Source organism: Mobula birostris, chromosome 9 (assembly GCF_030028105.1).
Source record: "Mobula birostris isolate sMobBir1 chromosome 9, sMobBir1.hap1, whole genome shotgun sequence".
In the NCBI taxonomy this organism is placed as follows: Eukaryota; Metazoa; Chordata; class Chondrichthyes; order Myliobatiformes; family Myliobatidae; genus Mobula; species Mobula birostris.
In genome coordinates this window covers 134620229-134869345 of record NC_092378.1, presented here as the reverse complement: position 1 = coordinate 134869345, position 249117 = coordinate 134620229, and the positions used below count along the sequence as shown (strand labels likewise).

Here is a 249117-nt window from a genome sequence, read left to right as displayed (position 1 = left end):
CAGCCTGGTCCATACAGTTCCAACAAGTTCCACGCCCAAACTCTTAGCTATAAACAATGAACTATTCTTGTCTGGCAAGTGTGTTTCTATCTTTCTTTTTAATCAAGAAGGTAATGATCAGTGGCTAAAAATTAAGTTACTGTCAGGTGCTGGCAGAAATCAATTTACAGACCGCCCTTCCGTCTGTGACCATTGACGAATTAGTCCACTTTAAATCAGAATGGCACCAAAGGCAATCTGAATTTTAGCACTTTAAGCCTGCAAATGAGCAACAACACAAGATTACAGTGTAAATCAAATGCCTGTAAACCTTGGCATTACTTTAAATAAAACTGCAGTGTAAAGGACCCTTACGTATAAAGCTGACTGCACCACAGATCAAATTAATCACCAGGTTTTTGTGCCTATTCTGTGTCTTTTGAGAAGACTTACAAATGAGCTGTAAGAAGTTAGGAAAATGGGCACTATTTTAAAAAATTAGTGTTTTAATAAGTTTGGCCATGCACATACAGAGGGCTCAGCAGCAAATAAGTCTTAATGTGTCTTAAATATTTACTACTGTAAAGCTAGGAGTATTTGGAAACAATAAAGGACTTAAGATTGTGGCAAATAAAATTTTTAAATGAAATTAAACATTATGAAATGATCAAAACATTAAAATCAACAACATTTTTTTGCCAGAGTGGCTGATGAAGGGTCAAAGAGGTGGATTTCTCAGCACATCTGGACTGAAGCTGTGTACAATACATGTTCAATACGTGTACAATACATGTTCAGCACGAGGCTACTGGATCCATTTTTGTTTTATTATTAAATTTGCATTTACTTAATGTCAGTTATTCATGATGGAATTAAACACCAACTTAATTTTTTTAATGTATGCTAAGCCAATGTCACTCTTTAATCTCAAAATTATTTTAATGTAAATAAGACCATAAGGCAAACGAGTAGAATTAAGCCATTTGGCCTATCATATCTGCTCTGCATTCCACCATGCCTGATTTATTATCCCTTACTAATCAAGAACCCATCAACCTCCGCTTTGAATGCACTCAATGACTTGTCCTCCACAGCCATCTATGGCAATGAATTCCACCCTCTGGCTAAATGTACTTGATTGAGCTGGGTCATGGAAGATTTTAGTTTAATAGCAAAGCTTTTCTCCAGAGAAATTACTGAATATTTGATCATTGTTTGCACCCAGATTGCCATGTGATTTTTTTTGATAAAGCATTGCTGTGTATAATTTAACTGAGAACTAAATCAGAAAGGCTTTATCTTAATTTATTATTGAATTTATAAAACAGCCTGACTGTTTATTTCCTCGCAGCAAGACAATTTCAAGACTTAAATCTTTCATTCCATTTATAATATATTTTGACATGTGTTTTGCTTATGAATGTCGTGCTTGACAGTAGTAGGAATATTATACCACATAGTACAACTTGTACAATCTTACTAACAGAGTGTAGACTATTGAAATAATTATGTTGGATTATTGAAATCAATATTCAGGTTAATTGCAGGTCAGGCTGGCTTTGTTTGAAGAGTAATTGCAAAGGTAATTAGATATTATACACTTGTGACTCGAGGGCCAGTGTAAGGTGGCTTGTTTCTGGGAGAGATTCACCAGAATTTCTCTGCAAATTCCAAGTAGCTGATTTTCTTTCTACTTTGAAATATTTTATTTTGAAATACCTACGCAGATGGTACAGTGCATCTGGATGCAAAAAGTCTTAGCTGCTGGAAAGTGTACTGAGAACAAAAGAGTTTTAATTAGGTATGTGAATCATGAGATTGTGCAGAACAAAGAGGAGGAGGTGTCGTGTGCAAGTGGGAATGAATGCTTGTTTTCAATGAAAGAATTTATAAAGAAGTTTGTAAGATATCAGCTCAGAATCCCCAGAACAAGTTGTTCTTTTGAAACATTCCTGTTAGAGTAGCTGGTTGTTACTTGTAGGTAGATCAATAGTATATTTTTAATCAACAAATTATTTCCTACTGAAATCCAAAACAAAGCCAAAATGAATGTTGACTTAATTAAGTTCCTGAATAAATAAATAGAAAGAGTCTACTTTGATATTTGAGAAATGTCACTTAACATGCTGCAATCTTGAATATTTTTGAGGTAATATTTTATTTTATGTGCTGTGTTAGATAAATGTATTGAGGGTGCACCATGGCCCAGAGGAATGCTATTTCATTGGCTATATATACTGTACTGTATGTACAGTCAGATGACAATAACCTTGAATTTGATATTTTAAGTTAGTTGAAAACGATCCCAAAAAGAGATAGAGTTAGTATTTTACCTAGGTGAATAAATTGGAAGCACACACTCTATTTGGAGATTGAAAGACACAGAAGGTTGCATTTGAATCTGGAAGTGGAGTGTGCATTGCGGGGATTGATAAGTACAATTGTTTACAGGCTTATATAAACGTGAGGAAAATCCAGCCATATATTTTGTATTTTAGCAAATCAAAGTTGCAAAATTAGTCAGCTCCATCATGTGTTCTTGCCTCCATAGTATCCATGACATCTCAAGGAGCGGTGCCTTATAAAGGTGGCAGTCATCACTAAGGATCCCCACCATGCCCTTTTCTCATTCTTACCATCAGATAGGAGGTACAGAAGCCTGAAGGCACACACTCAGCAATTCAGGAACAGCTCTGCCATCCAATTTTGAAATGAACATTGAACCCATGAACACTACCTCACTACTGTTTTATTTCTGTTTTTTTTTTGCATTACTTATTTTAATAGACATACGAGGGGTGATTGATAAGTTTATGACTTAAGGTAGAAGGAGTCAATTTTAGAAAACTTAGCACACTTATTTTTCAACATAGTCCCCTCCTACATGTAAACACTTAGTCCAGCGGTCGCGGAGCATACGGATTCCGTCTTTGTAGAAGTGGGCCACAGCAGAGGTGATTGATATATTCGTGGCCTAAGGTAGAAGAAGATGAGTTACTAACTTCAAATTTTCTGCATAATCACTCAAAGAGTTGAACTGCACGTGCATGTAACGAGAGCATCTTGGACCTCCAGGTGGTCCACAGCAAGGGCGATTGATAAGTTCTTGGCCTAAGGTAGAAGGAGATGAGTTATACAGCTCTCGTTACATGCATGTTCAGTTCAACTCTTTGAGTGAAAATGCAGTAAGTTTGAAATTAATAACTCATCTTCGTCTACCTTAGGCCACAAACTTATCAATCACCCTTGCTGTGGACCACTTCTACAAAGAAGGGATCTGCATGCTCCACGATCATTGAACTGAGTGTGTACATGTAGGAGGGGACTATGTTGAAAAATAAATGTGCTAGGTTTTCTAAAATTGACTCCGCCTACCTTAGGCCATGAACTTATCAATCACCCCTCATACACAAACCCCATTTCCAGAAGAGTTGGGATATTTTCCAAAATGCAATAAAAACAAAAGTCTGTGATATGTTAATTCACGTGAACCTTTATTTAACTGACAAAAGTACAAAGAAAAGATTTTCAATAGTTTTACTGATCAACTTAATTGTGTTTTGTAAACAGACACAAATTTAGAATTTGATGGCTGCAACACACTCAACAAAAGTTGGGACAGAGTTAAAATAAGATTGAAAAGTGCACAGAATATTCAAGTAACACTGGTTTGGAAGACTCCACATTAAGCAGGCTAATTGGTAGCAGGTGAGGTATCAGGACTGGGTATAAAAGTAGCGTCCATCAAAGGCTCAGTCTTTGCAAGCAAGGATGGGTCGTGGATCACCCCTTTGTGCCAAAATTAGTGACAGAATTGGTAGTCAGTTCAAAAGGAACATTTCTCAACGCAAGATTGCAGAGAATTTAGGTCTTTCAACATCTACAGTACATAATATTGTGAAAAGATTCAGAGAATTCAGAGACATCTCAGTGCGTAAAGGGCAAGGTCGGAAACCACGGTTGAATGCGCGTGATCTTCGAGCCTTCAGGTGGCACTGCCTAAGAAACCGTCATGCTACTGTGACAATTATAGCCACCTGGGCTCAGGAGTACTTCGGAAAACCATTGTCACTCAACACAGTCCGTCGCTGCATCCAGAAATGCAACTTGTAACTGTATTACACAAGGAGGAAGATATACATCAATTCTATGCAGAAATGCCGGCGAGTTCTCTGGGCCCGAGCTCATCTCAGATGGACCGAAAGACTGTGGAACAGTGTGCTGTGATCAGATGAGTCCACATTTCAGCTAGTTTTTGGAAAAAACAGGCGTCAAGTTCTCCGTGCCAAAGATGAAAATGACCATTCAGATTGTTATCAGCAAAAGGTGCAAAAGCCAGCATCTGTGATGGTATTGGGGTGCATCAGTGCCCACGGCATGGGTGAGTTGCATGTATGTGAAGGTACCATTGACTCTGAGGCCTATATTAGGATTTTAGAGAGACATATGTTGCCATCAAGGTGACGTCTCTTCCCGGGACATCCATGCTTATTTCAGCAGGACAATGCCAGACCACATTCTGCATGGGCTACAACAGCGTGACTTTGTAGACACAGAGTGCGTGTGCTTGACTGGCCTGCTGCCAGTCCATATCTATCTCCTATTGAAAATGTATGGCGCATCATGAAGAGGAGAATCAGACAACGGAGACCACGGACTGTTGAGCAGCTGAAGTCTTACATCAAGCAAGAATGGACACAATTTCCAATTGCAAATCTACTATAATTAGTATCCTCAGTTCCAAAACGATTAAAAAGTGTTATTAAAAGGAAAGGTGATGTAACACAATGGTAAACATGCCCCTGTCCCAACTTTTGTTAGGTGTGTTGTAGCCATCAAATTCTAAATTTGTGTATGTTTACAAAATACAATTAAGTTGGTCAGTAAAACTATTGAAATTCTTTTCTTTGTTCTTTTGTCAGTTAAATAAAGGTTCACGTGAATTAACATATCACAGATTTTTGTTCTTATTGCATTTTGGAAAATATCCCAACTTTTCTGGAAATGGGATTTGTATATACTTAATGTAGCTCAGTTTTTTCCTCTATTTATCACGTATTTCACTGCTGCTGTAAAGTTAACAAATATCATGACATATGCCGGTGATATTAAACCTGATTCTGATTCTGAAATGGATCTGGTCAAGTAGTTTCAGTTGCCCAACATATCTTCCATTTGTTTGTCACTAGACAGAGCAAATAGAAAATGTTTCTAAAATCTGAGCCCAATAATTCAGTCACATTTTTTCTAATTAATTAAATTATCAATAACTTTGAATCAGGTGCTGAAGTAGGAACTTAGCATTTAAGCAAAATGTTAATTTGAATTGGGCCTACATGGCACAATCTTGGTCTGTTTACTATCTTTCCTTTATATTCATTCTTTTTAGGTCCTAATAAGAAGAAAACAATTTCTAATTTTATTTCCTATAATAATTCGTCATCCTCACTCCTCAATACTATTGAAAATAGAGTATAGTACAGCACAGTATAGGCCCTTAGGCCCACAATGTTTTTGCCAACCTTATAACCTGCTCTAAGGTCAATCTAACCCTTCTCTCCTACCTAGCTGAAGCACCTTCAATAACTCCAAAAGACTGAGGTTGGGTAAAATACTGAAAGGCTTTTATTCACTGTACAATACGACCTCCATGGTGAGTGTCTGCCCCTGGACTGAGGGGGAGGGGCAAGGCGAAACACCTTTATACAGGATCTGTGGGAGGAGCCACAGGGGCAGTCAGCAGAGGGGCGTGTCCAGACAGTTAACCCAGTTACAACATATATATGGTTTACCACACTAGCCCTCCATTTTTCTTTCATCCACACACCTATCTAAAGGACCCTTAAATGTCCCTAATGTATTTGCCTCCAACCCTGGTAGTGTATTTCACACACCCACCATTTTCTGGGTGTAATAAGAATCTTATCTCTGACATCAGTCCCACACTTTCCTCCAATCACCTTAAAATTAGACCACCCTCGTACTAGCCATTTCTCTGCTGGGAAAAAGTCTCTGGCTGTCCATTTTATCTAAGCCTCTTATCACCTTCTACACCTCTAACAAGTCATCTCTCATTCTCCTTCGCTCCAAAGAGAAGGGGGTTTGGCTCACTCAATCTATCCTCATAAGACATGCTCTCCAGTATAGGCAATATCCTGGTAAATCTACTTTGTATTCTGTGCCCTCTTGGAAGCTTCCACATCCTCCTTTACTATAATGTTCCTCCACACCACTAAGAATCCTGCCATTAACCCTGCACCCTGCTTTCCAAAGTGTATCACTTCACACTTTTCTGGATTAAACTCCGTCTGCCACTTCTCAGCCCAACTCTGCATCCTATTACTGTCGTGTTGTAACCTACAACAACCTTCTACACTATCCACCAACACCACCAACCTTTGTGTCATCTGCAAAAATAAAAATTCACCCTTCCACTTCCTCATCCAAGTTATTTATAAAAATCACAAAGAGCAGGGGTTCCAGAACAGATCCCTATGAAACGCTTTTGGTCACAGGCCTCCTGGCAGAATATGCTCCTTCTCCTACCACCCACTGATTTCTGTGCACAATCTGATTCTGAATCCACACAGCCAAGTTTGCATGGATCCCATGCTCCTAACTTTCTGAATGAGCCTACTGTGGGGAACCTTGTCAAATGCATTATTAACATCCATACACACCACATCCACTGCTCTACCTTCATCAATTTGTTTTGTCACTTTCTCAAATAATTCAATCAGGCTCATGAAGCATGACCTGCACCTCACAAAGCCAAACTGACTAGCCCTGATCAGGTTATTCTTCTCCAAATGCCTGTCAATCCTTTCTCTAAGAATCCTCTCCAAAAATTTGTCCACCACTGACATAAGACTTGCTAGCCTATAATTCTCAGAGTTATCCCTATCCCTTTCTTCAACAAAGGAATAACATTTGCCACACTCCAATGATCAGGAACCATCTTGCATGCCCAGTGAGGACACAAAGATCATCACCAAAAGTGTCGCAATTTCTTTCCTCACTTCCCTTGGTAACCTGGGGTATATCCCATCCAGTACCAGTGACGTATCTATTCAAAACTTCCAGCAATCCTATTTGTTTTTGATGTATTGATTATAATTATAACTTTTGATCATTTACAGGCAAGTTATACAATGTGATATTGTCAACACTTAATACTTTAGTTAATTCTCTTCACCCTAATAGTCAGTTTTCTCTATGATTGCTAAGACCTTAAATAGATTTTACATATATTCCTGACCTAGTTACCCTTTCCTCTATTTTTCACATGATCTCTATCTATTTCATGGCACACTCTGTTCTGAGTTGCCCTTTTTCTCTAATGTAGCTTATCTAGTTAATGATGAACCAATTACTCTTTTTCCTCATCCTTTGCTTAATACAATTCAAATCTCCTTTCAGAATTTGTTCCTTCACAAACATTTATTTTCATTGTTGAACTCATGTAGGCATCTAGTTAACTGTTAAGTTTAATACTGCATGAAAATGTGATTGCTTCTATCAGTCCTTAATAACATTTCACTGAGTGTCATTAATATAATTACAATACTGTCATTGAGTACTCTCTATACTAATGACATTTCAACTGAATTCCTCAGAAAGAGCCATTGACAAATTCCTTTGTATTGAGTTGCTAAATCAAACTTTCAGCACTTTTTAAATTTTATTTACAGTACTCTTTCAGCCCCATTTCAACTTCCACCTTTTCCTGTTACTCCTGTTCCCTTTCCCTTTTTCTGTAATGGGCATTGGAAGCACACTTGATTCTGGTTGACAATGTGGTATGTGGAAACCTAGGAAAGGACTGAGGCATTCAGTCCCATGAGCCTCATTGAAATTACGTTTTAACTTCATATACTCAACTTTGTACCAATCTACTGACGCCTTTCCTTTATGTATTTTTATAACTGATGCTTTTATCTTACATTTACTCAATGTCTCAGCCCTTTCTTTACCTGATTATTTACACAGTTCTCTGAAGCAAATTCTGAACTGCTACTTACAAATATCATATTACTGTATGCTACTGGTGTCCTTTTGGTTCTGTGGTAGTACTTTTTCTTGGAAAAGAGCAGGTGATGAATTAGAAGAGGAACAGCTTCAAGGTACGATCTGTTCTATTATAAATATTACATGGTGCATATTTGAAGACGAGCAGAAGTGTTCCTACCAATATTTATTCATTAATCAAGATCATGAAAACCTCTTACCTGGTCATCACATTGCTGCTTGTGGTGCAGATTAACTGGGACTTTATTTATTATCCATTTTGAAATATCCTGAGTTCTGAAAAGCACTTAAGATTATCTCCTTTCCAGCGGTCGATGTGCCTTGGTCACTTGCAATATTATTTCTCAGAGACCAAGTCTGACACATCATGCAGCAAAACATCTTCAAAACTCAACACGCACAAAATGCTGGAGGAAATCAGCAGGCCAGGCAGCATTTATGGAAAAGAGTAAACTGTCCACGTTTTGGGCTGAGACCCTTCATCAAAATTGGAAAAAAAAAGCTGAGAAGTCAGAGTAAGAAGGGAGGGGGAACTCAACATTCAACTAAATTAATGCAACTCCCCTTAATGGAAGATAAATTGCTACAGGCTCATCTTAAGGTCAGGGGAAGTGGAATTATTGTTTTGGGGTCATATATTAATGCAGAACCTGGCGGCATTCCTCTTGCTTGTGCTCTCTGCAATGTGTTGGGAAAGGCTTGCTGCAATCAGCCTACAACTAGTCGTACCACAGCTGGTGGGCTTACTACTTTTGCTGGTCTTGGTAACACCGATTGTACGGAAAGACTGGGAGCTTGCACCCTCATTCCTATCACAGTTAGGTTAAAGTTCATTATCAAAGGAACCAAAACCCAAATGACTCCAAGTTCTTAAAAAAAACTAATGGCTCTAAACATACTGGCTGGTAGCAGCTAATATTGTCCCCATGTACTCCATACTAAGAATATTACAGATATACAGGTGAGTTGAACTTGCATGATTACAACATATGAGGATACAGCCCATAGCTCATTCACCTTGGTTTTGGCAGCGCGAAACAGAAGACAAGATAGGAAGTGTTAAATGCCAAATTCACATTGATATCCTCTTTACCTTCATATTTCACTTATCTATAGTAGTAACTTCCTACCTTGTCACATCATACCGATCCCAAATTATTCTGTGAAAACCCCACAATTTAAAATTCAGTGCCAACCTTTTGAATGGAACATAAAGGCTTTTTTGAGACCTAAGCATGTCACGTGCATGCACTAGTTGATTTAAAACACAGCTCGTCAAGACTATTGAAAAGGTTGGTTTAAGCCATCCTTCTTTGGCTATAGTTGAATTAGATACTGAGATTTCTCCTGATACTTGATTCTGTTATCTTACTAGTTACGGATGCAAGATAGGTACTTGCTAATTTGGAACTGTCTCCTTTTTTAGGTGGTTCATTCAGCAATCTGTGGGATACTCCTGTAATCAATCTATTTGAGATACAAATGGAAGTATAAAAAAAAACTGTAGATTTCCAATGGAAATAAAAAGCAAATAATAGAAATCTTCCCCTCTCGTAATAATAGTATTACACTAATGGAAATATTTCTGTTTTAAAGGGTGACTATTCATATGTAACCAATCAATACGTTGTCATTTTAAAAACATATACAAATAGATATTTGTGATCAAGGTCAATATTTATTGAGACATTTGGCTTGAAAACATCCGTAAGAAATGTAACATGTTAGACTTAACCAGTTTAACTAGACTTAATATGTCAAAGTAAGGATGGTGTAAGTCATCATTCACAATATAAATTTTGTCATTTAAACTTTGTCAATATACTTTCACATCCCATTTGATGAAATGTACATAAAATACAGTAAGCTTCTTGAGAAAATTGAGAACTAGTAAAATGAATTCTATATGAGTTAAATTTGGGCTTTCAAAACCATCATTCCAGATAGACTGTCCTATATGGATCAAAACTAGGAAGTCTATGATGTCGGGCACTTATAATCTGAAAAAGCATTAGGCTGTTAACACACTGGCTATATTTCTCTGTGATCTCCAACTGTGCCAACTGCACCTTAATTCTCCGGACATACTGTATGCTTTTGAGGTTGTATCTTTTACAAAAAGTAAATATGCCCTTCACATCAAGTTAAGCACCTCCACCCATCTGAACTTTGCAGTGACTTGGCTTGAAGACTCTTTAGCAGAGTGTTAAATTTCCACAACACCAGTTCACCACTTAAAGTAAACAATGTATCTATACTCTCAAAAGCCCATGACTGGCAAGTGATATTAACTCTTGATTATGCTCATTATCAAGTAGTTGAGATAAAAATTCGGTCGATCACAATGATGATAAAAATTCAGTAGTCATGAGGTCTGTTTTAACAGTTGTTCTTTAAAGGTCCATTGAATGTTTGTTCTTTAGCAAAGAGGTTCCAGAGCCAACTAAACCTCTCTGTTGGGATGTGTTCCAAAGCAGACCGATGGCTACCTACGGTGGAGGTGGGATCTGCACACCCAGGAGATCATATGCAAAAATGTTCCAGAAAATTGCGAAAATGACAAAGACAGCATAAGAGAACACCATGACCCACCAGGCACACTGCTGGTGGAGATTCTCCTCATAGCTGCGCAAGATGATGAGTCCCATGCTGATTCCCACCACCGCTCCAGCCAAATGTGCCATAAAGCTGGGCTGGGGGCCAGACGAGGGCAGCGGAGGGGAGAAACGCAGCCAAACCGCACGCCCAACCTCAGAGCTCACTGCCAACAGATGAGAGCACAATTTTACAAGTTCAGCACATGGGAATGAGGTTAATAATAGCAAATGCAAACTATACACAGTCATTTTACTATTCATATACATTTTCTAAATAACACTGCAATCCTTCCTGCGTGAAGGTGAAGGGCTTTAACACCTATTGTATGTATTTTGACAAGTAGGACTTGGTAATAATCTAGTTAGTTGACGTTCTAAATTGTACATTGATTATAAATTATATATAGTGTTTTTAAAATGACCATTTGGACCATGCTATAGTACCATAAGGCCCACATAACTGGAAGAGAGAGGTGTGGCGAGAGATTTTGAAACATAATATTAAGTGTAATGGGTGAGCACTCTCACAAACGTAACGCAATATGAGTTACTACCCTGTTCTTTCAATAGTACACCATCAAGTTCTTGTTTCATCACTCCTAGCCCTTCCTTACTCAATCCACCTTTGCCTAGATCCTCACTGCTGTTAACAATTGGACACTCTGGGGCGGGTTGCCAGGCATTTTGTTAATGCAGACTAGCTCACAAAATGTACTGGGCCTCTCATCGTTAGTACTGGGCAAGTAGCCAGAACTCCTCGCAGCAAGCCAAATGAAAAAATAACCAGAGTGGAAATCTGCCACTGGGATGTGCCAGACTTGCTTCGTACCTTTGGTGCTTCTCAATGAGAAATTAAATAACAGCAGATGTAACTGTTTATTATATTAAAAAAATGATGAGCCATGGTCTTCATAGTGAATAAACACTCTTGTGAGCCTGTGTGGAAAACGGAGGGATACTGAATAATTTTGATGTACTCATAGAGTAATGGTTATGGTTCTTAAAGATACGGAGGTAAACAAACTACCTAAAATCATGGTACTTACTGCAGACAAGTGCCAGTATCATTCGGAGCAGTTTATAAGGACACCTCATTCCTGCCCAGTTCTGTAAAAATACAATAAATAACAATTGGGGTCTGTTATGCTGCAAACATTAACCTTGGATGAACCTTATCCCTAAGTGGGAAGGGTTCAAGGTCCCAATCCAAGATATGACCCATAACCCGTTATTGAGATAATGCTGGTAGTAAAATCTTTCAGATGAGACATTGAACTAAAGTCCCCGTCTGCTCACTCAAGTAAACAGAAGAGAACCATGTGTACTATTAGAAGAGTGGAGAAGTTATTTTGGTAAACTAGAAAACTTTCACCTCTCAATAATACAACCAAACGCAGGCTAACTGGTTGTTCCTTTGAACAAACTGGCTTCCACATCCACAGAATTAACTAGATACCCTAAAGACATGAAAGGCCTGTGCAAATGTAATGTCTTTCTATTACTCTAGTTCACAGTGGCACAATTTATATATTTTATACCTTTTTTTTTAAAAACCAGTAACTTTCAAATTCAATTTAATGTATTTTCTGTCAATAAAAGTGAGAATGTAAAAGAGGAATATAATTATCCTCATGGATTCAGCTTTATGCATCATGTAAATTCATGTGGTAAATTGTGTTTCTGGTTCCAGATTAGAGCAGCATGGGTTTTCTTACAGTAAATTTGGGGAACTGGTGTTATTTAATATTCTGTCTTGGCATCCTGGTGCAGATATAAACTGGAGTATTGCATTCCACAGCCTGGATTATGCAGTCAGTGTTCATAAATGGTACTTGTTATTCATGATACTTACACTTATTCATAAGCTTTCTATGAGCTCCTGTGTTCACTTCTGTGATGATGGCTAGGAATGTGAAGCAGTGCCACAGTGAACTGGGAAATCAACAGCAGATCTCCTTAACCAACCAGATTTTAGAATCCTTCCTGACCCATGCAGAGTCCAAACCAGGAATTGTAAATTAAAATATTTAATTCAAAGACAAATCATCCTCAGGAAACAAAATAACAAGAGAAAAAGCTGATATTAAGTGAAAGGTGAAACAGAAAGAAAACCGTATTTTGCTTTTAACACCCAGAACAATAATTCTAACCTATAGATAGACACCACAGACATAATCTCTAGCCTGAAAATTAATTGTTATTTGTTAACAAATAGGACATGCACTGTTAAAAACCTATTTAGCTCTGAGTCATCAACGTCTATATTTTCTATTAAGTAGTTATCACATTAAGAACAGCAATTCCATGTCTTTCAATGTAGAGAATGTAAACTAATGAAGCACAACCTTGGAAAAGCAGAGCAACTCAGTCAATACTTGCAGCATAGGACAGTTAGTGGAACATATTACATGATTTATTCTTTAATAACAGGGAGTGCCAATGGCCTAAATGCAGCCTCTGCATTATTATAAAATGTTAGACTGATTACCACCCTCAGAGGCAGTTGCCTCTAATTCAGTTACATGACTATCTTTTATCATCTCTGCACCAATAATGAAATACTTTTATTTTACACAGATGGTTGGATGTCATAAGTAAAAAGGATATGGTTCATCTGCCTTTGTCTAAGTCTAGACATGCATATACATTGAAGATAAATGGATTAAAGCTAAATTAATGAAGGGAGGAATTTTAGGCAGACATGGATAATAGTGCCCCACAATATATATCATGATCTGGATATCAGGAAATTGCAAAATCCTCCTTCATTTGTCACAAAACTGTTTAGCAAAGCAATAACTTAATTTTTAAAATTACTGATAAAATAACAAATAAAAAACAGATCATGGCAAAAGTATGTAAAACTAGCGGGCATGGGTTTAGCATAAGGGGGAAAAGGTTTAGAGGGGATCTGAGGAAGAATTTTTTCTACTGAGGGGATAGTTGGAATACGGAACTCACTGTGTGAGTGGATGATGGAAGTAGGTACTTGCAACATTTAAGTACCTAGACGAGTATTTGAATTGCTGAGGCGTTGAGACCAAGTACTGGTAAATGGAAAAGATCCTGATGTAGGGTCTTAGCCCGAAACATCGACTGTTTACTCTTTTCCACGGATGCTGCCTGGCTGGCCGAGTTTCTCCAGCATTTTGTGTGGATTACGTTGATTTCCACCTTCTGCAGATTTTCTCCTGTTTAGCGTGGAAGGGTACTTGGCCAAAAGTTCTGCTTCATCATTGTACAACTCTATGTCTCTATTTTAATGCTAAATTACTTTAGATGAGATAGTTAAATGCAATTAACTTGAAAGCAATCTATTTGTTGCAAGTTATTCATTGACAGTTAGAACTATAATACTTATATTTAAATAAGCATGCTGCCTAATTGTGCTGTTACCTAATTTACATCTTACAAAATTAGGCTGCCAATGTCATTCCAAACCTCTAACAAACCACTGGAAGAGTTCAGTGGGTCAGGCAGCATCTGTGGAGGGAATTGGATAATTGACGTTTCATTAGACATAGGAGCAGAATTAGGCCATCTGGCCCATCGAGTCTGCTCTGCCATTCAGTCATGGCTGATTGGCTGATCCTTTATTCTATCTCCTCCTCAACCCCAGTTCCCAGCCTTCTCCCCGAGGAGACCTTGCATCTAGACTTCATTTCCCTTTGCAGATGCTGCCTGACATGCTGAGTTCCTCCAGCAGATTGTTTTTCTATTGTTCCAGATTCCTCCATCTGCAGTCACTTATCTCTACTTGTCTTTATTTCTATCAAAGTGTCCTTCTGATTTTAGCCACCAGATGGCACCAACATGCTGGTGTCTGCTTCAATTGATGAGCAAGCTTCAAGAGTCAGATATTAGAATGTGCACCTGATCTGAAAATATTATATATGCAGTCATAGATGGAGCCAAAACTATCTTTGCACATTGCCCTGGGCATATCTCAGCTACATCCAATTCTCTGTCACTGGATCCCATCACCTTAGTTGCCATTTAAAATTGCATTTATACAGATCAAGGAATTAATAAAATGGGCTGTTTCCCTGCTCTTATTTAACTGCTTTTCAATCCAGTTTCATCTGGATAGTGAGAGGTGGGGAAAGGAAAAGGAAGAGCGCATTCTACAGACAAAAATGTCAAGATGCTCTCACACATCTGGACACCTAGTTAAAACATATGGCTACGGGGCCACATGTTCCAAAACTGGATCTTGGAATATAATTGAAACTCTTGTGACCTGACTGGTATCGAACCACAGCAACTGTCCCCCTGATCACCTTCCTCTGAACAGGAGCGATACTTATTATTCAAGTATAAGCCCTTCCCAGGTATGTAAAGGTTCCAAGAATTGCCTATAACCTAAGGTTTCTGTAAGTCTAAAACACTGAAATCACAAAAGTTGTGATAGTTGCTATACATCTTAATTGATTTTAGGTCATGATTAGACCATAAGACCATAAGACCACAAGACAAAGGAGCAGAAGTCAGCCATTTGGCCCATCGAGTCTGCTCTGCCATTTTATCATGAGCTGATCCATTCTCCCACTTAGTCCCACTCCCCCACCTTCTCACCATAACCTTTGATGCCCTGGCTACTCAGATACCTATCAATCTCTGCCTTAAATACACCCAATGACTTGGCCTCCACTGCTGCCCGTGGCAACAAATTCCATAGATTCACCATCCCCTGGCTAAAAAAATTTCTTCGCATTTCTGTTCTGAATGGGCGCCCTTCAATCCTTAAGTCATGCCCTCTTGTACTAGACTCCCCCATCATGGGAAACAACTTTGCCACATCCACTCTGTCCATGCCTTTCAACATTCGAAATGTTTCTATAAGGTCTCCCCTCATTCTTCGAAACTCCAAGGAATACAGTCCAAGAGCGGACAAATGTTCCTCATATGTTAACCCTCTCATTCCCGGAATCATTCTAGTGAATCTTCTCTGTACCCTCTCCAACGTCAGCACATCCTTTCTTAAATAAGGAGACCAAAACTGCCCACAGTACTCCAAGTGAGGTCTCACCAGCGCCTTATAGAGCCTCAACATCACATCCCTGCTCCTATACTCTATTCCTCTAGAAATGAATGCCAACATTGCATTCGCCTTCTTCACTACCGACTCAACCTGGAGGTTAACCTTAAGGGTATCCTGTACAAGGACTCCCAAGTCCCATTGCATCTCAGAACTTCGAATTCTTTCTCCATTTAAATAATAGTCTGCCTGTTTATTACTTCTGCCAAAGTGCATAACCATACACTTTCCAACATTGTACTTCATTTGCCACTTCTTTGCCCATTCTTCCAATCTATCCAAGTCTCTCTGCAGACTCTCTGGTTCCTCAGCACTACCGGCCCCTCCACCTATCTTCGTATCGTCAGCAAACTTAGCCACAAAGCCATCTATTCCATAATCCAAATCGTTGATGTACAATGTAAAAAGAAGCGGCCCCAACATGGACCCCTGTGGAACACCACTGGTAACCGGCAGCCAACCAGAATAGGATCCCTTTATTCCCACTCTGTGTTTCCTGCCAATCAGCCAATGCTCTATCCACGTATGTAACTTTCCCGTAATTCCATGGGCTCTTATCTTGTTAAATAGCCTCATGTGTGGCACCTTGTCAAACGCCTTCTGAAAATCCAAATATACAACATCCACTGCATCTCTCTTGTCTAGCCTACTAGTAATTTCCTCAAAAAATTGTAATAGGTTTGTAAGGCAGGATTTTCCTTTAAGGAATCCATGTTGAGTTCTGCCTATCTTGTCATATGCCTCCAGGTACTCTGTAACCTCATCCTTGACAATCGACTCCAACAACTTCCCAACCACTGATGTCAAGCTAACAGATCTATGATTTCCTTTTTGCTTCCTTGCCCCCTTCTTAAATAGCGGAGTGACATTTGCAATCTTCCAGTCCTCCGGAACCATGCCAGAATCTATCAACTTTTGAAAGATCATTGCTAATGCCTCCGCAATCTCCACAGCTACTTCCTTCAGAACACGTGGGTGCATTCCATCTGGTCCGGGTGATTTATCTACCTTTAGACTATTCAGCTTCCTGAGTACTTTCTCTTCGTAATTGTGACTGCGCACACTTCTCTTCCCTGCCACCCTTGAGTGTCCGGTATACTGCTGATGTCTTCCTCAGTAAAGACTGATGTAAAATACTCGTTCAGTTCCTCTGCCATCTCCTTATCTCCCATTACAATTTCTCCAGCATCATTTTCTATCGGTCCTATATCTACTCTCACCTGTCCTTTACTCTTTATATACTTGAAAAAGCTTTTAGTATCCTTTTTGATGTTATTTGCTAGCTTCCTTTCATAGTTAATCTTTTCTCTCTTAATGACCATCTTAGTTTCCTTTTGTAAGGTTTTAAAAACTTCCCAATCCTCTGCCTTCCCACTAATTTTTGCCTCCTTGTATGCCCTCTCCTTTGCTTTAACTTTGGCTTTGACTTTTCTTGTCAACCACGGTTGCATCCTTTTTCCATTCGAAAATCTCTTCTTTTCTGGAATATACCTGTCTTGCACCTTCCTCACTTCTCGCATAAACTCCAGCCACTGCTGCTCTGCCGTCCTTCCCGCCAGTGTCCCTTTCCAGTCAACTTTGGCCAGTTCCTCTTTCATGCCACTGTAATTTCCTTTACTCCACTGAAATACTGACACATCAGATTTCGGCTTCTCTTTTTCAAATTTCACAGTGAACTCAATCATGTTATGATTACTGCCTCCTAAGGGTTCCTTCACCTCAATCTCTCTAATCACCTCCAGTTCATTACACAATACCCAATCCAGTACAGCCGATCCCCTAGTGGGCTCAACAACAAGCTGTTCTAAAAAGCCATCTCGCAGACATTCTACAAATTCTCTCTCTTGAGATCCAGTGCCAACCTGATTTTCCCAATCCACTCATATGTTAAAATCCCCCACAATTATCATAACACTGCCCTTCTGACAAGCCTTTTCTATTTCCAGTTGTAATTTGTAGTCCACATCCCTGCAGCTGTTTGGAGGCCTATAAATAACTGCCATCAGGGTCCTTTTACCCCTGCGATTTCTTAGCTCAACCCATACAAATTCTACACTTTCCGATCCTATATCACCTCTTTCTAATGATTTAATATCACTTCATACCAATAAAGCCACGCCTCCCCCTCTGCCTACCTTCCTATCCTTCCGATACACCGTGTATCCTTGGATGTTCAGCTCCCAGAGACACGAATCCTTTAGCCACGTCTCAGTGATGGCCACAATATCATACTTGCCAATCTGTAGCTGTACAACAAGATCATCCACCTTATTCCCTATGCTGCGTGCATTTAAGTATAACACCTTAAGACCAGTATTTGGTACTTTTCGCTTTGATTTCACTGCAACTTTATTGCACTGCATCTCATCCCAATGGCTACAAATTTGCCCTATCACCTGCCTGTCTTTCCTGACATCTTTACTGCTCACTATCTAAGATTAGATCTTAGTTAGAGTTGTTAATCAGTATAGATTTATACTACAAGTTCAAAATATGTTGGACTACAGAATGCTGGACTTAAGTGTTTCAACCTGTATCAGGGACTTGGGGGTAGAAACCTGGCTTTGATCATTTGGACAGAATGTGAATTACAGATCCAATACTGGATCTACCTATATTCCAAAATTCATCCCGGTGACATCAACTAAATGAAATTTTAATAGCAGAATGTAATAAGCAAGATCGACTTCCTCAAGCATAATGCATGCAACCAAGAATGAGTTTCTTCACTTTCGTCTCTATTCATCCTTCTAAAAGGAGTGGTTATTAATACTCCAGAATCTACTATAATGCCAAAGTGTAGTGCTGTGTTCGGATGGTAACTTGGCAAGGACTGAGTGCTCTCAGATGAACATAGAGTCTCTACATATTTCAGGGCTTACACTGTGTCAAAGAAAAAAATAACCTGATGCTAAATCACATCCATTGTAGCTCAATACACCTTTGGTTTATTTGTATTATTTTATATAACTGCTAGGGAAAAATAAAATTATTACCATGACAACATTGGCCAAGTGTGCAGAACAGAGCGCATACACGCCGCCAGAGGCTCCAACCAAAGGTGCTCTCATGTCAGTGATAGAAACAGTCAAGGATCCTGCAATGTAAACAACAGGTAAGTAAACAGATCCACAGAATCTCCCTACATCCATTCAGTCATTGGCTTGGCATTCCCAATACACCTGAAAAATGATTTTCTACATAGAAAGCATACTTTTCCACCCATAAATAATATTTGTGATTCATTGGAGTCAGGGAACTCAGCACTTAGAGATTTAAATTGGTGACATTTCTAATCTTTCCAACTTCCCATTTGAACTCTGACTAATTTTTTGAGGTACATGCAATGATGTACAAAATTCTTAGCAGGTAGCAATGTCCTATCAGCCTTTTCCATGCATATTTTGTGTAAACCTATATTAGATCTAGTCATGCATACAGAGACTTAATGATATTGTGGAATTGTGTGGAGTGATCAAGAAGATACAATTTGGATCACATCCCAGTGTGATGTACTAAAGTCTGAAATTAGGTCTTGGGTCAAGTTGGCAAAGATAAATTGAAAAGTTAGAGTTTCAAATTTCTTCATAGATATGAAAGGGAAAACAGTTGAAAACCCCCACTGGAAACATGGTACAGTATTATATCGGTGAAAACCTTGAACAACAATACCAAAAGAGTAGAAAGCCCAAGAACTCAAAAGCTTTAACATTTTGGCAAAAGATGACCAAGAAATACAGGTCAGAGAAATCAAAATACAGCAAAACTGACAAGAAATGTCAAAACTGATGATGAAAACTTTTAATGCTAAGATTGTGATAAGGCTGTGAATTTGCAGCTGAGGTTCCTCTACTTCAAGTTTAAGAGAGGGATACTGTCTGCTCCCAAGGCATTATTGTTTTTCAGTTGGCATATGGCTTTTTTGACTTGTTTTCAGTCTGGGACGGTGGCGAGATTGAATCAGAAGATTTGCTATGTGAGTCGAGGATTATCATGTCAATATAGGGAGTTAGGTAGAAAGCTGAAAAGCAGGAACTCCAGGGGACAGTGATCTCTGGATTTCTGCCTGTGTCATGCGCCAGTGAGGATAATAGAATGATTTGGCAGATGAATGTGTGGCTGAAGAATTGGCGCAGGGGCAAGGTTTCAGATCTCTGGACCATTGGGATCTCTGCTGGGGAAGGTATAGACAAGGCAATGCCCATTACACCACTGGTGTTTAGGGCAGGAATGAAGGTCCTCTATCTCTAGTGGCGTTAGGGCTTCCTTCATCAGGTCAGTAGCTTCGACCCAGTTTTCATTCCTGTCAGTCATGCAGGTCCCAGGTGAAGACACAGGAGTACCATCGTACTCGGATGTAGAAGGGTTCTTCATTGCTGGTTCCGTAATTTTGTTTTACTGGTCAGAGTTGTTAGCTCTGAGCTGAACCGCCAAAGCTGGAACACCAGTGGATCACTCTTAGTCTGGCCTCTACCCATTGACCTGTTTGGCATAGGTGACCCTGCCAAGAGCCAAAGCATAATGCCTTGACTCCAGCCAACATAGCTTTCCAAGCCATTGAGGCATACAAGCCTCCAAACATTGACAAGGTTGTACAAAAAGGTTGGGTTACATCTAACGCCGAGGAGAACCAATATCTTTGCTAGAGTTGTTAGGAAGGGTTTAAACTATTTTGGCAGCGGGATGGGAACCAGAGTGATAGGGCTAAGGATGGGCCAGTTGTATACAACTTGATGCAGTGTGTAGTGAGACTGTGAGGAAGGACAGGCAGATGATAGAGCAAAATTGCAGTCAGTGGGATGAGTCGAAGTGTAACAGGGCCAAAATCAAAAAGCCTGATGAACACAGGATGAGGAAGAGGGTGTTATATTTGAATGCATGCAGTACACAGGATAAGGTAGATAATCTTTTAGCACAGTTAAGAGATTGACAGGTATGATATTGTGGGCATCACTGAGTTGTGGCTGAAAGATCACAGTTGGGAGATTAACATCCAAGGATAAGCAAAGTATTGAAAGGATAGGCAGGTAGACAGAGAGGCTCTGCTGCAAAAAAAAAATGGAATAAAATTCTCAGAAAGAGGTGATATACAGTTCTCTAGGATCAGACGATGTAGAATCCTTGTCTGAGAGTTAAGAAACTGCAAGGGTAAAATGACCCTGATGGAAGTTATATACAGGCCCTCCAAACAGCAGCCAGAATAGGGTTACGAATTACAACAGGAGATAGAACAGGCAAGTAAGAAGGGTAAGGTTACGATAGTCATGGGATTTCAAGATGCAGATAGATTGGGAAAGTCAGTTTGGTGCTGGATCCTAAGAGAGGGAATTGTAGAATGCCTACGAAATGGCTTTTTAGAGCAGTTTGTGGTTGAGTCCACGAGAAATGACAGCTCTGAAATGGGTTTTATGTAATGATCCAAATTTGATTAGGGAGTTTAAGTTAAAGGAGCCCTTAAGAGACAGTGATCAAAATATGATAGAATTCACCCTGCAGGTTGAGGAGAAGCTAAAATCAAATGTAACAGCATTACAGTAGAGGAAAAGGAACTACAAAGGCATGAGAGAGGACACTAGCCGGGATGATGGCAGAACAGAGATGGATGGTGTTTCTGGGAGTAATTCAGAAGGTGCAGGAAAGACATATTCCAAAGATGAAGAAGCATTCTAAAGGGAGTATGAGGCAATCATAGCTGACAGGCAAAATCAAATACAGCATAAAAGCAAAAGAGGATTGGGAAGCTTTAATAATGAACAGAAGGCAAGTAAAAAGCCAGAAAGAGAGAAAAGATGAAATATGAAGGTAAGCTAACCAACAATATAAAAGAGGATACAATATGAAGAGTAAAAGAGATGAAAGTAGATAGTAGGCCACTGAAAAATGACGCTGGAGAGATAGTAATGGTGGAAAAAGAAATGGCAAATGATCTTAATAAGTATTTTTCATCAGTCTTTATTGTGGAAGATACTAGCAAGATGCCAGAATGCGAGAGTGTCAGAGCACAGAAGTTGCTATTACTAAGGAGAAAGTGCTTGAGAAGCTGAAAAAATCTGAAGGTAGGTAAGTCACCTGGACCAGATGGATTACACCCCACAGCTCTGAAAGAGATAGCTGAAGAGATTGTGGAGGCATTATAATCACTAGATTCTAGAATAGTTTTAGTGGACTGGAAAATTGCAAATGTTACTCTTTAAGAACGGAGGGAGGCAGAGGAAAGGAAATTATAAGGCAGTTAGCCTGACTTCAGTGGTTGAAAAGATGTTGGAGCCTATTATTAAGGATAAGGTTTTCGGGTACTTGGAGGTACATGACAAAATATGCCAAAGTCAGCATGGTTTCCTTAAGGAGAAATCTTGCCTGATAAATCTGTTGGAAATCTTTTGAGGAAATAACAGGCAGGATAGACAAAGGAAAGTCAGTGGATGTTGTTTATTGTATTTCCATGGTATAACAGGAAAGATACCAGCATGGATAGAAGATTTGGCTAAACAGTAGGAGACAAAGAGTAGGAATAAAGGGAACCTTTTCTGTTTGGCGGTTGGTGACTAGTGGTGTGCCTTACAGGTCTGTACTGAGATTGCCTCTTTTCACATTATATGCCAATGACCTGGATGAAGAAATTGATGACTTTGTGGCCAAGTTTGCAGGTGATATGAAGATAGGTGGAGGGGCAGGTAGTGTTGAGGAAGCAAGGTGTCTGCAGAAGGACTTTGACAGATTGGGAGAATGGGTAAAGAAGTGGCAGATGGAATGTAGTGCAAAGATGTGCGTGATCATGCACTTTGGTAGAAGGAATAAAGACGTGGAATATTTTGTAAGTGGGGAGAAAATTCAAAAATCAGAGGTGTAAGGGAACTTGGGAGTCCTTGTGCAGGATTCCCTAGAGGGTAACTTGTGGGTTGAATCATTGGTAAGGAAAGCAAATGCAATGTTAGCATACATTTCATGAGGACTTGAATACTAAAGCAAGGGTGTAATGCTGAGGTTTTATAAGGCATTGGTCAGACCATGCTTGGAGTATTGTGAGCAGTTTTGAGCCCCTTATGTAAAAAAAGATATGCTTTCACTGGAGGCAGTCCAGAGGGCATTCAAAAGAATGATTCCAGTAAGGAAAAGATTAATGTATGAGGAGTGTTTGATGGCTCTGGGCCTATATTCACTGGAGTTTAGAGAATGGGGTGGGGCAGGGGGAATCTCAATGTAACCTATTGAATATTGAAAGGCCTATATAAAGTAAATGTGTAAAGGATGTTTCCAATAGCGGAGGAGTCTAAAACCAATGGGCACAGCTTCAGAACAGAGGGACAGCCATTTAGAACAAAGATGGGGAAAGATTTCTTAAGCCAGAGGGTAGTAAATATGCGGAATTCATTGCCACAGACAGCTGTGCAGGCCAAGTCTTAGTATATTTAAGGTGGAAGTTGATAGGTTCTTGATTAATCAGGGTATCAAGGGTTATGGGGAGAAGGCAAGAGAATGGTGTTGAAGGGGATAATAAATCAGCCATGGTGGTTTGGCAATGCAGATTTGAAAGAATGAGTGGCCTAATTCTGTTCCTACTTTATGGTCTCATGGACAGAGTCATTACTAAGGGATTCTTCCAGATGCCTTCCAATTGGCATTGACTACCTCTCTATCCTTGCTAAATTCAGTTCTGTTCTTCACTCTTAGAGGGACGGTGGTAAAACTCACTTGCCTTATAGGAAACAAGAGAAAACCTGCAGATGCTAGAAATGCAGAGCAACACACACAAAATGTTGGAGGAACTCAGCAGGCCAGGAGGCATCTATGGAAAAAAGTACAGTCAACGTTTCAGACCGAAACACTTTGACTGTACTCTTTTACATAGGTGCTGCCTGGCCTGCTGAATTCCTCCTGCATTTCGTGTGTGTTGCTTGCCTTATAGGAATTTCAGTGAAGATTTGCTAGACTGGTTCCTGAGATGAGAAGGCTGGCCTATGAGAATAAATTAAATAATATCAGCTCATAAGGAATATGAGGTGATAAGGTGCAAGTGCAATTATTAGTGAGTTTAATAAGTACTGAGAAGCTGTTTCCCTTGGGTTGAAAATGTAGAATCAGAGTCATTATTCCAAATTAAGGTATCAGTTGTTTGGGACTAAGCAGAGGAGTAACTTCTTTACAATGAGGATTATGATCCTTAGGTACTTTTTACTCAATAGGAATGTGAATATTTAGTTGAAAAGTATACTCAGAGATGGGAAGAAAAATGAATAGAAGCTAAAGGTAGCAGAATAGGGCAGACAACTTAATCCTTGACCTTGCTGAATGGCAAAACAGTCTTGATAGGCCAGGTAACCAAAATAAATCATTTTTAATCTTCATTTGAACTTCATTATTTCCTATTAAGGTGTGATCCAATTAATATTCATTAACTGTCCATAGCCTCCATAACTGCCATCATTAGGCCAAACTCAAATTGGAGGTGCAACATCTGCTATTCCGTCTGGGTTGTCTCCAACCTGATAACATGAACATCAATTTCTCCAACTTCTAGTAATTTATCCCCCTCTCTCCTTCTCTCTTTTTCCATTCCCTATTCTGAATACCCTCTCACCCCTTCTCTTCCCCTCACCTGCCCATCACTTCCCCTTCTCCTTCCATTTCCTCCATGATCCATTGTCCTCTTCAATGAAATTCCTTCTTCTGTGACCCTTTACCTCTTCCACCTACCCTGCCCAGCTTTTTCTTTATCGCTCTTCCACCACCCAGCCACCTTCTCCCTTCAAAGATGCTGGTGAACACAGCAGGCCAGGCAGCATCTCTAGGAAGAGGTACAGTCGACATTTCGGTCCGAGACCCTTCGTCAGGACTAACCTCGCCAGGTCTCAGTGATCTAATTTTAATTCAGTGGCCCTTCAAGCAAAGCAAAGACCTTCCTTATAGCGGCTGATGCACCTTCAATTACTCCAAGAGACTGGAAGTAGGGTAAATACTGAAAGGCTTTTATGCGTAGTAAAATGTGACCTCCATGCTGAGTGTCTGCCCCTGGACTGAAGAGGAGGAGCAATGGCAAAATTGCCTTTATTCAGAGGTCTGTGGGAGGAGCCACAGGGGAAGTCAGCAGAGGGGCGTGTCCAGACAGGTAACCCAGTTGCAACATATATATATGGTTTACCACAGTGGCCTTTGCCTCATTCTCTCCGATAACAAGATTCCCGGAGGACAGAACCAGCAGCTAATCTTGCCATCTAACTAGTTTATCTATGTGCCCTCCGTGCCTTCAATTTTCCACTCAGAGCAGATGGAAGGTTTATCTGTGGAAATTAAAAGGAAGCCTAGGAGTTAAGAGAACCCAGGCCTAAATTCTGGAGCAGCTGGTGAATCTTTAATTCCCTCCACAATTCATTCAAATGAAACTGCCCCAAAGATAAAAATTTGGTCACAGGCCGAGCAGCTGCAGACACTGCCTGGACCCTGACCCTGTATGAATTCTTAATTTCCAATTCCTGTTCTGAGTTTCTATCAAGTGGCTTGTTTTACTGCACAAGATCTGGTTCATCAGCGGTATCTGCCAACTGAGGACGTAGAAGATACAATACACTGGAAAGAATACTTAGCAGTTACAGATAAGACTGCTGTTTTAGGAAGTCAGAATCAAGTTTAATATCATTAGCATATGTTGAGAAACCTGTTGTTTTGTGGCACCAGTGCAATGCAATACATAATAAAAAAACTATAAATTACTGTGAGAAATATATATATTAAAAATTAAATTAAATAAGTAGTATAAAAAGCCAGAAGTATACCAAAACCAGCCTTTTCAAATTTTCGTGCACCTTGTTTCTACCACTTGGCAGTGCTGTCATCCTCTGAGGTGCACCAAAGCTGAAGAGGCAGTAAGTTCACTAAACTGCATGCACCCACTTGTACAATAACCTCCTCTGGTGCCTGTTGTAAATAGCCCAATTAGCCATTATAGCTGTTGCAGAAACCCTCTCCATATAATTAAGAATTTTTCAACAACACTATGGAAGTTGATCAAGAGAAAACCCTGAAGAAGATCTTGCCAATTATGTTGTTTAGCATGAGCTGTCAGTTCTGTGAACTGTGAGTGAGTTGCTTCCAATGATATCAGTGGCATTGGCAGAGGAGATTGGAGATACAGTGATAGCTAGTGCATAAGTAGCATCTTTCACAAACATTGGCACGGGCACAATAAGGACCTCTGTCCAAGTTTCAACAAAGCAAAGTTCTAATGCAAATGAAACAGACCATGAAAGGCAAAGAGAAGGGATGCAAATCATTTTTATTAATGCAACAGTCTCCACGTGATGATGCTTTCAATTCCATTGGCAACGTCAAACAGATCTTACTCCAGCATTGCGGGCCTTTTTCCAAGAGCTGACACAGACTGAGATCATGCACAACAGGGGGCAAAGCTACAGATTCTTGTTCCTCACATGTTGAAGCATTTTAATTAACACCATATTGAGATGCTGTTTCCTTGCATAAAAGCCAAATTCTACATAGATGCTTTCCCCACCATAACTAGCAGAATTTCAGGGTCACTCTTCCTTGCTGAAAACTATGTAGGTTATACAGTAACAGCATACTGAACATAGTCCATTCAAACCTTTGTATTCCCGGTCTTTGCTCTTCTTTCTTCCAAACATTTCAACTTGATACAACTTCTGACTACAGAATTTACTGAAAGACCCTCTGTGGACACTGTCTCTGTCTTTTTCATTCCAGTACATCAAAAATAAATTTAAATACACAGCACTAATATATTGGAGGAATGAAGTAAATTCTTAATAGTTAGTAAGCTCTTGCTAAATAAGACATTAACAGGAAATAAAAATTGCTAATGCCTAGGAACAAGTTGAAGAACCTAGACAAATGCCAACACCCAGTCAATTTCTATAAAAATTGCAAAATAAGTAATTCATTTGTGAATTATTTGAAATGCACAAAGCAAATTACACATACAGCATGTTCCTGATATCCAGAACTCCCTACTATCAAGTCTTCTTCAGCTAGACTTGCCAATCTGGGTAACTACTTTGTGTTGCTGGACCACATGTTGACCTAGCCTGACAGAGTTCTTCACTTCGCTTATTTAACTGAGTTTTTCTTGGCCAATACCGCTCAATTAGATTTAAAGAGATTAAAGATTAGCTTTATTTGTCACATGTACGTAGAAACACTGAAACACAGTAAAATGTGTTGTTTGCATCAACGTCCAACACAGCCTGATATGGGCTGGGGCAACCTGCAAGTGTCGCCATATGTCAGGCCCCAGCATACCTGCAACATACTAACCCTAGTTTGTATGTGGGAGGAAACCAGAGCACCCAGATGAAACCTACATGGTCACATGGAGAATGCACAATCTCCTGACAAACGGCAGTGAGAATTGAACCCTGAACTTACAGCTGGCAATGTAAAGTGCTTATGCTAATCACTATGCTACTGATTTGATGGATGGACTAATGGATTAAAACTACAATTCTATCCTAAGTGACAAAATGCAAAAATTTTCAGGTAGCTCAATGGTAATGAAGTTTTGTTCAATGGTTTGATCCCTAGACCAGGTGTCTGAGTACAGATTCTACCTTGGCTCTTCAGTACAGTAGTCAGCGAGTGCTTTATTGTCATCACCATTATCTTTTGAAATGGATGTTAATCCAAAGCCCCTTCTGCTCTCCGAAGGAGATGTAAAAGATCACATGACACTATTAAAATAAAAACAAGCAAGGCCTCCCTGCTACTTTGACCATTAATTTTTGTCACTAACTATAATTTTAGACTACCTAGTTATTTGGTGTTCTGTGGCATCTTTCTAAGTGTAAATTTCCTGCCTCATTTCCAAACATTAGAAAAGTGACTACATTTCGAAAGAAGCTCAATAGCTGTAAAGTGCTGTAGGCTAACCAGAGGTTATGAAAGGTACAATGGAAATACATTTAATTTTTTGATTAAATTTTAAATCTTAAAAATGTGCCTATAGGCTTTCCCATACATTCAACATAAAGTTAGCACATTGAAAGCTTTTAAAAACTTCAATGCAACACAACTTTATTTCCACTTTCCTCCTATCTGCTAAGATTGTAAACTAGGTCAGTCACATCAACCCACGAAGCATACTTGACACAAACTTCCAGTATTGTAAAGATGTATTTTTAATTATAGACATCAGAAACATTAGAATGGGGGTGAGATACTTGTCTGTATGGACAATAAATTATGTCGCAAGTTCACATTAGTGAAAGATTCTTGGCTAAAACTGTTTCTCAAAAGCATCATCATAAGACACTATGCTATGTTGCTAATATTCATGAATCTAAAATTAACAAGCCTCTAGCAAAATTTGAGATTAAAAAGTTTCCTTCACCCACGCAGATTCGGAGACAAGAAGAACTGACTTACAGATAAAGCACTTACTGATGCATTGATCAACATTTTTATTTTTCTCTGCCTAATTATTAGTCAGTAACATTTTTTCTTTCCCATTCCTTCTTCTCCAACACTCTGCATGATGTCTAGACAAAGTGTGTATCTTTCGTGAATGAGCCTTGTCAGTAGAGTCATAAGACTACAGTATAAGCAAATCTGCAGATGCTGGAAATCAAGCACCGTGCACAAAATGCTGCAGGAGAAGAGTACAGTCGACGTTTCGGGCTGAGACCCTTCAGCAAGACTGGAGAAGAAAAGCTGAGGAGTAGATTCAAAAGGTGGGGAGGGAAGAGAGAAACACAGGGTGATAGGTGAAAGCTGAAGGGAGAGGGATGAAATAAGAACTGGGAAGTTGATTAGAGAAAGAGATACAGGGCTGGAGAAGGGGGAGTCTGACAGAAGAGGACAGGAGGCCATGGAAGAAAGGAGAGGGAGGAGAAGAACCAGAGAGAGGCGATGGGCAGGCAACGAGATAAGGTGAGAGAGGGAAAAGGGGATGGGGAATAGTGAAGGAGGGTGGGTTGGGGGACATTACTGGAAGTTCGAGAAATCGATGTTGGTGCCATCAGGTTGGAGGCTACCCAAACGGAATACAAGGTGTTGTTCCTCCAACCTAAGTGTGGCCTCATCACAACAGTGGAGGAGGCCATGGGTAGACATATCAGTATCAGAATAGGAAGTGGAATTAAAATGGGTGGCCACTGGGAGATCCTGCTTTTTCTGGCGGACGGAGCATAGATGCTCGGCGAAGCAGTCTCCCAATCTACGTCGGGTCTCACAAATATACAGGAGGCCACACCAGGAGCCCTGGATTCAATATATTATCCCAACAGACTCACAGGTGAAGTGTCGTCTCACCTGGAAGGACTGTCTGGGGCCCTGAATGGTAGTGAGGGAGAAGGTGTAGGGGCAGGTGTAGCACTTGTTCCGCTTGCAAGGATAAGTGCCAGGAAGGAGGTCAGTGAGGAGGGACGAATGGACAAGGGAGACACATAGGGAGTGATCCCTGCAGAAAACAGAAAGTGGGGGAAGGGAAAGATGTGCTTGGTGGTGGGATCCAGTTGGAGATGGCGAAAGTTACAGAGAATTATGTACTGGACACGGAGGCTGGTGGGGTGGTAGATGAATGAGAGTATATGCAGTACATTAATTTATCCACCCTAATTCACAGTCTTCAGGCAAATTAGGGTGGATAAATCCCCAGGGTTTAACAAGGTGTTCTCTTGGACCCTGTGGCAGGCAAGTGCAGAAATAGCAGGGGCTCTACCAAAAATATTTATATCATTCTTAGCAACTGATGAGGATTGGAGGATAGCTAATGTTGTTTCTCTGTTTAAGATAGGCTCTAAAAATAAACCATGGAATTGGTAGTGTGAAAGCTATTGGAAGGTGTTCAAAGGAACTGGATATATGAGTATTAGGATAGACATGGACTGATTAGGGATATCAATGTGGCTTCATGCACGGTAGGTCCTATCTAACCAATCTTATAGAGTTTTTTGAGGAAGTTACGAGGAAAGTTGATGAAGGCAAGGTAGTAGATGTTGTCTACATGGACTTTAGCAAGGCATTTTACAAAGTCTCACATGGGAGGTTGGTCAAGAAGGTTCAGTTGCTTGGTAGTAAATTGCTTTAGACATTGGCTTTGTGGGAGAAGCCAGAGAGTGGTAATAGATGGTTGCCACTCTGACTGGACACCTGTGACTAGTAGAGGGACACAGGGATCGGTGCTGGGTCTGTAGTTGTTTGTCATCTACACCAATGATCTGGATGATAATGTGGTTAACTGGATCATCAAATTTGTGGATGACATCAAGACTCGAGGTGTAGTGGCCAGTGAGGAAGGCTATCAGAGCTCATAGCGGGATCTGGACTAGCTGGGAAAAATAGGCTGAAAAATAGCAGGTGGATTTTAATTCAGACAAGTATGAAGTGTTGCACTTCAGTAGGACCAGCCAGGATAGGTCTCATGGTAGGGCACTGAGAACAAAGGGATCTAGAAATAGAGGTCCAGTATTCATTGCAAGTGGCAGCACAGGTGGATATGGTTGTAAAGAAAGCTTTTAGCACATTTGCCTTCATAAGTCAAAGTATTGAGTAGAAGAGATGGGATGTTATGTTGAAGTTGTGTAAGCCATTGGTGAGGCATAATCTGGAGTATTGTGTGCAGCTTTGGTCACCTACCTACAGAAAAATGTAAATAAGTTTGAAAGAGTACAGAGAAAATTTACAAGGATGTTGCCGGGACTGGAGGACCTGAGTCATAAGGAAAGATTGAACAGGTTAGGACTTTCTTCCTAATAACCTAGAAGACTGAGGGGAGATTTGACAGAGGTATACAAGATTATGAGGGGTATAGGTAGAGTAAATGCAAGCAGGATTTTTCCCAGTGAGATTGGGTGGGACTACAACTAGAGGTCATAGGGACTACAACTAGAGGTCATAGGTTAAGGATGAAAGGTGAAGAGTCTAGGGAGAACATGAGGTGAGACTTCTGCATTCAGGAGGTTGTGAGACAGCGATACAAGCTGCCAGCGCAAATGGGGCATGCAAGCTCAATTTCAACATTTATGAGAAGTTTGGATAGGTAGATGGATGGCAGGGGTATGGAGTGCTATGGTTTGGGTGCAGGTTGATGGGAGTAGGCAACATAAATGGCTTGGCATGTACTAGATGTAATGAAGAGTGTGCTTCTGTGCTATACTTTACTATGACTCCATGACCAAATTTACCAAGTAGCTTACGACCTGCTTCTGTGTTAATTCGACTATTGTCTTACTTCCCATTGTTGGGAAGACCAACGGTTTTTTTTCCTTCATGGTACATGATATTGTCAATATTTTTTTTCCCCAACCCACTTCTTGTTGTTGATCTTCAGGTTTGTCTCTCTGATCAACATTAAAATTCACCACCCCTACCCCCCCCAACTGCTGCCCTCATTTCTCCAACAGACCCGCACTTCCACAATCTGATTCACAACAAGACAAAGTCCACTCTGAGAACTTCTGCCGTTATTTGGTTGTGCACAGTATCCTGGGCGCCACATGGAAAATACCACTGTTCTTTCCACAAACAGGTAATAGTCTCTTGCGTTGTTCAGCTTCATGTTGCATTTCCAAGCTTAATACCATCACCAGTCCATAGAACATTCTCAGATGAGATGTCTCAAAAGTTGCCTTGCTCTTCAGTAACAAATTATGCACGGAGTACTTCGAGATCCTGAAAACTATAGATTAGTGAGTCTCACATCTGTTGTATGGAAATTTATGGAAAAAATTCTTAGGGATAAGATATATGAGCATTTGGAAACCCATAGCCCAATTAGGGAGAACAAGCATGGCTTTGTGCGGGGCAATTCATGTCTTACCAACTTGATTGGGATTTTTGACAACGTGACAAGAGAGATTGATGAAGATAAAGCAGTGAATGTTGTCTACATTGATTTTAGAAAGGCATTTGACAAAGTCCATCATGGGAGGCTAATTCAGAAGATTAGAAAGCATGAGGTCCACAGTGAATTGGCTACTTGGATTCAGAAGCACACACAAGACAGGTTAGTGGTCAAAGGGACTTGTTCAAGCTGGAGGTCTGTAATTACCTAGAGATACACACATCTACTGTGATGAAATGCTTTGAAGGGTTGGTCATGGCCAGAATCAATCCCGGCCTAAGCAAAGACCTGGACCCATTGCAACTTGCCAATCACCACAATAGATCTACAGCGGATACAATTTTACTGACTTTCCACTAAGCCTTGGATCACCTGGATAATAGCCATACCTACATCAGACTGCTGTTTATTGATTACAGCTCAGCGTTCAACACAATCATACCCTCAATTCTAATCACCAAGCTCCAACACCTGGGCCTCTTTACCTCTCTCTGCAAATAGATCCTTGACTTCCTCATCGGGAGACTACATTCAGTGCAGATCGGAAATCACATCTCCTCCTTGCTAACAATCACCACTAGCGCACCTCAAGGATGTGTGCTGAGTGAATGCGTTACTCTTTCTACACCCATGACTGTGCGGCCAAGCACAGCTCAAATGCCATCTATAAATTTGTCGATGACACAGCTATTGTTGGCAGAATTTCAGATGGTGATGAGGAGTCGTACAGGAGTGAGACAGATCAGCTGGTTGAGTGGTGTCACAACAACAATCTTGCGCTCAATGTCAGTAAGACCAAGGAATTGTTTGTGGACTTTAGGAAGGGAAAAACAAAGGGACACACACACAAGTCCTCATGGGGGGTGAGCAGTTTCAAGTTCCTGGGTGTCAACATCTCTGAAGATCTGTCCTGGGCCAAACATATTGATGCAATTACAAAGAAGACACAGCAGTGGCTATATTTCATTAGGGGTTTGAGGAGACTCCGTATGTCACCAAAGACTCTAGCAAATTGCTACAAATGCCCTGGAGAGCATTCTAACTGGCTGCATCATTGTTTGGTTTGAAGGGGGCCACAGCATATGATTGGAAAAAAGCTGCAGAAAGTTGCAAAGTCATCCAGCTCCATCATGGGCTTTAGTCTCCACAGCATAGGGGACATCTTCTAAACGCAGAGCCGGTAAGGCCTCTCTTCTCATTTCGGCCATCAAGGAAGGGGTACAGGAGCCTGAAGACACACACTCAATGTTTTAGAAACAGCTTCTTCCCCTCTGCCATCAGATTTCTCAATGGACACTGAACCCATGTAGACAACCTCACAATTCTTTACTTTTTTTTGCTCTCTTTTTGCGTTACTTATTTAAGTTTACATATATATTTCTTATGTAATTTACAGTTTTTAAAAATTATGTATTGCATTGTACGGCTGCTGCAAAACAATAAACTCCATGACATGTGCCAATGATATTAAAATTGATTCTGATTCTGGTCTTCATGAATTTAGCAAAGATGTTTAAAAACATGTTTTAATCACTTACACAGTTTGAACAGAAATCAATCTGTTGCACAACAGAACTGATATGTTTTGCACCCTTTGAAAAGAATTTCTATACCTATATTATTAATATATTACAGACCCAACATTAAAGCATCACATCTGGGTATTCTATACTGGGTTTTTTAACTTTCAAAATTCAGACACTCGTGCTATCATGATTTCAAAAGCTAAGGTAATTTAATCATTGGTTTCTGAAGAGCCGAAGACCCAATTATTAATAAACAACTGTGAACCATTAATTGAAAATGCATCATGCTTTTAGCATGTTATACACTTCAAAAGAAACAAATTCCTATTGTGCATTTTTGGGCATAGTGTTTTTTGGATTGTAATAGTGATTACAATTTGGCAATATGTAAAATTGCTTCATACTAACATAAATTAACTTAAAGTATGAATCATTATTTTTAAACTAGTGGCATTTTTAATCAGGTTTCAAAGCATTTAATAGACAAGACTAAAACACATGAAATGCAGTGTAAACATTAGATACAAACTCTATGATTATCAGTGCTAAAGATAGCTCAATAGAGTGCTAATGTCTAAAAGAGTAAAATCAATTACCTCTAATTTTCTCAAATAGCAATGTTACTGGTGGTAAAATAAAACATTCCAACATCCAAATTATGAAAAATTAAATTGTGAGCTATACTTAATCCATCTGTTATCCATTTCAAATTATTCTAATCATGGACTTTTTCGCTTGTATTCTCTACTCAATGTAATGTACTGCTCTGTCTATTAATACATCCATCTGCAATAAGAGCATTCTTATGAACCCGACAGAGATAAGACCAGTGTAAAAAAGGGACGATTTCAAACTTGGTGTGGCACTGAGTAATACAAGAGAGAGATATGGATTTAAATATTTCTCTTCTTGTATGTTCTTGCAAGATTTAGATGCCCGTCCATTTTTTTAAGATTTGCAGTACTCCTGTAAAAATCATCCACAATTTATGTTCATCAACATTTGTCAGTCAAACCTTTGTATAAGAGCTGATTTTAGCATGGGTTAAAGGCATAAGTCAACATGACAGTTTATTATCATTACCCTACATAACTAGACCAACAAATACAGTCCTAATCAGGAGAAAAGAAATTGATCTTGCAGAAGATATGTCACTCAGTAAATATTTAATCATCAATTAGGGGGAAAACTAAACATTTCTTATTACTTTTCTTTTGGCAAACTAAATATTATTCGCATGCAGGAGGATTAAGCTTGAAATGGCTTGATGAAGTTTCCACAGTTAATGTAATGAGTATTGGTTTTTGTTACCTCATGGTTGTCTGTAAGTGTTTTACAACCAAAGAAGTCTGTTTGAAGCACAGTTCCTGTTTAAAGAGCAATTATTACATCTCTACTTGTTAATGTGTGTCTCTGTCATAGTTTTAGAGAGAAACAGGCCATTCAGCCCATCGATTCCAAACAGGCCATTAAACATCTAATTTTACACTACTATCTTCAACACTCTCCACATTCCTATGAATTATCCCCTAGATTCTACTCTTCACTTGCTGTACATTTTAAAGGCAATTCATGGTGGTCCATTAACTTATTAACCCTGACATATTTTTGGAATGTGGGAGGCAATTGGGAGCAATTTGGAGAAAATTCAAAGGAAGAATGTGCAAAGTGAAGACAGACGGCTCAGGAGGTTAGGATTGAAATCGTGTCACATCAGCTGTGAGGCGCTGTGAGCTTTAATGAGTAGGGATAGTTCAGTGAGACAGGGTGAGAGTGAGCATTGGAAAAAGGGGCAATTCAATACTGGCACCAGCATGAAAGTGTGATGTCGGTGCAAGTCAGGCAACTGATTGGTGAGTACCTGATGTTTCTTCCTTTTGTGATATATCTCCACTTTGTGAACTATCAGTAAGGATGCATTATGGTTTCAACATTCTGGGAGTTGGGGGTAAAAGGGAGCTATTTGGTGAGTTTCTGATAAGTAGCTAAGGTTTATTCCATTCTATCCTTACTCAATTGGCAAGGGTATCATAGAAGAAGAATTTGTGGAATACATCACAGATTGCTCCTTACAGCAGTATGTAATGGAACCTACATATATAGGAACAAGCTATTCAGGTTTGGTTATGAGTAATGAGAAACAATAATGCAAAAAGGTTTGTGTGTTAAAGCTTCCCTAAGAATTGGTGACTATAATATTGTGTATTAAGATGGATTGAAAGCTGGCTGTCATCTGGCTCGCTGTCACATAGAAAGGACTGGAGATCAGGACTGAACATGGGTCATTGGAGTTCTGAGGCATCACTTCTATCTGCTATGTCAATGTGCTGCCTTGGTAACAAATACAATGCCTGATATTCTCTGGCAGGTAACGGTTGAACAGAGCTTTTAGAACAAGTCATTCCACTGAATGGGCCATGACAGAGTAATGCAGCCACATTAGTTGAATTCTTTTCAGTTGCACTTACTAACTCTAATCTCTCATGCTGAGATGACTTCAGTTACAGGTTGTGCAATGTACCATGGCAGCATCTGTAGAAAGTGAATTCAACTCGCTAACAGATGAGGAAAAAGAAGTCATCATCATGTCTGCTTATAATGAGATGAAAGATGAACATGGAGAGCTGCCAAACCACACTGCGTTAACTTGCTAAATAGTATTCACCAGATGAAGAAATCTTCACTTAGCACAAGCATTCTGCACTAAATAAATTATTTCATAAAACTATTTTAATGTTACTTTATTATTGACTTTTTAGCATTTCAAACTTTATTTTCTGTATTATGACAAAATCATATTGACAGACAAACCACAATTAAAATGCTGTATATCTCACAGCAAAGAACAGAAGTATTCAAAGAGTAAATGGCTTAATTATAAATAACTGTTATATAGACAGGGAGTAAAGCCATTTATTCATGTACTGTATTTTGAATCTCTGATCAACAGCTCCAGATATACAAAGTTTGCAGATGATATGAAGATAGATGGAGGGGCTGGTAGTTTGAGGAAGTAGAGAGGCTACAGAAGGACTTGGATATACAGTATTAGGAGAATGGACAAAGAAGTGGCCGATGGAATACAGTGTTGGGAAGTGTATAGTCATGCACTTTGGTAGAAGAAATGAAAGGGTTGGATATTCTCTAAATGGAGAGAAAATACAAAAATCTGAGGTGCAAAGGAACTTGGAGTGCTTGTGCAGGAATTCCTAAAGGTTAATTTGCAGGTTGAGTCTGTGGTGAGGAAGGTAAATGCGGTGTTAACATTCATTTCAAGAGGACTAGAATATAAAAGCAAGGATGTTCTGTTGAGGCTTTATAAAGCACTGGTGAGGCCTCACTTAGAGTATTGTGAGCAAGTTTAGGCCCCTTATCTTAGAAAGGATGTGCTGAAACTGGAGAGGGGTTCAAAGAAGGTTCATGAAAATGATTCCAAGATTGAATGGCTTGTCATATGAAGGACGTTTGATGAATCTGGGCCTCTATTCACTCAAATTCAGAAGTATGAGGGGTGGCCAAATTGAAACCTATCGAACGGTAAAAGGCCTTGATAGAGTGGATGTGGAAAGAATGCTTCCTACGGTGGGAGTGCCTCAGACCAGAGGGCAAAGTCTCAGAATAGAGGGGCGTTCTTTTAGAACGGAGATGGGGAGTAAATTTCTTTAGCCAGAGAGTGGTGAATCTGTGGAATTCATTGCCATGGCAGCTGTAGAGGCCATCTTTATATATATTTAAGGAAGAGGTTGATAGATCCTTGATTGGTCAGGGCATGAAGGGATACTAGTGGGGTGGGGTGGTGGGGGGGGTAGAAGGCAGGAGATTGTGGCTGAGAGGAAAAATGGTACAGCCATGATGAAATAGTGGAGCAGACTCAATGGACGAAATGGCCTAATTCTGCTCCTATACCCTGTATCTTATAGTCTTATGATCTTAACCACTTACAATAGTCTACTAATCTGCTATCTGTTGGACACCAAGTAAATGCTCAATAGGATCTAAAACACAGATAGAGGTATTGGAATATCTTTCTACCTCCTCTGTTCTAGAAAAGGTGCAAATTGAAGATGTGGGAAACTGTGTATGGAACTGGAGGAAATAGCAGCAGTACTTAATGGATCCCTTACTTCAGTATTCACTATGGAAAAGGATCTTGGTGATTGTAGTGCTGACTTGCAGCAGACTGAAAAGCTTGAGCATGTAGAAAGAGGATGTGCTGGAGCTTTTGGAAAGCATCAAGTTGGATAAGTCACTGGGACCAGACGAGATGCACCTCAGGCTACTATGGGAGACAAGGGAAGAGATTGCTGAACCTCTGGCGATGATCTTTGAATCATCAATGGGGATGGGAGAGGTTCCGGAGGACTGGAGGGTTGCAGATGTTGTTCCTTTGTTCAAGAAAGGGAGTAGAGATAGCCCAGTAAATTATAGACCAGAGAGCCCAACTTCAGTGGTTGGTAAGTTGATGGAGAAGATCCTGAGAGGCAGGATTTATGAACATTTGGAGAGGTATAATATGACTAGGAATAGTCAGCATGGCTTTGTCAAGGGCAGGTCATGCCTTACAAGCCTGATTTAGTTTTTTGAGGATGTGACTAAACACATTGATGAAAGAAGAGCAGTAGATGTAGTGTATATGGATTTCAGCAAGGCACTTGATAAGGTAGCCCATGCAAAGCTTATTGAGAAAGTAAGGAGGCATGGGATCCAAGGGGACATTGCTTTGTGGATCCAGAACTGGCTTGCCTACAGAAGGCAAAGAGTGGTTGTAGACGGGTCATATTCTGCATGGAGGTCGGTGACCAGTGGTGTGCTCCAGGGTTCTGTTCTGAGACTCCTACTCTTTGTGATTTTTATAAATGACCTGGGCAAGGAAGTGGAGGGATGGGTTAGTAAGTTTGCTGATGACACAAAGGATGGAGGTGTTGTGGATAGTGTGGAGGGCTGTCAGAGGTTACAGCGGGACATTGATAGGATGCAAAACTGGGCTGAGAAGTGGCAGATGGAGTTCAACCCAGATAAGTGTGAAATGGTTCATTTTGGTAGGTCAAATATGATAGCAGAATATAGTATTAATGGTAAGACTCTTGGCAGTGTGGAGGATCAGAGGGATCTTGGGGTCTGAGTCCATAGGACACTCAAAGCAGCTGCGCAAGTTGACGCTGTGGTTAAGAAGGCCTTCATCAATCGTGGAACTGAATTTAGAAGCCGAGAGGTAATGTTGCAGCTATATAGGACCCTGGTCAGACCCCACTTGGAGTACTGTGCTCAGTTCTGGTTGCCTCACTACAGGAAGGATGTGGAATCCATAGAAAGGTTGCAGAGGAGATTTACAAGGATGTTGCCTGGATTGGGGAGCATGCCTTATGAAAACAGGTTGAGTCAACTCGGCCTTTTCTCCTTGGAGCGACGGAGGATGAGAGGTGACCTGATAGAGGTGTATAAGATGATGAGAGGCATTGATTGTGTGGATAGTCAGAGGCTTTTTCCCAGGGCTGAAATGGTTGCCACAAGAGGACACAGGTTTAAAGTGCTGGGGAGTAGGTACAGAGGTGATATCAGGGGTAAGTTTTTTACTCAGAAATTGGTGAATGCGTGGCATGGGCTGCCGGCAACGGTGGTGGAGGCGGATATGATAGGGTCTTTTAAAAGACTTTTGGATAGGTACATGGAGCTTAGAAAAATAGAGGGCTATGGGGAAGTCTAGTAATTTCTGAGGTAGGGACATGATCGGCACAACTTTGTGGGCCGAAGAGCCTGTATTGTGCTGTAGGTTTTCTATGTTTCTATGTGTAGAGGCTGGGTTTCAAGAAGTGGCGACCAGGTTAAAGGTATGCTTATCGCTAGAAGCAGAAGGGCCTTCAGGTGATGCCACCTACAAATGCTCCCTGGAAAATCTATTCAGGGACCTTTCACTTGCCCAGCAGAGGAGAGATGATGCTTCTTGGAAGGAACTCCAAAGCCTTTGGAAGGGTCCCAAGATGCTGATTTATCAACAAGGTGATGATATTGCAGACTCCCTCTTCAGGTTCGAGAGGATGGCCTGAATATGGCAATGGCCAGAGGAGGAGTGGGCCTGCCAGCTAGTGCCACTACTGGCAGGTAAAGCTTTTGAAGCCTACACTGCAGTGGATGAAGAGAGGTCCAACAACTATCCTGACTTGAAGGAGGTACCGGTAGCTAAATTTAATGTCTCGGCAGAAATCTATCATCAAAGCTGCCATTCCAGTACCCTACCATCAGGGAATAACCCACTGAGACGTATCATTGCAATGGATTCGTCCAGAAGTCCAAGGAAGAAATTGGTGAGGCCATTGTCTTGAAGCAGGTGCTGTGGGTTCATCCTCTAGATAGCAGAACGTGGGTCCGAGAACATGAGCCAGTGGATGGACTCACTGCAGGCTAACTTGCCCTGCAGTACTTAAACACCCACTAGAGGGCATCATTGCAAAGCAACAGAGACGCTAATCCTCCAAGGGACTCATGGGTTAACTCTGTGGAATTGTGGGGTGGGAGAAAAGAGGGCAAAGAACCTTGGGTACTTTCTTCTAAAACCTTTATGTGTTACCATTGTTAGCAGCCAAGTCATAAATCCTCTGTGTGTTCTCTCAAGAAACCCAAATTGTCAGGTATGTGCTATGTACCAAGAGAGGAATGTGAAGATGATGGTAATGTCTGTAATGATTGTGAGTATGGTAATGGAAACAAGAAGAATGTGAGCAGAAATAGTTATATATAGTCAAAGCTAATGGAAAACCTGTTAAAGCTCTTTTGGATTCTGATAGCTCACTGTCATTTATTAAGGAAAGCTATGTCTCTGCTTTTGGTGTTGACTACAGCCACCAAACCCCTGTCCAATACGTCCATGGTGACTGGAAGTCTGAGCCACTGGCAGAACTCACTATTGAGCTGGATAACCATTCAAAACCCCTCACTGCTTTCTGCACACTCCTGGGTCTGTTTCAGTTCACTGTGATGCTCTTTGGTCTTCATGGGGCACCAGCAACCTTCAGGGCTGGTGGACTGAGTGCTCCAAGGCTGTGAGGACTGCAGTGCAGCCTACCTGGATGAAATTGTTGTCTCCAGCCAGACATGGTCAGAGTACCTGGACCATCCGCTCAGGGTCCTGGGGAATATTTATGCTGCTGGACTCACCTTCAATACACAAAAATCCCATTGACCTGCATGGGGACCATAGACCTCCATATCCCTACCATCCTTGTACCTATCCAAACTTCTCTTAAACATTGAAATCAAGCTCGCAGGCACCACTTGCGCTGGCATATTGCTCCACACTCGCAAGACCCTCTGAGTGAAGAAGTTTCCCTCAGTTCCCCTTAAAATTTTCACCTTTCTCCCTTAACCCATGACCTCTAATTATAGTCCCATCCAACCTCAGTGGAAAATGCCTGCTTGCATTTACCATATCTATATCCCTCATAATTTTGTATGTCTCTATCAAATCTCTTCTCAATCTTCTACATTCCAAGGAATAAAGTCCTAACCTGTTCAATCTTTCCACTTAAACTGAGGTCAAGCACAGAGGAAACGATCCACAACAGTCCTATGACGATTGAGAGGGGACAAGTTCAATTGGGCATCAGAGAAAGTCATGGCACAAGCGAACACAAGGCATGCAAGAAAATTCCTACAAGCATGGTTTTCCACCAAGAGTTCTGTAAGCAGACACGCAGACCTCAATCCTATTTATGAGCTGATGCGGGCAAAATTCCAGACCTCAACGCACAAAGTTCACCACACAGCCAATCAGCAAGGAGATTTCCTCCCCTAAATCATCAATGAGTTTCTAAGATGATGTCTAATCAGCTGATTAAAAACTATATAAAGGCCAGACATTTGGAGGACACACCATAATCAGCAGCGTACTGACAAAGTCTCCTCGCATAGTGACGAAACTTTTGCAAGTAATTTGTCAAGATCGGAGAACAACTCAACCCAACCATCAACCACCCGAGCTACACATCTTCTGAAATAGATACTTCTGTTTATTTTGTAATATAATTGTGATATTAGCCCCGATCTTGCCCATCTTTACTCTGCACTGAGCCTAGCCATTGCAAACCAATAACCTCAATCCACCCGCTGTTTCTCCCTGACCCAGGTTACCATTACCTACAGCCCAGAAGCAGCCTCAGTACCTTCCACTCCCTCACAACAGCCACTACTATTGTCCAAACACATTGCCAGCCATCACCGTCATTCCCTGAATTTTACATACTTTCTATGTTGACCCTGACCATCTCCATACGCACCTACAGGACCTGTATTCTCCTATGTGATCTTTCTAACTTCTCTGCCATTTTTGATCATTTTCCATTGTCCCTACCTCTCTCTCAAACTCTCTTGACCTCAACCACAGCCACGCAACTCCCACATCTCCCCGTTATCTGAGCGGTATTTCATTCTTCCACTGTTACATTTTCTCCTTCCCTCATCTCCTCATCGGCTACTGTTATTCCCTGATGCACTTCACCCTGGCACTGGTGACAGTCACTCCTGTCACCATTGCTACTCTCGTGACTAAACTGACCCAAGTCTACCCTCAAAGTCAATCCCAACAGCTGTTATTTTGGTGATCCATTCTGCCCAGTTCTTCCCTCATGAATGAAGCTATCTTCTGAGCACCTTAATAATATTTTCATTATATGAGTCACATTTCAATGATGCTGGTATGTTGGTCAGTATTGTGAAAGAAAACATTTAGAATGATTGCTTAACTCACTCGTCACACTTGAGAAAATAGTCCATGAGCTGGCTAATTAAATTAAGCAGCAATGGCCTTTTAATGATTAAGTCTATTAAGTCAGCAGGGATATTGGAACAGATTCAATTAATTTTCCTAACTGATCCTTGGGCATAAATTAAAATGCATTAGCCTACAAAGGACATCTGAAATGGTGATATTCATCCATCGGCATCTTTCTGAAACTTTAGCATTTGGGGAGCCATTCACAAATGATGTCACCCTACAAATGCATATACGAAACGACAGTCACTAAACTCTGCTGGTCTAAAAAGTACATTCTGTGCACATTATTCCAGCATGCTGATTAAGTCCTGAATTCTGCTTTGCAAATAAATGTGTGTGACACATTTTCTTGTGTCGGTACCTTGTATGTATGATGTCTAAGTGGTGCGGAACGTGGTGAGCTACTAAAGTCTGTGCAGTGGACCATGATTTTGAAGAGATTCTTGCCAAGTGAGTGCCACAGGTAACACTGTGATCTGTGTGATGTCGTGGAGAGCTGCATGTGTCAGTTAACAGGTTCAATGCTATTAATTATTATGTCATCAAAACTGAGTCTTAGTGTACATCACTATTAAAGCTACACAGTCAGTGGGCTACTAATTAAGGAAGCAAGCTCGGTGTGAGGTAAATACCATAGGTCACTAAACGGTATCTCAACTTAACCAAAATCAATTTTATCCTTTTTTCAGTCTCTGATAGGCCTGGGCCAAATACTAAAATATGAACACACAAACAATTAAGAAATGATGCTCTCACAATCATTAAATATTATATTGCTGATTTCAATTCATTATAATTTAAAGGCTTTATCTCTCAGCAAAATGTCAGGAAATACTTAGTACCTACAAGCACAGCATATGCCACCTTCTCAAATGCAGTTGATATTTCAATCAAAGATGAAACAGAAAATGTGTACCCAATGGACTACTCGTATTAATCAGAGTGAGAAGCCTTCATTTGCAGAATATACCAGGATGCTGCCTGGTTTAGAGAGTATGCATTATGATCAGAGATTAAGGGAACTAGGGTTTTACTCTTTGGAGAGAAGGAGGATGAGAGGAGACATGATGGAGGTGTACAAGATAATAAGAGGAATAGATAGAGTGGATAGCTAGCACCTATTCCCCGGTGCACCACTGCACAATACAAGAGGACGTGGCTTTAAGGTAAGGGGTGGGAAGTTCAAATGAGATATTAGAGGAAGGTTTTTTATTCGGAGAGTGGTTGGTGCGTGGAATACACTGCCTGAGTCAGTGGTGGAGGCAGATACACTTGTGAAGTTTAAGAGACTACTAGACAGGTATATGGAGGAATTTAAGGTGGGGGGTTATATGGGAGGCAGGGTTTGAGGGTTGGCACAACATTGTGGGCCGAAGGGCCTGTAATGTGCTGTACTATTCTATGTTCTATTATGAAGTGAATAAAGCTTTTACTCTCACATTAAGACCATACACCCTGAGACCATAAGCTATTGGAGCAGAATTAGGCCATCTGGCCCATCAAGTCTGCTCTGCCATTTTATCATGGCTGATCCAATTTTCCTCTCAGCCTCAATTTATTGTGAGGTTGTGTCCTCTGGTCTTAGGTTCTCCCACCATTGGAAACTCCTTCTCCACATCTATTTTATCAAGGCCTTTCACCACTTGATAGTTTCCAATCAGGTCACCCCTCATTCTGCTGAATTCCAGAAAAGACAGGCCCAGATTCATCAAACGTCCTTCATATGACAAGCCATTCAATCCTGGAATCATTTTGACCTCCTTTAAACCCTCTCCAGTTTGAGTACATCGTTTCTAAGATAAGGGCCTCAAACCTGCTCACAACACTCCATGTGATGCCTCACTAGTGCTTTATAAAGCTTCAATGTTACATCCTTGCTTTTATATTCTAGTCCGCTTGAAATGAACGCTAACATTGCATTTCTCTTCCTCATCAAAGACTCAGCCTGCAAATTAACCTTTAGTGAATCCTTCACAAGGACTCCCAAGTCCCTTTGCACCTCAGGTTTGTGTATTTTGTCTACATTTAGAAAACAGTCAACCCTTTCATTTCTTCTACCAATGTGCATGGCCATACACTTCCCGACACTAGGTTCCATCTGCCACTACTTTGCCAATTCTCCTAATCTGTGTAAGTCCCTCTGTAGCCTCTCTACTTCCTCAAAACTAGCTGCCCCTCCACCTAACTTCATATTGTCTGCAAAGATTGAAACAAAGCCATCAATTCCATCATCCAAGTGATTGACATATAATGTAAAAAGAATTGGTTCCAACACAGACCCCTATGGAATACCACTGGTTACTGGCAGCCAGCCTGAAAAGGCTCCCTTTACTCCTACTCTTTGCCTCCTGCCAGTCAGCCACTGCTTTATCCATACTAGAGTTGTTCCTATAATACCACAGGCTCGTAGCTTGTTAAATAGCCTCATGTGCGGCACTTTGTCAAAGGGCTTCTGAAAATACAAGTACACAACATCAACCAATTTTCTCTTGTCTATCCTGCTTGATATTTCTTCAAAGAATTCCAACAGATTTGTCAGACAAGATTTTCTTTTGAGGAAACCATGCTGACTATGGCCTATTTTATCATGTGCCTCCAAATGATTTGAGACCTCAGCCTTTATAATCAACTCCAATATCTTCCCAACCACTGAGGACAGACTAACTGGCCTATAGTTTCCTTTCTTCTGCCTCTCTCCCTTTCTAAAGAGTGGAGTGATATTTGCAATTTTCCAGTCTTCCAGAACCATTCCAGAATCTAGTGATTCTTGAAAGATCATTACTAATGCCTCCACAATTTCTTCAGCCACTTCTTTCAGAACCCTGGGATGTACACCACCTGGTCCAGGTGACAGACCTTTCAGTTTACCAAGAACCTTCCCCCTAGTTATGGCAAATTCACACACTTCATGACCCTGACACCTGGAACTTCCAACATACTGTTAGTGTCTTCCACAGTGACGATTGATGCAAAATACTTATTCAGTTCATACACCATTTCCTTGTCCCCCATTACTACCTCTCCATCATCGTTTTCCAGTGGTCTGATATCCACTCTCACCTCACTTTTACACTTTATTTATTTGGAGAAACTTTTGGTATCTTCTTTAATATTACATACTTTCATATTCCATCTTTACCTTAATAATTTTTTAGTTGCATTCTGTTGGTTTTTAAAAGCTTCCCAATACTCTAACTTCCCACTTAATTTTGCTCTATCATATGTCCTCTCTTTGGCTTTTATGTTGGCTTTGACTTCTCTTGTTAGCCACGGTTGTGTCATCTTGCCTTTAGAATACTTCTTCTTTGAGATGTATATATCCTGTGCCTTATGAATTGCTTCCAGAAATACCAGCCATTGCTGCTCTGCCATCATCCCTGCCAGTGTTCTTTTCCAATCAATTCTGGCCAACTCCTCTCTCATGTCTCTGTAATTCCCTTTACTCTACTGTAATACTGATACATCTGACATTAGCTTCTCCATCTCAAATTTCAGGGTGAATTTGATCACTTGCCCCTAAGGGTTATTTTACCTTAAGTTCCCAAATCAATTCTAGTTCATTGCACAACATCCAATCAAGAATAGCCAATCCCCTAGTGGGCTCAACTATGAGCTGCTCTGAAAGGCCATCTCACAGGCATTCTAGAAATTCCCCTCTTGGAATCCAGCACCAACCTGATTTTCCCAATATACTTGCATATTGAAATCCCCTATGATTGTTGTAACATTGCCCTTTTGATATGCATTTTCTATCTCCAGTTGTAAGTTGTAAACCACATCCTTACTACTATTTTGGGGTCTGTATACTACTCCCATCAGGGTCTTTTTACCCTTGCAGTTCCTTAGCTCTATTCACAATGATTCAACACCTTCCAACCCAATGTCACCTTTTTTGAATGATTTGATTTCATGTTTTTTACTAACAGAGCAATGCCGCCCCCTCTGCCTTTCTGCCAGTCCTTTTGATACACTGTGTATCCTCGGATATTAAGCTCCCAGCTATAATCTTCTTTCAGCTATAAGCCAGTGCTGCCTACACCATACATACCAACCTGCAACTGTGCCACAAGTTGATCTACCTTATTCTGTATACTATGCACATTCAGATATAACACCTTCGGTCCTGTATTCACCCTTTACGATTTTGTCCACCTTTTATGTAGAACTCATCCTTAAATTCAGCTGCAGCTCATATTTGTCTGCTCTCCATTAGAAACTGAGTTCCCGTCAACTTGCAAGAATGCCAGCATGACGCCTATCTACAGGAATAAAAAATTAAGGACTTATTCCAAATTCATAGAAACAACAAAGGAACATAAAAATGTCATCTCAGTATGGCATGCTGCACACTAAATACTGAATTAAATTAAACTTTAATGGTGGTTTTCTTTTTTAAAAAGACATCCCTTCATACAAATTTGAATACCAAAGCTTCTGCCTCACAGGTTACATATCCAAACATTTGATGTTATGTATTTAATATTACATTACCCTCATGATTAGAATATTTTCCTATGCCTTTTTTAAGTTGGAAACAATTTCTTAACTGTATTTATAGCTTGGCTTGCTTCTTACTTGAATTTGCAAGTGTCAACTTATAACCAATCAGTATGTTAAACATAAGGTAGATCTCTATGTAACTCTCTCTAATTATCCCTCCTCTCTCTAAGGAACTGCTTGTCCTTCTGTCAATTTTGTCCCTTGTGATACATATAAGAATGAACTCAGTGGAAAACGACTACAGTGCACCTTTGTTGCCTCCATTTACGTCAATATTATACAAATAAAACAGGCAGTTGACGGCTTTAATCCAAAGTGACTGACTCTTTGTGCGAAATTGAAGAATAATTCCATACGCGTGATTTTTTTTCAACCATTACAACAATGGTTTATTCCATAACTTGCTGAGCAGTTTTTTTTGACTGATATATTGCTATAACACAGCTCAGAACAAGGAGTGATAGGGCAAGAAATTTTAAATAAATCAAACGCTGCATATCCTAATTCCTCTATTTTACATTTTTAAATTAAGAATGTTGATTGTAATTCAGGAAACTTCGATCTATCTAGTTAAAACCTTTTCTGTGTGTCAACAGCAGACAATAATCTCTTCTATAACTCACTGAACCCTAACATTAGAGACACCAAGCATCCATGAATGTTAACACTTCTACTACATAAATAAATTTGAATTGTATAACGTAATATAAATAGCAAGATACACTTCACACCTATTACACACAATTCACATTGCAGAACTACAGGAATAAATGGAAATACATTGATAACGATGCTGCCAAATATCAACCCATATTTGTGATCATTTAGATTTTAAAATCTAAAAGCTGGATATACAGGAATCATTTTTCAACAACAAATAACAACTATGTAATGATGTCAGCAGGTAATGGTTTCAATTCTTATTTTGAACTTATTTCGAATAGTGGAAACTACTTCCTGCCTCTTACAAGAAATATTTGTGTGCTGCTAAACCAACTGAGGTTAACTGCCCACTGTGTTTGGCTATTCCGCTATTCCTCAGTTTTTTTGTCATTGATTTATTCCTCACTGATATCACAAAGTTCTTTATAAAACTCCAACTTCCAGCCCTTATATGACTTGTAAGCAGCTCATGAGACCACCATTCTCAGCATGATACAAAGCTAATGTAGCCCCCCGCCCAGCCTCAGGGTCACTCAGCTCGCTGTCATCTAGGGAAGCAGCCCTCAGCCCCACCAAACTGGGTAATTAGTTTGTGTGGATGCTGTGTGATGTACCCCACCCCGCCCAAATAACAGACAATACACCAGATACGATTAAATGATTTACAGTTTATAGATATTACTGGAACTATATAATTAATAGAGAATAAAATATAAAAGGAAAATAAAAGGCACCACACTTATCAAAGTTCAATCTCTTCATGCACAAACAGTTGGAGCTCAGGATCCTTCTTCTTCACCCTGCGACCCCTCAGACCACCTCAACCGGCCGCCTGGGACCAACAATGGTGGTCGACCAGACACTCCACATGAGTCCGTCTCCATCTCCTCTCCTCGCCGAATGCCCCGCTTGGGGTCCGACCCCGTTAGCGGACATCACAGCACCTGGTCCATCCTCTGTCTCTCTCTCCCGCCTTCTACCCCAAAACCCCGCGCATACAATATCTTACAGATACACCAGAAACATAACAGCTATCCCAATTGGTTCATAACATCTTCTTATCAGTAACGTGATTCAACAAACTGCGAGCGGGAGGACTTTCTCAGCACCTAACATAACAAAGAAGCCCTTTCAATTATAACATAACAAAGAAGCCATTTTAATTAGACTACGCAGTGACATAAAAAATAGAAACTCCTTACACTAAGAACTAAGGGCATGTGGTGCTGTAGTCTTATCTGTTTTGTTTTGTAAGATCATTGCTTGCACTATGTTTCTGCAACCACCTGGCGCAGGAATGGATCAATCACAATTTCCCAGGGCAGATCTAAACTAGAGCAGATCAGAACACTGCATCATACATTTATCCCTCTTTTGTAGAATGATAGTGATACATATTTACATTTGCTTCGCCACAGTCCAATCAAATTTCTTTTTGAGAATTTATAGATAACTGACCAACCCCACCTCCTCTACTGATGTTAACAGAAGTTTTCACCTCCATTAATCCTCTACCTTGACCTCTAAGGTTATCTGTAATGAGAAGAAATCTGTGAGATACCTGCTAAATCCACAGACATTTTGCCACTCCAATAATAAAAAAAATAACAACAAAAATATGAGCTGACAATATTTGAATGAAAACCAGTTAGTCTGTTTCAGTGATAGGGAAAATAAAGAGCAAGCTTTCACATTCAATCAGCAGCAGGCATTTGAAATATCTGTTAAAATTTCTTGCCAATTGTATTTGAAACAGCCATAGTAATAAAGACATTGTAGTCGCGCTGATACACAACGAGTGAAAGCAACACACTGAGCTGATCAGGGTCTGGTTGAACTGTTTACTGTTTCAATCCACGCGCGCATAAATCCCCGCTCCCAGCATCCCCCGCTCTTTGCGGGGCGGAAGCAATGTCGGCTTCCGGGTCGAGGTCTACCCCGCACTCAAAGCCCTCTCGGTTGCTGCTGGCTGCGGACTTGCTCGCGACTGCTAGAGCAGGTTCGCTTGCCGCGTGGGCGAGCCGCCACATGACCCCCCCCCCCGAACTGGCGCTAGCAGGTGTAGAGTCCACAGCCTGCACACTGTCAGTTCTTTTAGGTGGCCGGCCTCGTCGTCGTGGGGGTGGCACCGCAACCGGGCGTTCAAGGTCTAGATGCGCCGCTTTGAGACGGTCAATAGTAAAATTCTCTTCACGACCGCCGATGTCGAGAACGCAGGTCGTCCCATTATGGCACACCACCCTGTAGGGTCCTTCATATGGTCGCTGCTGGGATGGTTTGTACGTGCCTCGGCGAACAAAAAAAACTCTGCTGTAGGTCCTTGGGCACGAAAGAGGGTGTTGTTCCGTGATGGGACATCGGGACTGGGGCAAGTGTTCCAAGCCACTCCCGGAGTTTAGTTAGGACCGCCGTAGGTGTCTTTCTTAAGAAAGAAATTAGAAAAGCTAAAAGAAGATACGAGATTGCTTTGGCAAGTACGGTGAAAATAAATCCAAAGGGTTTCTACAGTTATATTAATAGCAAAAGGATACCACCACGGTGGGCTTCACAGCTGAACAGGTGAGAAGACAGCTGAAACGTCTCAACCCAAGCAAGGCTGCAGGACCGGATGGTGTCAGTACCAGGATGCTCAAAGCCTGTGCCCCTCAGCTATGTGGAGTACTTCGCCATGTATTCAACATGAGCCTGAGGCTCCGGAGGGTTCCTGTACTGTGGAAGACGTCCTGCCTCGTCCCTGTGCCGTAGACACCGTGCCCCAGCGGCCTCATTGACTACAGACCAGTGGCATTGACCTCCCACAACATGAAGACCCTGGAGAGACTTGTTCTGGAGCTGCTCCGGCCTATGGTCAGGCCACACTTAGATCCCCTCCAGTTCGCCTACCAGCCCCGACAAGGAGTTGAAGATGCCATTGTCTACCTGCTGAACCGTGTCTACACCCACCTGGACAAGCCAGCGAGCACTGTGAGGGTCATGTTTTTTGACTTCTCCAATGCGTTCATCACTATCTGCCTTGCTCTGCTGGGGGAGAAGCTGACAGCGATGGAGGTGGATGCTTCCCTGGTGTCATGGATTCTTGATTACCTGACTGGCAGACCACAGTACGTGTGCTTGCAATGCTGTGTGTCCGACAGAGTGATCAGCAGCACTGGGGCTCCACAGGGGACTGTCTTGTCTCCATTTCTCATCACCATTTACACCTCGGACTTCAACTACTGCACAGAGTCTTGTCATCTTCCGAAGTTTTCGGTTGACTCTGCCATAGTTGGATGCATTAGCAAGGGAGATGAGGCTGAGTACCGGGCTACGGTAGGAAACTTTGTCACATGGTGTGAGCAGAATTATCTGCAGCTTAATGTGAAAAAGACTAAGGAGCTGGTGGTAGACCTGAGGAGAGCTAAGGTACCGGTGACCCCTGTTTCCATCCAGGGGGTCAGTGTGGACATGGTGGAAGATTACAAATACCTGGGGATATGAACTGACAGTAAACTGGACTGGTCAAAGAACACTGAGGCTGTCTACAAGAAGGGTCAGAGCTGTCTCTATTTCCTGAGGAGACTGAGGTCCTTTAACATCTGTCGGACGATGCTGAGGATGTTCTACGAGTCTGTGGTGGCCAGTGCTATCATGTTTGCGGTTGTGTGCTGAGGTAGCAGACACCAACAGAATCAACAAACTCATTCGTTAGGCCAGTGATGTTGTGGGGATGGAACTGGACTCTCTCACGGTGGTGTCTGAAAAGAGGATGCTGTCTAAGTTGCATGCCATCTTGGTCAATGTCTCCCATCCACTACATAATGTACTGGGTGGGCACAGGAGTACATTCAGCCAGAGACTCATTCCACCGAGATGCAGCACAGAGCGTCATAGGAAGTCATTCCTGCCTGTGGCCACCAAACTTTACAACTCCTCCCTTGGAGGGTCGAACACCCTGAGCCAATAGGCTGGTCCTGGACTTATTTCATAATTTCGTGGCATAATTTACATATTACTATTTAACTATTTATGGTTCTATTACTATTTATTATTTATGGTGCAACTGTAACAAAAACCAATTTCCCCCAGGATCAATAAAGTATGACTATGACCACTATGACTATAGTAAGGGATAAAATTGGTCCCTTATTGAATCAGAGTGGAAGGCCATGTGCGGAACCAAAAGAGATGGGGGAGATTTTGAACAATTTCTTTTCTTCGGTATTTACTGAGGAGAAGGATATTGAATTGTGTAAGTTAAGGGAAACAAGTAGGGTAGTTATGGAAACTACCCTACAATGGGGGGAGGAGAAGATGGTGATGCAACGCAGCGCGCGCGGTCGTTCCAAATTGATATTGATATGTGTTAACTAGGGGGCTGTGCACAATCCGGATTTGATGGAAACAGCCGTGAGAAGCGCAGAGGAACAGAGGAATATCTGGAGTAACTTCTGAAATGCCTGCTTCGCTGCCGCTGCTACTGTGCGATCGAGAATCTCCGGAGACGAAGGCCCCAAATCCTCGGCTTTGCGTATCACCTATTGCCAGGTCCGAGGTCGAAGCACTCGGCAGAGATGGTGCTCGGTGCTCGGTGTCAAAGAGGTGGGTCGGAGGCTCGGAGTTTTTCGGACGGACTCAGAGTCGGACTGCGGTCGGATGCTTCCAGGATGCTGCACCGGCAAGTTGGTGGCGCTGGAGGTTTACCATCTGCGTGAGATGATGGGACTTTCGAGAGACTTTGAGACTTTTACTGTGCCATGGTCTGTTCTTATCAAATTACGGTATTACTTTGCACTGTTGTAACTATATGATATAATTATGTGGTTTTTGTTAGTTTTTAAGTCAGTTTGTCATGTGTTTTCGTGATATCATTCTGGAAAAACATTTTATCATTTCTTAATGCATGCATTACTAAATGACAATAAAAGGGGACTGCGTGTCCTCATAATCATAACTATGATAATTAAAGAAGAGAAAGTACTGGCACTTTTAAGGAATGTAAAAGTGGATAAGTCTCCAGGTCCTGACAGGATATTCCCGAGGACCTTGAGGGAAGTTAGTGTGAAAATAGCAGGGGCTCTGACAGAAATATTTCAAATGTCATTAAAATGGGGGATGGTGCCGGAGGATTGGCGTATTGCTCATGTTGTTCCATTGTTTAAAAAGGGTTCTAAGAGTAAATCTAGCAATTATCAGCCTGTGAGTTTGACGTCAGTGGTGGGCAAATGGATGGAAAGTATTCTTAGAGATGATATATATAATTATCTGGATAGACAGGCTCTGATTAGGAACAGTCAACATGGATTTGTGCGTAGAAGGTCATGTTTGACAAATATTATTGAATTTTTTGAAGAGTTTACTAGGAAAGTTGACGAGGGTAAAGCAGTGGATGTTGTCTATATGGATTTCAGTAAGGCTTTTGACAAGGTTCCACACGGAAGGTTAGTTAGGAAGGTTCAATCGTTAGGTATTAATATTGAAGTAGTAAAATGGATTCAGCAGTGGCTGGATGGGAGACGCTAGAGAGTAGTGGTGGATAATTGCGTGTCAGATTGGAGGACGGTGTGCCTCAGGGATCTGTACTGGGTCCAATGTTGTTTGTCATATATATTAATGATCTGGATGATGGGGTGGTAAATTGGATTAGTAAGTATGCAGATGATACTAAGATAGGTGGAGTTGTGGATAATGAAGTAGGTTTTCAAAGCTTGCAGAGAGATTTAGGCCAGTTAGAAGAGTGGGCTGAAAGATGACAGATGGAGTTTAATGCTGATAAATGTGAGGTGCTACATTTTGGTAGGACTAATCAAAATAGGACATACATGGTAAATGGTAGGGCATTGAAGAATGCAGTAGAACAGAGGGATCTAAGAATAATGGTGCATAGTTCCCTGAAGGTGGAATCTCATGTGGACAGGGTGGTGAAGAAAGCTTTTGGTATGCTGACCTTTATAAATCAGAGCATTGAGTATACGAGTTGGGATGTAATGTTGAAATTGTACAAGGCATTGGTAAGGCCAAATTTGGAGTATTGTGTACAGTTCTGGTCACTGAATTATAGGAAAGATGTCAACAAAATAGAGAGAGTACAGAGAAGATTTACTAGAATGTTACCTGGGATTCATCTAAGTTACAGAGAAAGGTTGAACAAGTTGAGTCTTTATCCTTTGGAGCATAGAAGGTTGAGAGGTATTTCAAATTATGAGGGGGATAGATAGAGTTGACGTGGATAGGCTTTTTCCATTAAGAGTGGGGGAGATTCAAATAAGAGGACATGAGTTGAGAGTTAAAGGGAAAAAGTTTAGGGGTAACATGAGGGGGAATTTCTTTACTCGGAGAGTGGTAGCTGTGTGGAACGAGCTTCCAGCAGAACTGGTTGAGGCAGGTTCGATGTTGTCGTTTAAAGTTAAATTGAATAGATATATGGACAGGAAAGGAATGGAGGGTTATGGGCTGAGTGCAGGTCGGTGGGACTGGGTGAGAATAAGAGTTCGGCATGGACTAGAAGGGCTGAGATGGCCTGTTTCCGTGCTGTAATTGTTATATAGTTATATGGTTATATGATTATAGGTGTGTCCTCCTGGCCACAGGGTGCTGGCACAAACCCACAGAGAACCGTGTTCGGGGCACCGCAAACAACTTTGGCTGATGATGCGGCCAGATCCTCCTTGGGTGCCGTGCGGATGCCAAGCAGCACCCAGGGGAGTTTGTCCCCCAGTCTGGCCCTCAAAGGCGTGCCATTAGGGCTGACTTCAAGTGCCTGTGGAAACGTTCCACCAGGCCGTTGGACTGTGGGTGGTAAGCAGTTGTTTGGTGGAGTTGGGTTCCGAGGAGTTGTGCCAGTGCAGACCACAAAGCCGATGTAAACTGCACACCCCTGTCTGAAGTGACGTGGGCTGGCAGTCCGAACCGTGCCACCCAGGTGGTAATCAGGGCTCTGGCGCACGTCTCCGTGGCCGTGTCAGTGAGTGGGATAGCTTCCGGCCACCTCGTGAACCTGTCCACCATGGTGAACAGGTATCCCGCTCCTCTCGAAACCGGCAGTGGGCCGACAATGTCCACGTGGACATGTTCAAACCTCCTATGTGTCGGCTGGAAGGGTTGCAGAGGGGCCCACATGTGCCTCTGGATCTTGGAGGTTTGACAGTGCGTGCATGTCCTGGCCCAGTGCCCGACCTGTTTGCGTAGGCCATGCCACACAAACCTGTCTGCAATCAGCCGGATGGTCGCCCGGATGGAAGGGTGGGCTAAATCGTGCAAGGTGTCGAAAACGCGACGCCTCCAAGCGGTCGGGACAATGGGCCGAGGTTGCCCGGTGGACACATTGCAAAGGAGCTCATTATCTTTGGGCCCAATGGGTACGTCTTCGAGGCGGAGTCCTGAGACTGCCATTCAGCACACCGGCATCTCGCTCTCCAGTCGTTGTGCTTAGCTAACACCGCATAATCCACCCCCGGAGACAGAGAGTGCACTGGTTGGACGGAGTGTCGGCTACCACGTTGCTCTTCCCGGATATGTGTTTGTTCGTGGTGGTAAGCTCCGAGATGTATGACAGGTGCGTTGCTGGCGGCCCGACCACGGGTCTGACACTTTGGCAAATCAAAAGTGAAGGGCTTCTGGTCTGTGAAGACTGCGAACTCCCTCCCTTCCAGGAAACACCTGAAGTGCCGGATGGCAAGGCACAGGGGTAGCAGCTGTCGAAAGCACTGTACTTAAGTTCCGGGGGTCGTAGGTGCCGGCTGAAAAAAGTGAGTGGCTTCCACTGGCCCTCGATGAGCTGCTCGAGCATGCTGCCAACTGCCACGTCGGAGGCATCCACAGTGAGGGCAGTGGGGACATCGACCCGGGGGTGGACCAGGAGCGTGGCGTTTGCTGGTATGTTCTTGGCTTGTTCAAAAGCCGCCGTCGCCACCTCTGTCCAGGTGACCTCTTTGACCTTGCCGGACATCTAGCTGAAAAGCGGCCGCATGATCTGGGCCGCTGAGGGCAGGAAACGGTGATAACAGTTAACCATCCCAACAAACTCCTGCAGGCCTTTAACAGTGCTGGGTCTGGCGAATTGGCGGATGGCTTCAACTTTTGCCGGCAGGGGCACAGCTCCATGGCAGTCGATCTGGTGTCCCAAGAAGTCGATGGCATGTAGGCCGAACTGGCACTTGACGGGGTTGATAGCCAGGCCGTAGCCACTTAGGCGGTGGCAGAGCAGGCGTAGATGTGCTAGATGTTCCTGGCGGGAGCGGCTGGCGATAAGTATGTCATCCAGGTAGATGAACAGAAAGTCCAGATCTCGCCCTACTGCGTCCATCAGGCACTGGAACGTCTGCGCCGCGTTTTTCAGTCCGAACGGCATCCTGAGGAACTCGAACAGGCCAAAGGGGGTAATGAGGGCAGTCTTGGGTACATCGTCCGGGTGGACTGGAATCTGATGATACCCTCGGACCAGGTCAATCTTCGAAAAGATGCGCGCCCCATGCAGGTTGGCTGTAAAGTCCTGGATGTGTGGTACCGGATAGCGATCAGACATGGTGGCATCGTTCAGACTCCTATAGTCGCCACACAGTCTCCACCCTCCGCGGACTTGGGCACCATGTGGAGTGGGGAGGCCCATGGGCTGTCGGAACGCCGCACAATCCCCATCTCCTCCATCTTCTTGAATTCTTCTTTCGCAAGGCGGAGATGTCGGGTGGTAGCCTGCGGGCCCGGGCATGAAGGGGAGGTCCCTGTGTGGGGATGTGGTGCATCACGCCGTGCTTGGGGTCTGTTGAGGAAAACTGTGGCGTGATGATAGATGGGAACTCCAACAACACTCTGGCGAACTCGTTGTCGGAATAAGTGACGGAGTCCAGGTGTGGGGCCGGGAACCTGGCCTCACTGAGGGAGAAAGTCTGGAATGTTTTCGCATCGACCAATCATTGTCCCTTCAAATCCACGAGCAGGCAGTGCGCGCGGAGGAAGTCCGCACCCAGCAATGGCTGTGATACTGCGGCCAGCGTAAATCTCCATGTAAAGTGGCTGGAAACTAACTGCAAGGGGATGGTTCTTGTGCCGTAGGTACGGATGATGCTGCTGTTGGCTGCGGTAAGTTCCGGTCCTGTTCTTCTAGTTTGGGTATCATGGCTCGAGGGGGGTAGCACACTGATTTCTGCCCCCATGTCCACCAGGAATCTACGCCCAGAGTGCTCGTCCCAAATGTAGAGGAGGCTATCATGGTGACCAGCCACCGTAGCCATCAGCAACGGCTGGTCCTGGCGTTTCCCTGGAACGAGCATGGTGGTCGGCAGCGGCGGGCCCCAGAACCCCACCTTTGATGATAAAAACACCAAGACTCAGAAATGGTGCCGTCCCTTGGTGTGGGTGTTTCGTGCTCCGCTGCTGGGGTGTGGGAGGGCTGGGCTTTCACCCGTGCCGCGGCACTAATTTCGATGGTGGTTCCGCCATTTTGTTTGGCGCGCCAAAGCACGTCTGCGCGGGACCCTGAAGTCTTCATCTGCTAGCAGGAGGCGGATGTTTCCTGGCATTTTCTCCAAGAAGATCTGTTCAAAAAGCAGGCAAGGCTTATGGCCGTCTGCCAGTGCTGGAATGTCGCTCATCATGGCTGATGGTGCGCAGTCGCCCAGGCCGTCCATATGCAGTAACCGCGCGGCCCGTTCACGGCGGGAGGGGCCAACTGTGCGGATTAACAGGCCCTTGAGTGCCTCGTACCTGTCTGTTGCCGGGGGCTGATGCAGAAAGTCGATAACGCGGCCCGCTGTCTCCTGGTCGAGGGCGCCCACCACGTAGTAATACCTGGTGGCGTCTGAGACAATTTGCCTGACCTGCAACTGGGCCTCTGCTTGCTCGAACCAGACCAGGGGTTGAGCGGTCCAGAAGGTTGGCAATTTAAGGGAAACTGCATTCTGCAGAGCTGAGTTGTTCATGCTGGGTCCAAATGCCGTTGGACCGTCGGGGTCACCAATGTGGTCGTGCTGATACGCAACAAGTGAAAGCAACGCACTGAGTCGAGCAGGGTCTGGTTGAACTGTTTACTGTTTCAATCCGCACGTGCGTAAGTGCCTGCTCCCAGCCTCCCCCACTCTTTATGCTGCAGAAGTGACGTCGGCTTCCAGGCCGAGGTCTGCCCCGCACTCAGAGCCCTCTGAGTTGTCGTTGGCTGCAGACTCGCCCGCGACTGCTGGAGCTGGTTCGCTTGCCGCGTGCGCGAGCCACGACAACATACAGTTATGGTCAGGCTATTCAGCAAAACAAGTCTATACCAATTACCCCAATCCCAAATTAAACCATTATGTTTGAAAAAGATCCCCATGCTTTCCCATCAGGTTTCCTAAGACTCTATCACTCGCCTACACACTGAGCCAATTAACCTACCAAACAGGATAACTAATGAGATTAAACAGGCATATTTTCAACACAACCAGTTTGTGAGGAGTCAGCTCCCTTCTATACACTGATACTTGCATGGGTTACAATCTGATAGTCTAGACAAACTATGTTTGCTATGTCAATATAGTCCTGGAACTTATCAGTGAAACAGGATCAAAAGGCAAAAAATTAGTTATTGGTAAAGTACATATCAAAATAATAAACAGTGGCAGGTGATATCACTTAGAAACACATGTTCAGATAGTATCCCCAAAAATTAGTTAACCTTGCTATCTGTATTCTCACAATTGGAAGAGTGACTGGTAAGGTGCATCTGAATCAGTGATTGCTTTGGGAGTTTTCCCGGCTCCTAAAGTCAATCATAGAAACATAGAAAACCTACAGCACAATACAGACCCTTCGGCCCACAAAGTTGTGCCAAACATGCCCCTACCTTAGAAATTACTAGGCTTACCCATAGCCCTCTATTTTTCTAAGCTCTGTGTACCTATCGAAAAGTCTCTTAAAAGACACTATTGTATCCGCCTCCACCACCATTGCTGGCAGCCCATTCCACGCACTCACCACTCTCTGAGTAAAAAACTTACCCCTGACATCTCCTCTGTACCTACTCCCCAACACCTTAAACCTGTGTCCTCTTGCGGCAACCATTTTAGCCCTGGGAAAAAGCCCTCTGACTATCCACACAATCAATGCCTCATAACTACAGACAACAGAGTTTTGACGTTTACCTGCATTATCTTCAGATCAATCTGCAACACTCCTCTTAAGAAATGGTTATTAGGTCATTCACTGTTAATAGGCATCACATGATCCCTCCTTGGTAACTCAAAATTGCACTAGAATTATCAGTAGTACAATCAGCACATTACAACAAGGATCCTACTTGAAATAAGCAGGTGCCAGATTATCCCTGTGATTGCTCCAACCAATCTGTTAGCAGCTAATACTTGAGCAGGAAATAGGGAATTCAAGGTGCATTGACATCATTGTTAACATGTACCCATCACCTGAAGCCATGAAAACCAGCTCCATTATCTGCTTTTTTTTATTTTGCCAAGTACAGGTTTCAGGTTACTTTGCAGTAAATTATTATTATCATTATTGATATTGCCATTGCTATTCCATGTAGACCAATGGCATGGAGCTTAATAGCGACCATCTGTAATGGAAGTGATTGCTGACACAAATGAGGTATGAAAATAGGCAAAGCATGTGTTAGAAATAGCGAACATAAGGTACATCAAGATTATAATCTAATTTTAGAGATTATGTTTTTAAGTGTCTTATATTCCAAATTAAAGCAAAAGTAGCCCTGTAATCAATGCACTACTCTATGTATAAACCATCTGATCAGACCATAACATGAAACCAAATGGTAGTTATTCATTACTTAACCATTTATGGACAGGAATGCAATACAATACTTTCAAAATTGATTTAGTAAAACCTTGTTGCTCTGAATCCACAATCTAGTACACCAATCACATCGGGTGAAGTGCTCTCTGTGTGTAGAAAACTAAGTTCTGAAATGGCTGCAATGAAAATAGTCTCTGGTGAAACTCTACTCAATTACCTAAAGGCTAGACACATTGTAAGCAACAGCTGGGTAATAAACAGAAAGGGGTGCAAAAATAACATGGTCAGCCAGCATCAGTTTAAGATTGCATGATAATTTAAATGGTGCATTTCATCAGAGCTGTGACTGGAAATTGTGTTCAAAATTATTGTACACTCTTCAGATTTTAGTGGAAAGTTCATAGCTTACACTTTGTTGTTTAAAAAAGTCTTCTGAAATACATTAACTCTGTAATATGGTTATATATTCATAAAATATGCATCAATTTAGCTAGTTCAGTGACTTGATACTGAAATATTTCAGAATGATGTTAAGTAATACTAATTACCAAGATTCTACGCTTCAACTGGGTTAGATACACATTACAGTGAGAAGCCTCTCCAGTTCTATGTTAAGAAAGGAGAAAAATCAGCCAGGGTTTCTATCCAAAATATTCTTCAATGCTGCAAGGTCAGTTCTGTCTGAACATTGAATGCTGTGGGATGGACTTGGCTCAAAAAATATCCATTGACATTCAGGGGGTCATTTTGATATCGGTGATCGAGCAAAATGAAAAACATTGTCAGTTGTCCCATATAAAATCAAACATACCTCTTCACCATCTGGACTCAGAGATTTTGTGGAATAAATTCACAATTAAAGAACATATAACATTTTCTGCTTACTGGAAATCACCTGTTTTACATGACAGTGTAACAATTAAGAACCTCCCTTTATATGATTAATTTATCTAATCATAAGAGAGTTGATGATGGTATATAACATGCAAACGTTTGTAATTTAGCATGGAGGAAATGAAAAGTGAAGCAAGCTGGAAATCAGTACACATGAAGAGAAAAGGCCATTCCTTCTATTTAGATATGCAGCATTCACACAGTGTAATATGAACCATGTCAAGTGTGACTGAAATTACAGTTCTTCTATTGATGAAGACACCCACTTCAATTAACAGTTGATTCCTGTACAGCTCTGAAGCAGCCTGTGCTGGAGACATGACAGCCTTTTTGGTAAAGACAATTTCTCTTAAGAACTGTAATCAGTAGCTGACAAATAGAGAACAAAGCTGAAAAGCAGACAGGATATTTAAGTGTCCAAGCAGAATTTTAATGAGAATATCACCAGTAAAGAAGGAGACCTGGTGTAATATTTCAACAGAAATCAAATGTGACAGGTAATACTGTGGGAAATGCAGAGCTAGCGACAATAGGCTTTAATCAGACAGGCATTTAAAAAGTTTGCAGTTTTCCATATTCAAGAACCTTGATCTCATATATCAAAAAAAAAACCTGATCTGCCTTGGTTAAACAGATTTTCCTACCCTAAACTCAGCATTCAAAAAAAAACCCAAAAATAAAACAACAATTATAATCCTTCAAAGTAAAAAGCAAAATGAAAAGGTTACCTTTATTATTCTTTGTGTATTTCAAACACCATCTGTAGAGATAGCATGCAGGCTTGTTCTCTCCACATTGAGAACAGCTACTTTACAGTATATTGTCTCCTCTATCGCAGGGAAGGGATTGAGTGTTCTGATTTGTTTTTTAAAAAGTTGACGTGGGAATCAAGGACTGCTGTTGAATACACATATTACAGATACTTTCTACTGTATAGAGCATTTACAGAAAATTGGAACAGATGTGCTCAATTAGAAGGATCAGCAACTTGACTTCAGATACTGTAATAACATGCCTTTAACATGAAAGTAGAGGATTAATTCTCAATGAACGAGAGACAAGGGAATATCAACATTTTTTGAAAAAAATCTGTTTGGAAGAACTGCTGTTTCAAAGAATCCACATTTGAAATGTAGAAATGCTATTGCTATTATAGGAAAAACAATTAATGCATCATACATCCTTGTCAGAAATTATTAGGTGCTCAGAAAGCTGTTAAAAATATGCAGAATGATGGACCAAAGAAGGTTTTAAGGATGAGTCACGACAAAATTAAATGATGCTCAAGATGCCGGTATTGAGCACAGTTGAATAATCGTTATTCACCCAATGCAGTCCAAGGCTTGACCCCACTTGCTAAGCTAAGCAGAGGATAACAGGTTCATGAGCATGGGGAATATAGACTGGAAGTAAGGGAGAGTCAAAAATGTCAATTAGTTGCAGTGTTGATGCTGGCAATCGGGACCTCTAGGGACATGTCAGAGACAGCTGAGGGACGTCAACATCACAATCAAGTAGCCAGCGTTAGAGTTCATAATGAGTTTGAGGGAGAACTGCTGCAAGGTTAGATTTTTAAGTGAAAGTGGACGTACCTGAAACCTGTTCCTAGCATCAGGCTCCATAGGGTGGCACCCACTCAAACAGATCCCTTTCATGCAGACTTCATATATATGCCGTAATGGTCTGTTTCTGCACATGCCCTATATGCATGATAATATCACTGGTGGCATCCAAATGCCTAGAAGGAAAGTCACTGACTTTGTGATCCGTGCGGTAAATCCCTGATTTTAATTTCAGGTAAGTTTTTTATATTGAAATTGGACTATCTAATTCAAAATCATTAGAATACAATGAAATTACCAAGCCCCTATTCTACATTTTAAATAAAGAGGTTAGCACCTACATTAAAGTGATAGAGGAATCTCATGCAAACATATTAAGCTTTTGTCTGCTAATATTAGAAACCGTAGTTTCTAGCTTTACAGTTCAACTTAAGCTTCATTGAGATCTTTGAAACGTTTCTGATACAGAATAATTGGACAATATTCAGTAATTACTCGCATTACTTGATTGCTTTTGGATGCTGGAAATAAATGAAATAAATAAATTTATTTATTTATTTCTCAGAAGGAGCTGGCTTACTGGCTGATTATAATTATTTTTTCTGAAATGGTCATTATATGAACACTGCATAAAATGCAGTAAAACTCTGTTAATTTAATTCATTTTGTGCATCAAAGCTTTTCATAAAATATATGTATGAATCTGTGCTTTAGCAAGAGCATATAAAACATTAGGTTGAAAGGCTTATGAGAATATTAAGTGTGCTTCACTTGATGTTTTGCAATTTCATTTGAGAGCGTAACTGGCATACTGATTGAGATGACAAACATGAGAAAACTGCAGAAGCTGGAAATACTACTGATTGGCATGGGTGTTTAGGGCAGGGGGGTGCTGTAGAAGGTTTATATTAGGGTTTCCCAACCTGGGGTCAATGATAGGACTGATTGTGGCACAGAAGTAGGGTGGGAACCCTTGGTTTATGTGGAACTCAAACCAGTTGTGTCTAATGGACCACTTCTGTGTCGAACTGAACACAATATTTAAAAGTAATATTTAAAAAAAACTAAAAATGTCACAATAGCTTCAATTGTCAAATTAAATAACAAACAGTTGAGTCATTTAATTGCTGCCATAACACCTTCCATTTGATCCAATTACTTTCATTTCATATTGATGTTTAATATTATTTTCGGTACTTAATAGGAAAGTATCTGGAAAAGTAATATTAAATGAATCAATGCTGTTTCCAACTTGTGTGACATTATCAACACCTCTGATTAGCTGTTCCTTCGAAATGAATTTTGGTAAATTTCTCACTATTCCATTGTAACTTGGACAGAAAATTCGAAAGCATTTTGGACAAAGTATAACTAGCTGCTACTACCTATTTTTTCCCGTAATTCTGCCAATTTCTCCTCTGACTTGAGGTATATGCTAATGCTTGTGCGACTTTCATTGATTATCTTGTCATCAACCATGCAGCATGAGATAGCTGATATTCACTTCACTGTGATTTAGATAACACAAGGAATGTCTTTCTTCTAATGAGATAATAAACCATCTTGGCCTCTCAAATGAATGTATAAGTCCCAACCTCTCTATTAGAAGAAGTGCAGGAGAATTTTTCTTAACTTCAAGGTAATATTTATGTTTAAACTAACATCTAATGCAGATGATCTGATCTTGTATCTCATTGGATCTTGCTGTACCTAAATTTATTGCTGTCTTTACTACTGGGACAAGGTGACTAACTATTTAATTAACCATAATATATTTGAGGCATTCTAAGATTATCAAAGACACTATACAAATGTAACATGCTTGGTATATCATCTGTTTTACTGAGTATAATGCCAACAAATACTGAATACTGTTCCCCCCTACCACTCAGTAGGGCAAAGCAGGGGTCACCAACTATGAGTCCGAGGAGGGGAGGGAACGTTGACTCAGACCATGAGAGGCCTGCGTTGGGCATTTTCATGCCTTACAAGGCACGGATTGGAAGTCTGTGTGGGGCACCACTCCTCGCACAGACACTAGAGCAATGTGTGGTTAAGTGCTTTGCTCAAGGACACAAACACGCTGCCACAGCTAAAGCTCGAGAGAGCGACCTTCAGATCACTAGACGAACGCCTTAACCACTTGGCCACGTGTCCACGGACCCCTCAGTTAATGGAGAGGGTCCATAGCATAAAAACGATTGGAAACCCCTGCTATAGAGCAATCTGACTTAAATGAAAAGAATTTTGAAAGTGGAGTACTTTGTGTTGATGCTACACACCAGTGAACTTCTATAGATAAGTAGTTCACTTGGGTGAGCTAAATGACACACATTATGAGCTAACTATTTCCAAATGAATATCCACTCATTGTCATTGTAATGGCATAGTTATTCTCATCACTATTTTAGTAGTGTGGAACTGTATGTTGTTGTGAAAGCTGTGGATTTTTATTACTATTCTTGGAAAACTATTACATTCTGATAATGCACAAGGTTCATCTCTTTCAGCTCGAGAATGAATTTGAGGCTCAGCCATATGTAAGGATATTGAGCTGGTGAAATAGTTGTCTTATCAATCGGAACATTTACAAGAAATTATATCCAAAATGGAGCCAAACTGAGCATGTTCTTGAGAACAATAACGTGCCTGGGATGTAATAACTTTGTGGCTGGCAAACATGATTCTGTGTCATTCCACTTGAAATTATCACTTTAATCTGTACATTGCATGGGAATATCAGGATAGGAATAGGTCAAACAACATCCCAAGCCTTTTCAGTTTTTAATTCAGAATATAAATTCACATTAAAAATTTGGCTCAATATCCATATCTCAGCCCATTTGTCAGACTATTTTCCTTTGGTAACAAACACATCTACAAATCTTAGATTTGAATTCCAATTAACCCTTCAACACAATTTTTAGGGGTCCTAGACTTCTTCCATTATCATTCACTGTACAACTTGGTTCCAAATTGGCCTTTCTTTAATTTAAAGATACGTTCCCTTTGTGATGTTATTTTTCCTTGTTTATAATTATTTTTAGCATTCAGTCTGAATTTCACAATAAAAGAGGAACTATGTACTTCCTTTAACAGATACAATGATAAACAAATTTAAAAAAGGAAATGCTAGCAGATGCATTGAGAGAAAAAGTTTTAAAAGTTAATCCAGTTACCTCCTCACAGATGGTTCCTGGTGGATGTTGGAAATCCATTTCCATTTCAAGTTTCCAACATCCACCATCTTTTGCTTTTAAAGTGGTCTGCAGGTATTCTGCTGAGGATTGTCATGGAGATTGCCATGGAAACCTGCCTGCCTGGATTTAGAATTAGCTTACCCACAGAAGGCAAAAAATCACAGTAGAATGGAGTGTATTGTGCCTGGAGGTCAGTGACGAGTGGTGTTCACAGGAATCTGTTCTGGGACCCCTGCTCTTTATGGCTTTTATAAATGACATTGATGAAGTGGAGATGTGAGGTAACACGAAGGTTGGAGGTGTAGTGGATATGTAGAAGGGTTTAGACAGGATGCAGAGTTGGGCAGAGAAGTGGCAGACAGAGTTCAATGCAGAAATGTGTGAAGTGATACACTTTGGAAGATCAAGAAGTACAAGGTTAATGGCAGGATTTTTGGCAGTGTGGAGGAACAAAAGGATCTTGAGGTATGTAGATCGCTCATAGTTGTCATGCAAGTTAATAGGCTGGTTAAGAAGGTGTAAGGTGTCCTGGCCTTTATTATTTGGGGGACTAAGCTGAAGAGCCATGAGGTAATGTGGCAGTTCTTAAAGCTCTGGTTAGACCACATTTAGGGTAGTGTGCTCATTGTATGTCACCTCATTATAGGAAAGATGTGGAAGCTTTAGAGAGAGTGGAGAGGATGTTTACCAGGATGCTGCCTAAATTAGAGAATATGTCTTATGAAGAAAGGATGAATGAGCTAGGGCATTTTTCTTTGCAGTAATGGAGGATGAATGGTGATTTAACAGAAGTACTGTATATAAGATTATGAAAGGTGGACAGCCATTATCTTTTTCCCAGGGCAGCAATGCCCAATACCAGAGAACATCCAGTGAAGGAAAGTTTAAAGGGGATATCAGAGGTAGGTTTTTACAGAGTGGAGGGCGCCTGGAATGAATTACTAGGGTGGTGGTACAGGCTATTACAATAGGGACATTTAAGACACTCTTAGATAGGCACATACCTGTAGATACAAGAAAAATAGAAGGTTATGTGCTGTGTAGGAGGGAAGGGTGATAATAATCAGATTAGGGATTATGAATTAATAATAAAGACTAACAATAAGGATTATTGCTAGATTAAGGCATTGGTAAGACTGCACTTGAGCAATTTTGGGCCCCTTATCTAAGAAAAGATGTGCTGGCATTGGAGAGAGCCCAGAAGTTCACGAGAATGACTCTGGGAATGAAAAGGTTGGCATGTGAGGAGCGTTTGATGGTCCTGAGCCTGTACTCACCGGAGTTTAGAAGAATGAGGGACAGATCTCACTGAAACTTATCAAATATTGAAAGGCCTAAATAAAGGGGATGTGGAGAGGATGTTTCCTATAGTGGGTGAGTCTAGGACCAGAGGGCACAGCCTCATGTTAGAGTGATATTCCTTTAGAACAGAGATGAAGAGGAATTTCTTTAGCCAGGGAGTAGTGAATCTGTGGAACCCATCACCAATGACAGCTATGGAGGCCAAGTCACTGGGTGTATTTAATGCAAAGGTTGCTTGGTTCTGATTAGTCAGGGCATCAAAGGTTAAGGGAGCAGGCAGGAGAATGGGGTTGAGAGGGATAATAAATCAGGCAAGATGGAATGGTGCAGCAGACTTGATGGGCCTGATAGACTAATTCTGCTCCAATGCCTTATGGTCTTATGATTGTGAAGTAGGTTTATATTAGTCAGCTATGATAGAACACTGAGATTTGATTGAATTGGTACAGTGTATAGTGTTGACGGCACACAAGAAGTTCAATATATTCTTGATCGTGCACTTTGATTGGGAGCTTCCTCCCTATTCTCAGAACCAACCCCAGGAACTCATTGTCCAAAACTTCCCCACAGTTGCAGTTGCTGTCTACAGGATCCAATGCAGCAAGGCCTGTACTTAATTGCACTTAAAATTTTCAGAATTTGTGTGAACAGGAACATCAAAGTTTCCTTCAGGTTCATTTGCAGTTCTGAGTTGGATATTTACTGACATTACTTTATTACTGTCGGCGTATTATTTTGGAATGTTTTTGTTTGGTCCCCATAGAGTAATTAGATGAACGATAAATGGCCTAACCAAGACCAACCATATCGAAAAAAAAAAATTTTAATGGCTTTCTCATCTGAGTGATATTATTATGTTTACTTAGACTTACAACTGAAGTGTGTAGATTCACCAGTTGCTGCCTCACCTGCTAATACACCAGCCAGATACAGCAGCCCGATGCGCATGATCCCATGGACCATCTCAAGTGGCACTCCAATCATCAACTGCAAAAATGCATTGAACCCCAGCTGTTCCAACCTGTGACAATCACAAAGCCTGTATTAGAGTCAAACTCTAATATTAGAACATTGTAACTATTAGTATTCAATGAGCTCAAATCCCAGTTTTAATTCTTATTAAAACCTGATGTTTCCATGCCTATTATACCTTTATAGTCTGTTGTGGCAGAATTAAAATATTCAGCAGATAAATGTTCAAAGCTACTCTTCCACCAAAACAAATCAAATAACAATGCAGGCAATTATTCTCACAAGTAAGACCAAATAAAATGCTATAAAAGAATAGTTTTGCCATTAAATATTTAAACAACTAATTTGAAAACTTTGTCATATTTCTAGTTGATCAGTTTGATTGGTAGATTAAGGCATATGTCCTGTATGCTGTACAATTAAATTGCAAAAAGCCAATATACTTTCAAGTATTCAGGGAGTCATACTAACTATTTTGCAATATGCCCAATAGCTTAAAATGAAGACTTCAGGTTATTTTTCCCAGAAATCTGATAGAAATTCAAACTGATAATGGTTTGGCAAGGGCAGCCATGTATCTGGGACACTGATGAATAATTAATCTAACAATGTACCTCCTTAATCAATGAGAATAAAGGATTGACAAATAATTAGAGAAAGGCTAGAAAAGGAGAGTGAATTAAAATGGATGAATTTGATGCCAAATCAGATGGAGAAAGTGAAGTATAGGAAAGAAAGTTTGTATTAAAACTGAGAAAACTGAGAGGTTTAAAGAAAAATGTAAAGAAACAGATATTTGACAGTTTAATAGATCCTAAAAAATATATTAATCACTTTCTGTGCAACAGACAATTATCATGACATTGAAAGGGTACCTATCCTAGTATTTATAAAGAACTTTTGTGGCCAATTTAATGGATAATTTACATCCAAACTTTATGCATGATCACAAACTAGTTACGCATAAGATGTTACTTAAGTGAAGGTAATGTGGAGCTCTGCAAATTCAGCAGCAACATATTGACTCATAATTTGCAGGATTATTTCTTCCTTGCTACCGACTGCTGTTTGATTTACAGATTAATAATGAAACTTGTTCAAATTTTATTATTTGTTCAACAAACTTTGCCCCAACATATTTAATCATATCCATGAAGGAAGAGATACTCTTGATATAAAAGGATGTGGTCAAACAATGAGAAACTTTCTAAGAGAAGATAATGAGAACATAAATGAAATATTCCCACTGGAAGAGAAGCTGAATTTTGTTGGATCAATGTCCAATAGATGTCGTTCAGGACTGAATTGTGCATGGCTTCCAAGTGTTGAATAGTCAAACTGTCAACCATCCATCCCAGACATGAAAAGTGGTGCCTTTACTGAAATTATAGTTCGATTGTACCCAGCACTGATCATTGAGAAGAGTCCAGGACAAAAATCAGAATTGTCCTGTGTTTTCACTTTTTTTAGGCTGAGGAGCTCAAACGCTTGTCTGTACCCCATCCATACCGCGTCGTTCTTCTTTCTGAAATATGATTTCCTCTTTCCACTGTTAACAAAGGCCATGACTGCATTTCATTCATTTCCCACAGCTTTGGTCTCATCCCCTCTCCTCTAGGACAAAACAAGAACAAACTCTGCCTCATTTTCACTTTCCACCCATATAGACTTTCCCTATAAATCTTTTTCTGCAATTTCTCCATATTCAAAGTGATCCCACCATCAGACACATCCAGAGCATTGCATCTGTATTCACAATGTGGTCTCCTCTACTTTGGAGAAACCAGACACAGATCAGGTGTTCAGCTGCGGAGCATCTGCACCCAGTCTGTAGCGAATTTCCTGAGCTTGCCTTGACCGGTCACTTTAATTCTGCATCGTGCACTCACTCCGACCTGTCTGTCTGTAGCCCTCTGTATTGTTACAACAAGACCCAATGCAAGCTTGCGAAATAGCAACTCATTTTCCCTCTGGGCTCATTGCAACCTTCTGGATTCAATATTAGATACAACAACTTTAGGTAATATGACTTCTCTCTATTTCAGTCATAGAATAATAAAGCACACAGGAGCAGGAGTAATATGTCAGCACTGAGGATGATGCTGATCTAAAGGCTAACTGCTTCGCTACCCTGGACAACACACAATACTACTACAGCTCGGGGCATCAGAGCTTCCTCTGTAAGGAATTTGTCCATTCTCCCCGTGGAAGGCATGGGTGCTCTAGTTTCCTCTCACTGTCCAAAGACCTACTAGTTAGTAGGTTAATTGCTGATTGTAATTTATCCCGTGATTAGGCTAGAATTAAATTGGGGTTGCTGGCGGGCCAGCTTGAAGAACCAGAAGGGCCTATTCTGCACTCTATCTCTCTAAATAAATTAATCTCATCTGCTTAATCATGGTCCTTATCCCTCTAATCACTGCCTGCTCATGCATCTGTTAAATGTTGCTATCATATCTAATTCTACCACCTCCTCTGGCAGTGCAATCCAATTCCTTATCACTCTGGGTAAAGAACTTGCCTTGCAAATCTCCTTTATTATTTCCCCCTCATCTTAAACCTATGCCACCGAGTATTTCTCATTCCTTTCTCCATCCTGTGAAAAAGACACAATGGGGCAAAAATAATCTATCTGTGATATTGGTTCAGCTTGTTTGCGTGTGTGTTTTATTTTTCTTTTTGTCCTCCCCCCTCCCCCGGGAGTGGATGATATCTCAGCCTTCCTGTTCTTCATTTCATAATTACTACATCTTTTATATATGTTCTCACTCTCTAACTGCCCCCACACACTCATTAAGCAGACAACCTTGCACCATCACCCAATTTTATCCTTTCAGACATACCTTCCTCCTTCAACTTCCCTGCAGCTTAACACCTTTCATTGTATTTGCCAATTTGAAGAAGGATCTTCAACCCTTCACACAGATATGGCCTGACCTGCTGAATATTTCCAGCCTCTCCTGTGATTATTTTAGATTTCCAGAATTTGGAGGATTTTTTTTGACTTTTCACTTATTTGTACCTTTCTATCTTTCTCCTTACTATGTAGTGGTTTGGATGGGGGCTATAAGCTCATAATTATTCTAAATTTTCTCCTGCAGTGCTAAAAACGAGATTCCATCGTCATTATCTGCTGGTTCAGATGGTGCTGAACTGTGATGTCCTTGAGATCGTGGCTCAGACAATGGTTCTTTAGGTTCATAGGCAATGTTCCCACAAATTTTAGTAGTCAGTGTGCGCAAAAATATTATGTTATGCAAATTTTTTTCCTGTGACAAAAGTATGTGCGCACTGAATGCACACATGACACAGTTTATGTAGGTTTACAAAATACTTGACATAAAACTGCACAGAATAACAACAAAATAACATACATATTTTAGTCACAGTTATTTTTTCTCTCTCCTGCCTTTGGCATTTACCCATTCTTTGTAAACTCTATCTAGACTAATAGAACTTCCATCCAATTGATAGCGTTTGATTCTCATTAACATATCGAAATGACATTCACCTAAACGGTTTCTTAGGTTGTTTTTGAGTTGATTCATTAGGCTAAAACCTCGCTCACAGTCCGCACCAGCCGCAAGAAAGGTTCCCCCAATGTCCATCAACTGTGCAAGGTCGCAAAACCGTTCATTTTGAAGTACAAATGCCACCATTTGAGCAAAGTTTGAAATTGGTTTGGAGTTAATTTTTTTCTTGCATGGAAGATTTGAAATCATTAAACTGTCTAACTATTACAATATTTTCAGCTAGAAAATCATGATATTTCAGACATAAGGCATTAATTTGTTCATCGCCAAATGTGAAGTCACAATCTGCAATTGCGGAGAAATCAAAAGCTGACCATTCTTGTACCTCAACTTTGATCTCCTCTGGGTTTGATCATTTTCGCTGTCGCTCATCTGCACTCGACTGTAACATGCGTAGCACTCCTGTAACGGGTAATGACGGGTACTGTTGCCTGAGCTTTTGTACACCATCCAAATACGATTTACGTGCCAAATGATGCTTCAAAAAGTCAAGTTTCCAAATATCATCCCACTTCTTTCCACTAGCAAATTCTCCAGCAACTTTCGCATCACGACAATACAAACAGATAACTCCACTTTCTGAATCATACATAAATATTTCTCCTAGCGGAACGTTCATGACCTCATGGGCTTTCGGTCTAACAGTTTCTACTATTTTGTTAAGCCATTCAACTTTAAACAAATTTGCAGTTTTTTTGCACTTCACGCCCTTCGCTTCTTTTGAATTCGACATAGTAAATCAATATTTTTTCCAATAAAAATGTAGTAAGCTACCTACAGGATTTGAAATAGATCTTTGTAAACTTTACGATATGAACACTGTCCGCCAAACATGGCTGCCGCCATGATGCAGCTGTACAAACCAGAACAGGAAAGGTGAGGGGACGTAAATTAGTGACATGCATTGTGGTACAGGTGTCTCCCGCTTTTCGAAAATCCGCTTTACGAAACCTCACTGTTACGAAAGACCTACATTAGTACCCTGTTTTCGCTTTCAGAAGGTGTTTTCACTGTTACGAAGAAAGGCAGCGCGCGATAAAAAATCAGCATGTGAAAAAAATCAGCGCGCGCCCCGAGCAGCCGCTCTGCCCCGGATTCGGAATGGTATTGCTTAAACACGTTGCATTGAGCAGCCATTAGCAAGATGAGTTCTAAGGTGTCGGAAAAGCCTGAAAGAGTAAGGGTGTTACACTTAGCGTAAAACTAGACATAATTAAGCATTTTGATCGTGGTGAACGAAGAAAGGACAAAGTGAGTTTGGCTTGTGGAAGTTGACGAAGATGATGTTGAAGAGGTTTTGGCATCCCATGACCAAGAACTGATAGATGAAGAGCTGATGCAATTGGAAGAGGAAAGGATAACAATCAAAACCGAATGCAGAAAGTGAAGCAACTGCGTGAGATTTTCTCTGCAATGATAAAGTACGACTTTAATTTTGAAAGGGTACATAGGTTTAGGTGATATTTGCAGGATGGTTTGAGTGCTTACAAACAATTGTACGAAGAAAAATGCGCAAGGCTCAGCAGTCAAGCAAGCCTTCCACATCAGCCACAGCAGGAAATGAACCTCGACCTTCGACATCAAGGCGGGCAGTTATAGGAGAAGGTGAGCTGCCTGCCCTGATCGACGATGAGATGACACCCCCGTGTCCCACCACCCCAACACCCAGGCCCCGGACAGATACTGTACCAATTCGCGAAGTACACAGCGGTAGCCAGGAGGCACACAGCACATCTTTAAGAAAAAAGCCAAAATAAACATGCTAATTAATTAGGTGCCACCTAGCATGTAATTGTCGGCCCAGATCAGAGGCAATGCAATCGGCAATCGCATCTGATCTGCGCCAACATTTACGTGCCGGGCAGCACCTAATTAATTAGCATGTTTATTTTGGCTTTTTTCTTAACGATGTTCTGTGTGCCTCCCGGCTACCGCTGCATTCTTCGCGGCAATGTATCGGGTCGGCGGCCCGGAGGGTGGGGCTACTGCACCACCCAGCCTGCGACGACTCAGTCTAACACACCATCATCAGGGTGCTCGATGTCTTCCCAATTCCCGTAAGTGATACTACATTGTACATACATTATTTCTACTTTATATAGGCTGTGTATTTTTACGTGTTATTTGGTAGATTTGGCAGCTTCATAGTTTAAAGCAGCGGTCCCCAACCACCGGGCCGCGAGGAAACGATATGATTTGGTGATAGGAATCAGCTGCACCTTTCCACATTCCCTGTCACGCACTGTTGAGCTTGAATGCACACGAGGTCATTACGCACGCGTCATCCATGTCAGCGCGGGAAGGAGATCAACTCCTCGAGCTTGCAACTGACGGCGCGCTGAAAAGTATGTTTGATATAACATCTCTGCTGGCATTCTGGATCAAAGTCAGGGCTAAATATCCTGAGACAGCCACGAAAGCACTGAAAACATTGCTTCCATTTCCAACATTTTTCTGCGAAGCGGAGTTTTCTGCAATGAATGCAACGAAAACCAAATTGCAGAATAGACTGGACATAAGAAACTCCCTTCGAGCATCGCTGTCTCCCATCACCCCTCGATGGGACCATCTTGTTGCAGGAAAACAAGCCCAGGGCTCCCACTGATTCAGCGATACCGATATTAGTGTGTTGCAATGATTTTATATGTTCATATGGGAAAAATATCTGCTGTGTGTTTAATATCCAAACGTTACTTAAAATGCTATGATGCTATTGACTTACTTATATAACCATATAACAATTACAGCACGGAAACATGCGACCTCTACCCTTCTAGTCCGTGCCGAATGCTATTCTCACCTAGTCCCACCGACCTGCACTCAGCCCATAACACTCCATTCCTTTCCTGTCCATATACCTATCTAATTTTTCTTTAATGATAATATCGAACCTGCCTCTACCAGTTCTACTGGAAGTTCGCTCAACACTTACTTCAAGCTCCCCTGTCCTCCCCTGATAACTGACATCGCTATATTCATGCGAGGAAATATGCGCTGTGTGTTTAATATTAAATTCGTTAGTTAAATCATTTTAGAAACGAAATTGAGTGTATTAGCCACTTATCCCCTGTGATCCGGTCGTGATTAACCCCTCCCCCTGAATGAAATCACCAAAACCGATTTGCAGAGAAAAAAAATCGGCTGGTACACGCATGCGCAGGTCATGCATGCGCACTGGTGCCCGCGGAAGGCTTGATAGTCATTGTAGTCTTCGCTGGGTAAACACAACGTATTTGACTGCTACTCTTGTCCGTTGGCAACCCTCCCCCCCGCCCCCCCGCCGGGTCGGCCGGTCCACAAGAATGTTGTCAATATTAAGCCGGTCCGCAGTGCCAAAAAGGTTGGGGACCCTGGTTTAAAGGTTACTGGAGAGCGCGTTTATGCCAACAGCGCTTGCGTGAGATTTTCTGCCGAAAGCGCTTGCGTGAGATTTTCGCTACGGAGATCTGTGCAGGCAATCATTGTAGAGAAGTATTTCTACTTTATATAGCCTGTGTATTTATCATATCATTCCTGCTTTTACTATATGTTACTGTTATTTTAGGTTTTGTGTGTTATTTGGCATGATTTGGTAGGTTATTTTTGGGTCTGCGAACGCTCACAAAATTTTCCCAGATAAATAAATGGTAATTGCTTCTTCACTTTACGACATTTCGGCTTACGAACCGTTTCATAGGAACGCTCTACCTTCTGATGGCGGGGGAAACCTGTATTTGAAAAATCGACTAACTAGTTAACAGAAACAGTTAGCTAAAAGATTATTTTCAATAAGTATAATTATTAATTACTACATTATTTTAGGTAACTAACCTTTTGTGCGCAAATTAATTTCCTTTGTGCGCTGGTTGAAAAACGTGTGTGCGCACACACGCGCACAGCTTAGAGGGAACTATGTTCATAGGGATGATTTGGGGGCAGTGGGGTACTTAGAGGACAGGTTATGATTTAGGGATGGGGTGAGGAAGAGTCTGAGGTCAGGGGCTGTAAATGAAGGGTTGGCGCAGGAGCCTATGGTCTGGGCCAAGGTCGGAGTGCTTAGCGGTCAAAGTCCAGCAATCCCCATGGTCAATGACTGTGCTCAGCAGACTCTGTGGACAAGGCTCTAAGCAGTGGCCAATCGGAACATAGCTCGCTCAGGTTCACCGATTGAGTAGAAAAGGCAGCAACTCAGGGCAGTTTGATGCTTTGAGCAGCACCTAATCAGAACAAACTAAACTGAAGTAAGGCAGGAACAAGCAGAGTGACCATTATGCATGATGTTCCGACAGAATGGGTACGAGGTGAAGGAAATCAATTGGGCCTTAAAAGGGCCGACAGAAAAACCAGGAAACCTAACAACAAGGAGGAGCCCTTCGCTACAGCCTGTCTTCCCTATATTTCCACGGTTTCTGGAAGGATCACTAGGATCCTGAAGAAATACCGGATTAATACCATCTACAAACCCGTAAGGAATCTCAGGTTACAGTTTATGCGTGCCAAAGTTGACCTGGGACTCACGTCAGCTGGCATTTGCAGAGCAGCATGTATTAGGAAGACGGGGCACATGGTGAAAACCCAAATCAAGGGGCACAGGAGATGTATCCATTTGGGGTGCCCAGAGAAATCAGTGGTAGCAGAACACTGCGTTTGCAATAGCCATAGGATTGACTTCAACAGCACAAAACTACTGTGCCACACCAGTGGCTTTTGGGACCGTCTGGTAAAGGAAACCATTGAAATAAAACTAGAGGAAAAGAATTTTAATAAAGACAAAGGTCTCGCTCTAAGTAAGAACTGGAATTCGATTGTAAGCAAAGTGAGAGAGCAGAAACCTGATTGGATGAGGACTAACCAATCAGGAGGGACGGACTACCACCAGACTAGACATATCCAGGCATCACCCCTGAAGAAGATGGCAGAGTTTGTAATCGAAACATCGGTTATGATCAATACCTGAACCCAGCGGGAAGCCCAAGAAGAATTTATTCTTCATATATGCTGGGAAAGCACTAGATCCTTTTTTCAGAGTGGCCATTGTTGGAGTGGTTAGAGTTAGAGTGGGGGTTTGAGGCTTTAGCTCTTCAAGGTTTAAGTCCGATAGAGTTAGATAGAGTTTTTTTTCTCCCTCACAGTTTATTGTTTTTTCTTCTTTATATTTGCTCAGTTAGAGATGCCAGGCAGGACAGTGGAATTCCCCTCTTGTGGGAAGTGAGAAGGCAGAGAGACTTCCAGTGCCCCCAACAACTACACTTGCAAGAAGTGCATCCAGCTGCAGCTTCTAGCACATGGTGTTAAGGAGATGGAGCTGGAACTGGATGAACTCTGGATCATTCAAGAGGCTGAGGGGTGACAGGTAGGACATATAGAAAGGTAGTTACACCAAGCTGCAGGACATAGGAAAATGGGTGACAGTCGGGAAGAGGAAAGGGTTTAAGGAGCCAGTGCAGAGTACCCCTGTGGCCAAACCCCTCAACAACAGGTATACCACTTTGGACACTGTTGGGGGTGGCAGGGGGGAATGACCTAGCATAGTAGAGTCATGGCAGTTGGGTCTTTGGCACTGAGTCTGGCTCTGTGACTCGGGGGGAGTGGTTGAGGCAAGCTGTAGTGATAAGGGATTAATTAGTTAGGGGAACAGAAAGTTCGATCTGTGGGTGGGAATGAGATTCCCGGACGGTATGTCACCTCCTGGGTGCCAGGGTCTGGGGACATTGGATCGAGTCCTCAGCATTCTTAAGTGGGAAGGTGAACAGCCAGAGGTCATGGCCCATGTGGGTACCAATGACATAGGTAGGAAAAGTGAAGAAGTTCTGTAAAAATGTGCTTAGGGTGCTAGGTGCTAAGTTAAAGGGCAGGACCTCCTCAGGACTGCTAACCGTGCTATGTGCTAATGAGGCTAGCAAAAGGAAGACTATACAGCTTAACGCATGGCTAAAGAGTTAGTGTAGGAGGGAGAGCATCAGATTTTTGGATCATTGGGCTCTCCTCCAGGGAAGGTGGGACCTGCACAGAAAAGACGGTTTGCACCTGAATTGGAAGAGGACTAATATCCTAGCAGAAAGATTTGTTAGCCCTAATGGGGCTATATTAAAGATCACCCAACAGTCCAGGGGATTTAGAGGAACAAATTTGTAGAGAGATCACAGACCGTTGCAAGAAACACAAAGTTGTTCTAGAAGATGTTTTAAACTTTCCACATATTGACAGGGACTCCTATACTGTAAAAGGACTAGATGGGATAGAGTTTGTCAAATATGTTCAGGAAAGTTTCCTTAATCAGTACGTAGAAGTCCCATTGAGAGTATGTGATACTTGACCTGCTATAGGGGAATGAGACAGGGCAGGTGATAGAAGTATGTGTAGGGGAACACTTTGCCATCGGTTTCAATCTAAAATTGCCAAAAAGGTAGGTCTGGTCCATGGGTTGAAATTCTAAATTGAGAAAGGTCAATTTTGGTAATATCAGAAAGGATGTGGCAAGTGTGGATTGGGACAGGCTGTTTTCTGGCAAAGGTGTACTTGGTAAATATGAGGTCTTCAAAAGTGAAATTTTGATGATACCAAGCTTGTATTTGCCTGTCAGAATAAAAGGTAAATATAATAGATGTAGGGAAACCTTGGTTTTCAAGAAAAATTGAAGCCCTGGTTAAGAAAAAATAAGGAGGTGCATTGCAGGTAGGAACAAATGAGGTGCTTAATGAGTATAAGAAATCCCAGCGAGCAATTAATAAAGAAATCAGGAGGGCAAAAGGAAGACATGAGGTTGTCTTAGCAGACAAGGTGAAGGAGAATTCTAAGGGACCCTACAGATATGTTAAGAACAAAAAGATTGCAAGGGACAAAATTGGTCCTCTGGAAGATCAGAATGGTAATCCATGTGTGGAGCCAGGAGAGATGGGAGAGATCTTAAATGAAATGTTTGCATCTGTATTTACTAAGGAGATGGACAAGGAGTCTATAGAAGTGAGGCAAGATGGCATCAGCTTCATGGACCCTACAGAAATTACAGGGGAGGAGGTGTTTGCTGTCTTGAGGCAAGTTAGGGTGGATAAGTCCCCAGGGCCTGAAAAAGTGTTCCCTCGGACCCTGTGGGAGACACATGCAAAAATTGCCAGGGCCCTGGCAGAGATATTTAAATCATCCTTAGTGACAGGAGAGGTACCAGAGAAATAGACAATAGTTAATGTTGTTCCACTGCTTAAGAAAAGCTCTAAAAATTCACCTGAAAATTATAGGCTGATGAGCCTGACATCAGTAGTGGGATAGCTATTGGAGGCGTTCTAAGAGACCGAAAATGAGTATTCTGATAGACATGGACTGATTAAGGATAGTCCATAAGGCAATAAGACCATATGACATAGGAGCACAATTAGGCCATTCAGTCCATCGAGTCTGCTCCACTTCATCAGGGCTGATCCAGATCCCACTTAACCCCAAGCACCTGCCTTCTCACCGTATCCTTTGATGCCCTGACCAATTAGGAAACCATCAACTTCCACTTTAAATATACTCACGGACATGGCTTCCACCACAGTCTGTGGCAGAGCAGTTCGCAGATTCACCACTCTCTGGTTAAAAAAATTCCTCCTTACCTCTGTACTAAAAGGTTGCCCCTCAACGTTGAGGCTGTACCCTCTAGTTCTGGATACCTCCACCAGAGAAAACATCCTCTCCACATCCACCTTATCTAGTCTTTTCAACATTTGGTAGGTTTCAATGAGATCCCCCTGCATTCTTCTAAATTCCAGTGAGTACAGGCCCAAAGCTGCCAAACAGTCCTCATATGTTAACCCTTTCATTCCTGAAATCATCCTCGTGAACCTCCTCTGGACTCTGACCAATGATAACACATGCTTTCTGAGATATGGGGCCCAAAACTGTTGACAATACTCCAAGTGTGGCTTGACTAGTGTCTTATAAAGGCTCAGCAACCTCCTTGCTTTTATACTTTATTCCCCTTGAAATAAATGGCAACAATGCATTTGCCTCTTTACCACAGACTCAACTTGTAAATTAACCTTCTGAGGGACTTGCACGAGGACTCCTAAGTCCCTCTGCACTGCTGATGTTTGAATTTCCTCCCATTTAGATAAAAGTCTGCACTATTGTTTGTTTAACCAAAATGCATTATCATACATTTCCCAACTCTGTATTCCATCTGCCAAAAGTAGCGGTCCCTGAGAAGCACCACTAATCACCGGCAGCCAAAGGGAAAAGGCCCCTTTCATTCCCACTCACTGCCTCCTGCCTGTCAGCCATTCCTCTATCCATGCCAGTAAGTTTCCTGTAACACCATATGAATCTACCTTGTTAAGCAGCCTCATGTGTGGCACCTTATCAAATGCCTCTTGAAAATCTAAGTAAGTGACATCCACTGCCTCTCCTTTGTCCACTCTGATGGTTACTTCCTCGAAGAACCCTAACAGATTTGTCAGGCAACATTTCCCTTCACAGGAACCATGCTGACTTTGAGTTATTTTATCATTAGCCTCTAAGTACCCTGAAACCTCATCCTTACTAATGGACTCCAACTCTTTCCCAACCACTGAGGTTAGTCAGCATGGCTTTGTGCATAGTAGGTCATGTCCAACCAATCTTATAGGGCTTTTCGAGGAAGCTTCGAGGAAAGTCGATGAAGGCAAAGCATGAACTTATCAAGGCATTTGACAGGGTCCCACATGAGAGGTTGGTCAAGAAGGTTCAGTTGTTCAGCATTCAAGATGAGGTAGCAAATTGGATTAGACATTGGTTTTGTGTGAGAAGCTAGAGAGTGGTAGTAGATGGTGGCCTTGGTGCTGCAGGCCTGTGACTAGTGGAGTGTTGCAGGGATCGGCGCTGGGTCTATTGTTGTTTGTCATCTACAGTATATCAACGATCTGGCTGACAATGTAGCTAACTGGATCAGCAAACATACGGACGGCACCAGGATTGGGGGTGTAGTGAACAGCAAGGAAGGCTATCATGGCTTGCAATGGGATCTGCATCAGCTGGGAAAATGAGCTGAAAAATGGCAGATAGAATTTAATGCAGACAAGTGTAAGATGTTATACTTTCGTAAGACCAACAAGCGTAGGTCTTACACAGTGACGGTAGGGCACAGAGGAGTGTGGTGGAACAAAGGGATCTGGGAATACAGGTCCATATTTCACTGAAAATGGCATCCTAGGCACATTGGCCTCCATAACTCTAAGTATTGAGTACAGGAGATGGGATGTTATGTTGAAGTTGTATACAACATTGATGAGGCATAATTTGAAGTATTATGTGCAGTTTTGGTCACCTACCAAGAGGAAAGATATAAATAAGGTTGAAAGAGTACAGAAAAATTTACAACAATGTTGCCAAGACTGGAGGACTTCAGTAAATAAGGAAAGATTGTGCAGGTTAGGACTTTTTTCCATGGAATGTAGAAGATTGAGAGGAAGTTTGATCGAGGGATAAAAAATTCTGAGGGGTATAGATGGGGTAAATGCAGACAGGCTTTTTCCATTGAGGTTGAGTGGGACAACACTAGAGGTCATGAGTTAAGGGTGAAAGGTGAACAGTTTAACGGAAACATGAGGGGAAATTTCTTCACTCAGAGGATCGTAAGTGTGTGGAATGAGCTGCCAGTGCAAGCTCAATTTCAATGTTTAAGAGAAGTTTGGATAGGTACATGGATGGTAGACATGTGGAGAGCTATGGTCCCGATGCATGTCAAAGGGAGTAGGCAGTTTAAATAGTTTGGCATGGACTAGATAGACCAAAGGGCCTGTTTCTCTCTTCTATGACTCAACCCCCAGGTGGCCAATGCTCGGGTCAGAGGCAAGAGACACAAGAGCCGATGATACCCCCCCCCCCCACCCCAGTTGGCGAGTCTCAGAGTCAGAAGACTATATGGGTCCAGAGCTTGAGACATAGTCAAATCCCATGATCCCAAGGTTGAAATCCCTGGGTCAGTGTATCTGGAGGTCTGAAAGTCTGGCCAGGGACTGGAGGTTGGAGGCCCAATATCTGAGAGTCCGGGCCAGGGACTGGTGATTGGATGCCCCATTGCCTGTCTGTATGTGTTAGTGGGAGAGGGGTTTGTATTGCTATTTTTATTTTGTTTTGATTGTTTGTTTTATTCTGTTTTGATTGTTTGTTTTGTTCTGCTGAACATGGCAGACATGCTACGCTAGTACAGGTCGACCTTCACTAATCCGGCACCATTGGGACCTGAGGAGTGCCGGATTAGTGAAGGTCAACCTGTACTAGAATATATGACAACATTTGTGGGCTGCCCCCAGCACATCCTTGGCTTGTGTTGGTTGTTAACACAAATAACACATTTCACTGTATGTTTCAATATACATGTGTTAAATAAATTAATCTGAATCTCATTACGGTGGATTTCAATTCTAAAAGCCAAAAATGGGCTTCTCCCTTTATTGATAGGTGAACCCTATTTCAGGCTTAAGGAGGGGGCACCTCAAAGGGGAAGTCAAGAATTAATACCACTAATTAGGGTTGGTATGAACTATCAGTTTAAGATTTCAGGGGAGTATTTTCTAGATTATTTCTTTGATTCACTGAGGAAATCACAAGGTTCTATGTTGATGGAGGATGTCTACACATGGAGGCATTAGCAATTACATTAATATGGATGGAACAGAAAGTTTTCTGCTTGCCATGATTTTTTTGAATGTCTGTAAAGTGCTATTCATTAAGTGCTTAATCTTTGACAATTTATGCTCTATAATTTATAAGCAGAAAACATGAGGAGAAAGTAACTCTGAGGTATGTCAGGCATATGTTTGATAACTTTGAAGATTGAGTACAAATTTGGAATACAATTATCCTATTACGATATGTGCTGAGTCTATTCCTTGGTTGAGCCTACATAGTTAACGCAAAGCATCTCTTCACATGAGTTGATGACATTGATTTACTATGAAGTGCTGAAACAGCTTTTTGCCTTTGGAAGCAATCAAATTGCCTGCTATTTTGATTTAACACAGGGAACAAAACAATGAGCTTAAACTTATTAAACCTTCCACAGCTATCATCAAGACTGTCATGCTATTTTATCCTGTAAAGTGAAGGTGCTCAGCCACTAATATTGTATGAAATATCTGCATTTCCTCCAGGAAAGCAGGTGATCAGCAAACATGACCTTAGACTGTTAACCTCAAAAAATATCAAGGTAAATATTTTCTTTTAATGGAGATGAGAAGTGTCTCAAAATTGAACAACTGCAACTTAAAATTCTCAAACTTTTCCCAAAAGTTTATTAATTCTACCTAGTTAATAGTTCTTATGTTTATCAGGTACATGGAATAGCACAAATTCTTTTCCAAACCTTTATCTGTTCCACCTATTCTCTCCCAGTTTCGTACTTCATACCCACTTTCCCACCACCCACCTACGCCACAATTGGTCTCATCTATCACCTGCTGAACTCTACTCCTTCCCCTCCCCCACACCACCTTATTCTGCCTTTTGCTCCTTCCTTTCCACTTTTGATAAAGGATTTGAGCCCAAAACATCAATCGTTTATTCCCCTTCATAATGCTGCCTAGATTTCTCTAGCATTTTGTGTGTATTGCACAAATGCAAAATAGGTCTATTTTCTACTGATAAAATGTCAGGTGAAATTCAGGTATCCAATCATTAACATTTGACTGCACTGCAAATGGCCACTTCCAGGAACCAGCACAATTCAAGCTTGTACCTTTGGTCCACAAAGGAACTAGGGAAAAAAAACTTTAAAAGCTAATTCACCAGTCCTTGCTTGTTTCAGGCTGCTGTTATCAATAGGTTTGCCTTAGCAGGGAATTACTATTACTGTACTTTGCTATTCCAGCCTCATTAAAGTGTCAAATCATGGCCAGAGAGCATTGTCTTCATATTTGGAGGAGTAGACGATTTTGTCCTTGCTGATTCCAACTTAAAACTGGATTAAAGACACATTAGCGTCGGGTAGGGGCAGGTAAGTTCATGTTTGGTTTGTAAAATTAAAAAAATTAAGAATTTAAATCACAAGTACTTTTGTATAAGATATTCTTGTTTACATTGAGGGGTAAATAACTAGTCTGCCATTTTGCAGAGGCCAATATGGCAGAAGTACTTTTTAGGGAATTTGGGCACAACAGCCAACAGAAATTAAAAATCTGGTGGGACATGGGAACTTCTGTTTTATATTTTATTAGCAATAAAGAACATAATTTCTTCATAAGATTCCTGGTTAATAGTATGCATTTGTAAAATGGACAAAACAAAGTATGTGACTTTCCATGCACAAGGTAATTGTTTCAAAACAAGAAATCAAGGTATGTTTGAAAGTATTTCTTTCCTGAGAACAAATATAGGTTTCCACTGGCATTACTAACACTGATACATTGTGAAGTTGTTTCAGCCCAGCTACTAGCAGTAGAAGGATTTTCAATTACAAACTGTCAAGGTTGTAATCAATCATTGCCTGAACCTTAAAGTAACATGCAGGATGTTACTGAGTATGAGGAATTCCATACTGCGTCTTGAAGAAAGGGCTCGGTCTGAAACATTGACTGCTTGTTCATTTCCATGGATGCTGCCTGACGTGCTGAGTTCCTCCAGTATTTTATGTGTATTTCCATACACATTGAACCTATTGGAGATTTCATGCTCAAGTATTTTATCTCACATGCACAAAGGTTTCCTTTTCATTTGTGTCACCCTTTCCTCACTGGTAGAATGATTCTACTTTTAATTCATTGACTATTAAATTAACTCTGCAGATTTAACTGCATGCTGGCAAGGCATCCTGCATAAAGAAAGTATTTATTTATTATAGCAAATACTATATATCTGAAGGGATATTTGTGTTCATTGTTCGTCAATAAATTCCAGTTGGCTTTTATAACAAGATTATAAAAGATCTGAGTGTGAATTTGCCTTTATACAGAAGAACAACTTAGAAACTTTATAGTTTACATGTGCTATGAAGTATCTTCTAAAAGCTAACCTTGATGTGTAATTAGGGACCTACAGTGCTTCGTCGAGTCCATAATTACCTTTCAGTGTCTTTCTTATTCTGTACCTTTTCATGTCGGTGATAATGATGGTAAATTTTAGCTGGTGTGAGGTAAGGCAGGGGGCCACAGCCAAGTTAAATGCACTGTGGTAAACCTGGTATATAGGTTGTAACTGGGTTACCTGTCTGGACACGCCCGTCTGCTGACTGCTCCTGTGGCTCCTCCCACAGACCCCTGAATAAAGATGATTGTGTCACTGCTCCTCCCTCAGACCGGGGCAGATATTCAGCATGGACAAAGGTCCATTTTACTGTTAATAAAAGCCTTTCAGTATTTACTCTACTTCCAGTCTTTCGGAGTAATTGATAGTGCATCAATTTTATTAACAGTAATATTAAGGCATGGAACACGTCTTGAGACTCGACAAGCTAGACCATGACCCGTAAACACCTGAAGCCAGAAACGCTTTCAAACTCTGGCTGGCCTGCTTTGAATCATACCTGGAGGAGATTGAAGTGACCGAGTCCGCTGCGAAGCACAGAGTTCTCCTCTCCAGGGTCAGTCCACGGGTCTACTCAATGAATAGAGACCAGCCGAGCTACGACGGCGCGATGAGCGCCCTCAGAAGACAATACCTGCGGCCGGTAAACACCGTCTATGCGCGCCATCGCTTAGCGACGCGGCAGCAGCAGCCCGAAGAGTCAAGCGCTGAGTTCATCCAGGCCCTACAGACACTCGTGCGGGCCTGCGATTGCCGGGGGTTGACGGCTGAACAGCATGCGGAGCTCCTAGTAAGAGACGCCCGTCACAGGGACCAGGTCAGTGTATGTGCGCCAGCGGCTGCTGGAACACGCCAATCTTACCTTATGTTCGACGATTGAACTGGCCGACATGCTGGAGGCTGCTCTGCACAACTCTGATGCTCTCCAGGCACACGATCTCCCAACACACTCCCAGGGTCAGTCACAGAGAGGAGCTGTGCTGACGGAGCTGGGAGAAATCGAGGCAAAACTACTGGATAAAGTTCGTGGAATACTTTGGAGGTGGCTCTAAAAGTCTCTTGGACAACCGAGTGAGTGACGGCGCTGGTGTGGAAACTCGGTGTGCAGTTTTACTGCCGGTTTGGGCTGGGTTTGTTGGCGGCTGCTAACTGCGTAGCTCCCAGCTGCGGCTGCTGGCAACTCGCCAGGAAGCCGGTTTGCTCCAAAACCGGAGGCAAACGCCGTCGTTCCCCCCCATTGACAGCGGGGCAACGTTCCTCCTCCATTGTTTTCCTGATTTTCGTCCGGTGTTGGTGCCGGAGCATCTGGAAGGACGTTTCGGCCTCTCCCGGCCTGGGTCTCTGCAAGTCCGACGGAGCCTTTCCTGGCGTCGAGCCAGCGAGGAACTGTCGACTACAAACTTTCCCGGCCAGTTATTCGACTTGTTCCAGGACTTCTAACCGGCTCCGCTGTAGGATTCTCGGACTGGAAAGAGCGCCAGCATGCCGGACCGGTCTCCAGGGAGTCGCGGGCCTTCGGGGAGTTACGCAAGGGCGGCTGTCTCCCCGGCCTCGGACAACGCCCTTTTTCGGTCGGTGAAGGTGGAACGTGGGGTGCAATGTATTTTGCGCCCTGGAATGACACTAGAAAAGTGTACGGAGGCAATGGAGGACCTTGTTGGGAAAGGTGGTATTCTGGCCACCAAGAAGGAGTTCGGAAAGGCGGTGTTTTATCTGGCGAATGAAGAGCTAGTGCACCGGGCCCTAAGCAGGGGAGTCACGGTAGACAACATCTTTTTACCTATGGAGCTGGTGACGGCCCCCACGCAACGTATCGTGCTTGGGCATGTTAAGCCTTTCATTCCAAATGAGGACTTGCTACCCCCACTGGCCCGTTTAGGGCAAGTAAGGTCGGAGATCACTGCCATCCAACACAAATTTAAGAGACGCACCCTCCGCACCGTAATCTCTTTCCGGCGTCAGGTATTCATGCAGCTGGAAAGGGAGGACGATGTTGAGGGCCGGTTTACTGTCCGGCATGAGGGGGTGGATTATCAGGTTTACTGGAGCTCCGAGCGCCCGCGGTGCCATGCGTGCAGGGGGGTGGGGCACTTTCGGAGGGACTGTCCTGCCGCCCGGAACCCGAGGGAGCCCATTTCGGGCACCAGTGCCCCAGCTACCTCTGCCCCTGATCCTACTCCTGCGCGTGCGTCTGCGCCTGCATCTGACCATGCCCCCGCCCGTGATCCTGCCCCAGCCCCTCACCCTGCCCCTGCCCCTACCCTTACCCCTGCTCCTACGGTTGGGTCGGTCCCTGCTCCTCTCCCTGTGGTTCAGGTGGGGGACGGGGTGGAGTCTGTGCGGAGTAAGAAGGCAAAGGGGAAATCCAAACACAGTAAGAAGCGGGCCTTTGAGGCTGCAGAGCTCACGCCCATTTCGCCTGAAGTGGAGCGTGGGGCTCGGGGAGGTGCGTAAGCAGACGGGGCGATGGAAACAGAGAGCGCCGTCCCATCGGTGAAGCCTGCACCTGTGTGCTCCTCCGGTGTGAGGAGGAGAAGGGAACGTTCCCGCAAGAGGGCAGGGGATGTAGATGCGGGGGAGTCCCAGGAAGGGGTGGGAATCCGGGTAGGGGTTGGTTCTAAACCTGAGTCCCCAGATGTAGCCACCAGTCCTGGGGAAGATTGTGTGGTTGTGCAAAAAGCTTGTGATAGCCCTGTTTGCACAAATGAGGCAGCCCTGGAGGCCTCCACCCAGGACCTACAAGTCAGCGCCTCTCTGGAGGCCAGTGTACCGAATAATGTAAGAGGAGACGAGACAAAGCTCTCTCATTCTCAGCACCAGGCTGCTTGTGAATCCCTTGGACCAAAGGTGCCGGGTTCCCCTCTATGCCTGCCCCCTGGGGAAGGCGTTTTTCTGTGCACGTCTAACCCAGCAATTAATGACTTGCAGGGAGTCCCTGGGGATTGTCCCTCCACTGTCGCAAATGTGGATGAGGCTGATGCGACGGTGGAGCGGGCAGGTAAGAGCGAGGTGCCCGCTGCGCGGTATGGGTCACAAGCGCAGCCATCTTTTGGAACATGCGGGGAGGCCGATGGGGATTCTGTCTGCAGTGACGGGTTGGAGGGGGACTCTTTCGATAGTGAAATAATGGACATCCTCACCCCTCCTGAGAAGTCCCCATTGATACCTGTAGAGGAAATTAAGCATTTTATTCTCACCTCTGAGGGTGCCAAGCACCGGCCTCAACTAGCCTCGCTACGCCGGCCCAGCATGCCAAGGCTGGTGAGGTCCCTGCGAGTCATCCTCGGACGAAAGGGAAAGGGAAAGAGGAATGCGGTGGCGGGGAACGACAGACGGCAACTAAAATCTTTCCTAGATGACCTAGTAAGGGACATTAGAGGGAGAAGCAGCCTCGCTCCTACGGGGGATGGTGGGTCACAGGGTGTCGCTGGTACCGCTCGAGCCCGGAAGGCAAAAAGTAACCTTGCTTTCTTTCCGGACAGTGTGGTGGAGGGCGCCTCCGCTCTCACCGAAATGGGCACAGCTGCTGAGACCTAGTGTGCTCCCGCCATGAAGCTTACCATAGCTAGTCTCAATGTAAATGGCAGCAGGGGTCCTCTTCGCAGGCATAACAATCTCTCAGCCCTCAGGGATGGGCGGTATACGGTGAGTTTCCTGCAGGAAACCCATACCATCCCTGGGGACGAGTCTGCTTGGCTCCTGGAGTGGCGGGGCGGGGTCTACATGAGCCACCTCAGCTCCATTTCTAGCGGGGTGGCGATCCTGTTGGCCCCGACCTTCCAGCCAGTAATTGAAAGAGTCCAGGACGTTGTGCCCGGCCGTCTGCTCCACCTGGTTGTGTGCCTGGATGGCGTACCATTGCATTTTATCAATGTGTATGCTCCCAGGCGCGGTGTGATGCAGACGCGCCTATTCTGCCAGCTGTCCACCCTGCTGAGCTCCATCGATCCTGGGGATTGCGTCATCCTTGGGGGAGATTTCAATTGTACCCTCGAGGCGGAGGACCTTTCGGGCCTCCAACGCGACCCAGCATCGGCAAAAAAGTTAAAGGAGCTAGTTGGCTCCTTTGACTTGGTGGACAGCTGGCGGAATCTTCACCCCAACTCTAGCGCCTTCTCGAGAAGGTCTAGAGAAGGAGGTTCCAGGATAGACCGCATTTACATCTCTCGGGCCTACGTCTCCCGCGTGTCGGCGTCCTCCATGCGGCCGGTGTCGTGCTCGGATCATCACCTTGTGTGGATGGAATTTATTCCACTACACCCTCGGGTGGGATCCGGGTATTGGCATTTTAACAACCGGCTGCTGGAGGACAGCCGATTCCGGGATTCGTTCCGAGCTTTCTGGGTCTCCTGGAAGGAGAGGCGGAGAGAGTTCTGCTCCCTACGGCTATGGTGGGATGTGGGCAAAGCCCACATCCGGTTTTTATGTCGGGAGTACACTAGGGGGTCGACAAAGAGGCGGAGCTCTGAGGTTGAGCGGCTTGAGAGAGCGTTGCTTGACCTGGAGTCCCGCCTCGGTCCGACCGCTAGAGACCAACAGCTGTGGCAGGAATACCAGGAGAAGAAGGACGCACTAAGGAACCTGCAGCTCCAGCAGTCCCGAGGTGCGTACGTGAGGTCACGGATCCAAATGCTGCAGGATTTGGACCGTGGCTCACCCTTCTTCTACTCGTTGGAAAGGTGGCGGGGAGTTCAAAAGCAGCTAGTGGAGCTGCTGGCTGCCGATGGCTCCTCCATCACGGACCCTGATGGAATTAACAACGAGGTCCGTTCATTCTATCGGTCCTTATTCTCGCCTGATCCGTCAAATGCGGAGGCGTGTAATGAGGTCTGGGAGGATTTGCCGAAGGTCAGCCCAGAGGACGCAGTGCGTCTGGATGCCCCCCGTGACTCGGGAGGAGCTGTCCACTGCCCTTCGGCAACTCCGGAGGGGCAAGTCCCCTGGTTTGGATGGACTGAGTGTTGAGTTTTATCAGGCTTTTTGGGATGTCCTGGGGGATGATTACAGCCTTGTCCTAGGGGAGAGCCTAGCCACCGGAGAAATGCCCCTCTCATGGCGGAGAGCTGTTGTGGTCCTACTGCCCAAGAAGGGAGACCTCCGCCTGCTAAAGAACTGGCGGCCGGTCTCCCTCTTGTGCGTGGACTACAAGATCTTCGCCCGGGCAATGGCCAACCGTCTGGGTTCGGTAATTGGACAGGTGGTCCATCCTGACCAATCTTATACAGTCCCGGGCCGCTCCATCCAGGACAATGTCCACCTAGTACGGGACCTGATCCACCTACTCCAGGAGACTGGGACCCCGGCAGCGTTTCTTTCTCTCGACCAGGAGAAGGCTTTTGACCGGGTGGACCACAGTTTCCTGGTGGGCACCCTGCAGGCTTTTGGGCTCGGACCACACTTTGTGGCCCGAGTTCGGCTCCTGTACTCTGCCGCAGAGTGCCTAGTTAAGATTAATGGATCATTGACAGGACCTATCCACTTCCGAAGAGGAGTGCGTCAAGGGTGCCCCATGTCCGGTCAACTGTATGCGATCTGTGTCGAGCCATTCCTCAGCCTTCTTCGGCGAAGGCTGACAGGTCTGGTTCTGCGCGAACCGGACATGGGGGTCGTCCTCTCGGCCTACGCCGATGACGTACTCCTCATGATGACAGACCCCTGTGACCTGCGGAGGATGCGCGAGTGCCAAGATGTTTTCTCGGCGGCATCCTCCGCCAGGATCAACTGGGCGAAATGTTCCGGACTCTTAGTAGGCCAGTGGCAGGTGGACTCCCTGCAGGAGGAGATGAGAGCTTTTGAGTGGAGCACCAGACGTCTTCTCTATCTGGGAGTCTACCTGAGTCCTTCTGGGGAGACCTAGCTGGCGAACTGGCAGGACCTGGAGACAAAGGTCATGGCCCGGCTAGGGCGCTGGTCAGGCCTTCTCAGGGTGCTTTCCTATCGAGGCAGGGTGGTGGTCATAAACCAGCTGGTGGCCTCCATGTTGTGGTACCGGATGGTCACCTTGGCCCCCCCTGCCCCTTTTGTCGCAAGAATGCAGAGGAAGCTAGTGGACTTCTTCTGGGGAAACAGGAAGCACTGGGTCTCTGCAGCGGTTCTGAGTCTCCCAGAAGGAGAGGGCGGACAGTCGCTGGTGTGTGTACGCACACGACTGGCGGCTCTCCGCCTCAGGACGCTGCAGAGATTCCTGTACGCCGAGCACCCTCCCAGGTGGCACGTGTTGGCGACTTTCTTCCTCCGGAGGGGCTGCTGTCTTGCCGAAGATATGCAGCTACCACCGGCGGGCATCAGCCGTGCTGCTTTGCAGAGGCTGCCCGGCTTCTATCAGGACCTACTGAGAGTCTGGAACATGGTTGCCTCAGGCCGGGAATCCCCTCCTCTGGCAGAGGGCGGGGTCCTGGCCGACCCTTGCCCTGTCTCAACGGATGTCAGTGCGGCTCAGGTGTGTGGAACGACTCGGGCTGAGCTGCTCGTCGGGCCCAGGCCCCGCAGCCTTACCCGAGAGACGAATCCACACAACTTGAGCCGTCTTTCATCAACACCCACAATCCCATTCAGGGATGCAGGCAGGAGGTACCTTTATGGGCTGCTGCTCCACACCCTCCACTTCCTAGCATTTGTCCACCGTCCCGACACACCATGGCGGTCGGTCTTTCCACCTGGAGGTGAGGGGGGTCCCCAGTGGAAGTCCCTCTACAAGGGAGTCCTTCCCATGCACCTTGGGGATCTTGGCTGGAGGGTGCTGCATAAAGCGGTGCCCTGCAATAAGTTCTTTAGTTTGTACATGGATCTCCCAGCCGCGTGTCACTTCTGCGGGCTGGAGGAGACCGTGTACCATATGTACGTGGAGTGTGTGAGGCTGCAGCCCCTTTTCGCGTATTTGCGTGGGCTGCTTCTCACCTTCTGGTTGCATTTCAGTCCCACCCTATTCATATATGGTCATCCAGTAAGGAGGGGGGCACAGAGGGATGAGGATGTCCTTGTCAACTTGCTCCTGGCGCTGGCGAAAATTGCCATCCGTGGCTCCTGGAAAAGGGTGGCAGGAGGTTCTCCCCGGGTGGACTGCCTGACTATGTTCAGGGGGTATGTTCGGGCCCGTGTGAACATTGAAAAGGAATACGCGCAGTCCATGGCGACCATAGAGGTGTTCCGGGACCGTTGGGCTCCGCGGGGTGTAAATGCCATCATTGATGAGGATGGCAATATATTGGTTTAACATGTATTGTCGTTTTGTAGTGTAGTAAATATGTTAGTCACTGGTTTTGTAAATATTGTATAGCACCGACATTTGTAATAAAGAATTTTGTAGTAAAAAAAAAAAAAACCGGCCTCATGGATGCCGCTGACCCCGCAACCCACTGGCGAATCGACCACGGCTGCTGCCAGTTGCGAGTCCGCAAAGTGCTACTTCTGCGGACTCAAGAAGCACCCCCGGAAACGCTGCCCGGCCCGAGAAGCAACCTGCTCCAGCTGTGGAAAGAAGCGCCACTTCACCAAGGTCTGTAAGTCCAAACCGCGAGCGGGATCGAGCAGTGCCGCATGCAAGGCATGGGGGTTGCCATCTTGGCCGTCACCATCTTGCCTGCACGCCACCACCATGTGCGAGACATGGGGGCGGCCATCTTGGTCGGCACCACCTCACACCACCTACGACCCACGGGTGCTCACCAGGCACCCCACCGCGCCGGACCAAGACAGCGACTCGACTCTGACTTCCGTGACCCTCGACCAAAGTGCTCCCCACCAGCTCGCAAGGTCAATGATGGACATCCTGGTGGAGGGGCACAGGACAAGCTGCCTGTTTGACACGGGCAGCACGGAGAGTTTTATCCACCCAGACATGGTGCAGCTTTGCGGACTCACGACACGGCTGGTAAGCCAGAGGGTCGCCACGGCTTCCGGGTCGCATACAACAGACGCTAGTGGTGCAGGGCACAGAATATCGAGACTTTATGTTACTGGTTATGCCTCAACTGTGTGCCCCTGTGCTGTTGGGGCTCGACTTCCAGAGCCACCTGAAAAGCATGACAATGGAGTATGACGGGCCCCTCCCACCAACCACTGTTGTAAATCCCCAGTTTTGTAGGAATACGTCACATACCCCGCTACAGACCACACACACACACACACACACACCGACCTGCACATCCCACCCAACACCATGCTAACAGCCACACTACGGACACCACTTGCGGCCCCTCTACCCTCAAGATCCTTCCCCCATCGCTGTTCGCCAACCTGACCCCTGACTGTAAACCTGTGGCAACTAAAAGCAGGAGGTACAGCGCGGGGAACAGAGCTTTCATTAAGTCGGAGGTGCCGCGGCTGCTCAGGGAGGGGGTCATTGAGGCAAACACAAGTCCTTGGAGGGCGCAGGTGGTCATTGTTCAGAACGGCGAGAAAAATAGGATGGTTGTGGACTATAGCCAGACCATCAATAGGTTCACGCAGCTCGACGCATACCCTCTACCCCGCATCGCGGATATGGTCAATCAGATAGCACGGTACAAGGTGTACTCGACCATAGACCTAAAATCCGCTTACCATCAGCTCCCCATCCACCAGGAGGACCGCCCTTACACGGCCTTCGAGGCAGACGGCAGGATTTGTCACTTCCTTCGGTGTCACAAATGGTGTATCTGTCTTCCAGAGGGCAATGGACCGGATGGCAGACCAGTGCCAGCTGAAGGCCACGTTCCCATATCTGGATAACATCACCATCTGTGGTCATGACCAGCAGGATCACGACAACAACCTCCAAAAACCTCCACCTAGTACGGGACCTGATCCACCTACTCCAGGAGACTGGGACCCCGGCAGCGTTTCTTTCTCTCGACCAGGAGAAGGCTTTTGACCGGGTGGACCACAGTTTCCTGGTGGGCACCCTGCAGGATTTTGGGCTTGGACCACACTTTGTGGCCCGAGTTCAGCTTCTGTACTCTGCCGCAGAGTGCCTAGTTAAGATTAACGGATCATTGACAGGACCTATCCACTTCCGAAGAGGAGTGCGTCAAGGGTGCCCCATGTCCGGTCAACTGTATGCGATCTGTGTCGAGCCACTTCTCGGCCTTCTTCGGCGAAGGCTGACAGGTCTGGTTCTGCGCGAACCGGACATGGGGGTCGTCCTCTCGGTCTACGCCGATGACATACTCCTCATGATGACAGACCCCTGTGACCTGCAGAGGATGCGCGAGTGCCAAGTTGTTTTCTCGGCGGCATCCTCCGCCAGGATCAACTGGGCGAAATGTTCCGGACTCTTAGTAGGCCAGTGGCAGGTGGACTCCCTGCCGGAGGAGATGAGAGCTTTTGAGTGGAGCACCAGACGTCTTCTCTATCTGGGAGTCTACCTGAGTCCTTCTGGGGAGACCTAGCTGGCGAACTGGCAGGACCTGGAGACAAAGGTCATGGCCCGGCTAGGGCGCTGGTCAGGCCTTCTCAGGGTGCTTTCCTATCGAGGCAGGGTGGTGGTCATAAACCAGCTGGTGGCCTCCATGTTGTGGTACCGGATGGTCACCTTGGCCCCCCCTGCCCCTTTTGTCGCAAGAATGCAGAGGAAGCTAGTGGACTTCTTCTGGGGAAACAGGAAGCACTGGGTCTCTGCAGCGGTTCTGAGTCTCCCAGAAGGAGAGGGCGGACAGTCGCTGGTGTGTGTACGCACATGACTGGCGGCTCTCCGCCTCAGGACTCTGCAGAGATTCCTGTACGCCGAGCACCCTCCCAGGTGGCATGTGTTGGCGACTTTCTTCCTCCGGAGGGGCTGCTGTCTTGCCGAAGATATGCAGCTACCACCGGCGGGCGTCAGCCGTGCTGCTTTGCAGAGGCTGCCCGGCTTCTATCAGGACCTACTGAGAGTCTGGAACATGGTTGCCTCAGGCCGGGAATCCCCTCCTCTGGCAGAGGGCGGGGTCCTGGCCGACCCTTGCCCTGTCTCAACGGATGTCAGTGCGGCTCAGGTGTGTGGAACGACTCGGGCTGAGCTGCTCGTCGGGCCCAGGCCCCGCAGCCTTACCCGAGAGACGAATCCACACAACTTGAGCCATCTTTCATCGACACCCACAATCCCATTCAGGGATGCAGGCAGGAGATACCTTTATGGGCTGCTGCTCCACACCCTCCACTTCCTAGCATTTGTCCACCGTCCCGACACGCCATGGCGGTCGGTCTTTCCACCTGGAGGTGAGGGGGGTCCCCAATGGAAGTCCCTCTACAAGGGAGTCCTTCCCATGCACCTTGGGGATCTCGGCTGGAGGGTGCTGCATAAAGCGGTGCCCTGCAATAAGTTCTTTAGTTTGTACATGGATCTCCCAGCCGCGTGTCACTTCTGCGGGCTGGAGGAGACCGTGTACCATACGTACGTGGAGTGTGTGAGGCTGCAGCCCCTTTTCGCGTATTTGCGTGGGCTGCTTCTCACCTTCTGGTTGCATTTCAGTCCCACCCTATTCATATATGGTCATCCAGTAAGGAGGGGGGCACAGAGGGATGAGGATGTCCTTGTCAACTTGCTCCTGGGGCTGGCGAAAATTGCCATCTGTGGCTCCTGGAAAAGGGTGGCAGGAGGTTCTCCCCGGGCGGACTGCCTGGCTATGTTTAGGGGGTATGTTCGTGCCCGGGTGAATATTGAAAAGGAATACGCACAGTCCACGGCGACCGTTGAGATGTTCCGGGACCGTTGGGCTCCGCAGGGTGTAAATGCCATCATTGATGAGGATGGCAATATATTGGTTTAACATGTATTGTCTGTTTGTAGTGTAGTAAATGTGTTAGTCACTGGGTTTGTAAATATTGTATAGCACCGACATTTGTAATAAAGAATTTTGTAAAAAAAAAAAAAAAAATTTCTCCAAGTGGTCAAAGCTTTCAATCTCACCTATAACAAGGACAAGTGTGTATTCAGGACCACCTGACTTGCTATCCTTGGGTGTGCTGTGGAGAACGGAGTCATTGGCCCTGACCCCGACCGTATGCTCCCCCTGTTGGAACTCCCTCTTCCCAACATCCTCAGAGCCCTCAAAAGGTGCCTGGGCTTCTTTTCATATTACGCCCAATGGGTCCCTAACTACGCAGACAAGGCCTGCCCCCTGGTCAAGTCCATCACATTTCCCCTGTCAGCCGAGGCTCACGCGGCCTTCAGCTGCATTAAAGGGGACATTGCCAAAGCAGCAATGCGTGCAGTGGATGAGGCCATTCCCTTCCAAATAGAGAGTGACGCCTCCGACTTTGCACTGGCTGCTACCCTCAACCAGGCGGGAAGACCAGTGGCATTCTTCTCCTGTACCCTTCAAGGCCCTGAAATTCGGCACTCCGTGGTAGAGAAAGAGGCCCAGGCCATAGTGGAAGTTATTAGGCACTGGAGGCACTATCTCGCCGGCAAAAAGTTCACCCTGCTGACTGACCAGCGCTCAGTCGCACTCATGTTTAGCAACCAATAATGGGGCAAAATCAAAAATGATAGAATTCTGAGGTGGAGAATTGAACTCTCCACCTATAACTATGACATCATGTACAGGCTTGGGAAGCTCAACGAGCCCTCCGATGCCCTATCCCGGGGAACGTGCGCCAGCGCGCAGATCGACCGGCTATATGCCCTACATGCAGATCTTTGCCACCCGGGGGTCACCCGGCTTTTCCACTTCGTGAAAGTCTGGAACCTGCCTTACTCCCTTGAGGAAATCAGGACGATGACCAGGGACTGCCAAATCTGCGCAGAGTACAAACCGCACTTCTACCGACACGAAAAGGCACAACTAATCAAAACCACCCACCCCTTTGAGCGACTGATACCACTACCACGTCAGTCATAAAAGCCCTGCACAAGCTCTTCACTCTGTTCGGATACCCATGCTATATCCACAGTGACAGAGGGTCCTCGTTTATGAGTGACGAGCTGAGCCAATACCTACTGGCTAGGGGTATTGCAACTAGTAGGGCCACGAGCTATAATCCCCGGGGGAATGGACAGGTAGAGAAGGAGAATGGCACAATGTGGAAAGCCACACTCTTAGCCCTCAGGTCAAAGGGACTGCCGGTCTCCCGCTGGCAGGAGGTCCTTCCCGAGGCACTCCACTCCATCCGCTCCCTGTTATGCACAGCCACCAATGCCACCCCTCATGAGCGGCTCTTTTCTTTTCCCAGAAAGTCAACCACTGGGACCACCTTACCAACTTGGCTGACATCCCCGGGGCCAGTGCTGCTCCGGAAACATGCGAGGGGCAATAAATACACCCCGATGGTCGAGAGGGTTCACTTACTTCATGCAAACCCGCAGTATGCCTACGTGGTTTTACCTGATGGGCGGGAGGACACGGTCTCCATCTGCGACCTGGTGCCCGCAGGAGCTCCGGGCCCCTACCCTGAACACTCCGTGGTGACTATTAACCCCGTACCCACCGATATATATACCCACGAGACACCATGCACTCCAAGCCCTACACAGACACCACACGACACTCCCATACCGGGCGTGACGCACATGCACAAGGGATTACCGATGCCTAACGTGCTGGCACCTCAAGTCGGGCCGGAGCCAGCACAACCACCATCGCTGGTGCAATTACCATCGGTGCTACGTAGATCACAGCGACGGATTCGACCGCCTGATAGACTTGAGCTGTAAAGATACCTGTTTTAAATATTGTCAGTCACTTCACCCCGTGGGACTCTTTTTTTTTAAAAAGGAGGGGTGAATGTGGTAAACCATGTATATAGGTTGCAACTGGGTTACCTGTCTGGACACGCCCCTCTGCTGACTGCTCCTGTGGCTCCTCCCACAGACCCCTGAATAAAGGTGATTGTGTCACTGCTCCTCCCTCAGTCCAGGACAGATATTCAGCATGGACGTGGATCCATTTCACTGTTAATAAAAGCCTTTCAGTATTTACTCTACTTCCAGTCTTCTGGCGTAATTGATAGTGCATCATGCACTGTGATAACTACAGGATGCTTCTTGAGTCTGGAACAACCACAAGTGCAGGAAGTGTCATCAGCCAGGGAAGTCTGAATCCATGTTTATGAAAGTAGATCAAAAGCTGATTTTGCCACAGTGATGCACATCTGGACCAATAATGATATAGGCAATATTGGGCAGACATAAAGAGATTAAGAAGCAGGACTTTGAGAATATTACTGAGGCCATGTGCTTGTGATCACAGTAATAGAAGAGAACCTGCAGGAGAAGGAACTTAAGAGTCCTGGTTTCAGTGATCAGCACAAGCTGGATAAGCTACATTTCAACATATCTTGATTCAACACCTTCATGGGGTTGAAGTATTTACTAATGCTTTGGAAAGAACTTGGTCTAATCTGTAAAGGAAATGGACAAAGGGAGGCAGCTTTAGAAAGAAATGGCAATGTTTAAAGAATAGATTGAGAGGAAACAAAAGTCCTGAATCCCAAACAATAAATGACATATGGCTGAGATAAAAGTGAAATTTACATTATACATGTGTAGACATATTAAGGAAGAAAAATAAAGTTGGTGAGTGGGAAAGATAAGAAAGAAAAGAAAATTTCTAAGGAGGGTAGAAAAGGAGACTAGGGATTGGAGCGATAATGTGCTATGTAATCATGGACAGAGTTCAGAAACAATACAGATAACATTACATTAATGAACATATTTTGCAATGGGAAGAATACTGAAGAGCAATTTTTCAGGGATGTTACAGAAAAATACAACTGAAGAGTAATAAATTTTGGGTGACCATCAATTCTACAAAATCTGGGCATCAATACAATAAGTAGCAAAGAGGGCAGAGAATTTCTAAGAAAAACAAACCACTGAAAAACTCAGCAGGTCTGGTAGCATTTCTATACAGAGTAAAACAAACTTAATATTTCAGCTCAATGATCTTTCATCAGTACTTAGAGAAGTTATAACTACAACACATTTTAAGTTTCAGAGGTGTTACGTAACCGTCAACAATGAATATTAATCGAGACAGGTTTTATGAAAACAACCAAACATTTATTAAATAGATACAAGCGATAAGGGAAAAAAAAACAAAGGAAAACTTTAACCGGAGGTTAAACAGGTACGCAGCCGTTCATCGACTCCACTCGGCTCTGGTTCTTAAAGCGTTAAATGCGGAAACAGTTCTTAAAGCAATACAGTCAGATATAGTTCTTAAAGCGATACCTTCGAAAGTCCAACAGTCTTACGCATTCAATTGGGAGAAACTTCTCTGGAGAAAGATTTCTTCACCGACGCTCCTTTACTGCTGGTTCTGTCCACAGGATTCCCGATGCCAAAAATAAACAGTTTAAATCAACTGACTTTCAATTCCTTTAGAGAGAGAGCCTTGTTGCATGAACTCATTGCGATATTGCAAGAGTTATCTCAATGCAGGTTCTCTTCAACGAAGAGTCAATAAGGTCGATCCTTTATTAAACTGCCAAACGATGCTGACTTCTCTCGATCCTTCACTTCGATGAATTCTTCACTCTTCCTTCAAAACTGTCGGAATTGAGTAAATTGGCACTTCCAGCCACAAATTTCCAGTCCAAATGCAATATCTTGTAAGAGAACGGTGCGTCACAAAAACAAACACGCAACAGAAACGGAGGCACAACACGTTCTACCTGGAAATCTACAAACTCAAAAACCTCTTGCATCACCTGAGTTGACCCTTATATAGTCAAGGGGCACATGTCATCACGTGACCTCACATCGGCGGGAAAATCACATCAGTGTCCTCCAAAAGACCATTACATCATTCTCACAAAAAAACAGATCTCCTTGAGCATGTAACAGAGGAAAGAATAGAAACAAAGTGTGGAGACCAGGAGAAACTGAATGATGCAAAGGGGAATGGTGCTGACTGAGAGAGAATGTGAAAGCTTGTTAATTGGAGCTAATCTGTCTGGATGATATGTAAACATTAAAAAGATGAAAGAGGAGTAAGGAGAGAAATAAACATGCTAGAACTATGTGGTACAAAGATTGCAACTGGTAGAAACCTGAATTAATAGGGAATGCTGGAAATACGCAGGTTAGCAGCACTTGCAGAGAGATAAAACTTGAGTTAATGTTACAGGTTGATGAATTTTCTTCATTAATGGATAGCAATGAGATTATTGAATTCATCGTAAAATCCTGATGGTTGTAATATACCTAGCTGGAAGATGAATTACTGCTCCTCAAGTTTACATGGGGTTTAATTCGAACAGGGGAATAAGCAAAGACAGAGTATTCATGGTGGGAGAGAGATGGAGAATTAAAATGACAGGCTAAATTGTAGACAGAGAGAAGGTGCTCTGCAAAGCAGTCAACCAACTTGTATTTAGTATTTACCTAGGGTAGAGCGAACACCTCGTGAACATTGAATATAATGCAAGAAATTGGAAGATGTACAACTGAATCCTGAAAGATTATTTTCTCCAGGATGGTGGGAAGGGAGAAGATAAAAAGATGGTAGTTGTATTTATCAAAGCTGCGTGACAGGGTGCCATGAGAAGGGGAATGGATGTTAATGGAAATGGAAGAGTACACTAGGGGTTGCAAAGTGAATGCTGAAAGAAGGGGAGGAGGGAAATTGTGTTTGGTGGTAGCAATAACATTGAAAGTGGCAGGAGATTGAATGTGAAGGGAAAAGTTATTAAAATCTTACTCTGGATTCTATTTTCCACATTTTTGCGCTCTAAGAAAGGAGAGGTGGTCAGAGCAGAAGTATGAGAAATGAAAGAGTTTGTTCAGAACTTTCTTGATTAGGTGGATTCTGACCCAAAGGAGGCATTACTGAATTTGAAGTAGAAAATGACATGGCGCTAAGGGGTTATTTAAGGAATAATGATCAGAGCATTGTAAATTTTAGACTACCTTTGTATACAAATAAGAAATAATCCATAGCACATGATTTAAATGGAAGGAGGTGCTTGTTTAAATGGATTGAAAATGTTTTTCTGATGATTGGAAAATCAAAAGATTAGGTGTATTAAACTGCAAACAAACAACACGAGTCTTTCAAGTGAAGAGGCCCATGTATCGTCTAGGTACATTAATACAAGGGGGAAGAGTTATCAATAAAAAGGAGAGGTCTGTACATGATGAACTGGAAAATAAGTGAGAAAGCCTGTAAAGTTTAACAAATTTTAACTCATCTAATACAGTATCTCAATTTTTACTGTAACATCAGCAGCACCATTCTTCGATAAAAATCTCGGTTGTGCCTTGTACTGCTGTTCAGGTTTGTTCCATAATTTCCAATGCCTGTGCCTCCTCCTGCTGTTACTATTCTTACAGCTAGTTATGATTTTTGGATTCTCTTTTATCTTTGCTGTCAAGTCTGTTCTCATAATCTCTCCTCACATCTCCGATTCCTGCATTCACTACTGCTCTGATATTTCTCTATTCTGTTTGGTTCTCGCTTGCATTTTCAACCTGACATCTGCCATGCTCCACCATTTTCTGCTTCATCATATTTGCTTTCTCATTCATCACCTGTTTCCTGTTAACTTACCTTTCTGTCTTGTAAGAATATATCTAGATTATTGCATGAATAATTGTTCTTTTAAAAGATAGATTATGTATATTTTTTCCCAATCTTTGATTCAATTTTTCCTGCCAAATGTGTGTTAATCTTAAATAAACTCTTTCCCATTTAAGTATTGCGACTATAGACTTTTCCTTATCTCTTTCCATAGCCAATCAAACCCTTTAATGCAATGGTCATTGTTACCGAAATGTCCCTAATATCCCAAATCCACACATCATTCCCATTTGATTATCTTGATCTGAAAAGGTTAGAAGGATAAACACAGAAAATGCACGCTACACACACAAAATGCTGGAGGAACTCAGCAGGTCAAGCAGCATCCGTGGAAATGAATAAACAGTCGACATTTCTGGTCAAGATCTTCCTTCAGGACTGACACAGGCTAGTCAGTTTAACCTTGACAGTGTGAAAGCAGCCAGAAATAACAATCCTATGCAAAATTAATAGTCATTTGAACAAGTGTGGATCAATAAGGGGAAGTCAGCACAAATTTGTTAAAGACAACTTGTATTTAACTAACCTAAATGTTTTTCATGAAGTATCAAAAATGGTTGGTGACGAGCTTCCACAGGTGCTTGTCATATTATCTTTATTATGTTTCTGAGGTTTGGGAAAGAAGGAGGGGTGACTGTAGATACGACATTGACTTATGGTCAGGAAGCAAAAAGTAAAGATGATTGAAGATAGTTTTTAAAGGTATTTCTGGAGATTGGTACCTCAACAATTGCTTTTTTGGTACAGATTAAGGCCTTGAACTTCTGACAATTTGTAGATTATACAAAATTTGGACATTTACTAAACAGTGAGAAAGAGTGATAAAGTTCTGGTAGAATACATAGATAAACATTTAGCATACAAAGTGCAAATCTTGAATATTCATAAATTATTGAAAGCAGAAGTAGTTGAAAAATTGTTAAGATGTTATGTGGGGCCCTGGACTGTGTAAGTAAAGACACCAAAAAAAAAATAGAAGTTTATGGAAGTAGTTAATTTACAGTTGTACTGATGACCAATGCTGGCCATTGTAGTTATGGAAGCAAGTGAATAGCAACAGAAGATCTACGAGAATGGTGCAAGATGATAGACTTTAGTTATTTGGATGCCTAGAAAAAGGATGAATTGCTCTCCTTGGAGAAGGAAGATTGAGAAGAAATTTGATGCGTGTTAAAATCACAACAGGTTTACACAATAAATAAAACAAAACTTCTTGAATTGGTAGAAAGTTAAAAATGAGACAAAAATACTTAGAGATTAGCAAAAAAAAACAAAAGGAGAGGTTGTGGCAGCTTGCTCACGCGGCGAGAGAACCAGCTCCAGCAGTCGCGGGCGAGTCCGCAGCTAGCAACAACCGAGAGGGCTCTGAGTGCGGGGCAGACCTCGGCCCGGAAGCCGACCTCGCTTCCGCACCGCAAAGAGTGGGGGATGCTGGGAGCAGGCACTTATGCGCATGCGGATTGAAACATTAAACAGTTCAACCAGACCCTGCTCGAGTCAGTGCATTGCTTTCACTTGTTGCGTATCAGCACGACCACATTGGTGACCCCGACGGTCCAACGGCATTTGGACCCAGCATGAACAACTGGGCTCTGCAGAATACAGTTTCCCTTAAACTGCCAACTTTCTGGACCACTCAACCCCTGGTCTGGTTCGAGCAAGCAGAGGCCCAGTTCCAGGTCAGGCAAATTGACTCAGACGCCACCAGGTATTACTACGTGGTGGGCGCCCTCGACCAGGAGACAGCGGGCCACATTATCGACTTTCTGCATCAGCCCCCGGCAACAGACAGGTACAAGGCACTCAAGGCCCTGTTAATCCGCACAGTTGGCCTCTCCTGCCGTGAACGGGCCGCGCGGTTACTGCATATGGACGGCCTGGGCGACTGCGCGCCATCAGCCATGATGAGCGACATGCCAGCACTGGCAGATGGCCATAAGCCTTGCCTGCTTTTTGAACAGATCTTCTTGGAACAAATGCCAGAAGACATCCGCCTCCTGCTAGCAGATGAAGACTTCAGAGACCTGCACAGGGTGGCTGCCCGCGCGGACGTGTTTTGGTGCGCCAAACAAAATGGCGGAACCACCATCGAAATTAGTGCTGCGGCACAGCCGAAAGCCCAGCCCTCCCACACCCCAGCAGCGGAGCACGAAACACCCACACCAAGGGACGGCACCACTTCTGAGTCTTGGTGTTTTTATCATCAAAGGTGGGGTTCCGGGGCCTGCCACTGCCAACCACCATGCTCGTTCCAGGGAAACGCCAGGACCAGCCGTCGCTTATAGCTACGGCGGCTGGTCACCGTGATAGCCTCCTCTGCATTTGGGACAAGCATTCCGGTCGTAGGTTCCTGGTGGACATGGGGGCAGAAATCAGTGTGCTACCCCCCTCGAGCCATGATACCCAAACTAGAAGAACAGGACCAGAACTTACCGCAGCCAACAGCAGCATCATCCATACCTACGGCACAAGAACCATTCCCTTGCAGTTAGTTTCCAGCCGCTTTACATGCACATTTGCGCTGGCCGCAGTATCACAGCCATCGCTGGGTGCGGACTTCCTCCGCGCGCACTGCCTGCTCGTGGATTTGAAGGGACAACGATTGGTCGATGCGAAAACGTTCCAGACTTTCTCCCTCAGTGAGGCCAGGTTCCCGGCCCCGCACCTGGACTCCGTCACTTATTCCGACAACGAGTTCGCCAGAGTGTTGTCGGAGTTTCCACCTATCATCACGCCGCAGTTTTCCTCAACAGACCCCAAGCACAGCGTGATGCACCACATCCCCACACAGGGACCTCCCCTTCATGCCCGGGCCCGCAGGCTACCACCCGACATCTCCGCCTTGCGAAAGAAGAATTCAAGAAGATGGAGGAGATGGGGATTGTGCGGCGTTCCGACAGCCCGTGGGCCTCCCCACTCCACATGGTGCCCAAGTCCGCGGGAGGGTGGAGACTGTGTGGCGACTACAGGAGTCTGAAAGATGCCACCATGTCTGATCGCTATCCGGTACCATACATCCAGGACTTTACAGCCAACCTGCACAGGGCGTGCATCTTTTCGAAGATTGACCTGGTCCGATGTATCATCAGATTCCAGTCCACCCAGACGATGTACCCAAGACTGCCCTCATTACCCCCTTTGGCCTGTTCGAGTTCCTCAGGATGCCGCTTGGGCTCAAAAACACGGCGCAGACGTTCCAGTGCCTGATGGATGCAGTAGGGCGAGATCAGGACTTTCTGTTCATCTACCTGGATGATATACTTATCGCCAGCTGCTCCCGCCAGGAACATCTAGCACATCTACGCCTGCTCTGCTGCCGCCTAAGCGACTACGGCCTGGCTATCAACCCCGCCAAGTGCAAGTTCGGCCTACCCGCCATCGACTTCTTGGGACACCAGATCGACTGCCATGGAGCTGTGCCCCTGCCGGCAAAAGTTGAAGCCATCTGCCAATTCGCCAAACCCAACACTGTTAAAGGCCTGCAGGAGTTTGTTGGGATGGTTAACTTTTATCATCGTTTCCTGCCCTCAGCAGCCCAGATCATGCGGCCCATTTTCAGCTAGATGTCCGGCAAGGTCAAAGAGGTCACCTGGACAGAGGTGGCGACGGCGGCTTTTGAACAAGCCAAGAACATACCAGCAAACGCCACGCTCCTGGTCCACCCCTGGGTTGACACCCCCACTGCCCTCACTGTGGATGCCTCCGACGTGGCAGTTGGCGGCGTGCTCGAGCAGCTCATCGAAGGCCAGTGGAAGCTGCTCGCTTTTTTCAGCCGGCACCTACGACCCCCGGAACTTAAGTACAGTGCTTTCGACAGGGAGCTGCTGGCCCTGTACCTTGCCATCCGGCACTTCAGGTATTTCCTGGAAGGGAGGGAGTTCACGGTCTTCACAGACCACAAGCCCCTCACTTTTGCATTTGCCAAAGTGTCAGACCCGTGATCGGGCCGCCAGCAACACCACCTGTCGTACATCTCGGAGTTTACCACCACGATCAAACACATATCCGGGAAGAACAACGTGGTAGCCGACACGCTGTCACACACCTCCGTCCAACCAGTGCACTCTCTGTCTCCGGGGGTGGATTATGCGGTGTTAGCTAAGCACAACGACTGGAGAGCGAGATGCCGGTGTGCTGAATGGCAGTCTCAGGACTCTTCCCCGAAGACATACCCATTGGGCCCGAAGGTAATGAGCTCCTTTGCGATGTGTCCACCGGGCAACCTCGGCCCATTGTCCCGACCGCTTGGAGGCGCCACGTTTTCGACGCCTTGCACGGATTAGCCCACCCTTCCATCCGGGCGACCATCCGGCTGATTACAGACAGGTTGTGTGGCATGGCCTACGCAAGCAGGTCAGGCACTGGGCCAGGACATGCACGCACTGTCAAACCTCCAAAATCCAGAGGCACAAGAGGGCCCCACTGCAACCCTTCCAGCCGACACATAGGAGGTTTGAACATGTCCACGTGGACATTGTCGGCCCACTGCCGGTTTCGAGAGGAGCGGGATACCTGTTCACCATGGTGGACAGGTTCATGAGGTGGCCGGAAGCTATCCCACTCACTGACACGGCCACGGAGACATGTGCCAGAGCCCTGATTACCAGCTGGGTGGCACGGTTCAGACTCCCAGCCCACGTCACTTCAGACAGGGGTGTGCAGTTCACATCGGCTTTGTGCTCTGCACTGGCACAACTCCTCAGAACCCAGCTCCACCGAATGACTGCTTACCACCCACAGTCCAACGGCCTGGTGGAACGTTTCCACAGGCACTTGAAGTCAGCCCTGATGGCTCGCCTCTGACGGCCAGACTGGGTGGATGAACTCCCCTGGGTGCTGCTTGGCATCCGCACGGCACCCAAGGAGGACCTGGCCGCACCATCGGCCGAATTTGTTTACGGTGCCCCGCTCACAGTTCCCGGTGAGTTTGTGCCAGCACCCCGTGGCCAGAAGGACACACCTACGGCGGTTCTAACTAAACTCCGGGAGCAGCTTGGAACACTTGCCCCAGTCCCAACGTCCCATCACGGAACAAAACCCTCTTTCGTGCCCAAGGACCTACAACAGAGCAAGTACGTTTTCGTTCGCCGAGGCGCGTACAGACCACCCCTGCAGTGACCATACGAAGGACCCTACAAGGTGGTGCGCCATAATGGGATGACCTGTGTTCTCGACATTGGCGGCCGTGAAGAGACTTTTACCATTGACCGTCTCAAACTGGCACATTTAGACCTTGAACACCCGGTTGTGGTGCCACCCCCACGACGACGAGGCCAGCCACCTAAAAGAACTGACGGTGTGCAGGCTGTGGACTCTACACCTCCTAGTGCTGGTTCTGGGGGGGCTGGTCATGTGGCGGCTCGTCCACGCAGCAAGCGAACCGGTTCCAGCAGTCGCAGGCGACTCCGCAGCCAGCGGCAACCGAGAGGGCTCTGAGTGTGGGGCAGACCTCGGCCCGGAAGCTGACGTTACTTCCGCCCCGCAAACAGCAGGGGATGCTGGGAGCGGGTACTTAAGCGCGTGCGGATTGAAACAGTAAACAGTTCAACCAGACCCTGCTCGACTCAGTGTATTGCTTTCACTCGTTGTGTATCAGCGCGACCACAAGGTATGGAAAATCTGTTGCATGCAACTATCAGTCTTGAATTGAACTGCACCACATCATGGGCTGGTGAAAGCAGATTCAATCATGGATTTCAAATAGAAATTTACAGAGAAATAACAATGAACAAGAAATACATGGGTTGCTCTTTCAAAAATAGAAGAATGTGCTTGTAAAATTGTTATAGCTCTTTTTTGACTCTTAAGCTTTTGAATACAAACTTACGAATCCACCCATCTACATTTCCTTCCAGGCCATTTAATGATATATCTTAAACGGCAGAAATTCTCTGCGAAGCACTACTAGTTATGGACCTCCAAGTAGAATAAGTCCCATAATACCCAAATCCATGTAAACAGCATCCATGGTTCTACCTTTCTTCAACAATCACCTTAAGTCACCTCCTCAAAAAAATACGATCAATATTGATAGAGATTATCTCTCTTATCTTCAATTAAAATGAAAATGGAGGATTTAAAATGGGCATTCTCCTATCAGTCACTAGAGTAATATCACTGTTCAATGTTAATATCTAGATAGTCTCTTGCTTGTTAGTTTCTAGTGACTCTCCTAGATTTTCTGGTGATCTGGTGTGTTTTATAATAGTTTTGATTGTAAATGTACATTCATCTGGCTAGAAACATAATAAAGGTATTCACTCGAAAGCTTGGAACAAAATCTGTCCAACCTACCCTGCATGCATAAACATATAGGTGACGAATCTCCAGACGTGAGCTCGATGGCCAGGATGATATACCAGAGGACTCTTTATGTAGTCTGGATGGTAGGTCTGCAGAACCCACTTGTTTAGCATGGCCCCATAGCAGATAAATATAATAATCTGAAAGAGAAATATTATTCACATGGTTTCTCAACTCAGAAAGTCTCTATAAATCAAACCCCATATCTATGAAATCATAAAAGGGATATGACAAATTGGCAAAAATCAAATCCCCTGTATAAAAGATAAATTTAAATAAAAGTAAATGAAATAATTTGCAGTTTCATTAACTTTTTAAATTCTTTCCAAATTACATTATGTATTGCATTTCCCTTTGTGCTCTATTCTAGCTTTCAGAGTTATTAAGTCATATAGCAACTCACCCATGCCGATCCTGATGCTCAGCAAGTTAGTCCCATTTGGCCCATTTCCCTCTTAACCCCTCCTCTGCAAGCACACACCAAATGTCTTTTAAATGTTTACTTCTTGGCCAGTTCATAAAAAGGAAGTAGTCTACACAGTCCAACACCCCGCGCCCTCCCCCCCCAACAAGCCTGCAAAATATAAAGCTCCTGGACTCAATTAATAACTACCTGCACACTTAGAGTAAAGCAAATGCTTTAACCAAATTCCTTTCTCAAGCTGTACTGACACAAACATGAGCCCATCATCTTATTTATTGCTCACGGAACCATGTTGTGCATTAATTGTCACATGCCACGTACAAAACAGAAAGGACAATGTTGATTTTAGGCAACATTGAACATGTGTTTCCTTTCAATGGAAATAAAGATGAAGGCAATTGTATAATATGCGGCAGATGAGCCATTAAACTTATGGTGCACTATCATTCAAAATCAAATTAATCCTTCTGAAAGCCCCTTTAAAACATATTATGTGTTATAAAGTACTTTGAGAATTTCTGGGGTTGCAATCAAACGCTTTGTAAAATCAACATTTTTCTGTTATCACATTGTTACAGAATTTTATTGCCATTCACCACCACTGACAATGCGAAAACAAATGCAAACTTGAGACTTCCATGTTCATACAAATGAAGAAGGAAATACCAAAGCTGCTGTCAGTAAATCCATCTCCATTCATATGTTGTGCTGTTTTGAAGAGGTTTCCATCATAATTAAATCAACTGAGTTGATATGTTCAGATATTTATGAATTCATCCTATGTTGATGTGTGAGAGTTTGTAATGAAAGCATAATCCATAATTATTCCAGGGTCTAAACAAAAATGACTATGTACATAGGTCTTAGATCCTCAGATAAAAGTATCTAAACATAATGAATCAAAGGTAATGTATAATATGCTGGTTCATCATTTTTCTTAATCATATTCATGTATTCTAGTCTTCAGTATTCTGTAATATTTGTGTTTGTTTACTGAATGAGAATTTTTAAAGATGTGTATTTCTGCTTATCCTGCTTAACAATGTCAGAGCTGTGGTACGTGAGGAATGCCTGACTGAAAGAGGTATCAAAAATAGGTAAATTCAAAAGTAGGTAAACTGTGGACAGCTCTCTTCAAGGTCAGCAGCGAGTATATGAGGAAAATACGTCAAATGGTCCTAATCTACTAGAAATGAATTAGTTAGCAAATAATTTCAATAAACTGTTAATGCATTTCAATTCTTGCGTTCCACTTTCAATATTTAGCATTTGGTTTAATATAGCCTGTAGACTGAAAACTCCTACGTTAATTGATATTTTAATAACAAAATAATGTTTTCAATACAGTATAAACAGAATTACATATCATAAATATAGCCATTCCAGATTGTAGGCAAAAGAAGTTTCATTCTAAATGAAATGAGTTTTTTGAATCTTGAATCTTGAATCTTGAATTCTGATTTAAGATGAATAAATGTTATCCTTGGTTATGCATTTTGGACTCTCTTTGAGTGCTATTCCCTCAACATATCCATATTACAGAAGAAACATATTATTAAAATGAATCTCAGTCATTAAACCAGAAATGAGAAAACACACAGTTATTTTTCTTACCATTTTAGAGTGCTTTTAATAAAGTCTTCAACATAAAAGCAAGATTAAGTGATGAAATTTCATTTCAGTTTTAAAGCTTCCTTCATTATTATTTTATAATTTATTATATTTGGAATACTTAGGAATATTTTTTCCTGAGGAATTTATTACCTATTTATATTTATTTTTCAACCTTAAGGAGATCATAAGTTCATTAGGAAATATTCTGGCACCAATCATAGTTTCAATTACTTTATCCTTTGTTGTGCACACAGTATTCAATGTTTGCAGAGTTGTCAAGTTGGACAAGATTTTAGTTTACAGATAAGAAACAGAAATATTTCCAAATATGAAAAGTGAAAAGATTATTTAAACTTACATGATTTTATTTTTGTAATGTTATTCCTGCACAATTAATAAAAAATTCATTACTAAAAAACTGGAAGAACACCTTCCAATTTTTTCTTATTTCCTTTCTACCCCCCACTGCAAAAACACTAAATCTGCATTAGCTCATGCACATCTCATTCAAATTTCTTTGCTAACAATCTGATCGTTTGAACTGGGAAAAGTTACTGCAAGGCAAGTAGCAACTTCTTGTATAAAAGAAATTCCTGTGCCTTCAATACTCTGTCATACATGATAGATTGTCAGCTATTAACCAAGTTATAAAGTTTCTCGCGCTCTCCGTGAAGAAAAGGAATCTTCCAGGATTTTACAATGACTCGAACATGAGGGACTTCACATAATCAACAATAGTCTGATTACTCATGCACAGATGTGGGCTTCAGTATGGATTTTGGAACTTTATGTGAAATGATAGCAAAAGATAAAGTGGCTGAGACCGGCCTTGACTGGGAGTGAATCAGTACCTTATTTCCTCATGCTACCTAGATAACTAATTTCATTCCCAATCCATTTTATATTTAAAACACTGATGATATTTTTCTTTTACCTTTTTAAACAGAATAGTAAGATTTTAGGAATTTATGAAAATACCCTTTTGGGGTTAATTTCTGCTATTTGCTGTTATCAATATTGAGTTTAATCACGACCAGGTATAGAAACACAAATACCCATGACGAAGACATCAACAAAAAGTGGTGGACACAGTCTAATCCATCAGAGGAAAAGCTCCTCCCACCATTCAGCACATCTATAAGGAGCGCTGCCCCGAGAAAGCAGCATCCATCATCAAGGACCTCTCCTTTCCAGCCCGTACTCTCTTCTTGTTGCTACCGGCGGGAAGGAGGTACAGGAGACTCAAGTCCCACACCACCACGTTCAGGAACAGTTATTACCCTTCAACCATCAAGCTCACGCCCACCTCAACTCTGAACTGATTCCACAATTTATGGACTCATGTTCAAGGACCCTACAGCTCATGCTCTCAGTACTTCTTATTCACTTATTTTATATTTTTTATTCGCACAATTTGTCTACTTTTGCAGATTGATTGCTTGCTATTCCTTGTGTGTAGTTTTTCATTGATTATATTAACTTTTGTTCTACTGTGAATGCCCACAAGAAAATGAATCTCCTGGTAGAATATAGTGACATATACGTACTTTGATAATAAATTTACTTTGAATTTTTAACTTAAAAAGGGCATGTGAACAAAGACAGAAATAATGTTTTGGCAGACCAGCACTCAGCCTGATATTCACCTGAATGATAGTGAGGACTGTCATGAAGAGAGGTGGTGGGCAGCCTCGATACTGGCTGTAGTACCAACGCCTATCCACTTCACACGGCAGGATCTCATACGCTACATGCCTCACCAAACGCTTGTAGAAAGTTAGCCCGGGTTCATCGAGCAAGAATTCACGTGGCAGGTTCCTGTGTCCATTGGATATCGCTCTTCGGAAACTGCTTGAGCGCTTGCTGCTCATCTGCAACAAGAGATGAAGGGGGCCTGTGAAAATAGCGAACACAAAATCACAAAGAAACATCAGAAAAATCGGCACCAGACTGACGTGCAGGCACTCATGCACACATCAAAGTGACGCAAGCATACACTTACCAGCCTGACACAGATACACGGGTCAGAGTTAATCCACACAACAGACAAACACAAATATCAGACAGAAGCAAAGATGTGCAGATACAGTTATATGAACACCAAGGCACCATCCAAGGGAGCATTCCAGATCAATATGGGTACGGGTACAACATGCTTACATATATACTCTCTCTCTTCACACACACACACACACACACACACACACACACACACATAATTGACTGATCTGTGCATGCTCCACCAATCAGAGTCATTTGCAGGTGTTGGATTTTTTTTAAAACTCTCATCTTCCAGGCCCCACACTTGGACTGACACTCCTTTACTCCAAACAAATACAGGAAATGCTTTCTCAGTGGGATTTTTCTAGACCGGTCTGAAATAACTTTAAATAAATCATTGAATTTTCCACAGTGCCAAATATATTAAAATCAACGAGCAGGCAAAAAGTATCGTTTCATGATAGTTTCAAAACATTAAAGTGCTGATCAAAATTGCCCAATTCCAGTCATATCCCTTACTCTAAAAGTCAATGTTTTCTTCATACCTATTCCAAATTGAGTAAAGACTCATGTGTTAATATAAACTATATGACATATTAATCGAGCTCTTAATAATGCGACTAATTTTGCAAATAAAACATTTCTACCAATTTGGTAACATTTCAAGAAATGTAATTTCCCAGTGATGCAGAAAAAATAGAGAGGAAATCATTCTGATTGTAATGTGACATACTGCTGATAAAACTACACAATTTTTTTGTACTGGGATCCAGAAATCTTTGGTATGCGCTAGGTTAAGTTACCTATGGATAGTACAAATAACCTCTGACTTATGGTGACAGGACCTTGGTTACTGATTCATGACTGAAACTAGCCAAATTAAGTTGCCAGATGGTCTCCTGAGTGCAAAGAGTTTCTTTTAATATTTTTAGCATTTCCTACAGCATCTATATTTGATTCTAAGGTCTTGGAAGAAACCAAAAGCATAAGACCTCCATATTTCACATAGGTATCTGGGGGTTCCCACTCCCTTTAGCTGTAGTTCATTAGAAGTATCAGAATAACAAACACAAGCTTCCAGAGTGCCATAATGCAGCTCTCCTTACGAAACTGCAATTATTAATTACTCATCATCACCAAAGATAAACAGAAAAAATTCTGCAGATGCTGCATGTCCAGAGCAAAACACACAAAGTGCTGTAGGAACTCAGCAGGTTAGGTAACAACCAATGAAATTAACAAACAGTTGATGTTTTGGGCCAAGACCTTTCTTCAGGAGGTTTCCTGCAGCAGCTCGTATCACCTATCAGCAGTTGTTGGCAAGGAGTTGAGCTGGAAAGCTTCCATAGATTCCAATTTGCACATTAAAGTGCCAATAACGCCACGCTGGGATTTGAATTTTGCTTCAAGATTATTTCTGAAAGATGTAAGTCATAAGCCTAGAAGTTCATCTATTCCTTTTTGGCATTAAAATATTATTAATATCCTTAACATTTTTCTAAAAGCTCTAAAAAAGAAGTCCAAAAGATCTGTTAAAATTTTAGTGCTAGTTTCAATTCAGCTCCAGCAGGCTACCTTGTATGGCACTGCACTGGTTCAGGGGCAGGAGGTGTTGAAGACTTAATATATCCAGTCAGTAGTAGTTTTCCATCAGTGCTGACATCAGGAAGTAGTCTGTAATGGGTCACACCACAGTAAACCTAGCACACTTTCTGCTTCTAGGTAGCATTGCAACAAATGAATGCACGTGTCCCTTTGGAGATGGAGGGTGGCTTCTGAAGTATTGGATAGTGTGTATAGGTGCTAGCTTCTTTCTGCAAAGACCCTTAAATGGGAGGAATTTGCCAGGTCAGATGTTTGTAAAAAGGACTATACTTATACTTTATTTTATTGTCGCCAAACGATTGATACTAGAGCGTACAATCATCACAGCGATATTTGATTCTGCGCTTCGCACTCCCTGGAGTACAAATTAATAGTAAATAGTAAAAATTTAAATTATAAATCAATATAACTAAGTATCCTCGGTAAATTTTTGCACTATTGGGAGTCCTGTTCTTTCTAGATGTGAGTGCACATATCCCATTCAGCAAAAATTGAAGGTTGCCCACTTTGCCAAAAAAGCTTTCCATGACTTCTGAAATGCAAAGGTGGCCATCAAAACATCACGTGTCACACATCAAAGTTGCTGGTGAACACAGCAGGCCAGGCAGCATCTCTAGGAAGAGGTATAGTCGACGTTTCAGGCCGAGACCCTTCGTCAGGACTAACTGAAGGAAGAGTGAGTAAGAGATTACTAACTCTTCCTTCAGTTAGTCCTGATGAAGGGTCTCGGCCTGAAACGTCGACTGTACCTCTTCCTAGAGATGCTGCCTGGCCTGCTGTGTTCACCAGCAACTTTGATGTGTGTTGCTTGAATTTCCAGCATCTGCAGAATTCTTGCTGTATGCGTTTTTAAAAACATCACGTGTGCATGGTACGTAGACTGAGATTAACCTTAATTTGATTTTGAGAGCAGTACAGTCATTTGTGTTTATTTGCTCTTTGAGGTTTGCTAATAAATTACACAAGTGCCTTTACTGCTCTTATCAATGTATGATCACCCTTGCTCTCAGAAACCTTGTCTTAAGTTTCTTGCAGACTACCTCTACTAAGTATATAACATAAAATATATTGCTATTATCTAACACATTCAAATGTCAAGAGATCCTTATCAGCAAAATGGGGATGAATGCAACTTTTACATTCACATTCAGAAGGAGGAAATGGTTGTATCAAAATGACTCTGGGACATGCAGATGTTCACAGAAAGCTCTCATGCCCTTACAGACACACCCTCAGTATTTTCCTACCAGGAGTCCCTTTTTCTGACATGTTTCTCGATTTTTCCATTAATTTCTGATCTGATGAATATGAAACCATAGGATTTGTTCTGGCCATTTAGTTTTGTAGCAAAACCTGCGGAAACTACTTAGTTGTATAGTGACTGGATCAGTCGGCTTGAAGTTTGTTTGGAAGTTATGCGACAGTGTTCCTTCTGCTGTAAATTAGATGTGTCTAACCCTTCAAGTAACACTTGGTTTGAGCCTTCAGCATTAGTAACAGCTTTTTATTTTCCATAGTAAAACAGCTCCTGTTGTAACTCTGAACGGTGTTGTCTAGAATCTTGCTGTAAACAGATTTTGAGCATTGCACTTCAGAAAAACAATGGGAGAACATGAATGTCTCACATCAAGATCCTTATTAACAACCAGGTTTCTTACCCAGGGTGCATGCAAAATTGGTGGTTGCTTTGCTAGCCTGACATTTGTTTGTACAATGTCTTTTGGGTGAAGTATAAGTTAATTCCTAGGCTTAATTTTCTTATAATTTTAAATTTCTTTCTTAGCACTGTATACTTGTAGTTAACCTAAACGTATTAGTATCCTGCACACAAGGTGAGCAATTTAATCAGTTGGTAGCTCTAGCTTCTGTAATTAGCATCTGAATGGGATAGCCCTATACAGAGACCATACATATTAAGTCTTTAAGACTCAAATCGTTCTGATCAAAATCTGAATAGGGATATATTTCATTACACTTATCCTTCATTGTTCATGATCCTGAATAGGATCTTAACCTTGTTAGTCTACTTTTCAAAGGAGGAAGCCTCTGTTTCTTGCATATCAAATAATTATAGCAGAAGCATGAGCATGCAATCAAGGCTGGCAATCCAATACAAACTGGGGAAACGCTGGACTTTCAGTGACCGTCTTTCAACGGAGTTGTTGCTTCAATGTCCCACCTGCCCTCCAAGTAATACTTTAAAAGTCTAATTGGACTACTTTAAAGAAAAAGATGAGAGTTCTTCCATGCCAATATTTATTTTCAGCCCCATCACTAAAACAGATTACTTAGTAATGTTGGACCATTGGCTTATGTGAAAATTGTTGCATTCATTACAACACTAATTATCTTTCAGAAGTGTTTAATTAATGAATAAGTGCTTTGGGCAGTAAATGCATGAAAAATGTAAGTTACTTCTTTCAATCTCAATAACTTGTGTTAACTTCAAACAATCTTGGCATACTGATGTAGTGGATAGATACAGTATTGTGTCCTCAGCCCCTTCAAGTCAGAATGCCATCCTTCCAATGTGGCACAAATACTCCCTATTTACTGTCCTCCTTAAATGTTGGTTTTGTTCCTCAGCACATCACCTGGGATTTAAATATTTCACGTGCACAAGACATAATCTGAAAAGCATGTACAACTTCCTTTTGTTCAATGCTTTCTAAACCAAAATGAATTCTGAAAGACAAATGTAAATCTATCTGATTTTTTTTTTGAGTGGGGAGGAAGAAGGAAATAATGAGCAGGTTCACATCGATATGATGAATCCAGCAGGGGGTAGGGAGAGCAATCACCAAGCTCATTCAGTGTATGGCTTATCAACGCACGTTCTAATTAGCTTGCCTTCATTTCCATGGCAACAGCACTTGGCTCTGCAGCTGTAACTATGGAAATTAACTGGAACATATGCTCCGAACCGATACACTTAAATTAACTCTACCATGATAATTGATGTACACTTGCACAACATTCTTCAGTCTTCACAATATTGGTAAATATCGAGCTCTCATCGATACAGAAATGTGTCACACAGTTACTGGAGTCTGCAGCCCTATAACATAAAACAATGGAAGACAGCAAGCTTCAGGTAATATGCTCAGATCTGACTCAGAGCTTGCTCTTTGTATTCAATTCAATCCATAATAGTTGTGATGCACATTAATAGTTGATAAAAAAAATGATTAAACATGGGAGAGAATTGGCCCAGTTTCTTGCTCCAGATTCAACCATCTGTAGTCTCTGTTTCTTCAAAGGTATTTTTACCAATATCCTTTCCCAATTCTCTCACCTTGGGAGGAACAAGAGGAGGCCATGAATAATAACAAAATAGGGTGACTTCACCCTGCTTACTGTCCTACTGCTACATATTATTTTCTGTTCCCAATAGAACCATATTGGATTTCAAACTTTCTCTTCAGAACATGGTAAAAGGGTTCCCGCACAGCACCAGTACACAGGGCCTTCATGCCTGTTAACCCAAGTAGCTAACTGTTGAATCTTGAATTAATTATGTTATTATGGGGGGAACAGTGTTGGCAGGCATTTTATGATGTATAATATATAGGTAGATGGGTGAATTGTAGACGTAAATGTTGTATGGCCCTGAAGGCATTGTTTTCTTGTTTACTTAAAATAAAGCTGCCCACGTCAGTATTCCCAGATAGAATCTGCCATCACTCTATACTGGAAGAGTCACAGATAAACATGACTAGACAGCGAATTTAAATCTACAGAGTTCAACTAATTACAAAAACATTTTGCTGTAAATCATTGTGGCAATTCTCAATGTTTAGTTTTGATAAACCTATTCTGTATGCTTGGGGCTGACCCAACTGCATCAGGTTGTCATCATAAACCTAATACAAAAAAACTTGCAACGGAAACAGAAAAGAGCTGAGGTATTTTAATCCTACCTGCCCAATAGAAAGATAACAGGTAAAATGACTGGATAATTTAACCCACGAATTCCCATTTGCTTCAAGCTGCTGCTAACTTTAACTGTCTCCTCTGAGACCCTTCTTCTGTCTCTTCTTTCTTCAAGCTTTCTCTTCGTAAGGGGAGAAAATGTCCTGTGACCTGAGCTTCTGTTCTTGCCCACCACCCAACTGCCACAGTCCTGCATTCCATCATAGCACACCATTGCCGTAAAGAGAAGGACAAGGATTCTGAAGCTGTCTGACATCTGAGGTGGCACTACTGGTATAGGATGAATCCACTTCCACTGGCTGGGATGCTAGTACACTAAGGTCCATGAACCACTCCACCGAGCACCAGGGGACCAATACTGCCAACATCAGACAACAACTGGCCAAAGGTTATCCAAAAGCACTTCTAGATGTTCAAGAGTGTCTGCAATAGGCACTCTCTCTCAACCAGAAATGTTCTCCCTTTCTGGCTTGATCTTCTAAACCAATGGCCACGTCAGTAGCCCAGGACTAATCCCAGCTCATGTCCAACTCAAGGTTTCCAGACAGAAGAATTCTACACGGCGAAAAGGGTGTGAGGGTGTCAGGACTGAACAATGAACAAGGATATGGAGAGAACTTGTGAGGGGAGAAGTCAAACTGTGAAGAGAAAAGAGATGGGGAGGAAAGAGGAGGTTACAAGAGAGAAAGAGCTGTTAGGGAATGCAGGATGAAGAATTGGAGAGTGCAAATGGGGAGGATTCTAAAAAAGATGGGAAAAACATTAGGGCACAGAGGGACAAAAAAAAGGACAAAAATTCAGGAGTAAGACTGATCAAGAGCGAAGGGGGGTGAGGAAAAGACCATGGGCATGTATGCACATGCAAAAAGAAGTCTACAATTCCATCAAATCTTCAAATCTGTTCTACATTTTGAAGCAAAAGTAGGTGGAGTGTTTCGGCTAGAGTAATAATTATCAACAGACTGTAAATTGTCAGAGATAAATGGCAGTAATCTGGAATGATCCTGAACGTACAGGTATGAGAATGACCATAATTCCTACTGCCAGAGACTAAACTGTCCAAGCACATGTGTGAGGGTCTACCTGGGGTCACAGGAAGGAGACAGAGCTCATTGAGGATAAAGAATGCAATCCATGTGTTGGGCCTTAAAAACAGAGTTTCAGAGAAGCAGAATTAGTGAAATAAAACAGAAAATGCTGGAAATACTCAGCAGGCCAGGCAGGAACTGTGGAAAGAGAAAGAGTAAGCATTCTGATATAACCAGCAAGGCAGAAATACCTAGTTCAGGTTGCCTCAATTTTTCTCTTACTCTGGTCTGGCTGGCAATGCCCCATAGCCTTGCTATTACAGTATATGCACTCTACACAAACAAAGAAGTTTAATCTGATTCATGCTACTATTCCTATAGCTATATTGTCAGTTAATTTCAACCAGTCAGAGGTATTTGCTTTGTTTTACTCAGCTCTTCCACAGTTTATTAATGAAATCTAACTTGTTTTCTCTCCTTGCCAGTTTTCATTAAGGCTCCCAGACCCAAAACATTATCTTTTCTTCAGTCTTCAGAGCTAATGACCTGTTGAGTGTTTCTAGCATTTTCTGGCTTTTATTTCAGATTTCCTGCAAGATTTAGGTTTTAATTTGAGTGCTGGTGAAAATTAGTTGTTCTTCCAGACTAGTCATATTAAAAACCCTGCTGGAGATGAGCTTTGCTTTTTCCACTTGCTTCTAGCACTAACAGAAATCCTACCTCAAAGTCAAGATTTCAATTTCTAACTGAAAGCTAAGAGGTCCATAAATGGCACAACATTGTTCCAAACCAAGTATGCCAATTTTAAATACCTAATTCCACTATTTTCTATGACCCAATCTTCTGACAATTGAACCTAAATTGATTCCAATAATAGAGCCAAAATCGTGTGGATATTCTGCCTTAGTGGCTATTTTTATTTAAAGCAAAACTAATATCAGTTCTAATTTATAGGAAAAGTAATCCAGCAATCTGATAAGAAATTGGCTGTAACTCAATTCATTAATGCCATTTTCAGTACACAAGTGTAAAGGAGAATGAAATAATTATTGCATAAAAAACACAATAAGATAAAGAACACAATAATAAAAAGCATCATAAACATAAATTTATGTTAGTTTATTTACATAGATGTCCATTAAGTCATGCTAGGGACACGGGTGTCTGTACATATGATGGCTGACAGGAAAAGATAAAGTAGTGGTGGTGGCAGGTGTGGAGGTGTTGATCAGCCTTACTACATGAGGAAAGTAACTGTTCTTGAGTTTGGTGGTCCTGGTGTGGATGTTGTGTAGCCTCCTCCCCGATGGCAGTGGGACCAACAGTCCATGAGCAGGGTCCTTCCTGATGTTACTGGCTATTTTCTGGCACCTTTCTGCATATATGTCCTTGATGGCGGGTAGGCTGCTGCCAGTGTTGCATTGGGCAGTTTTGACTGTCCGTTGTAGACCCTTCCTGTCTGCCGCAGTGCAGTATAATACTGTCAAGTCGGATTTCTTTTTCTTCTTCGAACATGTGCAGCTACTAATATTGGCTACCAACGAAATGGTGCAAACGTCACTGTTGGGGACATGTCATCATTAGTTGAATCATACATTATTAGGGAGCGGAGACTGTGCAGGTTGAATCCGTCTACAAAGTCTGGAGAGGCAGCCAACTCCAGGAACGTGATTGCCCAGGGTTCATCAGTGAAGCATGGGGGAGTCAGTGCCCTGGTGAACTTTGCCTTGCCAAGTTGAACGTACTCCTCGAAGAGCTTAATTGCATCCTCCCTGAGGCCATCTGAGAGCGCTATGACCCATGTGTCTTTGACTGGACACCTTTTGCCCTTTGCCTCTTGGAACACCCTTCATACCAGAATAGCTCCCTTCTGCTTAGCAGGAGTTACCAGGCCAATCGGGTCATGCAGCTCTGATACTTGGCTGAGCAGTTCTCTTCGTGTCAGGGGGTTTGGCGTCTGTTCTCTGATTTGCTCTTGTAGAAGGTCTTGGCCAAGTTTCTTTTTTTTCTTTCTCTTCGAGAAATTGATTGCAGCCATGACATGGAGCTTGTCCTCTTCTACTATGTAGCCCAGGCCAAGTGCCTTGTCATCATCGCGCATTTGGTTTGTCAAGACCATGGTTTCTGCCTTGGACTTCTCCAGCTTGTCACTACACTCTTTCCTCCCACTTAGCCCAGAAAAGACCCAAAGCTTGAGCTCGAAACCTCCGGTCTTCAGCACCTGCTCCACATTTGCTGTGATAGATTTCAGCTGGTCAAGGTTGTTGTGGGATGTGAGAATGTCATCAACGTAGCTGTCGTGTTGGAGCACCTACTGCTCCTCTTTGAGGTGGGTGAAAGGAGGGAGGTTAGCAGTTTCGCACATTGCTAGCTGCACAATGCACCCTGCTGGTTTATCTCCGATGTTCACTCTTGTGATTGCATATTCCCCCAGCTCCTCGTCCTCGGAGTCTCGCCAGAGGAAACTATGCAGGTGCACTTCTCGGTCTTCCAACCAAACCAAATTGTACATCTTTTTTATGTCACCCAGAGCAGCATATACTCCACCCCTGAATCTGAGTAGGGCAGTGCAAACCTGGTCGAGGACATCTGGCCCTTTCATTAGCAGGTCGTTCAAGCTCACACCTCTGAAATTTTGGCTGCTGTTCCACATGAGTCTCACTGGGGTCATGACAGATTGCAGGTTCGGAGCAATAAGGTGACTCACGTACCAGACTGGCCCGTTCCAGTTGATGACCGTGTCTTTGGACAATTTCATTGCAGACCTTCGATCAACCATGTCACGCACTTGAGCAGTGTAGGCAGCTTTCCACTCGGGTTCTTTGGCTAGTTGCCTTTCCGTCCGGAGAAATGTAGCCTCGACTGTTCTTTTATTGTTTGGCAAGGAAGCTGTATCTTCCAACCAAGGATATCTGGCGTGCCAACTCTTGCTGTGGCAGTCCCCTGTGACAGAGGTGAGGGCTCTTCTTGCAACTTCAAGTTCCCTCTCCTCAGCAAGAATCATTCCTTTGCCGCCTGGCTGGCAGTTTCCGCAGCAGCAACCCCCACATTTTGGTTCGCATGCTGTGCCAATACTATCCCACTTCCACCACTCTAGGAAGTCCCAGTTGGTGCTTGAAGTACCTGACTCCTGGAGCTTGATGCCATCCTGTTTGTTTGGTGGAAGTTGCTCCGGGACTCTGCTGGTGAGCTCCTCGTACTTTACAGCAGCTGCTCTCATTGACCTTGCAAAATGTGTCTTGGACATGTGGGCTGACACAGACAGCTCCTCAAAGAGATCAGGGTGTGCTCCTCCGACTGTCTTCTCCAGTGGTCCGTCCCACAGCACGAGGTCTCCAACAGCTCTGGGCCTCTGAGGCGCCAGCTGACCTGCTCTATGGTTTATGAGTAAATTTATTTCTCTGGGTCTCACAAGTTCATCAAGCGGTGTGTCTGGGAAGAATTCCTGCAGTTGCTTCAGTGTCACATATTTGTGGACATTTGCAATGCTGTCTAGTCCATAATAAACTAATTGGTGTGATTTGAGAGTGCCCTTGGGAGTGCTTACTCTGGTTTTTAGAAGGTACCCCTTTGTCTGCACCTGAACCTTCATCCCCCCAACTCCATGGACGACGAGAGTGATTTCCTCACCTCTGAGGTTCAGTCTGCTTGCAGCCTTGTGGGTTATATAATTGGTGTCTGAAGCCAAGTCAATTAACATCCCGATTTTTCGCCCAGCATTAGTTGTAACCTCGAGAAGCATCATAATCACTGGCAGCTCTTGCAATCCACTTTCCACCGAAGGCTCGGTTTATCTTTCACTGTGCTGAAGGCTCTGGATGCAGTGTTTGAAAATACATCGCAACATTGTTTGGCCAATTCTGGTGAAAGTTTGCTGAAGAACTCCTCTTGATCCTTTGTATATTTCTTCCTGCCTTTATCTTTCTCTGGACCAAATCTGCTCTTTTTCCGACCTGCGCTGCTTTTCTTTATTTCAGCATTGGGGCACAGATAGTAATGATGCTCAGGAGTATGCTCATCCTAGCAGTCTTGGTTTTTACACAGATAGGGTTTGCAGTATGAATTGTCATCATGAACCTCGAAACACCTCTTACATGCCCCCAACTTTCTTACTGCAGCCTTTTTCTCTGGTAGCTTTAGCGCTTGAAACTGTTTGCAAAAGCAGAGCTTCCTTTTGTGCTTTCCATCACCGCAGACTACACACCCTGCATGGTCGTCACCTGACTTGGTAGACCTGGTTCTGGCATGTCTTGGCTCAGCCCTGGTTTCTCTTCTATTTGGCTCTTCATCCCTCAGTTGCTCGAGCTGCTCATATATGGTCTCTTGCCCTTTGAGGAATTCCAAGAGACTGTCAAACCAATTATCTGGTGCCACAGCATTTCTCCTGTCAGCGACATAGACCAGCCATTCCTTTTTGAGAGTTTCTGGAAGTTTACTTTCAATTGATTTTGTCACCAGCGGATTTTGATAGCACCCGTGTCTCCAGGTCACTCAAGTCTTGAAGTGCCTTCTCCACAGCTTGAACTAATTCCACTATTTTCCGTGACTGATGATTTCTGACAGCTGGTGTTTTCTGTAACTCTTCCACTATTTCAATAGCAATGCACGTTTGATTTCCATAGCGGTTTTCTAGAACACGGAAGATGTTATCTGCAGTGTTATAAGCAGTGAGGCGAAGGTCTCTTCTGATTTTGTCATCAAGACTGTCCAGTAGTTGAACCTTTTTCACCTCTCTTGAACCGGTCGGCTCTCCCTGCCTCTGGAGTGCTTTCCAGTCCTTTCTCCTCCTGTGAAAATCCCGTTTGCTGCCAGTAAACTTGGGAAGAGCTGTTGGTTTCAATCTAATGGCTGGCGTGAGGAAATTGGAGGAAAAGCCCAACGCCGTTGGTGTTCGTCTTTCAGCATCCTCCTTTCTCCCTGCCTGTATGAAGTGGGCCTTCTTGGAAACCAACTTGGTGATCTGGAACTCGAGACCCTTTAGGTGATTCTGAAGGTCCTTCTGATCCCCTGGCGGGATCCATCGTTTCCACTGACCATGCACCTCCTTCGCTGTCTTTACCAGCCCTTGCTGGTGGTTAAGCATGAACTCATACGCCTCCTGGTTGCCATCGGGTTGTACAGCAGTGACATTTTCACATTCATCCTCTGCTGCTTGTAGTGCTGTGAACAATTCTACATTTCCAAAGTTGGTCCAAAGAGTCTCCCAGATTAGGCTTCTGACCTCCTTTAGTTTCAGCTCACACTCATTTGCCGTCTTTGCCAGGCCAGCTTTTTGCTGTTCAGTTAACACAGCTACTTCCTCTGTGTTCAGCTCTGCCTCCAGTTCTGAAATGAGTCCGGCCTCCACATCATCATTGGCTTCCATGGCTTTCTCGGCTTCTGTTGTGAGTTTATTGAAACTGACTCTGAGCTCTTCTTCAGACATGTCTTCATAGGTCCTGGTAATACTGTTGACCAGACGAGAAAACAATCTTTTTGCTGTCGCTCGCTCTACCTTGAGTTGCTCAACTGATTTCCCAATAGCTTGATCAGCCATGTCTGATTTCCTCTGCAGGCTGTTCACGGGTGAGAAGGTAAGTACAACTTTTTAATGATGCTTTGATGTTGTTTTATCTTAACTTGACTTTCTTCCTTTTTCAGGATTCCAGGTTATTACTCCTGCTGTTCCAGCTCAAAGCTCCCAGATTTCTGTTTCCTGGTCCTCCAGTTTCCCGGTCAACCAGTTTTTTCACTGTCAAGTCGGATTTCTTTTTCTTCTTTGATCATGTGCCACTTCCCCACTTGAAAGAGATTGAATGCGTCTACCCAGAGGTTTTTTAATTGGATTCCACTCAATGACCAAACAACTTTTCCTTTTTCCTCCTTTTATTTTTTGCAAGTGCGGCAGTTTGATAGTTCCATTAGTTCCATCAACCATTAGCCATCAGCCATTAGCCATTAGCCATTAGACATTAGCCATCAGCCATTAGCCATTAGCCATTAGACATTAGCCATCAGCCATTAGCCATTAGCCATTAGACATTAGCCATCAGCCATTAGCCATTAGCCATTAGACATTAGACATTAGTTATTAGCCATTAGGTGAAAAAACTGGCTGCCTCTCCAGACTTTGTAGACGGATTCGACCTGCACAGTCTCCGCTCCCTGATAGACTGTTATGTTTTCAAACCGGACGACCTTTCCCGAAGGTTCCCAAGCTCTTCTTAAACCTCGCACCATTTCCCAGAAGTGCCTGCACGCGATGATCCCCGTGACGTGAAGCTCGCGCTAACCCAAAATGCAGTGACAGCAGTGCTCTTTTCCATGAAACAGTCTCTCAAGTTATTTAAAGTTCAGCATCTTACCGCAGATTCCAACGCTGCTCCGGGACTGACGCTGTGATGCTGCCAGGTCCCCCCCGATGTTCCGGGCAGAAGCAGCACTCAGGCAGCGGGTTCCATCCGCTGTGGATTCTCACTATTACTTTTAAATTTTATTTTCTTTTGCCTCTAGGTCCCAATACTTCCTAGAAACTCTAGTTTGACTTGACAAATACGCAGAGATGCAGCGTGTTAGGATGCTCACTACTCCACTTCTGTAGAATGACATGAGTATGGATGTGCATAGTCCAGCTCTCTCCAGCCTCCAGGTAAACAGCTACAAAGAGGACAGGTGGACTGGAAGCATGGCAACAGCAGAGAGCAAGGGCATCTGTGCCTAAGGAACCCAAGTGTGTGTGTGTGTGTTACATAAGTTCACTGACAGACACCTATGTGCATTTGCATCTATTCACATGTCTCTATGTTAATAACCATGAAAAAGTCAGCTTGTCTCTGATCACCTTGGACCCCTCACCTTGCCTCTTGCCACTAAATGTAGACCTCGCTCTGTTAAGTCCATGCCAGCTGGTGTGCAGCTGGCATCCCATGTTAAAAGATGCGCTGGCAATTTTTGCTCCTCAAAATGAAGTTCAGGACCTGTACATATGGACCCTAATGGATAGTCCCAAAAGTAACAAACCTGAATGTTAAACTACCACAGCCTGGGACACATTGACGTTACTACCCAGAGTGAGAAACAATGGCAGGAAATGACCAATTCAAAGAACAAAATTCAAAGTACATGTTCTTCTAGAAGGGCAAATGGGAAGATGAACATCATTTTCATGGGGTGAACTTTGCCATCAAAACTGAGTTAGTTTGGCATCTTAGAGACTCCCCCGTAGGATGTGAAGTTCTCATGACCCTCCAATTCATTCTCCACTTATCACTACACACATCAAGCCCTAGAAGCTATGAAAGTGACCAAGGGGTACTTGTACTCAAGTTCAAGTACTTCTTGCACATGGGCAGCATGGTAGCGTAGTGGTTAGTGTAACACTTTACAGGGCCAACAACCTGGGTTCAATTCCTGCCGCTGTAGGGATTTTGTACATTCTCCTTGTGATCACCTGGGTTTCTTCTGGGAGCTCAGGTTTCCTGAGGACAAGGGAGTCGCGTAGGCATTGGATTGAACACCGCCCAATCTGCTCTGCTACCTCCAAATGCCTACCCTAAAACAACAGCTGAAAGTCACAATAAAATCAATATTAGAGATCCCTAGGACCCTGCAACTGTTCAACCTATTTCAACTCTATTCCAGAACTAAAGTCACCTTAACTTAACTCAACTCAACTTAGTGATCTATAAACCACATGATGCTTACCTATGTACATGCTTGGAAGCTGATCTCCAAATTATCATTGATCTGTTGAGTGAAGCTCACAAGAGAAGGTGCCTTACACCGAGCAGCAGTACAAAAGCCCGCAGTATAGAATGGCTCACTAACAACAGATGTCTGTGTTGTGTTGTTAAATATGTCAGTAATAATGTAAATATATAGTTTGGTTAAGCATTCTTTGTTGTTTACAAAATTCATTTTGGGTTATATGTAAAAGTACATGAATGTCATACATCATCATGCCACTTTGTCATATCTGCACACCTCGCTAAACGTAAAACTAAGAAGATACATGAGTTCGCAAACACGAGGAAATCTGCAGATGCTGGAATTTCAAGCAACACACATCAAAGTTGCTGACCCTTCGTCAGGACACAGTCGACAGGAAGGGTTTTGGCCCGAAACGTCGACTATGCCTCTTCCTAGAGATGCTGCCTGGCCTGCTGCGTTCACCAGCAACTTTTATGTGTGTTGCTCAACGTACATGAGTTACCCGGCTCTGTGATTTTTCTTTCAATTAGTTTTATGTTTTATGTTTTGGAACCTATGATATGACCCTGGAAAACACATATATTCACCTCTCAACAAAGGCCGATATCAATATATTCACAGTTTACCAATTTTTTGAACCATCTGACTATATATATTTAAATTTATATGATTTCTCTCAAATCATAAAAAAGTCTCCTCATCTATTGGGCAGCAGTGGTACAATCATTCACTGCATACCAATTTTTATAATGAACCCGTCGCAGTTGATGGTTCTTAAATGCTATCTGCACCCTTTGGCTCCACTTACAGTATTTCCCATGGATGGATTCAGCACTAAACCCTTCAGTACCACTTTATTGTTGTGTTACAACCATACTGATCTAGAATATTGTCCTGCCAACTGATTTGGCACTTACAGATTCCCATTTCTTACAGTTAGCACACGTACAGTTTTGGTTTAATTACAAGATCTACAAAAACATTAAGAAAAAACATCCTTTATATCTGTGTTTCCTGATCTGATGAACATTGGGGCCAGGTGAGGTATCACAATCAGCTTTGAGCCAAAGCTTGACTGTTACATCTTGCAGTGAGCATTTTACAGTTCTGTCACTGAGATTTAATTTTCTCTTCCCAAAGATTTGGGAATAAAAGCGAACTCTCAGCAGCAGCAGATTGTATATAATGGCTATAAAGATAAGTGCTACAGACTTCAGAGAATAAAGGGAAGCAATGGAATGGTTTTAAATTAGCTATTTCTGTTACAGCACAATAGTCTTCCACCTATATGTTGATTCCTCCCTCCCTCCACCAGCCCCCCCAACACCATCTGGATAAAATTATAGTTTAAAAAATACAACCATTGGTTGCTCTGTTGCTAAGGTCTCAACATAGCAACCTATTAGATTATTTTAACAGCTCAACATGTTGACATGACTACAAATAATGTAGCAACCAGGGAGGGAAAAAAACTCATAATTACAGGACACACTCTTCTGAAACCCACACTTTGTCCCCTGCTAAATCCAATAAAATAAAGTATTTTGTTTAGAGAGTCACTAAATAAGAGAGACAGCTGATTTCTGAGTCCCATCTGGGTCCATTCTGAGTACCATTCATTGAGGATGCCAGCAGCTTGGGAAGAGCATTTCCATATGATGGTTCCGGAGCATGTATAAAATGGATTTATGAGAATCATCTGCAGAGGAGGGACTCAACAGAGGGGCAGCTTTGGGTGTGGGATCAATAACACTCTTTATGACATTAATTGCTGTTAGAGTTTCTGTATGAAGTTATTGTAATGTGACTAAATTTGTGTAAAACATTTTGATTTGTTAATATTTATTCTGAGATCAAATAGCTGCTTTAGAATTTAATGACATAAGCATAGAAGGTGCAGTCACCGGGGTATAAAGATCTGAGGTAATGGAGCCTGTTAAAATATTTCCTAACCATATTCTGATTTTGTTCATTTTGGTCTTAGGTGCCACTGGAATTTTAGTGATTTTCTAGATTGTCTTTCTCTCCAGTCATTTCACATAGTGATTATGTATACATGTAGCCGCAATTAGATTTATTCCATTTATTTCAAAGGAAACAGAACCTTGCAGCAGATTCTGTGTTGACGGATCCCCAGAAGACCCCCTAGTAGCTAAGCATGCAATCTTTTACTTCCAGTGATACTGAGTGATGCAGTTCTCTGCATCGTGCTTCTGCTGGGCTCAAGCACGCCTTCTCAATACCGGTGGCTAACTAAAACAGAACCTTGAAGACTATCAAGGTTTACAGGAGTTGACAAATGACAATGTAACAACACACACAAAATGCTGGAGGAACTCAGCAGGTCAGGCTGCTTGTATGTAACAAGATTTGTAAACTCAGAAGTACAAAGTTGAAAAAATTATAAATGCTAGGAAAAATTATTGCATTTTTTGATTAACCGCATTTTTTACAATTACTGTTCACTAAAAGTGTGTACAATTATAAGGAAACGTCCATCCATCCCTGTCCACTAATCTCCCTCCTGGCACATCTCTGCAAGCGGCCAATGTGCTACACCTGCCCATTCACCTCCTCCCTCACCTCCACTCAGGGCTCCAAACAGTCCTTCCAGGTGAGGCAACACCTCACCTGCGAATCTGCTGGGGTCGTCTATTGTGTCCAGTGCTCTTGATGTAACCTCCTCTACATCAGTGAGACCTGTCGTAAATTGGAAGTCTGCTTTGTCAAGCACCTACACTCCATCCACCAAAAGCAGGAATTCCCAATGGCCAAACATTTTAATTCCAATTCCCTAGTGCATTCCAACATGTTGGTCCATGGCCTCCTCTTGTGCCAAGATGAGGCCACCCTCGGGGTGGAGGAGCAACACCTTATATTCCATCTGGGTAGATTCCAACCTGATGGCATGAGTACTAATTTCTCCGTCCGGTATAAGAAAATTCTCTCCCCCTCCTCTCTATTCCCCACTCTGGCCTCTTACCTCTTCTCATCTGCCTGTCACCTCCCATGGGTTCCTTCCTTCTTCCCTTTCTCCAATGGTCCACTCTCCTCTCCTATCAGAATCCTTCCTCTCCAGTTCTTTACCTTTCTCACCCACCCGGCTTCACCTATCACCTTCCACCTATCCTCTCCCCACTACCCCACATTTTTATTCTGGCCTCTTCTCCCTTCCTTTCCAATCCTGAAGTAGGGTCTCAGTGCAAAACACTGACGCTTTACTCACTTCCATAGATGCTGCCTGAACTGCTGAGTTCCTCCACCATTTTGTGTGCGTTGCTTTTGATCTCCAGCATCTGCAGAATTTCTCATGTTTCTAATTATAAAGAAGTCAGCTCTTTTAAAACAAAAGAGACATATTAATGAAGATCCAAATAAACAAAACTGCAATCTGCTGAAGTTGTATACAGTTATCCAGGATATGTTTTCAGCAGAAAGCATTTCCAATTGAGGGATTAGATCAGCCTATTGTACCAATTTGGAAAGTTAACCATTAAGCTAATCTCAAGTGGAATTTATTGCAAGCAATACTAGATTATGATTTTACAACTGCACCAAATGTTGAAAACTTTCAAAGCTAATAACTGTCCAGCATTTGGAAAAATATCTTTTAAGATAAGGAACTGTTCACTTTTTCCAAATGGCCAGCTAAGACCTCAAGTTATTAGTTTGGTTCAATACAATTTAAAATATAGGCATTAACTTCTTGATGATTGAGAACAAAAAAAAAGACACCATGATTCACCAATCCTAGAACATAGAAATCTACAGCACATTACAGGCCCTTCAGCCCACAATGTTGTGCCGACCAGGTAACCTAGTCTAGAAACTGCCTAGGATTTCCCGAGCACATAGCCCTCTATTTTTCTAAGCTCCATGTACCTATCTAAGAGTCTCTTAAAATACCCTATTGTATCCTCCTCTACCACCTTCGCTGGTAGTGCATTCCATGCACCCATCATTCTCTGTGTGAAAAACATTACCTCTGAAATCCCCTTTGTATCTGCTTCCAAGCACTTAAAACTATGTCCCCTCATGTTAGCCATTTCAGCCCTGGGAAAAGCCTCTGGCTATCCACAAAATCGATGCCTCTTATCACCTTATACACCTTTATTAGGTCACCTCTCATCCTCCATCTCAAGGAGAAAAGACCAAGTTCACTGAACCAATTCTCATAAGGCATGTTCTCCAATCAGGTAAGATCCTTGTAAATCTCCTCTGCGCTCTTCCTACAGTATCCACATCCTTCCTGTAGTGAGGTGACCAGAACTGAACACAGTACTCCAAGCGGGGTCTGACCAAGGTTTTATATAGCTGTTAACCTCATAGCTCTTGAACTCAGTCCTACGGTGGATGAATGCCAACACACCATACACCTTCTTAACAACACTGTCAACCTGCGCAGCAGCTTTGAGTGTCCTGTGGACACAGACCCCAAGATCTCTCCGATCCTCCACGCTGCCAAGAGTCCTACCATTAATACTATAACCTGTCTTCAAATTGACCTACCAAAATGAACCACTTCACACTTACCTGGGTTGAACTCCATCTGTCACCTCTCAGCCCAGTTCTACATCCTATCAATGTTCCGCTGTAACCTCTGACAACCCTCCAGATTATCCACAACACCCCCAACCATTATGTTATCAGCACATGTACTAATTTACCCTTCACCTAGGTCATTTATAAAAATCACAAAGAGGAGGGGTCCCTGAACAGATCCTTGTGGAACACCACTGATCACTGACCTCCATGCGCAATACGAACTATCTATAACCGCCCTTTGCCTTCTGTGGGCAAATCAATTCTGGATCCACAAAGCAAGATCTCCTTGCATTCCATGCTTCCTTACTTTCTGAATGAGCCTTGCATGGGGATCCTAATAAAATGGCTTACTGAAATCCATATACACTACATCCACTGCTCTACCTTCATCAATGTGTTTTGTTACATCCTCAAGGAATTCAATCAGGCTCGTAAGGCGCAACCTGCCCTTGAAAAAGCCATGTTGACTGTTCCTAATCAGATTATGCCTCTCCAAATGCTCATAAATCCTGCCTCTCAGGATATTCTCCAACAATTTGCCCACATATCCTGTTCTTTAATAACATTACTATCAGCAAGAACATCTGCTGTTGTTTGCTTCCTAGGAAAATAAAAGGAAAAAGATGTAACGGCAAGACGTATAGTGTAACAGGGACTGCCAGCAGTAGCTAATAACAAAACTTTAGCCTCGGGTGTTACTCAGATTAGATTGATGACAATGCAATAAAGCGGTAACAATCAGCCTTTAAGCATAGGTGTCTGTACAGATGTTACATGATCATTTTTTAAATATTTCTTGTTTTGCCCTACTAGGTAAAAAGGAACAGCTAAAATGTATCAAGGCTCATATGCATTTCAATGTGAACACTACAAATAGATTTTTTCATTGTATCCCTTACTGTCTTTTTATGCTATACTGCATGCAGCATAGTGTGTTTTATGATGTACATCATTAATTCTACATTCTAGCCTGCATTTTGTTAAGTCACTTTATTATCCACGAGATAATTTATGTTGTATATGCACTTTATGCCAACTTACACATCTACAGAATATTTTTATTATCTGTTAATATTATGATGTTAATATTATTTTATGTGCTGTTTGTGATATACGTACTGTGTTATGCACCTTGGTCCCAGAGGAACATTGTTTTGTTTAGCTGTGTACAGTTGAATGACAAAAAACTTGAACTTAATCTGTAAAGTGAAGGAAAATCTGAGTTTATGGGAAATAGACATTTCTTCACCCTGGCTGCCATTATGGGCCCAGTCTGATGAAAGGTCTGAGACTGAACAGAGGCTTTACGTCAATGTCATATATGGTGAGGAAGATGGTGCTAGCAAACAACACGACCAACAGTGATATCCTGCAGACGGTTCACAAAACTATTTCTTTTACTTCTTTGTCTTTCAAAGATGATTTTACTACTAAGCTGTGTGGGATTGGAACCCATGAGTTACATTTTGATGGTGTGATTTGGGGCCGATTCAGTGATCTAGCGCTTTGTTGTCTCCAAGGGAGTCTGGTAAGGTTTGGAGCAGAGTGCATGGCTTGGAGGCCAAGAGGCCAGGAAGGCGCAAACCCATGATAGACTCCATTGCTTCTCTCCAATTGAGGCATCAAGCAAGGTTGAAGTCAACAGGGATGCAAGCAGAGGACAGGCGAGTGCTCAGATCTGCGTTTTGTCTGGTCCGACCTACATCAGGTCTCACTGATATACAGGAGGCCACACCAGGAATACCAAACACAGTATATGACCCCAACAAACTCACAGGTGAAGTGTCATCTCACCCGGGAGGACTGTTTGGGGTCCTGAATGGTAGTGAGGGAAGAGATGTAAGTACAGGTATAGCACTTGTTCCGCTTGCAAGGGTAAGTGCCTGGAGGGAAATCAGTGGGGAGGAACGAATGGAGAAGGGAGTCGCGTAGGGAGCGATCCCTGTGGAAAGCAGAAAGTGGGGGGAGGGAAAGATGTGCTTGGTGGTGGGATCCCATTGGAGATGGCAGAAGTTGCGGAAACTTATGTGCTGGATGTGGAGGCTGGTGGAGTGGTAGGTGAGGACAAGAAGAACCCTATACCTGGTAGGGTGGCGAGAGGATGGGGTGAGAGTAGACGTGCGTGAAATGGAAGAGGTGTGGTTGAGGGCATCGATGATGGGGGAGGAAGGGAAGTTCCTTTCTTTGAAGAAGGGGATCATCTCCTTTGTTCTGAAATGAAAAGCCTCATCCAGAGAGCAAATGCAGTGGAGACAGAGGAATTGAGAGAAAGGGATGGCATTGTTACAAGTAGCAGGTTGGAAAGAGGTAGAGTCCATGGGTTATTAACAGTCATTAGTAGATAATGTGTCTCCAGAGAGATCGAGAAAGGGGAGGAAGGTGTCAGAATTGGAGCAGGTAAACTTAAGGACAGGGAAGAAGCAGGAGGCAAGTTGCATGAAGTTAACGAGTTCCACATGGGTGCAGGAAGCAGCACCAATGCAGTCATTGATGTAGTGGGGGAAAAGCGGAGGAAGGCCGAGAGTGTAGGCTTGGAACATAGACTGTTCCACGTAGCCAACAAAAAGGACGGCATAGCTGGGACCCATGCGAGTGCCCGTGGCTACACATCTTGCTTGAAGGAAGTAAGAGGAGCCAAAGGAGAAATTATTAAGAGTGAGGACAAGTTCTGCTAAACGAAGGAGAGAGGTGGTGGAGGCAAACTGGTTGGACTGGTGTCCAGAAAGAAACAGAGAACTTTGAGGCCTTTCTGGTGGGGGGATGGAGGTGTATAGGGGCTGGATATCCATAGTAAAACTAAGATGGTGGGGGCCAGGGAACATGAAATCATTGAAAAGATCCAGAGCATGTGAAGTGTCACGGATGTAGGTAGGAAGGGACTGAACTGGGGGGGGGGGGGATAAAACAGAGTCGAGGTAATGTACTCCTGGTATGATGTATGATGTTTGATACTCCCTGTGCTGTTCACTCACTTTTCCCCATTTGTGCAATTTGTTTTCTTTGCACGTTGGATGTTAGATGTTTTCTTGAACAGGTTCCATGATGTTCCTTTGTTTTGTAGCTGCCTGTGGGAGGACAAATCTCAGAGTTGTATTCTGTGTACAGGCTATGATAATAAATGTACTTTGAATCTTTGGGTGTGTACTTTTATGTGGCAGAAAGCTGATAGTATATTTGATAGAATGTAGATTTATAATAAATTTTGCACAAAGGTAGATGGTTGCGATTGGTGGAGGTTAAACTCAGAACAGTGTACTAGGTCCAATCTTTTTCTACTATTTCATCAATAATTTTCCCTATATAATGTCAGAGGTAGGGTTGCTCACAATGATTACACAATTTTAATAACTACTAAGATTATGATGCAGCCCAATCTTGCATAATACAGGACCAGAAGAACACTCAGGCATGTTACACATGCTAAATCTGTTCTCAAGCAACAACCGTCCTCAAGAATAGGGTCCTAAAACATAGAAACATAGAAAATAGGTGCAGGAGTAGGCCATTCGGCCCTTCGAGCCTGCACCGCCATTCAGTATGATCATGGCTGATCATCCAACTCAGAACCCTGTACCTGCCCTCTCTCCATACCCCCTGATCCCTTTAGCCACAAGGGCCATATCTATCTCCCTCTTAAATATAGCCAATGAACTGGTCTCAACTGTTTCCTGTGGCAGAGAATTCCACAGATTTACCACTCTCTGTGTGAAGAAGTTTTTCCTCATCTCTATCCTAAAAGGCTTCCCCTTCATCCTTAAACTGTGACCCCTCGTTCTGGACTTCCCCAACATCGGGAACAATCTTCCTGCATCTAGCCTGTCCAATCCCTTTAGGATTTTATACGTTTCAATAAGATCCCCCCTCAATCTTCTAAATTCCAGTGAGCATAAGCCTAGTCAATCCAGTCTTTCATCATATGAAAGTCCTGCCATCCCAGAAATCAATCCGGCGAACCCTCTTTGTACTCCCTCTATGGCAAGGATGTCTTTCCTCAGATTAGGGGACCAAAACTGCACACAATACTCCAGGTGTGGTCTCACCAAGGCCTTGTACAATTGCAGTAGTACCTCCCTGCTCCTGTACTCGAATCCTCTCACTATGAATGCCAGCATACCATTCGCCTTTTTCACCGCCTGCTGTACCTGCATGCCCACTTTCAAAGATTGGTGTACAATGACACCCAGGTCTCGTTGCACCTCCCCTTTTCCTAATCGGCCACCATTCATTTCCTGTTTTTGCTACCAAAGTGGATAACCAAAGTTGGTGCCAAAGCATCAACTGTACGTTTTTACATAGATGCTGCCTGGCCTGCTGAGTTCCTTCAGCATTTTGTGTGCGTTGCTTGGATTTCCAGCATCTGCACATTCTCTCTTGTTTCCAACTATTAATGTTTGCTTTTCAATGGTCTTATCATAATTGAGACCACCTGCAAATGTACTTTACCAAACACATCTGCAGACACACTGTAGTGGCTCAAGGGATGGGCAATATACAGTATGTTGACTCTGTCAGTTATGTCCTTTATTCTGTTATGGAATTTGAAAGAGGCACAAGCTATAAAGTTCTGATCATGCTCAGACCAGAAGATTGTCATATGCCACCATATACAACCCTAGAGTTACAAAATACACGTGGACTAAGATGATAGCACAGGACAGTTAACATCTTAGTCCACGTGTATTTTGTAACTCTAGAATCAATGAAAGACCACAGCAACGGGGTGGACAACCAGTGTGCAAAAGACAACAAACTGTACAAATAAAAAAAATAAACAATACAAATAAATAAACAAACAAACAATTGACAGACAGATACATAATTAAGTAGACAAGCAATAAATATCGGGAACATGAGATGAAGAGTGCTTGAAAGTGAATCTATAGGTTGCAGGCGCAATTTTGTAATAAGGCAAGTGAGTGTGAGTGAAGTTATTCCCTCTGGTTCAAGATGGTTGAGGGGTAATAACTGTTCCTAAACCTTGTGGTATGAGTATTGAAGCTCCTGTACTTTCTTTCTGATAGCAGCAGTGAGGAGAGACCATGGTCTTGATGGCTGGAGTCCCTGATGATGGATGCTTCTTTCCTGTGACAACACTCCATGTAGATTTGCTCAGGGTTGGGGAGGGTTTTACCTGTGATGTAGGGTTTTCTGTTCAAGGGTATTGGTGTTTCCATACCAGGCTGTCATGCAGCCAGTCAATATACTCTCCACCACACAGTCTCTCGAAGTTTGTCAAAGTTTTAGATGTCATGCCAAATCTTCACCAACTACTAAGGAAGTAAAGCCTTGCTTTCTATGTAATTGCATTTACCTGCTGGGCCCAGGACAGGTCCTCTGAAATGATATCAAGGAATTTAAAGTTGCTGACCTTTTCCACCTCTGATCCCCCGATGAGGATTGGCCCATGGACCTCCAGTTTCCTCCTCCTGAAATCAATAATTAGCTCCTTGGTCTTGCTGACATTGTAAGAGGTTGTTGTTGAATCACCATTTGGCAAGAATTCTAATCTCCCTCCTCTATAGACCAAGGAACAGCTTCTATCCCAGAGCTGTGGCCTCCATCACACCACTCCCACAGAACAATGACTGAAACTGTGAGCACACACATGCACACACGGACTCAAATACTTGCACTAATGGCACTTTGTGCATTACTGTGATATTCTGGTGCTGCTGCAACTTATTTTCTGTTACTTATCTGTTTAATACTGTTTTTCTATTACCGTCTTGTTTTTATCTACCGCTTTATTTAATTGCCTGAGAGGAAGCCAAACAGAGTTTCATTGTACCTATACATAATGACAATAAAGATCATTCAATTCAATTCAATATATGCTGATTCGTCACCATCCTTGATTTGACCTATGGCATTGGTGTCGCCAGCAAACCTAAATATGGCATTGGAGCTGTGCTTAGTCATTAGTGTAAAGCGAGTAGAGCAGGGGACGAAGCACACAGCCGTGTGGTGCACCTGTGCTGATGGAGATTGCGGAGGAGATGTTGTTGCCAACCCAAACTGACCGGGGTCTGCAAGTGAGGAAATCAAGGATCCAATTGCACAAGGAGGTATTGAGGCCAAGGCCTTGAAGCTTATTGATTAGTTTTGAGGGGATTTAGTATTGAATGCCAAGCTGAAGTCGAAAAGGAGCATCCAGATGTGTGTATCTTGGCTATCCAGATGTTCCAGGGTTAACTGGAGCCAATGCAATGGTATCTGCTGTGGACCTTGTGTGCTGGTAGGCAAACTGGAGCAGATCGAGTCCAAATTTAATTGTCATTTCAACCATACATGAACACCAGTTACTCCAGAGCCAAGGTGTAGAGCACACGGCTAACAATCATACACATTACAAGGCACATATAGCACACATAAGATAGCGAGCACATATAAGATATCAGCAAAATACAGTAACACAAAAAAAAATAGTCGAAGACCCAGAGTCTATGAATGTTGCCACAAAGTCACTTCTCAGGCAGGATATGATATGCTTCATCGTCAACCTCTCAAAACACCTCATCACAGATGCTACTGGATGATAGTCATTGATACGGGTTACCACATTCTTCTTAGGCATCGGTATAATTGAAGCTTGCTTGAAACAGGAGGGTACCTCGGACTGCAAACACAAGAAGTTAAAGATCTCAGCCAGTTGATCAGCACAGGTCTTTAGTGCTTGGCCAGGTACTCCTTTTGGGCCGGATGCTTTCTGTGATTTCACCCTCCTGAAGGACGCTCTCACTTCGGCCTCAGAGACTGAGATCATATGGTCATCGGGGGCTCTGGGAGCTTGCGATGGTTCCTCAATGCTTTGATGGTCAAAGCGAGCATAGAAGGCACTGAGTTCATCTGGAAGCGAAGCCCTATTGTCACCTATCTCGCTTGATTTCACTTTGCAAGAGGTGATAGCATTCAAGCCCTACCTTAGCTGTCGAGCATCCTTCATTGAATCAAGCTTAGTCTGACGTTACAGTTATTTTAAACTACAAGTATAAAATAATCAGTAAAAATCTATCATTTTATGGCTGGATTGTTAATTTTTAATACATTTTTTGGAGAATAAAATGCGTAGGTCTCAGGTGTTCCATTGGCTCATAAAGAACACAGAAGAAAAATGGCAGCTGAACACTTAGCAGTTAAAACAGCTGTAAAAATTCACAAGGGTTGTACCTGAGGGAGATTACTAGTGAGGATCACAGAGATTCAAAAGGAACAAATATAGAAACAAACCTTAGAATTCCCAGTGGAACAGAAAATCTATTGCTTCTGTAATGCAGGTCTGAATTATTAATGACGCAAGTTCCACAGAGAGAAGGGAAACCAAGTTCTTAGCTCAGAGGATAAATTAACACTGCTACCTCAAGATGTGGGCCAATCAATTCCCAAGAATTGCAACACTTCTCAAGCTTTTGTTAATCAGATTAACTTTGAGATATAAAAATGAAATATTTAAGCAATCATTATTACATATGATGCTTGTGAAATAAAAGTAACTTTTTTTGCCCTCGAAAATCCCTTTTTATGCAACCTTGTTGTAAGGTTATTCACTTGCTTAAGGAATCTTGAGACGTATCACATGGTTATAATCGACTCAGCATTTCTATTTTAGCATCGTTCAGTTACTCTTTCACCGAAGGATTCTGAAGTAAAAGTGGAAAGTAGTACAAATAGTCAGCAGGTCAGACAGTATCTGTGGAAAGTGGCACACAGAGTTAACGTTTCAAATTGGAGACCCTTCATTAGAAATGAGAAAGAGTGTACTATAAAGATCTTTCAGACTTGCAACAAATTTCATCATGTTAGTTGCCGATTTCCACCTGCTGCAACCTGTTCACCTCCAAGTCTTCATTCCCATTACTGGATCTCCTCAAATCCATTTCAATGGAAATGGTAGGCGCAAGTATTTTGCACAAATATTGTCATAGCACACAAAACCCCTCACCATTTTCATCTATTTCTATACCTCTGCTCTCATTCCATCTCCTCCTGGATTGATCAAGAATAGAGACCTTTTGAAGATATCCCTGATGGAAGCTAGTGCTTCCCCATGATGGAGATGGCCAAGTTTACAACCCTCTGCAGCTTTTTCTGATCCTGTGCATTGGCACCTCTATAATTAGATGGTGATACAACCAGTCAGAATGCTCTCCACAGTACATCTATAGAAATTTGCTAGTCTTTGTTGGCACACCAAATCTCGTTAGCCTGATGTAGGTATTGCAATTGCCCAGGTGATTCAAGGCCAAGTGAGAGTCAGTGAGACTGCATCCACTGTAGACCTATTGTGGAAGTAGGCAAATTGCAGTGGGTCCTGGTCCTTACTCAGGCATGAGTTAATTCTAGCCATGAGCTACCTCTCAAAGCACTTCATCTTATTCAAAGCATGTTGATGTTGAAAGGACTAGATAGGGTGGATGTGAAGAGGATGTTTCCTATGGTGGGGGTATCCAGAACTAGAGGGCACAGCCTCAAAATTGCGGGGCAACCTTTTAGAACAGAGATAAGGAGGATTTTTTTTTAACCAAGGAGTAGTGAATCTGTGGAATGTCCTGCCACAGACTGCAGTGGAGGTCAAATCCATGGGTATGTTTAAGGTGGAAGTTGATCATTTCCTGATCAGTCAGGACATCAAAGGATATTGGGAGAAGGCAGGTTGTATGGGGTTGAGTGAGATCCGAGATCAACCATGATGGGCTGAATGGCCTAATTCTGCTCCTATGTCTTATGGTCTTATATGCAATACTTGTCCTTACACCTCTTCCCATCCTATCATCCAGGAACCCAAAGAATCATTCCAGGTGATGCAGTGACTCACTTGCATTTCTTCTCACTTAGAATACTGGATTTGATGTTGACAGTGTGGTCTCCCTTACACTGTCAAAACCAAAACCAGGTTGGATGTTTACTTTGCAAAGGGCCTATGTCCACCCCTGAACGTTCTTTTGCTTCCATTTTGATCTACCATCCTGCTCCCACTCCGATCTATCTTGTTACAATGAGGTCCAGTGCAAGCCCGAGGAAAAGCATCTCATCTTCCACCTAAGCACATTGCAGCTTTCTGGACTTAATGTCGAATTCTCCAACTTTAGGAATCATGTTTCTTCTGTTGACACCAGAAGTGGCCATTTCTGCTATCAATAATCTGTGATTCTAGCTCAGTTTTTCTCTCTCTATTAATACAGGCTGACCTGCAGGCCTCAGGGCCCTGCTGTTCACAATTCATGTTACATAATCACCTCTAACTGCCCCATTAACCCATTTCACCTGGTCACACTCTATCATAGATATTTCCTTTGTCCTATCTATTCTCCATCACATTATCTGCAATTTATAATTACCTTTTTTATCCCATTGTTCTGATGAAGGATTTCTGACCTGAAACATTAACTCTTCTCTTTCCATATTTGCTTCCCCTCTAGCATTTTCTGTTTTTAATTTAATTTTCCATAATCCATTTAGCAGATTAATTGTTAACAATAATGGTTTGCAAATTCCATGTACGTCAGGCTCTGACTGCTCATTGGTTACCTGCATTCATGTTGCTAACCACCCTAGATAAAAGTAGCTGCATTCACAGGCAGGACATGTCTGTGATTCTCAGTCCCAATGTACAAACATCTCTGGCTCCAGCTCCAAACTGGATTGATCTGTGATTCGGAGTCTCTGCCAGAGAACGCACTTGGCAATGAATCCATCTATAATCCATGTGGCTATTGTACTGACTGTTTGGAGGCCATGATTGTTTATTCCTTGGACAGGCTCAAGTTCAATGTGGGCCTTAAAGTTCTATGTGGCAAAGGTTGCAAACTCAAAATTCGTGCTTGCAACTGAAATAGTAATTTCTCTCTTACATTGGGTCAGACAGGCATTGCTATAACCCCCTTATGTTTCAGGGTTTTCCCACTCTCTGAATGCCATCTGCACACACTAGCACCCTCTGCTGGATGCAATACTTAACTTCAACTGCACAATCAGGAAGGATTGGGTTCAGTCTAATCTTGTAGTAAGATACCTTCGATTGAAAAAAATCAGATCGTTGTTCGAGGGGTGCATGAAAAGTACTACTTCGTTAACTTGTGCATATTCATTGCAATGCAGATTGGATATAATATTCTGTCAAGATTGCTGTAAACTGGTTCAGAACCAGAAACAGGTTTAATATTACTGGCATATGTTGTGAAATAGTTGTTTTTGCTGGAGCAGTACATTGCAATACATAAAGCAAAAACTATAAACTACAATAATAAGTATATATAGAAAAGAAAATTAAGTTAAATTCTACAACTGTTCTTGTTAATACAAGGGTTGAGATAATTGGAAGAGCACTATAGACATGTTGATTTAATCTTGTCAGGATGCCTCACTACTACACTACAGAACCACTAGAAATACATTTTTTTTGTGTTCACTGCTAAAGTATATTTAAGAGATAGAGGACAGAACATTGAGAATGCACACCATCCCACCTACTCCCCACACTTTATAAATACAACTCTTCACATCCTTCTAGAAGAAGACGAAGAGGATGAAGGTTTCCTGCATGTAGACAGAGTCACAGAGTCATACAGTCATTCAGCGGCAGAAACAGGTTCTTTAATCCAGTGCATCCTTGATGGCCAGCAAGCACCTAGTTATACTAATTCCATTCTCCAGTACTCTATCCCTAGTCTCTGTATTGAGACTCATCTAATTAAAATTAAATGTTGCGAGATAACTTGCCTCCACGTTTCCAAAGGTTGCATATTCTAGATTTCAACTACCTCTGAAATCCCGCATATTCAAGTCTCCTCTATGTTTCCTGCCACTTACCTTAAACCAGTGACCTCTGGTTATAGGCAGAAACACACACAAAATGCTGGAGGAACTCAGCAGGCCAGGCAGCATCGGTGGAAAAGATGCTTGTCGGCAGCTTGTTAAGGAGAAAAGCTCCTCACTATCTGATCTATCGATGGCAGCCTTCTCCACTCCAGAAGAAAACAAATCCAGTCTATCCAATCTCTCCTCTTAACTAAAACGCACCATCACAGACAACGTGCTGGTGAATATCCCTTCAGTGCAATTGCGTCCTTCCTACAGCACAGCGACCAGATAAACACACAGTGTTCCAGCTATGGCCTAGGCAATGTTTCAAACAGTTGTACCATAAATTGCAACATTCTATGCCATGGCTAATGAAGCAAGTATCATTGTATATCTTCTTACCAGCTGTCTACCTGAGAGGCTGCTTTCAGAGCCGTCAAGAAGATCTCCTGATCCTCATTACTTGTATTCAATGTGTAAAGTTGAAAAAGGAAAGGAAAGGCACGTCGCATCTGGAGTTTCTCTGGTTAGCGGATGATTTCCCTCCACGCCTCTCTGACGTAGTGGGGAACCGAGTACGAGACAAGTTACAGCAGTGGTTTGCCATTGCCTTCTGCCAGGTGAGCTTCCAAAGAGATCACCAGCTCGTAACCCAGCACGGATGGAAAGCGTGCAGGGGAGCCGGCTGGATTCGAACTCAGGTCCTTTCGTCCTGAAGTCCGGCACTGATGCCACTAAGGCTAAATAATACAAAGTGTCAAAAAACCTTTATCGTTTTAAGTTAAACATTATTAAATGAATCAGGCAACACCAATCATGAATGGTGTAGAGCTGATAAAAAATGCATGGAGGCTTTTAGTTCAGGAACATTGTAAGTCCAACAGCACTGCCTGACCACTGGCAGGTTCTACACTTTGACACTACATTAGTGGACCATTCTGAACTACTCTCGTCTGAACTACTAGCCGAAGTGTACTTCAGCACATACGTGCTTCTGTTTGTTCAGGGTAAGCCAGCAGGTTCCTGTCCTCGTACATGGAGGGAGCTCCTTTTACCCCAGAGCCTTACCAAGAAAAGGAGAGCAGGTGGGATCCTCCCAATGAACACAACAATCCATCAAAACTAATGCAAACAGTTGAAGTAATTAAAAGGGTAAGGCGAGATACCTACTCACATTATGCAGTTTATCTTAATAATTTTAACTTTTCATTTAAATCATGTAGGTGAAACCATACTCAGGTGATCTGTCAAATGGGAGTTCAAATGTTTCAATGAATGGGCAGCCATCCTTCATTACACTTCCCTGCATCATCCACCTGTCTCTATCTGCAATTCCACCCTCCCTCCCTCCCCTTCCCCTAGCTGGCTCCTTCTACTGTCACCCTTCACCCATCCTGGGTCCAGTCATCTACTGATCCCTGTTTCACCACACCTGTTTTCCTCTTTATACCATCTACCTTCCCTCCCATAGTCAGTTCTTATGAAGGACTTTGACCAGTAACCACACCCAACAGACTTTTTAAAATTGAGCTATGCTCATCCAAATTACTGCTTATTTTGTCCCCAACTATTGTTTCTAGAGTTTTCTCTTTTTCTCTATCACCAAGGATAAAATAGTCTGAAATTAGTCTTTACTCCACATTTCTATATCTTTTGATAACATTGTAGCCAGCTTCCCATCTTTCCCCTCACCGAATAACTTTAATTACTTAATAGATTATAATATTGACACTCAGAAATTGCTGACACTTACTAATTTTATGAGTATAGGTTGGTTAATTTGCATTTGTGATCAATTGCTTTCAAGAGATTTGATGCATTAGTTTCTAAGCAATTCCTTTAGCAACTCTGCCTAAAATGGTGTAAAGAGGTGTGTGTGTGTGTGTGTGTGTGTGTGTGTGTGTGTGTGCGTGTGTGTATGTATATGAATGTGTGTTGGGGTGCCTGTCTATGTCTGTGTGCTTGTCTGTTTTTGATGGAAAGGGGTTGGTGCCAGCCATTAAGGCTCGGCATCTCTTGCAAGGGGCACATAGTACTATTAGAAAAGTACCTGCTTCTCATTAATCATCAGTTGCAAAGAATAACCAGCAATATTTTCCGTGCAAATTGCCCTTCTGTCTTCTTTTACTGAGCTAATGTGAGAAACAGAAAAAAGAACGGGGGTGGGGGGATATATTGCAGTGGAAAGTGCAAGTACATTTAAGATCCATAGCAGAAAAGCAAAGAGCTTATCAAAATTCCACATCAAGACCCAGATTCACCAGAGAAAGGAGAACAGCCTATGGTGCTCATTTACACTGCAGCAGTTAGCAAATAACATTGGGGAGGGGAAGAGCTGCAAAGGGATTAGTGGAGTATCAGCACTTTCTCTGTGTAACATGTCTTTTTACTGCAGTGTCTGCAAGAACAATTCATTATGCAGAATAACGCAGATAACTGAATGAAGCATAAATGTATGCAGGTGAAAGAAACAGACAGGCAATAAGTGCATCAAATAAGGCTTCCTGTCTCCTATCCTCCTAAAGACAATTATTAAAAAAAACATTTTTTATCTTTTCACTTTTCAGAACTAGAGCATTACTGGCAAGGCCAGTTTGTACGAAGCTGACGTTGAGCAGCAGTTTTCTGGTGAAGGTTCTCCCAGTGTGATTAGGAGGGAAGTCCAGCGATTTAGACCCAGTGCCAATTATTCAGGATGGTGTGTGAATTTAAGGAGAAGATGCACGTGCTGGTTTTCTGATATGCTTGAAAACTTTGTCCTTTATGTCAAAGATTGCAGATTTTGGAGGAGTATGAGATAAGCATTTTGCAGAAGGTACATCATACAGCCTCTGTTGTATTACAGCAAGAAGTAGGAAGGCACATCAGATGCTGCTTTCACTTTTTGTGCCATGCCCATACAGAGGGCAGTGTGCATGCACATTGAACACTAAAGCAGATGTCAAACAGGTTGAGATCTGCTTCAGTCTTGAGTCTTGTTCATTCCGTCTGGTGAAGATACTTCCATAAACAATATGATAGAACCATAAAACTAGAAGCAAAAGGTATTAGTTCTAGGGTCAAGACCAGCAATGATGAAGGAATTGTAATATATTTCTCAGTCAGGTGGCATACTGAAGGGCCCCACTCCTTCTGGCTCCTGCAGGGATTTGTGAAGCATCCACCTTCTTCCAGGAAGGTTTTCCTTTCAATTTTAATTGTTACTGAATACCACCACTAATGTCATACGACACCTCCTGGAATCATCTTTCAATCTCCAAGCATCGTTCCCTATGGATTCACATCAGTATTCTCCCCAATTTCCACATTTATTAAAGATCTTTTCTTCACCTAATGTTCCATCTTCTCCACATCCTTCCCCAACTATTTCCATCTCCAACTACATCCCGTCCAATTAGTTCTCCTGGGCAATTACTCTAGTATCTTCATTTTTGCCCATTGTGGAAGATTAAGACCTTTGTGCAAGTTTAGTACTTTACCATGCATGATGCCTTTGGATACTTAGGTGTCTCCCACAAAACTAGTGGTGTCCCCCTCCCAGCACAAGAGGTTTAAGTTGCATTTTAATGCATATTACAATTGATAACCCACTGTCTCTTTAATGCCCATGTTTTGAGAGTGCATAATTGAAATAAGTGCAGGATTAGATGATGCTGTATGTTTAGTAATAACCTCTAATGTCTGAAATATAGATCAAATCAAGCCTGAGATGAATGCTGTTTGAATCTAATTTCTGAAAGTATGCTGCATAAATGTTTCTCTGGTTTGGTAAATACTTGATATGTTTGAAAATGACAAGTATGAAAAATGTAATATTTATAATACTGTGAAATAAAGTGTGTTTATCTAAGGCAGCAATTCAGGTACTGCACATTTCTAGGGAAATATAATTGAAATTTCTTACTTACCTAAATTGCTAAATCTGATTTAGGAGTGTTTAATGTCTCCAGGTGTTTAATACCTCTCAGTACATCCAATGGAATCTGATCAATATAAATGAATGAAGCAGCTAATTTCCAACATGCAAGTCTCTCCAGACTGACAAAGTTTAGCTAAAGTTTGGAGAATTTAATACTGAGTCCAGAAGGCTACAACATGCCCAGACAGAAGATGAGGTGTTCTTTCTCATTAAACCTCGTTGTGTCTGTGCAGGAGATCACGAACAGCAAGGTCAGAGGGGAAGTGGGATGAGAAGTTAATGAAGCAAGCAGCCAAAGCTCAGAGCAGTGGAGAACACCATGTGAACACTAAATACAGTACACAAGTTTGGAGGAAGTGCAAGCAAGTCACAGATTCATCTGTTTGGGTCCCTGAATGGTGGGAAAGAATGCAGTGCGAAGATAGATTTCACAGTTGCTTGTCCACTGTAGTTTATTGCAGTAGTGACGTACAGAAGAACTGAGTTTCAATATGTATAAATAGCATGAAAATCATTTCATCATATTGACAGATCAATGGAGGATTATTGCTTTTCAAGTGCAAGTCCAATTCATTTCACATGGGGGAGATTAGTAGCTATACATCCCCTTCCACTGCACCACTTTAAGTCTAATGTATGAGGCTGTACAGCTACGTAGTGATATAGAGAATCCAAAGCCTTTGCTCCTCAATAGCGAGCAATTCACCATCAGTCTTCAATCATTTGTGTTTAATCATTTGCGTTTTTGGACATTAATAATGAAAGTTAATGCACTGAAAGTCATTGTCTTGATTTTTGTGCAGTTTGTCTTACAGTTCATTGCCTTAGAATATTATTGGTCATTGAGTTGTTGACTAGTTACAAATCTAAGATCAGCACTTAACGAACAATAACAATTTCACGTAAGATGTTATTAATAACGATACACTCATATGAGATATCAGCCATAGTTGTTTGCACCCCCATGCATTTAGGTACCATTGGCTCAGCTGAGTACAACTAGCAACCAATATTCTGCTGTGAGTTTAGCACTAGTAACCAAAGATTAATTATTATCCCTTTTACTTTTAATATTAAGTTATGGCATGGCAAAACATATCAGAGATAACAATTGAAGCAGGATCCCATTACAACAACTAGAGTTTACATTTATATAGCATCAGTAATATGATATAATATTGGAAGGTGCTTCACAAAAGTGTTACTAAATTTGACAATGAATTATTGATGGTGATGTCAGAATATATGACCAAAAATCTGTATGCTGCAGTCAGATTTCAGAAGCCTGGAGCAGCCAGTTACATAGACTTTAAAAAGACCATCATAGGATATCAGCAAAAAAGTAACAGAATAAAATATCTTACAAGAAGCAGAGAGACACTTTTCCTGGAATCACAAAGTAACTATAAGCCACTGTAGGCCTGCTTGCCTTCCCTCTTCCTTGACCTCAATACAAGATTTGCCAGAGGGCAGGTTAGACAGTCACCACCATCAAACATTCCTCTTTTTGCCCACAAATGCATCATTAGTTGGGTACAGCTGAAGTATTCAGACCACTAGTCAAAATTTACAGAGAGGAGATTAATTTCAGTGCTTCTTGCAACGATGTTGATGAAAATGCAAATTTGATTCTGAGGTAAGACCATTCACCTGTAAATATACTGTATGTCTATTTCTCTCAGCTGAGATACTACAATCTTTCTGGAGAAAATATTCAGTCACCAGAAGTTGCATCTTTCAAATTAGAGATATTTTAAACTTCCTTCCCTCTGCAGATCATGCTTACTTCATTTGCAATTTCTCCCTACCTCCTTAACAAAATGGCTTATTCTGGGTAATTTGGAGATCTAGAAATTATCCAGAAACAGACTGTTTATTACAAGCTTTCATTCTGATATTTTGCAAAGTATCAATGCATTACCTTGCCTCTCTAACCAAACTGATTGCTTTCTTTGTTTTTTGTGAAGTTGTTGCTTCTAATTTTAGTGAGTGAAAATGGTTTGTTTGGAATTGGTGCTAAAAGCTGACAACATAATCACTAGTGATGTAGCAGAATGTAGAAATGGTTGAAGTGAAATTATAACAGATGTAGGAATCTTGATCTTTGTTAGGAACAAGAAACTCAATTAAAGCAAAGCCAGGAAACAAATAATTGATACTCCTAGACTTTTCAAGTATGTCCATGTTCATAGATCTACCATAGCCAGAGCTAACAATTTCACAGTCCTTAAGAATATAACAAATTTTACAGAGAGGAGCTATTTGGGCCTTGAGCTTACTCTGCCATCCAATAGAATCATAACCGATCTTTCATCTCAGAACCCATATCCCTTGATTCTTTTACCTTTTAAAAATCTATCTCAGGCTTGAATATACCTAGTGACAGAGACTCTCCAACCTTCTTTGATAGAGAATTCCAAAGATTCATGATCCTCTGGCTGAAGAAATTTCTCCTCACTAGTGACCTGAATGGATTTCCCCATGACCCTTGGTCCTTGACATCTTAGCCAGAGGAAATAATGTCGCTGAACCTACTCTGTCAAACTCCTCAAGAACTTAGAATGATATAATGAGATCATCTCCCACTCTTCTAAACTCAAGGGAGCCCTAGCCTCGTCTGCATAGTCTCTCATCATATGACTAACATGCCCTTGTACAAATCAATCAATTGAACCAACATTACATACACAATATTGTAAGTATACTTTTTCTGTAGATATGGAAACTACAACTGTACACAATATTCCAGAGCAACACTTGCAAAATTCTAGATATATGTATTCCTTATATTCCAGATATGATCTCCTATATAACTGGAACAAAACAATTGTGCTCGTGTTCAAATCTTCTTGCAATAAAGACCAGCATAATACTTGTCTTCCTAAATGCTACATGTTTATTTGAAGTGACTCATGTACAAGGACACTCAAGTCTCTCTCTGATATTCAATGGTAACTTTTCCATCTTTTGTTTTGCACTCTTATTAACTTTAATGTATTACATTTCAAGTTAATGGAAGAGTCAGGGTTTCTGCAGCCATTAGATTATGACAAACAGCAGTTTCCCAGATCACCAGCTGAAACTAATGTGTACCTTCACATTTCCACTCCCCATGGCAAATTGGATTCTTAAATCAATCTGGGCATCCTGGAATTATTCATTTTGTACATTTTGCCTCTCCAAATAACATGATTGTTGCAGTCACAGTGGAGGACAAAGCCTCTCTTGATAACTTCTCTGCACCACTGTAGTTGGGCTAGAGTTGTTGGAATTGTTGGAAGATGTTTATAGCTTGTCCTTGGTACTGAACGATGATGAATCAGGAACTGAGGGATGTGCTGAGCACATCAGCTGAGTGACCAACTGGAAAATCTAGACTGCACTGCATAGTGATGGGCAGAAGAAATCCCTTTGCAGTAAATCGGAATTTTTAAAAAAACACAGAAAAGGTACAATAAGTAAGTCCGATCTGAATTAGGTTGACATTTTAGATCCTGAAATTGTAAGCTATATCTTTATCTCAGACGATAGCTATGTACTTTCTTTAACTTTCATTTTTTCCAAATTGCAGAGTAATTTTGTATTAACGTGCAAACCAGAGTTTGGGTAAAGGTCAAAATCAAAACCATTGCAACACCCATATAAACAGCTACAGAAGTGAACACATCATCCAGTGTTTTTTTTTTAATCATTGTTTTCCCAGACCAGTTCTTTTAGAGTGTTATTGTGAAGTACCCAAAAGAAGATCAAGATAAACTTGTTTGCCCAACATGTGAATAAAATTCAGGCTTGCCAATCTGACATACCCATTTTACATAATTTCACAAAGTTATGTCTCTCAGTTTGGAAGGGCACTTGTAGTGAGCTAATGGACTACAGGCCTACTGAATGAAGATATATATGAATGTTGGAGATTTGAAACTAAATGCATTAGAGGGCAAATTTACTGGAAATTATTTCAATGAAGAGGTGTGAGTAATGAGGAGACGTGGTGCCTTGATTGAATTAAAAAAATTATAGTGGGAACAGTAGTGTGATACTTAATTGGAGAGTGAAGTGGCTACAAATGATGACAGATGGAGAACATAAATCAAATTAATTAAGCAACTGAAACTATCTAGTTAATGGTAACCATGAAACTGTTGCATTACATTTGTGTCCTTCAGAGAAAGAAACCTGCTGCCCTTACCCACTTTGACCTTTTGCTAACTCAGTAATGTCATTAACTCTGAAGTGGCCCGGCCAGCCATATGGTGTCAAAACTGCTAAGTTACAGTAGAAGAAAATAGACTGGTCATGTTGTTCTGACTTAACTCCCAAGAACTGTCTCCAGGTTTGGATACCAGCTAAGTTGACCGTACCAAATTCTCCTTGTGAACATCTGGGACTGCTGTCTAGATTGAGAAAACTGACCTACAGACTAGCCACCCTCCAGAAGAAAGTAGTTTGCTCAACTGGCATATCACTGATCCGCCCAAAACATCCACTCCCTCTGCTGCTGGTACCCCTTGGCTGCAATGCAATACTAAATGCACAAATGCATTGCAAGTACAGTAGATTCCGATTAATTGGGCCATCGGTTAATCAGGTCAGCTAAAATTTGGGACAACTCTTAAAGAACAAAAAAAATTGACAAAATACCCAGAATTCTCTTTGTTTATTTGGGATACTATGCTACTTAATTAGGACAGGAGACTGTTAGCAAACAGCTTCTAACTATCGTCAGTCGCATGCACATGCAAGGCCATTAGGCACTACACCATGCTTGTGACTAACAGTTTTAAATAGCGTCAGTCGCTTTTTGAAAAATCAGGGTTTTTTTGAAAAAACAGTGATTTTTGTCATTGATAGTTGGTGAGATGTAAGTGGTAAGACAATTCAGAACTGTTTTGCACACTGCGATTTCAAGCATTCAGGCTTGGAGATGCAGGAAAGAGCCGTGAGTGAAAATGAAACCATTTTACTACTACTTCAACAAGTCAGGAATTACGATGAATTTGAAGGTATCAATAATTATCTTGAATGTTGCAATGAAAATGAATATTTGAAAGATGCAATTGTTGAAAGCATTGTATTAAGGCAGTCCATTATCTGCACTAGGTGGCTGTGCTGATTTTGTTAATTTACGGTCAATCAAAAAAACAGAGGAGTGTACACTGAATGAATTCCCTGAAGATAACTATTAGGAACCAATGTACAGTGTCATAGTACTATTGTAATATTGGTAGTGTTCTCGTTTGTTCTGCATTTTATTTAAGTACTTAATTTGTTACTCAATTAAACATTAGTTTGTCTTTTTTATAACTCTTAACTATTTCCATGAAACTTTGGCTAATTGGGGCAGCCAATTAATTGGCCAAAAATGTACTGGTCCCAATGTGTCCCAGTTAACCAGAGTCTACTGCACTTGCCTCTGGCTGAAGCTCCCAGTGCTGATTAAAGAGGCAAAGAAAGATAGTGGAAGCCTGGGAAGAAGCAAGGCATAGTGCTGACAAGGAATACTTATCCCTGCTACATTACGGGACTTTTATCTTAAAACTCCCTTTTGAATAGCAAGTGAGGGACAGTCACCAGAAAGATTGCAGTGGCTCTCTATCACTTTCCCAATGACAAGGAGGGATGTGCAATAAATGCTGGTGTTTCCAGTGAAGCCTATGTCCTGTAAATGAATAAAAAATATATCAAAAGTGATATAAAACATCTTAATAATTCTCACAGGATTCTCCTAATATCCCAATGTACGTACCTAACAGAAGGCCAAGAGAAACTGTGCGGATGACATCTTTTAGTCGATTACTTCACTTCCCTGATCTCTTGACGATATTGTGGAAATTCAGATTTGTTTTACTTTCATTCATATACAGTCTATCCTCCTGAGTCAAAGACCACTCCCCAACTCCCCTCCAATAAAGTAATTCACATTAAATTCTTAATGATTAAACGCACATAAAACAAATAGATTTTTTTGATAAGTAATGCAAGGATCTTTGTTTTTAGTATGTTGTATACATGTTGTTAGAAGATATATTGCACTGCTTTCCTGTGGAAGGAGACAATAGCTAACTCTGGAGAAAAAACATAGACATTTACAAGCAAGGTTTACACCGTAAATTGAGTAATGTGCTATTCTTATCCATATATAAACAAATACTGTAAGCTAATGTGTTTCAAACTGTTCTATTTTTCATTTATTCTTGTAACATTGCAAATTATATTGAAGAAATAGATATAGCATCAAAAAAGATCTGAATTTAAATGATCAATTTACAATCCTAGACACCAAATGGTGAATAAATAAATTACTGTTTTCTCAACCCTGTGAATTACTGACATCTTTCCACCTTTTTTGGAAATGGGACTTGTGCCACACATTAATCAAAAGTGTGAGTTTAGTATAACAGTGCATAGTGTGGATTTCCAGTCAAACTCAAATCTCTCTGATATTGGTGATGAATTCTGGTGTTAATGGCTTTGGAGTGTATTATGTTAGAGTGAGAGATGAGTTTATTGTGATTACTGCTGAGTAAAAACTATGTATTCCATCAAATGCCCAATGTTTATTTCGTAGGTATCATCCATAATGAAAGAATTCATCTTTCTCAAGGATACCCATTTCTCCAGAAGCACTTTATTATTATTATTTTTAAACAGAATCACAGAAGAGAATTATAACTCCCAGCCACTTAAACACTGTGGCTTCTAGAGCAGGTTAGAGGCTGAGTATCCTCCAGGAGAATCTCACCTCCCAAAACCCAAAAACCTTTTCACCACCTATAAGGCACAGATCAGAAACATGCTTGAAAACTCATCATTTAGCTGGATGAGTGCATCAAAAGCTCTCAGAAAGCTCAACACCATCCATGGCAAAGCAATCCACTTGTTTTACACTGTCAATCACCCTAAATATTGATTTCTTCTGCCCACAGCTATCAATAGCTATAGCATACTGCATTATCACCACTACAGTTACTCATTCTCATCAACAGCATCTCCTGAGCCTCTACCACTAGGAAGGACAGGAGTAGCAGTCACATGGTAACATCACCACCTTTAGTTTCCTTTCCAACTCTCACAGCATCCTAATGTGGAAATACTTTGCCAATCTTTTATCATCGCTGGATCTAAATCCTGGAACTTTCAGCCACGCAGTGCTGTGCAACTGCAAGGGACTGCAGTTCAAGAAGATGGCTCCTCACCATCTTCTCAGGGGCAAATAGGTAGAGCAATAAATTCTGCTAATGCCGCCTATACCCAGATCCCTAGAAGCACAGGAAGACATTTTCATCACTGTGTCTGATCCCTGGAAGAGTTACAAAAATTTGTGCTGGTGTATTTTTCTTTCTACATAATCTTGTATATTGTTTCCACTTCTCATATATGGAAAGAGTGGCACTTCTGTAAATAAAGGAGGTTGCCCCCCAAAGGAGATGAGATGTAAGATGATGTGATGTTAAAATGAAATGTTACCTCTTGTGGGTCTCAACTATCTGCCATTTTCTTTAATTCATCGATAGCATGTTGGGAACGCAGCAAAATTCCTGCAAAGAATTCACCTGGTGCAGCCATCTCTAATCAAAATGATACTCAACTTCAAATGACCAGATCTGGGTTCCTATTAAAGAGAGATTGAACTTCCATGGGAAAACTTCAGTATACCCATTGAAATATTACAAAAAAAAACTTGATGAGCTTCTATGGAAGCTAATCTCTTTGAACTCAAGCACTCAACCTGGTATGTATAACACAAAGCAGAATGCTGAAAGAGCTGAGCAAGTCAAGCAACGTTTGTAGTGGCAAAAGGTGTAAAGCAATATTTCAGGTTGAGACCCTGCTTCAAGGTGCGTATGTGAGCTTCCCTCAGACTCTCCTCCTCAGCATCCTTCCCCTCAGCTGCCAATGCATAATCTTAATACTGACAGCACTGCTCTTTCATCAATTCCTGACAGCTGAGGCTGTTGTTAACTCTTGCTGTGAGGATGAATCGTTGCAGAAAATTCTGCCTGTCAATGACTTCGAGGTAATTGGTGCAATTTACCAGATCCATCCCAAGTCTCTGCTGTGCAGACTTGTCAATAAAAAAAAGCTTCTTTTGTAAAGATAGGACTCATTTGTATCCTCCCAGTCTCTGGAGTACTTTGGGCAATTGGGTTGCTGTAAGACCTCGGACCCATGATGCATTTCGCCCTCTGTTGCATGGGACCCTTGGTCCCTCAATGACATTCATTCTACAACAAAAGAATGGCACACAGCCAACTCACCATTTTTAATTTATAGTACCTGCATTTTCCTTCTTTAAATTTGGATTTTACTGATAGAGATTTGAACATAGTTATCAGGTTTAGTTGTGTTACTAAACACAGCTTGATTTTTCAGCGCCAGCTGAGGAGGCTCCAAATAATGTGCATAACAGTATAACAGAAGTTGTAATAGACAATCCATTTGTCACACATTCCACTATAAATGGATAATAAACCAGCAGTCAGTTTGAAAAAGGGTAAGTTGAATATGGAAGAACATCTTACAACATGGTAAGACAGGTAACAGAAATTCTGAATATAGGTTCAGAACAGTTAATAGTTAACAGTTAATATTTTCTGATATGAAGTTGCTAACACACGGTATGAGTCAATTTCCTCAGGCTGTTACCAAGCACTCTCTGCTATCATTAAGCTATTCTCTTTTCTTATGACATTTGTTTAAATAGAAAGGCTAATGAATAAAGAAACATATTCTGACCTTCAGACCGTGATTCTGATCTGAACAATTTTCTAGGAATCAATCAAGTGGTTTACAACATCCTTGGGCAACCACCACTTCCTGCCCATTAATATGTCACCATTCTTAGTGTAAAATCAATCATTAGTATGTCAATGAGATCTGGGAATTAGAAAAGCTCAAACCTGACATCTAGACCAGCTGATGAGTTGCCAAATCATCTTACTATCCACCTACCAAAACCAGGCTGGAGTTAAAATCAAGGTATTAAATTTAAAATGCTCTATTAGATCTGCGCTTGCTATTCCTGATTAATCCATGTGCTTGTATGGCCTACTAATTTTATCATGATTTAGGAACTCTAAATTTATACATAGTTGATATTAGACCAGTCTATAATTAACCTGTTTATCTTTCTCCTCAAACATTTTTTAAAGATATTAGCTACTTTACAGTCCAAAAGCACAACTGCTTACTTAAGGATTGAAATATGGTGGTGGGTCCCTCCCATTTCTTAAAAATAAATATGAGATGAGGAAATATTCTGCACGGCAGAAATAGCAGCATCTATGAAAAGCAACACATAAACTGCAGGCCAGTAATCTTTAACCAGAACTGGAAAAGACGTCACGGGTGTTAGGAAAGTAGAGAGATAGGGAAGGATAGGAGGTGTAAAGGAGAACTTGTTATCTACAATAGACTGTAATTCAGAAATGATGAGATAAATATCAGAGGCATTAGAGGCAGTTTGGAAATATATGGGAGCAGAAGTAATACTATATAATTGTTGAACTCAGTCTTGATTCCTGCACACCATTAAGTGCCTGATTTAAGGATGAGATACTGAGAGCAGGAGGCAGTGGGCAGAATTCCAAGTAGGAGCTAATTGATATCATTCAATGCTCAATGCATACTAGAGGAACCTGGACACTTAACGATCATGAGTTCAATTCTTTGTTCAGGAGCAATATTGTTTACAATTATTTCATATCATTGTAAATATACTCCTCAAAGCTTCTCAGATCCATTTTCATTTGTAGATAAATAAAAGGGTTAAAAAATCCATAAAGCTTCCCATCTTAACAATAACCTTAACAAGAAACCATCAGAGCCCTGAAATAAATTATTTAGACAGATTCCTTCAGTCCCTTTCTCCATTTTTTGGCAGCTTGCCTAGCCTCCTGGTAAAGATTACAGAGAACATCCCTGAAGGGTGAACATCTCCACCATACATTTACCCTCCTTGGCAAGTCTGTTCTCTACATTCCTTCAGCGAGTCATCTCAACCCCTCAATTTATCTGTTGCTTTATTATTTAGTTCCAAAATATTTTGGCTGAAGTAATTGTGTTGCATATGAAACATGTATTATTACAGTGGCATGCGAGGTGTCAAGTCAAGTCAAGTCAAATTTATTTATAAAGCACATTTAAAAACAACCCATGTTGACCAAAGTGCTGTACAATCTGTAACAGGTAGCTAAAATCACAAATACAAGAAACACAGACATAAACAACGCGGCACACAGCTTATAGGCACAGAATAAACAACACATGAGCCTAAGCACAAGCCAAAAAATCAGCCACATCAGGAAGATTCAAACGCTAGTGAATAAAGGTAAGTTTTGAGCCTGGACTTAAAAGAGCCAATGGAGGGGGCAGATCTGATAGGGAGGGGAATGCTGTTCCACAGTCTAGGGTCTACAACAGCAAAGGTGCGGTCACCCTGAACTTAAATTTAGATCGTGGGACAGCTAGGAGCCCCAAGTCAGCCGACCTGAGGGACCTGGAAGTAGAATAAGGGGTTAGAAGGTCTGTGATATAGGAGGGGGCTAGCCTATTTACGGCTTTAAAAACAAACAGGAGAACCTTAAAATCAATTCTAAACCGTACTGGTAGCCAGTGGGGAGAGGCCAGGATAGAAGTAATATGGTCCCTTTTCCGTGCACCTGTCAAGAGCCTGGCTGCGGCGTTCTGGACCAGTTGCAGGTAGGAAAGGGACGACTGACTAATCCCAGTATACAGAGAGATGGAGTAGTCCAAGCCGGAGGATATAAGGGCGTGGATGACTTTCTCGAGTTCTTTGAAAGAGAGAAACGACTTGATTTTGGCAATAGTACAAAGCTGGAAAAAAGCTAGCTTTTACTACGGCATTAAATTGCTTGTCAGACTTAAAGGCAGAGTAAAATATCACACCAAGGTTTTTGACATGGAGTTTGACAAGGGTGGACAGGTTACCAAGACTGTTGGTATCCATGCAAATTTCACTCAGGAACAATATGTGGTGAATTTTGTGTGCACTTAAGACTATTTAAGTACACACAGTACTTAAGGAGGTGGCTCTAGAAAGTGTAGATGCGTTGGTAATCATTTTCCAATGTTTTATAGATTCAGGATCAGTTCCTGCCGATTGGAGGGTAACTAATGTTACCCCACTTTTTAAGAAAGGAGGGAGAGAGAAAGCAGGGAAATAGACCAGTTAGCCTGACATCAGTGGTGGGGAAAATGCTGGAGTCAATTATAAAAGATGAAATAGTGGCATACTTGGATAGCAGTAACAGGATCAGTCCGAGTCAGCGTGGATTTACAAAGGGGAAATTATGCTTGACTAATCTTCTGGAATTTTTTGAGGATGTAACTATGAAAATGGACAAGGGAGAGCCAGTGGATGTAGTGTACCTGGACTTTCAGAAAGCCTTTGATAAGATTCCACTTAGGAGATTAGTGGGCAAAATTAGAGCACATGGTATTGGGGGTAGGGCACTGACATGGACAGAAAATTGGTTAGCAGACAGGAAACAAAGAGTAGGGATTAACGGGACCTTTTCAGAATGGTAGGCAGTGACTAGTGGGGTACCGCAAAGCTCAGTGCTGGGACCGCAGCTATTTACAATATACATTAATGATTCAGATGAAGGGATTAAAAGTAACATTAGCAAATTTGCAGATGACACAAAGCTGGGTGGCAGTGTGAAATGTGGGGAGGATGTTATGATAATGCAGGGTGACTTGGACAGGTTGAGCGGGCAGATGCAGTTTAATGTGGATAAATGTGAGGATATCCACTTTGGTGGTAAGAACAGGAAGGCAGATTACTATCTGAACGGTGTCAAGTTAGGAAAAGGGGAAGTACAATGAGATCTAGGTGCCCTTGTTCATCAGTCACTGAAAGTAAGCATGCAGGTACAGCAGGCAGTGAAGAAAGCTAATGGCATGTTGGCCTTCGTAACAGGGGGAGTTAAGTATAGGAGCAAAGAGGTCCTTCTGCAGTTGTACAGAGCCCTGGTAAGACCACACCTGGTGTATTGTGTACAGTTTTGGTCTCCAAATTTGAGGAAGGGCATTCTTGTTATTGAGGGAGTGCAGCGTAGGTTCACGAGGTTAATTCCCAGGATGGCCGGACTGTCATAAGTTGAAAGATTGGAGCGAATGGTCTTGTATACACTGGAATTTAGAAGGGTGAGAGGGGATCTGATTGAAACGTATATTATTAAGGGATTGGACACACTAGAGGCAGGAAACATGTTCCCGATGTTGGGGGAGTCCAGAACCAGAGGCCACAGTTTAAGAATAAGGGGTAGACCATTTAGAACGGAGTTGAGGAAAAACTTTTTCACACAGAGTTGTGGATCTGTGGAATGCTCTGCCTCAGAGGGCAGTGGAGGCCAATTCTCTGGATGCTTTCAAGAAAGAGTTAGATAGAGCTCTTAAAGATAGCGGAGTCAAGGGATATGGGGAGAAGGCAGGAACTGGGTACTGATTGTGGATGATCAGCCATGATCACAGTGAATGGCCGTGCTGGCTCAAAGAGCCGAATGGCCTACTCCTGTACCTATTGTCTATTGTCTATAACATATAGGAGCAGAATTAGGCCATTCAGTCAATTGAGTCTGCTCCATCATTCTATCATTCCCTCTCAACCCCATTTTTCTGCCTTCTGCCTTTGACAGCTTAACTAATCAAGAAGCTATCAACTTCCACTTTAAGTAAAGAGAATGACTGGGCTTTCCCAGCTGTCTGAGGCAATGAATTCCACAGATTCACCACCATCTAGCTGAAAAAATTCCTCCTTATTTCTGTTATAAAGGGATTTTATTCTGAGCCTGTCCTTTCTGGTCCTAGACTCTATTAATGCTAGAAATATCCTTTCCATGCCCACTCTATCAAGGCCTTTCAATATTCAGTACATTTCAATGAAATCCCTCTTCGTTCTTCTAAACTCTCCACAGCGATTACAGGCCCAAAGCCATCAAATGTTCCATATATGTTAACCCTTTCATCCCTGCAATCATTCTCATAAATCTCCTCTTGATTCCTTCCAATGGCAATACATACATCCATTCATGGGTATGGGATCAAAACTGCTCATAATATGCCAAATGTGGTTTGACTAAGGCTTTATAAAGCCTCAGCATTACATCCTTGCTGTTATATTCCAGTCCCCTTGAAATGAATGCAAATATTGCATTTGCCTTTCTTATTAGTGACTCAATCTGCATGTTAACATAGAACATAGAACAGTACAGCATCGTACAGGCCCATTGGCCTGTAATGCTGTGCCAACCTTTTAACCAACTCTAAGATCAATCTAACTCTTGTTTCCTACACAACCCTCCATTTTTCTATCATACATGTGCTTGTCTAAGAGTTTCTTAAATGCTCCTAATGTATCTGTCTCTACACTACCCCTGGCAGGGCATTCCATGCACTCACTACTCTCTGTGTAAAGAACCTATCTCTGACATCTCCCCATACTTCATCACCTTAAAATTATGCTCCCTGCTTTTTGCCATTTCTACCCCAGTCTATACACCCAATCTATGTCCATTATCATCTTCTACAGCTTTATCAAGTCACCTCTCGTCCTCCTTCACTCCATAGAGAAAAGCCCTAGCTCAATCAGCCTATCCTCAAAATACTCTTTAGTTCAGGCAGCATTCTGGCAATTCTTCTCTGTCCTCTCTCTAAGGCTGTTACACACTTTTTATAATGAGGCAACCAGAATTAAGCCCAATATTCCAAGTGTGGTCTAGCCAAGTTTTAATAGAACTGAAACGTCACCACACAGGTCATGAACTCAATCCCCCGACTAATGAAGGCCAACTTACCACATGCTCTCTTAACTGCCCTATCAATGTGAGGTCCAACTTTGAAGGATCTATGGACATGAACCCCAAGATTCCTCTGTTTCTCCACATTGCCAAGAATCAAACAATTAACTCCGTATTGACTTTAAATTTGATCTTTCAAAGTAAATCACTTCAGACTTCTCCAGGATGAACCCCATCTGCCACTTCTTAGCCCATCTCTGCACTTGGTTAATATCTTGTTGTACCTTATGACTACACTTTCCACAACCTTCATGTCATCTGTAAACTCACTAGCCCACCCTTCCACTTCTTCATCCAATTCACTTATAAAATTCACAAAGAGCAGGGGTCACAAAACAAATCCCTGCAGAACACCACTGGTCACAGACTTCCAGGCAAAATATGCTCCCTCCACAACCACCTTCTGCCTTCTAGGGGAAGGCCAATTCTGAATCCAGACAGCTAAGCTTCCCTGGATCCTATACCTCCTGACTTTCTGAACGAGTCTACCATAGGGAACCTTACCAAATGTTTTACTAAAATCCATATACACCACATCCATTCCTCTATGTTCATCAATGTGCTTTGTCACATCCTCAGGCTTGAGGTATGATCTGCCCCTCACGAAGCCATGCTGTCTATGCCTAATAAGACTATGCTTCTTCAAATACTTGTAAATCTTGTCTCTAAGAATCTTCTCCAATAATCTACACCACTGAATTCTGAATGTGTTGCCCATTCAAAAAATAGTCTCTGCCTTTATTCCTTCCACCAAAATGCCTGTCTCCTACTACTTTTGCCTCATTTGCAAATTTGGCCACAAAGCCCTTAATTCCATCATCCAGATCTTTAACACACTGTATAATGTGAAATGTAGCAGACCCAACACTGACTCCTGTCGAACACCATTGATCGTTGGCAGCCCAACAGAAAAGACCCCCTTTATTCCCACTCTTTGCCTACTACCCAGCGGCCAATCTTTAATCAGGACACATATGCCAACATTCACATATATGACATGATTCTCTTGCCTTTAGGATAGTTATACACAGTAACCACATGTTGGGAGTCACATGCAAACTGCAAATTTTCCTAGATTCTGTCAAGGCTGAAGAGTTCTTAAGTAATCTAAAAAGAGAAATTGCAGTACAATCAAATGAGTAGACACTTTCTTCAGTAATGGTGCCAGGTGGACAGCCAGACAATGGAAGTGACTCTCTTCTCAAAGTTAGTAAAGGCTTCACGTCAAAAAAAAGGAGAGAAATCTGGCCCTTCTAGTTCCATAAGAATCTCCCCAACAATTGTTTAGGTAATTTCCATTCTTTTGACGTAATTATTGGGTGAGCATTTTTCCTTTCATCTCAGCTTCCTCCTGTGATCTTCAACATATAGAAGCCAATCTTCAGTCAATTTAGTTCATTGAGACCTCAAGATACAAGCAGGGTCGAATGCATTGAATAACATCCGGTCTGTAGTACTTAGGATATACTGTCCTGAACTTGTTGAATATCTAGTCAAACTACTCTGATAAAATTATAACACTGGAATCTATGTGGATAATTTTTGTTCACAAAAAGCAGGACAAATTCAATCTAGCTACTCTGGGTAGCCTCCAACCTGATGGCATGAACATCGATATCTCGAACTTCCAGTAATTGCCTCCACTCCCTCACCATTTTCATTCCCACTTCCCTCCCTCACCTTGCCTCCTTACCTGCCCATCACCTCCCTCTGGTGCTCCTCCCCCTCCCCTTTCATCCACGGTCTTCTACCCTGTCCTATCAGATTCCCCCTTCTCCCAGCCTTTTACTTCATCCCTCCCCCTCTCCCAGTTTCACCGATCACCTACTACCTTGTACTTCTTCCTTCCCTCCCCCCACCTTTTTGCTCTAACTTCTCATCTTCTTTTCCAATATTGACAAAGGGTCTTAGCCCGAAACATCGGCTGTTTACTCTTTTCCATAGACGCTGCCTTAGCTGCTGAGTTCTTCCAGCAATTTGTGTATGTTGCTTGGATTTCCAGCACCCGCAGATTTTCTCATCTTTAGCTATATCATCGGTGAAGTGAAAGAAGGTGTTATCAACAATTCTCCCAAATGGTACTTTCTCTCCATTCACCTGTTCACTAAAGTCAAGTCAGTGTTGCAGTAGGACAAACTTCAGTGCAGTTTTGGCCTAAAGGGATCAAAATGCTAGATACTAGGGTTGAGAGTGACTGCTTTTATCACAAGGCAAAATTTAAATGAGTGCAGGATCAAAGACCCTTGTAAAACTAAAACTACTGGGCACTAGGTGGAAAGCAATCCACTGGTTGGAATCATAGCTTGCACACAGGAAGATGGTTGTGTGTGTTAGAAATCAATAATCCTTCATCAGGACATCACTAAAGGAGTTCCTCAGGGCTCAACAATCTTTTGCTGTTCATCAGCAACTTATTTTCTATCATAAGATCGGAATTAGGGGTTACTCAGCAAAGATTACACCGTGTTCAGTTCTATTTGCAAAGTAAAAACAATCCATACCCAAATGCAGCAAGCCTTAGACATCATTCACATATATGTTGGTAAGTCAATGGTAAGTAACCTTTATTGCACACAAGACCAGACAAGGACCACCTCCATAAGAGAGCCTAACCAACTATTCTTGATCATTAACACCAGTACCTTGACTTCCCCTCCAAGTTGCACAAGATCCTGCCTTAGAAACAGATTATTGTTCCTTGGATGTAAGTCCTCGAACCCTCTACACAACAAGATTGAGGGAGTACTTTCCTGAGAAAGTTTGCTTTTTCTGAAGGCTATTTAGGGATAGTCTTTACCCAATAAAAACTAACAACTCAAAACAATTTTAAAAATTAGATGTTTTTTTTCTGTGATTTCAATTTATCATACTCTTCTGCAGAAATACATTAAATCTCTAGTGGTTGTTTTTTTTTGGAAGGGTTTGATCAGTCCCTTGCAATCTGATGCTAATCATGAAAAATTATCTTAAGGCAACTGAATGAACAATAGATTAACGTTTCAGAGTCATTGAGCCAGAAATATTTCAACGTGAGAAAACACTGAATTGGTGCTGAAGATGACATATTGAATGTGGCTTAGGACAATAACATTACAAGCAATGTGGTTTCTGAAATGAAAGATCAAAACAGCCAAAATACTCATAGTGTTCTTATCACTACAAAGAAATAACAGCCTTCAAGAAGACATATTCTTATTATGATTACAGATAATAGTTTAGTGATTTTGTCACTTCCTCTAATGGAGTTTCTTTTCATGCAGTCCTTCCTGACCGATGTACAGATTCTCCATCAACGGCCAATGACTTTCACTGAAGCTACAATAGAAGCCTAGTCAGGGATTGTTAATGGAAGAGAAACAGAGTGAATGCTTCAAGTCAAAGTAACATGCCTTAATGACTACCATCGACAATGGCTCTGACATCTATCATCATCTAGTGCATCGAGGGCCTGATCTTGGTACACAACTCCAGCCTCCCAGACAACCTCGACCCACTGTGATTTGCCTAGTAGGCTAGGTAACAAAGATGCTTCTCCTATTTACAGACTACAGCTCTGTTTTCAAAAGCATAATTTCAAACAAACTCACCTCCAAACTCTAAGACCTAGGACTCAACATCCCACTCAACAACTGGATCATTATCTCCCTGACCAACAGACTGTAATTTGTAAGAATAGGGGGAAAAAAAACCCTCTATAACTGTCCTCAACACCAGTACCCCAAAAGGACCCTTACTATACTCACAATTGTGCGGCCAAATTCCATTTTAAGTCCATTTACAAATCTGTAGATGATGCCACCATAGTGGACCAAATCTCAAACATCAACAAGACAGAGTATGGAAGGAGACAGAAAGCGTAGTGATGTGGTATCAACACAACAACAGTGTCAGCAAATCAAAAGAGCCAGTCACTGACTTCAGGAGGTAGGGTGGAGTACACACTCTGTCCGTATCAATGGTGATGAGGTAGAGATACTTGAGACCTTCAGGTGTACATATCACCCTGGTCCACTTACAGCCAAGAAAGCATACAAATGTGTCTACTTCTTCAGAAGGCTAAGGAAATTCAGCATGTCCCCAATGATTCTCAGCAATTTTTACAGACATATCTTATAAACACAAAAGATTCCAAAGATGCTAGAAATCTTGAGAAACACACACAAAATGTCAAATGCTGGAGGAGCTCAGCAAGTCAGGTAGCTTCTATGGAAATGAGTAGTCAAGGTTTCAAGGGTCTCAGCCCCAAACATCAGCTGTTCATTTCTCTCCATAGAAGCTGCCTGACTTGCTGAGTTTCTCCAGCATTCTGTGTGCATTGCTCAAGTTTCCTATAAAGCTTTTCACTGTATCACAGTACGTGCAAAAACAATAATAAACCAATTCCATCAAAAATGAAAAGTTTGTAAAGCTGCGGAGGACTGGAGAGGGATTCTTCTGATAAGGTGAAACAATGGTGACAAGCTCTAAACAAGGTTAACTAGTCAGTAAGTGAATGCAAGTAGATAGAGAGTGAGAAAAATTCAAAGTAACTTGAACAAAGGACGGGGGAGTAATGAAATGCAGAACAGCAGGATATACCAGTAGCTCAGGTTGAGTATGCCCTTCACTCCCAGAGAGGGAGGGGAGAAAATCAAGCTGAGCTAATTATCACATATGGTTATTGATGGAAGACCAAGAAATCAAGTTATTGGCAGGTGTAGAATTCAATTTTGAGTCCAGAAGGATGCAACATGCCCAGACAGATGAGATACTGTTCCTCAACCTGACAATGGGCACAGACCGATTGGTGAGAAGACTTTAGTATTTCAAACATCTTCTGTGTTTTTATTATTTTCGATTTCCAGCATCTGTAGCATTTATATTAATTTTCAATGAATTGTTCATTCCAAGCCATTTGAGACAGTGCTGTGTACGTGAACATATTTCATTTAAATTTTGTCATGCTCAGAGTTTACAGAAACAATCTGGTTGACTTGGTATGATAGATTCCATTATACTTTCTACAACAGATCTGGATCTTTGCGAGCCAGGACAGGCCATCCTACGTTTATCTATCATAGAGTTATTCAGCCCAAGACTGGGACCTAATGTTAAGTTGTGGGCTATCCCACCTCACTGATTTCGGGTATTAATCTTTCTCTTGTTCCTCTCATTGCTGATTCCTATTTTAGCCTACTCTAACCCTTTGATGACCAGTTACTTCAGTGCAAGCTTTTCTGACAATCTTGATTGCTTCTGCCCTTTTAAAATTACTTGCCACTTCTACAGGTGACCCAGTGCAGGATCATTGGCATTGTTCTCCACACAATAGGTGCCATCATTCACAACAGAAACCTCAGTGTGCTTTGAAAAAGGCCTAACCGAATCAGAAATACTGGAATTGGTACTCTCTTACTTCCAATCATCTCGTTCTGATTCCATCTGCTTTTCACTACCCCCCTAAAAGTACCCATTATCCCCTTTCTTTCTTACCAGATTTCAGCACTGGTAGCCTTCTCCCTCCCCTATTTGGCTCCATCAGCCCATTATTTCTCAGCACCCCTTGGTCCACCAATCTGCCAATGGCCCTGTCCACTCTCCCTCTCCTCTTCACTTTTTACACTTGCTTTCTTCCCTCTCCACACATAGTCCGATGCAGTGTATCTCAAACTTCAATCATTTCTTTCCCCTTAACAAGTATTATTCAACTTCAAGAAAATCTGCACATGCTGGAAAACCTAGCAACACTCACACACATAAAATGCTGGAGGAACTCAGCAGGCCAGACAGCATTTATGGAAAAGAGTAAACAGTCAATGCTTTGGCCTGAGACCCTTCATCAGGATTGGAAAAGAAGATGAGCAGTCAGAGCAAGAAGGTGAGAGAAGGGGAGGAAAGGTATAAAGTGGTAAGAGATAGGTGAAACCAGGAGAGGGAGCAGGGTGAAGTAAAGAGTTGGGAAATTGATTGGTGAGAGAGATAAAGGGCTAGAGAAGGGGGAATCTGATAGGAGAGGGTAGAAAACCACGGAAGAAAGTGAAGGGGAGGAACACAGAGGGAGGTGATGGGAGGTAACCTTCTTCTTACTCTGAAATTTCACTCCCTTTCTTTGACTCTTCATCTAGGGGAGCCATCTTCCCTGCATCTAACCTGTCAAGTATAGTTGATGACTTCCTGTTCAGACTTCATGGTTGATCCTGAATTTCCAATTAAATGTTTTAAATCTCCACCCTAAATCTACTTCGAAATCCTTAGTTTTTCCCAATGAAATTCAAAATGTCATGGAACAGCATCTCATCTTCCAACTAGGCATTTTCAACCTTCTGAATTCAATAAAGCTCAATATCAGGTGATCAGTCATTCCACCTTATGCCGCACACTTTCATTCTCTCATATTCTCTGGTAATATTAGTTTTCATTTCCTCCACCTGCATAGACCTTTTCCAGACATATTGTTTGATACTTTCTATCTCCCTGACCCTTGTAACTGGTACTACCGTCACTTGTATCATTCATTCTCACCTGGCTTCCACCGTATCACGGACCTTCTCTTCAGTTCCCTATGTAAACCTTCCCATTCACTCTGCACCAAAACTTGCTCAATCTCTACATTTATCTAGTTCAGATAAAAATAAGAAATATGAGTCCTCAAACATTTCTCCATATCCAGATGTTGTCTAATCTGTTACATAGTTTTATCATTTTATGTTTCCACTTGATATAGTTTGCACTTGGATTATTAAATTTCTGCACAGACGAATATCACAGAAGAAGGCTCAAAGAGTGAGTTGCAACGCAAAACTCATCATATTAACAAGAATAAACCATGTACTGGCTTTTCATTTTTATATTCATTGACAAGGCATTAAGGAGCATTCTATTACATTTCTTAAAACCAATACCACCGTTGCCACTCATGTGGACCCCTTATGGTAGTGCACTACTACAGCTGAGGGGTTCATCACCCTACCTGTCAGGCAGCGGAAGAACCCTATACTGTGGTCCTTCCCCATCGAAGGTTTGTGGTTGTATTTGTTCCTATCATTGGCCACAGCAACCAGATAATATAATAAAGAGACATTTTTGCCAAAATAAACTTTATTCATAATAAAATTATCACAAAAATAACTGTTCATTGCTTTTTCATTCTTACATTCATTGATAATATTTTAAGTAGTATTCAAATACATTTCTTAAGCCCAATTACACTACAGTAATTGAGGGGCTTCCTCACCCAAACTAGCTCCTCCAGTATCGGGAGAAAACTCCGATCTCTTCTGCCTTCTATCACAGAACTTTCCCTTAGTGTTTTAACCCCTCTCCTTTCTCCACATATTTAAGCTTGCCACACTTCTAACTTACCTAGTTATGAAAAGTTATCAGTCTGAAACATAAATTATATTTCCTTTTTCAAACTTTCTGATGGACCTGATGCAGATTTCCAGCAAATTTTGTTTTTTATTTCCGATTTCCAGTACCCACCATATTTTGTACCTGTTTCTGATATAACTTTCTTGGATTGCGTTCATGCATTCTCCATTGATATGCATCTTGATCCAACAGATACACATAAGTTAAAATATTGCGACTATACAGTATCTGCACTCATCTCAGCTAGTAACTACGATATTTGTGAAAGGTTATTCCTGTATTCAGGCATAGTTTCTACATCAGTAGTAACCTTGTTAATCTTCTTAACCTTGTTTCCATTTGGCTTATCAAAGTCAATGATCTCATAGCAAGTCTATTGTCCCATTTTTAAATCTTTAACCTATTCTCTTGCACTTGCCCATTAACATCCCACTAATTTTCCTACTAGCCAACAAAACAAGGAGTTAATTAACCTAACAACCAGCAGGGCTTTCGATGTGGGAGGAAACCAGAGCTCTCATGGAAACCTAGGAGGACGCACACACTCCAAACTTATAAAATTAGAGTTCAGAGTTCAACCTGGTTTGCTGGGAGGTTTAAAACAACTGCACGCAATGGTATCTCAGCCTGCAACAGCAATTAGTAACACTGACCTGAGCACAGCATTCCTTGTCCTCTTAGCTCCAGTGACTTTTCTTATTTAATTAAACTTGTTCTTTTGGTGGTGCAGCAATGTTGTAGCCATGCTTGATAAACCTGAATGTTTACAAAAAGCCAACATCTATTTTAGGCAGCTATACACGGTTTATCAAAATCCCTAGCCAATATAAAGTAAATATTTTCATATATCTTTGGGGAGCAGTGCAAAGACTGGCAAAGATTTTCTTCTTTGCACCCAGCTTTTTAAAATCAGGCTTTCCTAACCAGCTTCCACATTCACCTACCCCCTTAAATGTTACATTAGGCTCCTGCTATTTTCATCAATAATTTGCATTTATAAAGTCTTTTAATGTACTAGAAAACCTCAAGGCTCTGAAGGAGGGTTATTAAAGAAAATTTGAAACTGAACAACATACAGTGATGTTAAGTGAAGAGTGAAATTTAATAAATTTTTGAAAAGAAAGCTAAAGTGGAGAGGCTTATGGAGAAAATTCCAGAGTTTGCAGATGAGACCACTTAAGGCATACCTGCCAATGGCAGATGGAGGAATGGAGGATGCTCAGGGGGCCAGAGTAGAGGACTGCAAAATCCTGGAGTACAGAAGGATAGCTGGAAGTTACAGAGATAGCATACAATATTAAATTATTGTTACACAAACATGTGTTGAAAAACTGTTCAGAAAGTCCATCAATGTATTTGAAAGCTGTGCATTATCTTGCAAAATCTCTGTAATAGATTTACAAATCTATACAGTACATCAATCCCTATCAAAAGCAATCATATAAACTTATGATTAATTTTATAACAAGATAGGAGAGAACCTTTTCAAATTAACTACTGTAGTTACATTCAAATAAAAATCCAACTGCTACAGGCAGCAGGCAGCTGACAGTTCCACAGAGAACCACAGCTAGCTACAGAATGCACAACAGCATTGTTCTGGACTGAGTCCAGAGGAGTGCATTAAGTTTCTGAGCTGAGAAACTGGATGCACTTGATAGATGACAGCTTTCGTGAGCCATAGATGACACATTTGGCAAAGTTTCATTCATTTAAATGGGTTACCAACCTTTATTAAAAAGGTAAATATAAGTTATAGGAGCAAATATTGGCTATTTGGCCCATCGAGTCTGCTCTGCTATTTCATCACGGCTGATATAAGGAGGTTATTTGTTTTCTCTTTATTCCATATACTTATATTTCATTTAATTAATGGCATTTTGAACTTAAACAAATGGTTTATTTTACTTTTTTTCTAATATTATTATTGCAATCAGCAAAAAGATGATTGTGCTATCTGAAATCCAACAGGGCAATCTGTAGATGGGGCATTAAGTTCTGCTACCTGAGACCTACTCATCACTTGTGGCCGACTCTATAGAACAGTTTAATAATAATGCTTCAATGTTATTAGGAACCACACATCCAGAAATGTTGTGTATTTAATATTTCGGTAATACTTAAGTAATATTGTAAATATAGTTTGATTAAGCATTCTTTAAATAATTCATTACAGGTTATATGCAAAAGTATATGATTATTGTGCAAAGATTATTACGCCACCACGTCATGTGTGAACACCTAACCTAAAGTAAAAAGTGAAGTGTATACAGTCTCCCGGTCTACCCATGTTTTTGCTTCAATTAGTTTTATGTTTTGATCTCACAAAACTGTATTGACAAGGAAGTTTGAAGATGAACCTGAGACTTGTTAATGGCAACGAGACACTCATGTTTAAAAATGGCAGAAAATGGACGAATTCACTGGTTCATAAACAGTCAGTAAGGGTGATAATAATCATAAATTTAAAAAAGAGCAGAATGGACTGACTACATCGGAAAGACAGATGTGTTTAATTGCACAATGGATAACTAGTTGATGTATACCGAGCAAACTAGAATCAAACAGTCATGGAAAAGTACAGCACAAAAACAGGCCCTTTGGCCCATCTAGTCCATTCTGAACCACTTAAACTGCCTAGTCTCATTGATCTGCACTGGGACTATATTCCTCCATACCACTGCCATCCACGTACCTTTCCAAACTTTGCTTAAATGTTGAAATTGAACTTGCATGCACCATTTGCCAATCTCTCACGACCCTCTGAGTGAAGAAATTTTCCCTCATGTTCCCCTTAAACATTTCACCTTTCACCCTAAACCCATTACCTCTCGTTGTGGTCCCACCCAACCTCAGTGGAAAAACCCTACTTGCATTTACACTGCTACACCCCTAATAATTTTGTATACCTCTATCAAATCTCCCCTCAGTCTTCTACATCCCAAGGAATAAAGTCTTAACCTATTTAATCTTTCCTCATAACTCAGGTCCTCCAATCCCGGCAACATCCTTGTAAATTTTCTCTGTACTCTTTCAACATCATTTATATCTTTCCTGTAGATATTTTGTGGGCACGTGGCCAAGTGGTTAAGGCGTTCATCTAGTGATTTGAAGATAGCTAGCTCGAGCCTCAGCTATGGCAGCGTGTTTGTGTCCTTGAGCAAGGCACTTAACCACGCATTGCTCTAGCGTCTGTGCAAGGAGTGGCGCCCCACACAGACTTCCAATCTGCTCTTTGTAAGGCATGAAAATGCCCAACGCAGGCCTCTCATGGTCTGAGTCGACGTTCCCTCCGCTCCCTTCCCCTGTAGATATGTGACCAAAACCGCACAGAATATTCCAAATTAGGCCTCACCAATGTCTTATAGAACTTCAACATAATATCCCACCTTTTATATTCAGTACTTCGGTTTATGAAGCCCAATGTGGCAAAAGCTTTCTTTACAACCCTATTACCTGTGACACCACTTTCAATTAATTATGGATCTACATTTCCAGATCCCTTTGTTCTACAAAGGGAAGTAAATTGATCAGTATTTTGAAACAAATGAAATAGCCAAACAAAAGCGAGTGCCAGTTCTGTTGACTGCATTGGATGGAAAAGTATACGGTTTGATTAGATGTTTAACTGCTTCAACCAAACCAACTGAAATGAGCCTTGTTGATATCATGAAAGTATTGCAGGAATAGTTAGAACCAAAACCATTGTTGGACTGCTTTAGGTTGCATAAGTGGACTCGAAAGGAAGGGAAATCCACTTCAGCTTACAAGGCTGAATTGAAGAGGTCAGTTCTGTGATGGAGTTCATGATAAACTGAGAGATTGTTTACTTTGTGGAATTTTACAAAAAAAGCATTCAAATAAGGCTCCTAACTAAAACACAACCCACATTGAAAAGAGCATTTGAAATTTCCGTATCAATGGAAACAGCAGACAGGGCCGCAATTGAGTTGCAGACAGAAATGAAAGTAAGAGTGAACAAAATTGAAACATCTAAACTGAAACTGGCTTGGCCAAGCAAATTGTGTTACCATTGTGGCAAGGGCTCACATACACCAGACCGATGCAGGTTTAAAGCTAAACTTCCAGAAAATGCAACAAAGTGAGACACATACAAACAGCATAAAATAAATGGACTGCACAGGGAAGAGAAACAGATTAAACAATCAAGTTACAGTTTCAAAAGAGTACTAATCTGCACACTGTTGATGAAAAATCTTGTAATGATGAGAGTAGCACAAGACTGAGTAGCATTGGGATTTACTATGTGAAAACTAACAAGAGACCAGCAATATGATTTACACCAGAAATGAATGGCAAATTAATTAATATGGATTGGACTCTGGCTTGGCCACAAAATGACTTTGAACGACATTTCAAAGATATTGAACTGAAGCCTGCAGATATCCAACTAAGAAATTACACTGGAGAAGAGATAACTCCTGCGGGAATGACATTGTAACATTTGAAATACAACAAGCAACAAGCCACATTGGGCTTCTATGTGGTGAAAATATGAAGGTCAGCATTGTGGGTCCATGATTGGCTGAGACACCTACAACTTGATTGGAGATCCATCCACTATTTGCATGCCACATTCCTTACAATAGATTCAACTGAAAGAGAATTAAGAAAAGTACTGGATGATGTCACTGCAGTGTTCAATGTTGGCATTGGAAAACTCAAAATATCAAGGATAAAATAGTGTTAAATAAAAATGTCACACTCAAGATTTACAGAGCCTGTCCAGTTCATGATCAAGCAGCCCATGAGCTGAATTGCCTGAAGCTGAAGAAATTACTTCCAAGGTTGAGTGGAGCCCATGAGCAACAACAATGGTCCCTGTAGCTAAGAAGAATGGATGTGTCAAGGTCTGTGGTGATTTTAAAGTCACCATCAACTTAATACAGGAAGTAGATCAATACCCTTTGCCCAGGATAGAGGATAATTTTGCAAACCTTTCTGGAGTAATACCGTTCAGTAAAGTGGACTTAGCTGAGGCCTACTTAAAGTTAGAGATGGAAGAAGAGTCCAAAGTATTTCTCAACATAAACACCCACAAAGGGCTTTATTGCTACAATAGCCTTACTTTAAGAGTAGCATTTGCACCAGCACTCTGGCAGAAAGCTATAGACTACCAGGCACTCCGTGTTACTTGGATGACATCGTTGCTACTGGTGAGGATGACAAGGAACATCTCCAAAATCTCAAGACAATGTTAAAAAGATTGGAAGATTATCTGTTCAGCGCATGATACAACATGTGTGAAATCTCTAAATCAAGCATTACTTACTGTGGTCACACCATTGACACACAAGAATTATGCAAATGTACTGAGAAAATTCAAGCAGTGGTGCATGCCTCAAGGCCAAACGATGTCACAGTTGCAGTCTTTTTGAGGATTTGTCAATTACTATAACAGGTTCCTGCCAAACCTGGTTACTGTGCTCCACCCCTTGAACTCATTACTGCAGATTGGGAAGAAATAGCAATGGATAAAGCAGTGGGAGGTGGATTTCTAAAAGGTAAAGGAAATTGTGATGTCAGACACTGAACTCACACGATATAATCAACATCATCCAGAGAAGTTCGCCTTATGGTATGAACTTGCCCTTGATAGGGTTTGCCTTATGTGGGGATTCATAGTTTTTTACCATCCAAATTGAGAGTAAAGTGTTGGAGAAGCTACATGCCAGTCATTCAGGTGTGGTCATGTCACATGTAATGACAGATAGAAGCCTTTGCATCATGTTGTCTTACCACTGCAGAGAAAAATTACATGAAGATTTACAGAGAGGCTTTGAGTCTGGTTTAGGGTGTAAAAAGTTTCAACCAGTACTTGTATGAGAGAGAGAATGCCCTCATGACTGAACATCAACTACTAGTGACCCTTTCCAACCCACAGCAGGGTATTCCACTAATGCAGAGATGAGCTTTGATTCTTGGAGGACACAATTACAAGATTGAATTCAAGTGGGCAACTGATCATGGAACTGCTGTTGGATTGTCCTGTTTACCTTTGGTAAAGGAAGTGCCTGAAAAATTTAAAACAGAGGATATTTCTCTGGACGTATTGTCCTTAATGCAAATTGCAGGTCATGTCTAACCAATCTAATAGAGGTTTTCAAGACAGTTACCAGAAAAGTTGATGAAGACAAGGCAGTGGATACTGTCCACATGAACTTTAGCAAAGCTTTGACAGGGTCCAACATTGGAAGTTTCAGTGACTCAGCATTCAAGATGAGGTAGTAAATTGGATTTGACATTGGCTTTGTGGGAGAAGCCAGAGTGACTAGTGGAGTGCCACAGGAATCGGCGTTGGGTCCATTGTTTGTCATCTATGTCAATGATTTGGATGATAATGTGGTTAACTGGATTAGCATATTTGTGTATGACACCACAATTGGGGGTGTAGTGAACAGTGAGGAAGACTATCATGGCTTGCAGTGCGATCTGGACCAGATGTGAAAATGAGCTGAAACATGGCAGATGGAATTTGATGCAGACAAGTGCAAGGTGTTGCACTTAGATAGGACCAACCATCTTACACAGTAAATGGTAGGGCACTAAGGAGTGCAATAGAACAAGAGGGTCTGGGAATAATTCATTGAAAGTGGTGTCACAGGTAGATATGGTCGTAAGGAAAGCTTTTGTCATATTGGTCTTATAAAACCACGTACTGAGTAACAGGAGATGGGATGTTATGTTGAAGTTCTGTAAGTCATTGGTGAGGACTATTTTACAGTATTGTGTGCAGTTTTGCACACCTACATGTAAATAAGGTGGAATGATTACTGAGAAAGTTTACAAGGATGCTGCCGGGTCTGGAGTCCCTGAGTTATAAGGAACAATTGAATAGGTTAGGACTTTATTCCTAATAACCTAGAAGGTTGAGGGGAGATTTGATAGAAGTATACAGAAGTATGAAGGATATAGATGGGTCCCAGTGCAGGTCAATGGGAGTAGACAGTTTAAATGCACTAGATGGATCTGTTTCTGTGCTGTACTTTTCTATCACTTCCTATTAGAGCTGAGATGATCCAAAGGGAATTCAGAAAAGATCCCACATCTCGGGTCACCCAAAATGGCTGGAATGTGCAGCAGAAATTCCAGCTCCTCCATATTTACCAGCGCCAGGATGAACTTGCCCTCGATGGGGGTTGCCACATACGGGATTGCCTTATGTAGGGAGTTGTTATACCACCCAAGCTGAGAGCTAAAGTTTTGGAGGGGCTACATGCCGGCCATCTAGGCATGCTCTAAATAAAAGCGTTGGCTCAAAGTTTTGTCTGGTGGCCTGGGCCTAGATCAGCAGATCAAGCAGCTTGCCATGCACTGTTCAGGATACCAACACGTTTAGAAGAAAGGTAGCCAGAGCCGTCAGAACCACTTCCCGCAGTCCCAGAGTCATCTCCTACATTCACCTCAGAGGAGACCCCACAACATGAGGTTGTTTCACACTCACAAGTATCATCTGCCAAGCAGAGTGAGTCCTATTCAGGAAAGGTGCTATCCCACAAGAGTAAGAAATCCTCCATAGCAATTAAACCTTTGGCTTAAATGGGATAATTTAAAAGCTACTACTCTGTGGATGTCTATAAAGACATCCTCAGCATAGTAAATTTTTTAAACTTATATTACGTATATAAGCTGTGATGCATTCTATATTGAGTTGAGCAGGGAGGAGTGTTGTGTATTTAATATTTGAGTAATATTGTAAATATATTGTTTGATTAAGAATTGTTTGTTTGTTTACATAATTTATAACAGTTATATGTAAAAGTACATGAGTGGCATACATCATTACACATCCACATCATAAGTTCACACTTCACTTGAAGTATAAAATGATTGTTGCTGGTAAGGACCAACAACAATCTGGTGAGAATCCAGCTCAATAATGTTAGTTAAAAAGGTTTACTGTGGATTTTTAAGCAACATCTGTCTGCTTCATTATCAATAACTAGAAACTCCTGCTAGGTACCCTAAGGTCATTGTCTACCATACAGTTCTGGCAGTAGGTTGTGAGTATTTTCACTCCTTATATTTTGCTGAATTAACAAGCTTTGGGCTATTTTCACTCCTCAGATTTTGTTTCCATGGGGGTGGGGGGTAGTGCGGGGGGGGGGTGGGGTTGCAACACTACAACATCCTGAAAGTGACCAGTAACACTTGTAGGTGAGCAGTGCCAGCCCCTGTGATGACTGGAGGGCAGCCAAGCACAAATATCAGAATATCTGAAGAACCAAAGCTTGCAATTTAGAAGGAACAATTAACAGCAATCCCTTGACACCAAATTTCTTTTCTACCATTAGCCAAGATGTATTAATGAGGCTTGCTAAATGGATCAAGTTCCTCCTTTGTTTTATTTCTGTTGGACAAGTGAAGCTGTTACAGTTCAAGTTTAAGGAAATACAAATGGCAAGGCTGAAATCAATCCTCAAATCTGACAACACAATCACTGCTAATAGGGATCTAAATGGAAACGTTTTAAATATTTTGTTTTACTCTAATAAATTAAATGCATGAAATTCATGTCAGGAAGAAATTCTTTTTTAATTTAAATGATTTAAAATTATGTTATAAAAATTGTCTTTAGCTCTTTGAAATACACAACAGCAGTTGGAATACACAATCTTTTCTCCATTATTAAAGCTAATTTTTTAAAAATTGTCTTTAGCTCTTTGAAATTTTTAAAAATTGTCTTTAGCTCTTTGAAATACACAACTTAGCAGTTGGAATACACAATCTTTTCTCCATTATTAAAGCTAATTTTTTGAGTATATCTGTAATTTATTTTTGAATACTGTAATAAAAATTTTGTGAATGTATAGTAATTCCAATAATGAGATTTCTCACTCTATTAGGCACACAAGGTACAGTGAATATAATGTTATATGTGATTAAATATGGTAGGTTCACCCCAGTTTTGCTACGTAGTATTTCTAAGTGGTCGAAAAGGTTAAAAGATAACTTGGATGTCAAGGAAAGTACCAAGTACATACCAACAATTTGAGCTGATCAACATTTGGGAAGGAAAGACTTAGTAGAAATGTTCCAGCTTACAGTACTCATTCATATAAAGACAAATTACGAGTATTGAATATTATGAGAGTGCTGATTTTGTAAACAAATTTGTTATTAGTAAGCATGTTATTCAGAAAATCTCTGGTCCAATGACATACTTAACATATCATTTTACTTAACACTGAGGGGAATGCCATTGCTTTTGTGTCTTACAATGCTATTTTGGCACCATTGAACAGAAATTACTGGCCTGAAATTTCTTACGCTTGATAGGAAAGCAATAGCACCTTATGGATGGAAGAATTTTCAAGTGCCTATATTGCAGTAGAGTCAGGAAAATGGATTGAAACCATATATATGAATTATGACATAGGTCTAATGACCTGCTCATATTTGACATCACTTAGGTGCCTTCCTATCTGCTCTATAAATATTGGCTCTATGTTCAGTTAAGAGCAATGGTTGGTCATGCTCCAGTACTCCACGTGAATGAACACATTTGTTCAGAGTAAACACATTCAAAAACAACTCTATTAGTAACAGCAGATAGTTGGGGAAGCTTATTCAGCATCCTTTGTTCATCCTTAGACTCAAACTTCTTTTAATGTCATATATTGTATTACAAGCAGTAAAAAATAGACAGACCACCTCTTTTATTTCAGCTGCCCCAAAAAACTCTCTAGAATCAGTTTTTATTTTGTTTATAGTAGAATTTCACATCAACATCTCATCTCCCACTTTGTATCTCTAGTTTGGAGATGAACTTTTTTGGCAGACCTACCTAATGACTGAGATAGTAGATGGCATTATTGTAACAGTTATAACTACATAAACCAGCTTTGTCCATATCTGATTCCTACTCAAAACATTCCTTAGAGTTTGGACACTTCAAAAGTCAATGGATAAAATTTTCTGAAACACCATGTCACCAACAAGGTGTCAGACATAATTAGTAGTGTAGCAGAAAATCACGGTTGCCTTGTCTGCTTTTTATATATCAACTAACAAATCCATGGGGAAAATCAGAAGCAACCACTCATCATCTCCTTCTGGGGACTCAGAAACTCTGTTAAGTAATACACCTAACCAGAGAGTTCGTGACAGTTGCGACTTAGTTGCTAACCCTCTTGGATCCAAGTTTTTGATTTCAGGTTCTCTTCCAGTAACCGAAGATTAAGATAATCAGAATCAGAATCAAGTTTAAGTATCCCCGCTATATGTCGTAAAATTTGTTGTCTTTGTGGCAGCAGTACAATGCAATACATAGTAATAGAAAAAAATTAATTGCAGTAAGTGTATTATATATATAATAGTTAAAGTAAATAAGTAGTGCAAAAATATAAGTAAAAAGTAGTGAGGTAATGTTCATGGTTTCAATGTCCATTCAGAAATCAGATGGAAGAGGGGAAAAAGTTGTTCCTGAATTATTGAGTATGTGCCTTCAGGCTTCCGTACCTCCTTCCTGATAGCAGCATTATAAATCGTACAACATAGAGGAAGGACAGTAAAGTTTTTCCGCATGACTGGTCCAACAGTCATTATAGAATCACAAATGTATGCAGCACAGAAATGGGCCTTTCAGCATACCACACCCATGTGGACTCTTTTGCTCACTTACTAACCCTATTTGTCCACATTTGGACGGTATCATTCTCTATCTTACCTATTTAAATGTTTGTATAATTGTCTCCTAACCGTAGTAATTGTATCTAATTCCACCACCTCATTCCAGATATCTGTGCAAAAAATTACCTATCAGGTCTTTAACACTCCTTCCTTTTACTTTAAACCTGTGAATACAGTTTTGATACTTCTAACATGGGATAAAAGATTTTGACTACCCACTCAACCTATGACTATCTTTATCTTTTATCACATCACCCTCAGCCTTCCTTGTTTCACCTTTGGTCACTCGCTTAATCCTAATGTAAATTATCTGATCATTTAACTCAGGACTATTTACGGAAGTACATATTGTTTGTTATATTTGTGCTTTATAACAACATCCAAAGGGACTAGTATCCTGGCAGGGGAATCTGCTGGTGCTGCACGGGAGGGTTGAAACAAGATTGGCAGGAAGGGTGGGACTCTGAGCAGGAGCAAGTCATGGGACAAATGAGAGCAAGTTTGGTAATCAGGTTGGCCAGAGGCACAGTAAAGACAGTAAAGGAATACTCAGTTGGACTGCATTTATTTCAATGCATGAGGTTTAACAGGTAAGACAAACAAACTCAAAGTGTGACTGGCAGTCAGGGCTAGGACATTATAACCATAACAGAAACAAGGCTGAGAAAATTGGCAGTTCGATATTCCAGGATACAGATGCCACAGGCATGACAGAGGTACAGGGAATCAAGGAGGGGGAGTTGCCTTTTTGATAAGGGAGGACATAACAGCTGTACTTAGAGATGACATTCTTGGGGGATTGTCTGAAAAGGCCATATGGGTAGAACTTAGAAACAAGAACAGAAGGATCACTCTAATAGGTACTGTGTGTATTCTAGATCCCCAATAGTCAACAGGAACCTGAGGAGAAGGTATTTTGGGAAACTCAGAGTTCAAAGTAAAGTTACAAATTTGCTGATGAGACAATCATTGTTGGCAGAATTTCAGATCATGACTAAAGGACATACAGGAGCGAGATACACCAGCTAGTTGACTGGTGTCACAGCAACAACCTAGCACTTAACGTCACCAAGACCAAAGAGCAGATTGCGGACTTCAGAAAGGGAAAGATGAGGGAACACAAAGCAATCCTCATAGAGGGAACAGAAGTGGAGAGAGTGAGCAAGTTCAAGTTCCTGGGTGTCTATATCTCTGAGGACCTAACCTGGTCTCAACATATTGATGCAGCTATTAAGAAGGCAAGACAGCAGCTATATTTCATTAAGAGCCTGAGGAGATTTGGTTTGTCTGCTGAGGCACTCAAAACCTTCTACCATGGAGAGCATGCTGACTGGCTATATCACCATCTGGTATGGTTGGTGGGGGGAGGGGCTACTGTAGAAGATTGGAGTAAGTTGCAGAAACTTGTAAAATTAGTCAGCTCCATCATGGGTACTCGTGTCCATCATATCCAAGATATCTTCAAGGAGTGGTGCCTTAAGAAGGCGATGACCATCTTTAAGGATCCTCACCTCCCAGGACATAACCTCTTCACACTGTTACGATTGGGAAGGAGGTATAGAAATCTGAAGCCTGAAGGCACACACTCAGTGATTCAGGAACAGCTTCTTCTGCTCTGTCATCCGAATTCTAAATGGATATTGAACCCGTGAACACTATGTCACTACCTTTTATATTTCTGTTTTTTCCTTGCACTATTTATTTTAAATGAACTATTTAAAAGACATATATACACTTAATGAAACTATTCTTTCTCTATATTTTTTATCATGTATTTCATTGTACTGCTGCCATAAAGTTAACTAATTTCACAACATATGGCAGTGATATTAAATCTGATTCTGATTCTGAAAGTATTTATATGTCACCATATACAACCCTGAGATTCATTTTCTGTTCATAGTTGTAAAAATAATAGGGTTGTAATAGTTGGAGATATTAATTTCACTGGTATTGACTGGATCACCCAGACTGTTAAGGGCTTAAACAGGAGAGTTTCCTAAGTCAAAATGTAGAGCACCCAACTCAGGGAGATTCAATATTGAACCTCCTCTTGAGGTGAGGCAGGGCAAGTAACTGAAGTGGCAATGAGGGAAAACTTTGGTTTTAGTGACTATAATTCTACTAGTTTTAAGATAAAGATGGAAAGGCTGGGACAGATCCAAAGCTGCAGCAGGATTAATTTTAGGGGAATTCGACAGGATATGGCAAAGGTCAATTGGCTGATCCTATCTCAAAGAAAATGAACGTCTGGCAAAAGACAGGCTTTTAAAAGTGTGTTGTGTCAACAGGGGCTCAGGAGCAGCATGTTCCTCCACATTGTCAATGGCAATTAGGTGTGAACAACACATGCTGGCTTTGGCAATAAGGACCACATCCTGAAAAATGAACACTTTTTTTAAAATGCCAAGTATACTATTGCAAATCAAGTCAAGTCAAGTTAAGTCAAGTCGCTTTTTATTGTCATTTTGACCATAAACTGCTGGTAAGGTACACAGTAAAAACGAAACAACGTTCCTCCAGAACTATGGTGCTACATGAAACAACACAAAACTACACTAGACTAATTGAGACAACACAAGGCTACACTAGACTATGTTAGACAACACAACAACTACACTAGACTACAGACCTACACAGGACTACATAAAGTGCACAAAACAGTGCAGGGCAGTACAATAAATAATAAACAAGACAATAGGCACAGTAGAGGACTAATTGCAATATAATAATAAATGATGTAGATGACAGTCTAGTCTCTGGGTATTAAGGAGTCTGATGGCTTGGGGGAAGAAACTGTTGCACAGTCTGGTCGTGAGAACCCGAACGCTTCGGTACCTTTTGCCAGAAGGCAGGAGGGAGAAGAGTTTGTATGACGGGTGCGTGGGGTCCTTCACAATGCTGTTTGCTTTACGGGTGCAGCGTGTGGTGTAAATGTCTGTAATGGCGGGAGGAGAGACCCTGATGATCTTCTCAGCTGACCTCACTATCCGCTGCAGGGTTTTATGATCCGAGACGGTGCAATTTCCGAACCAGGCAGTGATTCAGCTGCTCAGGATGCTCTTGATACATCCTCTGTAGAATGTGGTGAGGATGGGGGCTGGGAGATGGACTTTTCTCAGCCTTCGCAGAGAGTAGAGATGCTGCTGTGCTTTCTTGGCTATGGAGCTGGTGTTGAAGGACCAGTGAGATTCTCCGCCAGGTGAACACCAAGAAATTTGCTGCTCTTAACAATCTCAATGGAGGAGCCGTCAATGTAGCGGAGAGTGGTCGCTCTGTGCTCTCCTGAAGTTAACAACCATGTCTTTTGTTTTGTTCACATTCAGAGACAGGTTGTTGGCTCTGCACCAGTCTGTTAGCCGCTGCACCTCCTCTCTGTATGCTGACTCATCGTTCTTGCTGATGAGACCCACCACGGTCGTGTCATCGGCGAACTTGATGATGTGATTCGAGCTGTGTGTTGCAGCACAGTCATGGGTCAGTAGAGTGAACAGCAGTCTAAATCAAGTTCTAAGAGAGATACAACTGGGGCAAAACATTATCACTCCGTTACATCCTTCTTTTGCTCAAGAAATGAGCTTGGACACCATCTATCAAAGGAAAAGGAACACAATTTTAATACCTATCTAACACATTAGAATTGAATTCAACAGATAATCAAATACTTCAATTTATACCTAGCATTTGATGCAGAAATTATCCACAATAATTATTTTCTCACCCCACTATTCAAACTTTAGACTTCTTTTATTGCATGACTTATTGATTCATGTCCCTCTGAATTCTAAACTGATAAATGTAGTGATCTAAGAAAAAAATCAGAATCTGAGAATAAGTAAGGTATAAGTTAGAAATGAAAAACTCATGATATGATGCAGAGTATAGAAACAAGTGGTATATCATAGTAACAGATACAGATTACTGAATAGTACATTGCAACAGGATAATTGGGAACTGCAATAGAAATTATCAGTGTATTTTTCTCTGTCTCTGTTAAAAGAAAACACCATATTGGTCTTCCTTACAGAAGGGAGCCTAAGAACTGCAAGTCTCGTAATGACTGGTTGCTTTCCCCAATTTTGCTGGCCAGGGGCCTGCAACACAACATTTGTAATGCAGTAGCATAGACATTATATCCTAACTTGGCAAAATTAATGAAAGGGCTCTGGCACAACCAAAGTGCTCTGGATGCTGAGTTTATAAGACTAGTACATCAGTGAAGTGATTAATAACAGCCTTATATTTGAATGAAAAGAGATCTTGCCCCTCATTAGACAGCTAAGTACTATTCTGTGAAATCAATGATAGCTCAGAAATGAGGAGAAAAGATATCAGAAGTAAAGTTGATGAAAGATTTTCTACACCATTACCCAGCATCAGAAAACTAAGGAAATATTTTTGTTTTAATTAGCGTTCCTTCACACTAATCACTTAGGGAAAACAGCATCAGAAATCACAGTCAGTTCTGCTAATTTATAGCCCAGGCCCCATTGAAAAGCTTTCCCTTGGACAGTGCTCTGTTAGGTGACAAAAGCTGCAGTAATAAAAATCGCTCCATCAAGCAATCAGAAAGGATTTAAATCAAGCACAATGGTGGCTTTTCTTGAACTGCTTCCACTAATAGCCACCTTCTTCACATACATTTCAAACATTCCATCAGATACTGCCTGAACATCACAAACAAGCATAGAGATACCGAGATGTACAGGGCAGGAGAGCCAAAGTAATTTTACAGCCCATTTACCAGTTGGAAAATTGCTCTCTAGACAGTAATGGTGCTTTTAGTGGTGTTAGTGTAGTTCTTGTGCATTCCAAAGTGAGTTTAGCATAGTAATAAATGTTTATCATACCTGAACTAAATGTACTAGTTTGGAAGGCAAATCCAATCACCTTAAGTAACTTTGGAAATTTGAAGCACCTTTTACAACCAACATACAAGTCAACTAAGATTATAGCTTCTGCATTGAGGTTAGTACATTTACTTTCTATTTGTATGTGTTAGACTTGCCTGTGCAACAATCATTTCTCAGTATTCTCCCCATGTAACTTGATTGTGCTCTCTGACACTTCATTCAAGTGTCTCCACTCTTTAAGAAGGGAGGAAGGCAAAAGAAAAGAAATTATAGGGCAGTTAGCCTAGCTTCAGTGGTTGGGAAAGTGTTGGAGTCAATACTATTGTTAAGGATGATGTTTCAGGGTAGTTGGAAATTAATGATAAAATAAGTCAAAGTCAGCATGGTTTCTGTAAAGGGAAATCTTGCCTGACCTATCTGTTAGAATTCTTCAAGGAAGTAACAAGCAGGGCGGACAAAGGAGAGGCAGTGGATGTCATTTACTTGAATTTTCAAAAGGCATTTGATAAGGTGCCACACATGAGGCTACTAAACAAGATAAAATCCTATGGCGTTACAGGTAAGATACTGACATGGATAGAGGAATGGCTGACAGGTAGGAGGCAGTGAGTGGGAATGAAGGGGGCCTTTTCTGGTTGGCTGCCAGTGACTAATTGTGTTCCTTAGGGATCAGTAATAGGACCGCTGCTTTTCACATTCTTTGTCAATAATTTAGATACTGGAATTTATGGCTTTGTGGCAAAGCTTGTGGACAATACAAAGATAGGTGTAGGGGTAGGTAATGCTGAGGAAGCAATGCGATTGCAGCAGGACTTAAGACAAATTGGAAGAATAGGCAAAAAAGCAGATGAAATACAGCTGGAAAATGTATGACAAAGCATTTTTGTAAAAGGAATGATAGTGCAGATCATTATCTAAATGGGGAGAAAATTCAAACATCAGAGGTGCAAAGGGACTTAGGAATCCTTGTGCAAGACTCCCAGAAGATTAATTTACAGTTGAGTCTGTGATACAGAAGGCAAATGCAATGTTGGAATTTATTTCAAGGGGAATAGAATATAAAAGCAAGGAGATAATATTTAGGCTTTGTAAGACACTGGTCAGGCCGCACTTGGAGTATTGTCAACAGTTTTGGGCCCCGTATCTCAGAAAGGATGTGTTATTATTTGAGACAGTCCAGAGGAGGTTCATGAGGATGATTCCAGGAATGAAGGGGTTAACATAAGAGGAGCGTTTGGCAGCTTTGGGCCTGTACTCACTGGAATTTAGAAGAATGCAGGGGGATCTCATTGAAACCTACCGAATGTTGAAAGGCCTAGATAAGGTGGATGTGGAGAGGATGTTTTCTCTGGTGGGGGTGTCTAGAACTAGAGGCCACAGCCTCAAAATTGAGGGATGACCTTTTAGAACAGAGGTAAGGAGGAATTTTTTTTAGCCAGAGAGTGGTGAATCTATGGAATGCTCTGCCACAGACTGTGGTGGATTCCAAGACCGTGGGTATATTTAAAGCAGAGGTTGATGGTTTCCTGATTGCTCAAGGCATCAAAGGATATGGTGAGAAGGCAGGTGTGTGGGGTTGAGTGGGATCTGGGATCAGCCATGATGGAATGGTGGAGAAGACTTGATGGGACGAATGGCCTAATTCTGCTCCTACATCTTATAGCCTTATGTCTCACCTGCCAGTTTTATACTGAGAGTTCAGTGTTTGATCCAAAGCAAAGGTAATTTGGGATCTTGATTATGGGTTCGCCATCAGATACACTGTATTACAAATATATAACTGACAGAAAACAAGTAATGGACTTAATCTTTAATTTGTATTGGAAGTAGTCTGATGCCATATACTGTCAGCTTTACTTTTTAAACTACATTTTCAACAGCCCTGCCATCAAGTTTTCAGCACATTCAGTGCTTCCAGATATATCATCACAGTCGTTATTCTGAATTACAAACTACAAATATGTTTTCAAACAATGATAGAGTTATAGAGAATAAAGCTTGGAATAGGTCTTCTGGCCCACTGAGTCCATGCTGACCATCAATCCTAGATATATGTTACTCCTACATCAATTCCTACACTAATCCTACAGTACATTAATCTCATTTATTACTCTCCCCACATTCTCATCAACTACCCCCAGATTCTACCATTCACCTTCACAATGTGGGCCATTTATAGGGGTCAGTTAATCTACTGAGCTGCACATCTTTGGGATTTGGGGAGGAAACACACAGAGCTGCAGGGAGAATATTAAACTCCATGTGAGGACTGAACCTAGGTAACTGATGCTGTAAGGCATTGACTCTGCTCGAAGTGCTACTATGCCTGTGCATATTTATATACGTATAACAAAAAAAGATGCTCCTTCCCTTCTGCCATCCGATTCCTAAATGGACATTGAATCCATGAACACCACACACTTTTTTTTCACAAACAAGAGAAAATTGGGATTGTGAAACAGGCCCAGCAGAGATTGCACTTTCTGAGGAAGCTTAAACAAGCATCACTCCCCACTAACATCTTAACATTCTACAGAGGCGTGGTTGAGAGTGTGCTGACCTTTTGCATCACAACCTGGTACTCCAGCTGCAGTGCTATCGACAAAAAAGCCTTGCAGAGGGTGCTTAGGGGAGCAGAGAAGGTTATTGGGGTCTCCCTACCTTCTGTTCAAGACCTCTTTCAGAGTTGATGCCTCCAGAAGACACGGTACATCACTAAAGACCCCTCACACCCTCTCCATGAACTGTTTGTTCTTCTGCCATCAGGTAAACATTACAGGAGCATCAAAACTAAAACTACAAGGCTACTAAACAGCTTCCTCACACAGGCAGTCAGACTGCTAAATAGCTGCTCTACCTGACTCTGCTTTGGACACTTTTAACTCCGACACTTATAACTTGATTTTAACTGACATGTGGCTGTTGTGTTTTGCTATTTATTGTTATGTGTATTATTTAGTGTAGCGTTTGTTATGTTATGATCGCACCGCTCCTGAGAAACGCTGTCTCATTCTGCCCCGCAGAGCTGATGTATGGTTAGAATGAATCTTGAATCTTGAAAATCTGCAGATGCTGTTAATCTGAGCAACACACACAAAATGCTGGAGGAACTCAGCAGGCCAGGCAGCATCTATGGAAAAAGTTCAGATGACATTTCGGGCCAAAACCCTTCGGCAGGACTCACAGCCAAACACTTTTTTCATATTATTTCTGTTTTGCACTATTTTTAATCTAAATATTTAACATACATATATATACTTACTGTAATTGATGTACTTATTTATTTTCTTTCTATATTATCATGTATTGCATTGTACTGCTACTGCTAAGTTAACAAATTTCACAACACGTCAGTGATAATAAACCTGATTCTGATGCCTTTAATTTTTAAAATCAATAACTCTGTTGTTATGTGGATTTAGTTGCATTATTAAAGGCCTAAAGGCATAGGGTGCAAAATCAAGAAGGTGAAGTTGAACCTTCATAAAACAATGGTTAGGCTGTAACTGGTGTCCAATGCATACTTTAAAAAGAAAAGGTCTAGAAGTGGAGTGGGAAAGCTTAGAGAATTTTCAGTGAGGTGTATCAGATCAAGACAGATCTGGTAAATGTCGAGTAGCTGTTACCACCAGGAGATGGTTTGAGAGGCAAAGGGTACAGGTTCAGAGTGATAGACAAATGATGTTATAAGGATAAGTATTTTATTTACACAGAGGGTGGGAGTAGAGCTGAAACATTGTCTGCAAAGTGGTGGAAACAAAACCAGTCTGAACTTTTGAAAGGGATTCAGATGTCATGGGACCCTAATACTGACCTAGCAATAGGCTAAATGGTTCTGTTCTATAGCGCAACAGTTCTGTAAACCCATAAGCTAAAATGACTGATTAAGTCTCACTGCCATGAAATGTGTCTACAGAGCAGTACAAACCGTTTATCCAAATCACGAATATCTGTTAGAATAATGGTCACATCAGAATGGACACAAAGAAAAGTAGAGATTTCTGCATCTGGAAAGAAAATGAGATGTCGTGTATCTATCAATATTCATGGAAGCTGCAAGACTTCATTCTGTAAATAGAATAAGTAAAAAAAAATACCGTATGTTGGGAGCTAACGTTTTGTTCAGGCAATCTGTTTAGGCTGAAACATTTATTATAGCACTTACTGGAATCAGATAAGTAATGTTTCTTAAGAATTCAAAATCAAAGAACTCATTTTAAATAGAATGCATTTCTGGCAGGAAATTGTTCTGATAAATTGACTTTCCAAGAAGCAGAGGCAGCAGGAGCCATCGGCAATTTTAACCAGCAACACACTTGACACTGGTAATGGGGAGGGAATCAGGTGCAGAGTAAATGACAGTAACCATGAGGTAAATGGTAGGTAGTATTCTGGGAAGATCTTGTGGGAGAGAAATTAAGCAGTTTAGGCCAGTTATATTTCCTTTGTGAGAACAGAAATATTTATTTAAAGGGCATCTTCTGTCCTCAGACCAGCTGCACACACACTTCTGCCTAGTTTGAAAGCTGTAGTAGTTTCTTGCCTTGCTGGCTAAAAATTTATGAAGCTCCTGCCAGGTTTAAATGTGTGCTGCATCTGCCTGCAAAATCATGCGGATTATTATCAGAAATGGTCATTAGAATCCTCTTTAACTGCCCACCCGTTGGTGAGAAGGATTAAAATCGACACATAACCATATCACTGACGGATTTCTATTTTGCACATACATTTCAATGAACACTTGCAATTTAGTGACATGGAATGATAATGGGCCACACAACTTGTTGATAGATTTAGATAATTTTACAAAATCCTTTTACAATGATACAAGAGTTATAGTGTAATCAGAACCAGGGTTTCACTGACTGAATAAGAGCAGAATATGAGAATTCCGAATAATAGAACAATCCAAAATGAATACAGGTCCTTCAGCCCAACAAGTCCATGCCAACCACAGCGCCCACCCAACAAGTCCATGCCAACCACAGTGCCCACCCAACTAGTCCATGCCAACCACAGTGCCCACCCAAGTCCATGCCAACCACAGTACCCACCCAAGTCCATGCCAACCACAGTGCCCACCCAACTAGTCCATGCCAACCACAGTGCCCACCCAAGTCCATGCCAACCACAGTGCCCATCCAACTAGCCCATGCCAACCACAGTGCCCAACCAACAAGTCCATACCAACCACAGTGCCCATCCAGCTAGTCTCAATTTCCTGCATTTGGCCCATATCCCTCTAAGCCTCCATGTAACTATACAAGTGCTTCTTACATGATCACCATCATTAGCGATCACTCGTAGTTGAGTATGAGTCTTCTCCTGGTGGTTGATCTGGTCACTTGTGGGTCTTGAGATGACTGAAGAGGCTGAGCTGTGAACCACAAGTCCTATTGCAGTGTTGGCAAGTGTAGGTCATTGAAGTGGTGGTGGATGTAGTTAGTTAGGCCTTTCCCAGTTTCTCCTTACATTGAAGTCGCTCAGCAGCACGGTGGAGGTATTCTTTGAGCTGTGCAGTTCCCTCATAGACAGTCCTTCTCCATCATTCCCTATCCTGTGCTAATTTCTCCCATCCATTCAAGCTGATGTAGCACTTCCTCAGGTGGGTCTTGATATTGTCCTTGAACTATTTTTGCTGCCCTCCAGGAGTGAGCTGTGCATCCTTGAGTTGGCCAAACAGGAGTTGCTTAGGGAGATGGGAGTCTGGCATACAGATGATGTGATTGACCCATCACAATTGGTGTTGAGTCACGTTTGTGGCTATGGAGTTAATGTTAGCTCCCTTCACAATATTGGAGTTAGTACGCCTGTTCTTCCAGTTAACTCTCAGAATCTTCTGGAGGCATCTTTGATGCTAAGTTTCTCGGGATTTTATGTGCCTGCAGTATGTTGTCCATGACTCCAGTCCATATAGCAAGGAGGGGAGGACTATAGCTTTATAGATCAGAAGCTATAGTGTTGGTCTTGATATCCCAATCTTCAAAAACCCCCTTTCTCAGCCTGGCAAAAGCTCCACTCACATAGCCTATTCTGCGATTTCAAGGGCAATGTTGGCTCTTGAAGAAAGAAGGCTGCCAAGTTATGGGAAATGATCAATATTGGATGGTTGGAAGTTTAGGAGCTTGACCTGGAGCAGCTGGTGCAGGCCTTGGGTTTTTTTGATGTTAGATCAAGTCCCAGAGGTTTGTACTCTCTGACAAAAGCATTCATTATGCACTGCAGATTCTCCTCAGAGTGAGCTACATATTGGAGTTCCATGATGGAAAATAAACACCTTGCTCATTGCCTTGAACCTGTTAAGGTTAAAGAGCGCCCCCCCCCCCCCCACCCCCACATCTATCCTATAGAGAATCTGGACTCCTTGTGTGAGGTGAAGAATGGTTGCAGTGAAAATGGCAAACTGAGTTGGGGCAATGATGCACCCCCTGTTTGTCCCCAGTCTCAACCTTAAAAGATGCTCTTTCAAAGCTGCTATTGCTGATGATTTTTGCACTCATAACGTTGAGGAAGAGCTGCAGGATCTTGAAATATTTCTCCAGACACCTGATTTTGGACAGTACGTACCAAAGGGTAGGTCAATTTACAGAATCAAATGCTTTTATAAGGTCTATAGAGGCTATATAAAGTGAGAGATTTTGTTCCCGGGCTTTATCCTGAAATTGACATACTGTAACGTTCATGTCCGATGTTCCTCTGGCTGGACAGAAGCCACACAAAGACTCAGGCAGGAGATCTTTTTCCAGAGGTGAAAGCCGGTCACATAAAATTCAGGTGAGTACCTTTCCTGCTGTAGAGAGGAGGAAAATGTCTCTATAGTTTCCACAGTCAGCTTTGTCACCCTTTTTGAAGAGTGTAACAACCAGGGCTTCCTTGAGTTCAGATGGAGTCTTCTCCTTGTCCCAGATCTTGACAAGCAGGTCATGAATATGATTTAAAAGTTCTGTGCCACCTTCTTCGGGGATTTCTGTTAGAATTCCATCAGGCCTAGTGGCCTTGTTGTTCTTTAATTTCTTGTAAGCTCTCTGCCCCTCTTTGATACTAGGAGGCTTACTCATGTCCTCTTTCATAGGTCGTTGTGGGAGCTGGTTGATGACTTCAATGTCAACGGTGGGGTTACAATTAAGTAGCTCCTGAAAGTGTTCCTTCCATCGAGAATTGATGGTATCCTTGTCCTTTAGCAGCCTTTGTCCGTCTTTGGAGCAAAGGGGGTTTAGGCCACAATGGTCTGTGCCATACACTGCCATGGTGGCAATAAAGAAACCCCTGATATCACCAGAGTCAGTAAGCTGCTATACTTCTAGGGCCCTCTCAGTCCAACACTGAAAAAGCTTGCCCCTCGGGTTCCTTTTAAATATTTCCCTTGTCATCCTAAATCTACGTCCCTAGTTTTCATCTCCCCTATCCTTATTTATTGATATGCAGCGTGGAATTGGCCCTTCAAGCCACATTGCCCTGCAATCCCCTGATTTAATCCAATGACTAATTAACCTACCAACTGGGAGGAAATCGGAGCACCCGGAGGAAACCCACATGGTCACAGGGAGAACATACAAAACTCCTTCCAGGCAGCGGCAGGGATTGAAACTGGATCATCCGAACTGTAAAGCCTTGTGCTAACCACTACACTATCATGCCACTCCTGGGGAAAAGACTGCTACATCCACCTTATCTACCACTCTCGTCATTTTAAGGCCGCACTTCATTCTCCTATGTTCCAAGGTAAATTGGAAAATTGGTAGGTAATTGGTAAAAACATTAGAGGAAAATGTCTGAAAGGCCGATGGGAGTGGAAAATTCCAAAACATTTTATTAATGACTAGCCAAGCACCTGAAGAACCCTCACCTGTAAGACTAAAGATTGACAGCCAATGACCTTGAAGGTAGAGTTTGAGAATATAATTCACAACCACACATCACAGGCAATGCATTTACACTATTTCTGCCGTAGTTTATAATACAGGTTAAAAGCAAAATAGATACATTACCCAACAGAAATAAAAACACAATTGTATTAAAGTCACAATGATTAAAAAGACTGTTTTTGTCCAGAATACTCGTGCTATACAGAATTGAAGTACCTGATCCCTTGACATTTTCAACTTATTTTGTGTCCATATTCCCAAACAAAGTACCATATATACTGTAATCGTTACTCCCCATTCATCCTTCATGGCGTTGTTCACATACTGTCTGGCGCTTCGAGAACACGTGATGGTCTGCATGGCTCGTACTCCACAAATAGTATAAGAGAGTGTATGTTTGATAATGTATGTCGTGTTGGATAAAGGCCAGCTGGCTACATAAGGAATTCACTCAGTATACATGTCTGGAATTTTATGGATCTCTCCCATTTCACTTTAACTTTGTCAGTAGCTCTGAGGAATTGATTAAAACAAAACTTTATTTTCTCATTTACACTATGTCTCTGAAGGTTACTATGAATTACATGCGGTAAATATTGATCTTTTGATGACATTTAACAAGATAATACGCAAGATAGTTCTAGGTAAAAACGCATGTTTAAACACCTGGGTAAAAGCTTGTTTAATGGAGAAGTAAAAGTAAATGGGGCTGGCTTAAAGTCAAGGAGAAAGATTCAAGAAGTGGAGGTGGATTAGCACTATGTATTTAGAAAATGTGAATAGACATGCTTCCCTCAGGGTCTGTTGAATTTAACAGTGGAACCTGCTTTCCAGTCTCCCTTTCCCAGCCACAACCAACCACAGTGAGATGCCACTGACATCCGACCAGAACTGGCTATGTAGAGAGGAAGGAATGGAAGCATGGAATCAAGAATCACTAGGGAAGATAAAACTGTAAGAACCAGTGGTAGAAGAGGCTAGAGGTTTTTGGTGAGGTGAAGTGGAGAGCAATGTGCATGGGTATAGAATGAAAGGCTCTGCGGGGGACAGACAGGGTGAAGGAACGTGAAAATGAACCAGGAAATCATCTGACTGCAGATGGTGGTGGTTGGTGGTGCAAAGTTCAGAATGAACTCAGATGGCACCAGCGCACAACACTCCCTCATTGACATCTTCCAGATCGCTCACAAAAAATGAATTTTTTACTTCTCTTACATCTGTTTTTCTCCTTAAGTTTGTTTCTGAGATTGTTAGAGCCTGCGATTTACAGCTTGGAGAGTGTTTGAGTGACCCAGCGCTTCACTGTCTCCGAGAAGACTCTGGGAAGCCAGAACGTACTCGGATGGTCTTGAGGTGAATAAACTTTGAGATAGAGTGTGAGCTGGTGTTCAACTCCATTTCACTGATTAAAACGCTAATAATTAAACGATTAAAGTGTCGAGGAAGATTGAGACGATAGAGACGAAGGCGGTAGGCAAGCAAGAGTTCAGCGGCAACTGCCTTCCTTTTGATCGCTGCCAAGAAGGAATCTCTGAGTGGCCTATCGCTGTGGCAGGTGGGTAGGCCCTTCTGCATTCGTCTGGTGTCACTCTCTTTTGATGTCGGTGATATCGGAGGATGGTAACGTGATTCTGCGTTTATGGACTGTGGACTTCTTCAGACACGGTTTTTATACACTGTATTTTTTTTAAATCGCCTGTTCCTTTTTGCTTTGTTGTGCGAGGGGAGGGGTTGTTTGAGGGTTAATGTTCTGTTAGTTATTTGTGTGGGGGTGGGGTTGTTTGGGGGTCAATATTCCCGTTGCGTTTTATGCAAAGGGAGAGGAGGTTTTGGGGGGTTGACGATCGGGATGCTGTTCTTTTTTGTGCGGAGTGGGGTAGGTTTGATGTTTCTCTCTGAATGACTTTCATGGTTGGCACAATATTGTGGGCCAAAGGGCCTGTAATATGCTGTAGATTTCTATGTTCTATTTTCTATTTTCTTTCTTTGTTTCATGGCTATCTGAAGAAGAAATATTTCAGAGTTATATATGGATACATCCTTTGACGATAAATAAACCTTTGAAGTATCACCAAACCCTTTCTGTTATTCTCACACACAAACACACACAAAAGCACTCATATAAATCTAATGCATTGTCACTTATACACATCTTGGTATCATAGTCAGTCATACATTACCCTAATGTAGTCACTTACAAACTTTTCCACATTACTGTTATCAGTAGTACAACTATGCAGTCTTGCATTCAGACATATGATGGGTACTCATTCTACCCTTTTACACATTGTGTTTCATGATGTTAGATTATCCTACTATTCATTAATCAATGATGTATGTAGAAAAGTGGCAAAAAGTACAGTGAGGACACACAAGCACCGATAACATAAAATAATATATTATCTTTTGGTGAGATGACAGGGAAATGATAGCTTTTCAGCCCCTGGATGCTTTGCCAAGGACAACATCAATATAGAAGCTTTTCCAACTAAAAGGAAGGAATTCCCAAATTTCTCCTTTTTTGACATTGTATTTAATAAATGAGCAATTGTGACAATAAGACATAGGAGCAGAATTAGACCATTCAGCCTATCGAGACTGCTCCACCATTCTATCATGGCTAATCCTGGACCTCACTCAACCACCTGCCCTTTTGCCATATCCTTTGATGACTGGCCGATCAGGGAAACTATGATCTTCTGCTTTAAACATACCCATGGATTTGACCTCCACTGCAGTCTGTGGCAGAGCATTCCACAGGTTCAACACTCTCAGGCTAAAAAAAAAAATCTTCCTTACCTCTGTTCTAAAAGGTCACCTCTTAATTTTGAGGCCATGCCCTCTAGTTCTGGATGCCCCACTATAGGAAACATCCTCTGCACATACAACCCGGCTAGTCCTTTGAACATTCGGTAGGTTTCCACATATTGCAGCAATATATTTCAAAAGAGAGATATTTCTAAATGTCATCTGATATGACGACATTTATAAAAGCAAGGATGTAACATTGAGTCTTTATAAAGGACCGGTGATGCCTCACTAAGAGTATTGTGAGCAAATTTGGACCCCTTGTCTACGGAAGGATGTGCTGACATTGGAAAGGTTTCAAAGCAGGTACACAAAAATGATTCCAGAATTGAAAGGTCTGTCAATGAAGAGCGTTTGATGGCTCTGGGCCTGTACTCACTGGAATTCAGAAGAATGAGGGGTGACCTCATTGAAAACTTATCCAGTGTTGAGGTTCTTCAATAGAGTGGATGTGGAGTAGATGTTTCCTATGGTGGGAGAGTCTAGGACCAGAGGACACAGCCTCAGAATAGAGGGGTGTCCTTTTAGAACGGATATGAGGGGAATTTGTTTAGGCAGAGAATGGTGAATCTGTGAAATTTGTTGCCACAGGCGGCTGTGGAGGTCAAGTCATTAGGTACACTTAAGGCAGAGGTTAATAGATTCTTGATTAGTCAGGGGTTGAAGGGAAATGGGTAGAAGGCAGGGGATTGAGGCTGAGAGGGGAAATGGTTCAGCCATGGTGGAATTTTTCAGCCATGATGGAATGGCGGAGCAGACTTGATGGGCCAGATGGCCTAGTTCTGCTCCTATAACTTGTGGTCTTTGTGATATTAATATATTCATCAACTGTGCACTGATGTCATGGTATCATCTTGGTATTGTCACTAGCTGAAATATCCAGACGAAACTTTATATCCTCTTTATTTTGAACCGGTGGTACAAATTAAAAGCAAATCTGAGATAGAGGTATTAGAATATAATAGAAGCTGTGTTGGGACACAAAATTCTGTAGATTTATTCACATAAGAAATAACTGTATGTATATGGAATTACAATGGGTTTTCCCCAAACTTTCAAAACTAATTTTTGCTAGAAATCACAGACATTTTGTAGCATAAAGTAAAGCAAAGGCATGCAATCAGAGAACAAGGAATATGACAGAAATACAATATGAGTGTTCAAATCTTAAACACAGTCATGATAAATCTGATTATTACATGGAAACATAATCCCCTGCATTTTCCATGGGAGTTCTCTTGTTGCTCCTTTAGTAATCACTGGAAATCTCAGAGAAATGTAGGTTTAGCCATGTTTTCACCGTTTCACAGAAATCAAAAATCTACTGAATAATCACTGCCTGCACACCGAGTTCAACCATTTTAACAGAAATTGGCAAAACCTTGGTTCTAGAGTAGAGACAACAAAAATTGAAAGGTTTCCTATTCACGTTTTAGACATACTCTACTCTAGGGGCATATTGGAAGCAATGTGTAATGTTGCATAAAGGAATACTGAGAGCTCGGAGCAACAGCAGACTTGTCTGACCCCAGTCTGCACTGGCATTCAGTCGGTAATGCACCGAGGTCAAGAGCAAATAATTGTTGACTTATTCACTGATGCATATGAGAAAGTGAACTCTACAAAAGGTATCCATAGGAAAGAAATCCCTTCCCAAATTGCATGATGCACAACACTGTCTCCCAGTAATAAAGATCTACGTTGACCATACTATAATCGTGCAGCAGTTAAATTAACAGGCTAATATCCAGAGATCAGGGTTCAAATCTCACAGATCACCTACTCATTGTTGTCCACGTAGGACCAGCTGTTCTAGACGCATTTGAGTCTTTGTCTAAAAGGGACGAAAGTGTTGAATTCACAGTTGAAGTTAGAGCAAGCTGCCTTTGTCATCCAGGTAGCATTTGACAAATTGTGGCATCAAAAGACGCTGGTAAAACTTAAGTTATGGGCGTCAAGAAGAAAACAATGAATGGAGTCATACTCCACACCGAGGAAGGTAGCTGTGGTTGCTGGAGAGCAATCACTGCAACATAAGTCTAGCACTTCATAGGTTTCTCAGGACTGTTGCCGTGGTATCATCCTCAGTTAATTATAAGGTCAGAAAGGTTGTTCACTGATGTTTGCACAATATTCAACTCATGCACAAACCTTAGCTTATGAGTGTCCAGTGCATGCCTCAATATCCGGACAAGCATGAATGGCAGCGATGCTTCACTACCAGACGAGCTCAATGCCTTTTATGCCTGCTTTAAAGGGGTTTCGGAGGCCGATGTCAGGTGATCTTTCAGGAGGGTGAACCTTCGCAGTGCCACGGGCCCTGATGGAGTACCTGGTAAGGCTCTGAAAACTTTTGCCAGCCAAGTAGGGGGTGTATACAAGGACATTGCTACAGGCAGAAGTTCCCAACTGCTTCAAAAGGGCAACAATTATACCAGTACCCAAGAAGAGTAGTGTGGACTATTTCAGATCTGAATGGTAGATTTTTGTTAATTCCTGGTCTGTTATTTAACAGAAAAGTTGCTATGGTTAATGTTTGTGCTCCAAATGTTGATTGACCTGAATTTTTTAAATATCTCTTTACATCCCTTCCTAACTTAAACAATTATATGCTGATTATGGGTGGAGATTTTAACCGTTGTTTAAAACCTTTGATGGATAGATCTATGTCTAATCAGGCACTCCCGAACAAATCGGCTACTCTTACTAACTCTTTTATGGTTGACTCTGGAATTTCAGAAATTTGGAGATTTCTACATCTCAACGATAAAGAGTTTTCATTCTTTTCACATGTATATCATCGTTATTCTAGAATTGATTACTTTCTTTTTGACTCTCGATTAATTCCATTTGTTACTGACTCCATTGTTGTCTCCGATCATGCGTCATTGAAACTATCTATTAAGTCAATGCATACATCTGCCAGTACTAGACAATGGTGATTTAAGACCACTCTGCTCCAGAACTCAGACTTTGCTAATTTTATTGAGGAACAGATTAACTTTTTCTTTACAATGAACTTTACGGAGGGAATTTCCAGTGGGGTACTATGGGACACTTTTAAATCATATATTCGTGGACAAATTATTTCATATTCTGCTGGACTGAAAAAGCGAACTAATGAGGAAATACTTAAGCTGGTTGACAAGATCAAAGAAATTGACAAGAAATACTCTATTACTCCTAATCAGGAGCTTTTTAAAGAGAGAGTCGAACTTCAAATGGAACATAGTCTATTACTATCATCTTCAATTGAAAATTAATTAATTAAAACTAGGAGTCAATTCTATATACATGGTGATAAAACTGGGAAACTACTGGCTAATCAACTGAAATCAGCTTCGGTTAAATGCCAGACTGTTAAGATTCGTAAAAATGATGGCACTCTAACGGTTGATCATGATGAGATAAACAAATCCTTTCAAGAATTTTATACCTCTTTATACCAGTCAGAATTTCCTGATGACTCCACTTTAATGCACAAATTTTTAAAGAAATTGAATATTCCAAAATTACCACCTAATGAACGTTCAAAACTAGATGTACCTATTATGGTAGAAGAAATAAAAAATGCTATTTCTTCGATGAATTCAGGTAAAGCACCTGGTCCAGATGGTTATACAGTAGAATTTTTTAAACCCTTCTCTACTATACTTTCTCCTTGGTTATGTAGAACCTTTAGGGATGCAGTATCTATAGGTAAATTACCTCAATCATTTTATCGAGCTTCTATTTCCCTAATTCTTAAAAAAAGGTAAGGATCCTACTGAATGTGCATCTTATAGGCCTATATCTTTGCTGAATGTGGATTCTAAGATTTTTTCTAAAATATTGGCAATGAGATTGGAGAACGTATTACCTCAAATTATTTCTGTTGATCAGACTGGATTTATTAAAAATCGTTACTCCTTCTTTAATATTAGGAGATTAATGAATATTGTTTAGACTTCTTTACCTAGAACTCCAGAATGCGTCATCTCATTGGACGCTGAGAAAGCTTTTGATAAAGTCGAACGGACATATTCGTTTAATATGCTTGAGAAATTTAATTTCAGTCCGATATTTATATCTTGGATTAAGTTGCTCCTTATCTTACTCCTTTGGCTTCAGTATTTACCAATAATCAAAGATCTCCCTTTTTTCAGTTATTCCGTGGCACTAGGCAGGGTTGCCCTCTTAGTCCATTATTATTCAATATTGCCCTGGAACCGTTAGTTATTGCTATTCGTGACTCTCCTAACATATTTGGTATTACCCATGGGAATGAGATACATAAATTATCACTATATGCAGATGATCCACTATTATATATTTCTAACCCTGAGAAATCCATTCTGGCTGTATTATCTTTGCTTGATCAGTTTAGTAGTTTTTCTGGTTACAAATTGAATCTTGGAAAGAGCGAACTTTTTCCATTAAATATGCAGGTTCCCATTTATAGATGTTCACCATTCAGATTGATTACTAGCTATTTTACTTATTTGGGAGTTAAAATTGCTAAGAGACATAAGGACCTATTCAAGCTCAATTTTTCACCGTTAATTAGTCAGGTTAAACAATCGCTTACTAAATAGTCCCCATTGTCTCAATCGCTGATTGGCCGAATCAATGCTATTAAAATGATTATTTTAGCTAAATTTTTATATCTATTCCAAGCGATACCAATTTTTATTCCTAAATCTTTTTTTGATACTAATGATTCTAAGATTTCCTCATATACGGCAGAATAAAAATCCCAGGTTAAGTAAAAAATATTTACAGAAGTCCAAGAAAGATGGTGGTTTAGCATTGCCGAATTTAAGATTCTATTACTGGGCAATTAATATTCAATATATAATATTTTGGACACAAGATTGGGATATAATTTCAAGTCCACAATGGGTAAACCTTGAAGGATACTCTGTACAAGGGTTTTCATTGGTTTCTATTTTAGGAACTTCACTTCCCTTTGTATTTTCTAAATTGAATAAACAATTGGTTAATCCAATAATTAAACATACATTACGAATACGGTTCCAATTTCATAAATTTTTTGGTTTGAACAAATTTATATTATCAAGCCCTATTATATCTAATTTTTTTTCCAACCTTCAGTTATGGATCAAGCCTTTTTGATAAGGAAAATGAAGGGTAAAACATGTTTCCGTGATTTATTTCTGAATAACTGTTTCATGTCTTTTGAATAGTTATCTAATGAATATAACTTGCCCAGATCCCATTTTTTTTTAAGGTATCTACTAATAAGAAACTTTTTAAATACCATGCTGCCTACGTTTCCGATTTCACGCTCTACTAATATCATAGACAAAATTTTAGGTTTAAATCCTTATCAGAAGGGATTAATAGCAATTATTTATGATACAATTATGAAAATACAGCCAGTTATATCTGATAAAGTTAAAAATGAATGGGAAAGGGAACTTCAACTTCGTCTACCTATAGAGAAATGGGGAAAAAATCTTTCAATTAGTTAGCTCTTCCTCTATATGTGCTAAACATACGCTGATACAATTTAAGGTAGTGCATAGGGCCCATATGTCTAAAGATAAACTAGCTCATTTTTACTCCGATATAAATCCTATTTGTGACAGATGTCACTCTGAGGTGGCTTCTCTGACTCATAGGTTCTGGTCCTGCCCTCTTTTGGAAAAATTTTGGAAAGATATTTCTGATATTATTTCAACAGTTTTGTGTTTTGATTTACAACCACATCCTATTACGGCAATTTTTGGTTTGCCAATGATGGAACATGGTTCTTTATCCTCTTCAGCCTGTCGGATGATTGCATTTGTTACATTAATGGCCAGAAGATCCATTTTATTGAATTGGAAAGAGACCAACCTTCCTACTACATTTCAATGGTTTTCCCAAACTATATCATGTTTAAATTTAGAAAAACCAGAAGTGTCATTTTTGATCCTTCAGTTAAACTTGAAGAGACTTGGAAGCCATTTATTCAATAATTTCATATGATATAGTTTGATCTTCTCTGAATCCTTTTTATTAACTTAGAATATATAAATAGGGGAGCGGAGTTGACGACATTAATGAAGATATTCGATCTAATATATTGGTTCAGCCCTGTTTTGTTCTGTTTGTCTTTTTTTGGGTTTACTCATTAGTTCTTTTTTTTGGGTTTTTTTTCTGTTTTTTTGGGGGGGGGGTCTTTGCAATATCCTTTTCTTTTTATTTTTTTTCTGTGATTAACTATATCAAGAGTTTGGAAATCTATTACACTTGTACTATTTGTAGTCTTTTTTTTGTATATGTTTAATAACAATAAGATAATTCCAATCTCTTTGTATCACTATTGTTATTATGTTTATGAACTCAAAAATTAATAAAAAGATTAAAAAAGAAAGAAAAAAAATAAGAGTATTGTGAGCTGCCTTAATGACCATTGTCTAGAAGCACTTACATCTATGGTGATGAAATGCTTTGAGAGGTTGGTCGTGGCCAGAACCAACTCCTGCCTCAGCAAGGACCTGGATCCACTGCAATTTTCCCTATCGCCAAAAAATAGGTCTACAGCAGACTCAATCTTAATAACTCTCCACACAGTTTTAGATCACCTGGACAATACAAACACTTATGTCAGGATACCGTTTGTTGACTATAGCTCAGCGCTTAACACATTAATTCCTACAGTTCTGATCGTTAAGCTATGGAACCTGGGCCTCTCCAACTGGATCCTCGACTTCCTAACCAGAAGATCACAATCTGTGCGGATTGGTATAAATAACTCCTCCTTGCTGACCATCAACATTGGTGCACCTCAGGGGTGTGTGATTAGCCCACTGCTCTACTCTCTCTATACCCATGACTGTGTGGCTAGGCATAGCTTAAATGCCATCTATAAATTTGCTGATGATGCAACCATTGATGGAGATGAGAGGGCATGCAGGAGTGAGATATGACAACTAATGGAATGGTGTCGCAGCAACAACCTTGAACTCAACGTTAGTAAGACCAAAGAGCTGATTGTAGACTTCAGGAAGGGTAGGATGAGGGAACATGAGCCAATCCTCACAGAGGGATCAGAAGTGGAAAGAGTGAGCAATTTGAAGGTCCTGGGTGTCAATATCTCTGAGGATCTAACCTGGTCCCAACATTACGATGCAGCTATAAAGAAGGCAAGACAGTGGCTATAGTCCATTAGGAGTTTGAGGAGATTTGGTTTGTTACCTAAGACATTCGAGAACTTCTACAGATGTACCCAGCATTCTGACAGGCTGCATCACTGGTATGGGGAGTGGAGTCCACTGCTGCACAAGATCAAAAGAAGCCACAGAAAGTTGTAAAATTAGTCAGCTCCACCTTGGGTACTCGCCTCCATAGTATCGAAGACATCATCAAGGAGCGGTGCCCTAGAAAGGCGGCATCCATCATTAAGGACCCCCATCACCCAGGACAAGCCCTCTACACATCATTACCATCAGAAAGGAGGAAGACACACTCAGCAATTCAGAAAGTTTCTTCCCTCTGCCATCTGATTCCTAAATGGACACTGAACCAATAAACACTATTTCACTTTTATTATTTTTGTTTTGGCACTATTTTTAATTTAACTATTTAATACACACACACACACATATATATATATATATATATATAGACTTCCTGTAAATGATTTACTTATTTATTTATTTTTCCTAAGTGATCATGTATTGCATTGTACTGCTGCCGCCAAGTTAACAAATATCACGACATACGTCAATGATTTTAAACCTGATTCTGACTCTGATTCTGAGCCTGACCTTCAGGCCTGGGAACAGGTGAATAAAATTTATACTAGAAAAGTACCAGGGAATAACCATTTCCAACATAGAAGAATTTAACCATCTGCCCAATTGGTTAGAAAAACTTAAAATACTGTATGTATGCAGTATTTTGGAGAAAGTGATTCTGCTGAGCACATCGTTGTTTATTTTGGGTTTCCTGGCAGCTGGTGAATCTCTTGGCCAAATCCCAGTACATAGTGGTTAAACTTCAGCCCATACAAACATTCCAGCCTTGTAGAACCAGAATTACAAAGTCTCTTACCAGACATTCACTGCTTATTTTTAATTTAACACAATCCATCTTTTTTTTTTACTTTATTTTATGTAGAAAGGAGGACACAGTTTTTATGCCCGATAGTATTAAACTCTCATCCAATCCTTCAGATTCTTCATTTACTAATGCACAATGGACTTCTCAACAGTAAATTTATTGGCTATGTAATGCAGTGCTGGGTTTAATAGCACAAGAATCAGTATGCTTAAGATCCTGAATTCTGTTTCTTCAGTATTAGTTTCTTTGAAAGAGGAGACCTGCTCTTTTTCCCCATTGTCACTCAAAAGAATGCTAGTCAGTATTACATTTCCATGGATGGCTAACTCCAGAAGAATATTGTAGACTGTGCCTCATGCATTTCCATAGTAACCGGCCTGAGAACAGCACTTGCTGAAGACATTTTCCATGAAACATCAACACAACTTCAGCTCCATACAACAATTCCACACAGAATGAGACGATTTAGCTGACTAGGTCCAAAGTAGTTCCTTACAACAGCAATCCAAAATCTTAAAAATTCTTTCCTTTGAAGTTCTTACCCAGTCCTCTTTCAAATGCTTAAATTGATCTATCTGCACTACAACCTTGGCAGTGCACTCCAGAATGTAATCTCACAATAGTGCCTTTTGTCTATTTTTATCAATCACCTTTATTCTACATCCTATAGTTCTTGACCCCTCTGTCAGTAAGAACATTTTCTCCTTATCTACCCTATCTATACCCTTCATGATTTTAAATACTTCTATTAAATCTTCTTACAACCTTCTCAATTTCAGAGAAAATAAGCCCAGTTTCTACAGTCTATCACATAAGTAAGTTGCTCAGTCTTTGAATCGTTAAAGTGAAAAATGCAACAGATAAGAAGGCATAAACTCAAAGAAGTGAAAGGTAACTTTACATAAAGCAAAGCAATTGATAACAAGGGGAATGAATGCTATCAGTTAGGGGCAGTCTTTTCACAATTACATTAAAGCTGAAAAGAGGTCCATATAGATGGAGATAAATGGACTGGCACCAGAGTTTTAATGTAGCAGGATCATTGAATGAGAGGAATCATTCAACTAAAAATGATTACAGACAAAACTCTCACCTAAAATACCTGCTTCCTCCATCCTTTTCAAAAGGGCTGCAGGGTCCTTGCATCCAGAACAAAGCAGTCAGAGATTGATGCCTGAATACTATATTACTCCTTCTACCAAATGTATAGAAGGCATAATAATGTCTCCTTTCAATGAAGTAGAGCTGTTCCTGCACTAAAACAAGCTAAGCTCAAGAATTACAGAAGAAGTTACTTAGGTAGTATAACTGAATTTCTCTTGTTATTTGGGTTGCCAACATTTTGGCTCAAGCTCCACTGTCCATTTGCTTTATAGGTGCTGCATGACCCATTGAGTTTCTCCAACAAGTTTTTAGCTACAAAATCCAGCATCTGTATCACTTGAATCTCCTTCTTTTCTTGTTATTTATTCATTCTATCCTCAGCATATTTTCTGCATAAATTTACATGAATTAACATTACAGCAAGCCTTAATATAAGTAAGATATATTTTGAATTCTTTTCCAGTTACAGCAACACTCACAATAAAACAATAATGGTGTCTACTTGTCAGACACGTGTAAAGTTTTGTATTTGAATACTTCTCTGTTGAAAGTGCCTGGTGAAGTTTCCTTCTGCAATCCAATTGATCCATTATGTCTTACAAAAGAGATGAATGCTGTTTGTTTCTATTTCTCTCCTTACATCTCTCATTCAGTTCCCCAAACACAAACTTGAGAACTGAATGCAGAGGATCATGCACTTCTCTCCCTCAGCAGAGCGTTTGCTTACTTTGATTTAATGAATTATTAATCAGCACGTTAAAACCATCTTTAATGCTATTTGCAAAGGATACATTTTTAATAATACCCAATTCCGTATTTAACAAATGCATTTTCCATTTTGCTGCCCTTGGATATTTCTGGGCTTGCATTGCAGAATCTAATTTTCACAATAGCCCTATTCTGAATTCCAACAATTCACTGTGAATGTGATTCAGTCTTTTAGCAACAATCTCTTGAGAGATTGATGAAGTTTTAACCCGCAGGAAGGAAAAAAAACAATTTTTAAAAGGCTGGCAATTGTTTAAAGGCACATTGTAGCAATTCAGAATAGCCTAAACATGCATGGGTGAAGGTATTCAAGATCGTACAGGTTTCTAGAGTATAGCAAGTAGTGCAATATCAATGCTTACTAATGGTATCAGCGTGAAGCTGAACTCAAATTGGACCTAAGGCTTTATTTGCATTGGAGTGTAAACATCAAATGAATGTCCCAATGCAGCTCACCAGTTGAGACCTGACCAAGCCTTATCAGCTCCAACAACAAATAGAGCTGCAAGTAGTTCTTTGAGCAACTGAGAAGCAAAGTGGAAGAGAAAGTGCATGGTCAGCACTTTTGGGGGGGGGAGTGCACTTTAAACATCACTCTGTAAACACCACTGTTTAGGGTTATGAAAACTAGATCAACTGAATAGCACGTGAGCTATCACAAAATTAATGTCCTACACCTGGAGAATTCACCAGCACATATATCAGTAGCCTACATCCTTCCAAGGAAGATCATGATCCAAAATTCAACTCTCTCTACTCTCCCAGCACCACCAATGGTGATCCAATGTACAAAATATGGGTACAACACTGCTCAATTTCTCCTTCATAAGTAACAGTTCCAGTCTGTCTAGTGGTAAATCCAAGAACTATATGAGGCATACTGACCAAATATTACTGCATTTATGAATACATTCAAACAAAATGCTTCAAAATCCATTCAATTTAGAATGCATAAAAAATGGGAGAGTCGTGTAATGGGACTTTGCAATGGTTTTTCCCCAGTCTTTGCAACTCCAAGATATACTTTCAAATCCAGCGCAGGGAGGCATATTCTTCAACTTGTGCGCAGTTGACATAACGGGTACTGCTGCTGTCTCACAGTCCCAATGACCACGGTTCAAACCCGACCTCCAGTTCTGTCTTGTGTCATGTTTTCAGACTCTCACATGACTGCATGGAAATACCAAAAACAAATATTAGTGTGCTCCATTTCCTCTCTTTCCACATTCAAAAGATGTGCTCGTTGGTAGGTTAATTTACTTACCCCAGTATAGCTGGGTGATAAGTCAGGTGTCAGATCTCTCAGTGGGTGAGCATTTTGGAGGTAGTGATCACAACTCTATCCTCTTTACCATAGTGCTAGAGAAGGATAGGAGCAGACAATTTTGGAAAACATTTAATTGGGGTAGGGGGAATATGATACTATTAGGCAGGAACTTGGGAGCAAACATTTGGAACAGTTTTTCTTGGGAAATGCACAGCAGAAATGTGGCAAATGGCGTTCTGCATAGGTATATTCTATTGAGGCAGGGAAAGGATGGTAAAGTAAAAGAACCATGGTGTACAAAGGATAAAGAAAATCTAGTTAAGAAGAAAAGAGAAGCTTACAAAAGGTTCGAGAAACCAGGTACTGATAGAGTTCTAGAAAATTTCAAGTTTGCCAGGAAGAAGCTTAAGAATGAAATTAGGAGAGCTAGAAGGGGCCATGAGAAAGCCTTGGCAAGCAGGATTAAGGAAAACCCCAAGGGATTCTACAAGTATGTGAAGAGCAAGAAGATAGCCGTGTGAGAATAGGACCAATCAGGTGCAATAGTGGAAACATGTGCATGGAGTCGGAGGAGGTAGCGGAGGTACTTAATGAATACTTTGCTTCACTATTCACCAGGTAAAAAGACCTTGGCAATTGTGGGGATGACTTACAGTGGACCAAAACGCTTGAGCATATAAACATTAAGAAAGAGGATGTGTTGAAGCTTTTGAAAAGCATTAAGTTAGATAAGTGACCAGGATCAGATGAGATATACCCCAGGCTACTGTGGGAAGTGAGGGAGGAGATTGCTGAGCCTCTGGCGATGATCTTTGCATCATCAATAGGGACAAGAGAAGTACAGGAGGACTGGAGGGTTGCAAATATTATTCTCTTATTCAAGAAAGGAAGTACAGATAATCCAGGAAATTACAGACCAGTGAGTCTTACTTCAGTGGTGGGCAAATTGTTTGAGATCCTGAGAGGCAGGATTTATGAGCATTTGGAGAGACATAATATGATTAAGGGTAGTCAGCATGGCTGTGTCAAGGGCAGGTCGTGCCTTATGAGCCTAACTGAATTCTTTGAGGATGTAACAAAGCACATTGATGAAAGTAGAGCAGTAGATGTAGTGTATATGGATTTTAGTAAAGCATTTGATAAGGTTTCCCATGCAAGGCTCATTCAGATAGTAGGGAAGCATGGGATCCAAGGAGACCTTGCTTTGTGGATCCAGAATTAGCTTGCCCACAGAAGGCAAGGGGTGGTTGTAAATGGTTTATGTTCTGCATGGAGGTCGGTGACCAGTGGTGTTCTGCAGGAATCTGTTTTGGGACCCCTCCTCTTTGTGATTTTTGTAAATGACCTGGATGAAGAAGTAGAAGGGTGGGTTAGAAAGTTTGCTGATGACACAAAAGTTGGGGGTGTTGTGGATAGTCTGGACGGTTGTCAGAGGTTACAGTGGAACATTGATGGGGTGCAGAACTGGGCTGAGAAGTGGCAGATTGAGTTCAACCCAGATAAGTGTGAAGTGGTTCATTTTGGTAGGTCAAATTTGAAGACAGAATATAGTATTAATGGTAAGATCTTCGCAGTGTGGAAGATCAGAGAGATCTTGGGGTCCTTGTCCATAGGATACTCAAAGCTGCTGCACAGGTTGACAGTGTTGTTAAGAAGCAATATAGTGTGTTGGCATTCATCAGCCGTGGGACTGAGTTCAAGAGCCGTGAGATAATGTTACAGCTGTATAAGACCATGCTGCTTGGAAGTAGGTACATAAGGAATGTCAGGGGTAAGTTTTTCACACAGAGAGTGGTGGGTGCGTGGAATGCATTGCTGGCAACAGTGGTGGAGGTGGATACAATATCATCTTTTAAGAGACTCTTAGATGTGTACATGGAGCATAGAAAAATAGAGGGCTATACGGTAGAGTAATTCTAGGCAGTTTCTAGAGTAGGTTACATGGTCGGCACACCATTGTGGGCCGAAGGGCCTGTAATGTGCTGTAGATTTGTATATTCTGTGTTCTAAGAAGATTAAGTTGGGGTTTATGGGCATGTGAGAGAGGATAGATCACTGGAAAATTATTGGGAGAGCAAATACTCTGACAGCTAACATAGACTTGTTATGTTTTGTAACTCCAAAACTAATCGAAAGTAAAACACGGGAGCCAAGGATACTCGTGTACTTAGTTTCTTCTTTACTGAGGTGCACACATATATGACATGATGGCATCATAATGTATGCCATTCACATACTTCTTACATAGAACCCGTAATGAATTACATAAACAAAGAATGATTAATCAAACAATATAATTGCAAAATTACTCAATTATTACTGAAATATTAAATATACTACAAGACTCCATGGGCCAAATAACTTTTTTTTCTATGTGGTAAGGAACTAGCTGTAACACCCTGGGAAAGGTTTCACTGCTAATGTAATGGTTTCTCTGTAGCAGCAGTGTTTCAGTTATGACTAGAGATAATCGAGGCTTTGGAAAGTGCGCCATCCAATGAGGGGAGTGTTGTTTTTTTCTTGTATGGCTGAGAGGAGGTATTTGCGGTCTCTTGCCGGCGAGAAATGAACAGAGAGGATGCGAGAAGAACAAGCTGGTAGACCGCAGGACAGAGTGGACTTGAAGTGAGGGGCCAGGAGTCGATGACGCTCAGGGGAAATCGGTGGGGAACTAATGGACAGAAAACCATGAGCTCCAGCATACACATTAGACTGTTTCATTAAAATGGGCCCTTTTTCTTTTTGCTTTCTTTACTAATCCTATAGTCAAATTAAGAATTATAAAGCTCAATCATTTAATTACATATGGTGTACTGTCTGATATTTTGTGGTATGGATTTGTAACAGGGGAACACATCTCGCAGCATCCACACAAACGAGATTTCACAAGTTGGGCGGGGCCGGAGACTGTCTTCCCCTAGACTAATGCCGCCAACCGAACCCGAGGGTTACATAGGAAAAATTTGAAACCTATAAGAACTGTGTACAATCAGGTTCAAATGGGAGAGAAGTTTAATAGAGAGCTTTCCTTTACTGGTACAAGGATGAAAAAAACACTTAACTCACTAGTATTAACACCACACTCAAACACTGAAAGTTGATACCATAGTGCAAGTTTGGTAAAATTTGTTTCTTTATTGAAATCTTGCTACTTATGTATACGGTCAGAAAGTTAGGGCTACAGTGTAATTTTATCCTCATCTAGCATTCCCACTTACTGTTTCAGGAACTCAACCTCACTTAATTTTCCTCTGGCAGATTAACATTACAGACAAGCTGTTTTGTTGTCCTGTTCTTTCTGGAAATTAAGTTCCTGTGAATTTGACACCTTCTGCCACCATTTCTCTGTAACCTTGCGCATCAAGTCAGACGAGTGAAATTTAGTTCTTTGGGGCTGGCTGATTTGCTAACACCCATTTAGCTTCCATGCCAATGTTCAGTTATTCTCTCAATAAAGACTTCATTAAACTTAGCTTCCTGTTTTATCTGCTCCACAAACAGCATATAACATGAAGATCACCACGAGTAACAAAGTTAACAGCACGTTGTATGAAATAGGAACCACAAAAAAATAAAAGCATCAAATAACAGCTCATAATCAATGTACTGAATGTTTCTGTCAGAATACATGCATTTATATAGATACACAACACACCATTCCACAACATCAACAAAAACCAACAGATTTAGTTCAAAATCATACAAGTGCATCAGTGATAAAGTATCCAAGGAAAGGAAATACAAACTATACTCTTCATAAATCTATTTTGGTGTCACAATGTCTGATAACCATTTCTCAGGCTCATATTACTGCACATTCTTGCAACTCAACATTCCGTTCACAGTGGTCTCAATCAATAACGTGGCTCATTTTGGCTCTGTGCCAAATGTTCTGCTCAAATTTGTTACTCACCAGGTTGACAAATTCGTGGTAGCAGATCTGCCCCTGCTCGTTGCTCTGTACAAGAGCAAACAGCATCTCAAGTTTGGTAGGATCCAGCTGTAATTCATGGCTCTGAAGCAGATTGGAAAAGTGCTCCACAGCAATGAAACCAGTATTCTCCGGATCAAGCTGAAAGACATATCAAGGAGGAATTGTTAAAATACATTTCATTATTACTATTTGCTGTTCTGTTTAACTTCATCATTTCATTAGCACAGACTTGTTATTGAACAGGAAACTGCCATTTGACTCACTGAGACTGAAGGCTAATTTAAAATCATTCCTTACCTTCAACTTTAGCCTATTAAATTACACACTATCTCTTCCAAACAGTCCATATTTCGGGCCGAGACCCTTCATCAGAAAGATCTCATCAGGAGATCATTCATCAGTCCTGATGAAAGGCCTCTGTCTGAAACATTGACTGTTAATTCCTCTCCATAGATGCTGCTTGACCTACTGAGTTCCTCCAGCATTTTCTGTGTGTTACTCTGGATTTCCAACATCTGCAGAATTTCTAATGTTTACAAAAGATCTTCAAAGCCTTTGTTAATGATATTTCTAATTAGTGCCCAAATGCAGCTTCATTTATTCTTCAGTTTTCTGTTTTTGCACTCCCTGAATAGCCAATTGAAAATGGGGTTCTTGCCTTCTAGAACATCACAGTAACATCACAGAAAAGAAACAATTAAACAGCTAAAGATGGATAATAATACTTAAACAACTCATAAATCCATTCACTATTACATAATAACTAATTATTAAAATGAGTATCTTATTTTCTCATCACGGAACACAAGGAAAAAGAAAATACGCCCGAGTTATACAAAAAAAACTTGTATATTCAATGACTATTAGGTGTACTTCATGGTCTTCTGCTGCTGTAGTCTATCCATTTCAAAGTTTGACGTGTTGTGCTTTCAGAGATGCTCTACTGCACACTAATGTTATAACACGTGGTTACTTTCCTGTCAGCTTGAACCAGTCTGGTCATTCTCTTCTGACCTCTCTCATTAACAAGGCATTTTTGTCCACAGAACTCCTGCTCATCGATTGTTTCTTATATTTCACACCATTCTCTGTAAACTCTAGAGATGGTTGTGTGTGAAAATTCCAAGAGATCAGCAGTTCCTGGGATACTCAAACCAACCTGTCTGGCACCAACAATCATTCTGCGGTCAAAGTTACTTAGGTCACATTTCTTCCCCATTCTGATGTTTGGTCTGAACAAAAACTGAACCTCTTAACCATGTCTACATTCTTTCATGCATTGAGTTGCTGCCACATGATTGGCTGATTAGATATTTGCATTAAAGAGCAGGTGCACAGCTACACCTAATGAAGCAGCCACTGAATGTATATGCCCTTTTTCTGCTCTGCTATGATGTTCTACAGACACAGGAAATAATGATGTTTTAATATTATCAGAGTAAGAAAGCAATATGCACACCGTGTCAACTAACTTAGAAAAAATTAATTTGTATTTTTTTAATTACATTACTGTATTATTGGGCAACATCTTTAAAGCGCCATTGTAAGGTGGTGAATTAATCAATGATAATCAGGGCGGCAGCTGACATATTTTAATTAGTTTCCGCATCTCCAGGTTACAGTTTGGTTTCGTCCAGTATCTCTGATGAAAGTGTATTAAATAGAACTCCCTCCAGAAAACTTGCCATCATTCCATCTCTTTACTCCTTTGACCTACTTATTCAAATCAGTCTGCAGTCACCTGACCTAATATATTCTTACTTGCCTTAATATCAAATCCTGTATAATAATGCTCATCAGATGCTATATAACAGAATGTTGTCATTCTTGAACATGTAAAGTTAGATAATGCAGAGCTTAGATGTAACAGCCTCTGATTACACACTCTTAATAGGTTAGTCCAGGCGCACATAAAAATAACCACCATCAGTGAAATCATCAAGAGCAGGCCCTCCGTTGGTCGAAGTCAACCATGGATGTTGCATCTTAGCTGCTTATGCGATACGCAATCCAGTACCGTAAGATATGGAGAGCAAGCTGCTGTCCATGCAGCTGATAAATCAAAAGAAACGGCAGAAATTGATACAGTTTGGCACCAGTGGTGCCGCAGGAGTTGACAGCTAGCATTGAACTCAACATAGGACTGCCTTAGAGACTCCAGCTCTGGATCTTTCCTCAGAGTTTGCTCCCGAAGCCTTCCCTGAGAGTGGTACAAGCACAAGGCAGCAGACGCTTGAAATCAGAGTTATTCCTCTCCGAGAGAAGCTGCCAACCATGTCTGATGAGCCCCATCTGCCCGAAGCGACTGGGTTTAAGCACCAGTAACACAACTTTGTGCCTTCTCCTGTCAGTAGAAATGTTTCCACTGGGCTTAGTAGCTTCATCACACAAGAGCTGACTTGGTTCTCAGAGGCTATTTGAGACGTACGCCATTGGGAACCTTTAATACATAGTGGAAGATATCCCCACCACGTCCTGTAACTATAACAATCTTAAAGCACCCGTCAGTGAAACACCAATATAAAAATTCCATGAAATCTCACCGCACGGTGAATGTCCTTCAAAAAAGGAGAAAGGAAATTAGAAGATAAAATATCCTACCAAATCTCATTTTACTGTGTCTGTCTAGCTAGAATCGTGCTCATTCATCAATCACCATGACAACAAATAGTACTTGACAAGAAATGTAAGATGCCTCCCACAGAAAAGTCATTTTCTACTACTGTCTTTATTTTTTTAACAAATGGTCTAGATTAGAAGTTTCCAGGCCCATTGTAATAAAGTATTACACAATCAGTTTAAGAATGCACAGAGAAGCTCTTCTTTACAGCAACAAAATGAATGGTCTGGACTCTAGAATGAAATACGAAATGGATACTTCGGTAGAAATTCAGGTCAAATACATGTTTGATTTTAGTAAAGATGCAGGTCTTTTATAATCTGATTTTTGGTTAGGTCTAACTGAAATGTGTGTTCAGGTGCAGTCTGCTGACTGCCTTCAGTTCTAGACATTATACCTGAAAAATATTCATTTCCAGACATTGACTTACACTTTGGGCTAAATTACAGACATTTCTGCGTGAAGAATTCACAAACATTTGTGTTGTCATGCATATTAGTTTCTTCCACCCTATTGTTCACATGGCTGCTCTGCAAAACGCTGAGCTATTTGACTGTGGTCCCCTTAGGCAGGACAGCAGCTCTCTGGTCAAAATCATGCTCTTGATTGTGAGAAGTGCAAAATACACATAATTTGAAATGGCAACAGAAGGCTCCAAGTGAGATAGCATAAAGTTGCTGTTCTCTGGGGCAATTCAACATGCTGCAGCATTTTTCTACTATATTTAACATAAAATGATCATTGTTGTTGTGTAGTTGCTTTTAAATGCTAACAAGAATACTTTGGTCCCATTACTTGCAGTAGATTTTACATTGCATTTTTCTGAACTTACAGATGATTAATGTGGATAGCTTTTATCAAGATGTTTTTATAGGTGCCTGAAGTACACATATTTATAATATTAATATGTATGCTACTCAGAATATTCTGAAATATCGAAGACTTTACATATTTATGAAATACATCTTACAGCTAATTTTCAGAATTATGTCTATAACAAAATCTTTGTTTCAGAACACCAAATGTACAAACAATCCAGTTCATGGTAAGCAAGAATTAGCATAACGTATCCTTTCTCATGTAAATATCTTGCTTCCTCTTCAAGGAATCATAACTAATCCATATGGCAGCAAGCTCCACGCTCCCAAGAAATGTGTAGAAATCATGGCCACACTCAAGAACAGTGTGCTCAGCGAATTTTGCTATTAAGAACATGGACAAAGATAGTACATTTGAGAAACTGCTTATTTCAATGCCTTTACAAATGCCGAAAGTAAAATCATCATGTAGTGAAACTTCACAGAGTTTACTTGAATGAAATTAAATTGAACCACATAAAATTATTTTGTAAATTAATGAGAATACCTTAGGGTAAATAACTGCTCTACCGAGACAACAAACATGATTAAAACATAAAACAGAGGCAACAAAAGGGAAAGAATTGCATCAGTAGCCGGGGTACAATTCGGCCACTGATTGTAATTAATTTTACAATCCAGGTTCTCCAGTTTCCTTCCACAGCTCAAAAATGTGTGGTTAGTAGGTTTATTGTTCACATGAGTATAACCGGGCAGTCATGGGCACACTGGGCTGGATGGTCCTGTTGACATGCTGCACCTCTAACTAAAAATAATATTATTTGATTAACTGTCTATTTCTATATTCTTCTATTTCATGCTAGGAAGAATTAATCTCAGAGATGTTTTCGAGTCATGGTGAAATCTCTCAAAGATTTAAGCCATTTATTTGATTTAATTCATGAAAGTGGTTGGCTAATAGCAAAGTTTCCAAATGAAGGAATTGAGACAAGGTCTCAAAAATCTGACTTACTTACTCCCCATTATGCTGCTGGCATTTGGGGCAGCAATGAAGGTAACCCATCTCAGTCCTTGGCCATCCTCTCTCTGGTGCCCCAGGTGTGTTTCAGGGTCCTCATTTCTGCTTCCACAGTATGGCAACAAGTTGTCTTCAGTTTCCTATGTTTTTCCCGCTCTTCAGCGGTCCATTGAAGTGCTGTTTTGATGACAGAGTTGGCCTCTCTTCTCATCACATGCCCAATCCATCTCCAACATTCCCTCATGATGATTGTAGCCACGTCCTCTTGACGACACTGGAGGAGTAGGACATGGTTGGAGATCTTTCTTGGCCAGAAAATACAGAGAATCTTCTGGATGCTCATAGTGTGCAATGACAACACCATGGCAAGGTCGCTCTCCATCATGCACCAGCATTCTGATGCATACAAGAGTGTAGACAGAATACAGCTCAGGTACAGCTTCACCCTGGTGTGGATGCTGTACTTGCCTGATCTTCATATGTAGCTCATTTATCTAAAGGTGTTTCTAGCTTTGCTGAGTCATCACTGGATGTCGTCCCTGGTCCCACCCTCCTGTCTAATGATGCTGCCCAGGTAGGTGTATCTGCCGGTGCTGGGTAAGTCGATGCCATATGCTTTGACAGGAGGAGGAGACTCTACACTGAGGGTCATGGTCTCAGTCTTCCTCTGGCTGACTCCGAGTCCAACCTGTCCACCAAAGGTACACAGGTGTTGAGTTTTCTCTTCCACGTGCTGGTGTGCATATGATGGTAATGTGAGGTCATCTGCAAAGTCAAGGTCTTCTAAAGTAGAGAATAAAGTCCACCTAATGCATCTCTGACTATCACTCGTTGTTTTGCCCATAACCAGCTCAATCACCAGGTTAAACAATATCGTTGACATCACACAGCTTTGCCTGATTCCTGTCTGGACTTCAAAGTTCAAATTGCAGTCTCCAATTGTGCAGGTGCAACTAGCATAGAAACTCTGGATAAGCTGGATCTGTGTTGATGTTGCGCTCCACTGCTACCTCTTGTATGTCAGTTTCTTCCTCTGGTGGTGATCTATTCACTAATTCTCTGAAATACTCCACCCATCATGCTCCCTGCTCTTTCTCAGTTCTCAAAAGCAGACCGTTTTTATCTCTCGCTAGACCACTGGATCTGACCTAGAACCTTCCACATACCAATTTTGAAATCTTGTATATATGGTATTTCCCTGATCACCTCGATTGGCTGCTGCTTCAGCCTCCACTACAAGGTCTTCCATATAGACTCTCTTATCCTTTCTTACAAGTCTCTTCACTTTTTTGTTAGTTTCAGTGTATGCTGGTTGAAGTTTCACCTTAATTCGTGTTGACTTAGCATCCAATACTTTCTTCTTAATTTTCCCTCTTTCTTCTTAATTTTCCCTCTTTCTTCTAAGGCTGTCCATGTGTCCTGCTGTATCCATTTGCTGTTCTTCTTTCTAGCTCTGTATCCTAGACAAGCCTCACTGCTCTCCTTGAAGACTAAGGAAATACATTTCCACATTGTGTCTATCTTCTCTACTGACACATCTTCGTCAAGGTCTTGAAAGGCCTGAAATCTGTTCTTAAGCTGAATGGTGAAGGCAGATACACACTGGTGTCCTTGAGTTTCTCAACATCAAAACGTCTTTGTACACGTGTCCTAGTCCCAGTGCTTCTCGGCTTGAGTTTCGTCACTCCTACAACAAGGTGGTGATCACTTCCTGTACCTGCTCCTCTCTTCACCTTTACATCTTGCAAGGATCGTCTCCACGTACCATTGATCATCAAATGGTCAGTCTGGTTCCTGTTGTGTTCATTGGGGAAAGCACCATGTCAGTTTGTGAATTTCACGGTGTGGTAAAAGGATCCCTCTTATGACCAGATTGTTCATGGCACAGAATTCCACCAATCTTTCACCATTGTTCTTCATCGTTCCACATCTGTGTGCGCCCATAACCCTCGTGGTGTGAGTTTTTATTTCCCACTTGGGCATTTAGACTTCCCATGATGATGATTATGTCACAGCGTGGTGTTAATTCTACCTCCAATTGCAACTAATTGTAGATGTCCTTTTCTTCAATGTCACTATCGTTAGTTGGAGCATAGCACTGAATCACAGTTATGCTCACTTGCTTCCCTTTCAGCTTGACTCTCATCAGCCTTCTGTTGATTGGTGTTCATTCCAGTAAGCACTTCTCAATGCCTTACTTCAAAATGACACCTATACCATCATGAGACTGACCATCTTCCCTTCCTGAGTATAAAACTGTTCCACCAGTTAGAGAATAGACAATAGACAATAGGTGCAGGAGTAGGCCATTCGGCCCTTTGAGCCAGCACCATCATTCACTGTGATCATGGCTGATCATCCACAATCAGTATCCAGTTCCTGCCTTATCCCCATAACCTTTGATTCCGCTATCTTTAAGAGCTCTATCCATCTCTCTCTTGAAAACATCCAGAGACTTGGCCTCCACTGCCTTCTGGGGCAGAGCATTCCACATATCCACCACTCTCTGGGTGAAAAAGTCTTTCCTCAACTCCGTTCTAAATGGCCTACCCCTTATTCTTAAACTGTGGCCTCTGGTTCTGGACTCACCTATCAGTGGGAACATGCTTCCTGCCTCCAGCGTGTCCAATCCCTTAATAATTTTATATGTTTCAATCAGACCCCCTCTCATCCTTCTAAATTCCAGTGTATACAAGCCCAGTCGCTCCAATCTTTCAACATATGACAGTCCCACCATCTGGGGAATTAACCTCGTGAACCTACACTGAACTCCCTCAATAGCAAGAATATCCTTCCTCAAATTTGGAGACCAAAACTGTACACAATACTTCAGGTGTGGTCTCACCAGGGCCCTGTACAGCTGCAGAAGGACCTCTTTGCTCCTATACTTAATTCCCCTTGTTATGAAGGCCAGCATGCCATTAGCTTTCTTCACTGCCTGCTGTACCTGCATGCTTGCTTTCAGTGACTGATGTACAAGAACACCTAGATCTCGTCGTACTTCCCCTTTTCCTAACTTAGTCTGCCAGACCCTGTCCATCTGCTTTCACTGATGCCCAGTATATGTAGGCAGTAATAATGCACTTCTGCAGTTATTTGTGCTAACTTGCCAGTGTCGTACATGTTTCGTACATTCCATAAGTTAATTATGATATTGATCTTGGCGCTATTTATGGGCTTCCTTCATTGTGCCAATAGCTTCCTCTCAGTTTTCATTACTGTCAGCCATGCAAGTCCTGCATGGAGACTCAGGAATACTGTCACTCACAAATATAGGATTCTTCATTGCATTTTCCATAGCAATTTTTTTTTGACCAGTCAGGGTTGTTAGCCCTGAACTGAACCCCCGAATGTGGAGGACCAATGGATCACTCTTAGTCTGGCCTCTACTCTTTGACCTGTTTGGCATGAGTGACCCTACCAAGAGCCCTGACTCTACTTAACATAGCTCTCTGGGTCATTGAGGCGCACAAGCCTCCAAACCTTATGACAAGGCTGTGGTCCTCTTAGAGGTTAAACACTTTATAATTTGAATTACGATATTTGAAATTATCAAAACTTTCAGGGAATAACGTGATACAAGCCATAGAATTATTTTATGGATGATCTGATTTCCATATGCATGCAAGCCACCATTATAGAAAGGCATCCTGCTAATTGCTTCATGTTAGTTTAGAAAAGCCATAAATACAAAGGAAAAGCAATTGAAAATAATACAAGAACGGATATAATTGAAGAAAAAGTGTCACAGAAAATCATCAAAAGATCAAGATCTAGTAATCACCACATTGCTTTGTTACTGAACGAAAGGTTATAAGCACTGAGTGGATACATTTTATAAAGGAATACATTGAATAAAGTTTAGGCCAATATATAAAGAAAACAAAGAGTTACGGGAAAACATTGAGTTGGCAAGGAAAAACAAACTCCAGTTGGGCTTGATAAGAGGATTTCTTTACATATATACAAAAGAATTCAAATATCACAGTTAGAACTTTCTTGCAGCCATTTACAGGAAAATAAAATAACACATTAGAATTTATGAAAAACTATACATAAAGACTGACAAACAACCAATGTGCAAAAGAGGACAAACTGTGCAAAATTTAAAAAAAATAATAATACTGAGAACATGAGTTGTAGATTCCTTGAAAGTGAATCTGTAGATTATGGAATTAGTTCAGAGTTGAGGTGAGTGAAGTTATCCACGCCATGTTAGGAGCCTGATGGTTGTAGGACAATAACTATGTCTGAACCTGGTGGAGTGGGATCTAATGCTCCTGCATGTTCTACCTGATGGTACAAATGAGAAAAGAACATGGCCTGAATGACGGGATCCTGGACAATAGATGCTGCTTTCTTGTGGCAGTGCCTCATGTAGATGCGCTCAGTGGCAGGGAGGCGTTGCCTGTGATAGACTGGGCTGTATTCACCACTTTCTGTAGACTTTTCCATTCTTGGGCATTGGTAGTTCCACACCAGGCCATGAAGCAACCAATTCAAATACTCTCCACTGTTTTTGGTGACATGCCGAATCGACACAAATTTCTAAGAAAGTAGAAGCTGTCATGCCTCCTTTGGGACTGGACTTGTATGCTGGTGCTGGGACAGATCTCCTGATATAACCTTGAGGCCTTTCATTGGTTGGGGTCAACCATGGATGTTACGTCCCAGCTGTCTATGTGATACACAAACCAGGGCAGTAGCTATGGAGAGCAAGTTGTTGCCCATGTAGCAGGCTCCTCTTCTCCACGCAGCAGATCAATCCAAAGGAATGGTAGAGATCAAAACATTTTGGCACCAGCAGCATCGCAGGAGTTGCCAATCGGTGTTGAACTCAACATAGGACTGTATTAAGGACTCCCTGTTCAGATTTTTCCCCAGTGTTTCCTCCCAAAACCCTTCCCATGAGTGGGTATAGACATAAGGCAGTGGAGGTTTGAGACTAGAGATTTCCTCCTCCAAGGTGAGCTGCTAACCATGACTGATGTGCTCCATCTGCTCAAAGTGACTTGTTTTAAGGGGCTTTTGCCCCTTCTCATGTCAGTAAAAACAGAACCGCCAGGATTAGTAACTAAGCCACACATGAAGGCCGGGAGCCGATTTCCATTACCATCCCTGGCTATAACAACCTTAAGGAACCTCTGATATGATGAAACCAAGGAATTTAAATTACTGACTCTCTTCACCTCCAATCCCTTAATGAGGACTGGCTCATGGACCTCCATATTCCTCCTCCAGTAACAGATAATCAGCTCTTTCATTTACTGACATTGAGTGAGAGGGTGTCGTGGCACCGTTCAATCAGATTTTCAATCTGCTTCTTAAGTGCCAATTTGTGACCATCATAGATTTGGCCAACAACAGTGATGTTGCCTACAAATTTACATATGGAGCTGTACTTAGCCACTCAATCATAGGTATAAAGTGAGTAAAGCAGGGGACTAAGCACTGCACTGATGATGACTGTGGAGGAGATGTTATTGCCAAAAGGTCTGCAAGTAGGAAATCAAGGACTCAGCTACACAGGGAAGTATCAAGGCCTAATTCTAAGACCTTAGCAGCTGACTTAGAACTGGTGCGGACCAGGGGAATCCGACTGTTTAATTAAAACAAAGCATCGCGAAGGCCGCAGGGCGGTGTTGACGCGATGTGATTTCTGCCCAGTGCTCTGAATGTCAAAGTGAAGAAATTCAATGAAGCGCGGGTAAACGGCGGGAGTAACTATGACTCTCAGGGACTTCAAGAACAATGAGCCATCTAATTGGTGGTTGAAAAACCATGAAGGCTGGAAAGGATACCAGATAGTGGATGCTTTGCTGCTAAGATGTGGACAGTATCCAACACGTTGTACAAGAAATAAAGGAGAAAAAGATCGAGTAAAAACCTGTAGGAGATGTGGTATAGCCAACGAGACCCTGGCCCACATCTCCGGGAGATGCGAGAAGGTGAAAAGGAGCCGGATGAAGAGGCATGACAAGGTTGCTGAAAGATTGAAAGACAAAGCCTGCAAGCATGGTTGGGATGCGTACGTCGAACCTCATATAAGAACAGAGGACGGATCGCTGTGGAAGCCGGACCTAATCTTTGTTAAGAGAGGGAAAGCGGCTGTAGTCGACGTGACCATCAGATATGAGGACAACCATCGGTCCCTAGAAAAGGCGTGGAAGGAGAAGGAGGGAAAGTATAAACATCTCACACGCCAGATTAAAGAGCTTACAGGTGCACAGTCAGTGGAGTACTATGGTTTCGTGGTTGGAGCGAGAGGTCTCTGGACAGAGGAAAATGAAAGGCTGCTGAATTTGATCAGCTCGAAGGGTCACAGGATGTTTGTGAGAAACATTTGCAGTTTAACGATCCGGCTGACAATTGATATCTTGCAAACATTCATGGACGGCTAGAGGAAAGGAGCAACAGTCAGGTAAGAAATACATTGTGACTAGTTGCTGTTATTATAAGGTGCCATAGCTTCCTGACGTATCCTGGCCTGTCTGGGTATGTTCAGTGAAGACAGGCACACAGAGTAAAATTCACGACAATGACCCATCACCGTGTTCTTAGTCATGGTGCATGTCATATGGTCTGACTCAAACTCACGATCTCCGTTAAGAACAATCCAACGCCAATCCCTGAAAATCAAGACAAATTTGACATCCCATTCCACCGGAAATTACGATTCCCCATAGGTAGGGAGGAGGTCAACTAGCCCCTTCCACCGGCGGTAACCACCCCCCACCTAGGGAGTAGGTCAAAAAGCCCACAACACCGGCAATACCCATTCCCAAGTAATAGTGGGTAGGGACCATCCATTCAGTATGTGGACGTGACACGTAAAACCACGAAATGTGCACTTAATCAGCTTCTGGCTGATGTGTATTAAATAGCCAAATGCCTCGTCATCTAATTAGTGACGCGCATGAATGGATGAACGAGATTCCCACTGTCCCTATCTACTATCTAGCGAAACCACAGCCAAGGGAACGGGCTTGGCAGAATCAGCGGGGAACTTTGGAGGGGATGACAGTGTTGAATGCAGAGGTGTAATTAATGAAGAGCCCCGATGAGCTGGTAGGGGAGCCACTGGCCCTCAGGACTCCACCTGTACCTGTGACTTGCTGTCTACATGACCTCCAACTCAGGACTGGTCTTCGACCTGGGAATCATTGGTGTCCTAAGTGTCTGCGACATGACATCCAGGATTGCTGACATTTAACCATGGAGTGCTTTGGCCAAGACTCGAACTGCTACCCAGACTCTTTATTTACTACCATTGACTTCTAAGTCCCCTACATCAGTGACTTAAGTCCCCTACATCAGTGACTTAAACCCTAACCTAACCCCTAACACCCCTCTCTGTCTCCAAAACCATCCCAATAAACCTAAAAAAAAGCTAAATCTGAACCATGGCAGTGACTGACATCATATCTTTAATAGAAGCCAAAGACATTCACTGCTAAACTTAAATCTTATTCCTAACCTTATACAGGTTTAGAATGTCAATGTATAATAATGCACTCCCAAATATATGATAACAAAGTTAACCTTACCAAAAGGGTCAATAGAAACAGATAAAGTCAAGATAAAAACTCAAGAGGTCCAAAGCAGTGACAAATTAAATATTTGAGTTTCAGAGAAGTGTAAAATAGACAACAGGGCAGACTTTCTGCAATTCTTCAGGAAGTTACATCCATTATTTTTAACAGTAAGCAAGTGCCCTTGAACTGTATATGAGCAGATTTGCATTCAGATTTTTGATAATGAAGCAAGCCAAGGCATTTCTTCCTGTTACCGATCATCTTTTTACTCATCTAGTCAAAATCTGACATCAAATTGAGCAAACTTGGAGCTTGAGGAGCAGCACCTCAACATTTTGGAGCCTCAAAAATTCATGGGGTCATATAGCACAGAAGGACTCCCTTCAACTCAATTCACCCATGCCACATGAGATGCTCATCTATGTTAATCCCATTTCCCTGCAATTAGCTCATACCTCCCTATTCTTTTGCTACCCATGTACCTGTCCATTTTTTTTAAACAAAGTGATTGCACCTGTTTCTATCACGTCCTCTGGTAGCTTGTTTGTATAACCATCCCCCTCCATGTGAAAAATACTTGCCTCCTTTAATACTTGTCACTTGTCTCCTCGCTCAGACCTACCTCCCTCAATTATCTGCCTTTTCAACTTCAACCAATTTCCTCTCGTTCCAAGTAACTTCTACTGTATACAAGACAAACAACAAGTTCCCAGCACAACTCCCTATGGCACATCACTGGTTACAGACTTTCAGTCAGTAAAGCAATCATCCACCACTACGTTTTGCCTCCTGTCAACAAGCCAATTTCCCATCCAATTTGCCAAAACACCTTGGATCCCATGTGCCCAAACTTTCTGGACAAGCGTATGATAAGGGTCCTTGTCAAAAGCCTTGTTAAAGTCAATATCCATCACAGTTTCCAGGCTTATCATTGCTGCCCTTCCTGAAAATGGGAATAGCATCTGCTACCTTCTAACTTCTATCTTATCTGTGGCTAAAATCTCAGTCGGAGTCCCAGAAATCTTTTCCTTTGTTTCCTAATTACACCCTAGGATAAATTTTCTCAGACTCTGGCAATATGGCCATCTTAATGTGCAACATTGTTTCTAACACCTCCTCTTCCTTCACAAATATTCCGGACTATCAGTGTGAACCTCCCCTAATTCTCCATCCTCGCCTAATCTGTTCCCCAGTGAATACTGGCATGAAGTACTGTACTTACTCAGGACACCACACATTTCCTATGCATTTCACGGCTTCTACAAGTCACTTAGATGATTTTTCTATAGGCATCCTCATTCTCAACTTGCTGGCTTAGTAAACAGTGGTTGAACAAGGCCTTACCAATTAGGAGACAACCTTCTGTTGTAAAGTTGAGCCTAAGCCAAGCGTCTTGGAGTTATATGGCACGGCAGCAGGCCCTTCTGCCCAATTTGTCCATGTTGACCTCAATGCTCCATCCAAGCTATTCCCCTTTGCCAGCATTTGGCCCATAACCTTATAGACTTTTCCAATCCAACTGAATATATCATCCAAATGTAATTCACTGTCAAGCTTAGGAGGCCCATTAGTTAACAGAACATTAAACTCATAAATCTTAAGAACATTTCCTGCCTCTTTCATTCATATCTCTGCATTTAGGTTCTATCTTCTATCCATAATAGGCAACTCTCAGTCTCATAAAGCTCTACATTCTGCTGTAAGCTTCTGTAGCATTTCATTACATGCCATGCAGTCTAACATATTGCACTTATCATATGCATTTTAGAAATTCAAACATATTACATCAACTGGTTTCCTTTATTTATCTTTCCAGTTACAGCTCCAAACAGTTTTGATCATTCTATTTTAAACACTACCTATTTTTCATTAAAAATAATGCTGACTCTGCCTAGTCATATTATGCATTTTAAATAATTCATTATTAATTCCTCAGGAAGGGATTCTAGCATTTTCCTGATGTCAATGATCAGTTAAGTAGTCTATTGCTCTCTCTACCCACTTCATGAACAGTGATGCTATATTTATTATTTCTGATTAGTTTGAAAGTATCCAGAATTAGTAAGTTGACAATCAATGCATTCACTATCACTTTTCTTTTAGTACTCTAAGACACAGGCCAGTAGAATTAGGAATTTCTCAACTCTTTTTCCCATTAATTTGCCTAGTAATTTTATAGAGTCATGTACTGTTCTTAAGTTCAAGTTCAAATTCAGTTTATTCTCATTCAAGCCAAATGAAACAACATTCCTCTGGACCCATGTGCACAACACAGTATATATAACTCACACAAATAAACATACAAAAAAAGCTACAACTAGTAGATTAACAAATAATAAAACATATTTACAACCCAAGTTAAAAAAAAACGGTATAACACTATCGGTGTTTCATACATGATGAGATTCATGTGTAGTGACAGGGAGTTCAGTAGTCTTGCGGCCTGGGGGAAGAAGCTGTTTCCCATCCTAACAGTTCTTGTCCTAATGCCACAGAACCTCCTGCCTTATGGTAGAGCGTCAAAGAGATTGTTGAACAGATGAGAGGAATCATCAACAATGCTAAGGGCCCTACGTAGGCAGTACTCCAAATAAATACCTTTAATATGTGGAAGAGAAACTCTTTTTGAGCCACTCGGCTGTCCTCTCAATCCTTTGTAGGGAGTTGCAGTCAGATGCTTTGCAATTCCCGTACCAGATGGTGATGCAGCTGGTCAGAACACTCTTGATGGTGCTCCTGTAAAAATTGGTTAAAATGGCGGGGGGTGGACCTCACTCGCCTCAATCTCTTCAGAAAGTGGAGAGGTTGTTGAGCTTTTTTGGATCAAAGAGATGGTGTTGAGGGAACAGGTGAGATCATCCATTCTGTGCATGCCCAGAAACTCCGATATGTCCATCCATGACCTCCTCCATTGTCGGGATAAGGCCACACTTAGGTTGGAGAAGCAACGCCTTATACTCTGTTTGGGTAGCCTCCAACCTGATGGCATAAATATCGACTTCTTAAACTTCCAATAATGCCTCCCACCACTCTTCACCATTTCCCATCTCCCTGTCCCTCCCTCATGTTATCTGCTTGCCTGCCCATTGCCTCCCTCTGGTGCTCCTCCCCTCCCCTTTTCTTTCTTTCATGGCCTTCCATCTCTCTCACCAATCAACTTCCTAGCTCTTTGCTTCATCCCTCCCCTTCCAAGTTTCACCCATCGCCTGGCCTTTCTCTCTCCCCACCCCCCACCTTTCAAATCTACACCTCAGCTTTTTTTCTCCAGTCCTGCTGAAGGGTTTCGGCCTGAAACATCGACTATACTTTTTTCCATACATGCTGCCTGGCCTGCTGAGTCCTCCAGCATTTTGTGTGTGTTGCTTGGATTTCCAGCATCTTCAGATTTTCTTTTGTCTTGTCCTCCTAACTCTTTCCACAGAGGAGCCATATATATGCAGTGAGGAGTGGTCAGCCTTCCCCTTTCTTAAAGTCCACAATCATTTCTTGGGTCCTGTCCATATTGAGATTCAAGTTGTTGTGCTCACACCTTTCTACAAGCCATTCTACCTCCTCTTTGTACAGTACACCATCCCATCATTGATGTTGATGAGACCAACCACTGTTCTATCACCGGCGAACTTGATTCTTCATTTGAATTTATTGTCAAAGGTCCAACAATTGATTTCTACTTCCCTCATTAATTTCATCACATATTTCTCAATTTATCAACATTTTCTTCATCCTTTGATCTAAACTGCTACTAAACCTCAAGTCTGCTATTATTCTTTCTACTTTTGTAAGCCTTTCAATCTAATACCTTAACATTCTTAGATATGGTGAATCACTTTTCCTATAAAATCTTCATTGCCCAAAGAAATTCATATTCATTAAGATTTATGGTATATTTCTCTAAACCTTTTGACAGAACTACAACTGACAGGACACTTACATCAATCTCCCCATTCACGCTGGAGTTAAAATTGAATTTAGGAACCAGTACTATCACAAGAACTAAATAACTATATTAAAAAGAACCTTCCAATTTGGGATGTATGACTCAACTGCCTCTTCAGGTTTAATGAGTAAAAGAGATCCTTGTGAAACATCAATGGAAAATTAAATGGTGGATTTTAGCGGTCTGGCCACCCGCGTTTCTCAGGCTGTATTTTTAAAGCAACACACAAGATGCTGGAGGGACACAGCAGGTGAGGCGGTATCTATGGAGAGAAATCAACAGTTGATTTTTTAAGTTGAGACCTTTCCTCAGTCCTTATGAAAAGTCTTGACCTGAAACACCAACTGTTCACTTCCATCTCTAGATGCTGCCTGACTTGCTGAGTTCCTCCAGCATATCGGCGTTGCTCGATATTCCCGAATCCGCAATCATTTGTGTTTGTATTTTAGAATCCACTTCTTTTCAAATGTGTTGAGGAAAGGTTACTTTTAAGTAATGTGAATTGAATGTTAGGCTAATAACAAATGACAAGACCCATAAAGATGAACATGTGCAAAGCTACCAGATCAGTAGGGAGAATCTTTGAAAATGTGTAAATATCTTCAAAATCAATTCACACTCGTCAATCAGAATCAATACATTATCATAGAATTATTTTAAAATAGCACAGGAGATAGTCATTCAGCCAATCATACTTGCATCAGCTTGAAAAGTGAGTCAGTTCCCAGCTTTTGGTCTGCAGCTTTATAAATTATGGCATTTCAGTTCTTTGTCCACGTACCAGTGAGGGTTTCTGCCTCCATCACCTTTCAGATAGCAACTTCCTGTGTGCTTTGATTATAAAAGAAAACACTTAATTGATCTTTAAATGCTTTCAGTTATTGACTGTCTGTTAAAGGAAATGTTCCTTCCTCTTCATCCTATACAAGTCTCTTGTAACTCCATACAGCTTATCTAATTTTCTCCTCAGTCTCCTCTGTTCTGAAGAAAACAATCTAAGCCTTGTCAATTGTTCCTCAAAGCTTCTACGACATTGGCAAATCTGTGATAATTCTTCCCTGCAGTCTCTTAAGTATTCTGCTATATTTGCATAACATTCTTTCAAAGTACTTAAAAATGACCTTCTCTCAACAAATCAAAACTGCCTCACTTTCATTAATCAATGTCTTTCTGATTTTTTAATATATAATAGGCCTCAGTAATAATTTACTTACTATCTGTAATTAGTCAGGCAACCACTCCCTCCCATTTCAGTCAATGGTACTTTATCCAATGACTCTGCTCCTGTAGGTAAAACAGTTTGGTTTGCTCAGAGCCTCCATTATTTCTTGCCTTGCTTGGCTTGACAGCCTGGGATATATTTTATGTAGGCTATTAAATCAGGATGCCATTTTCTATTTCAGAATACCTGACATGTCCTCCTCCTTCAAAAAACGGGTGTCCTTCTTCTAACGTTTATGCTACCCTCTGCATCTTCTGAATTTCCCAGACATTGACGCTCAATCCATCTTCCAGTCACCATAACTGGGACAGAAGTCAAGTCAAGTCACGTCACTTTTTATTGTCATTTCTAACATAACTGCTGGTACAGAACACAGTAAAAATGAGACAAAGTTTTCCAGGACCATGGTGCTACATGAAACAATACAAAAACTGCACTGAATTACGTAAGAAAAAACACAGAAACTATACTAGACTACAGTCATACCCGGGACTGCAAAAAAAGTGCACATAACAGTGCAGGCATTACAATAAATAATAATAAATAATAAACAAGACAGTAGGCACAGTAGAGGGCAGTAGGTTGGTGTCAAGCCAGGCTCTGGGTACTGAGGAGTCTGATGGCTTGGGGGAAGAAACTGTTACATAGTCTGGTCGCGAGAGCCCGAATGCTTCGGTGCCTTTTTCCAGATGGCAGGAGGGAAAAGAGTTTATATGAGGGGTGCGTGGGGTCCTTCACAATGTTGTTTGCTTTGCGGATGCAGCATGTGGTGTAAATGTCTGTGATGGCGGGAAGAGAGACCCTGATGATCTTCTCAGCTGACCTCACTATCCACTGCAGGGTCTTGCGATCCCCCTTGTCCTGACTTACCACCCCACAAACCTCCACATCCAGCATAGTCATTCTCCATAACTCCTGTCACCTTCAATGGGATCCTACCAATAAAAATCTCCTTCCCTATTCCCATCTCCCCCCCAACAACTCTTCACTGTCAACCTTTCACTACCCAGCTTCAGAATCAGAATCAGGGTTCTCATCACCAGCGTATGTAGTAAAATTTGTTGTTTTGTGACAGCAGAACGTTGCAATAAGTAGTAATAAAAACTATAAATGACAATAAGTATATATGTGGTATATATAAAATTAAGTCATAGAAAACTACAGTTTAGATACAGGCCCTTCAACCTATCAAGTCTGTGCCAAACCATTCAAACTGTCTAGTCCCATCAAGCTGCACCTAGACTATAACCCTCCATATCCCTCTCGTTCATGCAGCTAACCAAACTTCTCTTAAACGTTGCAATCAAAATCACATCCATCACTTGCACAAACACTCTACTGTCTGTTCTGTACAGGTCTCACAGTCCCTGGAAAAGAGCCCAATGATTCAAAAATCTTATGTCCATCCTACACCAACTCCTCAGCCACATGTTAAACTGTATGTTCTTCCTACTTCTGGCCTCACTAGCACATGGCAAGGGTAACAATCCTGAGATCACAACCCTAGAGGTCCTCTCCTCTAACGTAGCATCTAACTCCCTGAACTCACTTTGCAGAACCTCATCCCTTTTTCTACCTATATCATTGGTACCTATATGGATCACAATTCAGAGTTCATCAAGCTCCAGCTCTAACTCCTTAACGCAGATTGTTAGAAGCTGCAGCTGGATGCACTTCTTGCAGGTGAAGTCATCAGAGATACTAGAAAATTTCCTGCCTTCCCACATCCCGCAACAGGAGCATTCAAATATCTTGCCTGACATCCCTACTGCTCTAACTGTGTAATTATAAAGAAGGAAACAATAAATAAACTGGAAAAAATCTACCTAGAGCTTTTCACCTTCTCTCACTCGAGCCTCTCTTAGCTGAAGCCTCGAAGAGCTAAAGCTGCAAATCCCCACTCGAACACTATCCACTCCAATAATGGTCGCTCCAACAAAACCTGTTTCCCTTGCCCCATCTTATTTTTATTTGACCTTGTTAATGAACCTACATCTCTGATTGGCCGCTGTTCAAATACCAAAACTCTCATGAAGCGCTGTTTTTTAATGCTCCCTAGTTGACCTGAATAAGTTACTTCTTTTATCATGTCCAATATCTGATTGGTTGCTGTTCAAATAGTGCAAAAAGAGGGGAAAATATACTGGGTTCATTGCCCATTCAGAAACCTGCTGGATGAGGGAAAGAAAATGTTTTTGAATGCTGAGTGTGTGTCTTCAGGAATCTGTACCTCCTCCTTGATGGTAGCAATGAGAAGCAGGCTTGTCCTGGATGATAGGGACCCTTAATGAAGGATGTCACTTTTTGAGTCATTGCCTTTTGAATGTGTCATGGATGCTGGTTAGGCTAAAGCCCATGATGGAGCTGCCTGAGTTTACAACTTTCTGCAGCTTTTTCCAGTCCTGTGCAGTGGCCTCTTCATACCGGATGTGATGCAACCAGTTAGAACACACTCCACGGTACATCTGTAAAAATTTGCAAGGTTTTTTAGTGACATACCAACTCTCCTCAAACTCCTAATGAAATGTAGCTGTGGTTGTTCCTTCTTTGTAATTGCAACAATACGTTTGACCCAAGATAGATCCTCAGAGGTCTGACACACAGGAACTTAAAATTGCTCACCCTTTCCACTTCTGATCCCTCAATGAGGACAGTTGTGTGTTCCCTCAACTCACTTTTCCTGAAGTCCACAAGTCTTACTAACTTTGAGTGCAAGGTTATTGCTGCAACACCACTCAACCAGCTGATCTATCTTACTCCTGTGCACCTCCTCGTCACCATCTGAAACTCTAACAATAGCTGTGTCATTAGCATATTTATAGATGGTGTCCCAGCTGTGTCTAGCCACAAAGTCATGGGTCTAGATAGAGTAGAACAGTGGGGGAAACCTGCATCCTTGAGGTGCACCGATGTTGGCTGTCAGCGAGGAGGAGAGGTTATTCCATTCACAGAGACTCTGGTCTCTTGATGAGGAAGTCAAAAATACAGTTGCAGAGGTAGGTAGAGAGTGCCAGGTTTTGGAGCTTTTTGATTAGAATCGAGGGTATTATTATGTTGGACATTTAGCTGTAATCAATAAACAGGAGTTTGACATAGGTCCAGGTGCTATTGTCCAGGTGATCCAAGGTTGAGTGGAGAGCCAGTTAGATTCCATCTACTGTAGACCTATTGTAGCGATAGGCAAATTGCAGAGGTACAAAATCTTTGCTTAGGCAGGAGTTAATTCTAGCCATGTCCGGCCTCTCAAAGCACTTCATCGCAGTAGATGTGAGCTTAACTGGTCGATAGTCATTGAGACTATCTCAATGGCTATCCAGTTTCTCACTTCGTCCCCTTCCCCCTCATCTAGTTTCACCTATTATCTGCCAGCTTGTATTCATTCCCCTCTCCTCACCTTCTTATTCTGGCTTCTCCCCTCTTCCTTTCCAGTCCTGATGAAAGGTGTTAGCCCAAAAGGGCACCTGTTTATTCCACTCCACAAATGCTGCCTGACCTGCTAAGTTCCTTCAGCATTTTGTGTGCGTTGTACTTATTCAAACCCAATAGTGACTTTCATTTATTTTTATCATAAACTGGAATATCCATATCATCCCTTCTATAGTGAAAGGCAGCTGGAAGAATTCAGTGGAGATAACCTGTTTATTGAGGCAGAAGACATGGTTACATTTTTGGTCCATGCTGCTTTTTATTACCTTCTTGACCTCTTCTGTATTTATTCCCTGTTTCTGACTGACTATATTAATACAAAAGCACAACATTCAATTTCAATATTTCAGTGGGACTTGGCTAATACAGTGCAGCGAGTGTGGAATTTCTATCAGTGGTAAACTATCACAGCATAGTGGAACATAGTCAGAATCACTACAGTTTTAGGATGTACACATAAACCCCAAGCTTCATAGCAAAAATAAGTCTTGTATTGAAAATTACTAGTTTATCAATGAACTTGATGAAAAGCTTCCTAATGTCCTAATAAGGAGAGAAGTGGACAATTATGCAGTATCCAAAGCGAGAATTGGCAATAGAGTGTACAGTGGAAGTTACATTCAATGCTAAAGCACACTCCCAGGCTATTATGATTAACTTAACATATTGGTCTAAGTACAAATAACTAAATTCTAATTCAATGCACCAATAATGAAAACATCAGAAAAACCTACAGTCATTAATTTAGATTTATTTGCTTTTCATTGGTAAGTAACATTTAGTCTGCAAAATACAATTAGCATTGTTTACATAATGACAGCACATAAACAGAGGGCCTGCTGAATATCCTGATCTTCAATTTAACATTTTCATTCCCTTCTACTATGATACAATGAGCATCTGATTTAGAACACATTATTGCGAAAATACATTGTTCTTACTTACAATAATATTTAGTGATTGATACACTGACTCTTTAAATTGCTTGAGACTGTTACAATATTTATATCTATTGAGGTCTGAAGTCCTGTATTTTTAAGTTATCTACAAGTTATGCTATCAATTTATATCAGCAAGACTAATGACTGAAAAATAAGAAATCCTGTGAATTGCTATGTAACTGAGCCAAATTTTCTTCAGAGCATTCCATTCACCAAATAAGACCATAAGAGATAGGAGCAGAATTAGGCCATTTGGTCCATCAGGTCTGCTCCGCCATTTCATCATGGCTAATCCATTTCCCTCTCAATCACATTCTCCTGACTTCTGCCCATGAACGTACGCAGTGACCAGGCCTCCACCACTGCCTGTGGCAATGAATTCCACAGATCCATCACCCTCTGGCTAAAGAAATTCCTCCTCATCTCCATTTAAATGGATGTCCTACTATTTTGAGGCTATACCCTCTGGTCCTGGACTCCGCCACCAAAGGAAACATCCTCTCCACATCCACACTATCTAGGCCTTTCAACATTCGATAGGTTTCAATGAGATTTCTCCTCCCCGCCCCCATTCTTCTAAATTCCAGTGAGTACAGGCCCAGAGTCTTCAATCGCTGCTAATATGATAACCTTTTCATTCCTCGAATCATTCCTGTAAATCCCCTCTGAACCCTCTCCAATGTCAGCGCAGAACTGCTTATAATACTCCAAGTGAAGCCTCACCAGTGCCTTATACAGCCTAGGCAGAACATTCTTGCTTTTATATTCTAGTCCTCTTGAAATGAATGCTAACATTGCATTCATCTTCCTCACCACCAATTCAACCTACAAGTAAACCTTTTGGGAATCCTGCACAAGGACTCCCAAACACTTGCACTTTTGAATTTTGTATTTCCTCCCCATTTCATGATAGTCTATGCTTTTATTCCTTCTACCAAAGTGCATGACCATACATTTCTCGACACTGCATTCCATCTGCCACCTCTGTGCCCTTTCTCCTAATCTGTCTAAGTCCTTCTGCAGCCTCCTTGCTTCCTCAAGCTACCTGCCCTTCCACCTATTGTCTGCAAACTTAGCTGCAAAACCATCAATTTCATCACCCTGTGACAGACCCCTGTGCAACACCACTAGTCACCAGCAGCCAATACAAAAAGGATTCCTTTATTCCACTCTTTGCCTCCTGCCAATCAGCCAATACTCTATCCATGCTAGTATATTCCTGTAATACCCTGGTCTTTTATCTTGTTTAGCAGTTTCATGTGTGGCACCCTGTCAAAGGCCTTCTGAAAATCTAAATGTGCAACATCCACCTATGTCTATCTTGCTTGTTATTTCTTCAAAGAATTCCAGGCAAGATTTTCCCTAAAGGAAACCATGCTGACTTTGGTCTATTTTGTCATGTACCTCCAAGTACCCTGAAACAATATTCTCAACAATCATCCAACATCTTCCCAACCACTGAGATCAGGCTAACTGGCCTATAATTTTCTTTCTTCTGCCTCCCTCCCTTCTTGAAGAGTGGGATGACATTTGAAATTGGCCACTGCTCCAGAACGATGCCAGAATATATTGATTCTCGAAAGATCAATACTAATGCCTTCACAATCTCGTCAGATACCTCTTTTAGATCTCTGGGGTGTAGTCCCTCAGATTCAGGTGACTTATCAACCTTCAGACCTTTCAGTTTCCCAAGCACCATCCCTCTAGTAATAGCAACTGCACTCACTTTCAAGAAGACCTTCAAACTTCCAGCATACTAGAGTGTCTTCAACAGTAAAGTCTGATTGATACAAAATACTTTTTCAGTTTATCTGCCATTTCCTTGTTCCCAGTATCATTTTCCAGTGCTCCAAAATCTATTCTTGCCTTTCTTTTACTCTTCACATATCTGAAAAAAAGTTTTGGTATCATTTTTGATATTGTCTTGCTTACCTTTATATTTCATCTCCCCCCCCCCCATGTGTTTTTAGCTACTTTCTGTTGCTTTTTAAAAATTTCCCATCCTCTAACTTCCACTAATTCTTTCTCTAATATATGCCCTCTCTTTAGTTTCTCCCTCTTAAATTGCAGGGCGAATTCTATCACATTATGATCACTGATTCCTGTGGGTTCCTTTTCCTTAAGCTCTATAATCTTATCCGGTTCCTTACACAACATGCAATCCAGATTTGCTGATCCCCTAATGGGCTCACCCACACACTGCTCTAAAAAGCAATCACGGAAACCTTCCACAAATTCTCTCTTGGTACCTAGCATCAGTTTGATTTTCCCAATCTAACTACATATTGAAATTCCCCATGACTAGTGTAACATTGCCTTTTTTACATACATTTTCTATCTTCTGCTGTGATTTCGAGACCACATCCTGGCTACGGTTCAGAGGCCTGTAAATATCTCCCATCAGGATCTTCTTAACCTTGCAGTTTCTTAACTCTACCCACAATCACTCAACATCTTCCAATCCCTTGTCACCTCTTTCTAAAGATTTGATTTTATTTTTAACTAGCAGAGCCAGTCCTCCTCTATTGCAGACATTGTGGAACCTCCAAGGAGGCACTCCTCTATTCTAGACATACTGCAATACCAGATGTTGCAATATGTTTAGAGATTCTATGTTATGCTACATAATATAGTTTTACTGAAAAACTAATTATTAACTGTGATCAAAGACTTACTGTACTAAGTTCAAAGTTTGTGATTTTGCTCAATGATGTGCAACACAGAGACTCCTGTACATCTATAATTGCATCCTATAATACACAAAACACATTTGAAAACCACCTCCCTACCCAAACTTGTATCCAACACAGGTAAAATATGTATTCAGTTAAGACTTCATCCTGACAGCATTTTTTGTGTGTAAATGTTTTTAGGATGGGTGCACAATCACCCAGAGTCATTATGTGCAAAGGTTTTCTCTGTCAGTGTTGCAAAGGATTTTGAAGTAGAGTTCCATTCATGGTACATTACCTGTCTATTAAGTATGTGGAGAAGACACTGAATGCGTGGAATTGGATCGTGATTGATGAGTCTCTGCGCAGAAGTCAGTAATCTGCAAAATGTCCCATCCCTAAAACCATCAAACTAGTACTAAGATAGTTCATGTACAGCTGGAATTTCATCGATGTCATCCACTTTCTTCAAGCTAGCAACATTGGAAATGAGATTGCCCTCATCTCCTTCTGCAATGTGTATTTACAAGGTCTGGAAAAAGATGTAGTGTTGAAGTTTATCTCCTGTAGCTGCAACACATGAGACTATATTTCCTAAAGACCATATATAGGAATGTGCTGCTGATTTAATGTAAATCCTGTAGGTACAGACAACCCCACATTAAAGGGACATTGCATTCCTAGAAACCGTCCTCATCATTACTTTCTGTAATGCAAATCTGCTTCATCTCTTCATTCACAGAGAAATGCAAGTGGGCAAACAAATTACAGTATGCTTAATTACTTAAATTCAATAAGAGTGAAGTTTATTCCATACCTCAAATTACTGCGCAGTGATTTGTGAGTTCTAAAAGGCTGAATTTAAGTTATGACACTCCGTAAGAGTGTCAGACTTTAAAATACTTCACCAATGTCAGCTACAAAACAACTGCACTATAGACTACCTTGGAGGCAAGAGAAAATGCAGCAGAGGGGGACACAGCAGTCTCTTCTGCATGTGGACATTTTCACTTATTTACCTGCCCTGGACAAGCCCCATACCACTGCAATATCCAGCATGATCAAGGGAGCCGAAATTGTAAGCGATTGAAAACCTATATGTACTGTATTGATTATAGTACAGGGTTCCCAGCACTTTCAAACAATAAGCCTTTTGCACATTAACATTCCAGCAACTGGCATATGACCATGCTGCAATTTTGACTGCACATCGCCCTTTAGCCACTCCAAGCATGTTGGATTAAATTTAGAGAAAAAACTGTTACAACTTAATTTGTGAAACTAATAAAATTTGAAATAAGATTTAGCAATACCAGAGGAAAATTCCACTGAGTCTAAAAAACTCTATTGCCCTTTAGCAATCATTACTTATGTTTCCAACAAATTTCATCCATTTACATTTTAATAAATTGTCTGGTTCCAACAGAAATACTCTAAAAATAAATCCAGTGCAGTCTCTACTCTAAACTAATTCATTGATTTTCCTCTCCGAAATTCATTATAGTACTCTGCTCCCTTTACTGATCTCAGTTAGTAAAATAGAGAAGAATAAGCATTTCAGCTTGGCCTATTGTGACAGCCTAACTGGTGTCCAAGGTTGTCTATTATAGTCAGTTCTAATTAAGAAAAGGCAGTGCTGCTGAAGAATCCACAGAAAATATGTAGGACATAATAGGTAAATCAAGGGTGATGCTTGGCTTCCTATATCACTATCATAATGCATATAGCTATTCAAATCAGAAATAAGGAGAAATTTCTTCAGCTAGGGGAAGGTGAATCTTTGGAATCCTCTATCAAAGACAGCAGTGGAGACCCAGCTGTGAGTACATTCAAGGCAGATTGCTGTATATTAACAGCTTCATGGAAGTTAGAGCAGGTAAGTGGCACTGAGGTCAAAGAACAATCTTGATCTTGCTGAATATGGAACAGACTTTCTTATGTTCATAACTCCATAACCTTCTAACCCCAGTATTGTTAAATCTTCTGGTGTTAGAGTTAAACTCAACTTTAAACACAAATGAATTACAAAGATTAGGACTAGAACTGATAAAAAATGGAAAATATCTATTTCAGCTTTCTACATTCCATGTGTGATGCATACAGAACAGAGAAGAGTACAGCACAGGAACAGGCCCTTTGGCACACAGTATTGTGCCAAACTAATTTAATTAGGAATAAATAAATTAGCCCTACTAAACTAATCCCTGCTGCCTACACAATGTCCATATCCTTCCATTTCCTGCACCGGGCTTATCTAAGAACCTCTTGAATGTCTTTATCTTCTTTACCTCCACCACCACCCCAGCTGGTACAATCCAGGCACCCATCGCTCTCTGTAAAAAAAACTTCCCCCGCACATCTCCTCTGAACTTATCCCCTCCCGTCTTAAATGCATGCACTTTGGTATTAGACATTTTATCCCTGGGAAGAAAGGTACTGGTTGCTCACGTTATTTATGCCTCTCATAATCTAATAAACCTCTGCCACTCCTGAGAAATAGTGCAACTCCCCCACAGAACTCGCACCCCCCCCCCACCTCCCTCTCTACCTTTTCTAAATCATCAAAACTCAGGGACATTAAACATCCATTCCTTTTCCTTTCTCAACCAATTCTCTATTAGGGCAACAACAACATAGCTCCACGTACTGATTGCCCTAAGCTTATTATTAACCACAATACTCATAGCATTAAAATATACACACTTCAACCAGTTCAACTCATTGAGTCTATTACATTGCTCCTGCTGATTATGACATCTACCTTGCTCTCAATCCTTCCACTTTCTGACCTGATGCTCTGGTTCCCATCCCCCTGCCAAACTAGTTTAAACCATCCCACATAGCAGTAGTAAATCTCCCGTACAGGATATCGATCTCTCTCCAGCTAAGGTGTAACCCACTCCTTTTGTAGAAGTCACCCTGCCCTAGGAGAGATTCCAATGATCCAAGAACCTGAAACTTTATCCCCTTCAACCACTGTTCTCTTTTATATTCCTGCCTGGACTAGTAGATAACACCGTGAATAATCCAGAGAAAGGAGATCATGCATTTCAGTTTATTTCCTATCTCCCTACACTCACTGGGCAGGAGCTCTTCCTCCTTTCTATTTATGTCATTCGTTCTAATGTGTACAACCCCTGGCTAGTCACCCTCCGCCCATCCCTTAAAAATGCTCTACAGCCACTCTGAAATATCCTCGACCCAGCACCCAGGGACAACACATCATCCCGATGTCTTTTACATGATGAGAAGCTGTACTGTAGACAGCTGGCCTTTCCAAATATTCTCATTTTATAGGAATCACTGCCTGAGGATTGCAAATCCAAGCCTTCAATTCCAAAACGAATTGACAATAAACTGGACTGGTCAAAGAACACTAAGGTTGTCTACAACACTCACAACACGCTGGAGGAACTCAGCAGGTCGGGCAGCATCTGTGGAAACAATCAGTTGACGTTTCGGGCCGGACCCCTTCGTCAGGACTGTAGGGGAAGGGGCATATGATGCTGCATGGATGCTGCCCGACCTGCTGAGTTGACTGATCGTTTCCACGGATGCTGCCCAACCTGCTGAGTTCCTCCAGCGTGTTGTGAGTGTTGCTTTGACCCCAGCATCTGCAGATTATTTTGTGTTTACGAGGTTGTCTACAAGAAGGGTCAGAGCCGTCTCTATTTCCTGAGGAGACTGAGGTCCTTTAACATCTGTCGGATGATGCTGAGGATGTTCTACAAGTCTGTGGTGGCCAGTGTGATCATGTTTGCTGTTGTGTGCTGGGGCAGCAGGCTGAGGGTAGCAGACACCAACAGAATCAACAAACTCATTTGTAAGGCCAGTGATGTTGTGGGAATGGAACTGGACTCTCTGATGGTGGTGTCTGAAAAGAGGATGCTGTCCAAGTTGCATGCCATCTTGGACTACGTCTCCCATCCAGTACATAACGGACTGGTTGGGCACAGGAGTACATTCAGCCAGAGACTCATTCCACTGAGATGCAACACTGAGCATCATAGGAAGTCATTCCTGCCTGTGGCCATCAAACTTTACAACTCCTTCCTTGGAGGGTCAGACACCCTGAGCCAATAGGCTGGTTCTGGACTTACCTCCTGGAATAATTTACATATTATTATTTAATTACTTATGGTGCAACTGTAACGAAAACCAATTTCCCTCGGATCAATAAAGTATGACTATAACTATGACTATCAAATTGAGAAGTACAAAGAATGTGGGCAATAGGAGTTCAAATGCACATATTCTGACTACTGGAGGTGAAAGTAAAAGTACGTAGATTGTCTGATGGAGAGAGAAAGAAGAATGGAGAAGACATTACAAAAATGGGCCTATTGCCTACATTAAAGTAAGTAGTATGTCAGAGGACATCTTAACTCAAAATATCATTTAGTATACTCTGCCCTTGGCAGATGAAGGAAATTTTAAGAAAATGTAAGAAGCAGGTCATTTGGTCCCTCACATTTGCTCTGTATTTTAATATAATCACAACTTATCTTTTACCTCAATTCTACTTTCTGTACTGAATTCTAATGCTTTAATTTACTAAATATCCAAAAACCTATCAACCTTTATCATGAAAAATCTCAGTGACTAAGTGTTCACAGACCTTTTGATTTCAAAAGTTCATGAACTTAGTGAAAAAAATACTTCTCATCCCAATATTGAATAGCCATCCTTTATTTTGAAAATGTATTTCATGTGATCCTTTGGTTCTAGACACCCCAGTCAGAAGAAATATTATCTTTGTGTTTACCTCTCAGGGCCTATTATAATTTTGTATGGCAGGATCTTGCAGATTTCCAATTTTTGATCCATAATTAGAGTACGTGATCACTGACACTGGTAGATGTTTAGTTTTGAACCCAAGAAATATACACCTGGATGAACTTTGACAACAGAAAAGCAGACTGGGCTTTGCAGATGCTTAGCTAAACGAAAGTAGAACAGCTCATCTGATTTGTGTAATAAAAGAATGTGAGGAAAAATGACAAATTACAATGTATATCAGGGCAGGTGAAAACAGAGGGCTGAAACTTTCAGACTTTTAATGTTTAAATGATGATTGTCAATATTGATGTAGAAGTCGGTCAACTAAGTAGTGAGCAAACAGCCCCACAAATTGTGAATTGATGCATGTCATAGTTAGCTTCACACTTAACCTTCCTTTCAGATTCATATTAAACATGAAGCAAAAAGGTGCCCAGCAATTAGTAACATAAGTGTTCCTTATAAAAACATGTTAATCTCCCTTGCTCAGAGAGTGAATGATTTAAAGTGTGAATTCTTCTTTCGGGAGGTTATTGCTGCTTCACAAAATCTGACATTCCTCTCTGAGTTCTCCATGCATCTCATGCATGTGCTATGCCATCTGATCATGTACAACTTTTATCATCTTCACGCATCTATGCATCTCTCACAAAGAAGCAGGCCACTCATGCAATAGTAAATTTTTAAATGCCTTTAAAGAAACATAACTAGGCTGCTGAACAAAAAAAATGGGTAAAAATATTATTCCTAGACTTTATTTTTAGCTAACATCATACCACTGAAATGTGACAGCATGAACACTGATTTCTCCCCCTTCCCCTGCTTTCTTTTTCCATTCCCCATTCTGGCCCTTCCCTTCTTACCCCTTCCCTTCTCCTCGCTTGCCCATCACCTTCCTCTGAGCCTTCTCCTCCTTCCCTTTCTCCCATGGTCCATTCTCCTCTCCCATCAAGTTCCTTCCTCTTCACCCCTTTACCACCCATCATTTCCCAGATTTTCACTTCACCTCCTCCCCACCCTACCCCTCACATGGCTTCACTTATCAAATATAAGGAGCTTGGGCATCTTCTCCTCCCCGACCTTCTTATTCTGACTTCTTCCCCCTTCCTTTTCAGTCCTGATGATGATCTTGGCCCAAAACGTCAACCATTTATTCCAATCCATAGATGCTGACTTATCAGCTGAGTTTCTCCAGCACTTTGTGTGTGCGTGTGTGTGTTGCTCTGGATTTTCAGCATCGCAGAATGTCTTGTGTTTACCAAAACAAATATGCTGTCCTGAGTTTATTATTGATTGTGAATGCTTTTTTCAGCCTATTTCAGAGATCTCTAAAATCTGCTTTATCTCTTCTCATTGAGAAATAATCCTATTGTAATATCTACAATTAGGAGCTTTCTAAAAATAATATTCTGCATTACACAGATACATATTTTTCAACACATCAATACGTGACCTAACTGAGGAAAGCCACAACAGCAAGGCCTCTGGCACTGACTCTGTAACTCAGAAGGAAAGGAGGTGGGGAGACGGGGTGAGCAGTAGTGAGAGGGGATTCATTGGTTAGGGGAACAGACTGAAAGTTCTGTGGCCAAGGGCAAGATTCCTGGTGGCATTTTACCTCCCAGGTGCCACAGTTAGGGACATTTCAGATTGAGTGCCTAACATTCTTAAGGAGAAGGGTTATTATTCAGAGGCTGTAGTCCACATCGGTACCAATGATATAGGCAGGAAGGCTGATGAGGTCTTGCAAAGTGAGTTCAGGATATTAAGTTAAAGGAAAGGACCTTCAAGGTGATGATCTCAGGATTGCTACCTGTGTCACATGCTAGTGAGGCTAAAAATATGAAGAAAGTATAGGAGATGGTGCAGAAGGGAGTGCTTCTGATTTTTAAATCATTTGGCTCTCTTCCATGAAAGGTGGGACCTGTACAAACGAGATGATTTGCATCTCAGCTGCAGAAGAACCAATATCCTTATGGGAATGCTTGCTGGTGCTGCTCCGGGAGTTTTAAAACTTGAGTTGCAAGGGGATGGGAATCAAGGTGCCAGGGCAGCTAGTAGAGTGGTTGTGGGGAAAGCAGATGCTAAGCCCACATACAAAGACAGGAACCGAAAGGTTGAGCATGGTGGGGCTAATGTTCTGAGTTGCATCTATTTTGATGCAAGGAGTATTGTAGGTAACATTGATGAGATTGGAGATGGATCAGCACATGGAATTATGATATTGTAGCTACTAGTGAGACTTAGTTGTAGGAGGGGCAGGACTGGCAGCACAGTGTTCCAGGATTCCATCGTTTTAGACCTGCTAGAGTGGGAAGGATTAAAGGGGGAGGGATAGCATTACTCATCAAGGAAAATGTCAAGGAAGTGCTCAGAAAAGACAGACTGGAAGGTTTGTCTACTGAGGCTACATGGGTGGAACTGAGGATTTAAAAAAGTATGATCACTTTAATGGGATTATTTTACAGACCTCCCAACAGTCCGTGGGATTTAGAACGACAAATTTGTAGAGAGGTAGCTGACAGCTGAAAGAGAATGAGGTTGAAATAACAGATGTTTTTAACTTTCCACATATTGACTGGGACTTCCATACTGAAAAAAGGACTGGATGGATTAGAGTTTACGAAATGTTTTCAGGAAAGATTCCTTAAACAATATATAGAGGTCGCAGCTAGAGAGATCATGATAGTGGATCTCCTGTTAGAGAATAAAACAGAGCAGGTGACATTAGTGTAGCAGATACTTTGTATCTAAAAATTACATATAAATTGAAATATCAAAACATACAGTGAAATGCATCATTTTGCATCAAATCAAATTGGCGAGGATTGTGCTGGGTAGCCCACAAGAGTTGCCATGCTTCCAGAGCCAACATAGCGTGCCACAACGCATTAAACCTAACCATATATGTTTAGAGTGTGAGAAAACCCACCTAGTCATGGTGAGAGCAGGAATTCAACCCCAATCAGTGATTACAGGCGCTATTAAATGATGCACCACTGCTACACTACCATGCATAGTGATCATAATTCTATTAGTTTCAGGATAATTATGGAGAAGTTGAGATTCTAAATTCGAAAAAGGTCAATTTTGATGGCATGAGAAAGGATCTGGCAATTTTAGATTGGGATAGGTGGTTTTTGAGCAAATGTACACTTGGTAAGTGGGAGGTGTTCAAAGGTGAAAAATTAAGAGTGCAGAGTTGGTAGGATCATGTTGGAATAAAGGGCAAGGCTAATAGTTTTTGAGGGATAATGTGGCCCTGGTTAAAAAGAAGGAGGTGCCTAGCAGGCACAGGCACCAAGGAAAAAATAAGCTGCTTTGAAAGTATAAAGTATGCAAGAGAGCACTTAAGAGGGAAATCAGAAGGGCTAAACAGAAGGCATGAGGTTGCTCTGATAGACAAGGTGAAAGAGAATCCCAAGGGTGGGATGTCAGAGGATTAGGTGATAGCCGATGTTGTTCTGTTGCTCAAGAAAGATTGAGAATAAGCAGGGAAGTTATAAGCCAGTGAGGCTGACAGCAATAGTGAGTAAATTACTCAAAGGTATTTTTGAAGGGACAGGGATAGATCTTTTTACTTGGATAGACAGGCCTACTTAGGGATAGTCAACATGACTTTGCATGTGGAGGGCCATGACTAACCAATCTTAGAGTTTTTTGCGAAAATTACCAGGAACATTGATGAAGGAAAGGCAGCTGACATTGTCTACATGAACGTTGACAAAGTCTCCCATGGTAGGCTGGTCCAGAGGGTTCAGTCTCTTGGTTTTCAAGATGAAATAGTAAACTGTATTCAATAAGCTGGCTTAGCAGAAGACACCAGAGAGCTGTAGTAGATGGTTGCCTCTCTGACTGGACTGAAGATCCTGATTCTATGACTATATATCTGTGTTTTTTCTTAAAGTGTGATTTGTCAGTAGCAAGTGTATATAGGAAGTACATGGCTCCTATTTCAATATTTCTGGTTGCAGATGGACAGTTAAGGAAATTACCTTTCATAAAATTACCCTATCCTCTAGGAACCTGGCATTAATATGGAAAGGCACATCGCATCTGGAGTTTCTCCGTTTAGCGGATGATTTCCCTCCATGCCTCTCTGACGTAGTGGGGAACTGCGTACGAGGCAAGTTACAGCAGTGGTTTGCCATTGCCTTCTGCCAGGTGAGTTTCCAAAGAGATCACCAGCTCATAACCCAGCACGGCTGGAAAGCGTGCAGGGGAGCCGGCTGGATTCAAACTCGGGACCTCTTGTCCTGAAGTCCGGCACTGATGCCACTACGCCACCAGCCGGGTCTAATGGATCAAAATCCCTCCTCAAGATGCACTTATAAAATAGGGCTATGGTCAACAAAATCTACCATGGTTTGTAAATTAGGATAAAGAAAAAGTTGCATCATCTCACCTCAAAGAAAATATGGGCTTTTACAGGTTATTCCTGTGACTTCCTGCAGATACATAATCTGCTTTTAATTCTCTCTTCCTCCTCCATATATCTTTCCTCCTACTGTTTATACAGCTATGACTGTACTTTCAGCTGTGCTCACAATTAATACTATGAAAATCCTGCTTTAGGAACCTTGTTCCAGAAACTGGATTACCTTGTGTTGATAAAGCCAGGACTATGAGATCCAAAATTCATGCAATCTGGTGTAAATCCTGTTAGCAATCACTTATGAGTCATAGTGTTATACAGCAAAGAGACAGGCACCTGTTGCCCCAATTTTTCCATGCTGAAAAGTTGCCTACCTTTGCTAGTGCCATTTTCATTCATTTGGCCCATATCTCTTCCCTGCCTCCTGTAGAATGGCAACCAAAGCTACACGTAATACTCCAGAATGAAATTACTTCCTTTATATGACAAAGATTCATGTAATATTCCAGAATGAAATTACTTCAATTATACGACAAAGATTTCAAATATGAGTTGCAATCAATATCACTGGATATTCAGCTGATGCTAGGAAAATATTAGACAAGGTATTGAAGTAATTTCATCCTAGAATATGAACAACACGCAATATTCCAAGATGAAATTACTTCAATACCATGTCCAATATTTTCCTAGTATCAGATCTGTATCCATTTAAAATCATTGTTATGCAAGTCACATTTGAATTCTTTCTAACACAAAATGGAGTTGCCCATTTCAAAACAGAGCTGTCATTTAGCAGTTACAATTAAAAAAGGAGCACAACCTGTGAAGTGTAAATGCCATTTAAAGAGCCAATCAACTCACAATGAGATATTTGAAAAAGCAGCTCTGAATGGAGACAGCTCACATACCTCCCCAATGTGCTTAAGGAAGAATAGCGTTATCTCCAATAATTTAACAATCAAAAAGCTCATTTAAAGGGTACATCTACTTTTTTCTGCACATGATGAAGAGATCCTTCTCTTTAAGCCTGATGAAGTGCTGTGTCTAAGACTGCAGTTCTCCTGTCTGCATTGCCTTCCTCCTGGCAGGTTTTGCAGGAAAAGAGAGTAAGCTTTCTCTCGTAGTGTGAGTGTTATCTATTATGGGAAGGTGGAGGAGTTTGTGATACTTATGGATGGGGAGGACTGTGTGTTCATGTACTGCTTTGAGAGTTTGTAAATACATCTCAGTTCCTTTGCAGATGGAGGGTGTGTGTGTGTGTGGGAGAGGGGGAGGTTGAGAGGAAGAATAACCTTTAAAGAGCAGTGATTATTGAACACTGAAATCACCTTGACTTATGCAATAGTGTCATTTTTTTTTCCAGTACTACTCTTTCTTTGTCTGGATTATGTTTCCAGATGTGTACCTTATTCACCAGATCCCGAATTTCTTCCCCCTGCCCCGCCCCCCAGAGACCCCAAATGCTTCACCCATGCCCTCTCAATCCATTCTCTTCTCTAAAGCAGCCATAGTGTGTTATTTCTGTCTGGCTGCCAAGAACACTGTGCCTTTTTCTTTAAGGGCTGAAGCTTTTTCCTACTTGCTCTGCCGCAAAGTAGCAGCAGCTGCAATAAATCTGAAGTGCTGCTACGCAACCAAGACAGCTCACAACTGAATACACTTTTTATGATGTGGAAAATACTTTAATGCTATTGCACATTTACTTGCTGTCATTTTCTTCTGGGGTGGTCCAACTTGGATGCTAGAACAACACACAACAATGTCTTAGACTCCCAATAAAGATGATACTCAATTTCACTCTCCATCATCTCCTCATTTAGAACTACTTCCAAAACCAAACTTTCTTTCCTTTACAAACACAAGAGATTCTGCAGATGCTGGAAATCCAGAGTAACACACACAAAATGTTGGAGGATCTCAGCAGGTCAGGAGTGGAATAAAGAGTTGATGTTTCGGTCCGAGACGCTTCATCGGGACTGAGTTGACTGAGTTCCTCCAGCATTTTGAAAGAACATGTTACTCTTTCTTTTCTATATTGGTTAGGAATGTACGAATTGTTTGGCAATGGGATAGATGAAAGACCATTATATGTGTATTTACTTAAGAGCAGTAGCACGTTGCAATAATGATAAAATTGGTGAATTATTGAGGAAATAAATATCTAACAATTAATCTGCTACCTCCAATACAGGACCTGAGGTGAAGGAAATCACAGTCAGTGCTCTTGTTTTACACGACGTTGCTCTCTTTTTGCACTACTTATTTTTTGTATACTTATTGTAATTTATAGTTTTTTTAACTATTCTGTATTGCAATGTGCTGCCGCCTCAAAACAACAAATTTCACGACATATGTCAGTGATATTAGAACTGATTCGGATAGAAAGCTTTGAGACCAAAGTTATTTCTTCTGCCCAATCACTCACTGTATATCAGATTATGATTTATATGTACATTTCATTTTAAGATACTATTTTCTGAAAGACAGTCTAATTTTGATTGTGAATTTTTGATTTTGATTTGACCTTTTACTGTTACCATAGGGAAATTGGTTCTTGGACAGAGAAGTCCGCATAAGTGTGCCAGTCTTGCTTGCCAGCTTGAACACTAGCCATAATCTAGAGCTGCCAGATACTGTCACAGTCACAATTGAAAGATGGGTCTACAGTGGCTCAAGTTCTTCAGTGTCAAAATCCTAACAAAATCATTTAGTTTGGAGGATCTCTTCTTTCCTTTGTAGCAAATGGAATCCATCAAAGCCTGATCTGATGAGACTGTCATTAATTCAGTCTTAAAAAAACATAACTGGGTTCTCCTTATGTCTTACGATACTGACGTCCATGGAGATGGCTGCACTTCCATGGGTGGTAAAACTCTTCATTCCCTTTCCAAGGACACCCCAATTAACACCAGATGAAAGCATTCCATTTCTACTATCTAAACAGGGTGAAACAATTGACCCTAGACAAGGGGCGCCATGATAGCAGAGTGTTCAGCACAATGCTATTACTGCTCTGGTCGTTCAAGAGTTCAGAGTTCATTCCCAGCACTGTTCTGAAAGGAGTCTCATTACGTTCTTCCTGTGGAATGCGAGGGTTTTCCCTGGATGTTCCAGCTTCCTCCCACAGTCCAAAGATGTACCAGATAGGTTAATTAGTCATTGTAAAATTGTCCTCTGATTATGTTAGGTTTAATCAGGGTTGTGGGGTTGCTGGGGTGATGTGGCTTGAAGGGTCAGAGTGGCCTGCTCTATGTTGTATCGCTAAATAAATAAATAAAATTTCACCATCACCTTCAACTAGTTTATCTTGTTCCTTTAGAATCCCCAAAGTAGCAATGTTAAAAACCCACTCAACTCTCTTACTGCAATAACATATTCAATCTATCATAATTCATTTTGTCCATCATTCTAGTTTTCTACATTCTCTAAAATTGTGTGTACTTTCTCTACTTCATAGATCAGAAATAAGAAGAGTAGAATCATACTTCATAAAGGAACATCATCACCACCGCATTAACTTAATTTTGAACTGTTTAATATGTTCCAAAATCTGAACAGATTTACTCACTCCAGTCAACACTATTTCAAAGCATTGTTAACCGGTACTCTCATATATCTTTCTTGTTCCATACTGATCATTTCAAATTTTAAGGAATAATCTTTTCCTATTGCTTTTCTTTTGTTTTCAAATTCTGTCAATAGCTTTCTTGATTGAAATTATTGGCATCCATCTGCTCAATTCCAAAAAAATTAGAAAATTCTCCCTTAATTTATCCAGTTCAACTCACTTTCTACTTTCTGAAAATTTAGTCTCTCTACTTGGGATTGCTAGTTCTATTCCTTATTTTGAAAACACCTTTGAAATGTAGATTAGGGCATTTCTTGCCATACTAAAACATAGCATTGTTTAATGACTTCAGATAGATAAGTTCTACACTGGAAAAAAAGACATTTGTTAATGTGGACTGTGCTCCATGGGTAAAATCTTAAAAAATGCATCTGGCATTTGCCTAACAGTGCATCCATTTTGCTTGTGTCAAACTATACCACCATCCACACATCTTCCCTACTGACTCAAGTCAGCAGAAACAATGGGAGACCAAAATTTCAAACCCACATCTGTAATGGTTTTCCTTTGAGTTTTGATAAATTCATTCATGCACATCTGGCACAGCACTTTCAAAAGCCTGTAAGTGAATTAACTTTTAAATTTTTAATGTGGATTCTATTTTGACATAAAAATAATTTTAAAAGAAACAAAATGGAGTGGGTGTCAGAAAAAAATTGCAATTAAAAGTCAACAAAAGTATTATTTGTCTTGCTGTGTCTGAAAATCTAGGCAGCGTTAAATAACCAATAAACAAGAACAACTTATGGGATGCTTACAATTGACTGTCAAAAGCATGTTTAAATATAAAAAGATTTGTTCGAACACTTAATAGACGCCCATAAAGGATTAAGGAGAGTGAATGTGTCCTGGAACATACACTCAATGGCCACTTTATTAGGTACACTGCTTGTTAATGAAAATATATCATCAGCCACTCAATGCACAAAAGCATGCAGACATGGTCAAGAGGCTCAGTTGTTATTCAGACTAAACATCAGAATGTGGAAGAAATGTGACCTAAGTGAATTTGACCATGGAATGGTGTCAGATGGAATGGCTTGAGTATCTCAGAAACTGCTGATCTCCTGGGATTTTCACACAGAACAGTCTCTAGAGTTTACTGAGAATGGTGCATAAAAACAGGAAAACATCCAGTGAGCAGCAGTTCTGTGGGTGAAAACACTATGTTAATGAGAGATGTCAGAGGAGAATGGCCAGACTGGTTCAAGCTAACAAGAAGGTGACAGCAACTCAAATAACCACGTTACAACAGTAGTGTGCAGAAGCGCATTTCTGAACACACAACACATCGAACCTTGAAGTGGATGGGCTACAGTAGCAGAAGACCATGAACATACATTCAGTGGCCACTTTATTAGGTATAAGAGGTATTCTCAAAATTTTGCTACTTAAGTCACAATTTGTTCTGCCCATTTTACATGTGTGTTTGTGCCCAAATGTAGAATCGATAAACTGTTATGTTTAATAAAAGTGAAGTTTTTGCCTTGGGAACGCAGGCAGAAATTTTACATCTGGGACCTATCCAAAAATGACATCGCTGTGTACAGTATTTTGTCTTTGTGTCACATAGTCCAGAACCAATAGTAAAACACAGCAAACATAATGAGTTAGAAGTTTAGCAGCATTTGATATTATTGACAATTTTTTAATAATTGGGATATTATTTGTCTTGGCACCAACATGGGATTTTGTGTAACAGGAAAGCAGATAAATTTCACACTTCAATTCGTGCCATTGACTACAACTAACTAGAAGAAAAAGGGCAGCAGGTACGTGAGAACACCATTATCTCCAAATCATACAGTATCCTAGCAGGATATGTATATATTATATATGCTGCTGTTTCATAATCATTGCTGGTTCAAAACCCTGGAATTCCCTAGAAACATATCACATGGATTACAATGGATCACGACAGCTGTCCAACGCAAATTTCACAAAGGCAACTGAGGATGCTGAACTTGTCTGTTATGCCTATGTCCTAAGGATTATTATAAAACTTAATAAACATTCCTATGATCACCTTTCATTTATTATTGTTATCCAGAATTATAACAAACTACATCAATTTCCTGACATTCCCATTCCAGAAGATTTCAACAGGCAAAGTAATTTCCTATAAACTCTCTCTGTAAAATTTCTTTGGACTACATCAGAATTCATTCACTCCCATAACACATAAATCCAATTTGCCAAATCACTTTTTATTCATTCCCATTCCAAAGAGCTTCTTTATTCAATTATTATTATTACACACAATTTCTGATTGAGACATTGCTATCAGAACATAATTCCGATTGCAGAATAAAATATTCTCCAACTACCCACCTATGCAATAGCTTGATGAAAAATATAAAGCCAGAAAATGTCAGTCATCTTTTACACATTGACAGTGTTTGTAAAAATTGTACAATGCATAAACAGGCATTCAAAAATAGAATCAGCTGTAGCAACAGTGATGAAATGAACCACGATACAAATTTCTTAAAAATGATCACTTCAAGCATAATATTTCTTGAAAGACAGTATTTTTACAACCATCAGCAATCGCTGTGTTAATGAATCTTTTAGCATAACATTGCTGACACTTTAATCTAGAGCTGAGGAAGTCATAAAATCACTTGTAGCTTAGTCTGATTTGTATGCTTTGTTAAATTACTATCGGCACGGCTCTACTTTAGAAGCAATACAAAATAATATATATAATGCACCCTAAAGAATGTAAGATAAAATTAAGAAAAGAGGCAGCCATGTATAGGAATGTAGAGTTAATAAGCATGTATTAAAAGAAATAGGCACTATAGTGTAGACAGAGCCATGTTTTCTTTAAATTTTGTTTAATTTCATTAAATCTCTGCACAATTGCTCATATAGAATTAATGATTGAATGATATAGAATTACAGTTAAATAAAATCTTATTTTTAAACAATGCTGAAACAGTTTTAAGAGTTTGAGAGTCCTTAGCCTGTTCTCAGTGGGATCTGCTTTTTACTGCTCCTCTGTTTGAAATTTTCTCCATCAGTCAGCTGCTTCACTGGATTTTCATTTTTGTTTTCACTTTCTGATTTCTTTCCCTTTTACTTATCGTATCCCTTATTTTTCACTCCCGTCTTAAGTTGTTCTTATTCCACATAACAACGATATTTTCCCTTTCTTTTAATTTTAGTGTTTTTCTTTTTTGTCATTTTATAATTCAGGACATCCCTCCCCTATATATCTCTTGCTATTTCCCTTCTGGATAAAGTCTAGTTAGTTTAATCATTTGATCTCTGACTTTCCTCTTACTTTTGATTTTTCTAAATCTCCTGTTTTTCAAAATTTTACATTTATTCCCCTCAGCTTCAGTATCACATTGCCCTGAAATTAGCAAATTGTTGAATCAGACAGATAAAATGTAGAATGCCATATAAAATTAGATTGTAATTCTAAATATGAGATGGTTTTTCACAGTAATGAAAGATGAGAACTCTGGAACAGGATGATCCCAGTGAAGGAGTGACTAAAGACATACTGACCTGCTCCTGTATGAGCTGAAGCAGGGAGCTCCTATCCATATACAACCTTGAGCTTGCTGCACTCACGCCAGGCAAGAATTCTCTGCCTCTCCCAGCACTCAGATAGAAGCACAAGCACTCACAGGCACTGAGGAGAGCTTGCAAGGCAGTACCGATCCGGATCCAGGCCTTCTCTGCACAATGTCCTTCAATAGCCAACATCTACACAACAGAATGCCAACAAGCTCCTAGAAGAGGTGCAGCCAATCATGTCCAAACAGATTTATAATGAATGACATGGCTCGAACGTTCACTGTAGGATTTTTCACACAGCTGCTGCCTCAGTAGCTCCCTCTGATGAAAGATGGTGGGCCCTGCCCGAACATAATTACACTTACAGCACTGATACAGGGACCTACAGGCACACGCTGCTGCTCTGCAGAGAAATGGAGAGATATACAGCATCTTAAAGACTTCAGTATTAACCCTTTCCAGGCTTCAATACCTTTCATAAGCCCTCTCAATTAAATTGCTGGCATTGTATTGTTTTATTAATGTTACACCAATAATAGAAAATTCCTAAAATCTGTGTTATTTTTTAAAAAAGGTTCCTATTCCCTTTTCCTTCTTTTTAGTGCCTCCACATCAAACCAAATCAAGGAGAAAATCTGGTGACCTCTTCTGTCCTTTAGAAGCACCTCCTCCATATCAGAATGAATAATTAGGTGGAAACAAGAGTCTTATCTCAACATGGTACAGGGTGTAGGATTAATACTTTAATCTATTGACAGCAGAACACTGATTGAATTTCAATCAGAGCACACCTTTCTACATGCATTTTGCAACAATTAACTTTTAAATCATTCCAGGCTAATGCATTTGTTTATTAATTATCACCAGTTTTCCTTTGAGTCTGATATCTGCTATGTCTGTGTTGTGGGACGGGAGTCAACCCCTGCCTTCTAAATTTACATCCAGTGGGTAATGTGATTACTATCAGCTCTGCCAAAGTCCTGAGCAGTGATTTTTTTTTTCGGTAAATGACAACAAAGTAGAATTCCTTATTCTATAATGACACGCTTTTATTTAAGGTTGAGAGCTTACGGCATTCTTGATGTAACAGCAATCTTGATTGTAGCAACAAGCACCTTACTTTTCTCCCTACATCGAAGTAGTACAAGATAACCTCTGTGTCATACTCCAAAGGGCAATCCAGCAAAAACCATACCATAAGGAATAACTTCCCATGAACAATCATTTCACTTCCCACTGCAGTCATTGCCTCAGTGGTCTATCAGCATGTTTTAATTTCAGGGACTGTCACCAGTTCCACTCTCCTGACTGCAGAAACTTTGTGGCTGAGAGGTCTCACTTCAAATGTGATGAAGCTGCATTTCCTGCTTCCATCTATAAGTGTTTTGATATTCTCACTCCTTTCTTTCCTAAGAGCACTTCAATGTTATCTCCTGCCGTTCCTGTCCCATATATTGCCCCTTTAATATTATAAAATCATAATTATAAATTGAATGCCGGGTATTCAAAAATAATTTCAATTACTACAACTGATTATTTCAATATTTTGATTATGAAAAGGCTATTCCATTTATACGAGGAGCACAACTTAAGTGATGAGACAACTTTGAAACTTTAAATACCCTATTGAAACAAGCTAGTTCACATCAATATTCTCAAAGTGATTGAGAATAAAACCCAGACAACCGGGGAACTTTCTGTTATGACAGTTTCAGCAAGGTTAGCTCTTTGGATATGTAAATTCCTCGTGTGGCCTAAGTTACTGACTCCTGACTATTGTTCTCTTTCTCATCGCCCACAACCTGCATTCAAACTTAAAACTCAGTTATGAGAGCTATAATATTTCAGCCTATTCCTGGAAAATGTCACAAACTGCTCATGACCAGTACAGTCTTTCATACTGTTAATGTAGGTATTCTCTGGCATTCATCTGGAGATATTGCTATTGTGTGTTGGTGTATGATGAGACAAGTGAGAGGGGAGTCCGATGAATGCACAATTATAGAGTCACAGAGCACCATGCAAAAACAGGCCCTTCAGCCCATCTGGTCCATCAATCCGGATCTGGACCATAGCCCTCCAAACCCCTTCTTTTCAAACTTCTCTTAAGTGTTGCAACTGAACCCACACCCACCACTTCCACTGGCAGCTCGCTCCAAACTCACACCATCCTCTGAGTGAAGAAGTTCCCCTTAAGTATTTCACCTTTTACCCTTAACCCCCGAACTCTAGTTCTCATCTCACCCAACCACAGTGGAAAAAGCCTCCTTGCAATTACCCTATCTCCACCCTTCATAATGTTGTGTACCTCTATCAAATCACGATTTTTCTTCTATACTCCAGGGAATAATGCTCAAAGGTTCATTTTATTATCCAAGTATATACAACCCTGATTTTTGTCTTCTCCAGATAGACATAAAATACAGAAAAACTATAGAAGTAGTTGGAAGACAAACAGACAGACAGACAGACAGACACACACACACACACACACACACACACACACACACACACACACACACACACGGAAAAAGAAACAAAAACATGCAAACCCAAACTGCCCAACATCTCCCTTGCACAAAAAGTAATAGATCAAGAAACAGAATGGAGAAATAGCACCAAGAGCATCAGACTCCTAACCCCCAGACTGCCAATCTGCAACAGAAAGAATGGACGAGAATGTTTAAAAAACATAGAACTGAAAGAGGCCAATATGAGCTACAGTTAGTTTGAACTACAGTCCAATCCATAAATCTCA

The 249117-nt window shown here is 41.6% G+C and overlaps 1 protein-coding gene across 2 annotated transcripts; it reads right to left on the bottom strand.

Moving 5' to 3' along the window:
- Nucleotides 1–10496: 10496 nt before the first annotated feature.
- On the bottom strand, nt 10497–205914 carry rhbdl1 (rhomboid, veinlet-like 1 (Drosophila)). 2 transcript variants are annotated; one of them, XM_072269539.1, is made up of 8 exons: nt 205830–205914; nt 162889–162908; nt 109507–109731; nt 105814–105962; nt 66491–66603; nt 18639–18739; nt 11651–11711; nt 10497–10768 (listed from the first exon to the last, which is right to left on the bottom strand). In XM_072269539.1, the coding sequence occupies exons 1-8, from the start codon at nt 205897–205899 to the stop codon at nt 10497–10499; spliced, it is 1011 nt and encodes a 336-aa protein (XP_072125640.1). In that variant the 5' UTR covers nt 205900–205914. The 2 variants fall into 2 exon arrangements, with proteins under 2 accessions (XP_072125640.1, XP_072125638.1); XM_072269537.1 differs by lacking the exon at nt 162889–162908 and having other exon boundaries at nt 205834–205914.
- Nucleotides 205915–249117: the final 43203 nt, after the last annotated feature.

What these genes read in the sequence shown, in the direction of transcription:
- rhbdl1 (XM_072269539.1), bottom strand. Translation starts at nt 205,899, where the DNA reads ATGCTGTTTGCTCTTGTACAGAGCAACGAGCAGGGGCAGATCTGCTAC. An exon ending in CGAATTTGTCAACCTGGTGA is followed by an intron (nt 162,909 to 205,829) that starts GTAACAAATTTG and finishes TAGGTTTTCCAG; the next exon opens with CATGTGCAGATTTTCTTGAA. An exon ending in CAGTCCTCACTATCATTCAG is followed by an intron (nt 105,963 to 109,506) that starts GTGAATATCAGG and finishes TTTCTCTTTCAG; the next exon opens with ATTATTATATTTATCTGCTA.